The sequence below is a fragment of the Vicugna pacos genome, chromosome 16 (genome assembly GCF_048564905.1).
Source record: "Vicugna pacos chromosome 16, VicPac4, whole genome shotgun sequence".
NCBI lineage: Eukaryota > Metazoa > Chordata > Mammalia > Artiodactyla > Camelidae > Vicugna > Vicugna pacos.
The window spans coordinates 9,248,016-9,519,377 of record NC_133002.1 but is presented as its reverse complement, the minus strand read 5'-3'; the positions used below and the strand labels follow the sequence as shown (position 1 = coordinate 9,519,377).

Here is a 271,362-nt window from a genome sequence, read left to right as displayed (position 1 = left end):
CAGGAGAGGTTTCTCATGCAGCAACACAAACCACTGGAAACTGGCATGCTACAGCCCTGTTCTTGACCCTCTGGCTGCTCCACCCCTGAGCACCCTCCAGGAGCTGCTTCTCCTGCTGGCTCCCCTTCCTCCCCTCCTCCCGTTTCTTCTCATCCCCTTCCCCAGCATAACTCCAAATCCCCCCACACCCCAATACCTAGAGTATTTAACAGTCCCTATCTCCTACCAGGAGACTTCATTCCCTGCCCCACCTGCTAAGTGCTGGAAAGGCAGCTCATTCTAGCTTTTATTTTTACTCTTTTAATGAGCTATAATTCTAACTAAAGTGCCTAGGTCTTAAATGTACAGTTCCATACGTTTGACAATTGCCTGACAAGATGCAGACATCTCCGTCATTCCTGAAAGTTCCCTGGGGCCCCTTTGCAGTCAGGCCCTTTCTGCCCCCATTGAAACCACTATTCTGGTTTCTATCGCAGTAGTTCAGTCTGTTCTTGAACTTCATGTAGAGACTCATACAGGGTATACTCTTTTATTTGTTCAGGATTTTTCTGGTGGGGGTGGGTTTATTTATTTACTTATTTATTTTTTAGCAGAGGTACTGGGTAACAGAGCACCTCGTGCGCGCTATGCATGAACCCTACCACTGAGCGATACCCTCCCCCATGCGCTTTTACAGTTGGCTTCTTTCACTTAACGTTGTCAGGATTCACCTATATTGTTGTGTGTATCAGGAACTCATTTTTTAAAAATTTCTGCGTAGCATTTCGTTATATGACAATACCAGACCACTTATCCATTCTTCTGTTGAATTCCATTCTGTTTTTACACAGTTTTACAATTTTTTGAGCTGACATCAGTAAGTCCAACATGCCCAGATGGCAATCCTAAGAATCTTAGTGTGAGCTGTGGCGGGGGGTAGTGGGGTGCCGGCAGGAATTTCAGCTGGGGGCCAAAATTAAAATAGAAGGGAAAAAAAGATGAAATTAAGTTTAGTAATACCTTTTACTTATCCCATTATATCCAAAATATGACCATTTCCACATGTCATCGATATAAATACTTGTTAATGAGAGCTTTTATGTTCTTCTTTCTATACTAAGTCTATACTAAGGACAGCATATCTCAGCTCCGATCAGCCAACTAGCAAGTGCTCAGTGGAGTAGCCTCGTGGGGCCAGTGGCTGCTGTCTTGGGCAGTGCAGACCTCAGGTAGAGGGATTTGTGTCCAGGGCCACAAAGCCCTTACTGGCAGAGAGCAAGGGGCTGGATTCATAGTCAGACCTCCCCATCTTCCTGCTGAGTTGTCTGCAAATCTTCTGCCTCTTCCCACAGAGATTTTCTGAAGACTCTTCCAACTCCTACTTTCTGAAACTTTAAGCAATGCCCCCCCCCAGCCAACAAATGCATCCTTACCCACACCTTTTGGGACTATTTCAGATCATTTATTTTTCACAAGAAGAATTCAAGTTGTCAATACACAGGGTCTAACCATTAGTGGGTTTTGAAATAAACTCAGGACTTTTTCTTGTGAAATGGGCTAGAATAGGTGTGAAAATGGTGGTTGGAGTGTATCACATGTAAAGACATTTTGTGAAACATGTTTTATTTATGAGAATATATGTGTAGCTGTCAACCTGCAAACTGTGTATCTTACCCTGAGGATCTTGGTTTAAAAAAAACAAACAAACCAATTTCTGAATAAACCCACAGTCTCCGAGATTCCCGGTGATGGACAGTGACTATGATTTCTGTCAGACTCCCCGGAAGTGCTTTTTGGGGAAGTGAGAGTCAGGGCTGGAGGGTGGTTGCTTTTAGCAGCTCTCCAACCCTGACATCACTCAGAATTGAAACAGGCTTGTTGACCAGAGTGCCTTAGGGCACTGCAGGAATGAGCAGAAACAAGAGAGAAGCTGCCACTCCAGCCCACAACGCCTACCTGACCTCTGCTTCCCAGCCAGTGGCTTGACGGCCTCCCCGAAGGCGGCGGGGAGAACAGGAAGCCCACCCAAGGTCGCGTGTCCAGGTGAGGTGGCTTTAGAATTAGAACACCCAGTGCATGAATTTCAGACCCTGGGTCCAAACTGCCTACTGCTCTGCATCAGCAGAGGGGAAGTCTGCCAATGGCAGAGGAAAGCGGCCAGGGCATCAGGCATTCATTCATATGTTTGCATATACTGGATGGATCCCCTATTGTGTTCCAGGTGATGTTCCAGGCCCTGGAAACAGGGGTAAAGAGGGCGATAAAGCCCTTGCTCTTCTAGAGCTTATAGGTCAGCGTGAGAGACAGACAAGGAGCAAATGAACCAGCAGAACAAATGTCACAGGAAGAGTACGCAGGCTCAGTTGGAGGGAAAATGCATTCCATATATTGATCATAACATATTTCAGAGAGAGAGAGTAGCTTTTGGGTGTGAGCTCTTGGCTTCCTGCCCCGACGCCCCAGGCTGCTTCCACTGAACAGCACATCCTCTCTCCCTCCTTATTCTCTTGTAAAATCTCCTTCTTGTCTCTGGGCCCGTGAAGGCGAAGGTAGCTCCTGCTCTCTCTTCTATCCCAGTGCTTCATTCTGGTCCTCTTTCCTGGCTCCGTCACAGTTGATAAACACACTGAAATCTCTGATACTGTATTTTAAACAATATTTTCTCAACCTCATTTTCCTCCCTTCTTGAAATTCATGCTTCCCTTGCCTTCTGGACTTTCGTCAAGCTAACCAGAGCTCCTTTGAAGCTATGATGGAGGACAGGGTGAGATACAGAGTCCGTCCTAAGGGCAGGATGATTGAGGAGAAAAAGGGAGAGAACGTATAGGACGGTGAGCTCCTGAGCAGGGAGCATCCGTGAGGCCAGGAGGAGACAACAAGCAGGGGGAGCATGATGCCTAGATTACAGGGTCTTCCTGATCCTGCAGGAGCTTCATTCCTACCTTGTATGTAGCTATGACTATCCTCTAAGGAATCTGGAAGATTCTAGCATGCCCCTGCTCCTGTTAATGTCCTAAGGAAGAAATCCTGAAACTCCAACAAAGTCATTCACACCCAGTTTCTCTTCCTCAGTGTCCAGCACACCAGGCAAATGAGATTAAATGGAGGGGAAGTGGGGAGAGGAGGGAGCGTGGGACTTTGTTCTGAAGATAAGTGATTTGATGGTGAAATTCCAGGCAGTGTGTGACAAGCAAACAGGAGAGGCATCTGGGTTCAAAGAGTCATTTTTAGCACCTTCACTCTACCTGCTGCTGCTGCTCCTGCCTAGGACTGTTGTGGGGCACAAGCCGCCAGCTTCCTCAGCTGCCGCAGCGGTGGATCTGCAGGCTGGCCAGAGGCGGTGTTCCTCCCCGAGGCCTAGGGATCATCCAGAGTGCTTGTTAGCCATGCTGATTCCTGAGGCCCACATCAGTCGTACAAATCAGGATTAGGAGTGGAGTAGGGACCTAGGACCCTGGTATCTGCATTTTGATACATTTCCCAAAACCCTAGCCTGGTGGTCACAGTTTAGGGCCTTAGAGTTAGAGAGACCTGTGTTTGGCTTCTGATTTTCCCACTTCCTCGCCCTGCAAACTTGGGCAAGTTGATTGAGCTCTTCTAGGCCTCTATTTTCTTATCTATAAAATGGGATTATAATTATGACCTGCCTCATAGAGCGGCTGTGAGGACTGAATGAGATGGGGCCTGTGACTCGTGGTAAAGCAGCACAGGATGTGTGTTGCTTTTCTGAGGTGCGTTTTCTTACTGAGGTTCTTGTTATTTTGGAACAAGTCACAGCTAAAGGCTGAGGTCTTGCCAGTATTGGAAGATCTTGACCAAGGGTTCTGCTTTCAGTTCTGTTATGAAAAGAAACATCTACCAGCTTGGTTTCAGCCTGGCAGAATAAAAAGACCACAAACTTTGGTGTCAGACTGGGCTCCCCTGCAATCTTAGAGTAGTCGATTGCTCGCTGTGCTGCCCTTAGCAAATTGCTTAATCTCTCTGGGTCCTACCTCTTTGTTGGTGCAGTGCGGGTGCTAATAACATCCCCAACACCAGCTTATAATAAGGATTAAGTGATTACATGTATATCACTCTTTCTCAGCATTGGCCCATTGAAATCACTTGGTGCAATTTATTAAAACAAACAAACGAACCGCAATGGCCAGGACCCAGGCAGGGTAGGGAACTTGCAATATTCCTCAAGCTCTTGCCCCAGGGCCTGACACATCCCAGGTACTTGATAACTAACAACGAAAGGCTTCTCCCATGGTTCTCTTACTCTTCCTCCTTCCATTCATGGTGTCCACCCAATGCTCTCCCAGTTGACATCAAACTGGGGTCAGGCCCTGCAGCTCCCTGACCTCCTCCTGGCAGCCAGGACCCCTCACCTGTATCTGCGGACTCAGCCCCACACCCTCCCATGCCCTGGGACCTGCTGACCTACAGTTCAGAGCTGGACCAGCTCTGGGCCCACACTGGATCCTACCCTATTCTGGTCTATACTGGACCGTGGGCTGGTCTGCTCTGGCTCATGGGGCCTTATCTCTGAGTCCAAGTCCTGCCTTGAGACCTTCCTGTATCCTCAGACTTGTGAAAAACAACGATTTCCCCTCCCGTGTGGCAGTCACCTCCCAGAAATAGAGACCTGTGTCTGTCCCCAGCCTTGTGGCAGGTCCCCGCTGCTGCTTCACCAGGTGGACAGCATTGGTCAAGACAGTGGAATCATCACTGACTTTTTCCCCCATTCCTTCCTGAGACATCAATAGAAGGCAAACAAATGAAAATTTTAAAATGTATAAACCCATGGAACCACTCTAACTAGCGCCTCATCTTCCGGAGGTATGAGCATGTGGCAAATTGTGTGGTGGCCCCACTCCCCCCACAAGATGTCCACATCCTAACCTCTGGAACCCATGAATATGTCACATTACATGGGAACTAAGGTCGCAGGTGGAACTGAGATTGGGAATCAGCTGCCCTGGAGACGGGGAGCTGACCCTGGATTATCCAGGTAGGCCAGATGTCAGCACCAGGGTCCTTGTAAGTGGGAGAGGAGGTCGGACGTGACTAGGGAAGAGTGGTCAGAGACACGCAGCACTGCTGGCCTTGAAGGTGGAGGAAGGGGCCACGAGCCACGGAACATGAGTGACCTCCAGAAACTGAGGAGTCAGGAGACGGCTTCTCCAGAGGAGCCTCCAGAAGGGACCCAGCCCTGCCCACACTTCGATTTTAGCCTGCTGGCATCATATTGGCCCTCTGACCTCCAGAACTGTGAGATAACACTTCTGTGTGTTTTTAAGCCACTGCCTCTTTGGGAATTTGTGATTTTGTGAGAGCGGCTGCTGCAGACAAATACAGTTTGTTTCTAAGAAATGCTGCTGCCTGGCCTCCCCCAATGACATTTCAGTCCAATTCTCAAATTTTAAGTTACTTTTGATTACTAAGCAGACTCATTTCAGTTGTAAAAATTTTGTCATGCTTATTTTAACACTGCTGTCTTTGATTCAAAGCTCCCCGCTTTGCCCAGGGGAGGGAGTAGAGAGAGGGGTGAGGGCAGCCTCAGCTCCCTCCACACCCCTTCCCTGCACTGACTTCCCTGATGTGGGATTGAGGAGGAAAGACAGGGAGACAGTTTCCCACAGGAGGTCTCCCATCAGTGGGCCATTCCTGCCCATCAAGCTTGTGGTATTGGGTAGAGATTCAACCCCTGGCCTTTGAGAGGTCCCTCATGGTCCCTGGAGAGGATCAGCTGCATCTTTAGGCTGCCTGCAGCATCCTGTCACGCAAGCACCTCTTTGCCCCATGCTTCAGTAGCTCTTGGGAGGCCTGCACCCCACAATCTTGTCTACTGCAGGCCTGCTAACAGGTGGGGCTCGGCTTCCTACCTTTCCAGGGCCTGAACCTGATCATGCAGCCGTGACATGCTCCCCACTGGCTGTACTCCCAGCCACCTCTCCCCAGGGTGCCTCTCCCCTCTTTGGGGGCACCCTGGCCATTAAACTAGCCTGGTAGACCAGAGAACATCCAACTGGGAATGGAATATGGGTCCTGGTCCTACCCTCTTCAGCTGCATTCTCTCCAAAAGACAAGCTCTTCTTTGTTCTGTTGAAAATGCAGCACTCAGCAGTCCATGGGGAAGAGTGCTATTTCTCTGGTCTAAGAATGTGGGGAACTTGGTACCTGCATTCCTGACAGTGGGCCCTGATCATTCATTCTGGGGAATCCCTGGACCCCTCATACAACCATGTCAACACCACAGCAACACTCCTTTTAAAGTAAGATATCCTGAACCCTGTTTGGTCTTTCCTTGATGACTTGGGGGCATCACAACTAACATCCACAGAGGAAGGCCATGTGACACAGAAAGCATTCTGCCCTCCCTCCTACCCGGGTGACCTGGGGTGGGTCATTTGACCTCAGAATCAGCCCCCTGTCTGAAGGAGGGTGTGGTGGTGAGGATGAAATGAGGTGAGTGGTGAGAAAGCACTTGCAGAGACTGCTCGGCACACTGAACACACGCAAAACATCTGATGGCAAATCAAAGCATCTGATGTGTGAGAACAAAACTGCAAAATACTTACCACCTTACTGAGTTCTGAAAAGTGACCCAGAGTTTCGTTTTCTGACATCATCCTACTTCCCCTTTCTCCCTGAGAATTTGATGAGAATAACATGTCTTTGAACTTGAAATCTGGACAATGGGAAATCTACACTATATGGTTGGTTGGCTCTTCTTCAATTTTATCAAAGTAAATGCAAAAGAAAAAATCAAGTAGTTCACAGGGTTTGTGGTGGAAAGTTATAGCTGCCTGTCTTCCCACTTCTGTCCTTCCACCCTGTCACACTCTTCAAATGCAACAGCTTTTAATTTTGTGTCCTGTTATTTATTTTTATAGCTCTAAAGAGTATGTTTATGTTTCTTTTTGGAGAAATTCTTCAAAAATAAAAGAAAAAGACAAAGAGATTTAAAAAAATAGGGGGGTGGGAAATTAGACTAAGAACCAGAAGACATTTAAATAAGAGAAAAGAAAAACAAAGTGTATATAAGAGAAAAGAGAATGAGAAAATGACGGGGAGAAAACTCTATCTCTCTATCCATCCATCCTTCCATCATTCCATGTATCTATGCATCTATATTTGTATGTATCCAGCCAGCCAGCCAGCCATTTACCTATCTATGCATCCAACTATCTGGTTCACCAGAGATAAATAAGGTGAAATTCCGATTTAGTTTGTTGAACAAAGAGGCTGCCCTTATATAAGTGGCATCGTCTTAAGTCCAGTGCCCTGTGACCTCATGGGGCCCTGCAAAACCAGATTTCACAGGCCTCGACTGAGAGCCAAGTTTCCATTCTCCATGGTTACCCTTTTTCTATTTGTTCTTCTGCCTCTCTTGCTTTCTTTTGTGCACCCTGAAAATGTGATCTACAACAAAACTTCTGCCAAATGCATGCCTTGGGGGTGAGACACCCCCAGTAGCTGACACTTCACTCTCTCAAGAGTAAATCCTCAGACAACTACCAACATCAATAAATGACAAAAACAGAGCATTAAGCAAAAAAGTAAGCAGCAGGGTTACGTGCATGGAAGAATACTAGTGACATATGATTGGTTTTGCCACATCTAACTTTACGAATATCCAAAGAACATTCTACTGAACAAGCCAAACCTTCACAGAAGAAATGAAGCTTGGAACTGAAACTCCAAATCATAATATAACAGCTTAATAAATGAAGACACTATGCCAGTAATACAAACACATGTTTAAGTCATAAGCCAAGTCAGAAGGTCTTTGTAGTAATAATGGCTTCAGCAGCATCCTTCGTTGGCCCCTGTATCTCAGCCTCCTGCCTCGGTCCCTGCTGATGTCGTTAATATTGATAGAAGCATGAATCAGAAATGGTATCCTATGATCACGAGTGAGTGAGTTTCCACGGGCTAAGTGGTGAAACTCATATAATTCTCATATAACCAGGATATGTCAAGTTATCTCCCAGACTTCAAGGATCATTTTTACTTTAATATCCAAGTGAACTAGCAAAGTGCCCATTCCACAGATAAGGGGAGCCCAGCCGCCGCGCCCCCCACCCCCCGCCAAGATCTCCCTGAATATTTCTCTGGGGGCTCCTCCTCTGTTCATACAAGCTTTGGTCGTGCAATTTTAGTGGAATTTGATGGGAACAGATTAGAACACAGCATTACACAGGCAACAGTTGAAGACTGAATATTAGACATAATTTTCCCACAAATGCATTGGTCATTTTCCACTACGGGGACTATCTAATGATGCTCCAACTTTATGTGCTCTCTTTTTTTTTTTTCCCTCTCTCTTTCTTCCCTCAGCTTTATTGAGATACAATTGACATTACTGAGATACATTGTGTAAGTTAAAGGTGTACTATGTGTTGATTTGATACACTTGCATGTTGTAGAATGATTACCCCCAAAGTGGTACCTAACATCTCCATCACAAAACTACCACTTCTTTCTTATGGGGAGAACATTTAAGATCTACCCTCTTCTTGACCTCTCCCTCTGCTGTTACCCTCTCCCCAGACTCTCCTCCTCTCTGGTCAGCCAGCCTTCTACACCCAAATTCCTGTCCCTTCTCTTGTGCAGACTAGCTCAGTTTACTTTTGCATCTTCACCTTCTCCCCTCTGACCACACCTCACTCAAAGAGATCCATCAAGGTATTTTCCTAACCCCTACCTCAAAAAAAAAAAAGAGAACCTCTCAAAATTCTATCTCCCCTGTTATGAATTCAGTCTATGTTGCCCCTTTGATATAAAAACAACTGCAATCAGTTATTGCTTTAAATGGCACTTCCTCCTCCTGTTGCATGTTTGACAGTATAAGAAAGAGGCGTGATTATGTCTACTGGGTCTAGAGGAACTAATAAGTACGTCTTACCTCTAATCTTTGTAAATCCCCTGTGAAGTATAGACATTATCATGCCCATGTTGCAGATGAGAACACTGAGGCTTACAGAAGGTTAAGTCACTTTCCTGAGGTCTCCCAGCTGCTAATCAGCAGAGTTTGACTGTGAACCAGTGCCTGTCTGATCCCTAAGCCAATGTAGCCGCACATCATGGTAGATACGGCCCCCACCGCCCCAGCAAGCCTTTCACTCATACGCCTTCCTCTCTCCCCATTCTTTTCAGGATCCCATGGAGATGGATTGGTGGAGGAACAATTTCTGGATCATCCTGGCTGTGGCCATTGTCGTTGTCTCCATGGGCCTGGGCATCATCATGTTCTGTGTCTGTAGGAGTCTGTTTAGAAAAGGTAATTACCACCTTGCCAGGGCAGGTGGAGGGAAGGGAGGGGCAGGGTGGTTATCAGTGTATTAGGGCTCCTTTAGGGCAAAGAGATTAGTTCTGGGCCTGTCCAGGTTGGACTCTGGATTTAACATCATGCATTTTGGGTTTGAGTCCTAGCCCTGCCACTAATTTGTGCATTTGGGCCTCAATCTTCCCCTCTGCATAGCGAAGGGAGGGAGGTTACCTAACCTCCAGGAACTCTCCAGCCCCAAGAGTCTGGGGGGAAGCAGCTTGTGTTTCAGGGTGCACTGTGCTGTAGTGCTGCCGGTCACAGCACCTCACCTCCGGGACAGGAGTCCACAGAATGTCAAAAACTGTCTTCACACCAAATGTGTAAAGTTGTATACATGTTGCACATATGAAATATGTACAGCTTCTTTTACATCAATCATTCTCCAACAAAGTTATTTTTTTTAATGTCTTGAGGCATGAAAAACGGACTCCTTCTATGATCACCACGTTTGACCACCCCGATTGCCTGCTCTAAGATCATACTCTGAATTTTCTGGTATATCTGTCTTGGCCAGACAGTCTTAGCATCCTCAGACATAAATAAGCATAAATTTCTGTAGGATTAACATAATTTTAGATTATCTACTAGTGGGTTTCAAATTTACTACTAATTTCCAAAAACATGAAATCCTCAACTCAACGGTGTATTTTCTTGAGATCCTATCCCTTTACATAATGACCAGAACCTGGAGCACACCTGGAGAGGGTGAATACACTGAGAGGTACAGCCACCTTCCCCTGGGGCAACCTGGGCAGGCATCTCTCCAAGATCAAGGCATTGTCCTCTCGTTGCATCTGGACACAGCTTCAGAATTCTACTGAACCAGTGCTGAAAGGTCAGGGCTGCTCAAGAAGTGAAAACTTTTTGTCATTCTTCTCAAACCCTTTTCAGAAATAAGAAAATTGAGGTTCAGGCAAATCCTTGGTTGAGGTCTTATTGGAATTGGTGGTGGCAGAGTTGGAACCAGAACTTGGGTCTTCTAGGCTCCCCGTTCAATGTTCTTTCCCCTCCATGCTTTGACAGCAATTGGTTTTTGGTTTTTGGTTTGTTTTTTTTAATACAGAAAGTGAGTTCTGGCCCTTAGAGTCCTCTAACCATTTGCCATTTTAAAATATTTCATTTCTAGATATGGACAGAAGTACGAGCCTGAACAAAAACTTTACCTGTTCTCTTCTATCTTGACCCACTTCTATTAACAAGCAGGTTATAATGAGTAATAACTTACACATCCAGCACATCGCAGTTTACAAACTGCTTTTCCCAGCCTGTATCTCATTTCCTCCCAACCACACTTTTGGCTAGTCATTCGACCAATATTTCTGAGTGCCAACTACATGCTAGGCAGGCTGAGTACCAGGCAATGAGGAAACACTCACAGCCAGCCCTGGATTAGCGTCCAGGCTCTGCGGTCAGACTGCCTGGGGGAAGTTCCGCCTCTCCCACTCAACAGTTCTGTGTCCCTGAGTCTGCTTCCTCTGAACAGCTCTTCCCAAAGTCCCGAACTCGCCGGTTCTCTCATCTCTTCTAAACTCTCAAATCAAAACTTTTGCTAATTCTTCCTAAACGAATACGCTTATTTGCTTCCCTAGGCAAGAAATGGGAAATTGTCAAGCCCTTGAAACAGAAGCAGAGAGATGAAGAGATGTATGAGTAAGTCGGGGGAGGGGGAGGGAATCCTTCCGCTTATTAACTCTGAGAACCAACTGCTCACTTCCATTCTTGCACCTACGCTACTGTTGCTAGTATGACCTAAACTCCAGTGCGATGTCATCTCTGCCAACTCTTCCCACTCTAAAGGGAAAGGCTGTAGGGCTTTGGGGACATAGGGCACCATATGGCTCTCTCTGCTCTCCAAGTCCTCCCTCGTCTCATCTAGTTGGACAGAGGTCACAGGTCCGGCCCTAGGTTCTGGGCCCACCACTCAGGGTTAGATTTACCCTTCTTTTCTTTAGATGGGTTGCAAGTATAGCCCTCTAAAAGGTACTGTGCAGAACAAAAATATGACAAACTCTTTGCTTTTGTATTTTGTGATATCTCGAGGTTTTATGATTGTTATCTGTCTCAGGAATCCCCAAGACCACATTCAGACTTGATTATTTGCTAGGAGGATTCACAGGACCCAGAAAAGGTTATAGGTTATTTCAGCAAAAGGATACCCATTAAACTCAGCAAAGGGGAAAGACGCATGTGGCGGAGTCCAGGAGAGAGCAGGTGCAAGCTTCCAGCTGTCCTCTCCCAAGGGAATCACACGAACAGCACCTACTTCTCCCAACACTGATGTGTGACAGCACATGAGAAGCATTGCCAACCAGAGAAGTTCACTCAAGCCTTGGTTTCCAGGGTTTTACTGGGCGGGGGAGTCACATAGACCAGAGCGCCTACGTGACCTACTTTAACCTACATGGTGACCTACATGGAGAGCGCTGGGGGTGTAGGTAAGGAGTTTTGCTGGGAGTCTATCTGTTTGTTAAAACTTCTTACTGAACTATAATACGAATACAGAAAAATGCACATGGTAAGAGGACAACTCAGTGAACTTCCACAAACTGAACAGACCCGGTGGCTGGCACCCAGATCAAGAAACAAAATCACCAGCACCTCAACCCCAGACATGCCCTTTCAGCCATTACACCCCAAGGATAACCACTATCTGAAATAGAACAGACTAGTTTTCCCTTGATTTTATGCTTTATATACCTGGAATTATACAGTATGTACCATCTGGTGTTTAGCTTCTTCTGTTCAGTGTGTTTTGTGAGATTCATCATGTGTAGTTGTAGATTGTTCATTCTTGTTGCCATAGAGTCTTCCGCTGTGGCAGTGAACCACGATGAATGTATCCATTCTATTGCTGATGGGCATTTGGGTCGTGTCCAATTTGGGGCTGTTACAAACTGTGCTGCTAGGAACATTCTAGTAACATGTCTTTCCATGATTGGCAGGATATATACCCAGTACTGCCATCACATGGTGTATATACATATATTTAGCAGTAGAAGTATATCTGTTTTGTAGGTCAAAATAAACCTGGTGCTTACCTCCCCCTCCTAAGCCAGCTCAGGAGATACTGGAAGATGAGCTCCATGCTCCCAGTTACAGTGCTTCAGCTCCCTTCCCTCTAATCCAGCTATTCCCTGTGCTCAAGGAAATGGTTTCTTCAGGGTATCAGTTACAAATGGGGTGCAAGTCCTGAAAGGGAAGGAAATGCTTCCAATTTTTAGGAACCAAGGTTTAAACGTTCAATTCTGTCCACTTTCCCCGGCGTTTTCCTTTAAATCAGCAGGCATGATCAAAACCAAACACTGACTCCTCTTCTTCCTCTCTCTCCAGGAATGTTACCGATCAATTCTCAGTTCAATTACCCCCTCTGCCACCCCGGGGTAAGCTTTCTCCAAAAGATGCTCGTGAGTATTTTGCTGATAAGAGTCTCATTCAGGATAAGATAACAATTTTATCTAGGTGTCTTAGTCAGCTCAGGCTGCCCATAAAACAGTAACACAGAAAATATGGCTTAAACAACAGTAACTTTCTCACAGTTCTGGAGGCTAGAAGTCCAAGATGAAGGTGCCAGCCAATTTGGTTTCTGATGAGGACTCCTTATGGCTTGAAGATAGCAGCCTTCTCACTATGTTCTCACACGGAGGGGAGAGCGCTCTCTGGTGTCTCTTCTTAAAAGGGCACCAATCCTATTGGATCAGGGCCACAGTCTTATGACCTTCCTTAACCTCCATTACTTCCTTAGAGGCCCCACCTCCAAATACAGCCACACTGGTGGTTAGGGCTTCACCATATGATTTTTGTGGGGACACATTCGGTCCATAACACTGGAATTTGCAGATGGCAGCAACCTGGTTTAAACAGATGATTAAGTGTAAAGGGGACAGAATAAGTACCAATGCTCCCAATATTCAATGTGGAAATTCATATTCAAATTCCAGCTTGGAGCAGAAGTAAAAAGGAACGTGGGGGTGGGGGGTCACTAGGTCTCTCCCACTTCCTATCAGAAGAATTCTGCCTGGTTCCCTTGGCTGGAATGTTCTTCCTTAAGCTCTACACAGAGCTGACTTTACCTCACCCTTCAGGTTTCAACTCAAATGTCACTACCTCAGAGAGGCCATTCCTGATCATCCTATCTAAAGAAATCCTGCTAATTTTCTTTATGAAGCTCATGGCAATTACCCTAAGTGGTCATTATCACCTAGAATGTAATATAAACTTGAATACAAATTCTAGAAAACAGATGCCTTTCTTGTCCTGTTTACCACTGTTTACCCACCACTAAGAACAGTGCCTGGAGCTTCACAGATAATAAACAAAAATGTTTTGATTCAGCGAGTGAAAAACAATATTAGCTAACACTTCTTGAACAGGTACTGTGTGTCAGGCCCCATGGTGGGCACCTTCTAGGCGTTATCTCATCTAATCCTCTCAACAACTCTATGAGGCTGGTACATAATTATGCTCCTCTGGTAGATGAGGACCCTGAGGCACAGAGAAATAAGTGACTTACCCATAGTCACACAGCTAGTGACTGATGGAAGAACATGAACTTGGATCTGTCTAACTGCAGAACTTTGCAGGAAATGAAATAGTGATCATTTTTCAGGATCTCTTAGGAACAGGTGAGAGTGTGGTGAGGCAGTTCCAGTCTCCATCAAAGGTGGAGCTGAGCTGTTTCATTGTCGTTTTCCTAATATGTTCGCCCATTTGCTAGGCACCCATCCTCCACTAATCCCACTTTTTGAAAACACCACTGCCTCTACCTTAGCAAAGAGATGACAGACATGAGCAATTATGGATAGTTCTGGAAAGCAGTATACGTCATTGTGAGGGATTATCCCAAAAGGAACTATGGCTTGTATCACTTCCTTATGAGAATTAGGATCTGTAGATACAACACCACTCATTTGGCTACTAGCTCTGATCAGTTTCTTGTCTACGCTTCTGTTTCATGGTTCTCACTGCAGTGCAGTCTCAGACAGAAGGACATGGGAGTCAAGACATCTGACCCATATTTGCCACTGACTCACTTGGGTGGGCCTGAGACTGTATCATGGCCAGGTCTCAGTTTCCTCTGTAAAATGGGGATCTGGTCCACCAAGAAGTGGGAGGATCATCAAAACCCATGAAAATGATGCAGAACCACTTGGTCAAAAATATACAAACATACAATAGCTTTGCATCTAATACTTTTTGTGTGTATTCTAGCCCCACAGGAAACCCCAAGTCAGCCACCAGCTGCCTACTCATCGGTAAAAAAAGTTAGAAATAAGAAGACAGTTGCTGTCCCAAGTTATATTGAGCCTGAAGCTGACTACGATGACATTGATATCCCTGCAAATACGGAAAACCATCATCGTGAAAAAAACGTTACTTCTTTTTGGCAAGCGGAAGAGGGTTCACACAGCTTATTTTAAAACAGTCAAGAATGGTTGAACTTCAGTAGGTACCCAGGTCCCGAAAGCCAGTGGTCCTGTTATGAAGCTCTGTAAGATAAGCACTTCCTGAATCTTAGAAGAAGGGGCAGCAATCCTGACTCAGCCCTGAGAATGGAGAGGAGTCAGGCCTTGAACTTCTGCTGAGGGAGGCTCCAGGCGGAGGACCACTGGCTTCCAAGGCTCCTACCTGTGAGAAACTACTCAGTTCCTGGCACTTGTCCCCCTTTTCCCTCCCCTGTTTGTGTGGCTCTAAATGATCTCAAATCTTGGCGTTGGACTGTGCAGAGCCTCCCAGTCTCCCATCCCCAGCACAGCCCCCACCAAGCACATGTCTTATTCCCACGCACCCCATCCACCTCACATGTTGAGAGGCTGTGGGTGGCGGTTACAGCTGAGCACTCTTTTGCGCAAGTCACACGTCACGCCTTGTGCGTTGGTCAAGGGCAGGGGAGGACTTTTCGTTCTTGCAAATCCTCCCCACCTACACAACCCCCGAACCCCCAGAGCCTCTCTGTGACCTTGGCAAGACTGACCACAGCGATCCAAGTTCTCACCCAGGGCTCCTCCTGGGCTTCCCGCTGCACCAAACAATCAACACAGGACAGAAGTCACCTTCTGGACCAAAGGACAGAAGTTACACATGGAGCTGTCATTTTGCAATACATGTATTGGCGGAGCTACAGGAAAAAGGTTTCCCTGGGAAGAATCATGGGAACAGGAAAGAAAGGGGAGATTAAATGGCAGATTCAAGATGAGAGTTCTGGGGACTTAATACCCTCCACCATAATTTTCATTATTGCTTCCTCCCTTGTGTAGAGTTCCAGGCAAACAGTGTCATGCCCCTCCCTGCCTGACTCCTGTCCCTGAGCTGCTGGGAGGCAGCAGCTCCAGTGCGATGTGCTGCAGCTAATGAGATGCCCGGCGAGTGGGCTGCTGTTCTGTCAAACAAGTACCCTAGTGGGGTCCCGAGGCCCGAGTCAGCTTTGTAGGCCCCTGAACCTCATCAGTTCCTTCAAGTTCATCTGCTGGAGCCTGAGGACTTGACACTTTCCCAAGCAGACTCACAGGATGCTGAATTCTAAGCAGACCCTGGGAAATGCAGCGAACAGGCATGCAGGGAGAGCGCCATGAGCTGTGCAAAAGGCCCAGGAGCGTTCCTTGGACTGAGCTGCTGGACCCGTGGGGACATGAGCACCCTCCCAGGTTCTCTCTTCCTAGACTCCATGGAGACTTCCAGTTTCTCATAGTACCTCCTTATTTTAGGCCAGTGATTCTTTACCTGTGGCCTTATGGACCTCTGGTACTCCACTATCCAAAGAGAGGACTTTTCCTAAATTACAGAGAGAGAGAGAGAAAGAAAAAGGCTAAAGGATGAAATGTTTTACGTGCATGCTTTCCTCTTACAAATTCTCTGTAAACCATCCACATCTATAGCAAAAGATGAAAGCACATACAATCAATGTTAACTCCTCCTTGGTTTCTGGGACACCATCTTCTGGTCCTCCTCCTGCCTTTCTAGCCTGTATCGGTCTCATTTGTGAGCTTGCATCTCTTGGAAACATCTCTTCAATGGTAGTCTTTCTCAGGGTCCTCATCTCGCTCCTAACACTCATGAGTGACCTCATCAATGCCCACGGGCTCAGTACCCCTCTTTTCTGATGACTCCCAATTGCAGGCTCCAGCTGAACTCTCTCTCCCCAGTTCCAGACCATGTTGCCCCTGGACATCGCCATATGCCTCTCCCACAGGCCCCTCAAGTTCAACATACACAGAGGGAATTAATTACCCAACTCCACTTCCAAACTTCTTGTGCTCTGCTGTCTTCTTAGTTGGTGAACTCAGAAATCAGCATGGGTCTGGAGTCCTTTCCAGTGTTCCCCACCTCCTGTTGATTGTGCCTCTCAAGTAGCTCTCTGATCAGCCCACATTTCTCATTGGCTGTTCAGTTCCTAGGTCCTTGCCAGCACTTGGCAAGAGAACACCAGCAGCCTCCCAGTTGGCCTCCTACCTCTGGTGTCTCAGCCTGCAATCCCCCTCCTACATCGCAGCCAGTGACCTTGTAAAGTGAACATCTGACCGCTTCATCCCCTTGCTTAAATCTCTTTACCCATTAGCATCAGAAAAAGCCCAAACTCCTTAATCTGGGTTACCAGATTTGTCAGGATCTGGTCAGCAGTTATCTCTTACCAATCTCCTTCCCCACTGCCTTGTAACTGTACTCCCCCAGAGTTTTGCTCCAGCCATTTCAAATGACTTTGCCCATGGCCTCTCTTGCCCCTATGACTATGCACAGTCCTGCCCCCACGGTCTGGAACATTCTTCCCCACCTTTTGATCCTTCCCATCTCTGCTTAAATCCTTGCCTCACCACTCCAAATTCGGGTCCGGTGCCCTCATAGAGGCTCCCCTCTCATAGCATTAGCATGCTGTAATTACCTGCTCACCTGTCTTTCTTCCCCACTAGACTGAAAGCAACACGAGGGCGGAGACTGTCTTTCCCCCACTGCTTTCTCTGTTCCTAGCACAGTGCCCTGGACCATTGTAGATGCTCAGTAAATATGCTGAATAAACGATCAATTGAATGAGTGAATGAATGACTCCTGGACTTGGCCCTGGAGAAACACTTCTCCTTCTGCATTGTAACTGCCTGGTTACTTTTCCATCCTCCTTCCTGATCTGGGGGCTCCTTTTCAGTGGAAGCTCTCTGGCTAACTGCTATATTCCTAGTGTCCAGCTCAAACCCTGGCACATAGTAGGCACCTGATAAATATTTACTGAATGTTGGACATTTATGGAAAAATCTACCAGTCTGACAAATCATTTTCCTCTGGGTGTGTGTAACTTGGTTGAAATTTTATACTGGGTACCTGTAATAAAACCGCATTTTCTGCCAACAAAATTTTTTCCAGTTTGGATGATAGAATTAAATATATTAAGATTTCACAGGACCTTTTTGTGTATTCTAGCTCCTCAGGAAACCCCAAGTCACCCACTAGCTTCATGCTCATGGATAAATTTAGAAATAAAACACTTCCCCACCTGAGCTATTTGGAGCATGAAGATGAAATGTTAAAAACCTTACAAATATGGAAAACCATCATTTTGAAGCAACTCCTGCTCCACCACCTTAACTGATTTGAGAACTGTTGGTCAGCAGTTATCTCTTTACGACCATGCCACGAATCAGGGGGTGATGCACCCAAAGCCAGGACGGCCACAGGCCCTGAACTTTAGGCCTGAGATCAAAATGGAGCCTCCTTGCTCTCACCCTGCGGGCCGGCAGACCTGGGTCTGCAGGGCCAGCTCCACCTCACCCGCTCACCCACTTCCTGGGAAGAAGAAATGGAGGGGTACTGGGTCAGCAATGGGGGTTGGAGCCATGTCTCCCTTTTGAGATAAAATAACTCCACCTGTATTCACAGCAAATGCCAGATTCAATTCAGTCACATTAGTTCCTCCCCTCTCCTGCTCATGGGGAGAGAAAGGGACGCGCCTCTGTGGAAACTGAGGATGACTCCCTCCTGACTCAGGATGACCTTTTCCCGACTGTGCTCTGTGGCCAAGGAGCAGGGGTCAGAGCAGTGTCCTGGGGGTCAGCCCAGCTCTGCCTCCCTCATGGGTGTTCTTCACCCCCCACTCCAGTATGTACTCCACTCTTTCCAGCAAAAGCCCCAGATTTTCCTGTTGGATCTGCTTCTTTCTCTTGTCAGTTGGTCCAAATTCTGTACAGCCTCATCCTCAACTCAGGCTGGAGCATGTGACCCAGCCTGGCCAATCGGAGATTTCCATTCCCTTGGCCCCAGTGACTGATTGGTTGATGCTCTGAGAATCAAGGCAGGAGTCCTCTCCCACTGGCTCTGAAGTTGAGGGGATATAAATTCTCAAGGTAGAACCTGTCACAGAGGATGTGGAGCTGAGCTATGAAGACAGTCCAGATCCTACTGGCATTGTTTGAGCTTCTGGAAACAGCCATGCTTGAAACAGGCATAATCTCTGGGTTTTTTAGTTCTTTGAGCCAATATTCTTTAAAAGCCTTCAACTCTGCCCCTTAAGGCTTATCCCCACCATCACTGCCTATTTTCAGTCTTGTCATCTTTCATCTGTCTTAATGCAAACGCCTCCTGACTGTTCTCTCCTTCTCCAATACATCTCCCATGTACTGTCAGAGTGAACTTTCTAAGATGCAAACCTGATTAGATCACGGCCCTGCTTAAAATCCTTCAGTGGCACCCCTGTGCCTACAAAGATAAAATCCACACTCCTCAGCACAGAAGGCAAGGCCCTGATAACCTGGTCTCCACAGGCCTTGTTTCAACATCTCCTGTCCTCCCCTCATGCATCCTGGCCACAGGAAACCACTTGCAGCACCCACCCACCACCAAGCATCAAAATGGTGCTAAGGTTTTGTACATTCTCTTCCTTCTGCTGGGAACACCTTCCTTCCTCCTCCACCTGATAAACCACGACTCACCCCTCAGCACCCAGCTGGAGTGGCGCTTTCTCTGCAAGGGCTTTCCTCGCCGGGTCAGCAGCAGCCCCACCTCAGCACTCCTCTGAATACTTATCATGGTGCATAATTAGCCCCATCTCGGGGTTACACAGCTCTTTCCCATTAGACACTGGGTTCCTTGAGGGCTAGGATTATGTTGTAGGGTGACTCTACGTTCAAGTTTACCCAGGAGAGTTTCGGCTTTTGTTTAATATCTTGGTATAATTATTAATAGTACCCCCTTTCACTCTCAAAAGTGTCCTGGTTTGGATGATAAAGTATATTTTCACCCTACTTATTCATGATCAGGTCAGTGCCTACCCTCAACAGAGTGAGTGTTAAAAAGATACCTTTCTAGTGATTGTATGAATACATGACCCTCTCTAGATCTTATTTTCTTCTATCAAAAAAAAAATAGCTGAATTAGATGACTTCTTAGCTATTTACTGCTTGAAGTGATTCAAATAAAGTCAGTAATCCAAAAGGCTAGAAACAGCAGATTTAGCTTATCTTCCCCACGAAAGGACCTGCCATATAGAATTACACCTTCATGTCTAATATAGGCAAATTCACAGAGAGATTAATTTGCAAAGTAAATTAATGGTTGTCTGGGTCTGAGAGGAGGGCGAATTGGGACATGACTGCTAAACAGGTTTAGGGTTTCTTTTTGGGGTGATGGAAATGGTCTAGAATTATATGTGGTTATGGTTGCATGACATTGTGAATATATTGGAAGCCATTGAATTGTCCACTTTAAAATGATTGAATTTCATGTTATGTCGATTTGACCTTAATGAAAAAATATTTTGTTAGATTTTATCAGGTTTTTTTTCTGACATTTACTGTGATGAGTCAATGAAAAAATTCCCTTGATTATAAATGTGTTAAATGTTAATACATTTAAGTCATACTTATACTCCTGAAATAAACCTAATTTGGTGTTTAACAAAAAAAGAATTACACCTTCAAACATACTCACACCTGGATCAACAACTTTAGAGACCATTACCTGCTGAGAGACAGCAGATCTTCCCCCCAGCTGAAGACACAGTTCTCCCAGTTAGCCCTGCTAATAGCTGGATAATCTCCTAGCAACAGACAAAAACCAATTCCCATTTGTTCTTATGATGTGCGTTGCATCAACAGTATTGTTACTGCTCAGACATGACTCCTGACTCGTGGTGTGCTTCAGTTTCTAACCTAGTTCACCTTCTCTGCATACCTGGGCCTGGCTGAGCAGCAGAATAAAATCCCACCCAGGTTAACATTTGGTTGCTGAAAGCCCTCAACCATAAGTAGGCAGGTAGCAGCTGATTGTGGTCCCTTTGCATTTTACTAGAGCAGAGTGTGCAAAACACTATGTGAAAAACCATTGTAAGAAACAGCTAATTAATACTCTTGCCTCTTGGTCCTTCAACCTTAGACGTCAGTTTTTGTATTTACCCACATCTCATTGCTAAAATATAATGCAGGTAAAGTATTAGATCAGCTACACTTGCATAATTTAAATTCTCTACAGTTATAAGAAAAATCTGAGTTTCTTGAAATAAACTCTCACTTATAAAGAGACGTATAAACTAACAGCTTTTCAATTATTTAAAAAAAATTAGATGCCTCAGCATTTTTTTTACAAATTGGGTGTCAGAGGAACATGGTTTAGGTTTTAACCAAAATTGCAGAAGGTAATCTTAAGAAAAATGAAATTCCCCTGATGGTTAAAAAAAAAAGTTTATTTGCATAACTTGTACACTTCTACCTCCCACGAGGCACCAAACAAAAATAAATTTTCCGATACATTTAATGTTGACACTCTACAACTCTATTTTGGGTGGCCAAGAAAAAAACTTCTTCCTTTGAGTACACTGAAAATAAAATTACCTTGAATTTCTCACTATTGTTTAGAAAAGATATTCAATACTTCATAGATCAAATTTCTGTTGTATCACTAGCTTAGTTTAATAAAATTCTATAATTCTTTAGTTTCAAACTTGCCTGAAAACAAAACTCACAACTACATACAGATTTTTTTTTTTTAAAGGTCAGCTTTAGCCACTTTGGGGAGCAATTTGGCAACGTCTAGTAAAATTGAAAATGTAGGCACCCTATGTGACCCAGCAACCCTACTTCAGAATACACATACTAGAACAGTAGCTTTCAAACTTTCTGGTACCAGTCTCCAACATATTCTTAAAAGTGACCAAGGACACCAAAGAGAATTTTGTTTATGTAGAAGATAATCTGTTGATATTTACCTTTGGAAAGTAAAAGTAAGAAAGATTTAGGATGTTTATTAATTCGTTCATATTAATGTAAATAATTTTAATTAAAATAATTACATTTCCCAAGCCAAAAAAAAAAAAGTGAGAAGAGTAACATGGTGTTACATTTTTGTGACTCTCTTTAATGTCTGGCTTAATAGAAAATATCTGGATTCTCATATCTGCTTCTGCAGTCACTTTGTTGCAAATCAACATTTGGAGCCTCTGGAAAACCCCATTATACATTCAGGAGAGAGTAAGCATGAATAGGGGAAAATAACATCTTAGTGTTATTTATAAACATAGTTTCAATCTCATGGCCCAGACCACATTTTGAGAACCACTGTCCAAGAGAAACTCAAGAACCCATACAAAAATGTTCTTTCTGGTATCAGTCTGTTATAAATGGAACTTACATATCCGTCCATCTATAAGGGGTTATGAGACCCATGGGGGCTGCACTTTTGCTACTTTGCTCATCTCCTTATTTCCAGTGACCCACAGAGTGGGTGCTCAGTAACTATTTGTGTAAGGAGGGAAGGAAGTGAGAGACGGATTGAGGGAGAATGTATGAATATTGTTCTGCAATTTGCTTTAAAATTTAACTGTATTTTGTGGACATCTTTTCACAGATGTAGACTTTTAGTTCACAGGGTAGAAATGGCCAAAACACCATGTGATTCTTGTATAACTAGTAAGCTTCTTTCTTTCTTTCTATTGTCTAAAAATAAAATTGTATTTAAGGAGTTTTGATCTGTTAATCACCACGGGCTACAAACTACTGCCACCTAGCGGTGTATTAAGAAGTCCACATATTATGGGCAAAATGGCCTTTGCTATTAAAAAGAACACTGAATATTTTGCCTATATTTTGTTTGGAGGCATTCCTTAATTCAAACAGAAGATTGAACTATTTACTTAAAGGCCTTTCTATAAATTAGACAACTAATGTAGAACTCTTTGTTACTCCTGTAGTTTACATGCACATTGGAGGATTTTCTTAAGATATTTTAGGTAAATCTGTTAAAATTTCTCAGGCCAAAGAGCAAAACCAATGGTTAAAACAAGTTAATAGATTATTTTCTTCTTTAAAGATATTTTCATTTCTCTCCTCTTTTCTTGTTTTCACTTGGTCTCTGATTTACATGGTAAGAGATTTTTTTTAAATGCATGCAGAAAAAAATAGCAACGCATAATAACTGCTCAATAAATGTTTACTGCCTAGTAGACATCTGCTCCTTTGCCTGCCCTAAGAGCTGTCTCATTTTTCTGGTAAAAACAAAAAGAAATCAAAAAAACTGCCTTTTCTTTCCATCACGTAATGGCTCTAGCAGTAACATGGTTCCCTTTCCCTATCCCAGTCTGTAATTCAAGCGGGCGGGTCAAAGTACCTCATCCACTGGGTACAGTGATTGGTCCAGGATTGGACATGTGATATGAGCAGACCCAATCAGAGTCCTTTTTCTGCGACTGCTATAGATACCCTTCTGTAATCCTGGGCACTGAAACATATCTCCATGTGGGGGGGGAAAAAAAGAAAATCAATGGCATTAACAGAGAGAGAAGCAAAATCAAAAGATGGAGAGACAGGAAAGAGTCCTGACAACGATTTTTAAAAATCCTTGAATTCTGGCCTTTCTGGAAGCCAGTCTACCCCCTGGACTTTGCTGTTATGTAAGTCAAGTTATATTGAAGCAGAGGAGGGTTTCTATTACTTCCTTGTCTTTCATCTGCCTAACTCTTCAGGGAGAGCCTGATTCCAGAAAGCCTTCATAGACCTTCCTGTGTCTAATCTTCTTTTATAAACTCTTAGGGCACCATGTACTCTCCAGAATAGCACCCATCACTGTTATCATTTTATATTTATTCATGGAATTATTTAAATAGCTCCTCCTCATGACAAATTCCATGAAAGGGCCTTGGATTTTGCTCAACATTCATGGCATCACCAGTGTCTGGCAGAGAGTGGGCACACCATATGTATTTGTAGAGCAAATGAATTACATAATGAATCCACACTCCTGACAAGGGCACAATGTTAAACTCCCATGAGATCAGAAAGGTTTTTTTTCCTTAAAAAAAAAAAAAAAGACCAAAAACCCAAAATAGACCACTCTCAACACTTTATATTTCTCAACAAAAATGTAGTTTTTATGTCCTTCCCTCGAACCTCCATTTTCAGTCTTCTGACTTAAGCAGATCTTGGTTCTTAAAACAAAGCAAAACAAAACAACAACCAAAAAAAACAAAAAATAAAAAAGTCCCTTTATTTTGTTGTGTTTAAAGCAATCTAAGAAATACAAGAAAATATTGCAATTTTTCTGAAAAAATAAGAATAAATGGAGAGAGGACTAGCCCTACCAGACTTTAAAACATATTTAAAAGTTCACAATAATTCTAAGTTTATTATCAAAGAAAAGATAAATAGATAAGCAGACAGAAAGTAACCAAAATACATAACCAAACACAAGGCAAACTTAGACAACAATTAAAGTCAGTGAGGAAAAGTAGGATAATCCATTATATGGGACTCAGAGAGGTTAAATAACTTGCCCAAAATCACACAGCCCATAACTGGTGGGTCATCGATTCTGTCTGACTTTTCTTGAGTGCCTAACTTTCTGTTGCCCTTTTAAACACTTCGCTATCCTTGTTCATCTCTGGATTGCCGAGCTTTTGACAGGACATTGCAAACAGAAGGTATCAATGAATGAGACCACAAAGGCATGCAGGGCAAAAAAGAAAAAGATTAAAAATTAGAACAAAAATGTGGTTATTTGATGGGGCCTCCCATCCGGACGGACACGCCGGAGGCCGGCGATAGGCGCGTCTAGGACCCCCGGAGGACTCTGCGTCTCGGTGGTGGCCTCGCTCACGTTGCGCGGCATCAGCAGGTGCACCAACCTGCGCAGCGCGGGACCCTCAAGAGTCGGCTCGCGCGAGACCGAGCGGACAACGCTGAGTCGGCCGAGTCTGCGCAAGGGAGACCCCGGACCGGTGGGAGGCGGCCTGGGGGCGCGCCCGCTCATTGGCGGGCACAGCCGGGCCCGGCGGCGGGGCGGGGCACGGCCTCCTGCGGGAGCAGGCCGGAAGTGGCCGGCCGCCGCGGGTGCGGGGTCCAAGGTGGTGTCGCCGCGCCGGAGCGAGAAGCCCGGCAGTGCGCTGGCGGCGGTGGAGGGGGCCGCGGCCGAGCGGGAGGCTGGGGGTGGCCTGGAGGTGAGACCCCGCTGCGTTCGCAGAGCTGGGGGCCCGAGGGGCCCCCGGGAAGCGGGGTGGAGAGCAGATGTTGGAAGGTGGGCGCCAGACCCCTCATTTCTCCCAGTGGGGAGAAGCACGGGCTTCGGGGACGTAGGGGCGTGGTGCGCGCGGCCCGGCCTTCTATGCCCTTGGCCCTCTTCTGGGTCTCGGCGTGCCCTGCTCCTGCCGCGCCCCACTTCTCCAGTCTCTTCCAGCTCCCTCCTGTGGCTGTCGCAAACTGCATCTCCCCCAGGCCCAGAATCAATCCTCAGGCTTGAAGTGACCCATTTTCTTGCCCAACGCTGCGCGTTTGTAGCTGTAACTTAAAGTACAAGATCTGGTTTCTACGCTCCAGGAGTAACTGAGAGCCCAATTTAAGAGACTATCTGAACCACCGGAATGAACTGTGTGGTTTAGACAAGTTCTAATACCTGACCTAAAATATTCGTACTGTTGGAGTTCAGAGGAGGGAGCGATTTAGGTTGGTCTCTTCTTTGTAAAAGGTCTACAAATTCTTTTAAGTGTAGCTTCAAAAGTCATTTTCTTTGGGAAGCCTTCCAAGATTGCCACCTCTCTACCTCTCTCTTTAAACTTTTCATCTTTTTATCTTATTTAGCGTCTCATTCAAGCACTTATAACCTTGTTTCGTGTGTGTGTGTGTGTGTGTGTGTCTTCGTCTTCCAGGCCCCTAGGCAAGGACTCCATCTCTGTAGCATCACCTAATGCATGAACATGAATATGAATTAAAAGGATTGAAATGGGGATGGGGGAAATAGCTCATTGATAGAGCGCATGCTTAGCATGCATGAGGTCCTGGGTTCAATCCCCAGTACCTCCATTAGATAGATTTATCTATCTTTATCTATCATTCTATCTGTCTATCTAACTCCCACCCCTCGAGAAAAAAAATAAATAAAAATGAAAGGATTGAAATGGTTAGAAGGTACTAAAGTGAGCCGGCAACAGTGGGAAGTATTTGTGTAGATCAGAGTTTGAAAAAATACAACTCCTGGGCCAGATTAGACTGTAGACACATCTCCTTGACTTGTGCTATTTGTTTTTACTTGAATTACTGGTCAGCATTTTAAAATCAGGAAATTTATTTCACATCCACTCACTCAAAAATCAGGATTTTCAGCATCTCTTGGAAAATCAGAAGATGTGGCCAGACAGGGCCCGCGTGCCTGCGTGGTGCAATTAGCAGGAACTGAGCAGCTGCTCCCTTTAGACTCAGTATAAAATGTTCAGATCCCCAGTGCCTACTAATTGTCTTCCTGACACCAAAGCCAAGTGTCCGTTGTCCTTTGTCACGTAGTTGCTTCACTCATCCTGATTAACTACCTGGCCTCTTGCTGCAGGTGACCTTGATGCAGATGAAGGACAGTAGGAAGGACATCACAAGTACAGGAGTCATGGGCAAAGGGGCGAAATGGAAGAAGCCTGGTACACGGGAACGTTAGGGGGGATATGAGAGCACAGGTTTGCTCTTAGGTGAATCACAGAGTAGGGCAGTTATGCGTTGATCTGTGTCCCCCAGAAAAGGAGATGTGGAGGTCTTAGTCCCCAGTACTTCAGAATGTGAACTTATTTGGGAATAGGGTCATCGGAGGTGCAACTCGGTGGGATGGGGTCATACTGGAGTAGAATGGGCCCCTAATTCAGTGTGACTGGTGTCCTAAGAAGATGGCCCAGTGAAGAGACAGAGACAGGGAGAATGCCATGTGAAGATGGAGGCAGAGACTACAGTAAGGCATCTACCAGGCAAGGAACACGAGGATTGCCAGCTGTCACCAGAAGCTAGGAGCGAGGCTTGAACAGGTGTCCCCAGGAGCCTGCAGAAGGAAGCCACCCAGCCAGCACCTTCATTGCAGACGTCTAACCTCCAGAACTGTGAGAGAATAAACTTCTGTTGTTTTAAGTCACCCAGCTTGTGGTTCTTTGTCATGGCAGCCCTGGGTATAGTACAGCTCTGTACGTCATAAAGAAGCTATTTCCTTTAAAAGGTGATGGAAAGGTAATGGTAGATTTTTTTATCATTGGTGTCAGTGAAGGCAGCACGTTAGAAAACTATTTCATTTGACAGTGTTAGCAGGGTTGACTGGAGCCGGAAAACATGTTTAGAGGTTTTACGAGAATCCAAGCATGGGGTGAGAAGGTTCAGGGTGAAAGTGGAGTTGGAAGTTTTCAGGGCTAGGTGGTAGGTATGGATACAGGGGATAGAGAGGGAGGAGTCCAAGATGACTAGAGCAGCGCTTCTCAAACTGGAGCAAAGCTGAGACTCACCTGGAGAGCCGGGGAAGCCGACTGCAGGCCACCCTCCCCCCCAACTCTGTCTCACTAAGGCTGGGTGGTGCTTGAGAATTTGCATTTTACCAAACTCCTGAGTAAGGCTAATGTTACTGGTGTGTGATCGCATGTTAGTAAACTGCTGCTTTTCTGGCTTAGAAACCCCTAGAATACAAGCCCCATGAAGGCAAGGACTATGTCTTCTTCACCAGAGTATCCCAGGGCCTAGAACAGTGCCTGGACACTGCAGGCTTACGTTAAAAATTTGTTCAATGAAGTTGGTCATTTGGGCAGAAATAGATAGTAAGAAGGGGAAATACGTTTAGAAGCAAAATGATGAGTTCATTTTTATGCATTTGATTCATCTTAACTGTCAGGAGGACATTGGGCTGGAGACGCATTGTGAATGTAGACTACACTGTAGGTGAGGAATAGGAGTCCTGGGTTTATGATTCATTCTGGACCAAGGTGATCACTGAAGCAGCGGCGATATGGTCATTGAGCTACTGAGTGTAAAGGGAGAGGACTAGGGGCTGAGCCGTAGTAACACCAACGTTTAGTGGAAGGAAAAGCTGAAAAGGTAAAGACAGTAGAAAAGTAGAGTGGGTGTGGAATATCATGCATTAATGGAAGCCAAGGGAGAAAAGAATTTCAGAGATTATTCAGTCAAGGGAAAGAGGCAAGAAAGTTGGCCTATTATTCATTCGTTCAGCAGTTTTCAGTTGAGCACGCACTGTGGTCCAGTGCTGTTCCAACTGTTCCAACCCTGCACAGCACAAAAACCCCCCAGCCCCACGGAGCTTACACTCTCGAGAGGCTTACACTGGACTTTCTATACATGGGGATGGGGGGAGGTTGATGTGTACAATAACACTGGAATAAGTGGTATTATCTCTATTTTACATGTGGGGAAATGATGGTTGAGGGAGATTATGAAGCTAAGATTCTAACTTGGTCCCACTTGCTTCCAAAGTTGTGTTGTGTTCAGGACTCTAAGCTGCCTCCAAGCTGTAATAACCAGTGTCACGTTTCTGCTTTAGATACTGCTGATGTACTGATTATTCCAAAATCTGGGTGTCCATTCTGGATTTTCCTCCTGGGTTCCTGACCCGTTGACCCATCAGCTTCCCGGACAGTCCCTCCTGGATGCCCCACAGGTATGTCAGTTACAGCATGTCTGAGGTGGATTCACCTCCTCCCCTCACCTCCACACTTTCACTCTGGCTGCCCAAGTCAGGCAGCTGTCCGAGGTAGGAACTTGAGTGCCATCCTCCATGCCTGCCCTTTTCCCTCACCCCTTCCAGTTAGGACAGCACGGATCCCCTGACTCAGTCCACTCCTCTCTGTCCCCAGTGCCACGAGCTCATGTCGGCCCTCACGGTCTCCATACTGCTGTAGTCTCCTAAGCGATATCCCAGCTTTCAGTCTGGCACCCTCCAGTCTGCTCTCCATACAGCTATCAGAGTGGTCTTTCAAAAAGGTAAATCTAATTATGACATTTAACCCCTTCAGGGGTTCCCCACTGCCTTCAGGAGAAAGTCCAAGCTTCCTAGCCTGGTGTACAAGGCCCTCCGTGACTTGACTGCTGCGTCCCCGGCTTCATCGTTTACTGGCTGGTACCCTGGACTTCAGTCATGTGGTGCATCCCTGAGCACATCATAGCATCTCTCATCTCCTGACCTTTGTACATGCCACACACTGTCTTTTCAGTGACTCTTCCTCTCTACTTTATTGCTTTCCTTCCATTCTCTAGTATTTATTTTCTCCTTAACTGAGCGCCTATGATGGGCCAGGCACCGCGCTAGGTGGTCTGAATACAGTAAAGAGGACAGGGTAGCGTGAGGTGATTTTTACCACATGGTCTCACACATTTTTAAAGTGAGAGGCCAGATTACCCACTGAGACCAAGGGTAATGCAGGAAGTAATAGAGATTTAAAAAGAAAAGAGAAGGGGGAGAGTGCGGAGAGGGGTAAATTAGGAACTAGGGATTAACAAATACACATTACTATATATAAAATAGATACCAAGGCCCTACTGTTTAGCACAGGCAACTATATTCAATATCTTGGAATAACCTGTAATGAAAAAGAATCTGAAAAAGCATGTGTGTGTGTGTATTATAACTGAACCATTTTGCTGTATACCAGAAACTGACACAACACTGTAAATCAACTGTACTTCAATTAAAAAGAGAGAGAGAAGGTACAGCGTATCTGCTACCAGGTCTCTGTTTGGTAGCTATAGAGCAGGAACTTCTGTTTCAGGAATTCAAGATGCTGCAGGATGTGGCTGTGAATGAACCACAAGAGGATGCTAAGCACCAGGTCTATACTCAGTGGAATTTCTGCAAGGAAGAGATGTTGGAGGAGACAGAGCTGGTCTCACCAGGTAAGGACTCTGCCCTCTAACTTAGACTCCATACACCCCGAGTTCTCTGAGTTTTGGTTGAAAAACAAAAAGCAAGAAAAGGTTTTAAAGAGCTCAGTGGAATTAGAGGATTAAGGATTCCCAGTGGCTCTGACTCTTGGAGGTAAGACGCTTCTGCTCTTTGTTGAAGGACATCTAGGCTAACCTCTGGAGTTGGAAGCGGACACCTCCTTGACTTTCCCTGAGCTTGTTCTCTGTCTTTCAGGCCTGTTAGAAACCAATAGATGACCAAAACTCAACTCGTCTTCAGATCTTTAAACCTACTTTTCCCACCTTTGAAACCTACTCTTCCTTCTCTGCCTCCCCCCTCAAACAGCATCGTATCCCACCCATGGCCTAAGTCAGAAAACTGAAAGTCATTTCTGACTCCTTTCTTTCCCCACATGCAGTTTCCCTGTTCCGTTGATTCTGAAATGCTCTCTTGCATGTTACTTGCTCCTCTGCCCCATTTGCTCATTTATTCCTGAAATTTAGTTACTTCACCAGGATACGTCTTGGTGTGGACTGTTCTCTATCAACTTTCTGTGAACTACACTGTATCCTTGCGAAAGACTCAAGTCTGTGTTTCAGCCAGATTTCCTTCTGTTATGTTTGAATGGTTTTTCCCTTCTGTTTGTTCTTTTCTCTTCTTTAGGAACACTGTTTATATATTCTCTCTTGATCTCCATGCTGTGTTGCCTCTTATTCTTTGCACAGAGATTACTGACTAGAGTTTAGATCCCCAGGGCCAAGGTGAAATGGCTCTCAGGGAGCTCAGAAATGTGTTCTTATAACTGGGCAAGGTCAGGGATTTGACGATGTGGGCACTCAAAGCAGTAAGCTCATCTGTCTTCCAGTCGTGGGAGGAAATAAAATTGCCACACAGAAGAGGCAGTTTTGCCAGAATTTCCTCTCTCCACCAGAGAGGAAAATGCCAGGTCTGAGAGGGAGAACTGACTTCTATTAAAATGGCAGCCAGACATTTTTATTCTGAGGCATAGTTTCAGATATGTTTAACTGTCATAGTATATCGGGAGGAATGGCTGGTGGGCCAGTTATTAACTTATTACATCTCAACTCCAGATCTACCCTTCTTTGCTTTGCTTATGTTACTGGATCTGGACCACTTCTCCTTTGCTAGCTGGTACAGGCTTAGATTTCGTCAGTGGAGGATGCTGGAGGGCAGTGCAAGGCCACAGGAAAAGGAAGGAACCTCTCCTTCTGGTGCTGGTGTGCTGTTTTATTATTTTATTCTATTTATTGGTGTGGATGCCAGCAGATCTACTTGTGGGAGGCCTGGTGGCACATACCCCAGTGGGCTGCTTCCTGTGAATCCATTCTGGCTGGCCACAGGACCCAGCAAGGTCCCACCCCATCAAACAGGCCACTTCCTGTGGACTAGCTCTAGACTGCCCGCCTCCTCCAGTGAATTTTCCACCACCCTGCAGGCCATTCCCACACAACAGTTTCATCCTGCACTCTGGCAAGTTTCCTCCCCACCAAGAGGGTGTGTGTTCCTGTGGCCGCAGTCTCTCTGAAAAAGTCTGAATCTCAGCCCAGGTGGAAAGAGTCCTCTTCTAAGTTCTTTGTTCCTCCCTCTTGGGCTTCCCAGTGTAGGGAAGAGGTGAGATTTGTATTTTAGGAATTATACAGTGGTCTGCTTATCATTTCAGATTCTGAGACCAAGAATAATATGAAAGATTGGAAGTCAAAGATGGAAATTTCTGAAGAAAAAGATTCAGCAGGGGCTGTATCAGAAAGACTCCAAAGACAGCTCTCCCAGGAATGTGGGTTAGTCAAAACCGGTAATCCTGAGGACAGAGTAGTGAGGTGTTGGGTAAGTCCCTTAGAGGATGCAGTGGGACATCTCCCTTCTGAAGGGAGAGGTTTCAGGGAAGTGAATCTGATCCCCAAGAAAGCCATGGCAGGAGAGAGAGGCCATGGATGTAAGGAAAGAGAAAAAATACTTTCTGCAGGAGAAAGATCCCACAGATATGAAGTCTGTGGCCAGAGCTTCAAACAGAAGTCAGAAGTAACTGAACATCAGAAAATAGACAATATGAAGAAAGCCTATGAATGTAAGGAATGTGGAAAAACTTTCAGTCGGAGCTCAAACCTGATTATACATCAGAGAATTCATACAGGAAAGAAACCATATGTATGCAGTGAATGTGGAAAAGACTTTAATCAAAGTTCAAATCTTATTATACACCAGAGAATTCACACAGGAAAGAAACCTTATATATGTCATGAATGTGGAAAAGACTTCAACCAGAGCTCTAACCTGGTTCGACATAAGAGAATTCATAACGGCGAGAATCCCTATGAATGTAAAGAATGTGGGAAGGCCTTCAAGGGAAGCTCAAACCTTGTCCTGCACCAGCGAATTCATAGCGGGGGGAAGCCATATGTATGTAATGAATGTGGGAAGACCTTCAATCAAAGCTCAGATCTTATTATCCATCACAGAATTCACACTGGAGAGAAACCCTATGAGTGTTATGAATGTGGACAGACCTTCAGTCAAAGTTCACACCTTGTCACACACCAGAGAATTCATACTGGAGAGAAACCCTTCAAGTGTAGTGACTGTGAGAAGGCCTTCAGGCAGCGTTCACACCTCACTGAGCACCAGAGACTCCACAGCGGGGAGAAACCCTATGCGTGTCGCGAATGTGGGAAATCCTTCAGAGGGCACACGGCCCTTCTTAAACATCAGAGACTACATACTGGAAAGGAACTTGAATGTGAAAGAGCCTGCACATCTGACACGGACCTTATCCAACAACAGAGAATTCATAGGGAAGAAAAACCTTATGAATGTACTGAGTGTGGGAAAACTTTCCGGGGAAGTTCTGATCTAATTCGGCATTGGGTAACTCACACTGGGGAGAAACCCTACGAATGCAGTGAATGTGGGAAAGCTTTTAGCCAGAGGTCGCACCTTGTCACCCACCAGAAAATTCACACTGGAGAGAAACCCTATCAGTGCGATGAATGTAGGAAAGCCTTCTGGCAGCGTGCGCTCCTTATCCGGCATCACAGAACTCACAGTGGTGAGAAGCCCTACGCGTGTAGGGAATATGGAAAATCCTTCATCTGGCACACGGCTTTTCTCAAACATCAGAGACTTCATGCTGGAGAGAAACTTGAGGAATGTGAGAAAACATTCAGCAAGAATGAGTTGCTTAGAGAAGAGCAGAGAATTCGGCAAGAAGAGAAAGCTTATCAGCGCAGCCAGTGTGGTAGAACTTTTCAAGGCAGCTCAGACCTCACCCGACATCAGGTAACCCATACAGAAGAGAAACCCTACGGATGTAAAGAATGTGGGAAAACTTTCAGTCAGAGCTCAGACCTTATGAGACATCACAGAATTCATAGTGGAGAAAAGCCTTATGTATGCAGTAAATGTGGGAAATCTTTCAGGGACAGCTCAGATCTTATTAAGCACCACTGTGTTCACACTGGAGAGAAGCCCTACAAATGTCCTGAATGTGGGAAGGCCTTCAGTCAGAACTCACACCTTGTTAGTCACCAGAGAATTCACACTGGAGAGAAACCCTTTGAACGTAGCAACTGTGGGAAAGCCTTCAGTGGATGCACAGCTTTTCTTAAACATCAGAAACTTCATACTGAAAAAGAGCCCGGGGAACATCAGACAGTCTTCAAACAGGACTTACTCTAAGAGGCAACAGAAACCTAATAAATGTAGGAAAGCCTGATGGAGACCACATCTTATTGCACTATGAAGGGTTTTTATTGCTGAAAACCATTTGAAGGTCGAAGACATTAGAAGAGCCTACTGGATGGAAAACACGTAAGTGTCATCAGGTGGAAAAGCTCTTGGACATAGTAGCCTTTTTTCTGCCTCATGGTGTATGGTCCCCAAGATAGAGTTACTTGGGAATGCTTTAGGGGCTGTCCATCACTGTTAAAATCATTAGACATCACTTTGCCAACAACCCCCAAACCAAATTCTTCATGGAAGGAGCCATTTCAGTCTTGACTAGGTACCTAGTCCAGTGACAAGTATAAATCTGCTTTAAGTACTTTAGGGTGATTAAATCTTTCTCTGGGATGAATTCTTCCCCTTAAATATGTATTTTATATATATATATATATAATATATATATTCCCCTTTTATCTTCCTTATAAAAATATGCTTATGCATATGTGATAATACTAATTAGAGTGACCCACTAATGGAGAAGAAACCAAAAATAACAGAAATAACAAGAGGAGAGCTGAAGGCCAGGACACAAGAGCCAAGTGAGGTGTTCCCCAGAGAAAGAGTGGTGACCATTAGCAGTATCAGGAAATGAGAGAGCAAGGGATAGCATGGTGGGTGTGAGGAACAGGACTAGACTGAGTGCCAGGCAGAGCATTTAGGAGACGTGAGTTGGTAGGTATTAGAACAAAGTAGTGACTATGAAGGGTCAGGTGACTAGAGTGGTTTTATCTTGAACCAGGGCTTTGTAATTATTTGAGAATTGGAGAGTCTAAGTGGAACTCTGAAAGAGAGCAGTCATCATTTACTCTGATAACTGACACTGGTCATTCGGCCCTGCCTATCTGTACAATCAAACTCAATTGTCCAATATTTCTCATACCCTGAACAGACTGTATACGAATTTACAGGCATCATCAGATGAGAAAGTTACTGAATGGGACAATGTTCAGGCAAGGAGAATTTCAACCTGGTATCTTTCCTTGGTGGGAGTAGCTTTTGAGATGCACAGAGGGGATCAGTGGTTCTCAAGTGGGGTGATTTTGCTCCCCAGAGGACGTTTGGCAATGTCCGGAGACATTTTGGTTGTCCCAACTGGGAGGAAAATACTGGCATCTGTAGGACTAGGGATGTGGCTAAATATCTGACAAGACACAGCTCCCTCACGACAAAGAATTTTCTGGCCCCCAGTATCAGTAGTGCCATGGTTGAGAAACCCTGCCCATGGATATTCAGAACACCAGTCACCTGGGGCCATTTAAAGCAGGCATTTCAGTGTGGTGTGGGCAGTGGCAGTGCATCCCCAGGGGAACCAGACGCTGCTAGAAACCTTTAGTTTGATGAGCTGTTTCAGAAGAGGCAGTGTGGTCTAGTGGAGGGAGCACAGACATGGGTTTGAATCCCAGTATGACGTACTGACTTTGGAACCTGGAACAAATTGTATCTCCTCTGATCCTTAATTTACAACTTATTTTCCTCATTAATAAAAGTTTGAACAGCACTGGAGGCTATGACTTCCCCAGAGGGGCATCCTGAACAGTAGTGGGATGCCTTGAAGTGGGAAGCCCACCCACCGCATCCCTGAAAAGACTTCAATCAGAGCTCTAACCTGGTTTGACACTTCACACTCCCAGCTACCTACACATTTAACTTTTTGAAAGCAGGGAACTATGTTTTTGTATCCTCTCACCTCCAATCCAGACAGACCCAGATTTACATATATATTTTTGTTCAATCAATGCTTGAATTAGTCCAAGTTCATGATTTTCTAGTTTTGTTGTTGAAACCTATAATCATCACAGGAGCAGAGTATATGTAACTTTCTTTCCCGCTTTTCTTTCTGTTCTAGATAAACCCATAAACTAGACACTGCAGAAAAAACTCAGGTTAAACTATATTTTGCTTGGGCACAGTATCCATTTATTTCAAATTAAACTTGGTGGCTGGTTTCTATTTAAATATTTTAACGATTCCCATTTGAAATGCTGTTTGCCAGAAGGTGGTGCTTCATGTTACATCTAAATGTAGTTCCTCTGTAGCACTTTCTTGGGATTTTCCACCCCAGTCAGGGTTGTTTCATACACATTTAGCTGATGTACACAATTTTGGTAATTCACATTTTACCAGAAAATCCTTCATTTCATCAAGGTTTTCCAATATACTACCCTAAAGCTGGATGTAACGGTCTCTTAATTCTTTTCATCTCTTTGATTCTGTGGTTGTTTTCTTTCTCTCCTCTTCTCTCCTCTCCTCTCCCCTCCTCTCCTTTCCTTCCTTCTTTCTTCCTTTCTTCTTTTCTTTCCTTTCTTTCTTGTTATGTTTTATTTCTCATTCCCATTGTTAATTTTTCTTTTTCTCAACCAGGCTCTAAACAAGTTTCTCTAGTGTATTGATCTCTCAAAGGAATCAGCATTTGAATTTATCCCTTCCACTATTTTTAATTTTTCCATGTCATTAATTACAGTTTTTATTTTATCTTATCAGATTCATTCTTCCTTGCTTCGCTGGGTTATTTTTACTATGCTTTTAAAGTTCCTTAAGGTGAATTTTTAATTCTTTTCTGTTTTCATTAACAAGGAAGGTGACTAAAGCTCTACATGTTCAAGTATGGCTGTTGCTATGTTCTATAGATTTTACCATGAAGGGTTCTTTTTATTGCCTTCTGGACAGTTTGTAATTTGCCTTTTGATTTCCTTTTTTGATCCAATCCGGTTCTTTTGTTTCTTATTTTTCCTGGTTTGCTCAAGTTCTAGTGCGTTCTATTTTTTCCCTTGTTAATATGGACGCTCTACTGTACTTTTCCATTCTTATAATGGTTACCTTTCCTTCCCTAGAACTCATAATCAGCTGTATGTTCCTCTATTATTTTTGGAAAACAGCAGTAATTTCAAGGACATCAACAAGCCCTATTTCCCCTACCCTACAAACTGAAGCCTTAGATTTTTTTTCCCTCCTCCCTAGGAATTTTTTATTTACTGATGGCCATGGGCAGGTCAGCGGTTGAGAATATTTTCTCTTGGAGGGTAACTTCTTCCTCGGCTGTGACCCCTCCAATCAGGTCTGGGAATACATAACTGGGGAAGAGAACGTAGAATAGAAAATGCTGTGAAGAGGCCACGCCCAGGCTAGAATTTCCCTCCAGTTCCAGTCCACGTGGACTGTCCCGAACGTACAAGGGAACCGAGAAACGAGGCCCGCCAACCGTGCGGTCAAATAATCGGCTCACGCCGGCTCCACCTGTTCGAGGGCCGCCATTCCCAGAGGCCTCGGGGCGCGGCGGGCCCGCGGAGTCGCCGTGCACCGCGGCGCGCTTCTCGCCCGCCGGCCCGGTCCCGGCAGGGCGCCGGGCTCGTGCCCTCCGGGCCCCGGCGTGGGCTACACCGGCTGCGCCGTCTGGCGGGCAGCCAGTGCGCGGAGGCCGCCCGGACCGCGGGGAGGCAGCGGGGAGGCGCTCGCAGTGGCGCAGGCGCACAGCTGCCCTGGCCGGCGGGCTGGGAGCACGCGCTGCGCGAAAGTGGCCAGGTGGAAGCCCCGGGTCCTGCGAGCTGAGCCTTAGCGGCGGCCCCCCGGATGTCACTCCCTGGCCCGCGCTGCTGTGGCCGGTCCCGGAAGGCAGCGGCGGTTTCTGCAGTGAGCACAGCCCGCAGGCAGCCCGGCGAGGAGCCGAGACCAGAGCTGGGCGCGTTTGCGCGGAGAGGGGTCTGGATTCCCACGGTTCCCGCTGGCACGGGTTCCGTTACGTGTTGTGGAGGGCGGGGACTGGCCCGGTGCCCCTCTTCTCTTCTCCCGAGACCCCAGGAGGAGAAGTGAGGGTGCGGAATTGTAACCGCCTGGAGGACAGCCCTCTCCCCCGGCAGTCGGTGGGCACCTGCCCAGGGCCGGGCGCAGGAGTTCAGCTGGGGGCTGGCGCCGCTGGGGCATCACCCTGAGAGACAGGCTTCTTCGCTCCTCTTTCGCGCCTCCTTTTTCCTCGGTCAGCGGCCCCTGTTTGTGTGCCTTAAATGGCCTCTGGGTGCATCCCATCTCCTTCCCTTTAGATTTTCCTGACGCCGGATGGCTCATCCGAGATCAAGTCTTGACCATAGCAGCCCCGTAACAGGACCCTGCTACAGATTCTGGGCGTTTGAATAAGATTCCCTTAGAGGAAATTTAAATTTTTCTTTTGTTGTGGCCACTACAGAAATTTGAGAGAGTGAAGGGAAGAGGCTGCCCTTTCAATACCTCCAAGTCAATAACTGAAAACAGGCAAGTCACCTTGTAAAAGTTGCTCAGCTCTGAGCTCTGGAAACTTGAGTTTTGTTTCAAATTTGTTTCTTCCCATGGCTTCCCGAGACACTTTTTTTCCTACTGATTTTTCCTGCTATAGCATTTATCTAGTTGTATTATCTAATGTAGAAAACCCTTTACATATCTGTCCGCCGGCTTGCAAGTTTCTCGAAGGCAGTGACTCTTACTGGAATAGGAACCTGGGAATGGATGGAGAAGAAAGATTTAAAGGGTAGCGTACAGGGTTTCGCTCTTGGTATAAGCTGAGTGTGCATTTAAAGAAAAAAAAAAAAGGATAATTTCTACTTACGTTACAGGTTGCCCCAGAAAGACTCCTGCTGATACGGGCCTTCAATAGAGCCAATCCCGGCTAGGATGCTGTATACGAACAGCAGCTAAAACTCTGGCCCTTCAGGGTACACAAGATCAACAGAAGATAATGACAATGGAGCCAAAGGAAGAGGAGCAGGCTTGGGAGTGTGCTACCAGGCTAGGGGGAACCACTCTCCCAACCAAGAGATCTTCCACCAGCACTTCCAGAATACTTCAGAATCTAAAACACCAGTCAGGGAATAAGTTAATTAGAGAAGGAAAAAATATTTCATAAACAATTCTTATGTGCCTAATCATATGAAAACAGTCAGAAGAGAAAGAGAAGTCTGAATTGCTGTAGTGGATGCCCAGGTGTGGCCCCTCCCCCCGCCACCGCCACATTCCCGTTCACAGCATACAGGAGTGCCACCTGCTGTCCCTCCCCAGGAATTGCCCTAGGCTAAAGGGAGATGCCTCTCCCAAGTTTCTGTCCCATCCAGGAGCAGCCCACATCTCCTTGGAGTTGGGGGTTGGAGGAAAGGTGATGGGTTCAAAGACCTGGCCACATTCCTTGATGGGAGACATCCCTGAAAGGTCCTCCCATACTTCTCCCAGGTTGATAAAGTCTTCCATTGCAGCTGCATCACCATTTCACTTCACCCTCTGCCCATCTCATGGCTCCCTATCCTTCACAGGTGTTTCCAAGAACCTTCCCCAGCAGACTTCCTGCACACATTGCATCTCCGTGTTTCCCAGGGATCTCAACCTATGATAATTAGGCAGCATCAAATAAGCAGAGTAAAGAGATGTGAATTGGGGGGAACGTGAAAATTGTCTGGACTTTTAAGTCATTAATTCATAAAGAAGCCACAGATCCCTGCTTGTCCTGCTCTCTTGTCTATCATCCATCAATGCATCTCTTTATTTATATATCCATTCATCAAATTCTAAGTGCCTTACTGGGAAGAAGTTTACAGCCGAGGGGGAGGTAGAGAAACAAGTAAACGGAGTTGGGGTGTGGGTCCAACAGGAAGCTGCTGTGGGAGTGCACGAGAGAGAGGATGCAGCCCAGGCTCAGTGCTGTGGGTATGATGTGGAGGGTTGGCAAAGAAGAGGGGGAGAGAGGACAGCTGTAAGCTGGGGCTCAGGGAGGAGAGCTGCAAAGCAGGGAGCAGTGGAAGGGGCTGTGGTGGAGGGCTGGGCTCAGGGAGTCAGCCCAGGAGCCTGTTTTTCTTCCTCCAGGCACCTAAGATTAATGCAGCATTTCTCAATTTCACTAACAACCTTAAGAAGTAGGCTTTATAATACAATGTTACAGATGAAGAAAGAAACTAAAAGAGATTTAGTAATTTTCCCAAGGTCACATAACTTTCAAGCAGCAAAGCTAAGATGTAAACCTAAGTGTGATTTCAAACCCTGTGCACCCAGAGCTCAGGTTGTTTACTCAACAAAACTGCAAGGAAGAGAACATGGGGCTTTTTGCGTTTCCAACTTAAATTGGGGGCAGGGAGAGCCACATTCACTGTTCTGGTCAGCACTGCTGCCTAGACAGGTGGGTGCTTGACCTGAAACCAGACTTTCTCTGCTGCCCAGAGACCAATGCAAAATTAAATTATTTCTGGTTTGCAAAGTAATCCTGTCCTCCTAATTGCATGACGGAACAATGAAAAATGATGGTCTTTATTTCAAAAAGGAAAACAGCCTTGAAAGAGATCTGTCACCCACAAAATCAGCATAATCAAAATCAGATCATATTAATGAATCTGAATTCACAGATAGGACTTCTGCTTCTGGAAGCAACAGGGACTGGATTTACCATTTCCTCTTAAACAACTAAAAATCTAGACAAAATACATGAAACATAACTTGGACAACAGGAGGTACAGGATGGGGTGCCCTGAGAGAAGGGAAACAAGTGAGGTGAGTCCGCGGGTTGGCCCAGCTCCCTGCCTGGGGAGAGTTTGTAGGCTGCGGTAAAGGGAGGGGCAACCAAAGCAGAGCCAGCAGACTCCCTGAGTTGAAGGCACAGAACTGAAAATTCAGAGAGGTAAGGCTGAGCAGAGTCCCAGAGGGGAGAGAGTTGAACAGAAATCTGCAGGACGTCCCCCTCAATGCTTCAGCTGAGTACTGATCAGCACAGTTGTGTGAGGCAGCTACCTAAAACTAGGGAAAGAGCCTCCGGGAAGAAGCAGATAGAATTCCTGGGGCTCACACAGGTCTGGGAATTGTCCACATTCTAAAGAGCCAGGGTGGAGAAGCCTGGTAATACACAGGGCATCAGGCAGAGCACTCCAAAGGGTATTGCTTCCATGAAGGGCCAAATTAGCACTAGAACACTGCTCTGTCCCACCTGCGAACGCATACAATCAAAGCCTCGAAAAAAACCATAGTTTCCAAGGAACTTAACTGCGTCCCAGACCAAAGCCCAAAAAATATTTAAAGGAACTTTTTAAAAAGCACCCAACAACATAAAGTTTACAGGTACCCAATCAAAAATTAAAGGCGTGCAAAGAAATAGTAAAATATGACCCATAATGAGGAGAAAAATCAATAGAAACAGATCCAGGAATGGCACAGGTGATAATTATTAGGCAGACACTAAAAGCAGCTATTATACTCCATATATTCAAAAAAGTAAAGGAAAAAACATGAGCAGATAGAGACACAGAAGATATTAAAAAGACCCAAAGTGAATTCTACGGATGAAAAATAGTGTCTGAGATAACAAAATATACTGGATAGAAACCACCCCAAATGAAACAAAGAAATTAAAAAATACTTTAAAAAAAATAGATGAACAGAGCATCAATCAGTGAGCTGCCAGTAAACTGCATTTTAATAATTAGTTATTAGATAATTATCTTAATAGACCTGGTTGGATGTTCGAAAGAACCTGGGCCGCCGCGAGGACTCCATAAACATCTGCGACCGCGGAATGAATCCCACCGTGGGGTGAGAACCGTCCTCGCAGACAGCAAAGCACGGCCGGCCGACGCCCCAGGACAGGCCTTCGGGGTCGCCTGCGGGCCGCGGCGGGCCCAGAGGGCAGACAGCCCACCCCAGGACCTCTCAGGCCTCAGCCCCGACCGTCACTGGTCACCTGAAAAGAGGCACCTCCGGCCTCGACCAATCAACGCGCGACGCGCAGCCCCGCCCTCCGGCCCGCCCCGCCCGCCAGGTACAGCACCGACCAGGGTCGCCCCGCTCCCGAGAGCGGGCCCAGCGGACAGGGCTCGGCGCCCGGCTCCGTGCGGCTCCTACCTCTTGGTCCCGGAGGCAGTGGCGGCTGAGCGCACTGGATGGCTTCTCGGAGGTTTGGCAAAGTTGGCTCCACCGATGAAAACACTTGCCTGCAAAGCGTGGTACAAGTAAGTAGAACGTCCGCCTTCTGGCCCGCGGCGCTGCAGGAGAGATGGGAGTCGCAGCCCAGTCCCCGTGCGAAGCCCCGGGGATGGAGACAAGGACGTGGCAGGGACGGCCAGTGGGTGGAAACGGGTAAGCTCGGGTCCTGGGGTTCGTGGAGAGGACTGCACTTGCCCCGTCTTCTGGCTCTCCCAGCTCTCACCCTGCCTGTGCCTTCCCTTCCGTGCATCCACCCCAGCTCTCAGGGAGGACGTGGACTCCCTGCTCAGGAAGTACCGAAGCCTTCTCTCCTACTCCCTACTCCACAGTGCTGACCACTACTAGATCGTTCAAGTTTTCAACCAGCTTCTCAGTGCTTAGCCTCCGCTCCTCGCACAGGTCACATCGCATGGTAGGTGTTCAGCAAGTGGTTGATGAACGGGCAGGGACTGGCGTTATTGAGGTTCCCTTCCTCAGGTTATCACCAGAATCAACCCTGCCCCGCGCCCCGCTGGATTTTTCTAGGCCTCCAGCTCCGGTTCATTTTCGGGGGTTCACCCAGGTGGGCCATCTTGCTATAGCTTCATCCCCAAAGCTAAGGGATGTGATGAGGGAGAGGTCACTGTGGCTTACTCAGTAATCTGTATTACGGGTAAAAGTTTGATTTCAGGAATGTGTAAAGGACTACAGGGGTCCAATGATGGGTTTCAGATGGTCCATGAATTCCCTGAATTTGCACAAAGTTTTCTAGGAAGAGCTTTTCTGAGTCTCAAAGATAATCCCAGACCCAAAAACCTTAAGAACCTGCCTTAGACCAGGAGTCACTTAGAACATGTTAACCATCATCATCATCGTCATCATCATCTTAGACAATGACAATAAACACCAGCCCAGAAATCTCAGTAACAAGATGATTTTTTTAAATGGACCATCGAGATGATCCATAATAGCTTACATTAAGTTGTTAACATGAAAAACTGTATCTATCTAAACAAAGTAGGTGACACTTGCCCTGTTATGAAAGATAAAGGATCTCACCAAGCAAAGTAGATCAAGGGCTGAGTGAACAGCTTATGCAAAACTGGAAGCTAACACAGCACACGTTGAGGGATTAAGGTAAGGCAGGAAACTGGCATAAAAAATCATACTGAGACCAAAATGAAACAATGTCCTTTGGAATAACAGACCTTAGAAATACATCAAATCAGTAAAATTGTGAAGAAAGGCTTTATTTACCTAAAGAGTTAGTATACCAGTAAAACTGTTGAATTAGAGAAGGATGAAAATGTATGTGGATGTAGCTGCAAAAATTCTGAAGGGTTATTTCTGGGCATTTTGGTGGGTCTTTGAGATTGTGAATTCTGGTATTTTTAATGGGTCTAAAATGAAGAAAATTCACGTCTTTTCTTTCCTTGGTAGAACTCTAATTGCACTGAATTATGACTGCCAGTCATAATTATGGTCAGATTTTGGCTCCCAAGTAAACTGGAGAGGGAAAACAAGCAAGAGAGAAATCTTCCTGAGACAGCTGGGTGAGAGGTGGATAAGGGCGCAGAATGAACTTACAGGATATGTGTAAACTGTATATAACAAGGTGGAAATTATTTCATTCACCAAAATTTCTCTTGGGAAAGCATGAAGATATGTTGGAAGATTTTTCTTAGAATGAGGTATGAGACCTCCCTCCCGGGAGAATATGCTCAGGCACAACAAAAGTTGGTCATTAAACTGCCTTCTAAAGTTCCCATGAATTGATTACCTGATGGGCCTTTTCTTTTGCTGAGAGTGTGTTTAAGAAGGTAATGGAGCTGGGGGTTGGGGTGGGCAACTGGGTATCTGGCAAGAAAAATGAGCTGAGGTGACTGGCCCTGAGGGGAGGACCAAGAGAAAAATCTTTGGTGGCAGTTTAGCCAAGAAGGGACTACTGAGAAAAAAATGTCTCATAGGATATAACCCTCCCCCAGCTCCTACACAAGAGCTTCTTCAGTAATGATATGTCTGTGTGTGGGAATCCTTTGTGGGGAGCTTACAGAGGTGCCGAGTTCTATACCAAGGGCTGAAGGTGCAAGTAAAATATTCAGACACAGGAATCAGAAGGTAAGAGGACAGGTGAGAAAGGTATGTTCGGGTATAATCAATTTGAGCTTGAGCACTGAATAAAGCAATGAGAGCACCCTGCACTTGGAATCACCCTATGGAAAGGGGTATAAAGAACTTCTCTTGCTAAAGTCTGACTACTAGAGGCAGAGGTACCTGGAAGGAGTGGAAACTGTGTGATTAACTGTATTTGTACAGCCGTTTTCTCAAGCCAAGGGCATGAATCTGGGGGGACACATATTGGGGTACAGAATAAACCTACTTGGTGGGTTTTGGCTGTGACCAATCATGTTTCCAAAAACATGACTTAAATCCATTATATTCAAATCCATGTAGTAATTAATAATGAACAGAAAATGTGCAAAGGACTTTGAATAAGGCAGTAATGCATCCATCTGCAGCACAGCCCAGGGCTGGAGTCTTGGCTCTGGCACTTACCAGCTGTGTGATCATGGGTAAGTTACTTGACATCTCCCATGCCCCTCATCTTTTAAACTGGGGTAGGAATACCCACATCATCGATGGTTGTGCAACACCGTAAATTAACAAAAAAGCATTCAACTGAACACTTAAAACAGGTGAATTTTATAGTATGTAAACTATACTTCAATAAAGCTAATTTTTTTAAAAAAGGGATAAAAAGAGTACCCACATCATAGGGGGACCATGAAAATAAACATGTAAACTGGCACGTGCCTGGCGAAGTAAAAATTCAATAAATACTAGTGATTAGTATTAGTGTAATAAACAGATTAAAAATAGCACACTGAAGATATATAGTTAGATTTTTTTTACAAATAAGAATCTAGGTATTATTGGGCTGGTTGAAACTTGAGATCATTTAGTTCAACTCCCCTAATTTTACAGATGAGAAAATTAGGGACCAGCAGGTGAAGTGCCTTATTCAAGATTTGGTTCTAAGACCACACCCCAAGCCTGCTGGATCCCCACTAGTGCAATTCCTACTACCCACTGCCTCAGAAACACTGACATGTGAAGAACTGAGGATGTGTTTCCTTGAAGAAGAAAAAACACATAGGAGAACACAGGGAACTCATATAGAGACACTGAAGAAAGAGAATTCCAAAGCCAAGCGCACACTGCAAAGAGGCTGTCACATCCTGACCTATCAGCCAGGGTTCCCAGCAGTGGGGCCCAGGTCACAAGAGCTTAAGTGCTTTGGCGAGGCAGGGCCCTGGTCAGTCAGGTGGACTGGCTCATTCCTGTGGCCAGATCCCTGGTGACAATGAAGCCGCACAGTCCTCTCTGCTACTTTCTGACACAGGCTCTGTCAGCAGCAGCAGGAGCTGGGGCCAAAAGTGAATGCAGCAGAGTCCTTGGGAGCAGTCAGCCTGAGCAGCCCTGAAGTGGGGAGTGCTGCTTCTGTCCATGCTCAGTAGCCTGGCCTCACTTGTTTCTCCCCTGGCCTTGCTAATCAGCCCCTCTGGATTCTGAGGATCTTCTCCTACGATCCTGTCCATTCCCTGTCAATTTCCTCCATCATGGCACCCTCTTCAGATGACTGAGGAAGCCTAGCGGGAGATGTGAGATGACCCAAGCTTCTTGCTTCTTCATCAATGCTGCCACCTTCTAAAAGAACTTGACAGCATGTTTGGAAGATTTCGAAGCTAATAAAAGCTTACTGAATTATCCCAATGCTAAACAGTGGACATGAGAGAGGTGTGTCTTCAGGCCATGACTTTAACATTTCGGGGGATAATATTCAAGGAGTCAACTCATTCTAAGAGGTGGTGGAATCACATTCCTCCATTTTTCCTGAATGGTAACAATTTGGGCTAGATGGCTGGTATGGACCCCTCACATTTTGTGATCCACTAGGGGAGGAGGGAGGAAGGGAGGGGAAAAGGGACAGAGGAGAATTAAGGCCTGAAACAGCTTTTATGATTTAACTCAGTACATTGAAACTTCTCAATGAATAGTTCATAGCAGTGCCTCATCCTTTTTGACCAACTGTTTAAATGAAAATCAGCAGAAGAACAGCAGAGGTTCTGTCCATTCACTTGATCTGAGAACTTGGGGTGCAGATTAAGAACAGGAAGTCTGACTTCAGCTTTCCCGCAGAAAGCTCTCATGGCTTGCAGATCATTCCATACAGTGAACACTTTGATGTCGGAGGAGGTGAGAGCTCCGACTGAAGGTCTTCTGACACTCTTGGCACTCGTAAGGCTTCTCTCCAGTGTGAATCCTTTGATGGATGATAAGTTGGGAATGCTGGCTGAAGGTCTTCTCACACTCACTACATTCATAAGGTTTCTCTCCAACATGAATTTTCTGGTGGAGAAGCAGCTCAGAGTTATCCCAAAAGGTTCTGGCACATTCATTACACTGATGAGGTTTCTCTCCAGTGTGAATTCTCTGGTGGACAATAAGGTGAGAGGTCCGCCTAAAAGCCTTTCCACACTCGAAGCACTCATAGGGTTTCTCTCCAGTGTGAATTCTCTCGTGTCTAAGAAGTTCTGAGTTTCCCCTAAAGGCCTTCCCACATTCCTTACAAACGTAGGGCTTCTCACCAGTATGAATTCTAATATGTCTAATAATCTCTGAGTTTTGGCCAAAAGTTTTCCCACATTCATTACATTCGTACGGCTTGTCTCCTGTATGAATTCTTTGATGCCGGATGAGCTCAGAACTCTGACCAAAGCCTTTCCCACATTCATTACACAGATAGGGCTTTTCTCCAGTATGAATTTTCTGGTGTCTAATAAGGCCTGAGCTATGCTTGAAGGCTTTGCCACACTCGTTGCATTCATGATACCTTTCCTCAGTATGAATTCTCTGATGCTGAATCAGCTGTGAGCTCACCCTAAAGGTCTTCCCACATTCATTACATTCATATGGTTTCTCCCCAGTGTGGATTCTCTGATGAAGAATAAGGGCTGAATTCTGACTGAAGGCTTTACCACATTCTTCACATTTATAAGGTCTCTCTCCAGTGTGAATTCTATGGTGGTGGATGAGATGTGAACTCTGAATGAAGGCCTTTCCACATTCATTACAGGCAAAGGGCTTCTCTCCAGCGTGAATTCTTAGGTGCCTTCGAAGGCTTGAGTTAGTTCCGAATGTTTTTCCACACTCTTTGCACTCAAAGGGTTTCTCTCCGCTGTGAACTCTCATATGCTGAATAAGATGTGAATTCTGATTAAAGGCTTTCCCACATTCTTTACAAGTATGAGGCTTCTCTCCCACAGAACCTCTATGTGTTTTGTTAAGTCCTAAACTCTCTGCGAAGTCCTGGCCAGAAGCAGCGAACATGCCCAGCGCCTCTGCTGCAGCCTCCCCACGATGCGCCGGCAGGTTCAGGCTGGGCCTGCAGACTCTCCTGCTCTCACTACTCTCCTGGTCTTTCTCATGTGTGGGTGATTTCTTAAAGATTATCAGCCCTGATGCAAAGTCTCTCTCCTCAGGAGACGTCGGCTCCAATATCTCTTCTGCGGACTCTCTGGAACACCCCTCCAACGTGTCTTCTTCACCTGCTGCTCCAAACTCATGACCCTGGTAAACCACCTTTGGAAGTTTGTCTAATATGGCCCCATGGGGCTCAGAGTCTTCAGAAATTTCTTCCTTGGGAATTACCTCCTTGTTCTCAGTCCCCATCTCACAATCTGAAATGAGAGAGGGTAAGTACGTGAAGTGGCTACAGCGTAGCTAAGTGAAGCCAATGCTAGGGAGTATGGATGGGGCTAGATATGGTTCTGACAGCACTCAAGCACACTCTCAGGATGAGGTGAGGTTACAGGACACTGATGAAGAGAAGGAGGAGATTTAGGATTACGGTGGACGTGCTAAACAAACAGCAGACACTGACCCACAAGAGTAAGAGAAATTATCAGAGGAAGGGATTTAAGGAGAGAAATAGGAAATGGATGGTAAGGAGATGCTGATAAAAAGTTCCATAATATTTTTTTAATGGAGGTACTGGGGATTGAACCCAGGACTTTCATGCTAAGCACGTGCTCTACCACTTGAGCTATACCCTCCCCCTAAAAGTTCCATAATATTAACACTGAGTTGGGCAAAGCCTGAAATTGGTAAGAAAAACATTTAAAGGAAATGGTAGCCATTTTAATAAATGGTATATGGAAAAGGTTGGGAGAAGGGGCAAAAAGGACTAATATAATTTGGGGGTTTATAGAGGAAGTGACCAGAAGTGAGTAGCAGGAAGAACCATCTTTGGCCCAGTCCTGTGCTCAGCAGCTCTACAGAATGGGGGATTGTGTATGTTGTAGGGGTTACCCATTCAAAAGGTTAATGTGACTTAGCTACAACAGGCACAGAAGTAACTACTCTTACTTCCCTTTTATTTGGGTGAAGTAAGGTTCTAGTTTAATTGTATCAATACCTAATTTTCCCTACTAATTTGAAATGCCTTTTACCATAGTCTAAAATTCCAAATATAGCTGGGCCGATTCCAGACTCTATTCAGTTCTGATCTGTCTATTCCCTCTGTAATATCAAACTGTTCAACCTATAATAGTTTCAGATTTTTCATTATGTTAAAGTTCTCTCTCATTAGCTTGTTTTTCAAACATTTTTCCTGTCTATTCTCATATTTTTCCAAATAAACTTTAATAAAATTTTGTAAAATTTCCAAACTTAACCTGATGTTTTTACATCCATCAAGTTTCTGTATGTCTTCTCTTTTAGTAAGTTTTTCTTATATTTTCTAACTGGTTATCATTTATATATGTATATACAGCAATGCTGTTGATTTTTACATACTAATATTATAATTGGTCTCTTTATATAATTTTCTTAGCACTTTTATAAATCATAAAACCTATTCTTTTTAAAAACTTATAAAAGGCTGTGGCAAAGATTTTTAGTTGTCTACCCAAATTTCCATTCTTCCCCGCCTTATCAGAAACAGAATAATGAATTTATTTTTATAGCAATGAGCCTACCTAAAGAAATATCCTCAGCCTTCTTTACAACTACATTTGGCCAAGTAACCAACTTCTAGCCAATGAGACAGTCATATGCAAATGAAAGCACAAGGGACTTCTGGGAAATCTCCTTAAGGGTGAGGGGGTACATTTCTTTGCCCTCTTCTTCCATGCTGTGCCCAGGGCATGAGGGGACAGATGGGGTGCCATCTTGGACCATGAGTACACCGACATAGCCTACGACACGACCATAGCCAGAAGGAACCTGGGTCCCTGATGACTCTGTGGAGCTGCTGTACCAGCACTGAAATGCCTGCCTCTGGAATTCTTCTATCTAAGAAAGAAATAAGTTTTTTCCTTGCTTAAGCCATTATGGTTTTTTAATTTATAAAGCCAAACTTGCTCCTAATTGGTACAATGGCCCTAGGTATTTAGCTGTCCCCTCACAGAAGTAAGGTCCAAATGCTGGGGAAGTGAGCCTCACTTCTGTTCAGGGAGTAAGCAACCGAGAGCTAACACTGAAGAGGCCCTGTGTCTAGGGCAGTGCACCTGTGGCGCCACAGCAAACCTGAGGACACAATCCTCCTATTGGTAAGTGTTCATTGCAGAAGGTAATGCTCAAAGTGGAGCGGGAGGCTATGGGACTTCATCCTCATAATGCAGAGTCATGGGATGGTTTTTAAGCCAAAGAATGACACAGTTTATGGTCAGATTAGCATTTCAGGTGGATGCACGCTAGTCACCACATAGTGGTTGTAGCAGAAAGCAGCAGACTGGGACATAAGGAGACCAGTTAAAAGGCTGAAGCAGTCATCAAGGCAAGGGGTGATGAGATCTAACTAGGGTAACAGCAGTAGTGGGAATGAAGCGGAAACAGACTAGAGAAATGTCTAAGAGGACAAATTCTGTACGACTTGGTGTGTGATTGGATATAGATGTAAAGGAAGGCATAATGAGATGGACAGTGGTACCACCGAGGTCAGAGATACTGAGGAGCAGCTAGTTTAGGAGGAAGATGATAGATGAGCTCTGCTTTAGACAAGATGAGTTTCAAGATATCCATACAGAAGTATCAAGGAATAAGTCCAAATGTGTTGGTCTAAAGCTCAGAGCAGTCAGGACTGGAGATGGAGACAGTAATGAGTAATGTGAGAACTGTCAGCTACTGCAAACAGAAACCTAGAAAGCCAGAGGCCACACTGAAGCGTTAACTTCCATGTTCCCTCCAGATCTTTCAACCTTTCTCTACCTTCGCTCTGCCCCAGGAGGGGAACCTACACAGCACACATCAACAGGCCCTCTGGCTTCCAGTAGTGTTCAACCACTGGGGAGCCCCAGTAGGAGGTAGGGAGGAGAGTAAGGTCAGGGTATTTACCCTCCTGGTTCCTTCCTATGAGGTGGCCTTGGGCTCATGGTGTCCCTCAGTTGAAGTTCATTACACCTCTCAAGGAGTCTATCCTACCCAACTGTCTCTATGGGATCTGGGCCCTCTCCTACCTCTTGTCTCTTCTGGCCTGGGGTGGTGACTACTCCACTATTGCCAGCCCCAGGTTCCTCAATCCCCGCCCACACCTACATCATTTATAATTAACATCTTTGCAAATAAACCCTACTCAAATTATCCTACTTTGAGTGAAGTACCCGTTTCCTGTTAGGACCCTAATGATAAATGGGTAGGTGAAGCCTGCCAAGAAGAGAAAGAATGGTTAGTGAAGTAGGCAGAGAACCAGACACAGCGTCACAGAAGTCACCAGGGCAATGCAGAGGGAATTACAAAGCATCACGTGCAGTTGAGAGATCCAGTAGGGTAAGAACTGGAGAACATCCACCGGGACAGTTAGTCACAGGTGACATGTGAGAACAGAGTCTGTGGAATGACAGAAGCAGAAGCCAGGTGGCGGTGGACTGATTAATACATGTGCTGCTCCTTTCAGAAAATCTGGATGAAAGGAGAGAACCAAGATGGGCAGTAGCGCAAAAGGTCAAAGAAAGGTCAAAGAGGGATCTTCTCTGATGGAAGAAATCTCAACATGTTTACATTAGAAAGGATGGTGTCAGTGAGAGACAGGTTAAGAGGGAAGAAAAGATGAGATTACTGAAGAAATGAAGACCCTGAGAGGCAGGAGAGACTGGGGTCAAGTTGTGAGGAAAGGGGAAGGTGGTGATTTTGAGGTGCCTTTTGTACTGCCCTTTTGCTCTGCCCAGCCTCCAGTCACCCCCAGGATGGTAGTTACTACCACCCGCCTAGCCTGAGGCCTCTCTAGTCACTCACCAGTGCAACCCTCGTAAGTCCCCTCCCCTGACACCTGGAGGGATCCTGATCTCCTGCTGGAATCTTGAAGCCTTGGAAGCTCTTTGTGCTACACCTGAAAATCACCGGGGAATCTTCTTCAACTTTCCCCCACTCAGAGCCTTCTCTAATTTTCCCATGGAGGAAGTGCAGGTACCCAAAACCTGGATTTCTCCTTTTTGTTCAATTTTTGAAAATTGTAGATGTGTACCTATATAACTGTAAGGATCCACTGTAGAGAATTTAGCTATCTTCTTCATCCAGGGTACCGTTTGGGTTAGGAAGCACTGTTTTAAACAAATTTCTCTCTAATGCTCATCCAAGAACAAGTTCCACAAGGTGGTATTTCAGTCCTAATCTACTTCTGACCCCCTCTCTAGCCTTTCCTCTCCACCTTTATCTCTCCTTTAGTTACTTCTTTTCCATCATCCATCTCCTGACAAAGTCAGCATTCATAGAACCTATATCTGGAAAATCACTTGTCCACAGTAAAACAAGATGCAAGATATAAAAGTTATCTATGTATCTATCCCCAACTTTAAGACCTGGTTCAAAATTCAAATCCACAAAGTCTTCCCCAACTAAAACTGGCCTCCTGTGAGTATTCTCTTTCTGTTGTTGTTGTGGGGAGGTAATTAGTATTTTGGTTTTTTTTTAACAGGGGTACTGGGGATTGAACCCAGGACCTCATGCATGCCAAGCACGTGCTCTACCACTGAGCTGTACCCCTACCCCCACTGATTATTCTTTCACTTTGCATTCTGCCAGTGACATAATACTAATGTCATTTGTTAAATATTGTTTTATAGATACTTTCTCATATACAAATGAAAGCCACCCTCTGTATTTTCCCAGAGGCACAGCCACACATTAGATTTTGTCCTCATATGGAAACACCCCACTACTCACAGCCCAAATTCAAATTTCCAAACATAATTTCATATATGTATGTTTCTCACTTCTCCACTTTTCTAACCTGAAATTACTTGCTTCTGGAGAGAGAAAAGACGGAGGTGCCACCTGGGGAGGAGGCTGACCTCAGTCTGGGGGATGACAAGCATCTACTGGGTCTCCATGGTTCAGAATAAGATCTTCACACAAAAAATCGATGGGGGAGGGGTAAATCAGGAGTTTGGGATTAACAGATAAACACTACTATACATAAAATAGATAAATAACAGGAACCTACTATATAGCACAGGGAACTATATTTAATATCTGGGGAATAACCTATAGTGGAAAAGAGTCTGAAAAAGAATAGATAGATCCATGTAACTGAATCATTTTCCTGTATACCTGAAACTAACACAACATTGTAAATCAACTATACTTCAGTTTAAAAAATCAAATTAAAAAAAGAAAAAAACAGTTTAGGGAAAAAAACCAGAATAGGGTCTTCAACTCCGCACACCTTGTTTTTTGTTTTTTGGTTTTTTTTTAATGCAGCCCAGGAGAGCAGGCTCAGAAAGCCTCATTCACAAAATACTGATGCATAAATCAAACACCCACCTATTAATTAACCATGAGAAATAAAACTTTTTAAAGTACCACACTGCCTACATAAGAAGCCACATAAAACCCTAAAAATTGTTTCATAGGTTTGCACAGCAGGAATTTTTTTTTTAATGATTGCTTGTTAAATAAAGATTCTTGGCCCAAAACTAGGTTAGATGCAGAAAAACTAGAAAACTTCTAAAACTACTCATCTCCATGTCCGCCCTCAGACCTCTCCAGGGGTACGCCAAGGGAAGTGTATTTTTAACAAGTGCCCCAGGTAATCCTGATGCCCCACCAGCTTTAGACTATCTGAATGGCTGGAGCTATCCCACTCTCAATATGGTGCATCCACCTCTACCCAAGTTCTGGTCCACCAAGCAGATCCACACATGTGTGAGGCAGCAGGATTGCAGATACGCTGCCAGTTCTTGCTCTGACTTCTTTTTTCCTATCCCTCATCTTGACCGCCCCACCCCTACCCTCAAACTTCTGTGAGTAGATACTGAATATATAGCAATATTTGGAGCTATTCAAATTTATGATGAAAAAATGACGAAACATTTGGATATCAACTTACAAACATGCAAGAAGATACACAAAGCTTTTCAAATTATTTTATGGGGTATATGAGCAAAAGAGTTTACAGCAGCCTTGCTCTCTGTGCCAGAGATCTGACCTCACCCAAGAGCTCCAGGGGTGAACCCCAGTCACATTAATACCATCCCCCTTGCAAGTGACTGCTCAGAACAGGAGGGACTGGTTCATGAGTGGACAAATGCCTACATCTGGGTCAATGATATCTTGAGGACGTTTGCTGGGAGCTTCTGGGAATAGCTTCCTGCCATCCTGAGAGAACCACAGGAAGAGACTCGTATGTACTGCTGCCCAGAACTGCTGCTGGATGAAGGCAGGAGCGCTAAGAAAATTGAAGGGAAATGGAGCCAGGGACACTAGATTAAGTCAGACCTGAAACTGCTTTACTTCTTGATTTCCAATTACGAGAGCTTATACACTTGTATTTTTTAAGCCAGCTTGAGTTGTACTCTGTTACTTACAGGCAAAAGCATCTTAACTTATATAAATACTTTTCCTTAATTCTTGAAAAGCCAGATGGTACCAAAGAGTATCCAATACAAGGATCTCCTCCTCCCCAAAGTCTTCACTAAGACCTGCAGGAAGGAAGTTCTCTCTTGGTCCTCTGGGCCAGCATTTCATGGACCTCTTTCTTTGTACTATAGCTTTCATGCTGCTTCCTGTGTATTGCTCTCCAACACCTACAGAATAAAATTTCTTAACAGGACTCATCCACCCTCCCTGTCTCCCTTCCTATCTCCTGTCCCATGCTCTCCAATGATTGCCGCAAGCTGCAGTCATGCTCAGGGTCCTGCAGTTCAAACACTTCTTATTCTTTAAAGCTTCTTTGCCTTTGAGAACAGGTTATTCTCACTTCCTGGAATACTACTGCCCACCTTGTGCACTTAACAATCATCTGTAAGACTCAGCTCACAGGCAGGCCCCTCCGTTTTCTTCCCTGCCCCTGCCCCTGCGGCTCCTTCGTCTTGTAGCAGTTTCCTCATTGTACTGTTAGTCTATCTTCATCTCTGCTTTCTTCTTTAGACCACGTGCAAGGATGACATTCTATTTATCTTAGTATTCTCGGTGCCTAGCACATTTCGGGTGCCTGGTAAATATTTGTTAAATGAATTTGTGTACGAGTCTTATCGACATAAGGAATCTGTGATACCCTTGAGGACAAACTGGATATTTCATTCATTTTTGTATCTGAAGAACCTAGAACGCTGTCTGGCACACAGCCAATGTCAATAACCCTGTAAAAATAAGTTCCTTCTCCCAATCTGGATGACATTTCATTTAAAGCACTGTTACCTTCCTTTCCTCTGTCCTTCCCCTGGTTCCCCAAATCAGGAAGGCTCTATTAACTTTGCGCTCAAACCGGACTCCTTTCTATAACATACCCTCCTAAAGCCAATAGCCCATCTGCCAGCCCTGGGCACAATCTGCCAGGAGGCCTGAAGTTTTTGACACTGCCCGCCATTTCGTCCCCGCAGGTTACTTGGGGATGGCATGTCTGAGAAAACCACAGCTCCCATCGGCCCCCAAGTCAGGACCGAGGAAGGGGTGTCCCTGCTGCTCCCGCGGCTGACAGGCACGGAACCAGAGCGGGGACCGGCCCTGGCCGTGTCCAGTCCCCACGCCCTCCGTGTGCAGGTGGGGAAATGGAGGCCTGGGGCGGGGGGACCATAAAATCCAAGGTCACACAGCGCACCGGGCTCAGGCACGGGCCTGAACAGGGGGTTTCCGCGGGGCTCACGGCAGGGGGAGGTGGGGAGGGGTCGGGAGCCCAGTGCCCTCCGCCCCACGCCGGGACGGAATGAGGTCTCACCGCAGGCAGCCACGGCCCCACGCAGGCTCCGCTCGGGCTCCCCGCGCTGCTCCGCCCGCTCGCGCAGAACCCGCAGCTGTTGTCTTGGTTTCACGGGCGACGGGCACCGGCCACTTCCGGTACCCGGGCGGCACTCCAGCCAATCAGCGCGCGCCGCACTCCGGGAGGAACAGGTGGTCGGCAAGCCTGCGCCCCCTCACGTTTTCCAGCCTTGCTTTGCCCAGGGTACTGCCCGCTCCCGAGCCCCACCTCGCCGCTGCCTGCCACACCAGCTCCCTGGAGTGGCCCTGTGCGCCGGGCGATGCCCGCTTCAGCTCCACGGTCACTGACGAGCTAGGTCCTCCGAGTGTCCTAGAACGGCTCCAAGGATGCACTTCCTCCCTGGGACCGGCCGCTCTGCCCGCTGCTGTAGCTCCACAAGTATTCATCTGGGCTTGAGAAACTGGGAGTTGGCTTCACTTTCTCGCCGGACAGTGATCGCGCGATCCCCTTAACCCCCTCCCTCCACCACCACCTACATCATTTATCCCGTCACTGCCTTCCCTGGGCTCCGTGAGTCTGGTGAACACAGGCCCCTAGATCCTAGGAACAGGCCAGTCGTCTGCTAGGGGTGAAGGGAGACCTCCTCTTGAGGTCAGGAAAGGCTTCCCGGAGGGAGTGATGTTTGGGCTGACATCCGAAGGTTAAGCGGGAATTGCCCAGGGAGGGAGAGAGCGGCTCAGGCAATGGAAACTGCACTCTACCCTAGCCTCCTTATTTCTTGAACTTGACCCTTCTCATCTCAGAACCTTTGTACTTATCCTTGCTTCCTCTGCCTTTCGTGTGCACCCAAGCTTCTTGTTATTCAGGTCTCGGTTCAAGGTCACAACGTTGGAGAGGCCTGCCATCCTATCTAATGTTGCCTCAAACTATGCCACCCCTCTCAAGTATCAGTTACAGGGAAGGGCTGTGAATGGCCTTGTTTAGATCTGGTGCTCACCCCTGGACCAATCATTGTATTCAGGGGAAAGGGATAGTAGGATTAGCCAAATCTGGGTCACCTGTCTTCCCCAGTTGTGGGGGCAGGCTTCTGTGTTTGCCGCACCATAATCCTGTGGAATAGGGAAGGGAGTGACTATTACCAGAAAGTACATATATATGTATATCTCCAGTACACAGTCTACTTGTGGGAAAAAGCTTTTGCTTGAGTTTTTGGGATTAGGCTGTAGACTATAGGGTTCATCACTTTGGCCATTCTCACACCAATTTCCTTAACTCCTTTGCCCTACTGTCTGCAATTGCCTGGGAAGTTTGTTAACCCTGGATCAGTTGCAATGTCCATTTCCCTTGCCCAGGCTGCTGACAGCTAGTGGGGAAAATCATACCTTTTGGAGAAGAGCCCCCAAATAAATGTATGGTCTCCACTTCCCAGAGGTCTTTCACTGCTGCCCAGAAATCATCTTCTGTTTCCCTAATCAGCTTGTCTACCCTTTCCATGATTGCTCTTGCAAACTTCTTGACTCTGCTCAAATCTTTGTCCAAGCTATTATCCACCTCCACGATCACAATCATTGCTAACTGCATTCATCCCAAGGAAAGATGTCCATACTACACAAGTACCCTACCTCAGACCAAGAACAGAAGGCATTGGTTCTGCTGACTTTTATCCAGCACATCTACATTAATGGTCATCTCTCTCAAGAACCTAGATCAGTGATTCTCAATCTTGGCTGCACATTGGAATCATCTGAGGATCTTTAAAAATATTGATGTCTGGTGCCACCCACATAGAGTCTGTTGAAAATGATCTGAGATATGATCTGGGCTTTTTTTTTTTTTTCCTTTCCAAGCAATTCTAACATGCAGCCCACATGGTTGATAACCAATAGCCTAGGTCCGTGATTGGAAAAGTGTGCTGTCTGTTGTAAATTATATTTCAAAAATTTTAACTTAAAAATTAAAAAATAATTGTAAATCAACTATACATCAATAAAAATATTTTTTATTTTAAATTAATTTTAAATAAAAGAAAAGCGTGGTGTCTGAATCAGCATCACCAACATCATCTAGGATGATGGTTAGAAATGCAAATTTTCAGACATCACCCACAGATCTCCTGAGTCAGAAACTCTGAGGGTAGGGCTCAGCAATCTGTGTTTTAAAAGATTCAGGAGTTCTGATGCACACTATAGTTTGGGTATCACTGGCCCAGACATGAACAGTGCTTCATTTGATCAGCCCTTATAGGTGGCTTAGACAAGAAAAGGACCAGTTGTATGCTGAATACCCGGCTCCCCCGCCCTCCATCTGCTTCATCACACTAGCCAATTTAGGGGTCATCTGGAGCCATGGGGATCTACCAAGAAAAGGAGACCAAGACAAATGGTCCACAGATACCATTCTCACTCCCAGTGTGTATGGGGATGTGTATGATGGGCAGGGGCTGATGTTTCATGTCTCCTAACAGGTTCAGGAATTCATGGAATCGACTTTTTTAGGTGAGTCTGAGCAGTTTCGCTCCTCTTGAAAAAAATGGCAGGTAGGAATTCACCGTCTTGAATTCACACAGAGACAGGTGAATAGTAAACAAAAGACATATTGCTCTCGTTCACCCCAGTCCCTTCCCATCTATCTGCGGAAGACGTGGGAAGGAGGGCCACCCGCACTGGCGCCAATCCTTTCTTATACTTCAAAACCATGCCATCTCTCAGATTTGCTTACAACTCTGATTTGGACCTAGTGCTGATCATAATTATATTTTCAATCATCTATGGACCACATTCCAAGCTATTACCCAACTAATAGTAAGGGCACTCCATGTCCCCTCAGACTTAAGTAGCAATGTAAGTGTAAATCATTGTTTGGATTCTGGAAGAAATGACCAAAACACCCACCTTGCAAGCTTTCACTTCTTTCAAAACCCCTACGCCCTCAGGTGAATAACCCTGGGCCAGGGCATAACCTATGTTAAGGCTCAATTAAGTCTTCAGTGTCTCCCTCACACCCCCAGCTATGAGATGCAAGGAACCAAAACAAAATGGCGACCTCTGCCTGTGGCATTAACAATTACACCACGGAGCCCAGAGAACCAAGTCTGAGCCTGACCCAGCAAGATCATGTCATCACTATGCCAGGAGAGCAGAGCCTTCTTGAGCAAGTTCTAAACCTAAGAGGTGCCTTCAGGGTCCTGTAAGGTCCGCATCTCTCTTGGGTGAAACCACAGCCCCTTTCACATGGGATAAAATGCAGCAACACCTGGAAACCTCAATCTCCCAGCAACTGCTCCATGGTTTGGTGCCAGGTGGAGAGGCAGAGAAGAGAAGGTTGCCCTGGCAGAGGGGTGAGTGCTGGCCTTTGAGGAAGGAGAGCACGAGGCGATGGGAGGGGGTGCACTGGAAACACACAACAGCGGAATGTACAAGGCTGCAAGTGATCAGAGGACAAAGCAGAAAAGAGCTGTACCCCAGGGTATGAGGCTCCTCCCCAGGGCTCTGGAGTCTTGTCAAGGTCAGCAAAATAAGAACCTACCTGCTCCCAGGGCTAAGACACCACTAGGCCCCAAGAGTGCCCCTGCCCACGGAGCCCCAGATCTGCCTTAGAGCCTTGTCCCCATCACTACACTCCAGGCAACTGCTACTAATTAGCCTGAATTCCCACAGGAGTAGAAATTATTTGCTATCCAGGCCAAGGCAGTCCTACGTGAATATTTCTGAGGCTCTTTTTTGAGATAATAACACTGGAGGACAATCAAGTCCAAGTGTCTCCCACCATCACAGGGACATAAAAGTTCCCAGTGTGAACAGAGAACCTGGAATGTGGGCAGGACGGCTCCTATTTTCATGGTGTCATTTTCCCAGCTCAAGATATGACCCATAAAAATCACGGATGAACTATTCAGTCCTCCAACAAGATCCCTTCTCTTGGACACAACCTTTCTCTCAGGCTCATGCAATCCATTTACCACCTCCCACATTCTGTTCACTCACTCTTCACAGTGGGTTTTCTCTTACACACCCTGCCCACACTACTGCCCTTGTCACTGCCACTGAAATCAGAGCTGTCAGGGGGAGGGTATAGTTCAGTGATAGAGCACATGCTTACCATGCACAAGGTCCTGGGTTCAATCCCCAGTACCTCCATTAAATTGTTTTTTAAATAAATAAACTTAATTACCCCCACAAAAAAAATACAAAAAACAAACAAAACAACAACAACAACAACAACAACAACAACAAATTCATGGCTATGATGACATGTCAGGGTCCCTTTCAAGCAGAAGGGTCCCTTTGTCTCTGAGGCTTCATTCTGCTGCCAACACCCACACACTCCCTTTCTAGACTCATCTTGGGCCTGTTGCCTTCCTGCCTCATTCAAACTCTCTCTACCCCTGCGGTAGGGAGTCACTCAAATGATCCTTAATCTTACTACATTAATGCCATGTAAGAAAGCATGATGTACGGACCTTACCCAAGTGGGCAAACTATACGCTTTGAGGTGTGGTTTAAAGGAACAATAACAAATCCAGACTTTACAAATATCTAACATAGCTTACAAAGCCCTCTGATATATACCAGCCACGATCAGAGTCTCTTGAAGGCTAGGCTGTCTACGGCAACTGGAGAAAAGCCCTTCACAGCTGGGGGCCACCCAAAGGATCCAGGGACTTGTCCAAGTTTATTCAAGTCAGAAGTGGGGAGACCAGATTAGCACTCACATCTTCAGACTCCTGCCCACTCCAACCTGGCTGCTTTCAAAGTCCCACTGAATACATATCCACCTTCACCACTTAATGGAGCCCTGGGTTTTCTTTGTTTTATTTAGGGGGGGGCGGTAATTATGTTTTTTTTCTTTTTACTAGGTGGGGGGAGATAAATTAGTTTAGTTGTTTACTTTTTTAAATGGGGATTGAACCCAGGACCTTGTGCATGCTAAGCACGCACTCTACCACTGAGCCTTACCCTCCCCCGCCAAAATGGGGCCCTGTTTTGTCCAGGCCTGTTTTGCCTCTATTTTGACCATGAGTCAGCTCCAGAGAAAGAATTTCAAATCTAACATCCAGAAAATCCACGTTTGCCTTACATGTGCATCAAGTATCTTCCATCTACCAGATGAAAACAGTGCACAACCAGGGTGTTTGGGTTACCTATCTGGCTACCCTACTTCAAGACCTGATTCAAAAAATCACATCCACAAAGCCTTCCCTGATGCCTCTCTTATCCCAGTCACTCCTCCACTGTCCTTCCTGACCCTTCGTGTTTGGGCTAATTTGACCTTCGGTAGCTTGTATAGCTTGTATTCTCTTGTAAGAATATTTGACATCTCTCCACCTAGTGATAAGAACCCAACCTGCCCTTGGGGACAGTGCCCAGAGCGCAGCACCAACCAGAGATGGTCTGTGCATGTCCTGAAGTGCTTATCTGGAAACGTCTTCGATGATTAAACTGAATTTTAACAATCGCCTTAAGGAAGAGTACATTAACCCAGAAGTCTAGCAGGAATTTGGGGCAAAGGGTAAAGGCTGGCTTTAAAAAACAAAACAAAACAGAGCAATGTCCAATTTCCTTCATGAGCTTTCAAATGGCAATTCTTGAAATTTTGGTTTGATTGGAAGGGATGGGCTTTATTTCGCTTTTTTGTGTATTAGGTGAATTTTATATCCCATGCTTTCAAATTACTCAACATTACATACATACAATGCATCCAGTAACACCACAGAAATATAAGGCAGTTCCGTCAGTGAGCGGAAGGCAGATCCCAGGTCTCTGGCCCACCTCTGGAGGCTGTACTTTAGAAAGTCCACAATGGGGGCAGAGCCATCAGCATTTTATTTCCCAGGTGATTCTGATGTCTTTGGGCATTGCTAAATCTAAAAGTCACCTCAACCCTGAGAAACAAGTCTATCAATTTAAATTCAGTATTAAAATAACACAGCTAGCCTGGATGCTGAAATTCACACTGAAGAGAATGAATGATGAATATATTTCAGTGAACAGGTGCCAAGACACATGACTATATGGACATCCTTAAACCTACACAAAGGAGGTGCACCTAAAGTTTATTTTTAAATTAGTCATTTAAACAAGGAATACATTTATTAACTCTTGGAACATTGTTATAAATATTGGATAGGTTTTCATAACAACCCACAACAATGTATTTATCCAATGACACACTGATGCATTTAAAGGTGCTTTCAGGGGTTGAGAACCACCAGGAAAGCGTGGGCTTGGAGACAGCCCTGCACTCCACTTCCCAGCTCTGCATACCTGGGAGCTTTGCCCCCTCAGTCTCCTCACCTCTTCAATGGGATAATATTAGCACGTTGTGTTCTTGGGGGAATTGAGTGAGACAACGCACAGAAATCAAAAACACTCACTTACACTACAGCAGCTTCTGGTGCAAATCAGGAGAGGAGAGGTTTTCTGGGGTAGAGGGCCAGAGCTGGAAGAAAGGGATAGAAGGAAAGAGAGTTTGTGTGAGAAAGATTATCTGAAGTGGTATTAACTAGGGGATCTTGATTTCTCAAGAGACTAAAAATAGACTTACCATATGATCCTGCAATTCCACTCCTAGGCATGTATCCAAAGGGAACCTTAATTCAAAAGGACACATGCATCCCAATGTTCATAGGAGCATTATTTACAATAGCCAAGATATGGAAGCAACCTAAATGTCTATTGACAGATGACTAGATAACGAAACTGCAGTATATTTATGCAGTGGAATACTACTCAGCCATAAAAAAGAATACAATAATGCATTTCCAGCAATACCGATGGATCTGGAGATTGTCATTCTAAGTGAAGTAAGCCAGAAAGAGAAAGAAAAATACCATATGATATCACTCATATGTGGAATCTAAAAGAAAAAAGACAAACAAACTTATTTACAAAACAGAAACAGACTCACAGACATAGAAAACAAACTTATGGTTACCGGGGAAGGGGGTGGGAAGGGTGGGGGAAGGGGGTAGGAAGGGATAAATTGGGAGTTTGAGATTTGCAGATACTAACTACTATGCATAAAATAGATAAACAACAAGTGTATACACAGAACTATATTCAATATCATGTAGTAACTTATGGTGAAAAAGAATATGAAAACGAATATATATATGTTCGTGATGCATTTTTCTTTCTTTCTTTCTTTCTTTCCTTCTTTTTGTGTGGAGGCACTGGGGATTGAACCCAGGACCTTGTGCATGCTAAGCACACACTCTACCACTGAGCTATACCCACCCCCTATATGTATGTTCATGTATGACTGAAACATGATGCTGTACACCAGAAATTGACACAACATTGTAAACTGACTATACTTAAATTATTTATATATGTATATAAACAAAAACAAAAGCAAAGTAGGGAATCTTGAAAGGGACAGGGGCTTCGTTTGGAAGTTGAGAGGTCGTCTCCCTGCTCAGGGATGGAGACTGTGTTCTTGATGGGCACCAGGTGGCACCACAAGCCTACAGACTAGCATCCCACTGTGTCTGAGAGTGGATGAAAAGGAAGAATTTGAATTTCAGCGCACTTACCAACCTGACATAGTTGCCAGTCTCAATAGATGCGGTGTTTTAAGTAAGGTGTTTACACTTCAATGAACCCATAACATTCAACATATAGACCAATCCCCCTCATCTAGATTCTTCCTAATTATATTTCTATATCAAGGGACACGTTGAAACACAAGCACCATACGTGTATTACTTGTTAGAAAAATAATATCAGAACCAGCATCCCAAACCAGACAAGCCATTTCTGTGGGCAAATATGACTGTGAAATGTGGGCCCTGGTGGAGAAAGAAAAGAGGAAAATGTGGGGAACATTTATGACAACTGTGGGGGAGATGGGTGGTTGCCTGTCCCAGTATCACCCACCTCGCCTAGAATCCCAGAGGCACGTGGCCGCTTGCAGTACAGAGTACAATTTCCAGTCTTCCTTGAGCTGGTGTGGACATGTGGCTAAGCCCTGGGCTGCGGGGCATGAATGGAAAGGGCAGCTTGTAGGAAATTTCCTTGAGAGACAGATGGCAAGTTCCTCCCTCCATTCCATGCCTGCAACGTGGTTTTGATGCCAGCAGCTCCTCCTGGTACCCGAAGGCTAGTGCTGCGCCCTAGGATTGATCCCAGGAGACTATGAGGGCTTCGTAGGAACCCTGGATTGTCTACCTCTGGCCTTTACTTAAATCATGGATAAGCCACTGTTATTTTGGGTCTTACTCATAACCATCCAACTGATATTCTATGTAAAAACCCCACTTTCATTTTTAAAGAGTACTTTCATATTAAAAATCATGTCAAAAAGACATGCACCTTGATGTTCACAGCAGCACTATTTACAATAGCCAAGAAATAGAAACAAGCTAAATGTCCACCAACAGATTCGACAAAGAAGTTGTGATATATATATAATATATATCTCACACATATATATACATATATGTACACACAGCCATAAAAAAGCACAAAATAATGCCATTTGCAGCAATATGGATGGACCAGGAGATTGTCATACTAAGTGAGGTAAGCCAGAAAGAGAAAAAAAATACCATATGATATCACTTACATGTGGAATCTAAAAAAAAAAAAAAGATACAAATGAACTCATTTACAAAACAGAAACACAGACATAAAGAACAAACTTATGGTTACCAGAGAGTAAAGTGAGTGGGAAGGCATAAATTGGGATTTCGAGATTTGCAGGTACTAATATATATGAAATAGATTAACAAGTTTATACTGAATAGCACAGAGAACTATATTCAATGTCTTACAGTAACCTATAATGAAAAAGAATATGAAAACAAACATATGTATGTATATGGATGACTGAATGTTGTACACCAGAAACTGACACAACATTGTAAACTGACTCTACTTCAATAACAATAGATTTTAAAAAATCCTTTCTGAGACACCATTGACAGGTGCTTTTCCAGCAAGTGTTTCACGTTTATGTTTACTGAGACTTCCTGGGACGGTAGTAAGGACTATTAGATAATATACTCTACTTACGTATTTAGGACTCATCTTTTCCCCTGGGAAAAGAGATGCTTTGCTAGTAAAGACCAGAAGCTCATTAAGTGGGAAAGTCACAGGTGGGTTCCTCCCAAACAGTCAACAACAAACAAAGCCCCTTTCCCTTGCTCTAGTCCAGAGACATCCTTTGACATTTGGTGGAATTCTTCCTGGGCCGCTAGATTTAGCAACATACAGACAATTATATCTCTTTGTGTTCTCTTTTTGTTTTGCTTTTGTTTTTTGAACTTTGATCTTTGGGTGCTTACACTGGTTTAAAAATAAAGTTCTGTGGTTGAAAATTATTATTTTTTAAATCGAAGTCCTTAGAGCTGCCTTGGATCCAAAATAATCTGAAGTCTGCCTGTTCTGCTTTTCTGGGTTCTTCTGCAAGAGCATCTATGTCGAAAAAAAAGAGTATCTATGTTGAGGTTCCCTAGGGAAGCTCACCAGAGTCTTGGAATACAGGATTTTTGTTGGGGGTCAGTCGTGTAAGCAGGGAGGGTCGGTGTGACTGACCTTAGCTGTTCAGTCTCGAGCCCAGACGCAGTGTGGCCCAAAGGCCTCTAGGCATACAAAAACAGGTGTTTACCATACATCCCATTGTTAGCGTTAACTACCTGGTACGGCCCCAGGGCCTCACATATACAATGATACTCTTCCCAGACAAGATATTCCGAGGGCTCAAAAGGTTATCCCCCAGGAGCTGGCCAAGGGCCAGTCTTGAAAATCTTGGGAATGTGCAGAGTCTGGGCAGCCCAGGCCTGCCGAGTTATCCCATTACCTTTATAATAAAGCCATAAAATAATAAATGAATAATAATAATACAACAATAAAAAATAAACTCAGTACCTTGTAATAAAACACCATTACCTCAGCTAATTTCTGAGGACCTCCTTGGAAAGAGTCCAACCAAAGCAGATTTCAAAACAGCAGTGTGTAGAGCATGGTGGCACTCAGCAAACGAGTCCATGAAATCAATACCATTCTTTGGACTGGTTTTGGTTAGGCATCTATAAAACAAAAGGGAAGATGGGGGGTAGGGTGCAGAAAAGGAAAGAGAAAACAGAGAGGGTCATTACTGGTGCCTCTGAAGATGTGAGGTCTGTGTCTTGGAGCTGCCCGGTTTTTCCAGCTAAGGCTCTGTGACTAAACCCATCCCTACTCCTTTCCCTTAGCTGGCTAGTTTCTTCCCAAGTGTTTCCTTCTTTTTTATTTTTTTAATTAAAAAATTTTTTTAATTGAAGAATAGTTGATTTACAATGCTAGTTTCTAGTGTACAGCACAGTAATTCAGTTATATATATTATTTTTATCATAGGTTATTACAAGATACTGAATACCGTTCCCTGTGACATACAGTAAGACCTTGTTGTTTTCTTTCATTTTTCCTTCCATCCCTTTCTCTCTGCTCCAGCTGTTTCAAGACCCCCGAGATCCAGATGTCCATTCAGTTCCCTCCAAACAAGCCATCCAGACTCCAGGGCTTCCCTCCAGGGCCAGGCCTAGGGTCAAGGGAGGCACAAGGCCACAACATTAAAGGTGGCATCACTCTCAGGGTCATGCAAGAGAGCGAGTGCCCCTGGAAATTCTGCACCCTGGGCACTCCCTCCATCCCGGTCCCACGAGGCTCTGCACAGGAAACTGCACCCCACAGTTCTGCATGTGTCGAGGAGGACTGGGCAGGTATGAGAATAGACACAAAGGCCGAGTTCTGGGAAGCAATGAAGCTTCATAAGAGCACGAATGCATCTTCACATCCCTCTCTTTAATACGCACATCCTAATGGGTAATTCCATCAACATTAAGCTGAAAACCAGAAAATAATGGAAATGGCCCACATCCACTTCTCTCATTTCTACCGGGGGCCCCTCCACCCTTCAACCCTTTCAAAGGCATGAGGGCTCTTTTCCCACAGCACCCTGGCACCTTTCCTCCCACTGATATCAACCACTTCTTCTTGGTGAGAGAAAACTTGCCAGGACCCTCCACTCCGGGACTGCCTTGCACTTCCCTGATTATGGGCAGGAAATGACCACAGGGGACATCAGCAACTCTGGCCTATCCACGAGGACATCTGAGCTACTTACAGGCACAAAAAGTCATGATGCTTCCACGCATTTCTGAGACGCGCGGCCAGTGCTTTTCCAACTGGTGCGGCACTTCTGATGAGACAGAGGAAAGAACTGCAGACAAACTTTCTTCCAGGTTTACCAATTGATCAATTATTCACTGAAGAAATGTCTCAACCAAGGGAGCGCACACCAGGACCAGCTGGCAGCTTCGCATCACAAAATAAATACTCAGAGATCCTCAGTTGCTCAAGTTTTTATCTCTTTTTCACAAAGCAGATTCTTTCACACAAGTCTAGCTGAAGGTTCCCTCGTGTTCATTACATTCATAGGATTCTTCCCTGAAATGGATTCTTTGATGTCGCTGTAAAGCTTGACCTAGGGCAGAGAGCGTTTCCACTTCTACTAGAGCCAGTTTCTCTCCCATCTGAATTCTCTGCATTTCAACTATAACTGAAGACCTTCCAACACTCATGACATTTTTCACAGTGTGTCTCTCCAGAATGAATTCTCTGATGTTGAATAAAACTTAAGCTCTGATTAAAGGCTTTACCACGTTCAATAAATTACAGGGTTTCTTTTATAAGTAGATACCGTAATGTAGAGTAAGATGTGGGCTCTGAGGAAAGGCTTTCCTGCAGTCATTACATTTAAAAGGTTTCTCTTCTAACATGAAGTCTCTGGACTGATAAGGCTGAATTATGTCTAAGTGTTGCCCTACACTCCTTACATCCTTAAGATTTTTTCCAGTGTGAATTCACTGACATGCAGTGAGACCTAAGCTGTCACTGAGGGCTCTTCCACACTCAATGGACTCACAGGGGTTTCTCCCAGATGAATTTTCTGATGGGAAACAATGTATGAACTCTTCCAGAAAGTTTTCCAACAGTCCTTAGGTTCCTACGGCATTTCTCCACTGTGAATTCTCTGATGTTGACACAGCCACCTAAAAAATTTCCCCACATTCCTTACATTCATAAGGTTTTTTCCACTGTGAATTAAACAATACCTAACGAATTCCAGTTTCCCCTTGAAAGCCCTCTGGTAGTCATTATGTTTATATGACTTTTCTCCAGTATGAATTATCCTACGTGGAGCATGGTGTACATCTTTGGGCCACACATGTCACGGTTTCACCTAGCTCGTTGGTAAAGATTAAAAAGAAAAAAAAATGGTAAAACTTTGTTGGTGAGGGTTTGGGGACATGAGCACTTGTTCATTACTGAAGGAATGCAAATTGGTACAAGTTCCAGGGAGAGCAAATTTTTCCAAATGAAAAATGCCTGCACCATTGACTGAGCCATTCCACTTCTAAGGATTTGTTCTACAGATAGCTTTCTTGTGTGTAAAATCACAATTGTCCAAGGTCATCTAGTGCAACATCGATCATAGTAGCAAATGATTTCAGTCTAAATGAATCTACAGGGAAATGGTTAGATAAGTCCTCACATGTGTGTAAAATGGAACACTTTGTAGCCATGGCTCAAGAATGAATGAGGAAGCTCTTTATAAACCAATATGGAACTATTTGAAAAGTAAAATCAAGGTTCAGGATAGTCTTTACTGAACATTACCAACTGTGTAACAAAAAAACAAACAAACAAAAACAGAGGGAGGAAAACCCACAAATTTAATTGTATGTGCACAGTCTGTCTCTGGAAGGACTGAAATCCTTATTCTAGGGAGGAAAACCAGGTATGGGTGCCTTTTTCTTTCTTTTCTTTTTTTTTCTGTACCACACAAATGTACTGGGTATTTTAAAAATTAAATTTAATAAAATCCTGAAATCGAGAAAAGAAAAGAGATAGGTGAAGAGATGTGAATTTAGGCAGGCGAGAAGTTTATGATAGAGCAAGGAAGTTCAGAGAGCGCATCATTTAAAAACTGTAATCTGCTCCAGTTTCTGGTTCCACATGTGTAGAGCTTGGAAGTTTCCATTTCATCCTAAAAATATGTAAAAAGCTAAACAAGCTGAAAAATCAAAAACTCTTCTGAGATCCATAAGAGAAGGGCAAACGACTGCCCTCTCCAACGTTGGAGAGACAGGCAAACACAGAGAATCACCACATAGTGGAGGAGAAGCCTCCACTGGAACCAGTGCTGCGCTAGGGAAGCTGAAAAGGACATTGACAAATTGCTGCAGGCAATTCTGAGACTGTGGGCAAGTCTAAGAGTTAAAACTTCAGGGGGACCCAGCTACTACAGGGGCGGGAGAAGCACACTTTGGTGAACGTCACCTTCAAGAACTCGATCAGGTTCTCAGAGTAAATACTGGAGAAAATTTCTCCTTGTGCTTTTAGCTGGGGAAGGAGAAAAGGAACCATTCTGAAATACATTAGAGCTCTCTGCCCTCAGGAGAAACTAGCTAACCAGAACCTAACCTGCTGGGGTTTTATCAAGCCTAACAGACCTGGAGAGAGGGAAATAGCCAAACTGCAGCCTATTCTAACCAACCTGTCACACGCACCCAAGCGGGACAGAAAAAAAGGTGGGGAGAAAAAAACAAAACAAAGCAAAAATGAGAAACACTGTGAAGTTCACAGTGCAGAGGCAAAGGCTTACTAAAAGACCGAGACCTAATCATCGGACTGGAAAACACCCGCTTCCCCACACATCACTACCACATTGCTAAAGGCCTACAAACAGCAGGTTCTTTTACCCAGGACACCATGTCCAGCTATCAAGAAAAGATTACTGAAAGGCAAAAAACAGTTTCAAGAGACAAAGCAAGCATCAGGACCAAACATGGCAGGGAAGTCGGAATTGTTAGGTAATTTAAAACAACTATGATTATACATCAACTACATTTCAATTAAATTTTTTTAAAAAATAAAATAACTATGATTAATATACTAAGGACTCTAATATTGGGTAAAATAGTCAGTGTGCAAGAACAGGTGGGCAATGTAAGCACAGATGAAAATTCTAAGAAATAACCAAAAAGAAATGCTAGAAATCAAAAGTGCTGTAATGGAAATGAAGATTGCTTTTGATGGGCTTGTTAGCAGACTAAACAGGGCTGAAGAAGAATCTCTGAACTTGAGGATATCTCCATAGAACCCCCCAAAATTAAAAGTCAAAGAGAACAGAGACTAAACAACAACAACAACAAAATATCCAAGAACTGTGGGACTACAAAAAGCGTAACACATGTAATGGAAGTTTCCCCAAATTAATGTCAGATATCAAATTGCAGATCCAGCTGAGAGAACACCATGGTGGATAAATGCCTCCGGCCTCAAATAAAAAAAAAAAAGCCCGTTACATCTAGGCATATCATTTTCAAACCGCAGAAAATCAAACATAAAGAAAGAAATCCTGAAAGAAAAATATCCTGAAAGAAGCCAGAGAGAAAACATACCTTACTTACAGAGGAGCAAAGATAAGAATCACATACAACTTCTCAGAAATCAACCAAGTAATGAAATATTTACAGTGTTGAAGAAAAAACTCCCAGAGATCTAGAATTCTGCACCCTGCAAAATTATCCTTCAAAAGTGAAGGAGAGATAGAGAAACAACAAGTTTCTACTGTATAGCACAGGGAACTATATTCAATATCTTGTAGTAACGTATAGTGAAAAAGAATATGAAAAGGAATATATGTATGTTCATGTATGACTGAAGCATTATGCTGTGCTCCAGAAATTGACACAACATTGTAAACTGACTTAACTTCAATTAAAAAAAAATTTTGTAAGTGAAGGAGAAATACTTTCTCAGACAAGAACTGAGGGAATTTGTTGCCAGAAGACCTGCCTTGCAAGAAATGTTCAAAAAAGTTATTTAGAGAGAGGGAAAATAATACAGCTCAGAAACTCAGATCTATATACATAGAAAAGGACAGCACTCGAGAAGAATAAGTGAAGGTAAAATAAAAACTTGTATTATTTTTCTTATTTTAGATTGACCTAACAGATAATAGTTTGTTCCAAAAAATAATAGCAACAATGCATTTGATTATGTTTGCATATATATTTTTATAACATATGTGTGTGTGAAATGAATGAAGCAATGATACAGGAACGGGAGGGAGGAATGAGGATTATTTTCCTATTATAAGGTACTTACACTACTTGTGAAGTGGTATAGTGTTATTGGAAGTGAATCTAAATTAGTTGTAAACTTTATAGTGTAGACTCTAGGGTAACCACTGTAAAAAGTAAAAATGGAGTATAACTGATATGATAAGAAAGAGAAAACAAAATCATAGAAAATGCTCAATTAAACCACAAAAGTCAGAAAAAGAACAGAAGACAAAAATAGGAACAAACAACAATGGTAGTGCAAGAATGACATGCAAATTCATGACACGCTCCAAAATTTTTACACTAGAAACTGACACAACATTGTAGACTAACTTCAATTAAAAAATACATAAAACACACACATACAAATAACAAGGGCAGTAAACAGAAAATAGTAACAAACACGGTTGGCATTAATCCAGGTGTATCAGTAATCACTTTGAATTTCAATGGTCTAAAGGCACCAGTTAAAAGACAGAGACTGTCAGAGAGGATCAAAAAAACAAGATCCCAACTACATGTTGCCTACAAGAATCCCACTTAAAATATAAAGACACATATAGATTAAAAGTAAAGGGGTGGAGAAAGATATACCATGCTAACACTAATCAAAATAAAGCAGGAGTAACTATATTATAAATTTCACATAGAGCAGACTTCAAAGCAAGCAAAATTATCAGGTGTAAAGAGAGGCATTACATAATGACAAAGGGGTCAATTCTCCAAGAAGACATAACAGTCCTTAATGTGTATGTACCTAATAACAGAGCATCAAAATTCATAAGGCAAAATACTAATAGAAATGCAAGGAGAAATAGATGAACACACTATTATAATTGGAGACTTCTATTCCCCTCTATCAGAAATGGACAGAGTCAGCAGGCAGAAAATAAGGAAGGACACAGGTGAACTCAACAACACCATCGATCAATTTCACACGACATCCACTAGACTACTTTATCCAGCAACAGCACAAGACACATTTTTCTCAAGTTCACATGGTATATTCACTGAGAGAGACCACATTCTGGTCCATAAAACACATCCTAAGAAATTTAAAGAAATGGAAATCACACAATGTCTGCTTTCAGACCTCAGTGGAATTAAACTAGAAATCAATTACACAAAGATAATTGGAAAAATCCCAAAATACATGGAGATTAAATGACACATTTCTAAATAACACATGAGTTTAAGGGAAAAAAATCTCAAGAGAATTTTTTTTAGTATTTTTAACTAAATGAATACTAAAATACAACTTACCAAAATTTGTGGGACACAGTGAAAGCAGTGCTTAAAGGGAAATGTCTAGCATTGAATGCATATATTAGAAAAGAAGATCTAAAATCAATTATCTAAGCTTCCACCTTAGGAAACTAGAAAAAGGAGAGCAAATTAAATTCAAAGTAAGAGAAGAAAAGAATTAATAAAAAATTGAGCAAGGTGGGTGGGTATAGTTCAGTGGCAGAGGGCATACTTAGGTCCTGGGTTCAATCCACAGTACCTCCATTAAAAAAATAGAAAATAGAGCAGAAATCAATAAAATTGAAAACAAGAAATTGACATAGAAAAATCAATAAAACAAAAACTGGTTCTTTAAAAGGATCAATAAAATTGATACACCTCTAGCCAGATCAAGAAAAAAAAAGAGGACACAAATTGCTAATATCAGAAATGAAAGAGGGGACATCACTATAGACCCTATGGACATTAAAAGGAATATAAAACTATATACACCCCTATTCCCACAAGTCTGATAACTTCAATGAAATAGACCCATTTCTTGAAAGGCACAAACTGCCAAAACTCACGTAAGAAGAAACAATCTGAATAGGCTTGTTTCTATTAAAGATATTGAATCAATAATTAATAACCTTCCAAAACAGAAAAAGTAGTTTGAGTTCACTGATAAATTCTTTAAAACTTACTACAAAGCTACAGCAATAAAGACATTGTGGGGTGGGGGAGGGTATAGTTCACGTGGCAGAGCGCAAGATTAGTATGTAGGAGGTTCTGGGTTCAATCCCTAGTATTTCCTCTAAAAATAAATAAATGAATAAACCTAATTACCTCCCCCTCAAAAATAAATAAATAAATAAATAAATAAAAAGACATTGTGGCATTGGTGAAAAACAAATAGATCAATGGAACAGAGTAGAGTGCCCAGATAGAACCACAGAAATACAGTCAAATGATCTTTGACAAAGGAGCAAAGGCAATACAATCAAGAAAATAAAGTTTTTTCAACAAACGATGCTGGAATAATTAGATAGCCACATGTAAAAAAATGAATCTAGAACCCACAGACCTTACACTCGTCACAAAAATTAACTCAAAATGAATCACAAACCTAAAAGTAAAATGCAAAACTATAAAAACTCCTAGAAGATAACACAGGAGAAAATCTAGATGACCTTGGCTTTGGGAATGATTCTACAGAAATGACACTGAAGGCATGAACCATGAAAGAAAGTACTGATTAGCTAGACTTCATTAAAATTAAAATGTTCTGCGCTGTGAAAGGTGCTGTCAAGAAAAATGTAAAGACATGCAGCAGACTGTGAGAAAGTATTTGCAAAAGACGTATGTGATAAAGGGCTGCTAAAATATACAAAGAACTCTTAAAACTCAACAATAAGAAAACAAACCACCCAATTAAAAATGGGCCAAAGAGCTCAGCAGACATCTCACCAAATAAGCATGTGAAAAGATGATCCACATCGTAGGTCATCAGGGAAATGCAAATTACAGCAATAAGGACATACCACTAACACACCTATTAGAATAGCCAAAATCCAGAACACTGAGAGGAGGAGGAACACTGAGAAAACCAAATGCCACCAAGAATGTAGAGCAAAAGGAACCTTCATTCACTGTTGGTAGGAATGCAAAATGGTGCAGCCACTTTAGAAGACAGTTTGGCAGTCTTACAGAACTAAACATACCTTTACTGTATGAGCCAGCATAAATCCTTGGTATTTACCCAAAGGAGTTGAAAACTTATGTCCACACAAAAAACTGCGTGTGGATGCTTATAGCAACTTCATCAGCAAATGCCGAAACTTGAAAGCAGCCAAGGTGTCCTCAGCAGGCGAATGGATATACTATGGCACATCCAGACAATGGAATATTTATTTATTCAGTGCTAGAAACAAACGAGCTATCAAGCCATTAAAAGACAAGAGAACTTAAATGCAGATGACTGAGTGAAAGAAACCAATCTGAAAAGACTACATATTGTATGATTCCAGCTCTATGACGTGCTGAAAAAGGCAAAACTATGGAGGGAATACAAATATGAGTGGTTGCCAGGGGCTGGGAGGAAGGGCGGAATGGGCGGGATGAGTAGGCAGAGCACAGAGAACTTTTTGGGCAGTGAAAGTTCCCTTGTGTGGCTGAACCACACTGACTCCATCCTGTCAGCTCCATCTTGGCCCCGCAGTCCTACTCCCTCCCCTTTCTGTGTTACTGAACTTTGGCCTGTTCACAGAGAATGCACCCAAGCCAGATAAGTTCCCTATCAGCTTTACCCTTACCTGTATCTGATAGGAAAAAAATGGAAGAATGTGTTTTGCTGATACAGATGGTTAATGGTCATGACATCCCCTGGGGGAGGAAAAAACCCGAGTTCCAGTCTGCGCAGCCCTGCCTCTCACTTGGTAGTCAGATTCTATTGTTAGCTTTGGCCCCTTTACACCCTCCTGTACCCTCTAGATTGTCCATCTGCCTGAGCCTTCCTGCCTGTATGTAAGTCACTCACGATAAACTTCATAATTGCACTTGTACGGAGTTGCCCACCTCATTTTTCTGGCTCAAAGTTCCTTCTCAGTTTGGAGGATATTATTCAATATCTTCACCTCCCAACAACTCTGTAGGATACAATGGTGGATATATATCGTCACACATTTGTCCAAACCCTCGGAATGTACACCAAGAGTGAACCCAAAAGTAAACTATGGACTTTGGATGATGGTGATGATAGGTCAACGTAGGTTCATTGATCGTAACAAATGTGTCACACTGGTAGGGGATGTTGATAATGTGGGAGGAGGTGCATGTGTGGGGGAGGGGTGGGAGGCAAGAGGGGAGTATATGGGATATATCTGTATCCTCTCAATTTTGCTGTTAACCTATAATCGCTCTAAAAATTTAAGTCTGTTTTAAAAAAACTGTGATCTTCCCCACAACTCCCTCTATTCTCTCCTTTGCTTTATTTTTCTCCATAGAATTTGTCACCATCTGACATACTATTTATTTCACTTATTTGCTTTCTTTATTGCCTCTTCCTTCTGTTAGAATATTCATTGACGGATAGGATTTTTTTTTTCACTTACCGCTGTATATTTAGAGCCTAGAACAGTGCCTGACACAGAACAAGCGCTCTGTAAATAACTGCTGACTACAAGTTCAGTTAGGATATACTTAATTGATTATGTTTTCTCTTCTGTCTTAAGTAGAAGATCTCACCTCCACCTTGCAATGCAGACCCACAAATCTAGGCAAGGTGCTCCCCAGTCATCTGTGGGGGTCCCCAAAGGAGGTTTACAGGCACCAATGAGCAAGGGTGGTCATCTGTGGACTGACATCAAGCATTTCAGACACTCCTGCTCAGGATTCCTTCTACTGGGTACCAACTTTTCCTGGCTCCTAGAAACAAGCAATGTCAGCTTTTAGTTCTCTGTTAAATGCTCCAACCTTCTGAAAGCTGTAGATAGACTGGTATTATAGGATCATAAAATACTAATGCCACGAGAGATCTTTAAAATCAGCTAGTCCAAACCTCTCTTTTAGCAGCTGCATAAATAGCTGGAGTTTTCCTCACAGCTCAGTTTGGTGTCCAAGCCAAGATCAGAACCCAGAGCCAGGACTAGACTCCCGGCCTCCTGAGGGTCCCACGCATTCAACAGTTTGCTTAAATATAGCCACAGTTCTGTTGTACCTTTTCACTTGGCTCATAGGTAGTTAATTTATCTTTAATTTTTAAATTTTGGTTTTGAATGCTGGCTCAGGCATTCTCCTGTACTAATGGGAGGGTCAACTGGCATCATAATTTGGGAAAGAAACAAAAGCCTTAAATGTGTGCATACCCTTTCACCCATTAATTGTATGTCTGGGAATTTATCCGGAAAAAAAAAATTGAAAATGTTTGCAATGGGTCCTTGCAAACCTACCCAGTGTTTCTCTTCCTCTGCTGGTAACTGGATGTCTCTTTCATCTACCAATTTATGCCAGCAGGGTATGAGAGTGTCCCTGAATTCTAACCAACCAAAATACTTACGAAATATGTTTTCCTTTTCATAATTGACAAACGGTATCCCCTTGATGTTTTCAGTTGACTTTCTTTGATGTATAGTCAGAGCTTTTTCCACGTGCTTATGGCCACTTGTATTTCCCATTTACTTATTGAATAACCCTTCTCCTCTCTCCCTTCCCACTACTTTTTTCCCTTTCCCACTATTTTGTAATATGACTGGCATCGTCACACCACTAGGGGATGTCTCTGAGCTATGTCTCTTATTAACTTCTCTGTGCTGGCAGGAGTGACATTCTGAGCTGACCTGGATGACGTGAATTTCCACAAACAGGAGTGGGGCGAGGACAGCTCGTCCAGTCTGTAGGAATGGGGTGCACAGGCTGTTGACCAAGGGCCTCGCTGTATGATAACATGGCGCCTCCCAACCTTCTTAGTCTTAATTTTACTACCCAGGAAATCTAACCTGTGGAGTCCAACACATATTTTAAAACATTTTTCCAATACAAATATTTGTTGTCTTTTAATTTTGTCCATAAAGACATTGGGGAGGGAGAAACACTACCAACCACCAATTTTAGAACATTTTTGTCATCCCCAAAAGAAACTTCGTACGCACCCATTAGCAATCACTCTCCATCAGATCTCTCATCCCAGCCCTAGGCAGCCACTCATCTAGTTTGTGTCTAGAAATGTATCTGTTTTGAATATTTCATATAAATGGGACCGCAGAATACGTTAGAATTGCTTCTGGATGTCTCTCATAAACTCAGTCACACAACGATTTAGTCCAACGTCTAAAGCTCAAAAAAAGTCTAACCTCTGAACCTCCTCAGGCTGTTTGTCCGTCTTCTTCGTGTTTGGATTCAGCATTCCAACACTGATGGATGCTTTTGGGGGCGCCATGTCTCCATGGTTACTGTCCTGAACTCCCATGTTCTTTTAACGGAAACAGAAACCCATCTTGGATGCACAGTTAAGCTTTCCAAGCCTCTCTTCCCCCTTCCCCTTCCCTTCCCCCTTGCAAAGCTGCACAGAAAGAAGCAGGAACAGGGCCCCCGCCTTGAAGTTCCTCTGATTGTCCAGTCCTCCATGGAAAATCTTATTGTTCGTCAGGACACAAGCAAAATGAATGTCCTTAAAAGGAGAAAAGCAACTGCACCAAGGAGGATGATGCTCGCCCAGACAGCCTCCTCCTGACCCTACTCGGGCCGGTACGGAGCAGAGGACCAGCAGACAAGCTCGGGCCCGCGCCTGGGAAGACCTCAAGGAAGGGTGTCTGTAATCCGTCCCCTACTTGAAAGAAAGCAGGGCTTGGGAAGGCTGCCTCTCCCACAGGCCTCCCTCTGGTGCCAGATGCAGCTACTGTGAAAAGAAGCACAGCTCCCACCCGGGACTTAAAACAGGAAAAGCTTCTGAAACAGAAGTTATTTGGGAGCGGGGAGCGGGAGGGCGGTGAAACTGGCCAGGGCCAGCAGCACTCAGCTCCGCCACGCTCAACAGCAAGCAGAGAATCAGAACCAGAATGACAACGCGTTTCTTCTCCCTTGTCGGCTGGCAGCCCCCTTTCACTCCACTAGTTACCTTATCTCACCTCTTCTCACTGTAGCATTTCCACCCCTTTCATCCGCTACTCCACCTCACCCTGTGCAATTAAAACCCTATACACCAAACACCTCTGGTGCGGATCAAGTGTTTAGGAAAGGAAGCCCTGGGCTAGTCATTACCCTTTGTTTTCCAGGAAGATAAGAAATAGGTGAGGAAAGATTTATACGCTAGGGGTCATAAGTTAAATCTTTACATAGTCTGTCCCCTGTCCTGCTAAAACTGGGCTTTGGTTTTAGTTTTAAAAAAGGATCAAAGAGCTTTTTTCATTTATATGAGGATTTATTATTCACGTTAGGTTTATCATTCATATCACAAGGCCTGTTTTCATAACTCTAAGAATTGTTTGTCTGTAACCTGGAGCCTGTGAATGTTACAGCAATCTACATTTGTCTGAGGGTTTGGTAGAAAAAACTGTCTTTGTTCACGTAAGTTGTAAACTGTTAGTCCTCACAGGATGCTGACCTCACTCAGGGACCTGGTCATTATTAACTCTCTCTGACATTACTGATCTTTCTCTAATTAACTGCACCAATAGAAAAACCTCTGAGGGTTCTCAGGAACCTATTTAAAGCCATTCCTTCTTGTACAAAATAAATATACAAAGTCATAAATTAATCTCTAAGGTTAACTGGAAAATACAATGCAGAATCTTACTTTTCCAAACTCACCTGTATATCCAAAGCGAGTAATTCACACAAATATCTAGGATAATGTAAAGCTCTCTGGAAGGATCTCACAACTCACCAGGGGCTGAGGTCACGGCAGATTTGGGGGTGAAGGAACAGGTCACCAATTCAGGGAGGGAAAAATTCACATCACCTGTTGGTGTTTTGATACTGATGACAGCATTTCCCGCTCTGACACTTTTTGCAGGAGGAGTGGGCTAGTGGTGAGCGCCTACAGTCTGCCAGGCTAAAGGCTCGCTGACTCCTCAACACAGCTTCTTGAAGTAGGTACTGTTATTCCCACTCCCTGTTGGGGAAACTAATGCAAAGAAGGCTTCAGTCACTTGACCAGAGTCACAAAGCTAGTGAGTGGCTCAGAATCCACGCCACTGGCCATGACGCTTCACTGAATAAAAGGGAATCTTTCTTTCAATCAACAGATACTTGAGCATCTACCATAAACTAGGTCCTAAGGAAGCTCCGCAAACAAATATGATCTTTGCTGTCAAGGAGGGGAAAATGAATGGGGGTAATTTAGTAGGAGAAACAAGAGAAGCTCATAAGTAAATAGGAACAAAATGAAGTTTCCAAAGAGAGGTACAGACATTTTTCCATGGGGGCTCGGAGGAGAGATGGGACACTCTCACCTCACATCCAGTTTGGAAGATGAAGGCTTCACTCAGTTCAGGGATTTGAACTGGATCTTACAGAAGAGCAGCATTCTGACCAGGAGATAGCTGGGGAGGGACAGAAAAGGTTCCACGCTGAGGAAAACATATGGTATGTTGGAGAGTCCTGTTTGGCCAATGGGTTCTCACATGGACGAAAATGGATCAGATGGAACCTAGCATGAAGGAGGACCAGGTCTCCGGACACCCTGTCTTGGGTTCCTTCCACGACTCTTCGTCGCCTTGTCAATCTGAACATTCACCTGCTGATGACAGCTTGACAGAACCTCCCTGGGACTCAAGGACTTTAGTTTGGAAGGAAGCAATTCCTTCCCGGGCTATTTCCTTCAGCTGGGGGTGGACTTCTAGCTCTGGGCTGCTACCAAGAAGCCGAGAGTGACTTAAAGCTACTCTTTTACCACTCGTAGGGTATTTGTCCCACCCACTTTGATATAATCCTTTTATAAGCCTCACAATGGTTTCCTTCTCCTGCTAGAGGAAAAATTTGGGTCTGATTCAAAACTGAGTAACTTTCAATCGCTAACCTCAAAGAGGCCAAAGTCCACGGGAGATGACAAACACAAAATTCATAATTGCATTATCACATGGTACCTGTAGTGACAGAGGTGTGCCCAGAGTAAGCTGGAAAAGAAAAGGGTTCCCAACCCAGCCTGAAGGAATTGAGGTGTCCTGAAACTACAGCAGCTAAGTGGAGACTTGTGGGTGACAGGAGGCCGCCAGTCGAGTGGGGCTGTAAGATGTGGAGGACCTCCTAGGAAAGACACAGAGGTGGGAAACAGTGTGATGTCTGTAAGGAACCGTAAGCAATTTGGTGGGAGGCAGAGAGAGCCAGAAAGAAGGCAGGAGAGGAAGATTAATACGGCTCTGTGTCCTCCAAAATACATAGCAAACTGCATCCTATGCAGTAGACCCTCCATAAAATTAAAAAATAAATAAATCCAATGATGGATGGAGTAACTTCTCTAAAGTTCCTTGCAGTCCCCAAAAGTCAGGGCTGTGGCTCAAGGCCTCTCTGAGATTTGAGTTCCAAGTAGTGTGAGTTTCTAATGGAAAAATATCAAACCTCAACTCTGGGCTCATTTTCCAGAAAGTCTGCTCCATAGAAGTATCTACTTGGGTGAGGGGGAATGATGGTTAACCTACCCTAAAGGGTAAGTTATACTGTTTGCTGAGTTGACTCTGCTTGTGGGTGAGTTGCCAAAACCAGGCTGTGGACTGAGGACAATCACAGGGAGGGGTAAGATCTGTGGTGCTTTACCAGGTTGAAGCAGAGGAATAAGATAAGTGAGATAAAGATCAGGCTGATTCAGGCTTATCTCCTTCTCAGAACTCTGAGGCCAGGGTCCTGGGATAGAGGGAAGGGGGAAGGAGGGGCTGGTGCCTGTGCAGAAGACAAACAGCAGGAAGGTGGCAGCACTCACCTGCGATTACCTTCCTAGAAGACACAGACCTGGGATAAATTACTGAAATCAGCATGAAAGGTTTATCCCCCACACAACGGTCCACGAATTAAGGGCCTTCAACAGTGCCTACCCCAAGGCCAGTGCTTGCAAGGCTATGAGGATTTTGTGTCCACCCTCCTCACCCACCCACAACATTAGAATCTTAAATGCTGCTGTGAGGTCTTCAAAATAGGAAACCTGGCCACTGTCTAGGATTCCAGGTACTTTGTCGCTAATCCGTAAGGAAATGAGGGAAAGTGAAAAATCAGAGGATGGAAAATCCTTACCCCTTGCCCCTCCCAGCCACCTGGACTGGATATTACAAGGGCACAGGAGGAACCATCATCTGTCTTGGCTGCAGAACGAGACAGTGTTAGCCACACTCTGCTCCCCAGCGCACTGACTCCCATCTGAGAAGTGCTATTCCCCAAGATGCCCCATTCCCTGGGGCACACAGTGGGTGCTACAGGGTTAGACACAGGGATTCTCCACACGAGATGGGCATGTTAGTCCCCTGGTCTCCTTGGTTGTTCCCCTGCCCCCACCCCTCCCCAGGGCCACCATGCCTATGCCTTGTCCCCCAGCTTCTGCTCTTTTGTGAAAATTCATGGTGAATCCCGAAGTTGAGGCACTTCCCACTGAGACCCAGATGACTCTCCTTCCCATTTATGTCCCCTCTCTCACCCCAGATGCGAACAAGTGAAACCGAGGGTAGTCATCAGTTAGATCCATGAAACTCTAAGTTGCCTAATAACTAATACACTGTGACCTGCCTTCCCTGATCGGGCTCGCTTTAATTGTTTTTACAAAAACTTGCACATCCTCTAAGTCTCACGCAGCCTAAACAATAAGAAGTTTGCCTGAGTTGTCTTTCAGAAACTTACAGTCAACTGTGTCCAGTCCGAGCTTGAGCCAGTTAAGACGGGTTGAGACCCCCATCCTCCATCTGGCATGCACCAGTGAACTTTTGACGTCAGGGGCCCCCAAATCCACCCTCAGAACGTGCTAATGGCTCCATTTTCCGAACGAAGAAGCCTGTAGCTTAGCTGCGCCTGTGCAGGACGCTGATTCCATCCCCTTTTTATATCCCCGTCGCCTTCCCCACGCCCTCCACGCCTCAGACGACCTTTCTTCTTTATCCCATAAATACCCCGAGCCCCTGGCCTTCAGGCAGGCCTATCTGAGATCTGTCCTCCCTCTCCTTGCTTGGCTGTTGGTGAATAAATCTTTCTCTGCTGCAAACCTCGGTGTCTCAGCGTTTGGCTCGCTGTGCATCTGGCAAACCAACCTGGTTTGGTGACACAGCTTGATCTGGGGACACCGCTGTGCCCAGTGATAGTCTTCCTTAAGTGATATTTCCACCTCCTACTTCAAGAATCTGTTCATCACTGGGTGCCACACAAGAAGCGCTTTTATGATACTCTGGGCCACGAGCACCCCAGGTGCACTCACTTCTCACGGTACCTGTTCAGCCCGCTCCCTGACCCTATTCGAGTGACTCTTGCCTCTCCTGTTGGAGCCTTTCTAACACCTGCCTGTTTTCAGTGACAGAGCTCCGTTTCTAAAGACACAGTGGTTTCTTTAGTCTCAAACGCCTTCCCAGAGAAGTACCTGCACTTACTTATTTTCCTTCCACTCCTCGACCAGGCCCCTATCCCGTAGGTGACTTTATCTGTTTACTTTGTCTACATACATTGTCATGACTCTTCTCATTTTTTCTGGCCATTTAAAAATGTAAAAACCAGTGGGGCGGGTATAGCTCAGTGGTAGAGCACGTGCTTAGCATGCATGGGTCCTGGATTTAATCCCAGTACCTCCATTAAAAAACAATGATAAATAACTTTCTCCTCCCAAAGCAAATAAAAATGTAAAAACCATCCTTAGTGCTCAGGCCATACAAAAACAGGTGGTGAGCCAGAGCAAACCGTGAGATGGGCAGTAGGCAAGTGAAGAAGCACAAAACATCCTTTCAAATGGAGAGGAGGGCTAGGAGGAAAATAAGACAGTGTGAAATATGCCAGAGTGTGGGTGTCTCTGGGTAACACGGATGAGGAAGTCAGGGAAGGTTCTCTGACGACAGGACGTTTCAGCTGAGACGTGACATGAGACTCATGCAAAGATGGGGAAGGAAAGAGCTTAGATGTTCGGAGATAAAGTCAGAAAGGTGGGTGAGGACAAGATCCTGTGGGCCTGGTGAGCCATGGTAAGGAGACTGGCTCTCAATATAGGTGCCCTGGGAACCACAGATCTGAAAGAGGACAGAGGCTGTGAGGCTGGGCCCGGGAAGTTTTATGTCTACGAAGCTCCTCATGTGATTCTGATGCACTACCAAATTGAGAACTCTCCCTTATAGCATCCTAGTCACTTCCCCTCAGAAGTCTGACTCTGGATCATCTGTCTAGAATCTTCTGGAAAGGGTACTTCCAAAGGCCTTCTTTCCCCCACCACGTAGTCTGCAGTAAGGGCTTCTAGCTGGGCCGTGGTCTCACAATGCCCCATCCTACCCACTCCATGACTGAAGAATGGATCAAGACGTTCTGAATCACACAGGAAGTCAACTAGGAGATTCCTGCCTCACAAGAGGGACAGGCGTAAACTTTTACAGGAGCTAATTCAAGTTGGGATTCCCTGGAATTTAACAAGGATAAACATCTATCTGACTTTTTACCATATTTATTAAGTGTATTTAGTTACTCTCCAGTATACATCCTGCCATCTCCTAGAATTTATGATATAGCCAAAAGCTACTCATTAGGTTTACAGACTATTCCCCCAGTAAGAATTATCCAAGATATAATCATTACCTAAGAACTTGAGCTTTGATTAAATTTGCAGGCTTTCTTCCTCCAGTTGGAATTCTCTTAAACTCAATAATGTGAGAATTTCATTTAAAGCCTGAACCATATTTGGCTATTATGATACAACAGAAAGAGAGCCAGCCTGGAAATCTGAGATCAGGGGCCTGGTCCCAGTCTCACCCTACTGGATTCAAGCAAGTCACTTAGCGTTTCTGCACAGGTTGTAATGCCTTCATCACATCCAGAGCTCCTCTCTTCTGTGGGTCTTCTTTTCTGAAATCTTAGGAAGGTGATTCTCTGGCTTTTGCTATGGGATTTTCCCTTAAGACACTAACATGCACTCATTTGAACAGATTTCTAAAAACCCTGTTTCCTGATCATTTTCCTCTGCAGTCCACACAACCCAACAGTGCTAAGCACATAGTATAGGTGGGTGCTCAAGAAATACTTGTTGAGGGAGGGTATAACTCAGTGGTAGAGCGCATGCCTGGCACGCATGAGGTCCTGGGTTCAATCCCCAATACCTCCATTTAAAAATAAATAAACATAATTACCTCCCCTTCAACAACAAAAAGATAAAGTTTAAAAAAAGACTAAAGATGAGTTTATTAAAAAAAAAAAGAGGTACTTGTTGAACAAAGTTTAGGATACATTTTCAGGAGACAGCAAGGGATACTCGGGGGGTGAAGAAACGTGCATTATTTACATTTTCTTCCTTCGACTTTGCCGTATTTGCTAAATTTTAAACAAAGCGAACAGCAATCCAAAACCTCCTCTAATATCGTTCCCCCTAAGGCTGGTCCACTTCCCCTGCACCGTTCCTATGGCAGAAGGTGCTCGTAGACTGTCCCTTCGCTTCCCTTTCTTTGGAAATCCATGACCATCCACCATGGGGAAGAAATACTGATTCTGAAGGGAGTCACGTCATCCCTTCTGGAATACGAAGATGAAAGCTGGTCTCGGAGGAAGAAATGCCCGCGGGGACCCTGGCCATACACTCCACCCGCGTGCAGCCCTCCTCTGGCCCCCGAGTCCCCCAAGCTCAACTCGCGGCAGCTCCAGACACTCGGGAAAGGAAAGTCCCAGCTTAGCCCAGGACACGCCCAGCCTTCTGCGCGTGCGCGCCCCGCCCCTGGGAGCCGCAGAGCCGCGCTCTCTCCGGGCTCCGTGAACGTGCAAGTGAAAGCGGCCCGCGAGGGAACGGGCGCCTCTTCTCCCCCTGGCGGACAACAGTGGAACAACCGGGCTTGGGGAGCGGTTTTGGCGGATAGGGGGTCGTGGAGGGTTGAGCAGAAGAGCTTTGACATCTTTTGGGACCTGACCTCGTTTTGCGGCAGCTTCTTTCCCCAGGTTTCACTTCCAGTTCAGAACAAGGGGGAAAGGAAGGCACCAACCTTGAGCTCCTGATATGTGCTGGGCCCTTTGCGTGTGTTATCTCGTTAAATCTTCCCAACAGCTTTACTGAGTTATTAGTCCTATTTACAGAGAAGGAAACTGAAGGACTGACTTACCCAGAGTAGCACAGCTAACTAGTCATGAGTCTGGTACCCAGGTCTGTGTGCTCCAAAGGTCGACCGCATCCTTAACCTGTTGGGCCTGGAGAAAGGAGAGCTGCTTCTCCTCTCTCTCTGAGAAGGCTCAGCAAGAACACCCAGAACCATTTCCAAGGTCATTTTAAAAGAAGCTTAGCTCATTAGGCATGAGAACTTTCCAGGCTGGTCCATGTGCCTGGGGCATCAGGTAGGAACCCAGCTATAGGTTAAGATACAGGAGCTCAGGGCAAGACCGTCCAGGTATCTGAACAGAGTCCTTCTCCAGGATCGGGGGTTGAGGGAGCACGAGAAAGGACCCAGAGGAGTCAAGATGGATATCCTCATTGATGAGGCTATCAGGGACACTGAAGGTTAATATCGGCTCCTGCAACTGGGGAATTGTTTAGGGATGAGAGAAGCAGTTTCTATGACACCCATCTGGTGACCAGATCTTTAGAAGAGACATACTATCCAGATGATGCCACAGCCTCCCCTCGCCTTTCAAGAGAGACAGAAGTGGATGGGAGAAGTGAGAATGTGTATAATGAGGCAGAGGCTGCTGGCCTGAATTTCCAATGAAAAGGATCAATGGTGAAATTGCAGAAATGTCCAAATTAAGGGAGCTAGAAAGCTGGCAGGTTGTCTGGGTGGCTTCTGCCCATGATCCTAGGGAGATTCACAAAGAGCAGCTCTCATTTCTTCACAGGGCAACTTTGGAAGAGACCAGAAACTCGAGGCAGACTCATGAGGGGAAGACAACATGGTTTCTAGAAGGAAAGGTGATACCTGACATCCTAGAAGCATGAGACAGTCTGGGCTTCAGTCAAGTTAACCTACAGTGGAATCCTGCCTCTTAGGAACTGTATGATGCTGGACAACTCCTTAATCTATTCAAACCTCAGTCTTCCCATCTGAAAAATGGAGGCACAAAGAGACTCACTTTACAGGGCTGTTTTAAGGATGATTGGCACAAGGAATGCTAGCAGATAGGAGATTAGTGGGCACTTCTCTGAATAAAATCTAAAATCCATCACGCTTTAAAAGATTGATTTGGAAGACAGAAGTGGATAAAAAATGGTAAGTAACACCTATTTCTATAAGGTAGTCTTGAGGGAAAAATAATCCAACTGTATTTCAAACTAGCAAGCTACCTTCCCCATCCCACCTCCCGCAGGCTGCCTGTACACTCAGCTTGCTCTGACCTGCAGAGAGTTTTGTATTCTATCATTATTTTCTTGCTCACATTTAGTCTCCTTGACCAGATTATAAACTGCTCAAATAAACGCAGTCAACAGACCATCTATTACATTCCAGATCTTGGGTCACTGTCAACAGATCCCTGAAGACCTAGTAGTCAAAGTTGCCAAAATAAAGGTGGCCAACATCAGGGTGCGGAAACCAAGAGTAAACATAATCGTACCCTTGCCCAGGGCCGTGGTTTGTCTGCAATTGGGATAATGTCTATGGTTTGGGCTGCTGGCACCTCAAGACTGACATCAGGAAGCTGTGGGCAAGCAGCTCAAATTTTCATATGGGTGGAAGTGTTTTCCCGAGAACGGGGTGAAAACATGGGGGTTCTGGGGTTTGGCCTGAGCAGGCTGGGCAGAGCAGGGACGCAATCTCACCTGCCAAACATGTTCGTGCTCCTTCAAGTCAGAACGCTCCAACAAGCAAGCAGCATCCTTCTTGAAAACAGCCTTAAGACAAAATACTACTTAGGATACTGAATGCGCCTTGCCAAAATGCAAGGAACACAAATGGGATGAAAACAGGTGGGTGCAGTAAGCTTGCCCCTGTTCTTCGTTAAACACACGCAAGACAGAACAGAGCCCAGGGAAACCGGGCTGCATGGGGGACAGGTAAGTGAGTCCATGAAGCAGAATCCCTCCTTGTCCCCCAAACCCCTCCATTTTCCGTTAGGAATGGCCAGCTTGTCAATGCCCTCCTCCTCCCCCCATCCCTCCCACTCTTCTGTCCAGGGGAATGACAGCAGGGCTGGGGCAGAGATGCAGATGCTGGGTAAGCAAAACGAAAGGGAAGAATGGGTCACGTACTCGCAAGAGAGGAGACATGATGCTGAACGTTCCAGAAACCATGATGGAAACATTCTAACTTAAACTGGGTGGTGACTGTGTGGGTGCACACCTATGTAAAAATTCACTAAGCCGCACACTAAAGATCTGTGCACTTTACTTATATAATCTACCGCCATCAAAAACCAAACCCAAACAAGCACCAGCCACAAGTTCCCTGTTTGCTATTCTTTATTGAAGGGTCCCACATCCTCACGGGACCTCGACCAAACCAGAAACCAGACAGGTCCCCCAAATATAGCAGGAGGCCTGGAAGGGGAAGGGAATGACTTACGATCCCGACACACCTCCCTGGAGACAGAAACCCACCACAGACGGACAGACAGACAGGGGCTAGGACGGGGGGAGACCACGCCTCCCTCTAGGTGCTCCCCTCTCTGCCCCCACTTGAAAAGAAAGTCGAACACTGACTACGCAGCACCCCAGCTCCCCACCCACCCATAGCAGCGTTTGTGGGACGCCCTGCGAGGGGCAGCCCCAAGGCAGCTTCCCGTCACTCCTTCACTTTGGTTCGCTCCTGGCAGCTCCGTGCCCTCTTCCTTCCTCCAGCCTCCGGCCCAGACACCCTACATCTTCTATCACCTACACGGACCTTCTCTCTCGTCTCTAGGGCCTCCCCGCCCCACGGCTTCTGGGGAAGCAGCATCTCCCAGGAAGGGGCCCCGCCAGGCCCTCTCTGCCCAGGATGCAGGGCTCACACAGCCGCCCCACTCTCCTTGAGGTCAGGGGCTGAGCGCTGCCGTCTCATCCGAGGGGGCGTAGTGTATGGGGGGTAGCGGGGCCCTGGGGGTCGTTGGGCTGGGTAGGGCTGGGGCTGCTGGGGATAATAGTTGTGCTTTTTGGGCTGGAAGTGCTGGGGTTCCGGCTGCGTGGAGCCCCCTCCCCGGGCTCGACCCCCTCCGTCCAGGGAGTTCCTGCGGGGACGGTGGGACCTGCGGGGACTTGGGGGCCTGCGGACAGGGATGGCCGGAGGCGGGGTGAGCTCCTCGGGGGCCTGGGGTGGCGCTGGGGACTCCCCAGCCCCTGCCCCTGGCCAGGACTCACGGTGCTGGGGGTTGCTCTTGAAGGGGAAACGCAGCTTGCAGTCGTGGGGGGGCACGAAGCGGGCCGGGGGCCTGCGCAGCCCACCACCCCGGCCTCCGGAGCCCTGCAGTCCCTGCAGCCGTAGCTGCTCCTGCTTGAGCCAGCGAAGGCGGCCCCGGCGGAAGGCAGGGTCCTCCTCCATCAGCCGCGACACCCGCTCCCAGCTTGACAGAGGCGGCGAGGAGGGCCGGGCAGGGGGTGTGCGGTCGCTGGGGGCTTCCTCCTCTGCCTCGGACCCCTGGGGCGGGGCCCACGTGGCTTCACCAGCTTCTTCATTCTCATCCTCATGATCCTGGCAGGGAGAGGGGGTGAGAGAAAGGGCCGTGAGGGGAGGGGGGTCTTGAAGATTTGCGGATGCGGGAGGACAAGCTGGGAGGCCCTGGAGCAGCTGAATGTCCAGGGGTCCCAAGAGGATGAGGGAGCCAGAGGGACAGGGGCTCAGGAGCCCAGGTCTGGAGCCAGGTGCTCTGACTCAGTCCCAGTCCACCACGTCCCAGCCGTGGGTCGGGATCAGTGTAAGATGACGTCAGTGATGACAGGCCCTACTGCACAGGGCTGCTGTGAGGTTACATGAGAAACGACCCTGCCTCACAGGTGGGCACTCAGCAAATACTGCCGAACACACGATGTGCCTGGGGATACCGCAGTCAACAACAAAGGGAAGAAGAACAACTGCCATCATTTTCAGGAGCTGAGACAAATGAGTAAGAAGAATATATAGTGTGGTACACACATTGTACCTCCATAAAAAGTTAAATATAGACACATAAATTTCAATTGCTTAGTATATATTTATCTTATATGTAGGTATAGAGTACCATGTTATATATTTTATATAATTATAAGAAAAAGTACATGTTTGCATGGAAAACACTAGAGGAAAGAAGAGAGTCAGGAGACCAGGGTTGGGGGGGGTACCTGCAGTGAGAGGACAGAAAGGGAGTCCCTGAGAAGCTGTCATTTTAGTGAACACCTGAAGGAAGGGCAGGCCAAGCTGTATTGTTATCAAGGGGAAGGGCATCCTAGGCAGAGGGAACAGCAGGTGCAAAGGCCTTGAAGCAAGAGTGTGTCCAGTAAGTTCAAGGAACAGCAAGGAAGCCAGAGAGGCTGGAGAGGGGAGGGCGAGGAGGGAGGGGTAGGAGCTGCGCCTGGAGCAGTAAGCCTTCAAGAACCACAACTGCTGCCTGTCACCCCCCCAGGAGGCAAGCTGGGACACAGCAGAAATGCTGAGTAACCGCAGCAGCTGGCACAGCGCCTGGCACACAGCAAACACTCAAATACGTACTTGTTGAGTGAATGCATGCAAAACAGGGAGAGGTGATAATATGACTGCTCCAGGGCCGCTGGGAAGCTTTACATGGTGACCCAGGAAAACGCGCTCAGCACAGTGACTAACAGAGTCAAGGGTCCCCTTGGAGCCGGGTCTGAACACTCATGGAGGAGTAACTTAAAAGCTATACCTTCTATATTAGTGGTTCTCAGACTTCACTGTACTTCAGAAACACCTGGGCACTTATTATAAATGCAGATTCATCCCCAAAGATGCTGATCCAGGAGGTCTGGGGCAGAACCCAGGAATCTGCATTATCAATGAGTGCCCTGGTGATTGTAAGGCAGGTGATTCACCAAGTATGCTGAGCAAAGCTGCGTTCAACTTGGATAAGACTTTTTAAAGGAAGAGGGGGAAGGAAGCTGGAATCTGTGGTGGGAGGTTCAGGCTCCCCGGGGAGAAGCCGGGTGGTAGGCCCTGCCTACCTGGGTCAGTGGGATGACCCTCTCCATGCGGAGCATGCGATCCCTCAGGGCCTGCAGCTCGCGGTCCTTGGTGCTGTTCTGCAGCTTCACCTCCTGCAGGATCCCAGTCAGCTTGTCGATGTGAGCACGGAGGTCCTCCACCTCCGCGCCGCGGGCTCCCTCCTCACTGCCGCCACCTCCGCCTCCACCGCCTTCCTCCTCGCCCACCGTGTCCCAGACATCCCGGGCCACGGCCCTCCAGGCATCTCCGGGCCCCTCGGCCTTGCCATAGGTGCGGCACAGCTCCCGCATCTTGAGGGCGGCCAGGGCCTCGATCTCGGCCCGCCCATGGCGGAAGTCGGCCAGGGCCACCTCGTAGCAGATCTCTTTCACCGCCTGCATCTTCAGGTCGGCCATGGTGGCCCAGCGGGGGTCTTTGCCCTGCAGCCGCCGCCGCTGGGGGATCTGGTACACCCTGCGGGGGGCCCTGCGCTTGCCACTGCTGGGCAGGCCGCAGCGCTTGACGATGGTCTGGACCGTGGTGGGGGGCAGCTGCTCGCGCAAGGACGAGATGAGCCGCCAGCTCTCCTCGCAGGAGCGCTTGTCCGAGTCGTCCCCGCTGTCAGAGTCCGCATACTGGGGCGGGAGAGAGAGAAGACGGAGGGGGAGAGGGCTAAGGACTCCCCAGAGCCATGTGTTCCAGCGACATGGAAACACTGTGGGCAGAACTGCGCAGTGGTGGGTTAGACCTCTGCTCCTCTACACAGCGGAGGTAATGACAGCACCTCCCTCCCAGATACGAGGATTAACATCCCCAGAGTGTGTGGAACAGTGACCAGGGCAGAGAAAGTGACCATAGTGTTAGCTGTAGCCACACCAAGACAGGTTTCGTGCATATGTGTTGTTGTTCACTATGAGGTTAGATATTTAAAAGTCCATTTTTAAAAAATTTTATTTACCGTATTTTTTTTAATTTGGGGGGAAGGAGGTAATTAGGTTTATTTATTTTTAGAGGAGGTACTGGGGATCGAACCCAGAACCTTGTGCATGCTAAGCACACACTCTACCCCTTGAGCTGTACCCTCACTCTTAAACTTCCATTTAAAGAAGAATCCCAAGTAAATAATAACATGGGTGGTACTTGGATTTGGTAAAAATCAAAGGTGGCACAGGATGGGCTAGCATCCAGGAAGCCCCAGGCACCTGGAAGGAACCCTAGTTCCCTGCACACATGGGTTCCTCCCCAAGTTACATTCATTCCTGTCTCCTCCTAGACGCCATCCCAACTGCCCTGGGCCCACTGCCCACTCTGATTTCCCAATTTGCAGTCAGACTGAAGTGCCATGCCCACCAGCCCACCTCCCACCTCTGCCTGCCCCATGCAGCGCCCCTACCCGCCCAGCACCTCACCAGCCGCTGCTGCTCCAGCAAAAGATCAGCCTCTTCCTTTTCTTTTCGGTACTGGTTCTCCAAATCCTGCAACCTGAGATTGTGGGGGTGGGAGGGAAGAGCTCTGTGGGTTCTGGAGCCACCTCAGTGGGGTGTCTGCCAACAGGAGGGCGCCGGGGGCTGGGGGCCTGGGAGGGACAGCCGGGAGGGCCTCGGGGCACCAGCAACCTCCCCACGCACCTCTTCTCCATCTCCAGCTTGATGTCGATGCCTTGCTGCTCCAGCAGCTCCTTCTGGGCAAAGTTCCAGTCGACGGGCTCAGAGGGTGGTCCTGGGGGCGGGGGAACCCCTCGTTCCCGCTCCAGCCGGGCCTGCTCCGGGTGATTGAAGCGGAAAACGTGGTTCTTGCCCATTACAATCCTATTCCCTGGAGAAGGGAGGATGGAAAAGTGGACTCACTCCCCCAAAGCAGCAAACCCCTCCTCACGCCCAAATCCCAGGGGCCTTTCACCATCTCTCCCACCGCCCCAAGCTGGATGGAAGTCAGAGCCAGGATCCCCTAGCTGACCCCGGGAACCAGCCTGTCCCGGACAGCCGAGGGGAATCAGAGAGCTTGGCATCCTCTTCCTATATCCCTGAGGCAGCAAGAGAAACCAAACCTGACTCCTTAACGTCCCCATGCTGTTTCCTATTTGTTTCTGGGTCCTGCCCAGGATTCACCCAGGAAGACCCTCCTTGCAGCCAGGGCCCAGAACCCTCACTGCACCCGCCTCTACCTGACTTCAGCACCACGGGCTCAGTCACGAGTTTCCCGTTGACGTAGGTCTCAGCTCCGTCACAGGGCTCCAGGGTGACCACCACTGAGGCAGGGAGAGAGGAAAGGGAGTGGTCAGACCCCGGGGGAAGAGGGCTATGGTCACAGATTCCCACCCTGCAATAGCCCAGAAGCACACATGCATCCCCAATCCCACCCCAGTACCTGTCGGGGGTGCCTTGGCCCCTCTGGTGGCAGGCAGCACAGGAAAGGAAGAGCAGAAGGAGGGTTAGAGCCCCAGCTATGGTCCCGAGGGACCTCTGCGGGGCTCCCTTCCCACCCACCACCATCCTCCCAACATTGGCTTAGCAAGCCCACAATCCTCAGAGGGCTTTGGTGTCTTGGGTCTAACTGGTCTGCAAGCCCTGCATTTCTGCCTTCCAGATGACCACTCCTTCCTTTCCATAGGACCAGCCCAGGTCTGGATTCCTTCAGCAGGCTCCCAGCCCACTTCTGTCTGATGCCTCTTGCAAACTGCCACCTGATTAATCGTCTCAAGCCACAGTCAACAGATCACTATCTTCCCAGGATGAGGTAAAGTCAACCCAATCCAAACATCTATTGAGATGCTCCTGGTACAAGCCTGCTGCTTGCTGGGACACAAAGATGCCTGAGGCAGCTCTCTCCCCTCGAGGACCAGTGCCCCGTTATCACGGTGGCACCCCCGTATGCCAAAGACCCAGGCTCTGTGACTCCTTAACTGAGGGACACTAAGCAAGTCACCTGACTTCTGTGAGCTATAAAATGGGATAACAAAGTCCTTCTTTACAGAGTGGCTGAAAGGCTCGAATAAACTGATGTGCCAAAGTGAGTTCTTATTTACATTAAAAGTAATAGAGAAAACAGAATGAATAGTAACAGAAGGCGAGCCTACTGACGCTGTGGGAATACAAAGAAAGCAAAGAGGAACTCAGCTTAGGGGCTGAGGACTGGAAATGATTATGGGAAAGTGGTAACTTCTGAGCCAATGCTTGAAGGGAGACTCGGATTTCAAGGGGCAGAAACGATGGAGAAGGAGGAGGCAGACAGAGCTAAAGCATCCCTGTGTGTCCGAGAACAGCAATGGAAGAAGGCGGCAGAGGGAAGGATGGGGTGGCTGTAATGGGTACCAGTCTATGTCTGCCCTTATTTCCCAGTATGCCTCAAATTCATTCATCCATTCCACAAATATATTGCACGCCTATGATATGCCAGGCACTATTTTATATTTTAGATCCTGGAAATACAGGGGAGAGAAAACTCAAAATCCCTGCTCTTACAGAGCTCACTTCCAGCTGGGAAGAAAGATGATAAACAAGTAATTCAGTGAATAATCTAAAATTGAGGTTGGAGGGGGACAGCTGTTATGGAGGGAAAGTGGGCCAGGCAAGATTTCGCTCCAGCCTGGCCAGGGCAGCCTTCTCGGCGGGCACGAACCCATAGCAATCTGGCCTGGGGCCACCCAGGACTCAGAGCATGGGCCCTGGAGCCTGCCCTACTGTGTCCCAATCCAGTTCTGCCACCTTCTAGCTGTGTGGTGTGGTCTTGGGCAAATTCCCTAACCCCTGGGGACCTCAGCTCCTTTATCTGAGACCTGTGTGAGAAAATACAAAGTAGACAGTCGGTAATAACTGTTTCTCTCGATCCGCACCTCTGTCCCTGCCGCTTGCTCTTCTCTGCCTGTCTCTGGTCAGGTCTTAAACCTGCTGTAAGAACAAAGGCCCAAACGCACAAACCCTTTATATATATCCCCCATCCTACATCGGCTGCTTTCAGTGTGATGTCACCAACGTGGGCCCATCATCTCCCCCAAAACACTCGGAGCTCCCGAGGGTGGGCTGGCTCCGCGGGCCTGTGTGGTTTCGTTATCACCCGAGCACATGGCTTGGGGGAACCGCAGAACAGGAACTTGGCAATAACTCACTGGGCTGAACTGATTCCACAGCTCGCAGCCCGCAATGCCGGAAGTGCTTGCTGCCGCTGGGGACATGAACCAGACCAGAACGACTGTGTTAATCTGCTGACCCTGAACGGAACTGAAGCCCATCGGGTGGGCGGGCAGGTCTTCAACCTGAGTGGCAGGTCATGTGAGGTGGTCTTCTTATTTTAAAACATGCACTGACCACACGGCCCCGCATCCTGTCCCCCATCCCCCGGGGGATGTCAGACCTGAGAGCTCAGGTGTGACACAGCCAGCCTCCCTGCCCAACTCCCTTCCCAGAGCTCAACTTCACTTGGGCCCAAATCATTCCATTTTTTAAAAATGACTGAACCAGCAGGGAGTCTATAACTCAGTGGTAGAGCGCACACTTAGCAGGCACGAGGTCCTGGGTTCAATCCTCAGGGCCTCTACTAATAAATAAATAAATATTACTGCCCCCCCAGAACAAACAAACAAACAAACAAAATGGTGACCTCAAAACACACCCTGGGCCTCACGAGCACTGTTTCATTACCTGTCAGAAAGGCTACGACCTTCATCCTGATGGCTCGTGATGCCTAAAAGCTTTTTCTAAATTATTTTATTTTGGCGGGGAGGTAATAAAGCTTTTATTTATCCACTTTTTTTTTTTAATGGAGGTACTGAGGATTGAACCCAGGACCTCATGCTTGCTGGGCACACACTCTACCACTGAGCTATACCCTCCCCACCAAAAGCTCTTGCAGCTGTGGTCATAAAGGACTAAAACCTCTAAGAGTTTTGGAACCAAAGGGCTACATGGGTTCATTAACTGCCTGAAACCTCTGTAGTCATAGGTGGCCAGAAAAGTGAGTTTTGGGAGATAAATTTAAAGCGAGTTTTGGGAGATAAATTCAGATATCCCACTGAAAAAAGGACAAATTTTCATAGAAAATGATCAAGGTGCTATTTGAGGCTAAAAAAAATCAAGGAAGAGGGTAGGATATCCCCTTCCTCAAAACCTCCTCCTCCAGAGCCATAGGCTTCTGTTTCTGCCTTGGGGACCCTCGCTGCCACCCCCCACCCATTCTAACAGTCTGCACTCTGAGGGTGGGTGCAGACAGCCGGGCCCCACTACTGACCGGGAGCTCGAAGCCCCTCTCAGGGCGAGGACACACCCCCACCTCACACAGCCATGCTCCCAGTGCCCGACCCAGACCTCCACACTCATCGTGGGGGCACGCGGGACCTGCCTCTCTCTGTGTCTGCCCACTCCACGCGCACTCCCTCAGCCATTACCTTCTCCGTCTGGCTGAGGGATGCTCCGGAACAGACAGTGTTGCTCCCGAATGAACTGCCCGGTCAGCTTGATGTCAACGTCCACCTGGCCGACTCTGGGGAAGCAACAGCCAACATTTTCTGAGCATGTGCCAGTCACACGTGCACCAAGCCCCTTCTGAACACCAGTTCATCCGACTCAGTGAGCCAAGCATAGATATTCCTATTTCACAGATGAGGAAGCTGAGGCTCAGAGAGGTTAGTAACTTGCCCAAGGTCATGCAGCCCGGCAATGGTAAAGCCGGAATTTGAGCCCAGATCTAGGTGACTCCAAAGCCTGCGTCCTCATTGCTACACAGCAAAGGGGAAAGGGAATCTGGAGGGGGGTGGGTGACCTCAGCCTCAGGCCCCATCCCTCCCCTGATGGTCACCAAAGACAGCTGTACAGCCTGTGGTGGGAGAGGAAGGACCTCAGAAGTGCTGAGTCCCAGGGGTTTGTTAACATTAGCCCAGAGAAGCCACCTGCCCTGTGGGCACTGCCCTTCTCCCCACAAGGGGAGGGTCCCCTTAAAGGGATGCCAAGGCAATGGTGCTGGGCGCTAAGAACCGGTGATCCAAGTTCCCACCTACTCTCTGTGCCAGTAGATCAGAACCTATCCCCACAAGCACTGGGCTGGTTTGGTCCCAGGCCCAGTAAGTTCTCAGGAAGCCCAGAGCAAGCAGGCCCGCAAAGATGCTGTCCTGAGATCTGGGGTGTCCCCAGTGAGGTCACTAGGGAAAGGAGTCACCAGTGCGGCCATCCCTCTGCAACCACACCCCAGAGGGAGAGGCTGCCCCACAGGCTGTGGGCAAACGCTACCTGGTGATGCCATCTTTGATGTGATAGAGCAGACACTCGGACATCAGGGGGTCTTCATTCAGGTTCACCAGGTGCGGAGTCTGAGGAGGAGAGGGTGGCAGTCAGGAGAGGGACCACGAGAGCCACCGGGGTGCCACCAAGAGGGAGGGAAGGAGCTTGGGCAGACACCCCTCAAGGTTCTGGCACCAGCTGCAACATCCCCTCCCCTCGCTCAGAAGGAGAGCTCTCCCACCTCCTGCTCCCACTTACCCCAGTCACTTTCGGGGCAGCCTGACCCACCCTCTCCTCACACACACGATGCCCCAACTATCTGTGCCCTCCCCAGGCCCCGTTTCTGCAGAGGCACCTGGACCCACCGGTCTCCCTGACCAGAATCTACCTGCCCTCACTCTGCTTTCCCTGCACTCCCTCTGTCCCCAGGGCTCGTCATTTCTTCCTTCAAAATATATCTAGCCACCTCTGGAGAGGACAAGAGGAACTGGCTTAGGGGACTGGTATTTCCCACCTTTTATTCCAGCCTGAATTTCTCAGAAGCATGGATTACTTTTATAACTACAGCACCTTTTCCTGACTTCTGTTTCTCTTATGACACCCTGGCCCTCCCCAGGCACGTAACTCGGGGCAACACACAGGCTTGTCCCCTCTGCATCCACCTCTCACCACTGGCCGCCAAGCCCGGGAAATCTTCCCTCCCCACCAACCGCTGCCTCGGCCCACCCTGCCATCTCCTCGGGTCCATCTCGGCAGGTCTCCCGGCTTCCTGCTCACACCACGCCCACTGTGCAGAGAAGCTCAGGCCTCTCCAGCTGGCACCCCGTGCCCTCTGACACAGCAGGGCCCCAGCCCACTTATTCAAGCCCCTTTCCGGGGGCCCTCTCTCCCCTTCTGTGTCCCTGCCCAGTGGACTCTGAGCACTCACTCCAGAAGGAGGGCTCCTGCATCCCCGCCTGGATCAGCCTCCCTCCCAGCCCCACCCCCACCCGTCAAAATCATTCACTTCTTTCCTGTACCTCATCCCTCACCGTTTGTCTCAAATGCCACTTCTTCCAAGAAGCCTTCTACCCTGACACAAGAGCCCCATTCTCCATTGCCTCCATTCCGCCTCGTCTCCTCTCTCCTTTCTATATGCAAGACCCCACAGAGGTGACAGAGATGAGGCAAACCCAGATGCTGCTGTCCTGTCAGTCAGGGTATCGGGGTCAATTTGGTGAGATAAGATTGTGTGTGGAAACACCATTGTAGATGGGAAACACGGGTCTCAGAGTGGAGTTTCTGAACTTTTCACACCCTCATGTAGTTCGTTCATTTATTTGTTTGTTCATTCATCCATCCTACTGTATTCCTGGGTGGGGCTCGCACACAAAGATGAATAAAGTGAAGCCCAGTGGGTGCTCAGGGGGGTCAAAGGGGCTTCATGGAAGAGGCAGTATAGGAGCCAGTCTCTGATGATGCAGAGGATGTGGATGGGCAGAAGGAAGTGTTCCAGGTGAAAGGGGGAGCCTGAACAAAGGCACGGAGGCAGGAAAGCACACGGTGTGGGGGAAGACAGCCAGAGTCAGGGCCCCTGATTTCTGTGGGAGCACCAGGCTGTATCCACTGAAGAGGGGTGTGTATCCATGTGTCTGCCCCTCCGCCAGGGCCCCTGGCAGTCACCCCAGCGAACACTTCCTCGTCTCCTGAGGGACGCCCACGCCCCTCCCGACACCACAGCATCAGGCCTGCTTGGGAACAGCAGACACTGATGGGCTCTGGAGGCAGAAAGCGATCTATCCCTCGGGAGAGGGGACATGATTTAGGGCAGTGCTTCTCAATCTTTGTTCAGCCCTGGAACCCTTTGTTCCTGCGAAACCTTACCCAGAAGCCTAACATGTCAAACAGATAAGCAGGGAGCCACTTGGGCGCAGTCGGGGCTGAGGGGTGGTACTCAGAGTCTGGTCCTGCTCCCTCCTCCCCTACCTTGGCCCCTGTGAAGGAGGCTCCAAGCTGAGTTTAAAAAATCACTGCTTTAAGAAAGCCTTAGGCCTGGTGGAGGGGTCCCAGAAAGAGGGGGCTTTCCCTAGGGCTCTAGGCTCTCTCCAGGGCAAACTAGCTTTTCCCCCAAGAGCCCAATTCCCCAGCTAACCTTTCCCAGGTTGCAGCCAACCCCACCAAACCCATTTTCTCTGTGACTGTGACAGCTCTCCCTCTGAAAGCTACATGCCTTTTAAACATATGAGAATGCATCCAACCTCACCACCTGGAGAAAACGCAGAAGAGCAAACTCCCCTAAGACACGTTTTTATACCAATCAGACAGGCAAAGATCAGAAAGTTGCCGAGGGGGAGGGAACACAGGTTCTCTGTCTGTGGCTCTTGGGAAGCATAAAATGTCAAGGTTACAACCTTCGGAAGCACTTCAGCAAAACAGATCAAAATTTTACCTGGCTACCATTGGACCCCAAATCTCCACTTCTAGAAAGTTGTTCTACAGATAACAAACATATTTGAGATTATGTTTTGCAACATTGTTTATAGTATCAAAGAACGCGGATCAACTAAAGTCCATCAGTAAGACACTGGTTAAATTAATTATCCTGCAACTACACAGCAGCCTGTTCTGACACTGAAAAGCAGAAGACAGGACTCCAGTACATTGTTATATGAAAAGTAACTCACGTGGTACAGAACCAATGCTGTTCCAAGAGAGGCAACATGTGGACGTGGGTGTGCACGCGTGGGTCATTACGTGTAATGCACCCTGTCTCTACGTGCACAGACCACCGCTAGAACACATCGGGAACTGACCACAGGACTCGCCTCTAGAAGGGGAACCCGAGGGTGGGAAGGAAGGAGGTTTCCTCTTCAGCTCACGCACCTCACAGTACCACGCGACTGTTCTCTGGGGAACGTTACCTTTACAAGAGCAATTAGGCATCAAACAGAAGCCCCCTCCCGTTGGTCCCGGGCTCTAGCAGGCAGCATCTTGGGCAGTGTGAACCCTCCCAGGAAAGAAACACCTGCCCCGTCTGTATCTCCACCCCTTTCTACCCTTCCCCAGCCCCTCAGCTATGGCAGAAGCTCCTCAGGTCCCCAGAACCCCAAGGTGGCTGCAAGCTGCACTGAGAGCCACCTGCAGCCCTTCCTCCCAGATGGGGGCCTTGGACGGACCCCAAAGCCCTGGGTGCCCAGGCCCAGGCCTCTCCCCTCAGCCTGGCCTGCCGCCCTCAATCACCCACTTATGGCTCTCTCTCTCGTCCTAGCTGCGCCGCAGGCCAGGCCAGGCAGACGCCCTCCTCTGTTTGGATCCCTGTTCAACGATCCCGGCTTGCTCAATCTCCCAGGCACCCTGTCCATGTGAAATCCAGAGGGGAAGCCTTCTGATAGCTCCCCACCTCTTCCAGGCAGCGCAGTGTGTCTCACTTAGGACATGATCCTAGTACGCTTTGTACCACAGTCCTGACAGGAGAGGCTGGCTCCATTCCAGGGGTGGGACTGGAAGTTCCTGCTTTGCTCAAACTGGCCTCCGCATCATCCCTACATCAGAGTGCAACAGTCCAGCTGTGCTGGCTGTTGACGGCCACTCTTGGTTGGCTCCTGGGCCATGATGGTTGTCAAAGGTTTTGAACACCATTCCTGTCTCCAACAGAGCCTGATCACTCCTGTCCTGCTTCCTTCCTTCCTTCCTCTCTGCAGAGACTTACCGGGCACTTACTACATGGTGGACACGTGACAGGTGCTGGTGCGTCCCACTCGGCCGACAACGCCCCATGGTTGCTCAGCCAGATGTTCTGCTTCTCTACCCCCAATCCATCTTTCAGACTCCACTTTCCAAACCCTATTCTGCAGGAAATCAGTCTCCAGATATCTCCAGGCTGCACTGATGCTTCCATCTTTAAACCTCTTACTGTTTTAACAATCAGCATTTTACAGTTTAAGGCTTATTCCTCCCTCCATTCCCTTTGTAGCCTTGTCTTCCAAGGCATCCTTTCAAAAATGTATTTTTTTAGGGTTTGTTTGTCTGTTTGTTTGTTTTTGAGTAGGTAACACGCACAGGGTACAAGATTCAAATGATACAAAAGAGCATACAGTGGACAAAACACTGTCTCAGCCAACCTCCGATCTCCCACATCTTTTCCCTTTCCCCTGGGGTAACCAGCTTCTCACAAATCCACAGATAAATTCTAAGCACGAACTTACATACACATGTGTGCGTGGGTTTGTGTTTGTAAATACCTAGATTCTAAGCAGCTCCTGAAATCCTCCTAAAGGCAAGGACCCTGGCATCCTTCTGTGGTCCCCAGAGTCCCTGGCCACAGGCATTTAAGCACTCGCCTCTCCGGCTGTCGGAATGAGGGAGAAAATAGGGATGGCGGGACAACACAGAGAGGAAGGGGCAGGAGCGGGGCAGAGACGGTGGAGGGACAACTTGGAGACCTCAGAGATCACAGAGTATATTACCCTGTGACCCCAAACTCTTCTCTCGGCATCCAGAGTCTCCTAGGCCCCCTCGCCCGATCCCTCAACTCACCTTCTTAGGAGAGAAGACGCCCACGGTTCCCCCATCTTCCCTGACGGCCACCCCCATCTCAGCCAGCAGTGCTTCTCTGGAGGCAAAGGAGAGGCAAATATTGGTCTTACCATCACTACCCAGGAACCCCTTTCCTGCAGGGCCCAACCTTCCCTCCCCAGCCAGCCCCTTCCAGGGCTCCAGCTGTCAGTCCCGCCCCTCACACCTCTCCATTCTCAAGGCCTCCGTCTTACGTAGCTTCTCCTCCCAGGTCTCATTCAGCTCAGCTATAATCTTCTCTGTCTCCTGGGGGCATAAGACAGGCAGGGATCAGGACAGGCTGGGACAGGCACCTACCAGGGGAGCCACGCTACTCCGAGGATTCCTTCTTCCTCTTCAACCCTGGCTCTGGAGAACCAGACTCCCAGCGGCCCCTAGACCCCCGCCCCTTGCCAGCGCCAGTTCCCACCTGCAGCCTCTCCATGGCCTCCTCAGGCCCGATCTGGGGCTCGGCATTGGGGGAGAATGATGGCTCCAGCTCCCCGTTGTGTGCTGGGGGAGATGAGGGCGAAGCTGGGGCTGGGGGGGGTGATGTAGCTGGCAGAGCACCACCAGGACTCCCTTCATCTACCTTCAGGCCTAGGAAGGAGGAAGAGGTCAAAGAAGGCTAAGGAAAGACAAACTGATCGGAGACAGAGAAGACTTCCCAGGGGACCAGCCTGTAAGGACTGCAGAAGACATCTGGTCCACCACCACCAGGCAGAGAGCCCTCCCACTGCAGCCATGGCAAATGCGCAGAGTCTCTACTTGTTCCCCGCCAGGGATAGAGAGCTCATCACTGAACAAGGCAGCCAGGTCTTTCCACTACCAGATGACTCACACCATCAGAAAGGGCTTAGCTGTGTTGAGCTGAAATCTGTCCCATGTCACGTGTACCTGCTGCTAGTTCTGCCCTCTGGGATGACAAAGACTACACTGCCTTTCCTTTTGTGAGACTACCCTTCAAACGTGGGAAGGCGAACGTTACGTCTATGTTTTCTGCCCCAGAACTAACACCCTTTTTCTCCCCTGCTGTGTCCCTTAGCATCCCGACTCTTCAACAGGATGGACCCTAAGACTGAATGCACAGTCTGCACCAGATGCAGCCAACACGGATCGCAGACCCTCTAACACAGATGCCACTCCAAGTTAGAGGCTGAGCATGACGTTTTAGAAATCATTCTGCTGTTGATTCTTGTTCAGCTTATGATCAACTTACTTCCCAGCGTTTCAAGAGAACTTCTGTCAAGGCAGGTGCCCAGCAGCCTATTCTTAACAATGTAGTGTCTGAACCATAAGCGCCTGCTCCTGTCATTTCAGGAGCTCTAGGAGCTGTCTGAATCCTGCCCACCTCTCCCCCAGAGATTCAGCCCTTCCAGTTCTGACAGCTGAAAGCACGATCCGTCCCCTCTGTACTTCTGTAGCTCTGTCACAGGGCACCTGTGGGGCTTCGTGGGCAGCGGTCCCTCCCTGAGCCGCCCCTCCCGGAGCCCCACCTCCCAGGGCAGAGGCAGAGAGCCCCTGCGCCATCAGCAGCTCCCGGAGCCGGGCCACCTCCTCCTGCAGCTCTCGGATCAGCCGGGCGTTGGGGTCCTCATTAATGATGGCGTTGCAGCGGATCTGCTTGGTGCGGTCGGCGTACCTGGGTGAGGAGGGAGGGTCGGAATCGGCGCGGCCCAGACTCGGGTGACCCTGGTCTGCCGCCTGATTCCCTCTCCTTCCCAGGTTTTGTCATAGTTGGGCAGAGTGGAGGGTCCACCCTGTCTCAGGGGCAGGGTCCTGAGCGACCAGCCTCTGAGCTCCCGGCACTTTTCGTGTCATGCCCCAGCCCAGCCAGAGCCCCACCTGAGGGTGCTTAGAGTCTCCTCATAATTGATGTCTGCGGGGCTCAGGGCTGCAATCATCGCTGTACGTGAGTTGCCACCTACAAACAGAGAGGAGGGGAACGTTTGAGCCGGGTGGGGTCCTAAGAAAAGTCAGACTGGGTCACAGGGTCAGGGGGCCTCAGTGCTCAGGCAAGGATACAATAGGGTCACTGTCTGAGGTAGGGTGAAGCTAAGAGTTGTGGAGCTAATCATGAAATCAGGTGCTCAGAGGAAGTGGGGGTGAGGCCAGGGAGACATCAAGCACCTGCGGGACAGTCAGAGGTCAATGGGAGGAGGATCAAGTCAGAGGTGGGTGTGGGGTCAGAGAAGGGTCATGGGCAGCCAGGTCAGTGAGGCCCTCGGCTTGGCAGGGAGGGTGCGGGCTTGATCTCGGCATCAGGACACCATCAAAGGATGCCCCCGGGTCAGGGGGAGAGTCAGCGGACAACTGGAGGATTTGAGGTTCTAGGGGCAGCAACAGGACTGGTCAGATGTATCAAAGGGGATTAGCAGGATTGGTGGCAGGGTCGGCACAGAGAGAGAGGAGGGGGAGACCCTCACCCAGATTCTCCTTGAGCAGCCAGGTGAGCACAGAGTCCCTGTAAGGGATAAAATCCGACTTCCGCTTCTTTGATTGCTGGGGGACAGAAGGGGGAAGGGGGTCAGGGTGGGCCACCCCTTGGCCTTGCTTGGCTTTCCCAGAGCCCCTCCTCTTCCTACGCCCAGGTCTTACCATATCCGCGAGGGCTGAGATCACCTTCCCTAGGGTAGTCAGGGACTTATTGATGTTGGCGCCTTCCTGGCAAGGGATGAGGAATGTGGGGAATGAGGCCTTCTTTTCTCACCCCCATCCCCTTCCCCTCCGTTCTCACAGCCAGAGTCCCAGGTTATGATTAGAGACTGCCGCACACAGCCCCCAGCACTGCCCCATCTGTCCCTCTCAAACCCCCTCACCTTCAGGCGCATGCCCCGGGCCCCCGAGGAGTCGGCCCGCTCGCTGCCAGCCAAGTCCACCAAACTGATCTTACTGACCTGGGTCAGAGGAAAGAGGCAGGAGGTGACTGGGTCAGTGGGGGTGGGGCAGGCAAGTCAGGGGAACACCCAGCAAGGGGACCGGGCAGTTAGCTTGGGATGGAGAAAGCCAGGAGCTGGGGAGGGAAGGGGACAGGAGAAAAGGGAACACGATAGAGAAGGTCTGGTTACTTGTCTGTTTGTTCATTTATTCATTCACAGATATTTACAAGCCCACTGTGTGCTTGGACAAGGGACACACTGGGCTCCAGTCCTGCCCCAAGAAGTTTAACATGCAAACAAACATGCAAACAGGAGACTGTTCCCCACTGGTCTGATAGGGGAAATAAGAGGCTGTGAAAGTCCTCAGGAGAAGGCACTCAACCCAGCGTGGCCAGGGAGGGAGGACACAGGGCCCAATCATGACATCATGTCCCTGTTACCAGGCTGGAATGGGGGGAGGGGGTCCCACCTTCTCTGAGTCCAGCCCAGTGAGCTGGTCATGGCAGCGCTGAGTGAAGACGATGGTGAAGACCGCATGGGAACGGCTGCTGGTCTCATTCATGTTGGTGGCGGCCACAGTCCTGGAGGGGAGGGAGGGGTCAGTGGGTCCTGCCCGCCACCTTCCCAATCCCGGCTCCCCTGCCCTCCAGCCCGACAGCCCGCCTCACCGCGCCTTATTTCCACAGTCCATGAGGTCTGCAATGTCTGCGTAGGAGGTCACAGCCAATTTAGACAGGTCCTGCACGTAGGGGCCCAGGATGGGGTGCTCCCGGACCCGTAGAGAGCCCCGACTCTTGGGGTTCAAGAGGTCTCGTACCCGCTCACAGTAGATCTCCATGTAGCTCACCTGAGCAAGAGAAGCAAATGAGAACTAACAAAGCCAGCAACGACGGAACTCACCCTCGCTGCCACTAGGTGTGATACGGCAACTGCTGCTGAGCTAACTGGGCCTTTCCTGCAGGGCACTAAGCGTTTCACACGTGCGAGCTCACTGATCCTCCCAACAGCTCCAGGATGGGACCCCCCATCCTTATCTTTCCAGACAAACGAACTCAGGAGCTGAGAGAGAAACCATTGCCCAAAGCTACAGTTACTAACTGGCAGAGCCTGGTGTGGATCCCAGGCTGTCTGACTCCAGACTTGTCTCTGCTCTCCCCCTGCCTGCCCAGGGGACACTGTGCCCCTTCCCAGCCCCCAAGCAAGACCTGTGCTTACCTCCACAGAATAGGATAGCTGAGCACTCTGGTTCTTACTAACACGAGAGAAGAGGTCCTCACAGAGCTGGAGGGGGACACAGAGAAGCACAGAGAAGCTGCTGTGCATGGCACACCTGTGGTGCCCAGCACTAGGCCAGGCCAGGTCTCTAGTGACCCTGTTTATCCCTTACTGCAGCCCTGAGAGAGGGATCGCTCCCAGTTTACAGATGGGTAAGCAACCTCAGAGAGGTTCACACTTGCTCAGGGTCACAGGCTAGCATTCGGTGAGGCAGGAAGCAAACCCAGCACCTGTGCGAGAGGCCACTCTGCTGCAGAGTCAGGGAGAATACGGTCAACTCTCAGTTACCCACAACCGGCTTTCTCTACCCTCAACACCTTGACTATGGTACACAAGCCTACAGGGAAACTATACCCACAGGTCATCAAGAGACAAGTAAACAGCAGTAAGTGGCAGAAGCAAGGTTCAAACCCAGTGCTCTCTGCCACCAAAGCTGTGGCCTTGTGGGCCCTGACGTCCAGGTTGCAGCCGACCCCTACCCCCATCACATTCCCTATTACTAACAACCTCAGGGAGCCAGGTCTACACTCCATAACCTTTAGACCCCAGCCTTCCTCCCCTAAGGGCAGCTGAAGATGCTCCAGCCCTGGCTGCCCCGCCAGGCCCCGCATGTACCTGGGGCACGATGCCCTGCTGCCCTGGCTCCTGCCGCCCCATCATGGTGTAGGATTTCCCGGCTCCCGTCTGCCCGTAAGCAAAGATGCACACGTTGTAGCCTTCAAAGGCGTGCAGCAGCATCTCTTCTCCAATATCCCGATACACCTGCTGCTGAGATGCAAACTGGGGGTCCTCAGCCTAGGTGAAGGCAGGGCAGAGAAAGAGAGCAGGAGCCCTAGATGACTAGGTCCTGGGTATCCCCCCACCCCCATCATAGTCCTAATCATGCTCCTGCCAGTCCTAATTAACCCAAGGGATTCTGCCTCCCCATCCTGGTCCCAGTCACAACCTCAGAGTCCTACACCCTCCCCACTCTGGGGTCTTGGCCCTCCCAACCAATCCCCTGAAGGTCTTCTTTCCCAGCAATGTCCCCTCCCCAGGACCTAAATCCCCTGTTCTCCATTGCTTAGCTCTTTCCCCAGCCCAACAGCCTCACCGAAGTGTGTGACCAGTAGGAGTAATCGAAAGTGAAGCTTTTGGGGGCATCCTTGCTCTGTTTGGGGTTGATGATGGCTGAGAGGGCAAAGGAAAGCAGGCCAAAGTCAGGTACTCACAACCTCTGCCCAGTCCCCATAAGCCGCCAGAATCCAGGCATCCCACTCCCCACCTCCATCCTAGTGCATCTCTCCCCTTTAATGTTCCCCACCCCCTCCAGTCACCAAAGCTAATTTTGGCTTCCCAGGGCCCGCCCCTCACCGGGCTGCCTCCCTGGATTGGGCAATGGAGGGCTCCAGGCCAACATTCCCCCTCCCAAGGACTGGGAGCATGGAAAGGCCAGCCCGTCCCAGCCCCCGCCCTCCCAACTAACACCTGCTCTGTGCCCAGCACAGCCCTCCTCCTGGTTCGGCCCCGCAGGACTGGCCTGTGTGGTGGGCCCGGCTGCCCTGCCTGTGCCCAGCCGGGCCCCTGGGACTCACTCACAGGTGGTGCTGCCCTGCATGCTGACCACACACTTGGCATCCTGGCTGGTCTCTCGGGCGTTGAAGGGCCGAACCCTCACTGCCACTTTCACTGAGGCACCAGCCATGGCTTCCAGATACTACCCCCTCCTCAGCTGGAGGACAGAGACAGAAGAGGTGGTCAGAGCCGCTGCGGGGACCCAGACATTGCCTCCCAGCCTCTCCCTGGAACCGGTCTCTCCATCCCCCTCCCCCAGCTATCCAGCCCCTAAAGGACCCAGTTTCTGTTCCCTTGGCCTGCCTCCCCAATGTCACTCTCCTCAGGGACTCTCAAAGGTGTTCCTGCCTCTCTCCCCAGCCATATCCCAGCTCACAGAGAGCTGGGCTGTCACCCCGGAGTTACCTGGTGTCCTGGCCCCAGATCAGGGGGGCTGTATCAGTTCTGGCTGCCACCGGCCCTCGTAGGAGGAGCCCCATCCTACACTTGGGGCCTGGCCACGCCAGCTGGGGCTGTGGGGGAAACCCTGGTTGTGGGGGAAGAGTGGTTAGGAGGCACCTGCAGCTCCAGAGGTGTGTCTGGGGTTCCAGGGTTGGAGGGCAACAGGTAAGGGGTGATGCTAGGAAAGGTAAGGACAGCTGGACCTCTGGAGTGGCCAAACGCAATGTGAATCCAAGGGCAGGGACGGTGATATTTTTATTCCTCGTCACTCACAAGTGTACTGAACATTCAGATAGAGAAGAGAGAGAGGCTGGACAGAGGGCAATTCAGAAAGAGGGACACATGGGCAGACACTGAGGGTGGTGGGAAGGGGGAGAAAAGAGTGAGAGAGACAAGAGAGAAGGCAAGATTAAGGTCATACTATGAAGAAAATAATGGGAAAAGTGAAGGAGAGACCCAGAGGACAGCAAACAGAAATGTTCAACAGGCAGGGGAAAAGCACAAATTGGGAGCCCCGAAGAGAAATGAGAGGACAGAAAATCGCAGACAAAAGACCTGCCCTAAAATTCCCCCACAGGGTCAGCCAGGGAGAAAGAGAAACCAGCTCCCACCTAGAGACCACAACCTCCACAGAGGGAGGGATTGCGGATGGGCAAAGTCTAGGGGATGGAGGTACAGCCCAGAACTGGGATCCACAGGGCCTGCCTGTAAGCCCCAAACCCCTTGCCCAGCCCCCAACACTTCCTCCTCAGGAGTCAGGACAATGGGCAGGAGAGGGTGGGGTCATCCTGTAACCATCATACCAACCCCAGGGCTCTATTGGAGAATTCAGAATATCTGTGTTCAAGTGGAGGGAGGGTAGGTAGCATTAGGGTCCCCCAGAAAGGGGAGAGAAGGGAAAAGGAAGCAGGCAGGTCCCAGCTCCAGCCTGGGGCTAGGGCTATGGCGTCCACTGCCCTGGGGAAGGTGCCAGGCTGGAGCCCAGGAATGTGGGTGATCGGGTGCCCACACCCTGAAAGGAGAGGCTGAGCAACCCACGCCTACGGAGAGCAGGGTGGAGGGTTGTGAAGAGAGATCAGGGATGTTGGGCCCTCTTCTGTGGCCCCAAAGGATCTCAGACCTCTGTGATGCTGGGCCTCCCCTCACCAGCCTTTCTGGCCAGGGCATGGGAGGGGTGAGAGGGCTAGTCTGTCCCAGGACAGGAAGGGAGTAGATGAAACCACAAACGCTGTTCCAGAAAGAACAGCCCTGACTCCCGGACCCTGACTAGGGGAGGGAAGGGACCCTGATGGGGACACGCGATGATGACGCCGTCGCGACTAATGGGACAGAGAATGGGGTGACACTGCTGGGGGATGGCGAGGGAAAGAACTAGGGGAGAGGTACAGGGGTCAACCGGTGCAGCGTAAAGGAGCAGTGGGGTTCAGGGAGGAGCTCGCGGCTGGGGTCAGGCCGAATGACCCAAAAGGGGGCCTCAGGCCACCTGTACCATGTCCGCCTGCCAGTTTTCACACAGGCCCTGTTCCGGCCTTTCTGGGCGGCCATGCGGACCCTATCCTCCTGTCCAGCCAACCGATAGCCGCCTGGGGCCTGGCACCTCTCTGTGCCTCCGCGGGACAAATAGCACATGATCCTGGCTCTTGCGGCCAGCCGGCCCCCGCCGGACGGTGCGAACCGGGACCCCGGCTCCCCGCCCCCTAGCCCGGCACATTCCTCCGCGGGCGTCCCCTCCCTCACCCCCCTCTCCGCCAGCTCTCACCTCGTCGCGGCGGAGCTCCCGGAGCGGCTGGCAGAGTGCTAAGGGACAAACTTTCCGAGTAGTTTGAGACGGGAGTGGGGACGATCCAGAGCCGGTTCGGGGCTGCCCCCGCCCCTCGCCGGGTCCCCGGGCGGCGGGCGGCGGATTCGCGCCCCGGGGGCAGCAGCAGTAGCGGCGCCAGCGGCCGGCGCCCGCCCGGGCAGCGCGAGCTGGGGCGGGCGGGAGGGGCGGGGGACCCGCGGGCGCGCGCACGCGGAGGGCGGGCGCGCGCAGTCCCGAGAAGGAGCGACCCAGACTGCTGTTAAAGGGGCAATGTCTCCGGGACTGTGGGGCCCACCGGGCAGGGACCGGGAAACTGAGTTGCGGACGCTGAAGGGCGAGCAGGACGCCGGGATTCCGGAGAGGGGAGAGAGGTCCTGCATCCGAGGAGCCGGGAAAGGTGGGAGGGGACCGCAGTAGATGACCCTGGCCCGGGACCCGCGCCCGTCGCCGCCGTCGGAGGCGCGCAAGGGGGCGGAGCCGCCCGCCAGGCCCCGCCCAGGAGGTGGCTTGGCATAGGCCCCGCCCCGAGGCGCGCAGCCCTGGCCGGCTCCGCCCTCGGCTTCGGTCGCCTCCTCGCTCCTCCTCCGCGCCCGGCGTATCGTTCTAGAACTCGCGGAGCAGCTGCTTCAGGTTCCGCGGCCAAGTGCAGTAAGCGGCGGCAGGGCTACCCAGGCGCTCCGTTCTATGCTGACTCTCCTGTTCGACAGGGCAGGCGGGCCTGGGCCCCCCCTCAGACCCAAGCCTCCCTCTCAGGCCTGAGTGCCGACTCAGGCCCAGGCCACCCCTGCTGGCCCAGCCTGGCCCCCGTAGGCTGCCGACTGTCCCTCAGGCACGGGCCCACCAGCTGGTAGCCACGACGACTCCTCAGGCGCCCAATTGTGCCCTCAGGCTTGGCCGTTCCCCCCGCCCCAGTCCACCTGCCAAGGGTCTCCTGAGCCCCGTCAGACCCAGCTCGCACCCTCAGGCCTGGCCTTCCCTCCAGGCTGCCCGCCCTCCCGCGACCCCTCAAGCTGGAACCGATCCTTCAGCCCCACCCCTCTGGTCCTCATCCGCCCTGTCAGGCTCAGGTTGACTTCCCAGCTTTGGCTGCCCCCGCCCCGCCCCCGCCATCAACTTTCCAATCCTTTGTCTAGCTTCCTTAGGCCCATCCTCCTGTTATATCTGAGTCAACTAAGTAGACCCAGTTACCTGAGTACCCCATGCCCCTCAGCTCCCACCTGCCCCCTAGTTCAGCTTCTCCCACTATGACCCAAGACATCCTATTTAGACCCCTCCTCCATTCTATTTTTCACCTCTCCTAACTGCTTTCTCAGCACATCCTTAGTTGCCCTTGGAGAAATACTTGTTCACCTCTAACAGTTTCCAGTTTTCTAAAATTTATGCTGTCTACCGGCACGCTCCTAAGGCACCTAGCATCCTTATCTGCTTTTTCTGCGCACTCCAGCTGGCTCTCACGTCATTTTTGGCTGTCCCGAATTCTGGCACTGTGCAACTGACCTCTCTGCTCACCTTCTTCACCTATAAACATTCCCAACCGCCCTCTCCTTCCTTGGCACCAATTGATCATTCTGTCCACACTTAGGTTTCATTGACCTCTCATGCCTGGTTTATTTGCCCATCCTCAATTCTCTGACCCTAACCACCAATTCTCTACCAACTACCCCCAAAAGCCTCTGCCCCATGTAGTCTCCACCTGTCATCTTTTTTCATTTCATCATCATCCCATATTGCCAGTTGTCACTCAGCTACTAACTGTAAATTTCACCTACTCTGTATGTTTGACTTCAGAAAATTTATTTTCTCTTTTATCTTTTACCACATCCACATTTCCTCTGCTCACCGTCTTCAACCAGTATATTTGGCTAATAGAAATGTCCAGCGTTTGAAACACCTTTTCAGTTCTCTTTCTTTTTGGACCCATACATCTTTTCAATCTCTAGATCTGCTACAGGTCTCATCCCTACAACCATTATTTGGATTAAATGATTCATTTTCCATTATCCTTCCAGCACCAATGAGGAGACTCAGTCCAGCCACCCAGTCCAGTCCAGTCATGCAAGTACAGGAAGATGGAGAGAACCTTATCCCCTTTGCCAAGTAAGTCCTCCCTACCTAGTGGTGGGGAACTGGATGGAGGGAAGAATGCATGCCTGTGTTCTTCCCTAAGAAGAATAGGAAATAACGAACAAGAAGCTCAGTGCCTGGTTTCCGAGGATTGGTGATTTATTAATTTATTCAACAAATAGTTTTTCAACACTGCAATCTTCTAGGCACTGTATTAGGAATTGGGGATTCAGCAATTACAAAGATAGGGGTCCTGCTCATAGAGCTTCCATTCTAGAAGGAGACAAAATAAGCATACAAATAAGTGTAATTTTGACTAGTGATAAGTACATGAAAAAATAAAACAGAAGCATAGTATAATGGAAAGTAGAATGTCTTGGAGACACAAATTTAGGTAGAGTGATTCTGGAAGATTATTCTGGGGAAGTGAGTTTGAACTGAGATCTGAAAAATGAGAAGAAATCAGTCTGATGAGAACCAGAGGTGGGGAGAAGAAGGAATAGTAGGTTTTTAAAAAGCCCCAAGAAAAAGAGAAGCTTGTTACTTTCTAGGACCAGGAAGCAGGTCAGTGTAACTGAAACTTAGTGCTTAAGGGAAAAGTGGAGCATAACGTCAGACAGGCAGAGACCAGATCATATAGGACCTTGCAGGCCATTGAAAAGAGTTTGAATTTTATTCTAAGGAAAGTAGAAATCAGTGGAAGTTTTTAAGCAAGGTAAAGACATGAATAGACTTTTTTTTTAAAAGCTTTTTCTTGTTATTGAAAATTTCAAACAACTGCAGAAGTAGAGAAAATAGTAATCATGAACGCAGTGTACCCTTTTCAGTTAACTATAATAATTATCATTATATGGATGATCTTTTTATCAATACACTCATCTAGCCTCCTGGTATGATTATTGTGAAGTAAATCTCAGACCACATATCGTTTGCATGATCAGTTCTAAAAGATTACCCACACTCCTCTGTGCAGAATAGATTGTTGGGGGATTCGAATGGAAGCAGAGGAGGAGGCTATTGCAATAGTCCAGGAAGGAGAATATGAGCTGGAATGTGGTGATGGGAGTGGAAGTGGTGAGGACTGGTCAAATTTGGGTTTTTTTTTTTTGTAGGGGTGTGGTAATTAGGTTCTTATTTATTGGCACCAATATATAAATGGTACTAGGGATTGAACGCAGGACCCATGCACTCGACTCTACCACTGAGCTCTACCCTCCCTCCTAAATTTGGGTATATTTTAGATGTAGAACTCACAGGACTTGCTGATAGGTTGGGTATGGGAGGTGAGGGAAAGTGAGGCATACCAGGCTTTTGGCTCAAGCAACTGGACACTTGGAGTGCCTTTCAGCAAGATGGAGGAGGCTAGGGAGGAGATGTTGAGTGGGCAGTTGAACCTGCAAGTCTGGAGTCCAGGGGAGGAGCCAGAGCTGGAAATACAGATTTGGGAGTTGTCAGTACATTGGTAGAATTTAAATCATGGGCCTGGATGAGATCTCTTAAGGAGGGATGGAGATGAAGAAGCTAAAGAGCCCAGGACACTCTTTCTAAAGATCAGGGGAGGAGTCATGATTCATTCTGGGGGTTTTGAAAGTGATGAGCACTGTTCTCCAACAGCTTTGCACACTCCTCCCTACCTAAAGAATAGTAGTCTTTCTGAGATGGGGAGATAAAGCAAGGGTGAACAGAGGCTCTACTCTCCTGGATCTAAAAGGAACCTGTCTGTTGCATCACCTGAGGAGCTGAGGCCTTCCTCTTTAACAGCCCTGCTTGCTAAACATGATGTTCTCTGGTTGTGGGATGTAGAAACTTGAGCTTCAGTGAGATCTGAGGCTAAAAAAATTGCTAATCTCCAGCTCAAATCACCTTTCAAATCAAAGGCTTCAGCACCTTCCTCAGCTAAAATGGATAAGGGAGGACATGGCCTGAGGGAGCCTGAGCAGCTGTATGGTCCCATGATAAGACAAGACTCCTAAATTCCTGGAGTGAGTAGGTGCTGTCAGGGAAGAGCCAGACCCCAACCTATCTTGTCCTCACCTCAGGTGTTCCAGGGTGGTCAGCCGATCTCTACCCCCTAGCTTACCTTTCCAGAGCCTGAGACTGACGCCCCAGCGTTATGGAGACACCTTCTGGGAGAACCTTAGTCAAAGGCCCAGGTGGGTAGAAATGGAGAAAATGGGGACTAGCTGGAGGTGGGAAGGGGATGCTGTGTAATTTTAAATGACCATAAAGACTTATGGTAGCAATAAGCCCTAGTCTGGGGGTAACTACCCCACTGACTGATGGGCACTGTAGCTCCTGATGCTAGATTGGTGTTTGGGAGAGGTCATTAGAGAAACAATGTGGATCGGGGGTATTCTCTCTGCATCTAGTCCTTTTTTTGTGCTTCACAGCCCCACCTGGATGGAGGAACAGTACATCCCACCCCCGGTGGTATGACAGATTTTCTGCCCTTTGACACTCGGTTAAAATTGCACCCACTGCCTTCTCTTCAGCTCTCCTTATTACCACTTCCCTCTGGTGTCCCCCAGCCAGTGCACTGACCAGGCCCTCCTTTCTATGGATCAATCATAATTTTCCAGATCACAGCTGTGTTTTTGTGATCTGGGCTTCACAAGTCCCCGATTCCCTATTTCAGCCCCTGCTCCCCTGAGAGACCCAGTTCTGCCTTCTGCCTCCTTTCCCCCATTCTCTGGCACAGAGAGCTACTGGTTGTTCCCAGCCTGGTCTATACCCCACTGAGAGGCTCCCACCCCCTGAGATGCTCTGCAGAAGAAAGAGACGCAAGCCATATTTGGGGGGAATGCAGCACGGACCTGGGGGCATCCCAGCCCGGGTAAGGGCTGTCACTTATCACCTGGAGGATCTAAGGAGGCGACAGAGAATTATCAATGAGTAAGGAGAGACACCTGGGCTCTGGGAGCCAAACAGGGTATGGGGACAAGATGGTTTGGACTAAGGAAGGGAGGAATTGAGGTTCTTCCTCCTCCTGAAGGAATTGGGGGTTGTTTGAGAATGAACCATGGACTTGGTGAGATTGAAGCAAAATTTCCATAATATAGAAATGAGGAGGGAACTGAGGGATGGGGATGAACCGTATGGGCTGGAAGGAGTGGAAACTGGATCATTGAAGAGAGAAAAGCACTCCATAGAACTGGAGGACATTGGGAGCTAGAGGTCACCTCTGAGCCCCTGGACTGAAAATACAGCTTGAGGGGAGCAGAAAATTGGGGGTGGAGAGATAGATGGAAGTCAGGTGACAACACTGTTGGGTCCAGCAGGAAGTATTTCAGGGCAGAAAGGAGAAGAATGGGGAGACCGGATGCCTGGCCTTTAGGCACCTCTTTCCTAAGCCTAAAGTCTCCACAGACTGAAGAAGACCCAGCGGGGCAGCTCTGGGACTGCATCTGAGCCCCTGGTGCTTGACAGTGATGGCTGTGGATTCCCTGGCACTACCAAGCACCCTGACCTGGAAGAGGAGAGGGCATCCTATCCCCGGGAAGAGGACCACTTCCTCACTACTGGCAGGGCCCGGGTATGTCTGGTGAGGAACTCGGTCGGGTGGTGGAGGGTGATGTGGGTGCCTGGTCTTGCATGGAGAGACAGCGGAAGCCAAGAGCCACTCTGGATGGCTGGGTTTGAGAAGAGCAAAAATAAAGTAGGCGGGAGCCAGGAACTTGGAAGTACATGGGCTTGTGGACTAGGAAATGTGGAGAGAGATCTGTTTTTCAGTTTTTCTCATTCTTACAGCTGCTTTGGTCTCCTTGGAGTCCCCTGGGCCAGGAGGGGTCTTGCCTCTCCAGGCAGCTGGGCTCTCTGGCCTCCTTCAGCACTGTCACAGCCAGTAGGAACCCCCTTTACAATCCCTGGGGGATGGAGTTGCAGTCTGAGGAGTAAGGAGAAACCTCCATGCCCAAGATGCTAGCGTGCCTCAGCGGCCAGGGACTAGTTCTCTGCGCTGGAATCTCCTAACATTAAGGCATTTCCCTTGGTCCCTCCCAACTTCCTCTCCCATCGTCTGAATGAGGCAAGAACTCTCGGCCTCCCACCTCGACCCACCCCTCTCACGGGAGCTCCCCCAGGCCGGTTGTCCCCCAGGGCCGCTCCCTGGCACGTGTTCTCTGTTCTGTTATTAAAAAGCAAGTAAGTGGAGCCCAGAGTTGTCTTTCTCTGCGAGAAGCAGTGGGGAGGGAGGGTTTCTTTTTCCTTCGAGAGGACCCAGCTAAAATGAAGTCGAGCTGGGTCCCCCAGATTCAAGGGGTCGTGCCCAAGAAAAGTCCTGCCGGGTCCAGCGTTCCCCGCCCCGCGCCGAAGGCCGCCCGCGCCCCACTCTCCCGCCCGGGGTCATGTCAGCCGGCCGCGCTTCCGCCTCCGGGACCCCGGCATCCTGCCTCTCGGCACTGCTGCCCTTTCTGGGACTTCCCGGCAGTCCGTCCTTCAGGGCCCAGAGAGCCGAGTCCCTCCGGCCGGCGCCCCACCCAGAGCCCCACGTGGTGACCCCAGGTTCCCTTCCCGACCCTCGTCCCCTTAATTGGGAGGCCCCGCCCCGTGCGCAGTGACGTCGGACGCTGCTGTCACCGGCGCTGGGGGGGGGTCGGTGTGGGGTAGAATGGCCGCTGCCGCCGTCACCCGCGGGACCCCGGGAGGTAAGAGCCAGGGCCTCTCGCCCGCCTCTCCGCCCCCGCACCAGGGGGCGCAGCTCCACGGGTCCCGACGTGGCGCGCCGCGCGGGGGACCACCGGCACTCCCGCGGGTTCGCCCTCACTCCCCGCTTCCGTCCTCCTCCCCCGCGCCAGGGGGCGCCGCTCCGCGTAGGGCCCCAAGACCGACCTGCCGTGCCGGGCTGTCCCGGGGACCCCCGCACCCCGGCACTTTCACTGCCCCTAGAACGCCGCGCGCCTGCGGACTCTGCTCCGCAGCTTCTCCCGGACATCCTTCCGTGTGGGTGGGAAGCGGGACCCTCCCACCTCGGAGCGTCTCCAGGGACCACCGCCCCAACGTGGGGGGCCGCCCCCAGGCCCACTCCGCACCCTGGCGGGCGGCCTAGCCTGGACTGAGCACCTGCGCCCTGGGGCGGAGTCCTTACCCCAGCCTAGGCTCCGCTGTACACAGCCGAGCTCGGACGGGCCTCTTCCCCCTCTCCATCTCCTGACACCTGGCGGAGCCCGCGCTGAGAGCATCCTCCAGCTTCCATCTGTTCCCCCAGGAGGGTGGGGCTCAGGCTGGAGCCAAAGTGGTAGATGGGGTAGGGTAGGCCTGGAGGCCAAAGGAAACAGAGGCTTTGGGGAGAGAGGTGCGGCAGGGTAGTGGGTGGGAGACCGCGGTCATCCTCAGGGTGGAGGATGGGTTGTCCTGAGGGTGGGCAGCTGTGTCCTGAGTGTCTAGCCCAGATTCTACCAGACCCTGCCTGACCAACCTGGAGGGGAGGGTGTAGGTTAAAGATTAGTTATCAGATCTGTCCTTCCCTTTGGAAAAATCAAATAGAGAAGGAACTCAGGGTGTGTCTTCTAAGGCCTAGCTTTCCACCCGGACTTAGATCTCCTGCCCTCCCCCCAACACCCAGGCTCTCATTTGTCAAACCATCCAACAAGAACCGGATGCTCTGAGTCCCAGCCTCAGAGCCTGACCCCACTGCAGCCCTAGCCTCGCAAGAGCTCAGGCTGTAGGGTCCCTGGACCGCCCGTCCCCGCCCGCCGTCTCCCCTCCCCCACCCCAGCGCTCTCTTCCTGATTACTCTGTTCTGTCGTGTCTCCCCACTAGTGTTGGTTCCTGGCACCCTGTCTGGGTTCTCCCTCTCCTCCATTCCCCGGCTGTACTCTGACATCATAGTCCAGCCCCTTCTTGCTACCTCATCTTTCCCAGACATCACGACCCAGTTCTGTACCTTGTCTCCCACCTCATCCTCCTCATCCTGGATCAGTGTGGGTCTTCTTCCATGACCTTGTTCTCTCCCTTCCCAGCACAGACTCCCCCTCCCCCCGGCCCCTCAGGCCGGGGGTGACCTTGCCCCCTGGAGCCCTCACCATGAATACCAAGGACACCACCGAGGTTGCTGGTGAGTTTACAGTCCAGGTTCCCAGTTGGGGCACAGCCTTCTTTTCTCCCCGCACCATGGTGACCTCTAATTCTTGGATGCCTGCTCTCCCTGTTGTCGTTTCATTTTCCCCCAATGCTCGGCCCTCTTCCCCTGGGCTATCACAGGGATGTCTGGAGCAGCACATTGAGCTCTCCCTTCTCATTCCCTCTAGAGAACAGCCACCACCTGAAGATCTTTCTCCCCAAGAAGCTGCTGGAGTGTCTTCCTCGCTGTCCACTGCTGCCCCCAGAGCGGCTACGGTGGAATACAAATGAGGTTTTCCAGGGAGCCTGGGGGATTAGGGCCTAGCAGGGCCTGGTGGGCTGGAGGAGCGTGAATGGGGGCCTCCCTGTGTCTGTCGATACTCCCAAGTGCAGGGTACTGTTCCAGGCTCTTTGAAAGACATAAAGACCAGCATCTTGTAGGAGCTCACTTCTCCTTGGCCTATCCACCTGGGTAAAAACAATAGCTTCCCCCTAGCAAGTATTTATTATAAGCTAGGGGCTGTGCCTAGCACTTGACCTGCATTATCTCACCCAGTCCTCCAACACTGTAGAGCAGGTGTTATTATCCCCGAGTACAGAGGAGAACACTGACTTACATCGTGGAGTTTAACTCCAGCATCCCTGCTCTTAACCACCACTGATGCTGGCTCCTTCTGGAGGGCACAGCCCTGGTGTGACATGCCTTCTGTCCTCCCCACACACAGTGCTTTGTGTGTACTTGTGGTGGATCATTATTGATTTGATTATTTGATGAGAAGAGCACATGTGTGTCTGATTGTTGTAAATGCAGGAAGGGCCAGGGTGCTCAGCAGGGCTTCCTGGAGACCTGGGGAGGGATTTGATCTACAAGATGGCTAGGATCTCCAGACTCAGAGAGAAGTGCACATGGCACGTCAGGCTTGTAGGACACTAACGTTCAGGAGGTGACGGCTCAGGGCATGTTCACAGAGAGTCAGTGGACTAGTCTGGGAGGAATGGTATGTGCAATATGGGGAAATAATGAGAATGATGATTTGATCCCTGGCCTGGGAGAACCGTGGGTTCAGAGTGAGGCATCTGAAATTCCTGGCAAGATCAAACCATTGACGTTTTTTGAGTGAGGAAGTGGCATAAACATGAGATTTTGAGAGAGTAAAATAACACGCAGCATGAAGGATGGTGTTAAAGAACTTGGACCTGACTGCAAGATTAAGGCCCCAGTAGTGGGGGAGGGAAGGAGAGAAGATTAGACTTTTGTCTGGGATGGAACCTAAGATTCTTAGGAGGGCAGTGGGTCTTGCCGGTCCAGATACCTGGCAGCATCCCTGACAGGCTGCCAGCACTGAGCAGAGAGAGACTGAGGAGGCGGCTAAGAGGCCAGGCTGAGACTCTGGGAAGGGGGTACCCACCTGAGTGCCTCCTCCTACAGGAGATTGCATCCTACTTGATCACCTTTGAGAAGCACGATGAGTGGCTATCCTGTGCCCCCAAGACAAGGTGAGAAAGTTTGTGAAGCTGGGAAATGGCAGGGATCCTGGGTTCTGTGCACAGAACTCGAGATCAGCCCTTCCCTCCTCAGGCCTCAGAATGGCTCCATTATCCTCTATAACCGCAAGAAGGTGAAATACCGGAAGGATGGTTACCTCTGGAAGAAGCGGAAGGATGGGAAGACCACCCGAGAGGACCACATGAAGCTGAAGGTCCAGGGCATGGAGGTAAGCGAGGCCTCCAGCTCACCTGCCCTGGGCCCCCTCCTCTGCCCTGAGCTGGGCTCCAGCCCTGCCAGGGCTTGGTGACAACATCTACCTGCCACCCTCCCCATCACTCTTCCCTTTCCACTCTGTTTGGATCCGCTAGCTGATGCTTAGCCCATCCTCCGCTTCCCATTTCCCTCCATGACCCAGATCTCCAGGACTTAGGCCATGCCTCCCCCTGGAGGACAGCGATGCCTGGCCCCTCACTTCTCTTGCATTTCCTGCAGGGGTCCAAGTACTGAACCTCTAAGCACAGGTTTCTCTTCCCTCAAATCATTGCTCCTCATCTCGAATGTGTTCTTGCCCTGCCCTCTGATTTCTAGGTAGTCCCATAGCTCAAATCTGGCCCTCACCATGAGGCCCTGGCCCCACTGCTCCCTTCTTTCCATCCCCGGGTGACTCGGGGTGCTGGGATTTGAAGGTGTGGGGAATAGGTGGGGGTGGGTTAGGGTTAAAGAGGAACCGGTGGCAAGATTGGGATTCCTGCAAAGGGACTGAACAGAGGAAGAGTTGGGGAGCAGACTAGCCCTCCCCCCACCCCAGCCTGTCTCCTGGCAGTGTCTCTATGGCTGCTACGTTCACTCTTCCATCGTCCCCACATTCCATCGGCGCTGCTACTGGCTGCTCCAGGTAAGGATGGAGGAGCTCAGGGAGCCAGACTGCCTGGTTCTTTGAGGGAGAGGGGGGCCTGAAAAAAAGTAGAAGGATGACCCACTTCTGAGTGGGAAAAGGAGCCTGGGAAGAAGAGAGAGGGGTTTGGGGATGGAGAGAGCCAGAACTTGGGGGTGAGTTTGGGAGTGCCCAGGAGGAAAGTGAGGACCAGGAAGCCGAGCCCTCAGATGTCAGGACCCCATAGCGCTCTGTGTGTACCTTTGTGCTCTCAGAACCCTGACATCGTCCTTGTGCACTACCTGAACGTCCCAGCCCTGGAGGATTGTGGAAAGGGCTGCAGCCCCATCTTTTGTTCCATCAGCAGCGACCGCCGAGAGTGGCTGAAGTGGTCCCGGGAGGAGCTTTTGGGACAACTGAAGCCCATGTGTAAGGCAGCAGGGCTAGGACAGTGCCCCAAGGGGAGCGTGGGCACAGGGGCCTCGCAAGGGGCCAGGGTTCTACACCCAGGAATCTGTGGGGTGACCATTTCCCCCCAAGCCAGGAGGGTTCTTTCCTAGGGGTGAGGGTGGGTACCAGAGTTCCAGGTACCATCTAAGGTGTTGGGATATGAAGGACTGAAGGGCAGCTGTGAGCTGCAGGTCAGAGCTGTCTAGAGGCTGCTGGCCTCTATTCACCTGGCCAGAAGGCATGAAGCATCTCAGATGCTTGAGGAGCCATCAAAGTTCCCTGAGGACTATTTTGTAGGGGTCCCCCAGCACTTCTCCGCAACTCTCCTCTAGTTCATGGCATCAAGTGGAGCTGTGGGAACGGGACAGAGGAGTTCTCTGTAGAGCAGCTGGTGCAGCAGATCCTGGACACCCACCCAACCAAGCCCGCACCCCGAACCCACGCCTGTCTCTGCAGTGGGGGCCTTGGTTAGTGACCCCAACCTTGGAGCTCTCCTCCCATCTAGCTACACTGCCCTTACTCTTGCCAGGGGGATATCTGCCTTGCTGGGATTTGCATGCTAATTTGCATGTCTTTTGCGTGTCCCAGAAAGATGGGCCAGATGAGCAGAGGCCTTCCCATCTGGGTGCACAGTGGCCCAGATCCTTTTACTTGAGTCCTGGCAGCTTGGGCTCTTTATCTGCCTCCTTCCTTTAGCAACTCCCAGGCACGCCAGCATTACTGCTTCTACACAGGCTTAGCTTTATTCTTAGTTGGTGCCCCCTGGATCTGTTCCTTTGTCCGTCTGCTGTGCCTTTGCCTATTTCTCTCAGCTACTTCCTCAAGCCCGCAGTCCTCCTCTGCAGTGTTCTCCCAGTCCTATTTAATTGAGGGGCAGGGGCGGTGTGGGGGCTGGGGTGGGAGTAGGGGGAGACTGCCTCCCAGTGGCCACAGTCAGTATGACATCTCTGGTAGTTACTGAAATCCCAGGAAATGCGTGAAGGCTTCCTCAAAGAGAAAGCTGGAGAACGAGTGTCGTATCCCTTCTATCTCCACCACCCCTTCCACTCCAGGTTCCGGGAGCCTTACCCACAAATGCAGCAGCACGAAACACCGCATCATCTCTCCCAAAGTGGAGCCCCGAGCTTTAACCCTGACCTCCGTCTCCCACCCCCACCCCCCTGAGCCCCCTCCACTGATAGCCCCACTTCCCCCAGAGCTCCCCAAGGCACATACCTCCCCGTCTTCCTCTTCTTCCTCTTCCTCCTCTTCCTCCGGCTTTGCGGAACCCCTGGAGATCAGACCTAGCCCTCCCACCTCCCGAGGGGGTTCGTCAAGAGGAGGCACCGCTATCCTCCTCCTGACAGGACTGGAGCAGCGAACCGGGGGCTTGACCCCTACCAGGCACCTGGCTCCCCAGGCCGATCCTAGGCCTTCCATGAGCTTGGCTGTCGTTGTAGGTTCTGAGCCCTCTGCCCCACCAGCTCCTCCCAGCCCTGCCTTTGACCCTGATCGTTTTCTCAACAGCCCCCAGAGGGGCCAGACGTATGGAGGGGGGCAGGGGGTAAGCCCAGACTTCCCCGAGGCAGAGGCCGCCCATACACCCTGTCCTGCCCTAGAGCCCGCTGCTGCCCTGGAGCCCCAGGCAGCTGCTCGGGGTCCCCCTCCACAGTCCAGAGCAGGCGGGAGAAGAGGAAATTGCTTCTTCATTCAAGATGATGACAGTGGGGAGGAGCTCAAGGCCCAGGGGGCTGCCCCACCTGTACCTTCACCCCCTCCTTCACCCCCACCCTCACCTGCCCCCTTGGGGCCGTCTGGCAGAGTAGGAAGAGGGGAGGCCTTGTTTGGAGGAGCTGGTGGGGCCGGTGAACTGGAGCCCTTTGGCCTTTCATCATTCCCTGACCTCATGGGAGAACTCATCAGTGACGAAGCTCCAAGCATCCCTGCCCCCACCCCCCAGCTCTCTCCTGCTCTTAGCACCATCACAGACTTCTCCCCAGAGTGGTCCTACCCGGAGGTGAGTCTCAGGCTTCTCTCCTCCATCCTCCATCCCTCCTGCCCTGTGGTCTGTGACCTAGTTTCCCTCAGTTTCCATGGCTCCTTAGTTGTCTCCCCAGCCTCTATTTTTACATAGAGTGTAGCTTCTTCCCCATTTTCATAGTCCCCTTGACTAACCCTTTCCCCCTTCCTCCTCCTTCCGCATGTGAGTTGTGGCTTTGTGAGTCCCCAGGTGCCCCAGGGGACTTCATTTCCTTGGTGACTGTTTCACAGGGTGGGGGTAGGGGGTAATGGGGCAACTCAGCCTGGAGAAAACACAGCTGGGATGTGATTGCAGACTTTGGGAGGCTGAAAGGCTGTGTTCAGCACTGGAGTTCTGCTTTATGCTGCCCCAGAGAGGGAAAGGAAGAACTACAGCGGGCGTTCAGGGGGCCCTGAGAAAAGGACTTCCTCCCAATGACAGCTCTCAGCAAATGAGTTGGTAGCCTTGGGGAAGGCAGTGCGTTCCCCGTTTCTGGCAGATTCAGGTAGAGGGCAGGTGTGTTGGGGAGGAGGGACAGACTAGTCGACCTCATTCACTGGGTCCTGTCTAGTCCCTGTACCCCAGGCTCTGGGGTGTACAGCGGACAGTAGATACTCTCTCAGGGGCTGAATGAATGGATGGGTGAGGGAGTGAATGGATCCCCAGCAGAGCTCCCGTCACACAGCTCTCTGACTTCTGTCTGCAGGGTGGGGTCAAGGTGCTCATCACAGGTCCTTGGACAGAGGCCACCGAGCATTACTCCTGTGTCTTTGATCACATCGCAGTGCCAGCCTCACTTGTCCAGCCTGGTGTCTTACGCTGCTACTGTCCCGGTATGGGGACTGGGAACAGGAGGGGAAGGGACTCACATATGGACAGTTAGGTCTTCCAGGAAGCACTGGGGACAAACATGTCAGGTTGTTCCTGAGAGCACAAAGATTTCATCCAGTCCTGGAGCTGAGCCCCGTGGTCCCTCAGCAGGCAGATGAATCTGGGCTTAGGTGAGGGAAGGTCTAGGTTCTGGTCTAAGAAATCTATTCCTTAGCTGGCTAGTGACATTGGATAAGTCTGCTCCTTTCTTAGGTCCTTGGCCTCCCCTCCTGTAAGGTCAGGCATTTGACTCAAGGGGTCTTTACTGTCCGTCCAGACCCTCTAGCTCCAATCCAGGAGCTCTTTGGAGAATGAGAAGGGAGAGAGATTGGTCTTCTCCAACTAGTCTTGGGACTGAAGGATATTGGCTTCTAGACCTGTGCTGTCCAGTATGGTAGCCATTAGCCACATGTGCCTATTTGAAATTAATTAAAAGTAAATTTAAAATTCAGTTCCTCTATCATGCTGACCACATTTTGGATGCTCAGTGGCCACACGTGCCTAGTGCTGTCCTATTGGACAGTGCAGATGCAGACACTCCCACTGAGGAATGTTCTGTCAGACAGCCCTGGTCTAGGTGTCATTGCCAAGGCTCGTCTCTGCCCTTTTGCCACCAACTCTGCCCCTTGCCCTGCACTCAGCAGTGTTGCTTTGGGACCCCAAGGACCACCAGAGTGACAGGTTGACAGTTTTGCTGCCTATAAGTGTGTTCTTCCCTACTCTCAGCAGCCCTGTTGAGTGGTACCTGGCAGGAAAGGGGATGAGACCAGAGAAGCTGAGGACTGGGAGGCTTAGCCTCTAGCCTTGGGGCCAGGCCTGGGGTTTTCATTCTCAGGGCTATAGGCATTGAGACCCTGGGACACAGCTCTTCCTAGACCCTGTTAGTGAGCAGCTAATTCCCTTCTCCCATCTTAGTAACAAGGTTATGACCTCTGGACCTTGATCGTGGGGGATCAAGAGATTTCACCACCATCAAATTGTTTATAAGTATAGGTATCTCTTTAGTCTTAGCTCCCAGGCCTTGGTGTTGAATAACAAACAGCCTTAACTACAGGGTCTAGAATCCAAGGGGTCTTTGGCCCATAGTAGGTATTAAGTTCTCAAATGAAGGGCAGTTAGGGCCAAAGCCACTGAAGCTGGGGCCTCTTGGGCTGCAGCAGGGGAGGAGGGGAGTAGGTGCAAAATGATCACCTGTGGCCCTGACACAGGGGCCAGAGAAGGAGCCTGGGAAAGAGAGCCCTCTCGCTGACCGTCGCCCTCCCCAGCCCATGAGGTCGGGCTGGTGTCTTTGCAGGTGGCGGGGCGGGAGGGGCCCCTTTCTGCTTCTGTGCTCTTTGAATATCGAGCCCGCCGATTCCTGTCACTGCCTAGTACTCAGCTAGACTGGCTGTCACTGGACGGTGAGTACCTAGCCCTCTGACCCCACAACCTGTGAGCATGACGTGCTCTGCGACCCCTCAGGACTCAGGTGGCCACCCCCACTTGACCACTCTTCCCGGCTCTTGCTTCGCTGGTCACTTCTGAATATGGCAGTAAACTTCCCTCACCTCCTCTTCCTGGCAAATCTTGGAGTCGTCCTTGTCCCTGCTTGCACCGTCCTTGGCCTCCCAAAGGATGAGGTCTAGGCACGTGAGGCCAAGGGCGGGGCAGCCACAGGGTGTAGAGCAATGTACACAGATACATGCGAGTACACGTGTGTACTTAAATGCATATTTAAACCTATTGTTTTTCTCTCTAATTATAAAGATAGGCGTTTATTACAGGAAATCTGGAAATGACACAGAAAAGAACAAAGTCAAAAATGAAAGATTACCTATAATGTTATTCGATGATACCGTCTTTAATGTACTTTCTTATACACAGAGACACACATATGTACACATATTCGTGTATGTGTATTTGTTTAAATCCAGAGCTATTTAATAACCTTTTAATGGTTATTCCTTCTGCAGCTCTGAGGATTGTTTCTTTCTCATTCACTTGGCTCCGTGTCCGTTGCCTCCTCTTGGAGTCTCTCAGTCCTGCTGTCACCTGTTAAGTCTGTCCCCCTCCAACCCCACTTCTCTGACTCAAGGGCTCTAGCCCTGCTGTGCCTCCCTCTTGGGGCTGCACCCCTCAAGGAGCCCAAGCGCATTTGTTGGGCGGCCCGTCTCTGACTCTGACTCAAGCCCACCTGCCCTGAGCGGCCAGCCCCATTCTGTCTGCCTTGCTGCATAATGGCTCCACACCTCATTTTCCTGTCTGTCTTATCTGTGCTTTACTAGCTCTCCTGCGGGTCTCCTGCCTTTTCATTTCTCGTTGGTCCCTTTCTTAACTTGCCCTCTTCCACTCTGCCTTCCTTATTGTTGGTTTGGTCTCCCCCCAGCTCTCCTCTGTCCTTTCTCTCCCCTCCTTCCTTCCCCTGCTTATCTTTTCTGCTCTCTCCTGTTACACCTGAGTCTCTGCTCATCCCTCTCCACCCTCCTCCCCACCAAGCCCTCTCCCTTCACCCACTTCTGTCTTGGCATCTCAGAACATCCCGTCTCCACTTGCTTCTCTGTGCCTGGTTCCCTGTACTCTGACCCCCTGCCACCTCCCCTCCTTGTCCTTGTATGATCTCAGGAGGGGACAGATATAGCTTGGGTAGTGTGTGTGTGTGTGTGTGCGCGCGCATGTGTGCAGTTGTGCATGGGGTGGGGGAGGAGGAGGAGGAATGGACATGACTATCCATCTCTGTCACCTTCCCTCCCCTCCATCCCCTTTGTGGACAGCTGCTGGGGGCCGGGAGGAGGGGGCGGTGCTTTCCAAATCACAGTCCCTGAGCTCTTTTGGGCAGTGGTTAACGAGGAGGGACCCTGGAGTCCTTCAGCTCCAACATGGGGGACAAAGGTAGTGTCTGGGGTGAGAAGGGATGGAACAGTCCATTTGGGAAGAGGCTGGGAGCACGTGTGTGCCTGTTACTGGGAGCGGGGCAGCTGGGGCTGGATGCCGTTTGGGGAGTCTTACTGTCTCTGTCTTGAAGGACACAGTCTTAGTTCTGGATTCGGGTCCAAGGTCGACGAGTCGTCTGAAGAGCCCTAGTTTGAGGACTGATCCTGGGGGGCAGTATTCAGAAGGCGGGTGGGTAAAGGGCTGTTGTTTGGAGAAGAGGAAAGGATGTGATTGTGCGTCTTCACCGCCCAGATCCTGGGACAGGGTCCAGTTTTGGTGTCCAGGGAATCCCCTGGATGCTGCCCCCTGAGCCTCCCATGCCTGCTCCCCCTCAGACAACCAGTTCCGGATGTCCATCCTGGAGCGACTGGAGCAGATGGAGAAGCGGATGGCAGAGATTGCAGCAGCTGGGCAGGCACCCTGTCAGGGTCCCAACACGCCTCCAATCCAGGTACTTCCATGGGGAGGAAGTGCTGCGGTGGAGGGGGTGGGGTGTTCCTATGGAAAACGGCTCTAGAGTGGGACTTTCCTCGCTCTCCTGTCCCCAGCCAGTCCCTCTCCCGTCTCCCTGGCGTCACCAGGCTCCCACCCCCGCCCCATGGCAAGAGTGGCTATTCTGGGCACCCTCTTGGCATGACAGGCTTCACACTATTCCTGGTCTGCAGAAGGGTGGAGGTGAAGGAGAGGGCGGGGGAGGGGGTCTGGAGAATTGGGGCTCAGTGCTTGGCGGGTCCCAGTCTCTGAAGGAAGAAGGCTGGGAGAGGACCCTGGGTTCTGGGGGTGGGGAAGCCATCTGTGGATGTGGCGCTGACCGAAGCCAAAGTGAAGGCACAACATGAGCAAGCAGGTGTGAAATCCGGCTGCTGGAGGAAGTTGGCTGTGGGCGTGGGGGGCGCCCTGGAACTTGACCTGGGAGAACTGACGGGCTATCAGAGGTCTGGGTGGTGGTGACCTGGAGTGGAAGTGTGGTGTAGGGGCAGGTACGGGGTGGCCAAGGCCATCCCAGGCTGGGGCACCCAAGGTTCAGGTCTCTGCCTAAGGGTGTGTGCACTACAGGATGAAGGCCAGGGGCCGGGGTTCGAGGCCCGGGTGGTAGTCTTGGTAGAGAGCATGATTCCACGTTCCACCTGGAGAGGTCCTGAACGTCTGGCCCACGGAAGCCCCTTCCGGGGCATGAGCCTTCTGCACCTGGCTGCTGCCCAGGGCTACGCCCGCCTCATTGAGACCCTGAGCCAGTGGCGGTGAGCAGGGACGGGGGGGGGGGGGGGGGCGGCGGTGGGGGGACTGAGGAGGAACTGAAGCCCTGCCAAGGGAGCTAGGGTTACTGAGGGAAGGAGGGGCTGGAAGAGGGTTTGCATTTGGGGGAATTTTAATGTCCCCCAACAGGTCACTGCCTTCTTGACTTTCTTACATTCACGAATCTCTTTGACTGCTCATCCCACTGACCTTAGTGCTTCCCACTTCCTTCAATTCTGAAGTTCCTCCTGGGCCCTCTTTGTCCCTGACTGGGCTCTGTTGTCCCTTTCCCAAACCCTTCAGGAATGTGGAGACCGGAAGCTTGGACTTAGAGCAAGAGGTTGACCCACTCAACGTGGACCATTTCTCTTGCACCCCTCTGGTGAGGATGCTGGACTCCTGAGTGCACAGGGAGGGCAATGGAAACGGGAATGGTGCTTGAAAAGGAAGATCCTTTGAGGGATGCAGGGAAGGAGTGGGGAGGGCTGGGAACTGGCCACGGGGAAGAAGGGTCCCCGCCTCACCTCCGCCTCCATCCATCTCTCCCTGCACCTGTCCTCAGATGTGGGCTTGTGCCCTGGGGCACTTGGAGGCTGCTGTGCTCCTTTTCCGCTGGAACCGACAGGCGCTGAGCATTCCCGACTCTCTGGGCCGTCTGCCCCTGTCCGTGGCTCATTCCCGGGGCCACGTGCGCCTTGCCCGCTGCCTTGAAGAACTGCAGAGACAGGAAGCTTCAGCTGAGCCCCTGCCTGCCCTGTCACCACCCTCCTCCAATCCAGACACTGGTGAGGATTTAAGGAGGGATGTGGACCAGGGGTGAGTGGGAGACAGAGTGTGAGAGAAGGCGGGGACAGGGAGATTGAGAGCAAGGAGAGGGGCAGCTAGGCGACTGGGGAGATGGCAGATGGTGCCTAAGGCCCTCACCCCCTTCCCTCACCTCACAGGTCTGAGCAGTGTCTCCTCGCCTTCGGAGCTGTCGGATGGCACTTTCTCCGTCACGTCAGCCTATTCTAGTGCCCCGGATGGGAGTCCTCCCCCGGCTCCCCTGCCAGCCTCTGAGATTACTATGGAGATGGTCCCAGGCCAGCTCTCCTCTGGTGCCCCAGAGGCCCCCCTACTCCTCATGGACTATGAAGCCACCAACCCCAAAGGGCCCCCACCCTCACCACCTCCTCTCCCACCAGCCTCCGACAGTGGGGCTGCTCCAGAGGAAGTTGACAGTCCCCCGGCTGTGGATGTGATCCCGGTACTGCTTATGTTGATGGAATTTTTAAGGCTAGAAACAGAGTAGGGTGCAGGGATGGGGTGACACTGACTATTCCACAGAACAGAATCACTGTCTGGCTGCAGTTTGGGAAGAAGGGGCCATTGACCTTCATTTGGGGACAGGCCAGGTGACCCTATGCTTAGCTGCTGTCAGAGCTTGTGACCCAGAAGTCATGAGGCAGTGGAAGTTAAAAATTCTGGGGCATTATCTTCAGCTAGGGCTTGGCTGTGGGAGTTACCTGTTGACCCATGAAGGGACAAGGTTCTTGGGGAATAAGAGCAATGGCAGCATGTTGGGAGGAGCGTGATGCAGAGAGGTTGACGAGATGGAAGTATTTGGCAGTGATCTTGGGCAAGGAAGAGGCTTGCACATGGTAAAAGCTAAGAAAGTCTTGTGGAGGGGGAGGGTGTAGCTCAGTGGTAGAGCACACGCTGAGCACACACGAGGCCCTGGGTTCGATCCCCAGTACCTCCATTAAATAAATAAACAAATAAGAAAGTCTTGTGGAATCAATGAACAAATGAGAGTGAATCTTCCAGGGTAGCAGCAGACTTCTCTGCTAGGACCTGGGGCCAGATCTGCTTTAGAGAGGCTAATGGATTAATTGGGTAGGACTAGAGTACAAAAAATTTAGAGAACTCCACAAAGTAGGCTGCTTTATGTATGGCCAGCAGGAAGTGCTGCGGGCCTCATGGCTGGAGCCAAGGCAAGGCTGGAGCCATTCAATACGGTGTCATGTGATTGGCAAGCACTGAGTTGGTTCTTGGAGAGCTGGAGAGGGAAGGGGGTGGCAGGCATGGCCAAGCCTGTGGGAGCTGGCATGGGGCAGGCCAGGTGGGATAGCCAGTCAGCCTGCAAGGGTAAGTCCTTCACTGGCTTAGCTCCCCAATCCCATTTGGAGTATGTCCTTCCTATCCTGTCTTGCACAAGGTCTCAACACAGGGCTGTACCCCCAAGTGGGACCCCAGGGAGTATAAATGAATCTGGAACACTGACAAGAAAGACAAGGTTAGTCAGGACAGCCATCCCTGAGGCCTCATTGTCTGGTGGTAAGACAAGGAAGAGGATAGGACGTGGGTGGAGGCTATAGCTTTGGCAGAGCAGAAACAGCTGGCAGTTAGAGCCCCTCAAGGCTCACCCAGCTTCTTCTCATTCACCCAGGTGGACATGATCTCACTGGCCAAGCAGATCATTGAAGCCACACCAGAGCGGATTAAACGAGAGGACTTCGTGGGGCTACCTGAGACTGGAGACCCAATGAGGGAGCGGACGGGGGCTGTGGGGCTCAGCGAGACCATGTCCTGGCTGGCCAGCTACCTGGAGAATGTGGACCATTTCCCCAGCTCAGCCCCTCCCAGGTGAACCAGCTCAAAGCCTCCAGATCCTTCTTCAAAGGGGAGGGAGGGAGGGAGGGAAGGAAGAAAGGAGGAAGCTTCCCTATGGCCAAAGACCCATCAGGGCTCAGGCCCCAGGGCCTTTGAGGAGGGGACTGGAACTGGCTGATGAGCTCTGAAGTCACTCTCCAGGCTCTGCCTTCACAGCTGTCCCCAAGCTGAAGAAGAGGGACTTCAGATGTCCCGTGACATGCCTTCTCTCTATCCTGTACAGCGAACTGCCCTTAGAGCGGGGTCGCCTGGCTATCCCTCCAGCACCTTCCTGGGCCGAGTTTCTCTCTGCGTCTGCCAGTGGCAAGATGGAGAGTGATTTTGCCCTGCTGACGCTATCGGATCATGAGCAGCGGGAACTGTATGAGGCAGCCCGGGTCATCCAGACAGCCTTCCGAAAGTACAAGGTCAGGGGGCTCGGGGCTTCAGGGGATGAATTACACAATCTTGAGTGGGGGAGTGTGGGTTCCCAGGACTTTGGGAGGGACAACAGTCATCCAGACAGGCCTGGGATGGGGTGAAGGGTCAGGGGACCCCAGGCGAGTGGGAAGGACAAGTTAGATGTCTGTGAGGTGGGCGGTTAGGTGTTAAGACTTCCTTCTCTTCTCATAGGGCCGGCGGCTGAAGGAGCAGCAGGAGGTAGCAGCAGCTGTGATCCAGCGCTGTTACCGGAAGTACAAGCAGGTGAGACCATCCTCTCTTGAAAGCATACCCACCAACCCACATGCACACACACCCATTCCAGCCTAGAGCATCCAGGATGCTGCCGGAGCCCTAACTCCCCTTCTCTCTCCACAAGCTGACCTGGATTGCACTTAAGGTATTAGGCATGAGACCTGGGTGTGAGGTTGTCTGGGATGATTCAGCCTTTCCATGAGCGTGTGGATTAGAGAAACAGACTTGCATCAACTGAACTTGGGGGTGACCCTCAGGGGTTTGGGTCTCTGTCCCTCCATTTCAGCCCCAGCCCTTCCTCCCCACCCCTGCAGTTTGCACTCTATAAGAAGATGACCCAGGCGGCCATCCTGATCCAGAGCAAGTTCCGAAGCTACTACGAACAGAAGCGATTTCAGCAGAGCCGCAGAGCAGCGGTACTCATCCAGCAGCACTACCGCTCCTACCGCCGCCGGCCTGGGCCTCCCCACCGGCCCACAGGCAGCCTGCCTGCGCGAAACAAGTATGGCCTCAACCCTGCAGCGCCCAGACCTCTATGCCTGCCCACTGCCCATGGACGCCCGTTCATCATCCTGCCACCCTGCCCTTCCCTGCCAGAGTCCCTAAGGGGTGGAGGGCAAGGGATGCCTTAGTGTTGTGTGAAGTCTCATCTTTTCCTTCTTCCACCAGAGGCTTTCTCACCAAAAAGCAAGACCAGGCAGCCCGGAAGATAATGAGATTCCTGCGGCGCTGCCGACACAGGTGCTGCCCTTTCTCTCGCTGGATTTGGCCCTGTCACCTCCCGCATCCCACCGGCCCCATCCCACCTCCCCATTCTGCAGGTCTCCTCTGACTCCTTCCTTGTCTCTCCACAGGATGAGGGAACTGAAGCAGAACCAGGAGCTGGAAGGGCTTCCCCAACCGGGCCTGGCCACCTGACGTCTCCACCGCCTTTCTCATCACCCTGGGGGCCGCTTCTCGCAGTCTTAACAGGGAGAGGGCTCTCTGGGGGAGGGGGAGCCCCCTGTCGGCAGCTTTCCCGTCACTTCTTTTGGAGCCCGTCCTCGGTCTCCACCTCCTCCCCCTCCGAAGTGCTGAACTCCTTCCCCTACCCCTGCTCCCTGTCCTCTCCTCTTCCCTCCGGGTCGTGCCCTCCCTCCTTCTGGTCCTCGGCTCCAGACGCCCCACGCCCCACATACCTGCATCTTCAGCTGTGACCTCCGGAGCCCTGCCTGCCCCTTCACAGCTCCCTCCCCTGCCTGCACCCACCTCAGCCCCTTCCTGACTTGCCTTATTTATTTGTTGGACGCGTCTCTGAATGTATCCGCCTGGGTCCCACCTCTGCCTTCGCTGCGCGCGCGCCCCTCGTGTTTCAGGGCTGACAGTGCCCCCACCCCGACTCCGCATGTTTGCGTCTGTTTCCTCCCTTTCTGGCCCTGTCTTCCCCCGTCACCCCGACCGACCTAGGCCACCAATCTCGGGGCAAAGAGGGGGGGTGTATATAGGAACGCGTTGCGGAGTCCCGCCCCGTCCCCAAGGGGAGGGGGCTTGTACATAATGTAACATACAGAGTATAGTGAAGAATCTATTTAAGGCGCCGCGGGGAGGGCTGCACGGCCGGGCTTGTGGTACCTGGCGAGGCGGGGGCCTCCTGCCGGCTCCACGAGCACTTTCTACTTGTGCATGGGCTTGGTTTCTACGAATTGCCATTAAACATCGCTGCACCAGCCAGCCTCCGGCCTCTGTCTGCGGGGGACGGGGCGGGACTACTGCCGGCGGGAGGCTGCGGGCTCGCGGGGATCCGGACAGCGCCGCGCCGGGGCGGGGTTGGCGCGTAGTTTCCCGCCTCCGACGTGTTTCCGGCCTTAAAGGCATTTCGCCCTTCCCTTTAAGACGCACCGCCCCCTCTCAGTCACTCCCAAGATGGCGGACCTACTGGGCTCCATCCTGAGCTCCATGGAGAAGCCACCCAGCCTTGGTGACCAGGAGACTCGGCGCAAGGCCCGAGGTGAGGACCCCAAATTCACAACCGCCTTTCTTCGCCCGGTTCTCAGGACCGCACTCCTCCCTCTTTGGACGACGCTGCCTCTTCAACCTTGAAAGACCCCTCGCGGGCCCCTTCTGAGACCCTCCGAGTCCCTAAAAGGGCTGCGGACCCGCCCGCTGCTCTTTGCGGATGGTGATTGGCTACCTGAAGCCCTGCGCCGGCCCCTGCCTCTCCCTACTTTGGCCTTCTGCAGTCCTTCTTTTCAATTCGCCGACGAGCCCGCCTGTCAGCCGGTGGCGTGCTCTGATTGGTAGGCTGCCTCCAAACCCTCGGCGTTCTCGGCCCGCCTTCGGTTCGCAGGAGGGCGTCTTGGAGCGCTCGGCCCCTCCCGCTTCCCTGCGCTCGAGTCCCTGCAACCCCATCCCCATTCCGATTGGGCCCTGGGCACGCCCATCCGCGATCCTATCACTCCTATTGGCCACTTCAACTTAAAGGTCTACCTATTAAGTCTTGTTCGACCTTCTGGTCCACCCCACCCTCAGCACCTCTAATTGGTTGCTGCATCCTTTCGGCGCCCTATGTCCGTCCTACTTCATTTAACCCGGTCCCCTCGCCGCCCTCCAACCTTCCTCTCTTCTGTACCCTTAAAATTCCCGAGCTCCCCGGGCGGGTCATGAATGTTGGTTGGAGAGATGAGAATGCCCCTGCCCCGTCCGATTGGCCAGTCTCCCCGCCTGTGTTCTCAGAGTAACTTCCCTGCAGGCGGCTCAAGTTGGGGTCCGTGCATAGGGTGCGGCCGGCCCGACGGTACCAGGCCTCTCCTGGGTTGCTGGCGCTGCGGCATGTAAATGAGTTTGGCAGAATGACTACCTTGGGGAGGACACCGACTCCCAACGCTATGGACTTTGACCGTGGTCCCGGGCGCCGGCTCCCCATCCTCCCAAGGAAGGCCAGTGCAGCCTGTGTGCCTTCAAAGTGCTCGAGTGCTGCATAATACCGAAATATAATACATATTTACTGAATGATTGCTGGGGGCCAGGGGTACCCTCAGGGAGCCCACAATCTGGAGCATTGATAAAATGCGTGTTAATGATCACACAGGGATTTAATAACAAACTTTATAAATGCTCTGAAAGAAAAGTAATTGTTATGAGAGGGGATACCTGCGAGTCCTAACCCAGTCTGCAGTGAGTTGAGATCTGAAGAACAGGTAATTCAATGAGAGGGGAGCAAAGTGCTACAGGCAGAGTTGTGTATTTGAAAGCTCTGAGGGAATTGGAATTATTTAATGCTCACTATGACTGTCCAGGTGGGGTTCACCAGTGGCCACTGACAGACTTGGAAGCTGAAGTTCAGATTTTAGTCATTTGCCTGCAGTTAACACGGTTGCTAAGTGGCAGGGTTTCAAACCCAGGTGTGACTTTTAAGCCTATGTTCTTAACCATAATCCTGTGCCACCTCCTCAGATACAGAGAGAAGACTCACAGACCAGTTAGAGAACAGTCAGTGGTCAAGATGGGATGCATTGATGGTCAGAGCCCTTGAGGTCTGAGAGAGGAGAGCTCCTGAGCTGTCAGGCCCTGGAGCCACGGAAAATAGCTGGATAGGAGGTGAACAGGGTCACTGCCTTCTCAGAGCTCATCGTGAGGCAGGGAAGACAAAAGTTACTTTAGGTTAGTTCTCAGCACGTGCTGTAGTGGGTGTCTGAACCAAATGTGCTTGGGCCCCAAAGGAAGAAGTGTGTAACTCTGACTCATGGTGGATCTCAGAGTTTGCAAGAGGAGGAAAAGCATTTAGGGCAGCAGGAACAACATGTGCAAAGACCTGGCGTGAGGAGGAAAATAGGAAGAAGTTCAGTGCCGCTGAAGGGATTCAGATCCTGTGGAAGAAGTGGGTCTTAAGAATATATCGAACTTGAAATGGCAGAAAAGAGGAGAGGGGACAGTGAGACCCAAGGGTAGGGACTTCCCCTTACACCTACACTCCCAAAGGAGAGGAATGTCAGATTAGCTATTTAAGCTTCATCCTGGCTGTAGAAGTAAGAAGTGGAGGGTGTTACAAAATAATAGGAAGTTAAATAATTTCCCCTTTCTGATGTATGTGATGAGATAATAAACTCTTTGAGGCCAGGGCTTGGTCTGTCCTCATTACCTCCCCAGGTTCCTTTGTAGTTCTTTGTATGTTGTAGGCCTTAAATAAATGTTTGCTAGCTGGCTTCCCCAGTGGGGTTGGGAGATGGGGTTGAGCATGATTCTGATCTCACTAAACTGTAAGCCCTTAAAGGGCAAAGCTGTGTCTTAATCCTCTTATACTCCAGGGCCTAGCATGGGGCCAGGTATAGAGTAAATATTAATCAGTGCTTGCCGAATGAACAGTCATGCTACCTTCCTAGCCTGACACCTCCCAGTGGACACAAGACCCCTTTGAACCCTTACAGACTCTCCCCACCCATGCTTCTACCTCATGCTGCTGTTTCTCACCCCCAGAGCAGGCTGCCCGCCTGAAGAAACTACAAGAGCAAGAGAAACAACAGAAAGTGGAGTTTCGTAAAAGGGTGAGAACAACTGGAGAGATCAAATGCAGCCTCAGGAAGGACTTCCAATCAGTTAGAATTGGACGGTTGAGGACTCAGTTTTTTTGGAAAATGTCATGAGAGAGGTGCAGCCTGGCAGCCAGTGGCACAGAGGCTGGGAAACGTGTGGGAGGGGAAGGCCCATGGGCCCCGCTGGGAAGGCAGATGTTGGGGTGGAGCCATCACCTCATATCTTCTTCCCTTTTCCCTCGACCAAGATGGAGAAAGAGGTGTCTGATTTCATCCAAGACAGTGGGCAGATCAAGAAAAAGTTTCAGCCGATGAACAAGATAGAGAGGAGCATACTGTGAGTGTTTCCAGGCCGGGGGAGGCAGAAAATAGGTGGCCAGAGTGGCCTGAGAGGGCTGGCGGGGTAGGGGGAATCCTCTTGACAAAGGCGCTAGGCCCCCTGGTGGCCCCAAGTACTTTTTTCCTCCGCCCTCCCTTCTAGACACGATGTAGTGGAAGTAGCTGGCCTGACATCCTTCTCCTTCGGGGAAGACGATGAATGTCGTTATGTCATGATCTTCAAAAAGGTGAAAGGCTTGAGTTCCCCACTCTCTCCTCTCCTGTACCCCGCTAGGGGAGAACAATGAGGTAAAACATGTATGTGGAACCTTGACCCCCACCCTCCCCTTCTTCTAGGAGTTTGCACCTTCAGATGAAGAGCTGGATTCCTACCGTCGTGGTGAGGAGTGGGACCCTCAGAAGGCAGAGGAGAAACGGAAGCTGAAAGTGAGTTATGTGTGGCAGTCCTTGGGGCCTTGCGGCCCATCACATGGGAGGGCCTGGGGTCAGGCCCTGAGCATCGGCGCCCCACCTCCACCTAGGAGCTGGCCCAGCGGCAGGAAGAGGAGGCGGCCCAGCAGGGACCTGTGGTGGTGAGCCCTGCTAGCGACTACAAGGACAAGTACAGCCACCTTATTGGCAAGGGGGCGGCCAAGGATGCAGCCCACATGCTACAGGCCAACAAGACCTACGGCTGTGGTGAGGCCCCGGTGGGGGCTGGGGAGGGCAGGGGACAGGAGCACAGCATGGGGGGAGGGGAGGCCAGGCCAGAGCACAGGACTCCTAGGCCCTCCCACCCTCCCCTCTGCCCCCAGTGCCCGTGGCCAACAAGAGGGACACACGCTCCATTGAAGAGGCCATGAATGAGATTCGAGCCAAGAAGCGTCTGCGGCAGAGCGGGGAAGAGTTGCCACCTACCTCCTAGGGACCCCAGCTCCCTGGGGCAGGGCAGGGGGCAGGGAGGGACGAGGCTGCTGCTATTAGAATCCATCCTGGAACCCCACCTCTGAACCACCTCCTAACAGCTATCGCTCAGGCTGGGGGAAGCAGGTGTTTGATTTGTCACTGTTGGAGCTTGGATATGTATGTGTGTGTGTGTGTGTTTTGTGTGTGTGTGTGTGTGTCTGTGTGAATACACAGGTGGGTATTTAATCTGTATTATTCTCCATTCTCCTTGGAATTTTCTTCCCCGTGGGGCTCGGGTTACTTTACATTCAATAAACACTGTTTGACCCAATGTCTTGGTTTGTCTGAACAGAGAAAGGCGGGTCCCGGAGAGGAAGAGAAACAATTATACATTGAACAGTATAAAATTGCTTTTGTGGCCAAAGATGGCCAAACATTGGCACTTTAATAGAGCACAGTCGCTATAGCCAAATGGCCTAGCTCTGGATCCTGACTCTGCCACTTACTGTTACCTTGGGTAAGGTATTTTATCTGTTTGTGTCTCAGTTTCCTTAGTAAAACAGGGATAATAATGGTATCTATCTGATAGGACGTCTCAGTCTGAGATGTCAGTCTCAGGACAGGTCAGTCTCTGTCAGATATTAAGAACAGTTCCACATCCACAGAACTCCACAGAAATGGTGGCTGATCTGGTCATCACTCATCCTCAACAACCAGGAGCACTCAGACTTCGACACTGCAGTGCCCTCTGCAGACCGTGTACTTCTGCTTATGGGCAGATCTGATCCAGCTTCCCCCAGCTTCCCCCTCGTGGTGATGTCAGGCCCTCAGTCCCCTACCCTGCTCTGCTGGAGCTGGTTCAGTGTCTGTGATTTCCTCTTCAGTTTCATTTCATATGGCAACTGCTTCCCCCAGCCTCCTTCCAAAATGTGAGCATCATTGTTCTAGATGCAGCCTGATTTCCTCTCTGCCTAGTCCCTCACTCCCCTCTTGTCCCAGCGGGTTCTCCCCTCGGTCCTCCCCTGCTGCCCCCACCTCTCCACCTCCTGTCTCATCCAGCCCAGAGACCCGATCTCCTCCCTCCTACAAATGAGCAGGCCACTGCCTCAGCTGGCACCAGTGTTTATTTCAGAGGGAAGGGCTTGAAGGCCTAGGTCTCTCCTGGAGGGTGCTGGGGCCTCCAGCTTCTCACTTGGCCTTTGGGTGACGGAACTTGCGTCCAGCAAAGACAGCTTTGTTCCCGAGAGCCTCCTCAATCCTGGAAGGCAGACAAGGTCAGAGCTGTGTTATTCCAATCTGACAGGCCTCAACTCCTGCTGCCCAGACCCCCTGTGCCCACTGTACCTCATGAGCTGGTTGTATTTGGCCAGACGCTCTGAGCGGCAGGGGGCGCCAGTCTTGATCTGAGGAGGGAATAGGAATTCCAAGGGTTACATGAGGCTGGAGAGGAGGGGTTGGGCCTGGCCCTGAGGGAACAGCCTGTAGTGGCATTCATCTCTGGGACGGGAGACCAGGGACCCCAAGAAAACTCAGTCAGACATTTGGCAGAGGCGAGTCATGAGTACCTGTCCCGTGCAGAGTCCCACCACGAGGTCGGCGATGAACGTGTCCTCGGTCTCCCCGGAGCGGTGGCTCACCATCACCCCCCAACCATTAGACTGAGCCAGTTTGCAGCTGAGTGGAGAGGACACTCAATAAGGCCCAGGGGGACCTCCTCAGTGGGAAAGCCAGGAGCTGGGGGTATGGGGGGTGCTTTTCGCTTCTGTTTTGGGGAGTGGCAACTTTGTGGGGAGGGTAATGACTAAGTTCTTTGGGAAGGAGGGAAGAAGGGGTGGTTCTTGATCTTGAATTTGGGCTCTGAGATGCTGGTGGGAAGAAGCAGCATCTGGGAGAAGGGATGGTGGTGGGGGTGAGGCATGGCATGGGGTCAGGTCAAAAGTTAGTCAAGGCGTTGAGGTCAGGAGAGTGGGGTGGGTCAGGATCCAGGGGAAAGTCAGACTTGAGTTAGTGGGGAAGACTGTAGCTGGAGTGGGTCAAGCTGGGGTACAGGGAGGCACTCACGCCTGGATGGATTCGGTCACCGAGCCTATCTGGTTGACCTTCAGCAGCAGGCAGTTACAGGCCTTCTTCTCAACAGCCTGGGCAATCCTCTTGGGGTTAGTAACTGTGAGGTCATCCCCCACAATCTGGATGTTGACCCCCGAGAGGAACGAGGTCCAGGTAGCCCAGTCATCCTGGTCAAAAGGGTCCTCAATGGAGACCACTGGTGGGGGAAGGGGGCAGAGTCGGGTTAAAGGTCAGAAGAGTTTGGGTGGGGACTGCAATGGAGGTAAGGATTGGAAGGACTGAGTTGGTGGCAGTGGAGGTGCTGATGTCAGCATGTTGGGCAGTTCCTGGAGACTCAGGCAGAAGCAATAGAATAGACACCCAGGGGTCTCACCAGGATAGTTCTTGATGAAGTCCTTATACAGCTCCCCCAGCTTCTCCCCACTGATGTGCCGGGCGGGGTCATCAGGTGATTTGAAGTCGAGATCATACTTCCCGTTGCGATAGAACTCAGATGCTGCCACGTCCATGCCGATCACCACCTTGTCAGGGTAACCAGCCTTTTCGATGGCCGTCTTCAGCAGCTCCAGGGCTGGGAGAAGGCAAGAGAGCACCTGAGGCCCCAGTGCACCCCGTCGTTGCAGCCCCTCCTCTGTGGGGACTGAGGGGTTCTGCCCCTCAGGCTGACCCTGCTCACACTGACCTTCATTGTTCTCCAGGATGTTGGGTGCAAAGCCGCCCTCATCGCCCACATTGGTGGCGTCCTTCCCGTACTTGGCCTTGATGACCCCCTTGAGGTTGTGGTAGACCTCGGCACCAATGCGCATGGCTTCCCTGAAGGAGCTAGCTCCCACGGGCAGGATCATGAACTCCTGCATGGCCAGCTTGTTTCCAGCATGGGAGCCTCCATTGATCACATTGAAGGCCTGAGAAGAGAGAGGGTGCTCAGACTAGGGCCAGGTATGAGGGATTAAGAAGGGGTTGGGGGTGGTGGGTCGAGGTGGAATCCTGGCTTCCCTATTTACTGAGTGCTCTAAGATGAGTAATTTTACTCCTCAGAGCCTCTTTCCTTATTGCCATAAAATGGGGATACCACCTGCTTACCTGCAGGATCTTATGCGAAAAATTTGAGAAACTGAAAGTTAAGCTCTTAGCATGTGCCTGGTATAGCTGCTAACACTGATATGACACTTACCACAGGCCAGACACTGCGCTGAGTGCTTTGCATGTATTTTGTTGGGTCGTTTCTTCCTCAAAACCACTCTAGAACTGGGTACTATTTATTACCCTCCACTTTACAGATGAGGAAACCGAGGCATAGAGTGGTTCAATAAACTTGCCTAAGATCACACAACTAGTAAAGGGGCAAAACCATGATTCACCCGGCAGCTTGTCTCCAGGGCTCATGCTCGTATACAATCTGCCTAGTAAGTAACAATAAATGGTAACATTATTACTGCGATTAAACTAAAAGGATTTCCATAAAGTGGGAATTTGGGTTAATAAGGATTAAAGAAGATACAAAAAAATGCCAAGATCCTTGCCACAAAGAAGCTCTCGATCTGATGTGGGGCAGGGACACAGGGCAGAATGAGAAGTTGGAGTTACTGAGCCTGGGATTGGAATGTGAAGGGACTGGGTTACATGGAGGGAAAGAAGCAGAGAGAGGTTAAAGGGAAGATTTGGATTGTGGGAAAGGGGGAGGGCTGGACCGCAGCAGGAGAAGTTCCATTTCAGGAAACCGTTTCTTTGCAGCTGGGTCTGGAAGGTGGACTTTTTCCAGGGGCTGCTTATGTCCTTTTCACTGGGTGGAGTCACTGTGGGATCTGGCAGGGCAGCTGCACTCACAGGGACGGGGAGGATCAGGTCTGGGTTCCCGGCGAGATCTGCGATGTGTCGGTAGAGCGGAACCCCCTTCTCGGCTGCTCCAGCCTTGCACACAGCCAAGGACACGCCCAGGATGGCATTGGCCCCAAACTTGGCTGGAGGAAGCAATTACAAAGCAAGTGTAAGAGCTCCTCCCGCAGGGTTTGGGGTCACCTCCTAGACTGTCCTCTCTGATTACCCCAGGAAGAATCCAGAACTCCAAACTACTGGGCACTGAGTTTGTTAACAGATCTCTTCCCAGCAGCCTGAGGTGTTCTGGGAGCCCCCACCCCAGGGGAATGTGTCAGCTTCACGTCTGTGTCCATGGCCTGGCCCAGGCCTGGCAGAGGGCAGGCATCAGGAAATGCCTGTGGAATGAATACAAATCCCGCCAGTTACGGTGTGCCCCAAAATGTGGGACACAGAAATAATCCTAACCAGACCTCAGCCCGCGGTCTCTCCCCAACCCCTCCTCCGCCCATCCCTTCCCCTGTGTCTGGCCCTTCACTCACACTTATTCTCTGTCCCATCCAGCTCAATCATAAATTTGTCAACTTTTTCTTGATCCACCACGCTTAGTTTCTGGAAGGGCAGGTTTAAGGAGGGGAGAGCAGAGGTTAGATTTCTCAGGCGTCAGGGTATGTGCTGGAGGAAAGAGAAATTCAGGTATTTGGGACAGACAGTATGGCTGGCCAAGCATGAGGTGCTTGGGGTGAAGCACCAGGGGTATGGGTGGGGGGTGAGGGGGAGGTGTTCTGTACTTGCCTTTTCCAGCAGCGCGGGGCCTAGAGTCTTGTTGATGTGTTCCACAGCCTTCAGTACCCCTAGAGAGGCCAAAGGAGGGGGTTCAGATCTCCTATTCAATCAGGTCTCTTCCTGTGGCCCCCAGCTCCTCAAGTCCCCTACCCGACACAGACATCATGAACCACGTCCTAAACCACCACCACACGGTCTTTTCTCACCTTTCCCCAGGTAGCGAGATTTGTCTCCATCTCTTAGTTCCAGAGCTTCATAGATCCCCGTGGAAGCTCCGCTGGGCACAGCTGCTCGGAATCGGCCTGGGGCGGGAGGTATTGGAAGTTCACAGACAGTCCCATCCACCCACAAAGGGCCGAGGTCTCCCCTCTGAGCCCAGGGACAGGAGGCAGTGCAGAAGGAGACTTGTGCTTCTCCCTGCTGGGGAGCCAGGTTGGAAGAGGAAGGACTGGGAAGAAGTCAGGGGAAGGGGATCCCAGAGAAAGGCGTGGATATGGCATGAAGTTGGAGGGCAAAGGCAGGTGGAGTTGGGGGTCTTCCCAGGCAAACCAATTCAATGGGCCTGTGTTACCCTTGGCTGTGTGCAGGTCCACCTCCACTGTGGGGTTGCCCCTGGAATCCAGGATTTCTCGGGCAAAGATTTTCTGCATAGCCATGGCTGCAGGGCAAGAGGTGTGAGTGAGGGTGGACAGTTGATCCCTTAAGGAACCCCAAATCCCTTGCCCTTTAAGAGTCTTCTCTACCCCAAGAAGGCAGGTGCTGGAGCTAAAAATATCCTACAAAAAGGTCACAGACCGAAGTGGCAGGCGCAGCCCCCTCCCCCACTCATAACAGCTCCTATTCCACCCTCCCATCTTAAGAATCCGGGGGCCTCTCTTTTACAACTCCTCTTCGAGTCCACCACTCGCCGAACCCCACCTCCCGCAAAGCTGCACTCACGCTTTCTACCCGCACCCTCTGGTCAAGCACTCCAATCTCCATGGCTTCCCAGCCTGCAAATCCTCTCCTGTTATTCTAGTTCTCATTTTCCTGCTCCTCAGCCTTCGCCAAATCCTCAGGAACCCTAAGTATCCCCACCTGGCTCCAACTTTAACTTCGCTTCTCAGTTGTCTCTGCCTGCCTCTCTTTAGTCTCACTGCCTTATTCCTGGGTACCCGCATCCTGCTCCAACCCCTCCCGTCTTCTCAAGCACCCCCAGTCCCACAAGAAAAAAAAGAGCTAACATTTCCCCTACCTTCTCCAAGCCAGCACACCTTCACCCTTTACCACCCTCATCCCCTGGGGCTGGAAGATTCACCAGACCTGGGATGTCTTCGCTGGGCTCCGATTCTAGGTTGCAGCTGGGACAGTGTCAGCTCATCCCCTCTCAGGCTGGGCATTTATCCCTGAGCCACCCTGTACCCCAGCCAGCCCCGCCTCTCCCTCTCCATCCGCCCCCTCCAGCCAGGCTGGCAGCCAAGTGCCCACTACAGCCTAAAGCAGAAGCCTTTGGCCTTGGGCACCTGCCCCCTTCCCAAAAGTCAATGACTAGCCCCTGCTTTCTTTCTACTCACCAACAAAAGTCCTTATTTTTAATTCTACCCTTGGGGAGAAGCAGGAAAAGGGCTTCAGAATGGGGGGTCTCTCCCCTCCCCGGGACTATATTCCTCTTTTGCAAAGGTTAAAGAGGAACTGGTGCCCTTTAGGAAAGGCCAGGGGTAACCTGAGCCCCGTAGGGCTGGGGAGGGGGCCTGGAAGAGGGGCTGCAGGATTGACATTCACACATGCTCATCTCACTGGGCGGGCGGTTGCAGGGTGTCCTGTGTCCTCACTGGGGGAAGGGGCAGGGGGTGCTTGGCCAGTTCTGAGCTCTAAAATTGAAGTCCCCACTCAGAAGGCGAGAGGGTCTCACCTCTCAGGGTCCTCATAGCAGCCTCTCTCGGCTCCACCCCATCCTCCCTCTGGGCCAGCAAGGGGGATGGTGGAGGCAGGCAGACAAATTTAGACAGGCGCTTGGAGTTGGCGCGGCGCCCTACTGATAGCGCTGGGACAGCACTTATCGCCCAGCGTGAACTGTCAGGAGCCCTTTCCCCACCGAACGCCAGCGCTTCAGGGCTCGGTCCCGGTCCATCAATGAACGATGTTGAATCAGGAGTGAGAAAGATGAATGGACGGGAGGAGGGGGTGGTCCTAAACGAGAGTCTGACGCTGGTCCGCAAGCAGCACTGCAGGGAAGTGGGTCTCTGCCCTCGGTGACTCTCGCCTCGGCGGGTCTGAGGGGAGTGTGGTCCGCCCGACTTCGGCTGCAGCCGAGGTAGGGAGAGGAGGGCACACAGGGGCTCGGGCCAGCGGGCGAGGGTCACCGACGCCTCGGCTGGTCGCCCCCGACTCGGAGGACCCTCCCGCCGGCGCCTGAGCGGCCGGCGCCCGGTGACTCACCCCCGGGCCCTCTCCCGAACTTCCCTCCTCGCCCCGCCTGCCCCGCGGTGTCTGTCTCCCAGCCCCCATCCCAGGATCCCTAACCCCCGTCTTCCATCTCGCCCTTCCCCTTCTTATCTCTGGCCGCTCCCTCTTGGGAGATTTCCACCCTGGGGTAGGGGGTGCGGCCGGCCAGAGGTCAGGAGATGGCGGGCGGGGAGCGCCGCCACGTGCCCGCTTGCGGCCCCGCCCGAGCCGATCAGTGACTCAGCCACGGCTGTCGAGGAACGTCGGCTCGGGGGGCATTGGGTGCCCAAGGGGCTTGGAGTGGCAGTGAGGGGACCGCGCCCCGCCGGGCAGGCTGGGAGAGGAGCGAAGCCCCTTCCCGCCCGGGAAGCGCCCCTCCCCCGAGGGACCGGAAGCGGCCAAGCCCCTCAGCGGCCCGGGCGGCCAGCGGGGACTAGTTCACCTAAACCAGCCGCGGGTCCTACCTAAACCAGCCGCGGGTCCTACCTAAACCAGCCGCCGGTCCTGCCTAAGCCGCTTCCCAGTGGGCAGCGAGCAAACTCATCGCACACAAGTTCTTAGCATAAGTTTTACTGACAAATAAGAAAAAAAAAAAAAAACAATGGGCCAAAGTAGAAGGGACTTTCCCCTTGTTGAAAAAGTTGCAATCTTGAAGCCTCGGTATTCTTCCGCCTTGAAAAATAGTCCTGCCCGTCTAGCCCCGCGGGCGCCAGGGCTCAGTGACCTCTGAAGAGAGGGGCCGAGGGGCACGGCCGGTAACCCAAACTGCTGACCGGGGGACGGGCGGGGCTAGGACGTGGAGGTGAGGCCTGAGGCTGTAGCTGATCCAGCGCGAGGGATAATCCCCCTGGAGACGGGGTGGGCTTCGGCGAGTGCAACTTGTGCCGCCTGGGCAGATGCTAGTTGTAGAAGCGTCCCCGGTGGATGCCTTCAACTATGAAAACGGCCGGGGTATTTTGTCAAATTTCCCTTTACTCCCTTATTTCTTGAATAAATAAAATCAAGAGTGCACAGCGGCAACGCGCACGCCTCGCCCCCGCCCCTTCCGCCCGGCGGGAGACACGTCCCCGGCCAGCCTGCCTTCGCATGGGGTCCAAATCTCTCCGGTCCCGCGCGCCCGGGCGCGCGCCTGGGAAGCCGGCCGCCGGCCCAACCGCCCCACGCGCTTTCCCTCCCAGCCCCGGCGCAGGCGCGGGCGCACGCGCCGCCGCCGCCGCCGCCCGCCGTTCCTTCCCCCCGGCAGAGGTGGGGGAAGGGGGAGTCGTTCCGTTTAACCCTGAGTTCCCCAAACCCTCTTTAATTTGCTAAATTTGCAGCTTGCTAATTATTTCTCCTTTCACTTTCCTTCCTCCTTCTGACTCACTCTCTTTCCCTCCACCAAAGTCTGATTTTCTATGCGGAGTGGAGCGAGCCTTAACTCTAACCCACCCCCGCCCCTCCATCCTTTCACATCGCTTTCCATCGAACTCTGCAAATTTTGCAATAGGGGGAGGGATTTTTTAAATTGCATTTGCAAAGTTCGGTATCTGGGCAGGCGAGGAGAGGGAGGGAGGGAATGGAGAACAGGCCCCGCCCCCACCGTCCTTTGCAAATAAAAATCTAGGGGGGTGGGGAGGAGCAGGAAGTGGCGGTGCGAGAGCTGCTGCACAGCTAGCAGAGCCGCGGTCCGGACGGCAGCGCGTGCCCCAAGCTCTCCACCTTCCCCCGCCCGCCAGCCCGAGGCAGCCCGAGCCCAGCCCGCGGCCCAAGCAGCAGCCCCGAGAGCAGCCCCAGCAGCAGCGCCATGGCCGGGTGGAACGCCTACATCGACAACCTCATGGCGGACGGGACCTGTCAGGACGCGGCCATCGTGGGCTATAAGGACTCGCCCTCCGTCTGGGCCGCCGTCCCCGGGAAAACCTTCGTTAACATCACGGTACTGAGAGGCCTGCGCGGTCTGGGGGACTGGTTGGGCTTGGACCCTGAGGGAGGGACTTGGGTGGGGGCGGGCGCGGTCTGGGGAAGGCAGGGAAAGGCCGTGACCCGGTCCTTGCCATGGAAGTGGCGCGAATGGCGGCTGCACGTGAGCGGGTCTCTCTGTTGCACCCTGAGTCCTACGGCCCGGGCGGCGGCGCCCAGCTGCCGGCCGCCCCGCTTTCCGCGACGGGGCGTTACATCCGGGGCACAGGGCGGGGAGGGGCGCGCCGCCCGGTGCGGCGGCCGACTTCCGCCTCCTCCAGGGCGGGGCGGGCACGCGCTGCAGTTCCAACCCGGGATTGTGATTGAGAAGGGACTTGGGGAGCCCTGGACCCCCAGATCCACTTCCGGCCGCCAGCTCGCGCCCCCTCCACCATTGTTCCTTCTTACGGTGGAGGGAGCCCCGGTCGCGTGGCCTGGGTCCCATGCCCGTCTTCTGTGGGCTTTCTGCCCCTCCCAACTCCGTTATAGAGGGCTAGGCCGCCACACGCCCCCCCCCCCAAGTTCGCACGTTGGATTCAACATTCCTGTGAGACCAATCCCGGAAGTCCCCTCGCCCTCCCTTCCCGCCATCCGCCGGGGCCTGGAGCACGGGAACTTTGTGGGAAGTTGTAGGACAGTATAAGTGAAGGAATAAGGGATGATTGCTGCTGTACCCATCACCACCTCCCCTGTCCACACTGCCCGGAAGTGGGGAGGGGGAGCGGAAGTTCGAAAGGGGGGAAGGGGATTTCCGGGCGGGAGGGGACCGGATGTGGGGATTTGGGGTGTAAGGGGGAGGGGGAGATAGGTTCCCTGGGGTGTCTAGACCCGAGAGCTGGCTTGCCTGGTCTAGCCCCAGGTCCCCTCCAAAAGTTTTTCAACTTTCTCGGCAAGCCCCCGGGGATCTGCTGCCTCAACTTAGAGCATAGATACCTGGATCTAAACTCTAGGTTACTTGGAGACCCAGGCGTCCGGGCCCCTAACAACTCCTGCAGAACCTTTGACCAAATAAGGGCAAAGTTGCTTCTCCTGCTTCGCCCGCCCCCTCCCTTCCCCTCTTCGCTTCTGCTTTTCCTGAAGGAGAGTTCTGAGCATCCAAAGGCTCCCCACTTTATTCCACTCCACTCTCCTTACTGGTTTTTGGCCCCCTTTATATCCTGGGTTTGCTTTCCCTATTAAATACATCAAAGTCTCTAGACGAATATGTCGTCGCTTCCTATTACCATTCTCTAGGTTTGAGGATCGTGATCTTTTTGTGGGCTTTCAACAGTCCATATGGTTTCTCAAATTTCACGGATGTATAAAAAGCACATAACGTATACCTCCTCCCAGGAGATTTAGCTCCCCGGAGAGGTAGGGGGTCAGGTGGGTCCTTTGAGAAGAAGATGGGAACTTTGGTGTACTAACTTCATGGCTGCTTGGTTCCCCTTCCAGCCTGCTGAGGTTGGTGTCCTGGTTGGCAAAGACCGGTCAAGTTTTTTCGTGAATGGGCTAACGCTTGGGGGCCAGAAATGTTCTGTGATCCGGGACTCACTGCTGCAGGACGGGGAATTTACCATGGATCTTCGTACCAAGAGCACGGGCGGAGCTCCCACCTTCAACATCACTGTCACCATGACTGCCAAGAGTGAGTTTCTGAATCCTACCCTTTCGCTAGCTTCAAAATCCCTAATGTGCCTCCTTCTATTAATCTTTTGGGGTCCTTTTCTGTGTGGATCCCCCAATATGAAGGGATCAGACCAGCTTTTTACTCCCAGCCTGCTGGATGCTGGGACATTGGATAGTCCCACGAGTTTGGTCTCAGTTCCTCATTGTATAAAGAAGTTGAATTGTAATATCTCTTAAGTTCCTTTTTTGCCTTGAGACTTTTTAGATGAGAAACTTTTCTTGGAGGAGGTAGACTGTTGGTTGTAAGTTAGCATTTAGCTCTTGTCTCTTGAGGTCTTTTGTTAAAACTTCGAGGTGGCAGGCTGATCTACAGCCATTTCTAGCCTGAACACGAGTCAATAGTCCAGGAGCCTTTGACCCCTAAATTTTACTTGTATTCCTTTCCAGCCTTTAAGCTTGATTTTCCCCTTTTGAAAAGCCCTATTGTTTCAGGGTGACTGACAGCCTGCCTGTGTGTGGGGGGTTGGGAGAGATGAGGTTGGGTTACAGCCCCCAGGGCTGGACAGCTGCTGAACAGCTGGCAGGGGGTGGGATTGTGACACCTGGGTCCTAGCCTCCTTTCTCTTTCCTCCAGCGCTAGTCCTGCTGATGGGCAAAGAAGGTGTCCACGGTGGTATGATCAACAAGAAATGTTATGAAATGGCCTCTCACCTGCGGCGTTCCCAGTACTGACCTCGTCTGTCCCTTCCCCCCACCACTCCCCACTGCTTTTGCACCCCTCTCCTTCCCACACACACACATACACCATTTTTATTTTTTGGGCCATTACCCTACACCCTTTATTGCTGCCAAAACCACATGGGCAGGGGGCCAGGGCTGGATGGACAACTCCCCCTACCCATACATACCCTTCCTGTGTGTGGTTGGAAAACTTTTTTGTTTTTTGGGTTTTTTTTTCTGAATAAAAAAAGATTCTACTAACAAGGTACTGTGTGGTTTTAGCCTGGGTGTCAGGATGGAGGCCAGTCACCGACCTGCCTTCATCCTGGTTTGGGGGTAGAAAAGGGTGAGGCACTACAAAGTCTAGGAATTTGAGCTTCTTGCTTTCATGCCCAGGATTAAACATCTGCTTCAGGCCTACCTGGCCAGATGGCCCAGCCCTTCCACAATGACATATCCAGCCCTAGGTCCTCAGTGTGCTAGCTGAATTGGTGGATAATGGAACAGAGCCATCCAGACCAGAGAATGGGTCCAGGCCTGCGGGCAAGGCAGGGCCAGTTGAGTCATCATGTGGGTGGGGCTCCCCCTCTGAGTCACAACAAATGCCCGCTGGGGCTACCCCTGTGACTGCAGGTTGGCCTCTCAGCACTCCCCTGCCCCTTTATAGCAGAATGGGGCAGTTTCCCCCAAAGGATACGAAGTTCATCTGTGTGAGAATGATCTCACCCTTAGTCCACAAAAACAATTTTATTAACCCAGTAAGTGAAGACCCCCATCCCTCTGCACCAACCCCCTCAAAACGATGGAGTTCCTATCTCCACACAGAAGCCTGGAGAGAGGAAGTGGGGCTGTGCAAATAGGTCACAAGAGGAGGGGGGAAGCGGGAAAAAGTGTTAGACCAGGATGACAGCTGAAGAGGAGGTAGAGGGTGAGGGGTCTGCTGAAGGCCCAGGAAAAGCCAGGGGGGCCGGGGCTAGGGAGCCGAAGGAGGTGGGAAGTGTAGGGCTGGAGGCCAGCAGTGGGGTCCGTTCCGAGGCGGGGTGATCCCTTGGCTCCCCTTCCTCATCACCCTCTTGACCCTGGGTTTCTTCCTCCTGCTCCTCATCCCCAGGACCCCGGTGAACAGGTTGCTTACAGATGGGGCAGGTCTTCCGGGTCTGAGTGAGCCAGGGGTCCACACAGCGGCTGTGATAAGCTGCCAAGAGGGATGAGGTGAAGCACCTGGTGCCTGCTGGTGGGGTAGGGGCATGGGCACAGGAAGTGAGACCTCACCATGAGCACAGGGGAGGACCCTCAGCTTGTCCCCATCCTCATATTCATCCAGGCAGATGGCACAGACATCATACTGGTCTCCTGGTGGAGGAAGAAAGGAGTCCTTTTACTGAGCTGCCCTGGACAGGGCCCACAAGAGCTCACTCTGGGAGGCCTGTGGTGGAGCTATGCCCTGCCGAAGTTACTTTCTCTGGTTCTACAGAGCCAGGGGAAGAGCTCAGACGGGAGCAGGGTAAGGCCAGGGTAGAACATGAGGAATCTGGGGTTTGAAGACACAAGTAAAGAGAAGCAGAGGTAAGAAGGGAAGTGGGTTTTTGGGGGGTGTGAGGGTAGAGAGAGGGAGTGGGAGGAGCGGAAGTGGGAGGCAGGGCTTCTGCGACAGCCTTATATGGGCACTGGAGGCTCCAGAGCCTAAAGGCCCAGCCCCTCCTCACCTGTGTCTTCCTCCTCAGCCAGAATCGTCCCCACTCCTTTCGTCTTTCTTTCTCCACCTTCTCTCTTATAAGCAAGGTCCTCCATCTTTTCCCCCAACTACTCCATTTAATCATCTTTGCTTTCCATCTCCCACTCTAATCCTGTCTTCTCATTGTGTGGGTAAAAAGAGGAGAAAGGTGGCATCTGGGCTGACACCTTCTCCCCGCCATCATTGGCCCGTATTTTCTGGGCTCCAACTCCTTCAGAACTAGGTAAACTGTGGGAAGGGCCCTCCCTACCCCATCCCCCTCACCCTTCTGATAGTCATGTGTAGGAATCTGTTTCAGTTGCTCTTTGGTCAGTCGATTCCGCTGGAGCCGTTTCCGGTGCTGGACACAACGAACTATCTGGTGAAAGGGGGAGTGGCTGGGTCAGTCTGAGAGAACAAAGCTGGACAATCCAGTACCAACCATCCCAATCTTGCAACCCCAGATTCAGTCTGGCTTCACAGGCCGCAGCTCTTCCCATCTTGGTCCCTGAGCTACTCACCATCACTACGCCCATGGCCAAAACCAGCAGTCCCACAATCCCTGTGAAAGGGATGAGGTAATAGCCCAAGGGGAAGCTATTGTCTGGGACCAGGAGCACCCGAGCCCTGGGAAAAGGAAGACCAGTTTCAGAGGGGCGGGAATGGCAAAAGGGACAAACGAAGAGGGACAAAGTAACTGGCTCTGGACAGGGCCCATGGACGGGGAGGGGGTGGGAAGAAAATCAAGAAGCAGAGTATGAAGGGCCTGAGGTCAAACGGCTGGGGCACTGTTGGCATGGACATGCCAAAGGAGGAGTGGCGATGAGGGACACATCCTACCCTTTGTCGTAGACAAAGAGGGCACGCAGGTACTCGGAGCTCCTCTCCCCAATAAACACAGACGGGATCCAGATCTGCTGCTGTATTTCCTCTGCAGGGATCAGGGCATTACACTGCGGACCTGACCTTTCACGAGAATCCTTCCATAACCCTGGCATTTGGCTCTCTTGCCCTACCCCCCCCCCCAAGGATTAACTTCTTTTCCCTAATGCTTCAGCCCTCCCACCACCTCAGTCCAAGGTCAACTGAGAACCCAGTCGTCCAGGTCCCCTAGCCTTACCACTGTTCCACACCATGTTCAGAAGTTCATTGGAGTTCACGTTGTGTACTACAGCGGCACCATACCCAGCCTTCTGCGCATTGAGGACCTAGGGAGATAAGGCAGATAAGGAGCCATCATAGGCCTTGCCACCCTTCATTCCTGGTGCTTTTTTTTTACCCTCAATCTCCCGGCTCCCACTCCACATTCAGCAACCTTGAGGTCAAAGTTGCAGTCGAATCTTCGAAGCAGTGCAATAAAGACTGACCCGTTGACCGGGGCTGGGGGTGGTGGGGCAATGGGGCTGCAGGCATTGTCTGGGTGAGCCTCCACAAGGAAGCCCTGGGGAAGAGAAGCAAACAACAGTTGGATTTTATCTCCCTAGGTTCTGCTCCCCACAGGCCCACCAAGCACACTGGTCCCCATATGCTCCATGTCCAGAAGACACTTCCTTCTCCTTCCTGGAATCTGAGCACGCCACCCAAGTCAGAAGTCTACCTCTTCTCTTAGCCTCTTGAAGTTGCAATTATATCAAACGTCATCCCTTTACCAGACCTCGAGCATCCCTCTCCCTTTCCCAGATGAGCTAACCTATACCCCATACTCGAAGCTACTTCAAATTCTCCTGCCTTCCAGTTTCCCACTGATTGTAATTCAATTCTCCATTCATCCTTGTCACACTTTCTCAAGTTGTCTCACATTCCCTTCTCTGGTCTGTACTCTAACAGAACATATACCCTCTGTTTAAAAAAAACAAACAAACCCCAAATCGGGTGAAGGTACAGTATAGCTCAGTGGTAAAGTGCATGCTTAGCATGCAGGAGGTCTTGGGTTCACTCCCCAGTACCTCCATTAAAAAAAAAAAGCCCCACGTCACCAAACTTAATACTTAATTATAATTTCAGCCTCCTCCAGGAATGGAATCGTAAACCAGTCTATCTGGAATTACCTGGTCAACACTAGCAAGGTAATCTGCCTGGTAGACCCCTACTGTCCCCTAAAGAAAGGTGATCTTGCCACAATCAGCTCTTTGCTGGTACAACTTCTTTGTCCAGCCCCTTTCTGCCTGTAAGTCTTTCATTTTGTATAGTTCTTCAGAGATCCTTTCTATCTGCTAGGTGGGATGCTGCCCGATTAATGAATTGTTGAATAAAAGCCAGTAAGATATTTAAGATTCACTCAGTTGAATTCTTCCAATTACCCATATCTTTAAATTGAAGTACAATGTTGTGCCAGTTTCTGGTGCACAGCAGAATGCTTCAGTCATACATGAATACACATATATTCGTTTTCCTATTTTTCATCGTAAGCTACTACAAGATATCAAACAATTCCCTGTACTATACATATAAACTTGATTATCCCATTACCCATCTTACAAACAACTATACTGACATCTATGGCCCAAGTGAGTTCTTGCTATGAGCAGTCTTTGTGATGAAGTACTGCAAAACTGCTTATCTAATTTAATCCTCACAATAACCCTGCCGTACATAAATTTCACTGTTATTCTATTTTACAGTAAAACCAACTAAGGCTCAGAGGAATAATTAATTTGTCTAAGTTCATAAAACCAGTAACTGGCTCTAGGGATCCTACTGATAAACACCACTTTCTATGAGTAAACTTTGTCTTCTCCCGCAAGATTCTGGATTCCACCACACTAGATGTGCTCTTCCATTTAGTACCTAATTTGACTCTTCCTACCTCCTGCTTCACCCAAGAAAAGCTCCTCAACCCCTACCCAGGAGGGAGAATTTAGGGAAATAAGAAAAAGGAGGGGAAAATCACCTGAAGTCCCTCCTGGCTCAAGGCAGCCCCAAAGAGAGCTGGAAGGTCTGCAAAATCCATGCTGGCATTGTGGTCCGAGATCTGCGGACAAGAGTCCATGTTTCCTCGTCAGCCTGCAACCTCTCCCTTCAGCGCCCTTCCCCCATCTGCCCCTCAGACTCACCGCTCGAATGAGCCCCCGGCTAGGGGCCGCTCCCCACAGCACAGCGGCCACAACCACAGGAAGCGGGAAGGCCGCAGGGTGCATGGCAGCGAGACCAGAGAGGCGCAGGAGGCCGCTTCCTGACAGCAGGAGCAGAAGCCGAATTCCGTGCCCTCTCTGGTCCTCCTCCAGGATCCCAGGGGTCCAAACACCCCCAGGTCCCACCTCCCAGCTACATGGGGGCGCGGGGAAGGACCCCGGACTCGGGGAGTGAGATATCCAACCCGTTTAGTGGAGCTGGGAGGGAGACACTAACTATATCCTTCTCTGGTATACGAATAAAACGGAGAAAGAGAACGGAGGCAAGCACAGGTGACAGAAAAACTTCTGGAAGGGTGGGGGAGCTCAAGGAGGTGGGACTTCCGGCCAGGTGGGCCGTCTTCCCATCCCCTGGAAAAGGGTTTCCGGCAAAGAAAGTCAGGCCGCTTCCAACATAGGACGCTCAAGATGAAGGACTTCCGGTCCTAAAAGGCCAGTTAAAAGAAGGTTTAGAGGTGCAGGAAGTGCCTGTGGAGATGGAAGGAGCACGGAAGCTACAGAACACTACTAAGTCGTTCCCCCTCTAGTGCCCGAGATCCCACAGCTACGGAATTTACAAACCTCTTTTCCTCCCTCTGGCCGCCGCCGCGGTACCTTCAAGTCTCGCGAGAGTCCTCACCACCCTTCCCTCCCACCTGCTGAAATCTCCCTGTATCTATCGCGAAAGACCGCCTAACTCTGGCTAGCCTCGCTCACTCGATCTCGCGAGATCTTCAAAAACCCTCTTCTCTTTTTTCCCGCGACTCCAGTTCGATAAAAATTGCGCCTATGTTCTGGCTTCCTAAATCAGCCCCACCCCTTCCTGCACCCATTCTTGAAGATCCTCCTTCAGCTCCGCCTTACTCCCGGCCGCCTTTGCGCTCGCGCCTGCGCCTGCGCCAACTTCCAGCTGGTGCCGGACCAGAGAGCCGGAGGGGCGTGCGCGCGCGCCCTCGCCCCTGTTGCGCGCGTGGTGTCACCTTGGGCGCGAGCGGGGCCGCGCGCGCACGGAACCGGGAGCCGAGGGCCATTGAGCGGCGATGGCGGCGACGGCGAGTCCCGCGGCTGGAGGGATGGACGGGAAGCCCCGTACCTCCCCTAAGTCGGTCAAGTTCCTGTTTGGGGGCCTGGCAGGGTAAGCTCAGGCCCCAGGGATGGGACAGGAGGAGGAAGGGACGGGTGCAAGGAACTGGGCCTGGTTCATCTTTGGGTTTGTTGCAGTGAACCGAGCCGCCACGGGGTCAGCGCGGTCCCCATCGTATTGCGAGATCCTTCATGCGCTGCCAGGATCTTTCCACCCATCGCAGGGCCCCTGCTGGGCTGCATGCCACCTGAGTTTTCCAACCCGTTGCTTGGCTCTGCGGGGCTGTATGGGGTTCCAGGTCATTGCGTGCCTCTTACTGGACTATGTGGAGTCCCAGATCATGAATGCCCACCTATCCTCCCTGGGTTGGACTGCATGCCGTTCCGAGTCACTGTTTGACACCCTTGGAGCTGCATGGGGCACTTTCATTGGATGGTGTCTACTGGACCACTGAACTTTTCGGACCCATTGTTCTTGGTACCCGCAGAGACTTTTTCACACATTCCCACCGGCCTCCTGAACACTTAGTGGCATGGCTAGCCCTGCCCTTTGTGACCTCTTGTTGCCATGCTCCATATCTGAGACACCTGGCCCTTGATTCCAACCCTGTCTTCCTTCAGGATGGGAGCTACAGTTTTTGTGCAGCCCCTGGACCTGGTGAAGAATCGGATGCAGCTGAGCGGGGAAGGAGCCAAGACACGAGAGTACAAAACCAGCTTCCATGCCCTCACCAGTATCCTGAGAGCAGAAGGGCTGAGGGGCATTTACACCGGGTACTGGGGCCAGAGGATGGGGGTAGGGTGTGGGTTGGCAGCTCCAGACCTTGGCTTGATGCACCGACCCCTTCACTTTCCAGGCTGTCAGCTGGCCTGCTGCGCCAGGCCACCTACACCACTACTCGCCTTGGTATCTATACCGTGCTGTTTGAGCGCCTGACTGGGGCTGATGGTACACCCCCTGGTTTTCTGCTGAAGGCCGTGATAGGCATGACTGCAGGTGCAACTGGCGCCTTTGTGGGAACACCAGCTGAGGTGGCTCTTATCCGCATGACCGCTGATGGCCGGTGAGTTCCAGGTCTGAGCCTGCCCCCAACCCCATTCCCTGGAATCTAGAATGAAAGAATTAATTTTTTATCTTAGATCTAGAGCACAGCTTTCACCTTTTCACAGCGTTCTGGCCTCCCTTTCTTTGCTCTTGCGGGGGAAGGGCAGTCTATCCTGAACTTGGCCTCTCCCTGCCTTCCCACCAGGCTTCCAGCTGACCAGCGCCGTGGCTACAAAAACGTGTTTAATGCCCTGATCCGAATTGTCCGGGAAGAAGGCGTCCCCACCCTATGGAGGGTGAGTGAAGGGGCTGGAGACGGGGTATATCCGGGGGAGGCGTCAGGGCCAGGGTGTTTCTGACTCCTCCCCTACTCCGCCACCCCAGGGCTGTATCCCTACCATGGCTCGGGCCGTCGTCGTCAATGCTGCCCAGCTCGCCTCCTACTCCCAGTCCAAGCAGTTTTTACTGGACTCAGGTGAGACCCAGAGCTGGGCCCTCAGCTCCCGGCCTGGCCTGCACCAGCTCCGAGCTGACTGCCACCCTCTGCTCCGCTTTCCCCACCCCAGGCTACTTCTCTGACAACATCCTGTGCCACTTCTGTGCCAGCATGATCAGCGGCCTGGTCACCACTGCCGCCTCCATGCCCGTGGACATTGCCAAGACCCGGTGAGTGTACCGACCTGGGCCTGGAGAGGGACAGGAGGACCCCTTATGTCTCTCACACCCCTGCCTCCTCTCCTTCAGGATCCAGAACATGCGAATGATTGACGGGAAGCCGGAATACAAGAATGGGCTGGTGAGGAAGCTGGGCTGGGGGCTCGGGCTGCAGGATTTGGCGCTCCAGGAGGGCGGTGTGGGGAGCTGGGTATGAGGGGCAGGGCCTCAGAGGCTGGGTCCTAGCCCTAGCGCCCTGCCTGCCTGCCTGTCTAGGACGTGCTGGTGAAGGTTGTTCGCTACGAGGGCTTCTTCAGCCTGTGGAAGGGCTTTACACCGTACTATGCCCGCCTGGGCCCCCACACCGTCCTCACCTTCATCTTCTTGGAGCAGATGAACAAGGCCTACAAGCGTCTCTTCCTCAGTGGCTGAGGCGGGTGAGGGGCCTGGAGCCGCCGTGCTGGGGCTCCATCTCGCCTGCTGCTCCTACAGTTAGTGCGCCCCCCCGGGGGCCTGGACTCTGCTGCCCTGGGCCCCTCTATTTATTTTCCCTCCACAGTGTGGTTCCCTCCTCTGCGGTCAAGGACTTTGGTCTGTCCTACCCCTGCTCCAGCTTGCCCTCCTTGTCCTCAACCTCGTGATCTCTCTGTCCCTGGCTGTGCCTTGAAGGGGGAGCTGGGAAACTCCCTGTGGATTTCTGGCCTCCTCTTGGATATGAGTTTCAGGGCATGTAGGACAGCAGAAGACCCCCCCCCCCGTTCTCAGTGGAGAAACCAAGGCAGAGCTGAGGGAACAGAAGAGAGCAGAAGCTGTTCAGGGGGTCAAGGGTCTGCCATGGGAGGACATGGCTCTTCCTCCCTTCACCTCGCTGAGGACATAATCAATAAATTGGATTGATGACACCACCCCCAAATCTGGAGAGTTGTGGGAGCAGGAGAGGGAGGAGGCTGGAGAAAGAAGCAGATGCCCCTGGAGAACAGGAACTGGAGTTTTTAAGAAACATTACTAAAGAAAAAGTACCCGTGGGTTTTATGCAAATATTATGTAAATCAGTATTGCAGCAGCTTACATGAGTAAGGAAAACCCAAGCTCCAGGCCCTGTCTGTGGCTTCCCAGCCACTGGCCCAAAAATGTGACAGACACCCAGTCATCTCCTGTAATCCCTAGGAAAAGCCTCTGGGGTCTGCTGACTGCTTCTGCAGCCTCAGGAGGGAGGGAACAGAGTCTGAGAGGGGAAAGCTGACCTGCAGAGGGTAGAGTGGACGTAGAGTCAGGTGCCAAAGCCCAGAGGCTTGAGGAAAGGGAAGATGTTGGCCGGAGACTTGATCTGGGCTCCAGGCTGGGAAAAGTGACTGCCTTCTCCATTTCTTTAGATCTGTGACTCCCAGTCCCTGCCCTCAAGCCTAGAAATCTCTTGGAGCATAAAAGGACATAGGAAGGTCAATCGGAAGGAGGGCTTGGTGGCGTGAGGCCCGAAGGCTTCTCCCGAGCTAGGCCAGGGAACAGGCAGGCAGCAGGTGGGAGCTGTCCCCTTGGCAGAACCCCATCAGAAGGAGAGGTTGAGCTCAGCAGCCTGGTGGCGCTGCTGGGCCTTCCCACTGCCTCTTCTACCTGCTCCCTTCACATGCGGGCCTGGGCCATGGTGGCCACTCAGAGCTTGAAGCCTGGACCTTGTCCTTAAGGAGTTCCAAGTTCAGAGGGGACTGTGACAGAGGGAAACTGGGAGTGCAGCAGTTGGCCGTTGCGGGGTGACTTGGAGCACCGGGCCCAACCAGGGAGAGGAGGAACGCTGCACAGTACCAGACTAGTCTGGGAAGCAGGGGCAGCGCGCCTGGCAGAGGCTTAGAGGACAAACTCTGGGGAACAGGTGATTTCTGCAAAGTGTCTGCCTAGAGAGGGGAAGCTGGACTGCCAGGTGGGCTGGCGCACACGAGTTGTCGATTGTCGAGCTCCAGTTGTCTTCTGTCCGGGGAAGAGTACAAAGCAGAAGAGAGATGTGGTCAGGTTTTCAAGTTAGGAAGATTCTTCCTGCACCGTCTGGAGGAGGGAGTCTCCGTGGAGCCAGGGAGGCTCAGCCCTTACTCCCATTCTCTAGACCCTACGCCTTGGTTCAGGCAGGAGACAAAGCAGGAGAGAGATCCACCCACCGCCACGGTCAGGTGCAAAATCTGCACCCGGGGAGACAAGTGGCCTCCACTTGTCTGTCCCCTGGCTTGACAGCAGGAAACCTGAAAGTAATTCCATAAAACCCACCAAGATGGCTCACACAGCCAGGCCCTCTCCTCCACTGTCCTGCTGCCCCGGGCCAAGCAGGAGGGCTGCATTTCTGACGCCGTCGGTGCCTGCAGGCACCCCCTGCATTCCTGGGTTCGCAGCCTGCCCGCAGGTAGCCCCAACTATGTCACTGAGCTCCTGGGAAGCTTACGGTTCTTGAGCTGGAACTGGTGTTTGGGGTGGCCTGGTAAGGGGTGACCCCTGGAAGAGAGGAGGCACCCCAGGTGGGAGAAGTGGTGGCCAAGACTAGAGCTTTGAGGGTGAACAGTGCAACTAGGATGGGGCGGCTGAGGCCTCGGGAGTGCTAGTGACCAGTGCCCTCGCCACTGTTTCCCTCTTCAAAAGAATCAAAATTCTATCTTAAAATTATTTTTTATTATACAAGTAACATCTGATGGTGGAAAACTGGAAAATGCCAAACAGAGGAAAAGAAAAAACCACCCATGTGTATATCACCCAGAGACAATCAGGGCTCACATCTTGACAAAGCTCTTTCCAAGTTTTCTTCAACACACAGATACATGTGGGAAGCGTGCTCTGTTCTGTTTATTAATGGCTTTTTCCTAAAGTGTCCCCCAAGCGCTGGTAGTCACCTAGTGGTCTGGGAACCCTGCCTTGCAGCGTAGGGAGCTCCCTTTGTTCTCTGACCCACCCAACTCCATCTCACTGCCCCTCCTGATTTGCTGGGTCTGAGATTGTGGTGTGAAAATAAGGCTCCTGATAAAGGAAGAATAATTAAGGCCTCCCCTGATGCTGTGTTCTGTACCCACCCGCCCTGGCTGGATCCCAGTAGGAAAGCCCGTCAGAGCCTCTCCAGGTCCTCCAACTGCCCGCCCTCAGAGGCTGTGGCCAGAGTACCTAACGCCCACCGTACCCAGCAGGTCCTGACCGCGACCCAAACTCAGGGCCGAGGGCCGCCGTCCCGCCAGCAGGGGCCCCACCCGACCATTAGGTCGTACCCACAAGAAAAGGCTAGAGCGGAAAGTGGGAAGTGAGCCTCGGAAGAAAAGCAGCCAGGCATGGGGCACCATCACTTGCCTTCCCCTCTGCAGCTCCAGGTGCGTGGTGTGCGTGGCTGTGGCCAGGGCCTGCGGTGCCCCGCGCCAGACCCAGGTCAGCAGCATGATGAGGACCCCAGAGGCAAACAGGAGCCAGAGGAGACCCAAGATGTAAAAGCCCAAGGGGAAGAGGCAGCAAAAGTCAGAAATGAGAAAAGGGTCATTTGGGGAGCCATCCAGAGTCCCTTGAACCACCCTGAGGATCTTCAGGGAGTTGGCATACTCAGAGATGAGTGTTTTGGTGGGTTCTAAGGTGGCAGAGACTGAAATGAATTCCACAGAGGTTGAGAATTTGGTTGGTTCTGAGGTGGTTTGAGTTGTGAGTTCTGGGGTAGTTGGGGTGGTGGGGGGCTTTGGGGGGGTGGGGGTGGTGGAGGGCTCAGTAGTGGGTTTCAGGGTTGTAGAGAAGATGGGTCCTGTGATAGCTGGGAATGTGGTCTTTATCTTACTTGGAAGCCAGGAGGGTGTTTGGCCTCTCAGAGAGGTGGTAAGTACTGAGTGAAATGGGTCCCAGTGGGTTGGCTGGGCTTCGCTGGTGGTGAAGGACTGGACCGCAGCCCTTGTGGAAGGCACACTGTCGCTCTCATAGTCCTCATCGTAGTCCAGCTGGTCCCCACTGGCGGTGCAGCCCTTCCCCATGTACGCGGAGACAGACATGTTGTGCGGATGGTCACATTGCACACTCTCCACGTTGGGGGTCATGGCCTGGGCGTCCACACCCTCCTTCCATAAGTAGACGCTCTGACTGTTCCTCCTCAGCCAGTGGCTAAAATGGAGGATCCCGCAATCGCAGAACCAGGGGTTGTCATGGAAAAAAGTAAAAGACAGCATGGGGGCCCCGAGAAAGCCCTTGGGGATGGTGCGCAGCAAGTTCCCCTGGAGGTAGAGGGTGTGCAGCTCGTCCAGCCCATGGAGGAACCCGGGGGGCAGCTCACTCAGCCTGTTGTCCGCCAGGTTGAGCTTCTGCAGCTGGCTGGTGGTCGCCAGGAGCTCAGGGGGCAGAGTTGTCAGATTGTTGCCACGCAGGGAGAGCTCGTGGAGGTGGGTCAGGCCCTCCAGGGCCCCGGGAAACAAGGAGGTCAGCTCGTTGAAGGATACGTCGAGGGTAGCAAGTGCCGGCAGCGCCTGTCCCAGCGAGGGCAGGCTTCTCAGCTTATTGTGGGAGATGGTCAGGGTCTCCAGCTTTGGCAGCTTCCCGTCAACTTCCAGGCTGGTCACCTGGCTCCTACTCAGGTGCAGCTGAGTGAGGGAAGTCAGTGACACCAGGGAGGCAGTGGAGAAGGTGCCCAGAGGGTTCTCTCCCAGGTGCAGGATGGCAGTTTCTGCCGGCAGATCCGGAGGCGGCGCCTTCAGGCCTAGGTTATCACAGTTCAATTCCATCCGCTTGGCCACTATGGAGACCTCACAGATGGAACTGGGGTGTGAAGGGCTTGGCAGCAGAAGCAGCAGAAAGAGGAGAGGCATGGGGACCTGTGGGCAAAGGGAGGGCTTGAGCCGGCGCTCCTCTGGCCCCTGACAGCATTCCTCCAGGCCTGAGCCCCCACTGCAGCCTCCAGGATCCCGCCCAGAACCTCAGTTCCCGCACCTCCCACCCTCTCCACTCCCCCTACCACCTTGCCCCTCAAACCCTAAACTGCTAGCTCCAGGTCCTTGGCCCCCTCCTCCCGCCGCCCCGGCCCCAGCTTACAGGCTGCCAGAAAGACCTCCCAAGACACAGAGCTTCTTCCAGAGTGTGACCTGGTCCTTCTCTCTCCCAGCTCCAGGGAGCGCCTGGTCGGGGGCAGGAAGGGGGTGGGGATGGGGAGGAAATGCCAGCCTGATAGGGACTCCTGGGGCCCAGGGAATGGTCTCCCTCCCGGACACAGGCCCTTATCACCTCCTTCCACGACTTTCCCCCAAGCCCTCCTTTTGGCTCCTCTCTCTCCCACTTTCCTTCTACCCCAGGGAGTCTGGGACTCCTCCCATCACTCTCCCAGTTTTTCAAAACCTCTCCAGCTGCCACTCTCATTTCCTCTCCACAGCTACATTCTTCGAGTTGCCTGCTTTTAACCCTCACCTCCCTCTGCTTCCTCACCCTACTCTAGGCTGTTTCTCCCCCACCCCCACTCCGTGGACTCAGTTCTTTGCCATGGTTGCCAGTGACCCCTGACCCTCTCCTCCCACTGGCCGCTCTTCCGCATGATCTGACTTCCACAGCCTGCACAGCCATGCCCGCTCCTACCTTGAGACTCATGACAGTCATTTTTTTCCTTGGTTTTCCTCTTGCCTCTCTGGCTGGCCCTCCTCAGTCTCCTTTGTGGATTCCTCTTCCTCTGCCTTTCGTGAAGAATGAACCTGCCCCCAGAGCTCTGTCTCTAACCCTCTTCTTTTCTTAGGATCAATGAGTACCTGAGATTATCCTCATCCGGTCCCTTGCCTTCTGCCACTGCCTACCCCCCAGTGACTCTCAAATTTTTGTCTCCAGCTCAGACCCCTCTCCTGAGACCCAAGTACAGATGTCCCACTGCTTTTGGATTTTTTGGCTGTCCCACAGGCACTCACACCATATGTCCAAAACTGAGCTCATCATCTCTCCAAAAATTTCTCCTCTTGTGTCGTCCAGCCTAGTGAATGGTACCATCATCCACTCACTTATCCAGCCCTTCACTCGGTACAAACCAGATCCCTGACAGCCATCCTTAACTCCTCCCCTCCTCCACTCCCACCTCCAGCCTGTCACCAAGTCTCGCTGACTTTACCTCCTAATTTTTCTCAAAGCCACTTCCCTCCATCCACGTGGCCACCGTTCCTCAGCCAGCACGCCCGCTCCCCTCCACTGCTTCCCTGCAGCAGCCTCCCGGCTGCTCTCCCCACTTTCTCACTTCCCTCCCTCTCCCACCCGAGAGGGGTCTTTCAGAAATGCAAATTTGCTCATGTCCTTCCCCTGCCTGAAACTCACCAGTAGCTCTCACCTCAGAACTCGCAGGAGGAAGTCCAGGACCCCTAACATGGCTTACAGGGTCCTTTGTGATCTGACCCTGGCCCACCTGTCCAGCCCCATCTCTTAACCCTCCAACTTTCACTCCAGATTATTCTTTCTTGTGCCGGGACTCTTCTTCTCACCCCTTATCCCCTTCTGCCTAACTCTTATCTGGAAAGTTCTTCTTTCCAGAAAGTTCTTCCTCCGGAAAGCTTTTTAGGACTTCCCAAGACCAGGTTAGGTGCCTCTTCCAGAAAATCAGCCACCGTGTCTGTTGGTCCACAGCCCCTTCCAATGATGAAAACGTCCTGTCAACTGTCCCCCAAAAGAGGCACCATGCAGCCATGTGAGCCTGCCTCTGTCTGCTCACTGGCGAATGGACAAAGGGTGGGCACTTAAGCCAGAAGCAGTTAATCCATAGACTGGCCATATATAATTTGCAGACTGCAAAAAGTATTTGAAAACACAGAGAAAATGAGGCCCTCAGCAGCAAGAAGTGAGGCAAAGAGTTGCACAGAGAGAGGCCATGAGGAGGAGTAAGACCCCTAAAGCTGATGGGTGTTTTGTTTGTTTGTTTTTTCCTCTTTGGCATCAGTTAGGGATTTTAACTGTAAGCAACAGAAAATGTTCTCCCTAATTTAGACTGAAGAGGAATTTATTAAATATACACTGGCTACTTCACAGTGAGGTTTAGAGAACCAGACATGGGAGACTGTGTAGCTAGGAGCAGTGCCCAGAACCAGGCTGCAGAACCAGTCTGGTGAGCAAAACTCTGCTCTTGGTGCAAGACCAGGTCACTGAAGCTTGCACTGCTCTCACTGCTGAGCCAGGAACTCAGTGGCACCACAACCTCCCGGCTGCAGAGAGAGAATCCTGCATTGCCCCCACCCCTTTGTGATACAAGCTCCTGATTTAAAGTCTGGATGTGAATGTGACTGGCTTTGTGCCTGTGACCCAGCTGCAAGGGAGTCTAGGAAATCAAGTATCTGGCATTTGCAGCTTCTGTAGTAGGAGGAAGGTTCCGCTTCTCCAAAGATTTCCAAGTGAAGGATTTTGCAGACACAGTAAAGAGATTCATATGCTTTGGCACCTACTGAAACAGTCCTAAAAACATGAAGGTTTTACTTTCTTCACAAGTCAGTGTCCTGAATTGTTTCTAATTTGTTTCGAATCTTTGAATGCTTGGAATTAACCCTACCTGGCCACTATGCATTATTCTTTTAATACAATTCTAGGTTAGTTTGTTCACATTTTATTTAGAACTTTTACATCTAAGTTAGAAAATAGGAGTGGCCCATAGACTTCTTTTGAAGATCTTTGTCTTTTTCTGTTTGTTTGTTTTGTTTTATTGTCAGAATTATGCTGGCCTTGTAAAATAAGTTGGAAATTTTTATGTTCTCTGGAAAAGGTAGATATTGTAGGGTTTTTCCGTGCAGTTTTGGTGGAATTTGCCTATAAAACCATCTGGACATGATGCCGCTTGGGGGATAGCTCCTCAAATACCTTTCCAATAATTATTTGTTCAAGTTTCTACATCTTCAGTCAATTTTGGTAACTGCTGTTTTTCTAATAAAATATCTATTTCATGTGGCTCTTGAAATTTATTAGTGCAAGTTTGAATATTTTATACTTTTATCATTTGTTAAAATCTCTATATCTGTGGTTATGGCCCCTAATGTTGTTTATATATATTTTCTCTCTTCTCTCCCTGTCCCCCTTTCTTTCTTCACCAGACTTGCCAAAGGTTGGTCTATTTTATTGGACTAGTCAAAGAACCAGATTTATTATTTTTAATAGTCAATTGCTTTTTTTTTTACCTATTTGATGAGGAGCGTCTATTTTTATCTTTAATACTTTCTCATACTTTGAGCGTATTTTCATGTTCTCTCACCACCTTCTTGAGTTGAAATCTTTTCATTTATTTTCAGTCTTCTTGCTTTTCGGGTAAATTCATTTAATTTATACTTTTCATTTAAGGACTGCTTTGTGCCATCTATGTTTTATCTTGTAATACTTAAGATGAATATTTGTCATTTTTTAAATCCATCATCTATTCCTGTAAATAAAAGGACCCTCATTTCCTTTTGGGAGATTACAGCTCCCCAGATGAGTGCAAACTTTTTGGGAGTAGGTACCCTGACCTCTTGCTTTGGGACCCCAATTGTCTTTGGAAGTTTATTCCACTACATCCTTCCTATCAGCACTTGAGTTCAGCTCATGGATGTGACCTAATCTTGGACAACCATACTCCCTCTCCCAGGATTTCAAATGGTATATGAGGTGACGAAAGAAGAGAAAATAGAATTGGACTTCATTCGTTTCAACAAAGTGCTCAGGAAAAGCTGTAGAACAGCTCCTGATACTGAGCAGAGCCACCTGATTCCTTAGCAGTCCTGCATTTCCAGCGTTCACTTGTATCCACTGAGCTTCTGCATCTTTCCAAGAAGTCTGTGTTGGATTGAGTAACACAGAGTTGATTTCTGTTGCATGCACCTGAAGAAATCCAATTCAGTGTTATAGCTGTGGTTCATTCTTAAAGTGTTTGCAGAAGACATTTGCTGGAGGTCTGTTCAAGACCCATTCAACTTTTCCTCCTTGTTTTCCTTTTGAGAAAATACCCCATCCTTAGAATTTCTGGTGGGAATGATTCTATCCCAGCTGCATGAGTGGCCAATCACTAGACTTCCCCCCCTTTGACACAGTTTAGGGTCCAAACAAGTACCCTAGTACAAAGGTGGTCAGGGTATCCATGGTCAGAGTGATTGGTCCAAGGACAGAAACAGGAGTTGGTCCTTTTATAATGAAGCCCAAGACTTCTGTTGGATTTTAAGGTGTACATACTTTCTCTGCATGTGGACAAGGACATATGTAATTCCAGCTGAGCTGTTGGCATCCATCTTGTGATCACAAGGGGATCTGGACATAGGATGAAGCTAATGTCAGAGGTGGTATAATGGGTAAAAAATGGAAAAAAATCAGGTTCTTGGCATCATTGAGATGCATCAAACCAGTTCTGAAGTTCAGTGAGTTCAAAACTAATATGTTTAAAAAAATAATTGGTATTGGAATGTTACTTGCAATATAACCAGCTTAAAGGTTATATTTCCTATTTTTCTTTCTTTAAAGTGAAATTATTTATGAAGATTTTTTTTAACCTCAGGTGGGTTTTTAAAAAATTAAACATGATTTTGAGATAGTTGTAGATTCATATACAGTTGTAAGAAATAAGACAGAGATCCCATGTGCCCTTCACCCAGTTTTCCCCAGTGGCAATGTCTTGCAAAACTGTAGTACATACAGTATCACAACCATGATACTGACATTGTTCTGCCAGGATCCAGAACATTTCCATCCCCTTGAGAGCCCCCCATGTTGCCCTTTAATAACCTCGCCCTCCTCCTTCCTATCCTCACCCCTCCTTACCCCTGACAGCCACTACTAACCTGTTGAGCATTTCTATAATCTTGTCATTTCAAGAATGTTCTATAAATGGGATCAAACAGTATGCAACCTTTTGGAACTGGCTTTTTTTCCTCAGTGTAATTCTCTGGAGATTCATACAGGTTGTCATGTGCATCCAGAGTTCACTTCTTTTAATTGATGAGTAGGAATCCCAAATATGTATGTTTCACAGTTTATCAGTTTACCAACAGAGGGACATATGGGCTGATTTCAACTGTTGCCTTATTACAAATAGATCCCTATAAACATTAGTGTTTATAATCTTTACAATTTTTGTGTGAATACAAGTCTTCATTTTCCTGGAGGAAAAAAAATTGCCCAGAATGCAATTTCTGGGTCATAGGGTAGTTGCACATTTATTTTGGGGGGTTATCTTTGGGTTATTCTTTGAGTCTCTCCTGTTTGGGGTTTGCTCAGCTGCTTCTTCCATGTGTAAGTTTATGTCTCTTGCCAAATATGGGTAGTTTTTAGCCATTATTTCTTAGAGGCCTGTTTTAGTCTCACCCTCTTTCTGATGACACAATGGTAGATCTTTTGTTTTTGTCCCACTGATCCCACAGGAGACCATTTTTTTTTAAGACTTTTTTTCTCTCTGTTGTTCAGAATGGGTGATTTCGATTGTTGAATCTTCCAGTTCACCGATTCTTTTCTCTGTCGCCTCCATTCTGTTGTTGAGCTCATTCCGGGAGCTTTCATTTCAGTTACTACATTTTTCAGCTCTAAACTTCCCATTTGGTCCTTCTTAGATCTTCTGTTTCTTTGCTGACGCTATTTCTTCGCTTGTTTCGAGCACGCCCATAATTTCTTGTTAAAGCGTTTTCACAGTCATGGCTGCTTCAAGATATTTTTCAGATAATCTTAACATCTGTGTCCTTTGGGTGTTGGCAGCTGCGGATGATCTTTTTTTCATTCATTTAGAGATCGTCCCCGTTCTTGATACGATGACTGATTTTAATGAAACATGGACATTTAAAAATTATTTTATGAGACTCTATATCTTATTTAAACCTTCTGTTTTAGCTGGCGTTTTCTGCCACTGCTCTGGCAGGGAAAGGGGGACGCATTCCCTCATTACTCTCAGGTGGAGGTACAGGTCCAAGTTCCCCATTCAGCCTCTGTTGCCGTGTACTGGGTGAGGGTGGGAGTTCCAGTTCCCCACCCTGGTCTCCACTGCCCCTGCAGTGAGGCTGGCCTCACTCCTGCTGAAATAGTGAAAACTCTGACTCTGCAGGAGGCCTCCTCTGACACCACCACGGGGGAGGGTAGGAGGGGTGTTCATTACTGCCAACCTGGATGAAAATCTAGGCTCCCACGTGGTCTCCACTGACCCTGAGTGTGGGAGGCCTCATTACCAGCTGGCCAGGGTGAAGGTCCCCGCTCCCTCCTTGGCCTTTGTGGAAACCAGCCTGGCAAGGATGTCCGGGTGCCTCATTACACGCCTGGGGAGGGTGGAAATCTGTGCTCACCACTTGGCCTTTGCTGGTGTGGGTGTGGGTGGGGCCGCAGTTTTTCTGTAATATTTGGCTGGAATCAAGTGGTTATTTTCTAAGTTTTCTGTCTTATTAGGCTGCTCCTTGGTTGGTCCTTGGGCTCAAGAGAGCAGATTTTTGTTGGGGCAGTGCCTGGGGTGTTTCCAGCTTACTGACTTCTTTACCTCCAAGACTGGGACGTTCAGAGCAAAAAGAAAACCCTGGGAACTCAGCATCGACGTGCTGTTTATTGGGTCCCAAGATCCCCAGCCTTTCTGCCTTCTCTCCGTCTTCATCTTCTTTTACTTGCTTTATGTAAAATATCCAGGGCTTTAGCTGTACTTAGCAGGTAGAATAGGAAAACTTACATCTACTTCATCTTCCCAATAACAGAAATCTCTCAGGTGCGTTTGGTTAGCTTTTTATTGCAAACTTCTAAATTTGTTGCACTTGACAATAAACATCCCACGTATGGTGTGATGGTTAATTTTATGTATCAACTTGGCGTGGACTCACCATTTGTCAACCTTTTGTCTAATTTACTTTCTCTCTCTCTCAAGCGTTTTTCCCTGAACCATTGGAATGTAAGTTGGAGACATCATGTTTACCGCTACTATTTCCATGCGTTTCCTAAAACAAGGACATTTTCTTGCATAACGGCAGTGTAGTTATTAGTTTCAGGAATTTAACACCGATACAATACTGTTACCCAACCCACAGTTCATATTCCCACTTGGCCAATTGTCTGAAAAAAATGTCCTTTATAGCTTTTTTCCCCAGTCCAGGATCTAATCCAGGACCATATCTCTGTAGTTTCCTGTAGTTCATTAACCTGTCTTTGTTTTCCATGACTTTGACATTTTTGAAAACTGTAGTCCAGTAATTACATAGACTATCCCTGCATTATGTAGAATTTTTCTCAGTTTATCTGATGCTTCTCATGCTTGGATTCTCGTTGTTTTTCTGCCAGCAATACTACATGAATAATGTTTCTTTCTCAGTGCATCATATCAGGAGACATGTTCTATCAATTTGACACATTACTGGTAATGCTAAAATTTTGAGAGCTTGGTTAACGGGAATGCACCCAGTTTCTCCATGACCAAGATTCTATTTTTCCTTTTGTGACTAAGAGGCGCGTTTGTGGAGGAGATGCTTTGATAGCATGTAAATATCCCATTCCCAATCAAACCAGAGCCACAAGTACCAGCATCCATTGATGATCCTTGTACGAATCAATTATTGACATGAAGGTTGAGAAACTATTTCTTTAGGTGATTTAAGCTTATTCCTTTTTCCTTGTAACCAAAAGAACCCGACTAAAACAAAAGTTAGAAACAGAAGTGGGGTTTCATGAAACTGATCCTATGTGTCAGGAGGGGGAATGGGATGTTTCTATCCAGTGTTTGCATGGCAAAGCCACTAATTGGGTGACTCCTGGGGTCCCTCGGACTCTAAGCATGGGGGCTCCATCAGTGGGGCTGCGATGATTTGGTTCCTCTAGCTCTGCATCATTTCCAGGTGGGAAATTGTTCTTTGATCTCTCCAGACTAGGTTAGTTACTGTATTACAAGTTCCTTACAACCTTCCCAAAGCTATTATGATACTTTATTTTAATGTCTATCTACCCTTCTTGAAGGCAAGCTTTGAGACAGCAGGCACTCAGAAACATAGCCCAACCTCTAAGGGGTAGAAACTGGTGCACGGATTGAGGAAGGAATGACCACATCAGATAAGACACTTCCTTGGCTTGTCTCTCTCTGTCTCATGCCTCACTTTTATATGCTTTCCCTAGTATCTTTTTTTTTATTATAGTCTTCACAATGATCCTGCCAAAATACCTGTACGTTTGCTGAGAAGATGTCATTTTTGGAGAATGTTCTTGCCCTGCTCTGTTGCTCAACAGTGCCAGCCCAGCTACATTTCTGCAGTATTCACACTCACTGTCGCCTATTTTGTTCCCTATTGTAGCTCCAGTGCCTGGCATAGTGTTTAATAAATATTGAATAAGTGAATGAATGGAAGCGGAGTAGGCAGGTAGAAATGGGTAGGGTCTTTGATGCTCTTTGTTGAGCAGAAGTTCTTTAATTTTAATGTATCCAAATCCATCAATGTTTCCTTTCATGGTTTATGGTTTGGGTATCTTGTTTAAGAAAATTCCACCCCAAGGTCACAAAAATACTCTCCTACGTTTTCTCCTGTTAGCTTTTACAGTTTTAACATGTTTTAAATTCTTTAATCCATCTGGAGTTTACTTCTGTATGTGGTGTGAGGGAGGCATACAGCTGTATGTCTTTTTTCTCCATAGCATGAGCTGGCTACGTACCGTATCTGCTGATCTAACCTGGCCTCATTGATGTCCTCTTGCCTTTATCGTGTCACAAGCTGCAGATGCACATGGGCTGTTTCTATGCTCTCTATTCAGTTTCCTGCTTTTATTTGTCAGTTACTAAATTGTATCAGTTGTGTTTTGTGCACACCCATGTGTTTGTTTTTTGTTTGCTGTAGCTTTTGTGCTGTGTTTTAACATCTGGCAGGGTGATTCCCGCCTCTTTTCTCTTCTTTTTCAAAATTGATGTGGCTGTTCATGTATCTCTCCCCTGTCATATAAATTCTGGAATAAGTTTGTCAAATTCCCCAAAACTTAACTTACATATTGTTTTAGAGAGAACTGACATCTTTATAATATTGAGTTAACCCACCCAAACAAATAGTTCATCTCTCCACTTACACTGAACTTTTATGTCCTTTAACAGTTTCAAGTTTTTTTCCATGAAGCTTTTATATAAATGTAAAGAACATTCTTAGTTAACTTAAGTTCTGAATACCTCATAGATCTTATTAGTATTTTGAATAATATTTTGTCTTCTAGAGTTCCTAGTTGATTAAAGTTGTAAAGGAGAGCTTTTAGTATTAATTTTTTCTTGTATCCAGCAAAGTCCCTGACTCTCCTATTGGTTCTAATAGTTTGCTTGTTATTTCTGATAGATTTTTCTACATTGGTAATCATATTGCTGGTAACAACAGGTTTATATTTTCCTTTCCTGTGTTCATATTGCTTATTTCATTTTCTTATCTTAGTACGTTGGTCATGACACCCAGTATTGGAGTAGTGGCAATCCCGTCTTATACGCATGTTTACAGGGAGGGCATCATTAAATATGTTAATGGAAGGGTTTTAATTTATGTTTTTCAAGTGAAATAAGTTGTTTCTATTCCTAGTTTTCTGAAGTTTTAAAAGCTAAAATTAGGCATTGCACTCCAAGTTTCTTCTATTTCTGATTATACAATCATGTGATCTTTCTCCTTTAGTCCATTAATGCAATTAATAACAGTGGTAGGTTTTCTGATGCTAAACCATTTGAACTGGTGGAAATGGCCTCAGCTGCATGTAACAGAATAACAGCAATAGTATCTTAAAACCTAAAAGCAGTCCTTTTTTTTTTCATTTTTCAGTTTTATCAGGTAGAATTGTTACAGTCTGACTGCACATATACAATATATTGCATGTAAATACATGTACACAATATACTGCACATTTAAAAATTTTTACATATATGTATTGTTCATTGTTTCTAAGAACATTTAGAGCTTTAGCTTTTTAAACTTACGTAGTTATCAAAGGAACAAAGCCAACCACAAAATAAGAATTAATTCAAAAAGATACATACACCCCGCTATTAACAACTACATTATTTCTACTTGCCAAGATATGGAAGCATCCTAAATTCACATCAATAGATGAATGGATAAAGAAGATGCAGCATATATAAGTAAGGGCAGTCCTTTCTTAACAAGCAGTCTGGAGATGGGCCACATCAGGTGGTCCAGACGCTTGGTGGTGTCATCCAATAGAAGGAGCCTGTCTTTCTAGTCTGCCATCCTTGGCCCACTGGCTTTTTGTCCTCATGCTGGTCACCTCATGGTTGCAACTTAGCTGCCAAATTCAAAGGAAAAAAATCTGTTGACGAAAGGAAGGGAGCAGGAACAGAAACACAAAACTGCTTTACCTTAAGTGACTCTCCTTTCACCAGCAAAGGATAAACTTTCCCAGGCGCTTCCTCCCCCACCAGACTTGTCCTAGTGTCATTAGTCAGAAATGGATCAGGGTGCTTCTAGCTGCAAGGGAGGTTCACATTCTGAGTGTCTGGCAGAGGAGCAGGGCATGACTGTGACTAATTGTGACTCACCCTTTAGGGCTGGGGGCACGCTGCTCCCGACAAGATGGGGTTCCATCAGGAAGGAGGACTGTGGGGTAGCCCATCAACCTTGCATTTCTAGGACAAACTTGACTTAATCCAATTGGACAATTTCTTTTTCAATAAACTTTTGGGTTTGGTTGACTAATATTTTTTTTTACGATTGTCACAGTTTTGTTCCTAAGTGAATGAGGCCTGTATTTTGATTTTCTTGTCTGTCCTTAGCTGGAGTAAAAACTTCATAATACTAGTTGGCTTGTTTTATTTTTCTGTGTTCTGGAACAAATTATATAAAATAAAGACCTACTCCCTGAAATTTTGGTGGAACTCATCCATGAAGGTACCTGGTCGTGGGTTTGCTGAGAGGAGAGAACCTTTATCACCATTTCGCTATCAGCTATTCTTTATCACTTCTTCTTTCTGCTTCAGTTTACTGATATTTCCCCCTTTTTTTGGTAAATACAGTCAGCTCTCCATATCCACGGGTTCTGCATCCTCGTCTATGGAATTCCAACTGTATTTTAAATGGCCTTTAAGAGTTATAATACTGAGGTATATGCTCTGTAAGTAGTCCCCTATTGTGCATTTAAACAATGTCTCATTTTAATTTTTTAAATGAATAATTTTTTGAATTGAGTAATAATTTATATACAGAGAAATACACAGATCTTAGATGTACAGTTTCGTGAGTTTTGACAAATGTGTCCATGGGTGTAATCACCACCCCATCAAGACAGACAACATTGTCATCAACTCCTCTGTGCCCCTTCCCGTCAGTTCTCCCAACCAAGCAACCACTGTTCTGGTTCCTGTGCAAATCTTTTGCAGGCATAAGCTTCTTTTCTCTTGGATAAATTCCTGGGGTTAGGGGGAAATGCCTGCTTTTAACTTTATAAGAAACTCCCAGTTTTCCAAAGTGGTTGTCTGTTTTACACACCTGCTTTGAGAAAGTTGAGTTCCACTTTTTTTTTTAATTGAAGTATAGTTGATTTATGATGTGTTAGTTTCAAGTGCACAGCAAAGTGATTTGGATATATATATCAATATAGTTTTTTCTTTTTTTAGATTATTCTCCATTATATGTTACTACCAGATATTGAATGTAATTCCCTGTGCTATACAGTAAATCCTTGGTGAGTTCCACTTCCTTTTTTTCTTAATTGAAGTATAGTCAGTTTACAATGTGCCAATTTCTGGTGCACAACATGTTTCAGTCATATGTATACATGCGTATATTCCTTTTCATATTCTTTTTCATTACAGGTTACTGCAAGATATTGAATCTAGTTCCCTGTGGTATACAGTAGAAACTTGTTGTCACTTACTTTTACTATTAATAGTGTAAATACTAACAGTATTAAAAGTCAGTAAGAGTTTAGGAGTATGAACCTAGCACATATCATTTTTAAAAATCATTCTAGTCTATATTTTATTTAATTACTTTATTTTTTGTTTTTATTGAAGTATATTTGATTTACAGTATTGTGTTAGTTTCTAGTGTACAGCATATTCAGTTATACGTATATATGTATTTTTTTTCAGATTCTTTTCCATTATAGGTTATTACAAGATATTGAATGTAATTCCCTGTGCTATACAGTAGGTCCTTGTTGTTTATCTATTTTGTGTGTAGTAGTGTGTATCTGTTAATCCCAAACTCCTAATTTATCCCTCCCCAGCCTTTCCCCTTTGGTAACCATGTTTATTTTCTAACACACGTATCATTTTATAATTGCTTCCTGTATCCCACCTCATCAGACTCTTCAGGAGCTGGGAGTTCCTAGCAGTTTTTCTCTGACTCGGAATCCCTTTTCTCCCAAACTTTCAAAATCAACAGAAACCCGCGGCGCATCTCCGCATCTCCAGTCGCCCCGCGGTCTCCACCGGGTCCCGCTCCCTGAAGCCAGGCCCACGAGGTCGTAGAAACTTCCCGCCAAGGTCCTCTCCCTTCTTGGCCGATACTGAGACTTCCTTCTCGATTCATTTGCTTGTCATCTGTCCTGAAGCGAAAAGTCAATTCGACATCTCCTTTGACAAGACGACTGGTAAGGACTTCCCTGTCCCGGTAAGTCCCAAGGACTTTTGTTTACTTCTTTACCCAAGTCGGTGCAGAGAGCGCTGCCTGGGGAGGGCCTCGGGGCGCCCTGGGTGCGCTCAGCACACCGGATCTCCAAGGGGTCCCCCGAGGGGTCCGCTGAGCTGCTCCCCCGTCCCTCTTTCCCTCCGTCCCTCTCTTCACTGTCCCCCACCCCATTTCTGCCCTCTCTTTTGGAAGTTAGTTATTATGACTCTTTACCATCTTCATCTCTTTCTAGGGAGCCAGTCCCTTCACACAGGGCACCCATTTCCCTCTGACACCAGGACCCACCACCTTCTCTTCCCAGGGGTTCCTCACAGTTTCACAGAAGAGCTTACATGTGAGGAGGGGAAAACCAGCAGCCCAGGTGAGTTCACCACCTTGTCAACTTTTTAGGGCTTTTACGAACACTTTATTAATAAAGGAGATAAGCCGCTGGCTGCAGGTATTTTCTCCACATTTGTCATTTGCTTGCCTTTGATTTTGTTTTTGACCTTATAGACGTTTATCTGCGTTTTTTTCTCTCTTTTTATGGCCTCTGATTTTGGGCTCCAGGGAAGGGAAGAAAGGCCTCTTCCCTCTGAAGTGAGATGATGAGTACACCCATCCTTGTTTTACTCTAGGATTTTCTTGGCTTCATTTCACATTCAAGTATCTGATCCACCTGGTAGAGAGATGAGTGTCTGATGTCTGTTCTGATGACTGGTTTTCCAGTTGTCCCACAGGCATTTATTAAGGAACCTAATTTTCAACAGTAATGTAAAATTTTATCTTTATTGTATTACATATTCTCATATATTTGAACAAACTTTTTTTTTTTTGGCAGGCGGGAGGTAATTAGGCCTATGTATTTATTTTAGAGGAAGTACTGGGGATTGAACCCAGGACCTCAGGCATGCTAAGCATGTGCTCTACCACTTGAGCTGTGCCCTCCCAGCTATATATTACATATATATTCCCAGCTACATACTTATATTCATACACACACATGCTGGACTTTGGGCTAGAAGAACTGAACTTACAATAAGCTGTTAATTATTGAGGAGAGGGACTGGGTGGAAAGAAGAAAGCATTCAGTTTTCACTATGTCTTTCTGTACTGTTCAGCTTTTCTCGTGATGGCATGTATTGCTTTTAAAAAAATTTACTGAAGTATTGTCGACTGACAATGTGTTAGTTTCAAGTGTGCAGCAAAGTGATTCAATTATATATATATCTATTATTTTTCAGATTCTTTTCCATTATAGGTTTTTTTAAATTGAAGTATAGTCAGTTACAATGGGTCAGTTTCTGGTGTACAGCATACTGTCCCAGTCATGCTTTCCATTATAGGTTATTACAAGATATTGAATATAGTTCCCCATGCTCTACCACAGGACCTTGCTGTTTATCTATTTAGTTAGTTATCTATTAGAGTTCCCTGTGCTGTATAGTAGGTCCTTGTGCTTTTTTATTGTCAGAAGGGTTTTCCTGGGTGTTGTGTCATGGGACATTTCTGTTTTCTTTCTATTTGTTTATTTTTCTTAAATCCTAATATCTTAAAACCAAGATAAGGGGGATTTACTGGAAGATGCTGAGGTACCTCAATCAAAGGAGGCGTCAGGCAACCAGCCTGCAGGAGGAGACAAGCGCTGCTGGGTCTCAGGAATTTCTGGAATCAGGGCTGGGATCCGGGAGGTCCTTTCTTGTCTCTGCTTGTCTTGGTGCATCAGCTGCCTTCTCTCCCACCCCGTATAAAATGAGAGGAATGAACATGGGTGCCTTGTGCATCGTGCATCGTAATTTCATCTCTTGCGGCTCCTACAGAAGAGAGAGACCGACTTCCTGAGTTCCTATTTAACAGAATTCTCAGGAGGGACTTTCTTTGGCCTGGCTTGGGTCAGGTTCCCTCCTCTCTGGCCCCCTGCCCCATGGGCTCTGGCCGGCTTAGGGGTGTCTCTAAGTTGCTGGCAGATCCTCTGGGGTCGCAGAGTTGGAGAAGAACAGTCTCAGTAGAAGGGAGGGTGCTGGGAAGATAACACATTCATTTATCATGACTCACCCATCCAGTCAACTTCTGTCAGGCACCTGTTACGCCCTAGGCTCTGTGCTGTGTGCACACAGTCACCCAGCAAGGTCCCAGCCATCAGACAGCTGAGGTCCCAGTGAGGGAGGCAGGCTGGAAATCAGAGTCCTGGATCCGCCAGACCCACTGTCCCTGTTCGCAAGAGGAGTCCCTTCTGTTGTCTGTCGAGGGGCCTCGGCGGGCTGGCTTGGGGCCTCCGCTCTGTGAGGTGCTGATGGCTGAGACCCGGAGCCGGCGGGCCTGGCCGGCGGGGCGGCTGCAGCTGTTCCGAGTTGCCAGCCAAGAGCCAGTAGGTGAAGGGAGCGGCTTCCTGTTGAGCTGAGGTTTCTGGCTCTGGCTTGGAAGTCAAGGCGTCCCCAGAAACAAGCTGTCAGGCAGCCCGCGAGGTTTGGTGGAATTTTCATTGTAAAAAGGCAAAAGCCAGGGGGAGGGTATAGCTCAGTTGGTAGAGTGCTTGCTTTGCATGCATGAGGTCCTGGGTTCAATCCCCAGTACTTCCATTAAAATAATAAGTAAGTAAATAAGAACCCAATTACCCCCCTGAAAAAGACAAAAGCCAGGCCTGGATCAGGTGCCTGACTCCGCCACTTCCTTGGCAGGAAGTCTCAGTCCCTCAGGCAATGGTCCTGCCCAGGAAACTTGGAAAAAGACAGAGGGAGTTTCAGCTCTGGTCCCATTACTGGTGGGAAGGGACTGCGGAGGGGGGTGTGGGGGGGGGCGAGACGCCTCAGGGGAAGGTTTTCTGACGTGCTGACTCTGCAAGAGTTGCCCGTGGGCTGAGCAAGACCGCTGCCCACGAGTTACAGCCCCTCTGGAGACTGCCACAAAGTGCTCTCCTGTAAATGTGACAGATGCCTGGGGCCAGCAACCCACGCAGCGATGCATGGGCTTGGGCCTCAAGGGATGAGGATTTCTACTCACTGTCCCTCACCCCAAACTGCTCTCCTCCATGCTGGCTGTTGGTCCAAGTGTGGATTTGCCCCAGCGTGTCTTACGTGATGCGGGGGACATGTGTGTGTGATGTATTGTTTATACGTGATATAGGAACGGTGGTTAAATTGAGGATTTAGCCAATAGTTTGGGGACTGGACAGAGATCACACCTGGAGGAGTTGTTCGTAAACCTGAGGACCCTGGACTCTGAGGCTGAGAACTTCTCCAAAGGGCCCCTGCCACCATTACTTTTGAAAGCAAGATATCAGGTTTCTGTCCTGCTGGGAAGGATAATAGTGCATCTTCCATTGTAGCAGTGAGAACAAGACCAAAACAGGGTATTTGGGGAACTAAATGTGTCGGGAGCTGGCCGGGTTGGTGAGGGGGTGGAAGGCGCTGGTCGCGTGGCCACACCCACCACAATTGGTAAACAGCGCACCAACTGCCACCCTTCCGCGCCCGCACCTGCTGCCTCCTGGCGTTAAGGCAGCAAAGGCCCAACTGGCTGCGTCTGCAGAGGGAAGCCAAGAGGTCGCTTTGGGGCCAAGACCATGGGGCAAATGGTGAGGAAGCCCTGAGAAAGCAGAGACCACACAGGAGAAAGAGGAGAGAGACAAAGTAGAGAGGAAAGGAAGGCATGAAAGGAGCCCAGAGTGGACAGAGCAGAGGCGGGAGTGGCCGGTCCCCTGGGCTGCCTTGGCTTCTGTCACCAGTCCAGCTTGTGCTAGTCCACGTGTAAACCTTCAGGAAACCTGGCTTGTGGATCTGACTTTGTGATGCACAGAAGCTAAGCGACACCTCCCTACAGCTCCCATGGCTTCTGCTTTTCACCTGGTGACAGTTCTGGTGTCACTGTCTGTTAATAGTTCTCTCCCTCTTTCTTGAGGCCACAGCTTATTCATCTCTTCAAGCAGAGCATCTGGCCCTGTGCGGGGAACCTTGGGGGTGCCTATTAATGTTCGAATAAAGACCTGCATCTTGGCCCAGCCCTCACCCAGAGGCTGTCGAACAAGCAGAAGCACCGACTTTAGATTCAATACACGTTATCAGCCACGTGCAGGAGGTAAGCTGGGCCAAGGAGGTTCTTTCTGGGCCTCTGAAGTGGAAAACCAGCAGTGAAAAGGCAGTTAGCTGCGGGAGCAGAGGCTTCAAGGGCGTGTGGGAGGTGGACAAGTTGCGTGGGTACTCTGGTGCTTGTCATGGAGGGCCAGTTATGAAGGACCTCACGGGTAGAAGGAGACCCACAATGGTGGACATCCTGGGGTTTTGTGACATGTAAAACACAGGTGTCCGTGATCAATAAAGCTGATTATAAATCTCATGCAGTTGCCAGTCTACTTGTGTAACTGTAATAGGGAGGAACCTTCATATTCCATTACAAGTTAATCACCAAAGGGATGTTGCCTATAAGCTTAAATTAGACGTAATGGCCCATCTCTGGGAACCTTGTCTTCCAGGTAATGAGCATTAAGCTAAAATATCTATGTTGAGCTCACAGGAAACACCCAGACCACGCCCACCTGTGAATGGCAAGGGGGTGAAATTAACCCATCCCTCCGGAGTCTGGCTGGAACCAGGGCTTGACCCCCTCCCCTTTTAGTTTAAACGACGCTGGAATTCCAACTTGGTGAAGATGGCTCTTTGGGGGTCCTAGTCCACCATCTTTTTGGTCTGCTGGTTTTCAGAGTAAAGTCATTATTCCTCGCCACAACAATTTGTCTCTAGACTTGTTGGCCTGTTGTGCGGCGAGCAGTAGGAACTTGGTCTTGGTAACAAATTTTGGCCAGCCAAGAGTCTTGCTGCTGTGGCCAGCCAGCCCCGGCTGGGGAATTTTCTGGGAAGGTCCTAGTGGCTGCAGGACCAACTGTCCTGAGGATCTTTCCTTCAAATTTCCCAAAGTGGCACCGGCTGCCCCAGCGCTTGGCAGTTGGAGCCAGGAATCAACTTCTGGGAGCCAGTGGGCTCCATGCAGTAGGGTAAGTGGCTTCAGGGTGTACAGTTTGAAACATTATTTCCTCTCTGTTTAGGGCTTTTTTGCTCCAGAATGAACCAATTTGTTTTGTATTTGAGTAGGGTACCCTGTTGGAAAGAGGAAATAGTTGCTGGATTTTTACTCAGTTTGTGAAATGTTGTTTTTTTTTTTTCCAATGGATGCTAGCATTTGTGTGCATCGTTTGTTTGGTTTGCCTTGTATTTGTCTTTAAAAAATGGAGACAGTTTCAACTATTTCTAAAGAAAGTCCTCTGAGGTGCATTTTGGATGTCTGATTACAGCTAGGAAACCATGACAAAGAGGAAGAGTGTGTGACCACAGTACCTGTTCGGATCTCCACCAGGGGTTTAGGCAGGGTCATCTCGGGACCCTGTGTACCATGTACTTCCACCTTTGTGTTAATTACTTTGTTTGTGTCCCCTGTGTTGTTGGTATATGTAAAACCCCGAGGCCAAATTGAGAGTTTATTTAGGGTTTTCTGTTTGTTCTTTGGGTTTCTTGTTTCATTTAGTTTTGGTACTGTTTCTCCATTTACAGCCAAATCAGTTGATCTTTAAAACTTTTGCTGGTGTCAAATGGAGGAAAGGAACAGGAAAAGGGGGGGAAAACACCTGTCCTCGTCCGGAAGTGGGACGTTCCCAGGGAGAAGAGAAGGGTTCCCCTTGGTTCCTAAAACCTCCAAAAGCCCCCAGATCACCAAAACCCCCTAAATCCTCTGTGTGGTATTACATTAGGGTGGGAAAAAGTCAAGTTTTCACCTTAGGTTAAATAAACCCAAGGGAAAATCTGTTCATACAGGAAGAAAGAAAAGAAAAGGAATGAGGGTGAGGTGCCTATCTCTGGCTGAGCTGTTATGCCAATATATCCACCCTTCCACCCCCTCCCAACACTGGGGCTCAGGAAGTGGCCAGACTGGCATCCGTTCCTTACAAGAATCAATTAGAAAACCCTGCGCTGGTTCCTGGAGTGCAGGGACCTGGTCTCATATTGCCATCTAGGACCCAGCTGGAGCCAGGAGTCACTCCTGGGGCAGGGTAGATTCCCTTGTGCACTTAGGGAGCCTGCGTGCAAATGGTAAGCAGGCTGCGTATCTATGGATGCATAGTCCTTTCTTCACCCCAGACTTGTTTAGTTAGAAAGATCGCAGCCCTCCTTACAGGGAGGCTCCTCTGGGTGGAAGGAGGATGGTCATCGACTAGGCCGGGGAAGAAGCTGACCAGCTCCGCCTCAGACCTAGGTGGTCCACCTGAAGCCTGCTTGGCATCACCCCCAGCTGAACCAAATCGGGACTCCAATGAGGGAGGGACACCCTTACTGGAGCACTTCACTGTAAGCGCATCTTGGCAGAGCCTTGAAAAGGGGAACCAAAGCAAAAGAGCTTGAACAAAATTCAAGAAATTCAGTAAAAACCAAATGAAGATTTATAAGGCCAACAGAGCATACTGATGTAGATCCCTGAGGCCCCTGAAAATACAAAGCGCCCCAGTAGAAGAAAATGACAAAAGTTAAGATTGTATGTTTGGAATGAACCCCTCTCAGTTGGTAGATGTTGCTTTGAAAGAGTTCAGCAGCAGGGGACAAGGACAGGAGATGCAAAAAAAGACACCATATTTCTGGCGGTGGCATTGGATTCCTGGAAGGTGAGTCACCCAAAGAGAGGCAAGCACCTTTGGGGAAGGAAGGATGCTCTTACTGTTAGAAAGAAGGGCACTGGGAAAAAAGATTGCCTTAGGCTAAATAGGAAGGAGGGGAATAAAAGATGGGAGTCGCTCGGCTGGAAGAAGGAAAGGAACACTGATGAATGAAGAGGCCCAGGGGCTCCCTTGGCCTTAAGGTGCCCAGTTCCAATTTCCCCACAGGAGCCGCGGGTAAAATTAACAGTGGGGAACGAGCTGATTAACTTTCTGATGCAGGTGCAACATACTGTGGTGAACACCAGTGTGGCACAGAACACACAATCCATCCTGGTCATGAGAGTCCCTGGAGGAGTACAAAATCCTTCATTCTTAAACCCTCCAGGATGCCAACTAGGGGACCTCACTCTGAAACAGTTTCTTCTATATGCCAGAGTGTCCAGTCCCTCTCCTTTGTAGGAAAGGACAAAGCGAGGGCCATAGAGTAGGGTTTCAGACCTCCCCAGATGGGGTCTCAACACATAGGAACCTGCCCTGCCGAGAGCTAGCCAATAGACTTGACTCAAATGCCTTGAGCTGTAGAACATTTCCCATAGCTGCTGGTGTTTGTGGACACTTTTTCAGGATGGGGGGAAAACCATATCCCACCCAGACAGAAACAGCTTCCAAAGTGGGTAAAGCCCTCCTTGAGGAGATTGTCCTCTGATTTGTATTAAAGCATTGCAAATTATTTGGAAAATACATTCATCTTGGAGACTACAATCAACAGGAAAAACATGAGAAAATGAATGATGCATTAAAAAGGAGCATTGCTAAGTATGTCAGGAGACTAATTTAACTTGGGATAAGATCTTGCCAGTTGCCCTGCTATGGATCAGAGTGGTTCCCAGAAGCAGGCTTAAATTAAACTCCTTTGAAATACTGCGTGGTAGGCCATTCCAGTGTCTGCCCAGGCAGGAGAATCTATAAATGCTCTGAGGGACCTAGCGGCTGCCAATTATGTTAAAACTTTGGGCACTGTTGGTCTCTGTTCATGAGTGTGCCTCCAGCAGATCCACCTATCCAAGTGGAGTAGCTTTACATCCTTTCTGACCCTGAGACCGAGTCCTCCTTAAAACCTGGAGAGAACAAGGGCCTGAACTTCAGCTGCCTGCCTGGTGGACAGGACTGCACGTGACACGCACTCGCCTGTTAAGCAAGCTACGGTAAAGCTGTGGATTCATCCCACTTCGGTTAAAAGAAGCACCACTGTCCTTTAAAAAATGACCCAACTTCTGAGAGGCCTGGGGACCTTTAGAACCCTTTAGGTTGTGAACCCTTAGAATACTTAAGGTTGCTCTTCATAATCTCAATACTTATTTTTTTTAATTCCATTGTAGATGGAGACAGGTTAACCTATTTAATTTTTAAAAGCATTTTATTTTATTATTTTTTAATGGAGGTACTGGGGACTGAACCCAGGACCTCGTGCATGCTAAGCCTGTTCTCTACCCCTGAGCTATAACCACCACCATAATCTATTTAATTTTGTCCAGATAAATAGCACAGGAATTTAGTGTAATCACGGCACAAAGTTAAAATTCATAGATAATGTGTTGGGAGGTGGAACCAAAACCCCAAGTTCAATTACAAATTAAGACGACAAAGTGCTGAGGGGTTCCATCAAGTTCAAATAGTTGTAGGTTAAAAAAGCAAAGAGGATTGTACTGCTGACTAAAGTTTAAGGAGTATTCCCTGTCCAAGGCTGATCCATTCATTCCATAATCGCCTTTACTTTGTCCTCATTACGCAGGAAGTAGCCAGGGTGGTCTTTGCCCCCTTTCCCACAGGACTGTGGAATGGGTCATTGACAGTGGGGAATTGTAAAAGGGAAGAACCTTCATGTTCTATTACAAGTTAATCACTAAAGGGATGTTGTCTATAAGCTTGAATTATACATAATGGTCCATTTCTGGGAACCCTGCCTCCCAGGTGATGAGCGTTAAGCTAAAACACCTTTGAGCTCACAGGCAACATCCTGACCAAGCCCGCCTGTGAATGGCTGGCTGCAGGCGGGATGAAACTAACACATCCCCTCCAGAGCCTGGCCGGAACCAGTTTCTTTTAGTATAAAAGAAGCCTGAATTTTAACTTGGGGAAGGTGGTTCTTTTGGGGCACTAGTCCACCATATTCTTGGTCTGCTGGCTTTCTGAATAAAGTTGCTACTACCTCGCCCCAATGACTCATCACTGGATTTGTTGGCCTGTCATGCGGTGAGCAGTACAATCTTGGTCTCTGACCTTGGACATGACCTAGTTGTCTTTCATACATACTGCTCTGTTGGATTAGTGTGAGGAAGCCACGTGTAAGACATGAAAAGTGCTTTGTCCACTACTTTCTACCCCCATGAGGAAACATATGGGTAGCTTCTTAAATAAAACAGATTCCTGGCTTCCCATCTCTGTCATCTTCCTAAATTGAGATTCTTTGGGAATGGAGCCTAGAAATCTGAATTTTAAATAAGCATGTCCTGTGATTGATTAGGTTGGTCCAAGGAGACTTAGAAAAGACTGAAAGAATGGATTAAGGTGCGTGTGTGTTTGGGGTAGGGGAGACAGTACTTTGATCTGTGGCCACAAGGTGGCAGCAGAGGGAGGTAAGGAGAAACTAGCGTCTCAGGCACCCAGAGGGGCTGGGGTTGGGCCGACACTGGGATGGGTTCTGGGAGGAGGCAGGCCCTGTATTGCTTCAAGGTCTCCTTTGCCAGGTGGAGTCTGTTACTGCAGACGAATCCCCCATAACCGCCTGTCTCATTACCAGATCTTTAGGGACACTCTGCTTTTGCCAAACTCTGCCGGCAGAAACTGCATTAGTGTGACCTTGGCCAGGCTGTGGGTGGTGGTAATGTGTGTTCCATGTGGGTGAGTATGGGAGGCAAGGGATGTCACCTGCACAAGGCAGCTTACTTAAAGGACACCTGTGCATTGTTGAAAGCAGGGCCTTCCACCTCCCCGCCCACCCTTTGCTGCCAGGCTTGTGGTTCCAGGTGTTCTTAAAGGACCAATCCGCCTGCGCTGGGCCTGCTCCACTCATGAGAGGATTGGGTCTGTGGCTGGGGAGCTGACCGAAGACCAGGCAAAGGCTACTGGGACGGAGTGGGGGCAGGGAATACAAGATGGGGCAGCTGCCGCTGGGAGCAGCCAAGATGTCCCTGGCTGCAGTAGGGGTGGTAAAAGGATTAGGTGACAGTCCCCTAACCCAGCCCGGAACTAACACCCTCCTCCCCCTCACTCACACACCCTGGCCTGCCCCCCTCCAAGCCTGCCAAAGCTCAGAATAACCCCAGGGCTAGATGGCAGGATGGCGGGGGCTCTGCTTGGTGCCTTGCTCCTCTTGCAGCTCCTTGGTATGGTCAGGGTCGGGGGAAGTGGTCGGGCACACACACAGGATACTGATGTAAAGGGACAGCACAAAGACAGGGACCGAGACACGATTTTTGGTTTCCAGGCACACTATCACTGGTTCAGGAGACAGACATGAAAAAATACACAGCCTCAGAGACAGGCACACAGAGAAACAGCCTTGCAGACCCAGGGGCGGAGAGGAGGCTCCTTAGCCAGTCCATCTCCAGTGAGCCCACTGCTTGGCCCCTTCCCCAGGCAGAGGTGAGGGGAAGAATGAGGAACTGCGTCTTTACCACCACCTCTTGGACAACTATGACCCAGGACGCCGGCCAGTGCAGAAGCCTGAGGACACTGTCACCATCACCCTCAAAGTCACCCTGACCAACCTCATCTCACTGGTAAGATTCCCCACCTCCACCCCAGTGCCGTCTCTGAGCCCAAATCCCAACCGCTGAGCTCAGTCCTAAAGCTCGCACCAATCACCCTAATCTTCCATTTGCAGAATGAGAAAGAGGAGACCCTCACTACCAGCGTCTGGATTGGAATCGTGAGTCCCGTCTGGGGTACAGTGAGGTCTTACCCAGGGGCTCCCTTTCTCCCAAACCTCTGGCAGGCCCCAGGGCACACGTCCTTGCGTCCCCTCCCTCTTAGGACTGGCATGATTACCGACTCAACTACAGCAAGGACGACTTTGGGGGTGTAGAAATTCTGCGGGTCCCTTCAGAGCTCGTCTGGCTGCCTGAGATCGTGCTGGAAAACAAGTGAGGACCCGGCCACAATGGAGGGAAGCCGAAGCCTTGGGGATGGGCTGGACTTGGCTGGGGCAGGAGTGTTGCTTGGACGGGGAGGGGGCCGAGGACCTGCGCAAACGCTCGGTTTCCCGGAGCCCACAGTATCGACGGCCAGTTCGGCGTGGCCTATGCCGCCAACGTGCTGATTTCCGACGGTGGCTACGTGAGCTGGTTGCCCCCGGCCATCTACCGCAGCACCTGCGCGGTGGAGGTCACCTACTTCCCCTTCGACTGGCAGAACTGCTCGCTCATTTTCCGGTAGGAAATGTTACTCCAAGGCCCAGATGATTCAGGGATTATGGGGACAGGGGGCGGGGCGCCTAATCTAGGGCAGGGCTTTGTGCTGGAGGCGGAGCCAGACATTTGGATGGAGTGGGGCGGCTCGAGCCGGTTAGAAGTAGGGGTGAAAACCGAGGCGTGGAGGCGGGGCCTGGGTAAAGGGGTGGGGCGTAAGCCCCGCCCCCATGCCAGATCCCGGCATCCAGAGCCGGGCCTGAGAATGGGGCCCAGGTCTGAGCCTCAGATTGCGGGTCCGAGCATCTCAGGTGGGGGCCTCGACCCTGGCTCCGCAGCTCTCAGACGTACAATGCTGAAGAGGTGGAGTTTGTCTTTGCCAAGGACAACGGTGGTGAGGCCATCAGCAAGATCGATATCGACACTGAGGCCTATACCGGTGAGGCCTCCTGCTCCAAAACACCCGCTTCTAGACCGGTCCAGAGAGGGAACTCGCTGAGTAGGGTTGCCCTAGGCCATCGATGCTGAAATCGACTTTGGCAACCGCGCTTCAACCTGCCCCTTTTATGAAATCACTTTTGATTGTCAGACTGGTCCCGCTTTCTCGCTTGTGGCGGTTCCATCCCCTCCCGGGAATGCCCCTTTTGCTTCAGTTGTCTCAAGCCGGCGGCCCATGGCTCAGGCAGTCCAGACCACCTGCCCCACCCACCCTGGTCCAGACGGTTTGCATCCTCTCCTCACTCGGAGTTACGGGCTCCCGCGGTCAAGTGTGGGGCGGGAGAGCAGAGCAGGGCGCCCCACCCCCCGACAGCGGGCTGACCGCGCCTCCTGTCCTGCAGAGAATGGCGAGTGGGCCATCGACTTCTGCCCCGGCGTGATCCGCCACCACAACGCTGGCTCCGCTGACGGCCCCGGGAACACTGACGTCCTCTACTCGCTCATCATTCGCCGGAAGCCGCTATTCTACGTCATTAACATCATCGTGCCCTGCGTGCTCATCTCGGGCCTAGTACTGCTCGCCTACTTCCTGCCGGCCCAGGGTAAGGAGTGGCCCCGACCCCAAACCTAGTCTCGCTCCTGGAGGGTGGGGCCTGCTCTCACCAGGCACTCCCTCCAGCCGGTGGCCAGAAATGCACTGTCTCCATCAACGTCCTGCTTGCCCAGACCGTCTTCTTGTTCCTAATTGCCCAGAAAATCCCAGAGACGTCTCTGAGCGTGCCGCTACTGGGCAGGTGAGGGCAGAGTGTGTTGCGTGGTTGGTGTAAAGGGCGGAGCCAGACGAGCATGGGGTGGGGTCGGGGGCGCGGCTGGGGAGGGCGGGGCCAAAACCACTCTGGGAAAAGTCTTGGCTGTCTCCTCCCCACCTGGGCTTTATTTGGATGTGGGGTGGAGCTAGGACCGTGTTGGGTTCTCTGGTCCTCTGTCCTCCGCACTGCTGCTGGACGCCACCTTGAGGTCTCCTGAGTATCTCTGTTGGGGCGGGCTGGCTCAGTGCCTACCCAGCTCCGTCACGTCTGGCATCCAACTCTCCCCTAACCCCAAACTCACCGGTTCCCCGGGGGTTTCGAGGCCCAGCTGGCACCGCCACTGTTGCAGGAATGAGGTGGACCCCTGCAGACCTCGTCCACACAGGCATAGCCACACCCCCTGGAGCAGAAGCTGGGCGGTAGCGCCCGCAGCAGCACTAGCTTGCTGAGCCCCCTCCTGTACGATATGGGCTACCCGGGCCAAGGCTCCACCCGGATCCCCAGAGCCTGGATCTGGGCCCTGGCTGCCGTCGCCACCGTCTAGTCGTCGCACCTCCTGCTGCACCCACAGGGCTGAGATCTGCAGTGGGGGTACAGGAGTTGGTGGGAATGCAGGGGTCCCAGCTCCCGCTGCTCGATCCCCCTTCCTCGCCCCTCCTCAGCCCCCCAGTGCTCCACCTCTAACAAGGTGGCCCCGAAGTTCACAAGGCTGGCCGTGGCTTCTCTTAGCAGCAGCCCCAGGGTGGGTTTTGGGGCGAGTGGCTTCTCTGGCTCCCCTGGCTCAAGGGACTTAAGCTCTCTGAAGCTCTGCTCCAGATATTCATGGGCTGCGGCCACAGCAAGTTCCAAGGAAGAAAGAAGTGGGGGCTGGAGGGCCACCTAGAAAGGCAAAGGGGCAGTGGAGTCATGGGGCAGAGGTCATAGAGGAAAACGCTGGAGATCTCAGAGGGTATCGAGGTGCCAAACTTGGGGGGGGGGCTTGTCATAGCCTCACCTCCGTGGAGCTGTGGAAGTGGTAGACCCACAGCAGGGTTTCCAGGGAGCTGGGAGTCTCCTTCATGGTTGCCACTGGCCGTAAGAGGGACAGAAGGGGCGGGGGATGCGTCTGGCCCCACAGAGGAGAAGCAGCTGAAGGGTATAACTCCACCCCTTGATGAGAAGCGCGTTTGTGAGGTCAGAAGATGAGCAGCCCCCTCTGTGGGTCAGGGTAAGCGGGGAGACTGTGACGGCAGCCAAGTCAGAAGATACTGTGCCCTCACTCACTCCGGGCTTGTCAGGTACCTCATTTTCGTCATGGTGGTTGCCACACTCATTGTCATGAACTGCGTCATCGTACTTAACGTGTCTTTGCGGACACCCACCACTCACGTCATGTCCCCGCGGCTGCGCCACGTAAGTGCCAAAGTGCCGGGTGGGTGGCTCCGCATGCGAGGTGGGGCTTCGCTTTAACCCCGCCCCATCCCGCCCCGCCCCCGCCCCGCCCCCAGGTCTTACTGGAGCTGCTGCCGCGTCTCCTGGGCTGGGGCCTGCCCCCTGAGGTTCCCCCGGCAGCCTCGCCCCCAAGGCGGGCATCGTCCCTGGGCCTACTGCTCCGCGCGGAGGAGCTGATACTGAAAAAGCCGCGGAGCGAGCTTGTGTTTGAGGGGCAGAGGCACCGGCACGGGACCTGGACCGGTGAGAAGAGTGGCCCGGGGTAGGGGGTGGGCAACCGGGGTGCCTGCAGCGGGGGCGGCTCCTAGTCACCCGCCCTCGGTGTCGCCCCTACCAGCTGTCCTCTGCCAGAGCCTGGGCGCCGCCGCCCCCGAGATCCGCTGCTGTGTGGATGCTGTGAACTTTGTGGCCGAGAGCACCAGAGACCAGGAGACCACTGGCGAGGTGGGGCGCTGCGGGGGCCTCCGCTATTCTTGCTATCCCTGGCTCTCGTGCAGCAGGCTCCTGCAGCCTTTAGGGACTCAGCTTGTGCCTGCTCCTTCCCCAGGAGGTGTCCGACTGGGTGCGGATGGGGAAGGCCCTTGACAACGTCTGCTTCTGGGCCGCTCTGGTGCTCTTCCTTCTCGGCTCCAGCCTCATCTTCCTCGGGGCCTACTTCAACCGAGTGCCCGAACTGCCCTACCCGCCGTGTATGCAGAACTGAGCCCGCAGCCACATTCCCACAGTCTCCAGGAGGAAAGAGATCTTGAGGAATAAGTTGCTGCCACTGCTTTTGTGAGCCTTTCCCCCTGCTGATAAGTCTGTCTTCTGTAAACTTCCCAAGGGGAGTCGTGTGTACATGTGTGTAGATTCCTGGCCACTGTGCAGGAATCAAGAGTGGGCAGATGGCTCAGGCAGGCTCTTGGAGCCAATCCTCCAGAAAGCAAGGTCCACCCTCAGTTGAGTCTTGCTGACCTTCCAGTTCTTCTCGGGCCCCAGCCCCATGTGATCCTCTAGCCCTGTGAGCTTCTAAGAGATATGTATCCCCAGATAAGAGGAGACCCCTTTGCAGGAGTTGTACAGAGGGAGGCTGGAGCCAGGAAGCCAGGTCCCTGTGTGGCCTTGCCAGGCTCAAGTGGGCAGGCACCAAATGGCCTCAGGTTTAAGGCTGACGATGTCCCAGCTCTCCCTCAGTCATTTCCTCTAAGTTTCCTTGGCCCAGCACTGCCCACCAAGACTCACTGATTGCAGATTCCATCCCACCCTGCCCTGTTCATCCCAGCTCTGCTGGCTTGCCCTGGCTAGTACCCAGGATTGTGAGAGAAAATAGAACAAAGGGGGGCCTGAAGTGGTGGGAGCTGGTTGAATTGTCTTTATTAACAAACGGGATATCCAAGGCCACTACATTGAAGAGGAGTGGGGGCAAGGAGAGGACGGGGCTACTTGCTGCTCACACTATATACAGATGCAAGCAAGGGGGTGTGGAGGGGAAGAGCTCCCTGCTCCCTCCCTCCACCAGGGCAGAGGCTAGAAGAGATAGGGGTTGGAAAGGGAAATGTTTTGGCTGGCGGGGGTCCCCCCTCCATTCCCTGGGGTTTGGGGGGAGGGGAATCATTAAAGTGCTTTCAGAAAATGAGGAAATGGTCCCTGCCCCTGGAGTGGCTGGTGACCTCCCTAAATCCTAGGGCCCAGTGACCCCCCCCAGGGTCTGGTACATTCAAGGGGGGAGCCGGCTCCCCTGACGTGCAAATAAAGGGACCCAGGGCCCTGCCGAGTCAGCAGCAGTGGGGTACGGGGGTCCAAGCCCCAAGCACTCTCCTCTTAAGTGGAGAAAGGGGGGTAGGGCTAGGCCCACTCAATTCCTGGTTAGGGGGAGCTGTGCCTCTCCCCAGAAGCTGGGACAGGCACAGTTTTGGGGAGAGAACATGTTGGGGAAGAGGACGGTCACGTGATCACAAAAGCATCAGGGGTTAGAGGTCACGTTCCCAGCAGGCTCCAGTGAATCAAACCAGTAAAAGCAAAAGCCCAGGGAGGGAAGAGAAGGGCGGCCCAGGAGGTCTGGCTGTTGGGGGAGAGCTGGTCTGCGTGGGATAGTCCAGCCCAGGGCCCCGTCACCAGTTCATGATGCAGTTACGGTTCAGGGTCATGAAGTAAACTTGGCTGCTGCCCCCAGAGCGGACTGAGGCAAAAAACACCTGGGTGGGGGAGGAGACACAGTCACCAAGGGATAGGGGGTGGGGGTGTCTCAATTAACTGGGAGAAGGAAAGAGGAAGAAAGAGAGAAACTGCAGAAGTTAGTCCCTCAGAATGCCCCCAGCCCCAGGGAAAGGCAGGGACACCTAGAGAAGAGGGGAGACTGGCAGACCTCTGGGATGAAGGAATCTGGAGAGTTCTCAGAAACTGAAGGCGAGGGAAGGGCAGGCTGTGACTGCACAGTGCGCTCCCCAAGCGGGGGGGCCCTTTCAAGAAGACCCATAACCACCCCTCCCCCAACTCTGCCCAGGGGCCCAGGGCGAGGGCTGCCCAGTGCAGGGGAAGGGGCTCCCACCTTGTCATTCCGCTCGCACAGGAACTTGAGTCTCTGGGCTCGCTTGTGCATGAAGACCCCGTCCAGGTGGCCCGTCTCCACAGAGCGGATCTCAATGGCTTTCTCACCCCAGCCCATGATCTGGTTGGAGCAGATGTAGGCTGGGGAGAAGGGAGCAGAGGGGCCATGAGAGGCTGCAGCTCCACCTGGGTACACGGCTTGGGGGGTGGGCACCACACTCACCCACAGAGGTGGGCATCTCTCCCCACTGCAGCACCACGTCCTTAATGATCCGCCCGTACGTGTTGACGTAGACGCCCTCATCCTCATAGCACAGCAGCATCTCCATGCCGTCGGTGTTGGGGAGGAAGATGATGGCATGGGGCGTGATCTGGCTCTGGATCTGGGGAGGAGAAGGCAGGCTAAAGGCACCGAGCCTGGGCCGAGACTGGTGGCCCCACTCTGAGGTGTGGCCCCGCCAGGCTTACGTGCACGGGGATATAGATGTCATAGCTGTTCCCCGAGTCGACGTCCACTGCGTGGAAGCCGGCACTGGAGCCATAGATGACCTTGAGCCGCTGTCCCTCCTCTACTGTAAGGTCGACCAGCAGAGGGCGGTGCGGGAGGTCAGCAAAGGACTGTGGAGGAGACAAGGGCTCAGGGGATATGGGTGGAGGAGCCAGGCCTTGGGACAGTGTTGGGGGCTGAGGCTGGGGTTACCTTGAAAGCCATGAATTTGTGGTAAGGTTTGGGGGCCCAAGCATACACCTCCACGGAGTTCTTCAGGGCGATGACCAGGAACTTGATACGTTCGTATTTCACTGGGGGCAGGAAAGAAGACAGATTCGGGGACTTCCCTTCTTGGGCTGTGGCCTTTCCCACAGGTCTCTCTATACCCCTAACCCCAGGCCTGGCTTCAAGGCTCTCTCAGCCCTTAAGCCCAGGACCCCGTTTCTCTCTTCTCATACAAATGTGTCGTGACCTCCTCACCAACACGGTAGTGCCCGCAGCCCTCCATGTCCCCCACAGTGGTCCATCCCTGCTTCTTCTCCACTTCCGGGTCATTGTGCAGAATCTTGTTCCGGAGCCAGGACAGGTAATACACCCGCAGTTTGTTCCTTTTCCCTGAGGGGCGGACACACACACACTCCCTCATCAGAGGTCCAGCTTCTGCCTCCCCGCCATCCTTTGTGTGCGTACCACGAAGGGTGAGAAAGTGTAGCCCCACCTTCCGGCTCCTGGACCAAGGCTGCCCTCCTCCCAGGCTGAAGATGGAGACAGAGCCGAGGAGCTGAGCCCCCTCCTCCCGGCCCGTCCCGCCCTCGCCCTCCACACACACCTGAGATGGTGATGAGCAGATTGAGTCCCTCTAGCACATCCATCTGCTGGAAGCGTCGCCGCCCGATGAGCCCGTACACTTTGCCCTGCCCGCTCCGGTCCAGCAGCATCAGCCCGTTCTCTGTGCCCACCAGCAGGTTGACCCCTGCAATAGGAGCCCTTGGGCAGATCAGAGGCAGAGCCAGGCCCTCACCTGACCAGGAGCATGGGGGTACACCAGACCCCTCTTTCCCCTCCCGGCCCTGGCTTACCCCAGAGGGCTGCACAGAGGATCTCAGAGTTGAACCGCTTCTTGTACTTGCGGATCTCGGGGGTTTCGCTGTGGGCCCGGGTGTTGGTGGGGTTCACGTTGACCACAGAGCCTTTCCTCACGTCGTACTGAAGCTGATCAAGCCGGCTGCCCTCTCCGCCCACCAGGGCTGCCAGGAGGAGGAGCAGGGAGGGGAGTGGACTGTGGCCCTCTGACCCTGTCTCTCTTTACCCCACACCCCACATTTGGTCTTGGCTTGTCAGAATACTCAGAATGGAAGGGAAAGACTGGAGAATGGAGGAGGAGCCTGGAGGAACTGGAACAGAGTCAGGAGGCCTGGCAAAGTCCCTGTTCTGTCATGCAGATCCCTGGGCCACCACTGAACATTTTTCCTCTTGGGTCAAGGGGGGCCCCAGAAGTCCTTGCTGCTGAGGTGCCAGGGTGGGTGCTCAGGCCACAGGGGAGGCTGTGATCGCTTTGTGAAGCTGTGCTGAGGCCCCCCGTGCCCGTCCCCAGGCCTCCTGTCCTCACCTGTGATGGGAATGGTGTCCCCACTGCCTCCGGGCTGGTAGATCCCCAGGTCCACAAACATCGTGAACGAGCTCTTGCCAGGGGCCTTTACCAATCCCCGAGACTGGTACTGCAAGGTGGGGGCAGCAGTCAGGCAAACATACCAGACCCCCACCCACAACCTCCTCCTGCTATTGTCCCCTGGCCAACCAGCACCCCTGGGTCTCCTGCCCACGCCAGTGATCTCTTCTTTCCCCATGGAGTTGCCTTCACCCACTTACGTCACTGCCTCCATCCTTCAAGGGCGGGCTTTGACCTTTGCTGCTCTCGGTGGGCGAGTGGCTGGGCTGGACCACATCTGGCAGGTTTGTGTAACCGTTGCTGTCAGAATGCATCAGGCTTCGCTCCTCTTCAGGGGTCTAGAGGAACAGAGGGAGGGGCCAGTGCTGGGGCCGAGGGGGGTGCACGGCAGGCACGGGGAAGAGGGCGGGCCCACTCACGCGCTGGACCACCATGGTGCCCCCCCCGTAGGGGGTCTGGGTCCCGGCTATCTCCTCCACATCGTGGACCACCATGGTGCTGACGCTGTCGGTGTCTCCATCACTGCTACGAGAGAGAGGAAGATCAGGAGGTCCTCCAGGCCCTGCCTGTCACCCAGGTGCCACCCAGGTGCCCCAGGGAGCAGATGAGTGCAGGAGGACGGGCACCTGCAGCGTCCATTCAGAACACGCTGCCCTGGGCTCTCCCCTGTAGCCTCAGCACTGGCTGGCTGGGCCAGCATCTGGGGAAGGCTGGGCAAGAGGCACCCGGAGAGGCCCGCCCCCAGCCCTGTACCCCTTTCTCCAGAGAAGGGGAGGAAGAACTAGCCAGCAATGACAGCTGGGTCCCTCATGCTGGGAAAAGGGAACCAATTGCCCTCAGACGCCGCCCCCACCCTGCCCCCAGGACACCCCCATACCGGGCCCCAGGGGTGTCTCTGCTCCCCTCCGATGGGTCACCGTTGCTCTCCTCCTCCTCGTCCTCGCTGCTCTCCACCTCCTCGCTGGACGATGAGTAGTCCATGGCCTTCTTGGGAGGCCGGGGGGCCTCGTCCAGGGCCCGCTCTTTCAGCAACACAAAATCCTACAGAGGAGAAGCTGCGTGAGGGGTGGGAGGAGGCCGTGGTGCACAGGGAGCCAGAGAAGGGGCAGGGTAACAGGAGGGGCTCCCGCGAGCAGACCCCTTCTCACTAACCTCACCAATGGCTCGCTTATAGCTCTGGGAGGGGCCGCGGGGGAAGGGCAGCCGGGAAGAGGCAGGAGAGAGGTCGAGAGGTTAGTAACTGAGAAGTGCCACCCCGTTAGCCGCAGACCCTCCTGTCACGCAGATTAACGAAGGCCCCGCCCCTGGCAACCAGCCCCCTGGGGCTCAAGAAGTCCCACATCCAGCCCCCAAGTCCCAAACCAGGAGGTGGCAGCGGGGCACAGCGCCCCCCGATGACTTACTGCGGGCCGGCCTGGCCGCGAGCGGTGGTCATCAGGCTTGGCTTTGTTCCCAGGGGAGAGCACGGGGGAGCTGTCCAGCTTGGAGGAGGCTAGACATGGCAGGGTGGGCGAAGGGAGGTCACTGACACCTGCACAGGGTGGCCTCAAGCCCTCACCCCACCTCGGGCCTGAGTCGCTGAGCTCGGCGGCAGGTTCCATGCTCAGCCTGGTCCCCACCCTGCCCCGACTCAGTCCAAACCTGCCAAAGGCAGGGACAACCCTGATGGAGACATGAGTGAGGCCTGCCTCGCGTACCTCCCACACGGTTCCGCTCCAGCGAGCCGGCCTGCGGGAGGTGCCCGTGAGAGGCAGGGAGGACGCTGTCTGAGCGCTCCCAGCCAGGGTCGCTCCTCCTGAGGTCGGGGTTACTGTGGGAGGGGCAGAGGCAGGGTCAGGGAGGTGGGCTGTCCCCTCCCCGGGATGCTGAGCTGTACCGCAGAGGGGGCCATCACCAGGGGAAGCAGGTGGCAGAAGTGAGGACAGAGTGAGTCGTTGGGGGACAACTCCATTACCTACAGGCGTTGGGCGGGCCAGGGGGCTGAGCAGGGGGCCCTGGAGGCTTGGGGGTGCCCCGCTCTGCCCGCCTTTGCAGGTAGATTTGCCAGGCGGAGTTGCTGCGAGGTCTGTGGAGGGAGCACAGGGGTGCCGGGGGCGGGGCAGGGAGGGGGCTGAGGTGACTGGGTTGGGGCTTGCCCACCCCTAAGCGGGTAACCTGGCCAACTCCCCTCTGCCCCCACCCTACCCTGCTCCCTAGGCTGCCGCACGCCCCCACCCAGGTGTTACCTGGCACGGACAGCCTGGGCTGGCCGGGACCCTCCGGCCCCACTGGTGTTAAGGGCAGTGGCAATAGATGAGGTCCTCTGAGGCACCTGAGGAGAGAAGAAAGGACCCAGTGCCCCGTGCTGGGCGCCCCACGGTCACTTCGTCCTCACCAGGACCCTGGAAGGTGCCCGCCACGCCTTTATGGAGAAGCAGACTGAGGTCAGGGACGCTAACCAACCTGTCAAAGGTCACGAAGCTGGCAAACAGCAGAGCTGGGATCTAACCCATTAGCCTATCCCCTGGTGATCCCGAGACACCGTGGGCAGTCCCACACTCGGCACTGGGGTCACTAAGTTACACTCACATGCAGCCCTGCCCACCAGACATTAGGGATGGGGCTGGCGCAGGCCCTCGCCCTTCCCTCCTCTTCCAACCCTGAACCCATGTCCACCTCGCCTGCTGCCCACTCACCCTCCTTCCCCTCCCTAAGACTTCTCTGCCCTTTTCTGACTCTGCAGGGCTGTCCTTACCTTGGGAGGGGCCTCATTATCAGGCCGGACCCAGGCTGGGGGGTTCGGGCTGGGGCCAGGCCCTTCGGAAGTGGGGTCTGAGTTCTGGCGGATGACGGCTCCTCGGGCACTAGGCGTGGCAGTGGGCGTGGGGACGTCGGGGTCGTGGGAGGCTGGGAAGGCAGCCAGGTTTCGTGTGGGCTGGTCCTGCAGGGACTGGGATCGGGGTACAGGCGCTGCATATGGCTTCAGTGGGACCCGGTGTGCCACCAGGCTCTGCGGGGAGAGACCAGGGCGGGTGGGCTGCCTGCTCTGTGGCACGCTCCAACCTGGGAGCTGGGGCCTGGGCTGGGAGGAAGGGGCAAGTAAAGCCTCTGGCTTCCAACTGTTCATCAAAAGGGGCTCCTAGAGCCCAGGAACAGGTAAGACGTAGAAACAGGCGAGTGCAGCTGGGAGCAGGTGCCGAGCCTGCCCACGTGTCCGGAGGTCTGTGATCCCTGGCCAAGGGTGTGCATGTGTGTGGGGGCGGGGTGTGCACACGCACGTCGTGATGTACCTGTGCTGCGTGAGGCCCCCTGTGTCTGTATGTTAAGGCAGGAACGGGGAGAGACTCACCTTGTGTGGTCCCTCCTGGGGCTCCACCGGCCTCTGCATAGGAGGAGTTTGGGAAAGGGGGCCTGGGGGCCCAGGGGAGGCCTGGGGGACGGGGGGCTCAGGCCCTGTGCTGCCTGGCTTGGTCTTGGCCAAGGGAGAGTTCTGCTGCTTGTTCATCCTTGTTCTCTCTTCTACCTGTGATGCGAGAGGAACCAAGCAGCACAACTTGTGTCTGCTTCTTAAACTGAGGTCCCGACCTCTCCAGCCCTCCGGTCTGCGCTGTGTGCCCCTTTCCCCTTCCCAGGGCCCGCCCCTGCGGCATGATCCTGCTTGATGCTGTCAGGCCCCGGGCAGCGGGACTAGGAGGAAGGAGTCTCAGGCAGCAAAGACGGCAGTGGGTACCTCGCGGGCCCAGGCTGGTTTGTCGGCAGGGTTAATGCCCCGACCATAATGATACAGGGGCTTCCTGTCCCCGGGGAGGATCTGCTGCTGCTGCTTCTGGAGCTGCTGCTGCTGCTGCTGCTGCTGCAGGGACTTGAGGTAGGCGTGCTCCTGCTGCAGCTGCCTCTGCAGGCGCTCCGACTGCCGCTGCTCCTCCAGCTGCTTCCGCTTGTATTCCTGGGCCCAAGGGTAGGGAGAGAGAGCTCAGCAGGGTGTGCCCCGGAAGTCAGAGCAGGCATGCCCTTTCTTTTCTCCAGCTGCCTAGAGAGGAAGTGTCCTCCCTTGATGCTTGGGTGCATCCCTTCCCCTGAAGTGCTCCCATCCCATTCCAGCTGAGACGCTCTGAATACGCGTCTTCCCAGAGGAAGCTGGGGACCCCGTTACCAGCAGCAGGGCCTGTTCCTGGAGCAGCTGTTGCTGAAGGATCTCGAGCTGTCGCTGCTCTTCCTCTAGCCTGTGACGGATATATTCCTGGGGGGTGGGGGTGGGGGGCAAAGGGCAGGGAGAGAAGGAGGGGCAGAGGAGGGGCGGCAGCAGCGGCGAAGGAGTTTGGAGGACGGATCAGATTGGCGGGGTGAGGATGAGGAGGAGAGCGGGAAGAGTAATAGAGCAGGATGAGCCCGCAGAGGGTGGGAGTGAGGACAAAGGCAGGCGGAGGCCCCATGAGGGAAGGTGCCCGGGAAAGGAGTAGGGGATGGGGTCAGGGGGTGCAGAGAGATGGGGAATGAAGGCACAGAGACAGGAGGAGGGCAGGGAGCCAGGGTGGGGGGTTGAAGGGTGGGAGAAAACAGAGAGAAAGAGTGAAGCTGGAAAAGATAGGGGGAATCTGGGGGGGGAACGAGGGGGAAAGGGGGCTGGGGAGCAGGGGAGGCAGGCAGCAGGAGCAGGAGGGGGGCCAGGGGAGGGGAGGGAGGGGTGTGTCTGGTGGGCGCTGGGGGCGCTGTACCTGCTCCCGCTCTGCCTGCCTCCTCTCCTCCTCCCGCCGCAGGGCCTGCATGTCCTCCAGACGCCGCTGCTGCTCCTTCTCCTGCAGCTTCCGCTGCTCCCGCTCCCGCCGCTGTTGCTGGGGGTGACGAGATGCGTGGCCTTAAGGACCGCGCCAGATGGTCGGACAGCACAGCCCTGGAATAGGGGGGGGCGACCCCAGCCCATTGCTGGAAGGGGGATCCCTACTGGATGGTGCGGACTGGTCTGCGTCTCACTGGCGATGGTGGTGAGAGAATAGCTTCAACCTGTTTCTACACAAGAGCTCACAGGAGCTTGGCTCGGAAGAAACCGCGGTCTAAGACGGCTGTGGGCTTGGGAAGAGTGCAAATGAGAGGCTGACTGCTGCCCTTGGAGTGGGCCAAAGTGGATAACACCTTCTCCTACCCTCTCCTCCACCACACGAACAAAACCAAAAATTAACAAACCCAACACACACTCCTGGCCCCTCTAATGAACCTCGGCCTGTAGTAACAGCCTTTAGCCACAAGAGGGCATCAGGTGCCCATGCACAGAAAAGCAACCTAGAAAGGGACCCCGCCCGCGCCCTGGCGAACAAACATCAGTAAATCAGGTCGCGTTCACTCAGTAACTTTCACAATCTTTCTTCTAAAACAAAAAGTAAAGAAAAGAGAAAGAGCACAAGCCTGCTCCAGGAGACACCTTGGCAGATAGAATTTTTGGTTACTGCTACCTGAAAGCACCATTTATCAAGAGGAATCTGCACTAGGTGCTCTTGTAACAGGCTTTCTTACAAATTACTTTTTGTTCAGCAAAGACAGGGGGGCCCGCTTTGGGAGCAGTACACGGGCAGTGTGGAAGCTTCCATCTATCTCCTGTTGCTTACTTTTTTTCTGTTAAGCTCAGCGCTCTATGAATTTTGGTTTCAGGTAATTGTTTCAACAAAAACCCCATCATGTAAGGCAATTTTTTAACCAACCTCTACACTTCTGTCCCCTGTGCAAAATAAGTACATTAAAATATATATGCATTCAGATACAGAGTATTTTTCAATCTGGCGATTAAAAAAACTGCAGCTATTTAAAAATAAGATTCTCTATTAGTTAATATAAAATTCTCCCACCCACCTCCAGTTAGTGCAACTGGCAAGACTGTGCAAAGCAAATCCAAGTTCAAATAACTGAAAATAAAAGGAAGAATCTTCTTCATGTTCAGATGGGATAGTCGCTGGAAAGTCGGATGCCCAGGGCACTGAAAGGTTTGTACACGGAGCCCCCAGCTCCCCAGCACCGAAGGGAAACAGAGCAGACAACCCTGGAGTTGGGGGTCATATGCAGAAACAAGGGCGGGACAGGCTTGTCTGTGGGGAACCAGTATGGCTTTGCAGAAATGTCCCTGCTCTGAAGGGATGATGGCACAACAGCCACACAGGGCTGGCAGGGGACAGATTGCCTGGGGACCGACCCCTGACAGAGGACAGAGCCCGTCCATACAAGATGGCTCCCTGTTCTCCCTCGTGTCCGAAGGGAACCAGAGGTGGGACCAGAGACCCCACCAGGCCCTTCCAGGACACCCCCCACGCCCCTCACCTCCTCCACGCGCCGCCGTTCCTCCTTCTGCTCCTCGATGCGACGCTGCCGCTGGTGCAGGAGGTGCTGGATGTGTGCCTCAGGGTCTCGCTGCTGCTGCTGCTGCAGCTGCTGCTGCTTTAAAGCCTCCGAGTTGCTCTTGTTCTCCTGCTGGAGCCGGAGGAATTCCCGGCGGAGGGTGGACTCCCCGGGCACATTCATGATGGAGCTGGGTCAGGAAGGCACATGGAGCACTGAGGTCAGAGGCCACCCTCACCCCTGGGAGCCGAGGTGGCGCATCACCCGGACCAGACAGCCTGCCTCTGGCCACCCCTGGGTGACTGGAGACCTGCCCTCCTTCTGCCCTGCCTTGGGCCCTGCCCCTTTTAACGTCCCAGCCTGCAGCCCTGAATCCTCCTTGCCCCTCCTTGCTCATTCATCTGTTGTTTCTTCTCAGCACGCAGGGATTCCATTTTATGGGGTCTCTACCTCTCTGTGCCCACTATCCCCAGACTGAGAGCCCCCAAGCTAAGGACCACTGTTGTCCCCTCAGACGGTAAGTGACGGTCCCTAACCTCTGCCTGCCATGCCCACCTCGGCTCTCCTTCTTCTCCGTGGCTGTCGTCTTCCTCTTCGCTGCCGCTGTATTCATACTCTGTCTCCTCTGCAGGAGGGAGATCGCTGCTGTTTCTTCTCCCATTGCCCCAGACCCCACCCTGGGCTAGGGAAACCTTAGACGGGGATAACCAGTAAGGTCCGTCTGGATGGCCACGCACCTGGGTCCCCGCCCGCCTCCTTGGAGCAATAGGGCGACGGTGGGTCTCAGGTTTGGGCCTGGACAGAGACGGGGATTAGCCCCCACGGTGGGTGGGAGGTGCCCGTGCACTTACACATGCACATGCTCAGTGTGAGGCTCTTATAAAGGTGTAAGAGGGTGACCCTCACTGGCAAGGCTGACTTGGATCAGGAGGTGACAGAGGAAAAACCCCTCTGGGGTTGGAAGTTTGGGAAAGGAGATCTCCTTGGCTGGGGAGAGCTGGGCCTGGAAGGAGGGCCGGAAGGGGAGCCAGGGGGAGCCAGGGCTGGTGAAGAGGAGCAGGGCTGACGTGTGTCCCAAGACCCGCCACCTCCCTCCCCGCCCACAGACCTTTCTCGCCGCGCTTCTTCCGGGACCGGTCGATGTGGTCCTTGAGCTGGATGCGGACCTGCCGCTCAGTGGGCTGGTCACGGATGAAGGGGAACTTCAGGAGCTGCTCAGTTGGTGGGCGGCTCAGGTAAGTCTTGATGAGACAGGTGTCAATGAAGTCGATGAACTTCTTAGACCTGGAAACGATGGTGGCTCACACCCGGAGGGCCGCCTCGGGAGTGGGGTGGTCCCAGGAGGGAGAGGGGGGATCATTCATCCAAAAGCCACCCTGCCTTCCCTCCTGTCTCCACGTATCCCAGCACTAGGTTCCTGGCTACAGTGCCACCCCCTCTGGACCCCTCTTTTCAGGTGCAGACCCAAGTGTGGGTGCAGGGGGTACAGCGGGGTGCCTTGTCCAGGGGCCTCCTTCCGAGATGCCAGACTCCCAGAGACCTACCATTTCTTGGACTTGAGCCTGGGTGGCGGGTTCCGGGGGATGAGGAAGAGGGCTCGCATGGGGTGCATGTCACACAGAGCTGGCGCAAAGAAGAGATGTGGTCAGTCCCTCTTGTCATGCTGAGAGCCTAAAGGAGCCCTTCTCACCAGCCGTCCCATAACCCACCTCCTCCCAACAGCTGCTTTCTGGGCCCTCCCCTCTCTCCCAGACTCCGCACTTACGGGGCGCTCCCTCTGCCATCTCGATGGCTGTGATTCCTAGAGACCAGATGTCACTCTGCAGAGACGAGAGGAGAGGGACAGGTGAATGTTCCTGACCACTCTCTTCACCCTCCACACCCAGCCTCTTATCCAGAGACCGGTTCCCAAGGCTCCTCTGCTCCTACCCGCACTACCCTCACCCTCCCCAACCTTCGACCTTCGCATACACCCTCTCCTTGCTGCAGAATGTTCCCTGTCCTCACTGCTAACATGCCTGTAGGCCTGCATTTTGTTCCCCGACCTGCTCAGACCGGTATCTTGTCTACCCATCGCCCCACCTCACTTCCTGCCCTTGGCTGCCTCCATGTGCCCAACTCCGTACCCTGTAATCATAGGTGGCGTCGGGGTTCTCATCACAGGCGATGACCTCGGGGGCCATCCAGTAGGGGGTCCCGATGAAAGTGTTCCGCCTGCCCACGGTGCGGTCCAGCTGAGCGCTCACCCCAAAATCCACTGGGAAGACACAGAGGGAGGGGCCGTAGCAGAGCGCCACATCTGCTCCCGGGTCTCAGACTCAGCCCGTGTGAGCATGCCCTGCGGGGACGCCCCCTGCCACCTCTGCCGTGCCATGGACGTCCCAAAGACCCTGACCTAAGCTCCTGCATCACGTCTGGGGAAAAACTACGGTGAAAGGACCAAGGGACAGCCTCCCAGGCAGAAAGGGCCAAACTATCCTATCTCCCCAGAGGGGCCTGCACAGCACCTGAGACACAACAGGCGGCAGGGAAAAAACTTCCTCAAGTGATTCTCAACAGAAGGCATCTCTGAGGAGGAGCGAACCTCCCAGCCCACAGGTAGTTGGACCGGAGCCACCACAGGGAGTGAATACAGGGGCCTCTCGATCTGTGCTGGACGTCAGAAGGGGTCGGCGTACCTAGCTTGACCTCAGCGTTCTCAGTCAGCAGCACGTTCTGCCCCTTGATGTCTCGGTGGATCACCTTGTGGGCGTGGAGATGGGCCAGACCCTGGGGCGGGAGGTGGGGGGAGTGGCCTTGGTGTTGAGCGGAGGGGAGGGGCAGGCATCAGTCCTGCCCCACGCCCTACCCAGGAGCACAAGTCCAGGCTGAGCTTTTGTGGGGACTTTCCTCTGAGGGTTCTCCAAGGTAGGGACTCCGCCTCCACCCCCACCCGCATCTGGCCATCTGCTCCTTCAAAAGGGCACAGTTCCATCTCCCTCCGCATGCGGGAGGGTCCCTGTTCAGGGAGCCGCTGCAGCGGGACGGGCCCAGGAGGTGGCGGGAGGGGCCTGGCGCTCACCCGGAGAATCTCTCTGCAGATGTAGGCGATACAGTCCTCCTTCAGGGCGTTCCCTTTCGTGTTCTTCACCAGGTCTGTCACGGAACCAGCACCGCAGAACTCCATCACCAGCTACGGTCCCAGGGAGGCACGGGAAGGAAAAGCATCTGTCAGCCAAGGCCCCTGCCGGTCAGCCCCCTGCAGGAGGGCCGGCGCCCCTGGTGCCAGGATTGGTACAAGCTGGAGAGCAGGGGCCACAGACCTTGCTAAGTGTAGGAGGGAAGCTGGGGGAGGTTTACTGTTGGGAAAGACAGGGAAGGTGCGGGTAAGGGAGGGGGTCTGGGTCCAGAGTAGGCGCCCAGCAAATCCCTGAAACTGTAGACAAACGACGTGGGCTTGTGCATTTCCCTGGGCTTTCATCAGGTGCTCCCTGGGACCCGTGAAGCCCCGATGGTTAAGAACCCCTGCTCTGGAGCAGGAGCCCGGCCACCTATGGCCTGTGAGCTAAGCATGCTTTTTATATTTTTAAATGGTTGGAAGAAAATCAAAGGAGGAATCATATGGAATTCAAATCTCGGTGTCCTAAACAGAGACCTTTGGGAATCCAGCGACATTCCCATTCATCTCCGCATTGTCTGTGGCTGAGCTGAGTCGATGCTGGAAACTTTATGACCTACAGAGCTGCAGATACTATCTGGCCAACCCCTGACAGAGAGGCAAGAAAGGGGCCAAGAATCAGCAATTCCCAGGTCCACTGGAGGCAACAGGGGCTACCAGAGAGCTGCGGGAGGGAGCCTGTGATCAGGCAGGGCTGAGCAGGGAAGTGAGAAGAGATGGGCTGGCATCTCTAGGGACCCAGAGGCAGAGGCCAAATGAGACTGGGGGGTCAGTATGCCTGTCCAGATGTTTTCACTGTATGTTTTCTAAAAGCCACATCCAACGCGGAAAAAGGCTGGCTGGGATGTGTACATTTGCATGTGCAATAGAGGTTAATTTGCATACACCTCGCATCTGGGCCTCCCCCTCCCACAGCAGAGCCCAATGGAAGGAGCAGACGACAGTGTCCCTCGGGGTCCAGAAGGGGGCGCCCAGTCACTAGCACCTAACCTTTAGTCCTCAGTGATTGCCCACTTCACTGTTGGCAGGTAAACCTACCTGATGTGTTACTCAGTTGTGTGTGTGTGTGTGTCCCCAAAAGACGTGCAGACAGGGACCATGACTCATGATTATCTGTGCAGGGTACACAGAAGGTGCTCAATAAGCACTTGTCTGGCAACTGCTGGGAGGGGGGATGTGGCCTGAGCTCCCCCTACCCTGCCCCACCCTCCCAGCCATCACTGTGTTCCCTGCTGCTCGCCCCTCTGGGGCTGGGCTGAGCACCAGAAAGGGCGAGGCTGGGGACGGCCGGCCCCAGTGCCCAGGCTAGGGAGGGCGATGACTCTTAGGAATGTTCTGAGCCAGAAGGGAATCTGGGAGAGGCCCGAAAGAGCTACAGCGAGCTGCGGCTGAGTAACCATCCAGCAAGGCTTGCGCACTGCCCCGAGGGGGCGAGTCTTGCCGCCACCCATAGATAGTCTGACCTGCTGCTCTCCCAGGAGCTGTGCACAAAGGCAGGAGAATGGATGGACCAACCCGGGAGCGGCAGGCGGACAGGCCAGAGGGGGCTTCTCACCCAGAGCTGGTCGTCGTTCCCAGGGGGGCTCTTCTTGATGAAGGCCCCGTAGTAGGTGGCGATGTTGCGGTGGTGAGAGTATTTTTTCAACATGTTGATCTCCTGTTTGATCTCTTCCTCCTCATCCTAGGTGAATGGGAGGAGGTGAGTCCTCAGAGGCTCCCCTGCCTTGCCCTCTTCTCAACACTTTGACCCTCCCTCTGCCCCGCGCCGCTCCCTACCTCCGTGACATCCATGACCTTGATGGCAGCCAGCTGCCCAGTCTTGACATGCCGACCCTGCAGGACAGAGAGCCAGGCACGGAGGGACTGGGGTCTGCGCTCAGGAAGGGCGTGGTTCTGGGAAAGGCCCCACCTTTTGGCTGTTTTCTGTCTTAGAAAGTGCCCCTCATGGAGGCGAGACACCTCAGTTTGGGTTGGTCATAGGGGTCATAGACAGAGGACTACAGAAAAACCACTGAGCCTGGATTCCACGTGCCAAGCTGGATGAGGATGAAGGGTCTCCTCTTAAACACTTAGGGATGAGCTAGAGATACTTAAGCTCTGCTCCAGCATCTCTGGCTTAGACGTCCTACAGTTTGAAAGAGCAGGGAGTGACAGATACCTCTCCATCCTCAGACAGAGCTGGAGGGAGCTAGGGGATGAGGCGGGGGAGGGAGAGCTTTGCCTCTCCGGCATCTTCTGTGCAAGACAAACAGCCTGGTGCTTTCCTGATTCACCGCTCCGGACAGGAGGCCTCTCCCAGAATCACCCCTGCCCCAAGGCTTTTTATTATTGTTGGCAGGAAAGAAAAAAGCGCTGAGATTTGAGGGAACTCAGAAACACAGCAGGGCAGACTGACGTGTGGATGCCTCATCGCTAGCGCTAATGGGAAGAAGCTCCTGGCGTGTGTCCCTGCCATTCCCCTTCCTCCCCCTTCACACTCCTGGAACTCCTAACAGGAGCTGTCTCGGGCTCGGACAGGAAAGTCCAAGGCTTCCTGGGGAAGAGCAGGGAGGGGGCACTGCCAGCCTGTGGATTATTTTTATCCTCACCAGTCTTTCAAGACCCTAAGCCCAGAGAAGCAGCAGAACACAGAGCTACCATTTCCATGGCAACGGTTAGGCAAGAGATGGGGGGGATGGAGGGGCATCTGCTTCCCAAAGCTTACAGGGAAGAAGGGTAAGAGACAGGCAGGTGGTGCCAGTGATCCAGGAGACCTGCGCCCCTGCGATGCAGATGAGACTTGTGAAAAGGCCGAGCATCATGTCTGGAGACAAGAAGCCAGGTGTGTGCTCGGGGGCTGCCAGCTCCAGGGCAGCAGCCAGCCTGAACACCTCTCTGCTGCAACCACTTCCCCCACCCAGTGTGACCTGTGGTCAGACCACGTGAGAGGCCTGGGCCGTCTAGGCTAAAAGCCACAATCAGTGGTCAAGGAAATGCCACCTCTGTTGGGGAGAGAGGCAGCCTCAAAGCAGAAGGCCTGAGTGCAGGCCAGTGTCTCGGGTCTCACTGGTCTCAGGAGAAGCCAACCCTGCACCTCCGGCCTGAGCTCTGACACACACGTCCTCATACTCTTCCTGCCGCCCTCACATGTCCTGGTCCCACACCCAACCCAGCTGCAGACTGCTCCTGCCACACCCAGGACCAGTTCTAAATGCAGAGGCCGAGGCCAGCAAAAACACCCCGCTTCGTGCTGCTTCCTTTCCTCGCGACGTTTATTCTCTCTCCTCTCCCCACAAGGCTTCTCCCAACAGTCCCCCTGCCCCCGTCATCTCCCAGAGCCCCCCTCAAACCTCCGGACCTGGGCCTACTCACGAGAGGCCTCTGGAAGAGGATGTTGCCGCTGCACACCAGAGCCTCACCTTGTACACCTGTCCATAGGTTCCATTGCCGACCACTTCCACCAGCTCAAAGATTCCAGCAGGGTCCTGGGGAGGGCAGAGAAGGGAGAGAGAAAAAATAAGTTGTTAGGACTTCAGAACAGGATCCTGGAGCTAGAAGTCTTCACTTAGATGAGAGTGAATACTGGTATACTAGATGGGGCTTCAGGGACCCTGACGGCCAGCTGCCCTTTTCCTGGACTGGTTTAGCATTCGTGTTCTCTGGGAAAAGTCAGAAGGAGGAGAGAGAAAACAGAAGTCAGAGCCCAGCTGGCCATTCAGACATGCTTCTGTTTTCAAATTCAGTGACAAAGCCTGAAAGTCTGTGGCCTCATCTGCACCACGGGGACACCTGAGTACCCACCTCTGGTGTTGGTGTCAACTTCAAATGAGGCAATGCCCATAAAATGCTTAAGACGGTGCCTGGCACAAGCATGTGTGTAATAAAAGTTAATTATCATCATTTATTGTTTTATTCCTTAAAAGCAGGGATGAGGAAAGGTAGGAGGGGCCGGAACTCAAGAGCCACATTCCTTGTGTCCTATCTCTCCCCAGTCTCCCCAGTCCTCCTGAGACCCAGAGCTTCCAGTATTGGGGGGGGGCAGGAAGGACCTGGGGGATGGAGAACGGAGAGGGACAGTGATAAGGGAGAACTTGCAGTTCCCGCTTGATTTCCCGGGTCAAGCGGTACCAGGAGAGGAGGGGAGAGGGCCGAAAGGCTGGGACAAAGCCTCCAAAGAGGCGCATGGCCTGCTGGGCCCAGCAGCACAGCTGCCTGGGGGCCACCCACACCCTCCTGGCAGGACTTCTTTTTGAGTGAGTGAGTGAGGGAGAGAGGGAGAGAGGGCGAGGTTGGGAGGTGCAGGCCGGCGCTCCTTCATCTCCCACCTCCTGCAGGACAGGCCCAGTCACAGCACAGGCCCTTCTCCCACCTGCACAACTGAGTGAGGATGTCACTTAGCAAACAAACTCTCCAGGCAACGCCTGGGCCTCTGTGCTGTCAACCCTAGAAGTATGTAATCTAAAACTCCCTTCTGATTCTGAAAACCAATATAGGATTTCTGAAAAAACACCCCCCTCCACCTCAAAACCAAATAAACCAAAGGAATGCTTCATCCACTGCGGGAAGCACATGGAGCAGAGCTGGGCGTGCTGGAGACCCAGGAAATCCCAGCTTTCTCAGACAGTCTTTGTCTGTTTTCTCCGGCAGGGGAACGGGAGGACTGGAGACGTGGACTGGAGACGTATCCTGCGCTCCCCGTGCGGCCCCCATCAGAGCACGTGCCACCAGGCGCTGGAACCGTACATTGAGTCGTCTGCACACTCCCCAGAGGAAGGGGCTGAATCTTCCTTGCTCACAGCCTGTCTAGCACCAACCCCAGGGCCTGGCAGGCAGCAGCCTGAAAAAAAACATCCCAGAACTGCCCCGGAGGGAAGAGTGACAGAAGTTGCAGAGGGTACCCCCCACCCCCGACCTGCTCTGAAGGGGCCTGGGCTGACCAGACAAAGAATTCCCTGGTATAGAAGTTGAACTATTTAGATCCAGCTGAAAAACCTCTTGAACAGGTGTACAAAACCATCAGGCCCCACAGGAAAGGGAGGAAATGTCACTGCAGCATGAGGGGCCGAGGAGAGGTTCATGTGAACCTGAGAGCTGCAGGGAACCTGGAGGAAGTTATCCTGTCCACCTGCAAGCTCACAAGTAGAGGCTTGGAGTGAACAGAGTTCCCTAAAAACCTCCCCCAAGAAGGCCTCATCCATTCTGGGGCTGCTTTTCTTTTTTAAAATTGTTTTTCCAACTTTTTTATTTTTTTAAATTTTTATTACTTTTTCATCTTTTCTGAGGGGGAGGTAATTAGGTTATTCTTTCTTTTTTTTTTTTTAATGGATGGACTAGGGTTGAACCCAAGACCTCGGGCACGCTGGGCATGCATTCTACCACTGAGCTATACCCTCGCCCTCCATTCTGGAGCCTCTTATTAACTGCTGGGAAGTCCTTTATTGCATCTGAGTTCCTTCTGAGGTGAGTGGAGGCAGGAGAAAGAACCTGGTCTTGATTTTCTGGATGCTCCTAATCTGAGAGGGAAATGTGAACAGCCTGTTAATACGCTGCCATCACCTCACATCAGCACAGACAGGTTGAATTTGGTAACCTCAGCGCCCAGGCTGGCTCATTCCAGCACGTTTGGGAGGCACTGAGGGAAGAAAGGATAATCTCTGAGGTCAGACACTCAGGTTCAGATACCGATTTAATGGTTTCAAGCCCATTTCCTGACCCACAGCCAGGACGACCACACCTCTGAGGGGGTTATTCTGAGGACTCAGCTGAGACCACGCGCAGAACACAGCAGCCGTGGTGCCAAACTCCCTCCACAGAACGCGCTCCACAGAGGCCGGCCCGCCCCACTTCTGCACAGCGGCACGGTCTTCACAGCAAATCCCACCTCTGCATCGTCCTCTTCCATCCTTCCCCTGCCCAGCCCGCCCCCCCCCCCCGTTTCCTCATACACATCACACTCATCCAGTCCTTTCTCCCTTCACAGTGCCCATTTGGCTCCTCCTCCCCATCCCTGAAGCTGCCACCCCAGACCTGCCCCTTCCCTCCTCCCTCCTGCAGCCCCCGCCTCGCCACCCATCCTGCCGCTGCTGCAGCCCAAAAACGGCCCTTTCCTGATTCAGCTCTTCTGCCCACAAGTGGCATGGCTCCTCACTGCTTACAGAAGGGAATCCAAACACCTCGGCTGGATACTTCAAGTTGCCCCACCATTAACCAAGTGATAAATATTTTCTGAGTTCGTGTCGACATCCACCCTGCACTGGGCTGGGCCCTAATCGGGGGACATCTGTCAGGCGACTTTATCTTCTTTCACTTACTCATTAAATATGTATTGCGCACTGACTGTGTGACAGACAAGTCCTCAGTTAGGCACAACGGGGAACTCAGTGACAGATGAGAAACATGGACGGTCCCTCAAGGACCTTATGATTTTACAGACAGGCCAAGTTCCCCGACACCAACATGAGGCAGTTTATGATCACAGCCGTGAGAGCGATGGAAAGCACTCGAGCCCTGGAGCAGTGGAGACAGCGCTGGAGAGTGACTTTCTAGAGAGGATGTAGCTTTGTGTCCATGAGCAAGTATTTAACTTTTTGGGGCCTCATCTTCTTCACACTAACTAAGAGAAAGCTGGACTAGGTAAAAAGTCCGCTCTACAGTTTCAGAGGGCAGACTGCAATTCAGGGTGGGAATCTCAGGCAGGCTCCCCGGAGGAGGTGGGCTTTGGAGGGTGGGTTAAGTTTCCAGTTAGTGACAAGAACTGAAGAGTAGGGGAGGGTATGGCTCAAGTGGTAGAGAGCATGCTTAGTATGCGTGAGGTCCTGGGTTCAATCCCCAGTACCTCCTCTAAAAATAAATAAATAAATCTAATGACCTCCTACCCCCTCATGAGTGTGAGATGGTGTCCAGGGTGAGGGAGCCGCTGAGCACCTCAGTGGGAAGTACAGTTGCGAGAGCAGAGGGGGGACAGTGGGGACAGGAGTGGTCAGGGTGATGAGGAAGTGAAGGCTAAGGGTGCAGCACCCGCTCTGGAGAAGCCTGACTTTGGGAGGAAGGGGAAACAGGTGATGGCTAGCAGCAGCAGGGTCAGACAAAAGGGTTTTCAAAATAGGGACGATCTCTCCTGCTTACAGAAGAGACGACAAAAAGAGGGGGAGGCTGATGAGGCCTGATGAGCTGAATGTTTAAATGACACATATGTGTGTATGTGTATGTATCTGTGCATGTATGTGTGTGTATGTATGTATGAGTAGGTAAGCTGGAGCTGCCACTGGACTACAGTAATGACCAAGTACAACAGTGCTTACTTCTCCGATACACTTACCCCAGGAGTCAGAACACCCAGAAACACGCACCAAAGTTCACGTACAATTTTTTCATTGATCTGGCTACAAACGTGAGCCCTTCAAATATGTGCCTGTCTGTGTGCTCAGTCACCCCCTTCGATGCTGATCTAGAACCATCCCCAGAAGGAGGTGCTCTGCTCCTGGGAAGCCCCGTCAATCCTGGCCTGCCCTTGCACCGGGGCACAGCTCTGGGGCGATGCTCTGCAGGCCTTCTCCGGCTCCTTCTCTGGTGCTCAAACTGCTCTCAGCAGCTTGGTTCTTGTCCAGCCAGCTGCTGGGAGATGGGAAGGGATGGGGACAATTAATGAGAGGAGGGAGAGAGGAGAACAGGAAGAGACCCATGCTGAAGTAAAGAGGAAGGAAGGTAGGGGAGCTCCATGAAGACCCAATTGTCTATGATGTCAGAGGGAAGACCATCTACTACGTAGGAGTGAATGAGGTGGGAAAGCTTGGGAAGAGATGCTACACAGTTCTCAGACTTCAGGACATGTAAGCATCCTAGCATCCCGCTCCAGATTTAGCACTGTAGGTCTGGGGTGAGGAGCAGGAATCTGTATATTTAACAGATCCTCTGGATGAGTCCAATGCAGAGGGTCAATGGCACAGAGAAATGGTGCTTTAGGGGGTTTCTAACAGGTTAATGGAGGCGCAGGACTACCCGGGGAGCCGGAGCGGTCTGAGTGGAGTCACAGTGGCGCAGTGACTCCCTGCTGCTCTCTCCTACGCCGGCTCTCCATCCTCACTGACTCAACTCATGCCCACTTCCCCCTATGTTCTTGTGGCCAACTCTGCCTAAAATGACTTCTCTCGTCAGCCAAGCCATATTCCAAGTTCCCCCCCCCACCCCGACCCCAGGGAAGTCTTCCCTAGCCACTCTAGTCCACCACATGCTATCCAACCCAAGGATTTCAACCTCAATTTCACATATTAATCTCATCTATTAAACTGATTGAGTACACCACGGTTGCAGAATACAAGATCGATATACAAAAACCAACTCTATTTCTACATATTACAATGAGTAATCCAAATATGAAATTAAGAAAACAATTCCATTTATAATATTGTCAAAAAGAATATATTTAACCAAAGATGTGTTAGACATGTACACTGAAAGCTGTAAAACATTGCTGAAAGAAATTAAAGGTCTAAATGGGAAGATATCCCCTATTTCTGGATCAGAAGACTTCATATTGTTAAGACCTATACATTCAGTACACTTCTATCAAAATTCTAGCTTTTTTTTTTTTGAGAAATTGACAAGCTTGTCCTAAAAGATCATACAGAAATGCAAAGGATCCAAAAGAGACACACAATCTTGAAAAGGAAGAACAAAGAGGACTCACACTTCTCAACTAAAAAACTTACTGCAAAGCTACAGTAATCAAGACAGCATGATACTGCCATAATGACAGACATACAGATCAATGCTCTGGAACTGAGAATCCAAAAATAAACTCTTACATTCGGGGTCAATTGATTTCCAACAGGAGCGCCAAGGCCATTCAATAGTCTTTTCAACAAATGGTGCCAGGACAACCAAATATCCACATTTAAAAGACTGGAGTTGGACCCCTACACCTCATACCATACACAAAAAATTAGTTCAAAATGGTTCACAGACCCGAAAAGTTTAAGAGCTAACATGGTAACAATCTCAAAAGAAAATGTAAGGAGTAGATCTTCATGCCCTTGGATCAAGGAATGGTTTTAGATGACACCAAAAGCACAAGCGACAAAGAAAAAAAAATAAATTGGACTTCATCAAAATTTAAAACTTACGTGCTTAAAGGACACCATCAAGAAAGTGAAAGGACAACTTACAGAACAGGAGAAAACATTTGCAAATTATGTATCTGATCAGGGACTTGTATCTAGATAAAGACTTATATCTGATAAAGGACTTGTATCCAGAATAGTAAAAAGAACTCCTTAAGGATAAAATAACTCAACAATAAAAAGACAAATAACCCAATTAAAAATTGGACAAAGGATCTGAATAGACATTTTTCCCAAAGAAGATATATGGTGGCCAATAAGCACATGAAAAGATGTTCAACATGAGTCACTAGGGAAATGGGAACCAAAACCACAGGACACCACTTCACACTAAGACAGCCATAATCAAAAGGATGGACAATAATGAGCATGTGGAGAATCTGGAACCCTCATACACTGCTGGTGGGAATGTAAAATGGTGCAGTCACTTTGGAAAACAATTTAGCAGTTCCTCAGGGTGTAAAACAGAGTTATCACATGATCCAGGAATTCTGCTCCTAGGTAGATACCCAAGATAACTGAAAACACACGTACACACAAAAATCTGCAGATGAAATGTTCACAGCAGCATTACTGATAAGAGCCCCAAAATAGAAACAACCTAATGTCCATCTACCAATGAATAGATGTGTTATAACCATTTATGGATAGTCCAATAATATGATACTCCAATAATGGAATTTTATTTGGCAATAAAAAGATACGAAGTAATGATACATGCTACAACTTGGATGAACATTGAAAACATTACACTAAATGAAAGAAGACAGTAAAAAAAAAAACCCACATATTGTAAGGCTCCATTTATGTGTAACATCTGTAACAGGCAAATCCGTAGAGACAGAAAATAGAGTAGTGGTTTCCAGGGGCTGGGAGGAGAGAGGAATGGTAGTGACTGCTGTTGGGTGTTCGGTTTTGCTTGGGGCTGATGAAAATGTTCTGAAATTGGACAGTAGTGATAGCAAGTCTGTGAATACACTTAAAACCACTCTAAAATACTTTAAAAGGCTGAACTTTGTGCTATGTGAGTTATATATCAATAGAGCTATTATTAAAAATAGTAATCCTAAGAGCATCTCCCAGAAGGCTCAATACATTATTGTTGATTAGGGACAGCTTCCACTCTAAGAAAGCTACCCTACTAACACGGAAGGAGCCCTCGAAGTGCTTCCGGTCTAATAACACCTATGAAAAAAGTCCTGAGAAAATAATAAAATACAACCATCTACATGATACAGAGTTAGGCAACCTGGTTTCTATTCTGGTTCTGCTGCTTTAACAGGCTGTGTGTTTGAGGGCAAGTCACTTAACCTCTCTGGGTTCCCTTTCGACAAGAAAACTTGCACTTCTAACTCTCTGATTCTAAATGTGCAAGTGCACGCTTCCACGAAGCTGCCAACCTGATGACTAGGTATTACTTCCTCCCCGCGTGCCAGGAGTTGTGTCAGACTCTGGAATACAGTAGTGAGTAAAACGGGGCAGTCCCTGCTGAAAGCCACCTGCCCTAGAAAGAAACGTGTTTACATTTTGATGGGAGAGGCAGACCCTAAACAACGCTACAGTTCTTTCTTTGTAACCGTGGTACCTCTTATGTGCTATGGAGAACCACAGGGTGCTAAGAGACAAACTTGACCAAGTGTGGGGAATCGGAAAGATTCTACCAAGGGTGATGTACTTAAGCTGGGGTCTAGAAGCCTTCCCAGGACTTTTCTGAGCAAAGAATGCTCTGCCCATCTCTGTGGCCCTTATTTTGACTGCCTTATGAGATCTCCCACATTTTCTGTCTCAGGGATCTCTCACATTTGCCCACCATCCTCATATCCCCTTAATAATTAACTAGCTAGCAGTTTTTGAGTATTTTCTCTGGTCCTGGTACTGCTAAGCACTTGAGAAGTATAATCTCATAACAAATTCTAAGGTAGGTGCTGTTGGCATATTTATTCCACAGGGAAGGAAGTTTAGAGCAATTAAATAACATGACCGGGGTTACGCACAGCCAAGAAGTGGAGCCAAATTCTGGCCTCAAAATTTGACTCCCAGGCCTCCTTTGCCCTGCTCGGAGGTCCTGTTACTTGAAGAACTATATTTTCAACCATTTGGTCCCTTTCTTGCCCTAGTCGTAGCTCTTAAGTCCAGGAGATGGGTTCTTGACCCAGGGGTAGCCAATCCAAGGTAGAAGAGAAAAGGTGAGCAAGGGCGTTTCTTGCTCAGCCATTCCAACTAAAACCCAAGAGGAAGATTTCAGATAGGTACCTGGATGGTCAGGGCTGCAGGGCCATTCTCATCTCAGGTAAAGGAAAGAGAGACTGGTCATGAGCGGAGAGGCCAGCTGAGAACGAAGCAGAGCAGAGAAGGAAGTGGGGGACAGACCCCACTGACCGACTCCCACCGTGCCCGGGAGGTACCACGACCCAGAAGCCCTTAGAGCTCCAGTTTCAGGGAGCGGGCGACGCTGCAGCTCGTGTGCTCAGGCTACAGTGAGATTCTGGACCTCAAAAGCTGATAAAAATGAACAGTGATAGCCAGCACTGTTCTAGGATCTTTACACACGAATTAATTCAGTCCCCGCAAAACTCCAGGATGTTAATACTATTATTATCGCCATTTTGCAGACGAGGGAACTGAGGCTCAGGAAGGTAAGTAACTTGCCCAAGGTCAAACAGCTAATTAAGTGGCGGGGCCAGGATTTGAATGCACAAAGCTTGGCTCCAGAGTCAGGACAGACTGAGATAAGGTTAAAAATAAAGGCTGTGACTATTTCCCAAGAGAAAATAGGAAAGAGTTTATGGGTCAATTGTTTTGAGGACTGGCTGGGATGGGGTGGTGGCAGGGGCAACAGTTGAAGCTCAAGGCCGAGGGCGCCCTGAGCCACACCTGCAGGACATGGGAGGGAGAGGAGAGGAAAGAACCCCAGGACTCCCCTGCAATCGGCGTGCGGGTACCCAGAAACATACAGGTGAGGTCTGGAGTCATGGTGGAACCCAGGAGGAAGGGGTAGGGACAGAGTGGCCACAAGGAGGCCAGCCCCTCAGGTTTGGGGTCCCATTTCTTGGAGGTGGCCCAGAGGTGGCAGATAAGCCCCCACCACAGCCTCAGTGCTGTTCCACCGACAACACCTCCCGTCAGCACAGGCCACTCCCTGGGCTGCTTCAAACTGTCCCCATCGCAATGGGGAGGGTCCTTTCCGCTGTGCCCGCTCTGCACAGAGATGAAATTCCCTGAGGGGTACGGGTGTTTTGAAGTACTTTAACAAATGCAAACTGTTATTATCAATATTTGCGGCATCCTTTTTAACTGCCTGCCAAAGAGTGCTTTCTTACACCCTGGCTCTACCTTCCAGGAGCTTATAAACCAGATGCCGACACAGAGAAGAGAATTAACATGTCGAGAAGAGTTACACGTGCTGAAACATCAGGGGTGAGACTGCTTTTGAGGCAACTGCAGAAGCCAGCAGGATAGGAAAATTTATCCCCCACTTTTGCTGACCCATGAGTCTTAGAGTATTTCAGAGCTGGAAGGGCCATCCATTAAGAATTCCAGGAGATTCCAGTTTCCGCTGGAACGGTAGAAAGAACTAGAACTGCAAAGCTTGGGAAGGGCTGAGTCCTTGGGAAAGAGACAAGGGAAGGTCTGGTCTCTCCCGCGCTTCAGGCCTGGCAGTGATCATTCACGCGGATGTGCCCTGGCAGGTCCTGCTGCTGTAACCAGTGAGGTGTCCTAACCCAGGCGAGCTGCCATCCTACCCTCAACGGGGGAACAGTGCCAGGAGGCGGGGCTGCCCCAGGGTTGGGGGAGGAGGAGGACAAGCGATGGGGGAGGGGGCCTGAGCCCACCTCCTCCTGTTGCCAAGCACACACAGGACCAGGGGATCAAGAGAAACCTGAGATACAGACGGGGGATGGTGGGGAGAAGTGTGGGGCCGCTCGGGAAAGAGAATGGGAACTTGTGGTCCACAGAGGGAACCACAGAGAGCTGCCTAATGAAGCCCAGAGCCAACAGCTCTGGTCTGGAAGAACAGGGCTGCCAGGGCCTGTGGGGCCTCTCTCTATCTGGTGCGGAGACTAGGCTGGGCTGAGAGGCCCTCCTGCCCTCCCTCCCAGAAGAAAACAATAGGCCTGTTTTCCTGAGCTCTTCCTGTGACCCAGAAGGCCCACACAGAGAGGAAGAGGGAGGCAGAGGCAGGGCTGGTACCAAGACACAGCCTGGGGGAGGGGGCCTTCAACCTCCCAGAAGCTCATCAGTGGCCTCAAAGCCACCCCCAAAACACCAACAGCCCAAGCGCTAAAACACCGACTGCGGGGCAACCCCATCCCCTGTCCCACTACCATCCAGATCAGTAACCCCAAGCCCCTTCCTCGGACCCAGCATCGGGGAGGGGCTGAGGGGCTGACAAGTCTCCCCAGCAGGGAGGCCCCCAGGGACGCAGGCACACTCAGAACTGGCAGAGACACGGAGTGGGGGATATTCTGGTGGAGGGTGGAGACCCAGACGTCCCTCAATTAGCTGTGAGCACCTAGAGGATGTGTGTGCATGTACGCACCTGGGAAACACTACAGGAGGGTGTGTGTTTGTGAGAAAGGAGGGTGTGTGAGAGGACAAGGCTGTGAGTGCATGTGTGGGCTGCGGGCAGGGCAGCGGCAGGAAAAGTTCTGTCAGGTCACCTCTCTCTTTGTACCCAGGGAGAGAAAGCAGACAGCCCCAAGGACCCAACGGGTCCAGACATCTGTCTTCATCAACAGGACTGGCCCTCTGAGGCCGGGGTCAGTCTCTGTTTCCCCACAGCACCAGGGGGAGTGTGTCATGTTACCCCCATTCCTACCCCAAGGGCTCAGAGTGGAAAGCAGGAGATGGACTTGTGAGAAAAGAAGTCAGCAGAGATGGTCAGGGCACCTCCTCCCGAGCCACCAAACTGGACAGATGAGAGGGGGAAAGGAAGGTGAAAACCCTTCTCAATTCCCCATTGTCCGCAACGTCCAGCAATAAACTGGACTCTACGGAAGCTTTCCCAAAGCTCTGCTTCCCAGCTCCCATTCCTCTCTCCCACTGCCGCTCCACTCTGCTCTGGGGTAAGCCTGCCTCTCACACTGTGGAACTGAGCTGCACCCTTTCTGGCTCCACACTGTGAAGTACTAGTCCTCTGTTTATGGGCTGCTTTGAAGTGTTTTTATGGGAAAAGAGTGCAGGAGGGGAGGAACTCAAGTACGCCCCCGGAGCAGAGGGGCGGGAAAGAAACCAGGAAAGATATTTACGTGCTGGCAGAAGGGTAGCTTTTAAGTCACTCCTCTTGGTTCTCTAAGATCCAAGAAAAACACACACATGAACATGAACACATACACACATGCAGACACATGCGGAGGCAGAGGCAAGTCCAGACATGACACACACGTGAACACAAACCCCATTCTGATCAGGAACCAGTCAGAGCAGATGGGGGCCCTGCCTGAGCCAGGCGGGGAGCAGTTCCCCCCACACCTCAGTGCCCAGGTTCCCCACAGCATAGGGACCCTGGGCTGGGGGCTTCATCCAGACCAGAGGTCTCCAAGGATGGAGAGGCCCACAGGAGGTGGGTAGCTGACACTTGGAGGTAGCAAGATGAGAGAGGTCTTTGGAATAGCGCAGAGGAGAGAAAGTCAGGCAGCGGGGGAGGTAGAGAAGAAGAGGGGACCAGAATTCAACAGCCTTGTGCTGCTTCTAAAATGGCCGCAGGCAAGGCAGGGGACAGATGGTCTCTTTCTGATGCCGAGCCGGAGAAGTGGGGAAAGGGAAAAGGAAAAAATAAATACCATCACACTCAGAAATTTAAAAATAAACCAAGAAATCTAAAAGATAAACAGCTTGCTTCTGAGATTCCGCCTGTCTCCAGAGTCTCTGAAGGGAAAACAGAACTGCAGGCCCCGGGGGACAACCCTCAGCCTTGGGTCTGAAGACTGCGGGAGCTCATGCTAGCCATCCCCCTGCCCAGAGCCGGAAGATCGTGCCAGGTCTTCCAGGCAGCTGAGGGGTTATCTTCCCTTTACCTCTCCAGTATTCACTTCCCAAGTCTCAACTTTTTAAGGCCTTTGCTTTTAAAACATTACAAGCCACCAGAGTCTGATCTTGGCCCCGACACAAGAATCAGTCTCTGTCTGTGGCCAGCAGAATCAATTTCATCATCTCACGGCCACTGCCATGGCCGCCATCACCCAACCACCCGGCTCATCACGGTCTACAAGGTGCTTCCACAGCCATTAGCTCGTGTGTGCCTCCGACCTGCAGGCAGGCCAGGCAGGAATTACTACCCCATTTCACAGGTGAGAAAAACCAAGGTTCCAAGAAGTCAAGCTTCTCAAAGTGGGGCTGGAACTCAAGCCTGGTTAGTCTTCCGATGGCAAATCCAAGGAGGCCTCCCATGGTACACACCACCCCCAGAGCTTTGTCCACTGGATTCCATGTGCTGTCTGTGGGCCAGAGAGGTTCTTCCTTAGGCTCAAATTGGACTGCCTTGAAGCTGATGATCCCAGGTACGGTTCATCTGGAGCCCTGTCCATCCCCATCCTGGGATCATTTGTTTCTTGCTGGTGTGGGGACGAGGCAGGAGGCAGTAACCCTCACTCCACTGGATTTCTCTCAGTTCTTCGTGTGGGTCTTTGCATACGCTGTCCATTCTTCCAAGAGCATCTCTCCCCTCCCCTCTACTTGGATGCCCCATGCCCATTCTTCCAGACTTCAGCATAGTCATCACCTCCTCCAGGAGGCTTCCCTGACTATCTTCCTGCTCCCACAGCACTCTGAACTGCCCATTTCCTGGCACCAATTACATTTTTGGAGATTGATTCTTTAATTGTCTGTATCCTCTGCAAGAGGTCTTAGAGGTCAAGGCCACATTCAATATCTTTCTGTTGAATGAATAAATACAGAAATAAAAGAAAGTTGGTATTATTTAGGAAAAAACCAACCCCTTTCCAACAGTTTCTAACACTAGTTTTGGGTTTATCTCAAATCTCCCAAAACAATCCATAAATATTTACTTAAAAGCAAAGCACTAGGACAGCTACCAAAAGTGAATCCTCTTTTGTCAGCTTTCCATAATTTATATGCTTGGTAAATATGTATTTCTAGAAAGTGGACTTTCTTAAAGCAGGGAACACCTATATAGTTGGCTAAAACCAACTGGGAACTTTAACAAGAACTCAAAAACCATAGGAAACAAGAAGAGAAAAAGAGAAGGTTCCTGAAGGAGGAAAGAGTTAAGCATTTTGGAAAAGAGAAAGGAATGGAAAGAGGCTGGGTCAGGCAGAAGACGGTCCCATCTCAGAGGACAACTCAGGTTCAAAAGTATACGCGGATAACTCAGGGGCGGATTTTCTTAGCTGAAGCACCAGGCAGCCGGGAGTCTGGTGAGATGGAATGACATGGAACAGTTAGTGTCTGTACTTCACTGAGGAAGTAAAGTGATCTGGGCGCTGGTTCTGATTCTTCACGTGATGGAGGCAAACTGGCAAATCACTTCACCTCTCAGAGCCCCTTTTCCTTATCTACCCAACCCCATCGCCCAAGAACTCCTGGATGTAAAGACATTTTGATATCCACAAAGAGCTACGAATTTGCACAGTCATTGTGAAGGGACTTGCCTCCCACAGAGCAAGGAAAAAACCACCCAAAGGTGATTTACCCAGACTGCTGGTGTCACTGGGATTTAGAGTGAAGAGTGGCAGCTCAGGACAAAAGAAACAAGATACAAAAGTAGAATTGTGAGGAGCGCAGTTGAAAGAGAAGAGAGAAGAGTGATCTGTGGCCCTGGAGGTGGGGCTGCAGGGCAGGGAGGAAGGGTGGTCCCCAGCAGACGCTGGAGAGAGAAAGGGCAGAGTATGGGAGCAGGAGGAGGCAGGTGGGCGGGGGGGGGGGGGGAGACGTCAGGCCCATCGAGGCTGGCAGACAGAGGAGGACAACGATAATCAGGGGCTGGCTAATAATAAGGCTTCTCACTGCTGGTTTCCCATTGTAGCACAAACAAACCATTATACCTCATGGCCAACCGCCTCCTGTGGGAGTCAGGTGCCCACAAATCCACGGCAAGAGGCTGGGGAGGCTTCATGACCAAGAGAGCCTGTGACCTGTCCTACCCCTGTGTGGCTTCTCATTCTGGAAAGGAGACCAACCAGATGCCATGAGAGAGAATTTTGGAAGGAATGCTATGACAGGCGAGGGGACGGTGGAAAGATACCCTGGGAGGAAGGGTAGAGGGTGCAGAGCTGAGTCAGTTGGAAGAAGAGCAGGTGGAGGGTGGGGCCCGCAGGGAGGGGGAGGAAAGACTGAATCACAGGCTTAGAAAGGGTTATTCTCCAAAGGGTGGAGACCAGATATTCTCTGGCCCCACCAAGGACCAACTCAGAATAAATGACAATTAAAGCCCAGGGGGTATAGGTGAGACAGAAGGAGGAAGGCGGAGCAAACATGCTCACCCAACTTTTAACCAGGCCCACCCAGCTCTCTTCTTTTTTCTAAGAAACCTTCCCTGGGTGCATTCATGCCAACTCCAGGGCCCGGTGATCATACATTCATTCAACAAATATCGAGTGTCTGGTAGAGACTAGAATGTAGCAATGAACAAAACAGAAATAGTCCCTTCCTTCATGGAGCTTACAGGAAGCCAACATTAAAGACACAATTACACAACAGGAACCGACTGGGATAGGCTGTGGAATAGAAGAAGTACTGAGCACTATCAGAAAAATTAATGGGAGGCTCACAGGAGTTGGGGGCGTGGGGAGGAAAGGCCTGCTGGGGAAGTAACATTTCTGTTGAGACCAAAAGGACAAGTAAGAGTTAACCAAGCAAAGGTCAGGGGTAGGGAGGGCACAAGGCTCTGAGGCAGAAAGAGCCTTGAGTCTCCAGTGATTGTTCAGCCGCTAGCTGCCCAGCCCAAATCTGTGCCTCTCCATAAGGCACTCTACACATTTCTGTGCAGAAGTCCTGTCTCTCACATCTGAATAGAATCATGTATCCCCATCAGAATGTCCCCGAGGGCGAGGTGCAGGTATTCCCCCCTCTGGCTGAGTGCTTCCTCTGGGTGGGCCCGAGCTTTTACACAGAAGGACTGGCCTGCTGGAATTCCTGACTCAGGGGACAGGACAAACAGGAGTTTCAAGTTCAGATAGTAGATTTTGAAGTTGCTCTTTTTCCCAATGAAGCTGGAAGACTTTCAGGCGATGGTAGAAGGCTCTAGGGCAGGGAAGGGGAAGCCAGGCTCAGAGAATTCCAGGACCACACCTGGGGGCTCAATGAGTCACCCACCCACAGCCATTAAAACTGAACTCAATACACTGGGTGATTTTCTCTTCCCCAAACAAAACACGAAAGAGGAGAGGAATGTTAACAGAACCCCAGGAGACACCCTTTCTGGGCACTTTCATAAGAGAAACCATGCAGCTACCACCTGTCTAATGAGCAGCTACCAAGCCAAGCACTTTACTTACACTTTTATTTAACCCTCGGAACAGCCCTGTTAGGTGGGTCTTGTTATCCTCATTTAAGAAATGAGGGAAAGGAGGCACTGGGGTAGTAATGACCTTGCTAAAGGTCACAGAGTAAGTGACAGAACTGGGATTTGAATTCAAATCTGCCCCCAGCGCCTCTGCTTTTGGAGGAGAGTGATGATGGGGGAGGCCCCACTAAACTAGGTCCCCGTCTTCAAAGAGCAAGTAGAAGTTCCCTGCCTTCCCAGGTCAGCCCTCATCTGGGCTGCCCGCTCCTCCCCTCGCACTAACAGGCTCAGGAGGGCCTCTGGAGTGCACACCTACTGAAGTTCTACTACAGCCAGTCCTGCACTCCTTCTCCTGAACCTCCCCTTTATTTTGTGTTCAGATGCCTAGGCATATTCATTCAACAAACCCACATGCCCACACCCCATGCCCACACCCCTACTTTGTTCCACCCTGAGCGCTGTTTCCTAGACCAGCTCACAGACACCATGCTCAGTACCCAGCCTGGCCAACCCCCTCCTCCCAGACTGTTTCTCTCAACTCCTCCTTTGCCTGGCTTCATCCACCTAAGTGCACCCTTCCTTATAACACTACATTGCAAAGCACATATCTGATCCATTCATGGATTTAAGTCACTGTTGAGATCCAACAGAGCACCCCACTTAGCAGGCACTCAGAGTTTTAGGAGGGGAGGAGGGGGGCTCTTGAGTCTTAAGGGACCTTAAGGATTATCTGGTCCAGTAGTTTTCAAAGGAAGTCTGCATCAGATCACCTGGGAAAACACGTATACCAGGGCCCCACCCTGGATGGACTGAATCACCTCCAGGGGCAGGGCCTGGGCATATGTAGGTTAAAAAAATAAAGCTACCCAGGCAATTGTGATTGAGCCTCTGATTAAGAGCCACTGTTCTCATCCTGTCGATCTTCAAGTAAGGAAACCAGGTCCCAGAGAGATGGCACCCATCCTGTAAACTAGAGATGGAACTGAAACAGGAACCAGGTCTCCCAGCTCCTAATGCCACGCTCACTCCATGTATCATGTTGCTTCAACTCCAACACCACTGTGTCTGCAGGCCTCCGACTGGGAGCTCTCTGGAGATGTCAGCATTGCCTTATCGGAGCAGCTTATGAGGCCAGGGCAGGGGATCTGGGCAGTAGCGGGAGCATTAATCATTGACTTGTGAAACACACCTCATCTACACAGAACGTACCTTGGACCCCAGGCTGACCAAACACACGTGAGCCCTTTGTTTCTGGTGGGGACTGGGCACCGCAGCAGAGTGCTTGAGCGCAGGCATGTCGGAAGTCAGCTCTGACCAGCTCTGGGACCCTGACTCACTGCTGGCACCCTTAAAAATGTAAGATGGCCCTGGATGCTCTGCTTTAAACACAGGCACTTAAGCCACTTTTCACTTTTATTAGTGATAGTGGTGGTGATGATAACCATATCCAGGCAGGCGTAATTCCGGACTGCAGGACAGCACCTAAGGAAGGCTGTGTTTCCCCGAGTGAGTGAGGGGAACGTTCCTTCATTTATGCTTCAAACACCAGGGGTAGGTGAGCCAGGCTCAGTCCAAGAAAAAAGATCAACCCCAATTCATACCTGGCTCAATTTAAGAAATAGGCTTTAGGTTATAGTGAGAGGGGCTGTGGTGAGAAAGGTCACTGGGCAGACCCTGGAAGATGACGGTAAAATACATGTAGCATCCTCTAAGGTTGCACGCAGAAGACAGAGAAAAATCATTTTTTTCTCCTCCTGGGTGACTTTAGTGCCAAGCCTGCCTCTCCTTCCTTTTTCCTTCTTTCCCCATGAAGGTCAGTGAAGAAACTGTAAATGGTGTGGACAAAGGAAAGTGAGGAGGCCGGGCAGGCCACTGAATCGGTCACCGCTATTCTAAGAAATCCAACTCAATTCTAGGTCATGCTTTGGGTCTGTCCAGGGGTGTGGACACCACAGAAGGAAATAGCCTGACCTGGCTCCAAACTGAGCAGGCTTGGAGGCCCAGGAGGGTGACAATGAAGGGCCTCAAAGGCCGCCCACGGCTTCCCCACAACACCTTTAGTAGCTAATCACTCCTTCCTTCTACACTGATACATGAACACATGTGTGTGGAATACAGCTTCCAGCCAGAGATGCACCACTGGCCACCCCAAGGTGGAACACAGGAAGGACAAGGACACTCTGCTGGGTCCAAGGTCCTCATCTCAGTGTGGTTTTCTCCTCCTTCCAGGGAGGCTCCCAGGGAACGCGCGTACCCCTCACACACAAATGCAGAAACGCTGTTATGTTTCATTATCTTAAACCCTACATGACCTCCTTTCCAACTTCCTCTGGCACCTACCCACCAGACCCCCAGGATGAGGAGGAAGAGCTGAGAACAAGCAAGATGATGAACGTAAGCACAACAGGACCACGAAGCAAGTCGCGGCTGGGAGAGGGCGCATGGAGCTGAATTCGGAAGAGAAACCCTCCACTTCTCTTTCTTTTGTGATTCCATGCAGACATTTCACTTCAAACCCCGGTTGCCTTGCACAGGAGCCAGGAGGGAGGGGGTGGTTCAGGGCTGGCTGATGACACAAGGACTTCTGAAACAGGTCACCTCACCTGACTCGACAAACACTAGGCATCTGCAATGTCAGCCCTCTGCTCAACTCTGCACACACAAGAGGGAGGAGCCCTGGCACGGCGGTGGCCAGGGGGTGGGGGAGGGGAATGGGGAGTTCGTGTCTAATGGGGACAGAGTTTCAGTTGGGGAAGGGGAGAAAGTTCCGGAGAGGGACGGTGGTGATGGTCGCACAACAATGTGAATGTACTTAATGCCACCGAACTGTACACTTTAAAATGGCTAAAGTGGTGTATTTTATGTTATACATATTTAACTATAATAAAAACAAATTTTTAAAAGGGGGTGCGGGGGGGGAGTGAGATCACTTTCCTTTCCTCCCTTTGAAGAACAGGCTTTCTTTGGAATCATTCACTCTCTCCTCCAGACTAAATCTGAATTCTTTTGCATGCTCCCCCTCCAACATCAGAGTGCTCTGCCCGGCAGCCTGACATCCAGAAATCTCTACCAGTTCTGGGCACAGGCCCCATGGAGTTCTGTATTCCCAGCGTGTGCCCACCAACGCCCACCCACCAGCAGTTCCCAAAGGCTCAGGCTAAAGTCACTTACTCCCTTGTCTCAAACAAATGCCCCAGGAATATGATGAAAACCTGTCCTCTATCAAGACAGATCTACATCATGTCCTCTTGGAGGCAGGGACCATTTCTCATACGGGCTCCTTCCAGTCTGGGAAGGAGACCATGTTCCAAAAGTCTCCTAATCCTTTACCACAGAAACTCTCTGGACAGTGTTATATTATTCAGAATGAGCTCGGGAAGCCTCTTGACCACACGCCCCACATTTACAATTAAAGCAAGTAGAAAGCAATACTGCCCCAGGCACATGGTCCAGACCGCCAGCGGCACTGCGTCCTCCCCTCAGTGCGCATGCACCCAGGGAGCCCCCCCCCGGGAGCCCCCCACCCCCCGCACACGGGGGCACCCAGGCTCCAGCACTGGGTCAGAACCTGCGTCTGCGTCTGGGATCTGCCACTTTTTGGCCGTCCAACCCACAGACAAGTTATTTAACTTCCAAGTTCTGTAAGCCCTTGGTTTCTTCATCTTAAAAATGAGGAAAACATCCCACTTCAAAGGGTTATTGTGAGGGATAATGAGATTATATAAGGAGAGAACATACTGCATGAGAAGTATTCATTATTATTCCTGTTCCACCCTAAAAACCCCTTCTGAAATGAATCCACATTAAAATATAAATGACTTATATCAGAGCAATCCTTGTTCCGAACTGAAGAAAAAGGGAAAAAAAGAGGGCTTCTTAGAGGCCTGAAGGGATAAAGCGCCCAGCTAACTTCTGAACCACATGCTCCCCGTCCACCCCCTCCCTCCAGCTCCCCCCTCCCCACGCCAACCTTGTTTTGTTTGTCATGTAGGTCGTAGGGAGTTTCCACGGTGATGGAAGACCTTGTGAAGGTTAGAGGGACGTTCTCCAGGTCTCCAAACCTTAGCTAGACAAGACCAGAGCCCATCCAGTCATCCCTCCTAAGCTGGATTCGGAGAGTGAGATGTGATGACTGCACAGACGTGTCTACTCCCGGCCGCTCACCCACCCCACAGCTCTGGTCTTCTCCAAAGGATACCAGGCAAGGGATCTCTTCTGGTCACCCCCCTGCAATTTGAGCAGTGACATCACTCAGCACACCTCTGTCTTCCAGGGGCAACCCCAGGATGAGAAGGCCCAAGAGAAGACACAGATGTGCCAGCCTCCTCTCTCAAGCACTGTATGCACACGCCAAACTCCACCTCCTGCTGCTCAGGCTTTGGGGAACCCCTGTCCAATTGGGGTTTTTTAATTGATGTGTGGTCAATTTACAATCTTGTGTCCATTGCAAGAGTGATGCAATTATAGACATATATATTTTCAGATTATTTTCCATCATAGTTTATCGCAGGTATGGAGTCTTGTTTTTTGGAAGACTCTTTCCTGAGCCACTCAGAACTGGAGATCAAGTATGACAGGCTTCAGCCACTTTCTTACAAATGTGCCTTGAAAGAAAGAGTGGGTGGCTGGTGAAGAGAGAACACAAAAATCCTCCTCCTTACAGCCTGGCTTGGCACCTGCCCATTTTACCTGCAGAGGTGTGCTGGCAGACAAATAAAAGCTGCCAGGAGACAGATGCACCGTGCACACGAGTAATTTAGAGCCTGCATTCCTCTCTCCACCCAGAAAGAAGGGAAAGAGATTTAGAAGCAACATCCAACTTCATGGGAGAAGCACGTCAAGTCCTTCACCTGACCTTTCTCACGTCCATAACAAGTTCACAAGAGGCACTGCTGGCAATTTGGGTGGGAAAACAATCCTTCAATGTGCTGCCCCGTCATCGCAGGGTGGTAAACATCCCTGATCCTTACACGTTAATGCTGTTAGTGCTTCCCAGACAAAGTGACAATGAAACCATCCTCCCCAACATTTCCAAACACCCACTAGGAGGGCAGTGCCACCCCACAGGAGAACCACTGAGTAAATACCTGTACTTTTTGGTGTCACATGGTGCCCAGCATACACGGAGCACTCTAGGGGGAGAGTCACAAGAATACTTAGGCTCATGTCTCTTACCAAGCGAGTAATTACTGAACCTCTAGCATGTGCTCAGCATCTCTGCAGGCACGGGAGGATCAACAGGAAATTTGGACCATGGGCCCTACATGTAAGGAAGTGGTAGGAAAAACAAGACCATGAAATATTATTCAATATGGGCCAAATAGATGCAAACACTAAATTACAGGATCTGAGAAGGTGGAGGTCACCAGTGAGGGCTGGCACGGTCGGCAGAGGAGGGACGGTTGGGGGGACAAGCAGAAGTTGAGGTGGCTGGAAGGAGGTGGAATTTTCTTCACTCGGCCCTCCTGACCCTCATCCTGTCCCCGTAAGCACCGCTGTTCACAGAAAACTCAGCAAAGCGTGTGGTTCCAGGAGCACTTCAGCCATCCAAGCTCTTCAGATCCTGTTCTCAAGTGGTTTCTGGTGGAAGAGGGTGCAAGGAATTTCCCATTCTCCCTCAGAAGACCCGCTGCCATCAGGCCTGCTTTAAGGAGGCCCCTCTCATCCTAAAGGTAGAGCAGAGGTGCATTCACCGCTGTGTGCACGGACTTAGTCACGGACTCTGAGCGGCGGGGTTCCCGGATATGACAACAGAAACTCCCCGCTTCACGTGTCACCCTTGGCTGGGTCAGACTCTCCTGCTGTGGGGACAGGCACTTCCTTCCTCTGTCAAAGGTCTCCTTGCCTGCTCCCTGACCAACCAGCAGTGCTTCTCTCGGGGAGAGAGATCTCTCAGGGAGAGACTCCTCATCCTCCATTCATCTCTCTCCCCAGCCACCAAGGCTCCTCCCGCAGGGGTTGCCACCAAATACTTCTCACAGCCCATCCTGCCAGCCTGGATGCCGCCACGCTCCTGACACTTGCTGCTCCTGGAGTCTGGCTCCTCCAAGAAGCCCAAGACTGTGGCTTCCCCAACCCTGTTTCATTTCAAATATGCAAGATCAGTAACACTCCCCCTACACACTTCTACTTGTACACAATGTAAACTGAGAGTTGCACCTATTTCTATAGTTTCTATCTAATGGGAGGAAGAAGCCCACATCCCACAGACCACAAGAGCTGAGCCCAAGGCTGGGCCTACCTGTGCTTATTTCTGTGAGACTTACCTCTCTTCCAACCTTCCAACCCTAGCCACCACTCAGGCCAGCTAACATTTAGTCTCACATACACGCCCCACACCCGCCACATGGGTGTGAGATGACAACGTCAATTAGCTTGACTGTAGTTACCATTTCCTCGTATCTATGTATATCAAAACATGTTGAAGAACATGAAAACGAATATATTATGTATGTCGATGCATGACTGGGACGTTGTGCTGTATACCACAAACTGACGCATTGTAACTGACTGTACTTCAATTAAAAATTAAAAAAAAAAACATGTTATACACCTTAAATGTATACAATTTTTATTAAAAATATAAGACGTCTAGCGGTATACCCTTCTCCCTCACGCCCCACTTCAGACAGCAAGCACACCCACCCCTCCTCTGTGGAGTGACGCAGGAGTCCACACGGACCCCAGCGCTCAGAGACCCGACCCAAATGCCCTTTCCATATCCCTTTGAAACAGACAAACTTTTTTTTCCTCCTACAGGAAGGTTCAGAAGAAATCCTTTTGGAAATTGAGCCTGGAGTTTCCACCCCATCCTCAGGCCCCTGGCCTTTGGTTGTTGACCAAATGCTCCACCCTAAGAAAGCCCGTTCCAGGGTCACCACCAAATTCTACCTGCTGGTTCACGTCTATCTGCTCTTTCTGTGACAATGCCAGCTCGGTTTTCTGACATGTGATTTGTTTCTCTCTCAATCAACCAACCAAATATTTCTGTCTTGTAAAAAGTGAAGACAATCCTTGTTCTGTGCTCTCGTGGCATGCTGAAGTTTTCTGCTACCTCATGGCTTACAATTTTATGTATTTGTAACTACACATACATGATCACTTTATTAGTGTCTCCCCACTACCAGACTGTAGGAAAACCACGTCTGTCTTGTTGGCCATTGCATCCTCTGCGCTGAGTTCTAGCTCTTTACTGAAGCAGAACAGGGAATCCTACTCACAGTTAGCAAGTACCTGGGCTGTCTGGCCACTGGACACAATCTCCAGGGGCTCCTTGGATCACCACAATTCCATCCCTTCCTTCTCTCCTCCCTCTACCAATCCTGACCCTTATAAAGAACAAAAAGCCTCAGGTACCTTTTCAACCACCCTCTGGAGGAGATTCCCTTAGACAGAAGAATCCCAGACTCTAGTCAAGGACTGGCTGGTTAGGCAGAGAAGGGCAGGAAGAGAGAGAGGAGAAAATGAACTTGGGCTTAGACGGAATCCAGGTCTTCTACCAATTCATGTTTTTGTATCTCCCTATATTCTGTGGGCATTCAAGAAATGCTTTAGGAGTTGACATATTAACCTAATTTTTTGTTCTTGTTGTTATTGTTCAATTTCTTCAACCTAGGAAAACATAGACTGAGGGAGCTGGGGGTGTAAAGTGAGTGCTGGGGGAGGGGAAGACACTGGATATCAGCTTTCAAGATGACTGACCACGAGATGACAGAAAATTAGTATAACTGACAGCCATCAGATTTAACAAAAAACTTTCTGACCCTGAGGGTTCTAAGATAGTGAGGAAGGCCGTAACAGTTTTAAAAAAAGGGGAGCCTCGGCTTGCAAAAGCATTTCTTAGGTGGATGGTCCCAGAGTTCTGATTAAATAGTACTTAGAATATTATCAAGCACAACATTACACCCTTCCTGTGGTACCTAGAACCTGATTCTCAATACAGTAGATCAACGCTGCTTGGTGACTGATGGATGCTGGAAAGGGTATTATCAATAACTTTCTCTGGTACAACTCTGGCGATAGAAGGATTAGTTAGATGGACTCTCAGATGGCTTCTGGAGATGCCCTGCAGTGCCAGAATTGTTTTATGTTCCTGGGTTGAGAGGTTGCTGTATTCCTCATTTATAGACCAACACCAGAGCGCAAGCTTGTAAAGAGCACACTCCTGCTATCCTGTCCCCAGGACAACAAGCAAGGACACTCCACATACCCAAGCTATGGGAGTTACCCCGTTTTAGGCACATCACTCAAGGTCGAAAGGAATGGAGGCCAGCTTTGAAATCGGGGTCTACACACCATAGTGTTAACTGAGCTCCTGGGGCAAGTGTGAGGGGGTAGCCAGGGGGCTCTCTGGCTGACCCTCCAACTGTTCTCTTATCTGGGAAGACCTGACTTCTCCAGAGACCTTCCCCTCCGAGTAGTGAGTAGCGCAGTGAGTAGCGCGAAGGGCTCTGGCAATCTGCCCTTCCCACAGCATGATGGGGGTGTGATCTCTTCCCTCCTTTGGGGAACGGCTGAACATCTGGTTCCAGCAAAGTTCTCTGCAACCTTCCTTCCATCATGGTGTCAAAGCAGCTTTTCACTTTGCTCCAAATGCCATTAGCTCTCCAAACAGCCCTCCCCTTCCCTTTGCAGGTCTCCAGGGAAAAGTCCTCACACTGCCACCACCTCAGCTGCAGGGTCGGCCTTTCCCTTCCCTGCCTGAGTCTACACTTCTGTCGTCTGCATTTGGATGAGAGTGCATCAGAATGCAGTAGCAGCTCCACGTTGCTCAGCAGCCTAGAAATACATGCCCAGGGCTGCCACCTTTCCGAGCCGTGCTGGTTCCACAGCCTTGTGAAGAGAAAAGGAAGGGGAAGAGACTTCTCCAAAGAACAGACACAACAACACAGAGTCATTTGAGAAAGGCCACCTCTGTGAGCACTACTACCCAGCAACAAGTCCCTCTTGACGGCGCTGCACGATGGCATTGCAACACAGCAACGCTGAGCACAGCTCCACGGCCCGAAGGACACTGCAGACTCAAACTTCCAGCTGGTTGGACAGTAAAGGGAAGCTGCTCGACTTATGAAGCGGGTCAGCCAAAACGAGCAATGCAAGAGGAAAGAGGTCTGCCTGGGGTCTGCTCCCTCCTCGTCCTGTTCCACCTCCACTGATACTTCCCCTTTGCGAGAAGCCAAGAGTTCCAAGTCAGAACATTCTTCTGGAATATAACCAAGCTTGGGCAAAAAGGAGGTTTGAAACAAAGATCTTTCTCTTGGAAGATCCTAAATTGACTTCAAGGGCATCATTCAGGTGGAGGCTTCCAGAACTGTTTACCACCAGACAAGGTTTGATTCCAGGAACAACTCAGAAAAAATATATTCTTAATTGTGTATGTATAAAAGAGGGGCAAGAGTAGGGGAGGGTATAGCTTAATTGGTAGAGTGCCTGCTTAGCATGCACAAGGTCCTGGGTTCAATCCCCAGTACCTCCATTAAGTAAATAAATAAAGCTAATTACCTCCCCCCTCAAAAAAAAACAAAAGGCGCAAGAGGAAACCTAACAATGTCTTCTCCAAGCAAGCGCTGTGCCAAGAGCTTCTACTTGTTACATATGCATTTATTCAACAAACAGTTCAGCCCCCACTGTGTGCAAAACAATGTTACAGGCACTGGGGATGCAAAAATGAACAAAACAGTCAAAATCCTACCTTTCACTGAACTTATATTTTAGTCAGGGTTGATAAATATGTATGTCAGCTGATCATAATTACTACGAAATAAAGCAGACTAAGGGATGCTATATAAAATGTATACAAAATAAAGCCAGAGAGGGAGTGTTATTTTAGATACACTTGTGCTGGAAGCCTTCTCTGGTCATCATTTAATAACAATTCAATAAGGGCTATCATCTGGTCACCATGTGCCAAGAACTGGACTAAGTACTTAACATGCAGTATTTCATTTAGTCCTCAGCAACTCTGAGCTCAGTACTATCACCACAATAGCCGTAGAAAGGTAAGGCTCTCTGCAGAATCTGCAGCAAATTAGGGAAGAAGGGGGAGAAAGGCCAAGGTTATACAGTAAGTGAGAAAGCCGGGACTTGAACTTAGGAACACAACCCCATGCTGCTGGGCTAGGGGAGAAATGAGCCAAAAAGAGGTCACATGTGCCGGTGGTCACAAAGTAGCAGGTCCACCTGCCTCCCCGCACACCGCTAAGAGATAGTACGATTCAATCTTCTCTAATATTGGACTATTACTCTCATCACCAGCTGAAAGCCAAGCCTTGAAACAAAAGGAGAGAGACAACCTGGGCTCTTCCGGGCCGGCTAATAAATGCTGAATGTGTTCCTCCCTCATCCTCTTCCCAGGCCCCCAACACAAGATGATACAGCACAGGGTAACATGCTTTCCTGCTAATTCTCCAGGTTGCCATTTCTCACGGGAAAACAGACAGGATCAGAACAAGAGATGAGTGAGCTGCTCCGCAGTGCCACAGGGGCTCTCCAAGGTGGAGTGGAGGGGACAGGTCCCGAGAAAAGGTCAGCGGCATGGAGAAAGCAGGCCCTCTGCAGCCCTATTTCAAAGAAAGCCCTCCCTCAAGCCTGGGAGTACAGGGGTGGCAGTGGGGGAGGGGAATGCTTTCTTAAAAAGAATGAGGCAGGAGAGACAAGCACTGGGAGCAGGTCACTGGGCTCTCCTGAGGAAGGGAAAGAGAATAAGGCAGGAGGCAATTGAGGAAAGAGGCTAACACTGCTTCAAGCAGAGGAGTCTAGAAGGGAAATACCATATCCAAGGTCAGAGGGTATTTGCAGAATTGCTGGAAATCCCAGGTTGAGGATCCAGGCCAAATTATGAGAAGAGGCTAAAGGAAAAGAGAAGCCCAAGCAGAGTCCCACAAGGTTGAAACCAAAGGTCATAGTCTGGACCCACCCATTTTTTATTATATTTAAGTCACCACAGCCAAGGGAGCCTGTAGCCGAGGTTAATCAACAACCAAGGTGGGAAGGGAAGGTGTGGTTCATCCTAAAGATGAGCACATTCGGGGGAGCCTGGATTTCCATCTTACACCTCAACTGGCTCAACCTGAGAATCGAAGTTTAACCTGCTCTTCAGAATCTCCCTCTAAAGCCTTCAGACCCTCTCTCCCCAGCAACACACATACACACACACACACACACACACACACAGAGAAATTCAATCCTCAGCCTTCCTCCTCAGCAACTTATCACCTCATCTCCAGCAAGTCAGGTCTCCTAGCCCAGCACTGCACCAGACAGAATATGACCTGAATGGCAGGAAAAACTGTGTCACCTAGAGAAACCCAATTAACGACGTGACTCCGCTCTCTTCAATATGCCTCTCCCCTCCAGTCATATCCGGGGCACCTGTGTGGCTGACCGCCTTTCCCGGCTACTGGCCGTGTTCCCTGGCTAACTCAAAAGCCAGGAGACAATTTCAACAGGGGCCTCCTGAGCAGCTAACCCGGAGATGGGAGGTCCTGCTCTCCCCAACACCCTGGCCGGTTGAGAAAGCCCAAAGGACAAGGTCAAAAACACCCCCTGGATGACAGGCTGGAGTGTTCACCTTGAAATCACTCAGTTGCCCCTTAAACCAGGGCCCCCTGCTGAAGAAAAACCCATAAATGCAGCTGAAAGCTCTCAAATGAGGGCCTGCAAGAGCCCCAGGAGGGACAACAAACAGGTATTTCGAAGAAATTCCCGCTGCAGCTGTTTCCTCTTATTCCTTTTCTAATGAGCCCCTCCCTGGAGAGATCGCCACTGCCTCCCCCTCCCTCCAGCAAAGCCACAAATACCCAGGCTTTTCCCAACCTGATGGACCACATGCTGCATGTGTTCGTGTGTGTGCAGACATATAAACATCCTCTTCCCAGCCCGGGCCGTAGTTTCCGAAGACAAGAAATGTGTCCCCTCCTCCCCCAGTGCACTTGTCTTTCCTCCCAGCCCCACACTGCTGCAGAGTTGGTAATCTAAGATGCGGGGACCCTGAGACCGGAAATGCCTGGTTCTGGACTGCTGCACTTGAAACCCGAGCGAAGGCACGAGGAGAGCCGAGCGGGGGGATGAGGGCGACGGTAAGAGGTGTGCGGCGGAGACGGGAGGCTGAAGTGCCGACCGGGGAAGAGATGCAATTCGGGGCTGGGCGAGGAGAAGAAAGAGTGATGAGGGGGAGGCTGTCAAGCAGTGGCAAAGTCAGAATTCGGGAAGCCGAGGAAGAGGAGGGGGAGGAAGAAAATATAAGTAAGAGCCAAGGGGACGAGGCCCCACAGGCGGTAGGGAACCAGGGAGGGGCACCACAGTAAAGATTCAGCAGGTGAGGGGGGGACCTACGTCCACGGGAACCAGAGGGTGACCCTCAAACACCTGGGAGGAAGGGGGTCCGGAACCTGAGTAAAGGTAGAGGTGGAGGGAAGTGTGGGGGCGGGGCACCCCAGGGCGGGGACCGAACAGGCTCCCAGAATCTGCAGCGCGTGGAAAGCGGAGGGGATCGGAGGGAGGGCGGGGGTCGCCGAGGGGACCAGGAGCCCGGAGAGCGCCGCGTGAGGCTTGCGGCCACCCTCTCCCCTGCGGCGGGGACCGGAACCAGGGCGAGGCTGGGGGGCGGCGCGCTCACCCGCAGGGCGGACAGGTCGATGTCGTCCAGGCTGCGGGCGGGGGCTGGGTCGCCCATGGCCTCCGCCGGGAACGGGGCCCCGGGGCCGCTCACGCTCCGGCTCGGTTATTCCGCTGCCGCCGTCGCCGCTTCTCCCCCATCGGGGGATCCTGGGGGCGGACTCCACCGCGCCTCCCCCGGAGAACGGGGAGGGGGAGGGCCGGCAGGAGGACCGACCCACCGACTGACAGGAGCTATCGCCCAGGAGCCTGCAACCCGAGCCTCCCGACTCCGCTGCGCAGGCGCAGAGTGGCCGTGCACCGGGAGGCTGGAAGAGGGAACGTGACGCGAGCGCGCTGGGTTCCCCCTCCCCCTCGGCGCCGACACCTGCGCGCAGGCGCAGGAGAGAGAGCGACAGGCGCAAGCGAGGACTGAGCGACCGCGCAAGCCTGGCATGAAAGAAGTGGGCGGCGGCCGAGGCGGCCGCGGAGCTCGCCCACCAGCTAGCGCGCGTGCGCACATGCGTTTCCTTCCCTTCCCCTTTTTTTTATTTGTCTTTTCTCTTTCCCATTTCCTTCTTGGCCCTCCTTTGACGCCTCTCCTTCTCTTTCCCTCTTTCGTGTGCCCAGCAGCCATTCAAGCCACCCACCTCTCTTGTTTGCGGGGGAGGGGAGGAGGGACCCAACCCCCTCTATTACTAGGGGCGTTGTTATGGTAACTCCCCACGCGAGGGCTGAGTGGCCTCTAGATAGGATGGGCTGTCCACCCACCTAATTGCTATGGCAACAGTGGAGCCACTGAGGGAGGGGCCTCTTCGTGAGAACCACCTGGGAGCTGGGGAGTGGAGTGGGGCTGGCTGGCTCGTGAATGCCCTTTACCCTCTTCCCTGGCCGGAGTCAGGAGTGTTGAGTAGGGGACCTCAGATCTCAGGGTAGGGAATCCTACTGCAGATCTTTGTCTCTGCACCTCTTGTTCCGCACAAAGGAGCTGTTTCAACAATTATTCATTGAGCACTGGAGCTGTGCGTGGGGGAAGGGGTGGGAAAGAGGTGGAGGAGGGAAGGAGGAGGAATCTATGTCCAACCCCTGCGCATCTTGCTTCGGTCACCTTAGGTCTAGTCATATTGGCATAGCACTCTCAGCCATTAGCCTCATTGGAGTCTGGGTAATGCTATATAAAGAACAAGGAGTCATGTTCTGCCACTGACATGCTGTGTGACCTTGAGCAAGTTGCTTTGCTTCTCTGGGCCTTTCGAAAGGTTCATTGTGAAGTCGAAGGAGAAAGCTGTTTGAGCTCCAAGATCACTTCCAGCGACAATAGTATCTCTGAAAGACCCCACCACCAGCCTTAATGTAAACATCACTCAGGAGAGTTTGAATGAAAAGTCCTTGGAGAAGGGCAAACACCCTCCTTTCTGGATCCTTCTCCTTCGCACATTTGGATGCACATCCAGTCTTGCTCCCCTTCCCCCTCCCCACCCATTTAGCTTGCTGTTGTCCTATTCCGAGCCACAATCCTTACTTACCTCCTATACTCTTATCCCGTTACATCAATTCTCGACACTCAGAGTGATTTTTCTAAAACTCAAACCTTATGTCACTCTCCTGTTTAAGATCTTTCACTGGCTCCCCTTCATGTCTTTTGAGTAGAGTCTAAAGTGTGGCAACCAAGATCTTTCAAGTTTCTGCCTGCTTCTCGTGACCTGTTTTCTCAACACTCCACCATTCAACCTCACTTGTTCTAGCCATATGGAAATCCTCTACTCACAGTTCCCAGAACTCAGCGGACCCTCCTCCAGCCTTTGCACTTGCTGTTCCTTTTCCCTGGAATTCTCTGACCATGCCCACTCTCACTGCTGTTTGTTTTGTCTTTCATAGCTTAATTGCCTCCTCCATGAAGCCTTCCTTGACCCACTGAGACTAAGTTTGGCTTTTCTGTTGTAGATACCTGGCTTAAACCCATGGTAACATTTAACAATTTGAATTGTAAATGTCTGATTCTCCTTAAAAGCAGGAATTATGTCAGTCTTACTCAGCACAGGGTCTGGCACTGACTCGAGGTTCAGTAACAGGTAATTGAATGAAGGCCTCTGTGTCTGGGTAGGCATTGTGAAATACAGTAATTCAAGGACAAGACCATGGCAGGGAGGGGAGTGGTAGAGTGGTAGCCAGTGGTAGAGCACATGCTTAGCATGCATGCATGCTTGCACGAGGTCCTGGCTTCAATCCCCAGTACCTCCTCTACAAATAAATAAACCTAATTACCTCCCCCCACTGGAAAACTAAGTAAATAAATAAACCTATTTTTTTTAAAAAAAAAAAGGACCGTGGGATAGTAGAGGAAAACATAGAATTTGAAGTTTGTGCTTTAAGTCATTAAGCTCTCCGAGGCTCAATCCTATCATCTGTAAAACAGAGATAGTAACAGGGAGGTTAGGATAAAATAAAGCACTTGGTGCACAGTAGGTCCTCAGTAAATGCCCGACTCATGGGCAATGTTTAATAAAGAGATACTGAATCAGTGAATGAGCAAGTTAATATCACAGGGATAGGGTAAGGGGCCCCCCCCAAACTTTAAGATACAATGTGATCTGGGGAGTGGGGAGGGTGGGGAGACAATGTGAAGGAAAAGCTGGGCTGGTCTAACAAGATAACTCACAGGTCTGGGAATGTGAAGGAGAGGCTGGGCTGGGCTAACAAGATAACTCACAAATCTAAGTATTGGAATACTGATTGATCTGAGTTCTACTAGACTAACTTGTAAATCTAGGTTAATTAGTGTTGGTATGCTGTTCATATTTTTTTGCTAGCCAGCTGGATTTTCAAAGATACATATCTGGCTTTGGAATGTTGGTTTGCTGCCTCCTCACTTCCACTTTTGTGATAATAATGCTGCTAAAGCTGTTCCATGCCTATTGGCCAAATACTCCAGGCTTGTACTTTACCCTATAAAACCTCATGTGCACATCTTGGAGGTGCTCAGAGCTTCGGAGCAGAAGCCCCTCTGAGCCCGCCAGTGTAATACATCTGAGTACTCCAACCCTCCGAGTGGTGCTTGTTTCTTGACTGGCCTGTCGTTTCCGTAACAATGGGCAATGTTTAATAAAGAGATACTGAATCAGTGAATGAGCAAGTTAACATCACAGGGATAGGGTAAAAGGCCCCCCACAAACCTCAAGACACAATGTGATCTGGGGATTGGGGAGGGTGGGGAGACAAGATCGGCCTGTGCTGACAATTCCTGAAGTTGGAGTATTGACGTGTGGGTATATGAGGATTCACCATTCTAGCCTCTACTTTTAGATATATGAAATTGTCATAATAACTTAAAAAGAGACAACGTGGTGGAGGAAGCCCTGAATCAGGCGTCAAGAAAAGTTAAAATGTTAGAAATAAGACAAATCTTGGGTCCCTGGGAGATAGGTATTTTGCAGACTCAGTCACCCTTAGGGCGTCCCATCCTCCCTGGGAGGCTAGATTCATTCTCTTCATCCTGAGTCTAGGGCCAACCTTTCTGATTGCAAGTCCACTGCTTTTTTCCCTGCACTATGGGGGCCTCCATTCAAGAATCTCCAGGACTAGGGGAGGCAGGGTAGAGCTTGTGGTGGAGCGCATGCTTAACAGCCACGAGGTCCTGTGTTCAATCCCCAATACCTCCATTAAAAAAAAATAAGGCTAATTACCCCACACCCATCCCACCCCCTGGCAAAATTTCCAGGACAAACTAAGGGGGAGCAGAGAGACAGGCAGTGTGAAGCAGAAGCCCACCTACCCCTGGCCCAGCCCTGAAACAGCTGCTGCCTCCACCTCACTCCACAGTTAATGAGATAATGTCCCCTAGGGAAAGAGGCACTTAGCGCTGACAATGAGGCTAATTAGCAGAATGCCAATTAGTACCTGGGGACTGCTATATATGGGAGGGGGATTTCTTGGGTTGAAGTGGCTTCTTCAGGGGAACGGAGTGCTGGACTCAAAGGTGAGGGTGGGAGCGAAGCCACAGCATCCCCTCTTTCCATGTCATTGTCCACAAGGACACTCCTCTTCCAGGAAGGCCTCCTTAACTCCTCACTTTATTCCCTTCTGTCTCTTCCTGCTCCTGTGGTCAATTCTGAGACCAAGGAATGAAGGGCAAGAGCCAAGATCATGCTAAACTTTTTTTGAATTGCAAAATATTTCAGATACACAGAGATATGGGGGGAAAATACATATGTAAAGTTCATATACCAACCACTCAGCTTAAGAAATAAGTCACAAATTTACTCAGAATTCTCTCTGTATACCTGTTGTCTTATCCCTTTCTCTCCACCCGCCCTGGGAGGTAACCCTATTCCATCGAGTGCTATACCGTCTCATAAACAGTACCATCTATTTTCGCTCTCGTCTGGACCAGCATCATAGAAGTTTGTGCGATGACAGAAATGGTCTATACCTGCCCTCTCTGATATGCCAGACACTAGCCCCAAGTGGCTTCTGAGCACTTAAAACGTGGCCGGTGTGAGTGAGGAACTAAATCTTTACCTATTCCTAATGGTCATTAACTTAAATATCAATAGTCAAATGTGGCTGTTGGCTACTGTGTTGGACAGTGTCCCATGGCGGTGGGGACTTTGTTGTACTCACTTCTGTGAGGGTGGAGTGGTGTCTGACAGTGAGCAAGGGCTCAAAAACATTAAAGTCAACAGCTGAATCTTTACAGTAAGACCATTATGGAAGTAGTATTCCATTTCTCAGTTGGGACCACTGAGGCCCAGAGAAGTGGTGTAACTTGAAAAGGTTACCAAAGTAATGAGTGACAAATCCAGGATTTGGGCCCAGTTCTTCCTGACCTCAAGCCCACTTCCTTACCCACTCCCCGTGGGGCTTCCCTGAGCCTCTCCCTGTGCTGTCACTTGAAGAACAAGAGGCAGCCCCTCCTGGCCCTTCTCTGGGCCCCTCCCTCACCTGCAGCTGTGCAGTCAGCGCCACTGTCCCCCAGGTGTCCTAGCGCGGTCTCGCCCTTCCTTCTACACAGACAGCACTGTGCGAACACCTTCTCCCAGCACCGGGTCACAGAGCTTTGGAAACTACAGACAAATTGAGCAGAGATGAAGCAGCGGAAGGAAGAAAGGAGTGGGCTGGAGAGAAGGTGAAGGGGCTCAGTGCTGCTATGTGCAGGCCTTGGGGGTGGCGGAGACAAGCATTCAGTTCAGCCAAGGAAGAGGCAAGGACCTTTTCTAGGCTTTTATTTATGAAATGCTTATGAACTGATACAAAGTTAGTGTCTGTCAGCAGCTGGTGGAGGGGGTTAGTGTGCGTCCCTCCCACCCCTCCCCACCTCAGGGGCTGAAGCCAGGAGCGCCTCCATCCTTCTCTCCATTTTGGCAACAATGAGCTGGGAGAGGCTGTGAGGCAGGGAGGGGCTTCAAGGCATGAGAACGAAGGTGGGGACAGGAAGGCCCAGGGCTGAGTCTGGTCTCCCTGAAGTAGGAGGCTGGCCCCAGGCGTCCTGGCAGGAGTTTTGATTCTCCTTTGTAGCAGTGGTTTGAAATGGGCAGTGGGGAGGATGAACTTCTCTAGGACCCTCTTCTGCCTCCCCAGCCCGGGGTTGGGAGTGTCTTGTTTGGTAGCTTCTCAAGAAAGGGTCCTCTGTGACTTCTCTAGTCCCCTTCAGGGATTCTTGCCTCTGGCAGGTCTCAAAGACACTGCCCTCAGTCCTCAGGGTTAGGGGGCAGGCAGCCAGACTCGGTGGAGCCCAGCGCTGGTGACCTCTTCCGGGCCGAAGCTGGAGCTATGTCCACACTTCTAGGGGCATCACACCCTCCTTGCTACCCAGGGGGGGCAGCAAAGACTCATCCTCCAGGAACTTGAGGGGGAAGTGGACTAGATGGCCCTGGACCTGGGTGAGTTCAGACTGGGCCAAGGGAGGGCTGACCGTGGCTAGGGGCTCCACGGCCACATACTCCCGGAGTGCCCGCAGGGAGCGTATGGCGTTGGACGGCAGGCAGCGGAAGATCTGTGGGCAGAGGGCATGGAGGCCAATGAGGATTGGGAGAATCTGCCGAGAGTCCAAGTCCAACTGGATGGGACGCCCCCACTCCCCATACCACAGCCCCCTACACTGACCCTGAGCCACTGTATCCCATGATGGGCCCTCAGATCCTCATCCCCCTTCTGAGAATGGCTGCGTGGGGCGGCTCCTCTCCATCCCACCCCGGACAGGATAATCCATGAACTGCCCCCTGGCCAGCCCCCTCCGCTCCCACCTGCTCATAGATATTGGCATTGCTCTCAGCTGTGTCTTGCCACAACTGGAAGAAATCATCACAGATCGGGTCTTGGAGATCTAGGTTCGGCCGGGCATCTGCCCCAAGAATCACGCTGTGGGAGAAAGGGGTCCCGGCAGGGCCAGGTTAAGATCCTTTGAGAACCTGAATACCAGAAAAGTTATGTTGTGCCTACCCAGGTAATTCAAAATAGATGCAGTGTTAAGTAGTAAAGTCAGTGTAAACGAGCCCAACAGAGCCTTCATTTGCCTCTACTTTGGTGACTGTTAATGCTTTAAAAATATATACCTGTAACTACTATATATAAATAAACAGCAAGGTCCTACTGTATAGCATAGGGAACTATATTTAATACCTTCTAACAGTCTATAATGAAAAAGAATATGAAAAGGACTTCATATATGTATAACTGAATCCCTATGCTGTACACCAGAAATTAACACAACATTGTAAACCAACTACAATTTAAAAAAAAAGAAAACAATAAAAAATATACATATTCCAAATTATTTTTGAACTATTGGTTTCTCATTTTTTTGGTACCCCTACTTTGCCAGTACCCTAAACTGGATTAGGCTACCTCTTGGGAAATTCAGTATTACCTCTAAGTGATTCACACCTGCTCAAAAGGCAGATCCTCCCCTCTTTCCACCTCTCCCTTCCACCCTGTAGCACCCAACCCCGGCTCTACCTGAAGCAGTGCTTCCTCAAACTCAAGGCAAACCTGCCCGCTTGATACTCCACACCGCCCATGAGGGATGGCTCCGTCTCCGTGTCCTCGATCAGCACGGCCAGCTCACTGTCCCGCTTCCCCAGCAGGCTTCGATCATTAATGTTGGCAGAGCCTGGGGTGGATGAGGGACACACTGTGTTCTCCTCAGCCCAGAGGGACTCCCCACCCCATCCCCTCTACCCGAGCACCAGCCTGTGGGCAACATGCCTTCTTTGGCCTCCATCCCCAATTGGGCCTCATCTGCAGCCTCCATCACCTCCCCCATCCCGTGGCCCCTGGCTGGGCCCTGCTTCACCTCTCCACCACCCTTCTCTTTCTTCAGGGGGCCCAGCTTCCCACCGGGATCAGCACTGACCAATGATGACTGTCCGGTCATCTGCAATGAGCATCTTGCTGTGGATATAGATGAGCTCTGAGACCGGGTGCCCGCCCAGCTCTCCATGTGTGCGAAGCCCACAGATGGACATATAGTTCCGCCACGCTGTCCCCACTGTAAGAGATCAGGCGAAGAAGGGGTGGGGTGAGAGATGCCCTGCAAGTGCAGAGGAAGTCATGTCCCATCTACCTCCTCACTTCAGAAGCCCTATGGAGTCTGGTCTATATACCTCTCCAGGCAGTGAAAGATGACCTGTGGGCTCGGGTAGTTGTCCTCAGGAGTATGCAGGAATGACAGCCTCTTTCCCTCCACCCCTGGAGCTCCAGCTCCCTCAAGCCCCGCCCCCAGGGGTCTAGGGCTGGAACCCCCAGCCCCCAGCACTCACTGGCTGCTTTGAGGCGATGCAGGATCGAATATTCCCCACGACAGAGGGTCCTGAGGGAAAAGAATGGGTGAGGGAGGTGGAGAATGGGGGAGGGGATGGAGCATGTCAGGAGAGAGCTGGACCTCAAAAGTCCACCAGGAAGGGGTCAGGGCAGAGTCAGGATTGGGGCACAGTCTGGCCGGAGCCGGGGGTGTCACCTGTAAGTGAAGTGCAGAATGGCCTGGATGGCATTCCCACCACCTGTGGAGATGTCACCCTCAAATCCGGGGAGCAGGGGCAAAAGCACGTAGACTCGGAAGCACTGCCCCTGTCTGGGGAGGAGTGGAGTCAGAGGGCTGACCTGTCCCCCAAGCCCCACCCCTCTTGTTGGGCTTGAACTATGCCCACAACCCCCTGCTCTGGCTGGTCCATCTTACTTGTGGGCTTTCAGGATTCTGTCCACAATCTCATCGCCCACCTTGTTCAGAACTGTCCGCCCATCTGAGCAGCTAATGAAGAACTGATTCTGGGGCAGGGACCAAAGACAGACATCAGCAGTCTGGCCCCGGCCCCTGCCCTCAGCTCTCTGCAGCCATACCTACCCCCCCACCCCGACCCCGGCTCCAGCCCTGGCTCCAGACTTCCGCATTTCTCCAGGCCCAGCTACACCAGCCCACAACGCTCTGTTCCCACCCTCACCCAGTCAGACCTCAATGTAGAGGAAGTGCTGGCTCTCTCTGATGGTGTGCAGGTAGGCATTGAGGATGGAGTTCTCTGAAGTCCCCGCAGACCAGCGGTCCACTGACCGTAAGACCTGGGGGAACAGTGAATATGAAGTGGTTCCTGACATCAGAAGAGGAGGGGTCTGGGGGGCTCTCAGGGAGAATGGGCTGGGGCATTGGGCTGAAGGCAGGGCAGGCCGAAGTCAGAGCCTCACCTGCACGGTGGCGCACTGCCCTCCTGGGAGCACAAAGGGGAGCTGGTTTGCAGTGCTGTTGGACTTGGGCAGCAGGTAGGGGTACAAGGGTATCTTGTACTTGGCCTTGGTAGTCTGAGGCAGGGGATGGAAGAGTCAGTGGGAGGTGGCACGCTGCCCCTGGCTCCCTCCCAGCCTCTAGGAGGGAGCGAAGGGAGCAAGCACCTTGGTGAAGTTCCAGCGCTGGATGAAATGCCGGGCAAGGTCCCGGGCAGGCAGGCCGTGGATGACCACGCCGATGTCCCGCCATGGCATCCGGGGTGTGGTCTCCCTATCAATGAAATCTGGGGGTCCCGGAAGAGTCAGGGATGGTCTCTTGGGGACACTCGGGAAAGGAAGGAGGAGGAGCTGAGCAGAGGGGAGGCTGTATTCCCCTTGACCCAGCTCATCCTGTCCTCAGGCCCTTCCCTAACTTCTTCCCCTGTTCCCAGGTCTCCGGAACCCCTTACCCTCAAAAGGCCGATCCAGATGCACCCAGTCCTTAGTGATGAGATTGCTGTAGTCCTTGCCCAGCCAGAAGAGCTGGTTGTGAGAGAGGTCTGGGGTGTCCAAGGAGTCTGAGCACAGGGTGGGAGGCTGTAGGGGGAACACACCCAAGCCAGGGGCAAGGAGAAGTCATGGGGGGCATACAGAGCCGGGCCCAAGAGAAGAGAGGAGCACTGGAAGACTGGGAGACACAGAGACACAGAAAGTAAGAAGGAAGTAGACAGTCTGATTCCCTGGCTGCCCCTTCAGCTGCATGTGGAATCCCTAGAGGGATGGGGGTGGGGGTGGGAGGAGGAGTGGACACGGGGAGGGGACTGGGTCATTGTATCTTCAAAGCAGGTTCTTGAGGTCCCAGAGAGGCTGAGGAACTGCTGAGTGTGGGCAGCACTTGGAATGACTTGAGGGGACAGACTGGAGCCAGGAAGGGGTGTGGCTTTAGGTTACCTGAGTTTGGGGGCACTCAGGAAGGCCTTGGTAGATTACCTGGGGGGTAGCTGACTCAGAGGAGTTCCCAAGGTCAGTCAGTCGGTAGTGCAGGTCATCCCAGCGGCCATAGGCGAGGTCTAGCCCCCCAAGGAAGGCCACTACTTGGTCTACCACCAGGAGCTTCTCATGATGGGCCCACAGTGTCACCTGATCTGGGTGGCGCATCACCTGGAGCAGGTAGGGGGTAGTTCATGAGGGTGGGCTTAGGTGGGAGAATACAGACGGTATTGGGAGGGGGAATGGAAAGACAGAAGGAGGCGACAGTCAAGGCAAGGGAGGGCTGAGGGGATGGGGAGGCGTGGTGTGGAGGGCTGTAGGGGAGGGGTCTGTGGGGGCTAAGAGTCACCTTTATGTTGGGGTGCAGCAGCATCAGAGCCCTCTTGCTGTAGCCACTGTTGATGCCCAAGGCCAACTCCACTTCCTTAAACAGCAGGATGGACACCCGGACACCCTCCTCCTGGTGGTCAGTGGAGAATCAGATTGTAATGCCTCTCTCAGAATGACCCCTTTCCACCCTCCCAAACCCCTCTGCTCATACAAGTGTCCTTGTATGTTCCTCCACCCTGCCTGGAGCTCCACAGTGCTTTTCCACTTACACCCTGCTTTGATGCTCACACCAAACTTAGACTGGATATCATCTATCTGCTCATCCACTCATCCATCCACACATCCACCTACCTACCTAGCATTATCTCTCCATCCATCTTCCCAACAACTTACTCATCTCCTTATCTACCATCTGTCATTCATCCCTCTACCCACCCACTCTCCTACTGATTCACCTTCCCAACCTCACAACCTTCCATCTATCTCCCTTTCCAACATCTATCCAACCGCTCACCCACCATCATCCACGTATCTTTTCTCCCATCCATCATCATCTATGGATGTCCCCAACACAGCAGACACTGCCTTGTATTGAAACTAGTAATAAGGAATTAGTGCAATGAGAAAGCTAGCGGTGTATACCCCCAGGTAACACAGTAGAGGGAAGTCTATACCAGGTAAAGGGGGGGCAAGAAGGAAGTGTCAGTTTTCCTTATGGAAAAGGAAGAGGTAACGTTTGTCAGATATAGAGCCAGGATGGGCACATTACCTCCTCCTCCTCAAGTTTCAGGTTCTCTACCTCCCCCATGCTGCAGTCCTTCCTGACCAATCTCCACCCATGGGCACCCCCCACCACACCTCCCCTCCAGCCTGACCACTCTCCTCACCGCCTTCCTCTTGAGCATAATGTCTAGTCTCCAGTCATCTGAATGGGCCGGACGCTTCAGGTAAACCTCAGGACTCAACCTGGGATTCAGGGCAGGGGATGAGGGGAAACTAAGCCCCAGACAACGGTCACACCTCCCCTTCCACCCCTTCTTCTGACCCTTAAGCTATCTGTTGCCCTATCCTACCCCTTCCAGCTTGGGCTTTTCCCCACTTACCACCAATCTGTGATGAAAATCTCTTCCTGAGCTTGCAGGATGGCATCTGCCACAGCAGCAAAGTAACCTGCCCCATTCACAAACCTGGGGGGAGGCCAAGCCAAGGAGGTCAGAGGAGTCAGAAGCCAGAAAGCTCTGGAGAGTGAAGACCGGAGGATAGTCGTGGGTCAGAGATGACAGCAGGGGCAAAGATCAAGAGTGATCTGAGAGGTCAGACAGTATCAGATATATCAAAGTCAGATAAATTTGCCAGTATGAGCTAAATAAAATTAAAAATTAAAAAGACACAGTAAACTAAAGAAAATGACTAAGAGTTGGAGGATTAATACATCATAGATAAAGAGTTCCAACAAATCAATGACAAAAAGACATACAAGCCAACCAAAGAAAGAATAAGAACTGACAGTTCACAGGGGAAATGAAAATGGCCAATCATAGGAAAAGATGTTCAATTTTACCATAGAGCAAGGAAATTGATATTAAAGTGAAATAACACTTAAAATTCACTAGATTAATAAGAATTAAAATCACTGGTAACATTCAATATCAGCATATGGGGAAGTGAGTATTCTCATAGGTTGTGGGAATATACATTGGTTATAGCCTTTTTAGATGACAATTTGGCAGTTTCTATCAGAAACTGCACAAACCCCTTACTACCATTAAATGCACTTAGTAATTCTATATCTAGGAAGACATACTATCAATGCTGAGGCAAAGATTGTTTATAAGAGTCAAAGTAGGGAAATAGCTTACATGCCTAATCTCTAACACATGTATTAAGAAAAAAATTAAACAATGAAGAGAGTGCATGACCTCATTTACGTTAAATCAAAAAGTAACAAACATGCATAAGCACATGAAAATATGCAGGAAATGATCTAGGAGGATAAATACCAAATTATTGCCAAGATTACTTCTGGGGATAAAAATGGGAGGGGTGCAGGGAAGAAGTAAGGGCTGGGCGGGCGTTAAGACTTGTGCAATGAAGTTTAATTTTTCACTTAATATGTTTTCATATTGTCTGACTCTGAATAACAGTCCCATATGATGGTTAAAAGCAGGGTCTTGACCAAGACTGCCTGGATTTGAATCCTGGTTCCACTGGTTTACAAGGTATGACCTTGGGCAACTTACTTCTCTTTATCTCAGTTTCCTCACCTGTAAAATGAAGGTAACAACTGTACCTGCCTCTGGGGGTGGTTGTGAGCGTTAACAAACGTAAAACACTCAGAAGAGTTCCTGGCATGTACTAAGGGCTATTTAAGTATTAGGTAAGGAACTATTATTAGTTTTTATGTTAAAAAAGAAATCTCAACACCACCTCTAAGAAAAAAATTCTTTCCATGACTTCCCTCTGCCCCGATAAAGGTTAACCTCCTCAGCTTAGCATGAGCCCTGCTGACTTCCAGACTCTTCTTTGGCCACTGCTCCTCACGCTGCAACAATAGTCAGTCTCTGTGGTTCCCAAATACTCCGGACTATTTCTAGCTTCTCTGCATAGACTGCCCTTCTTCATTTTCTTTATCCTGTTAAGGTGAACCGCAGGGTTACTGCCTTCTGAAAGCCAGTCCTGACATACTACGCTGGAGCAAATGCCCTCCTCTGTGTGGTACCTTGTATCTACCTCCAGCATGGCAAATGCCCATTGTTTCATGTCACTCCCTACTGTGTCTTATCTCTGCCACTGGACCTGGCACATAGTAGGTGCTTAGAAAATGTTTACTAAATGGGCAAGAAAATCAGAGAGATTTGAGATCATTGAGAACAAGAGGGTCAGTGTGGTAAAAGGGAGTTAAAAAGGCCACAGGAGGTCAGAAGAGTTGGGGGTCTGAGATGACCAAATTTAGGGGTCAGAAAAATCAGGGGCAGGATCAAAGAGAGCAGCAAGGTTAAAGAGGTCAGGAGGTCAGGAGGTCAGGGAGATTTGTGAAGTCAAAGAGGTAGGTTATTGAGGTCAGAAGAGGTCAGAGAGATAAAGAGGAGCAGGGACTCAGAGAACACCAAGGGGGTCAGAAAGGCCCCTGACGATTTCAGAAAGGACTTCAGTGTCTCACCACCGGGCCAAGGTCCCAGGCCGGGGCGGGGCGTAGCTGTCATGCCGGTGCAGCTGTATGAAGTCCTTGCCAGGGCCCTGGGCCAGCTCGGTGATCTCCTGAGCCCACCACCGCGCCTGCCGGTAGCTGCTACACTTCAGAATCAGGGACCTGGACAGGAACAGTGGGATGGACCACAATCCTCACCCTCCAGACCTCTGGCCTGGCCCAGAAACCTCCCTCCTTTAGCCATCACCTCTTTCCCACCTCCTCCCTGAGCCCCTACTTGAGACGACTCCATGGGACAGGGCAGAGATCTGCCTTGTTCACAGCTGTGCTGGCATTATGCCAGGAACACAGGTTTGTTGAATAAATAAATGCGCAAACAGAGTGCCTTTTCTTTTACACCAAGTGTCCCTCCCCTAAGCTTACACTCAACCCCCTCTCTCTGGACCCAGCCTCGAAGAGCAGTCCCAAGCATCTGGCTAGAAAAGTTCTCTGGTTCCAAATCACAGCCAGCTCCGGGGGGTGGGAGAACCTTCCTTTCCTCCATGGTGTCTTCCACTCAGCTCCCCTTAGGGCCCTGGGCTGGCTCTCCTTCACTCACCAGGTGTCAGTGCGCACAGGGAGGCCTTACCTGTGGGAGGTGTCGATCCGGACCCCGTACTGTGCCTCTGTGCTCCTTTTCCCCACCTGCACCTCGAAGCCAGGGTCAAAGAGCTGAACAAATGAGATGGCGCCGGTCTCCAGGCACATGTACATCAGGAAGGAGTCCTTCACCACCAGCCACCTGGAGCGGAAGGGCTCCGACCATTCCTCCAGGCCCTGGGGCTCTCCTTCCCCACCCCAACCCGTGACCCAGCTGCTCTGTTCAGGCCTCACCTCTTGGACCAGCGATAACAAACTTGGTCTCGGCCACAGCAGGTGAGGCCAGGAACGCGGTGGCCACCTGAGCGCTTCCGGATCACCCCCTCCCTGTGGGGAAACCCAGGAAGAGATGCTGGATGAGGGACCCCAGCCCACCCTGCATTGTTTTCCCTATGCATTCGCAGGCAGGGAGAGAACCACATGTTGGCAGATGGCTGAGTGAGGGGGACCAGACACTCACAGCCCTTTGCATCCAAGGTCTGGGATAAAGGATAGCTGACTGACTTCCAGGAACTCCGTCTGCAGAGGAAGAAAAAGGCTCAGAGGAGAGACTAGTTTTCAGCCTCTCAAATCCTACAGACCCTGGTCCTCTGCCCCTTGGCAGTCTGATTATCCTGCTCATCTCAAAAGCCCCAGGCATCTAGCCCCCAGATCTTACCATGGCGTGGTAGTTGCGGTAGAAAGACATGGTCAGGAGACGGTTGAGGTAATTTTCCAGATATTTCTGAAGTAGGGGTGAAGTAGACAGAAGAGAGACAGATGGGACCAAAACCATTTGCACCCCAAACACCTTCCCAGGGGACCTGGTGTCTGATCCCACCTGTTTGCTGGATGCATGTCTGGCGGAGCCCTCAGGACCTGCTCGGGGTAGAGAGGGCATCTCCCTGTTGGCTGCCTCTTGGGCTGGAGCGTAGGCAACGGCAAAACTGTGGAAGGGATGCGGGGGGGGGGGGGGTCAGTAAGAGCAGGGAGGCTGGGTGCCTGGGTTCCTGAAGCCCTGGAAATGGGGTCTTGGAGAAGGGGAGAGGGCCTAGAGGCTGGCAGAAGGAATGCCCTCTACCCTGAGAATGGAGACAGAAAAAGGTGGGAGGCTGCCAAGGGCATTTTGGGCATCCAGCCAGGCTGAGATATTGGCCCAGAACCATGGACAGGGAGAATGGAGCAGGGAAGGTTTCCTGGTAACCGGGGTCAGAGGAGGGGGCCCAGTGGCCAAGAGTTGGAGGAGGAAAGTGGCTGGGGGAGGAAAAGTTGTGGCCTGGGGATGAGGCAGACAGAAAGCAGTGATGGAGTCTAGGGGAGTGACAGCCCATGAGGCCACATGGTGAGGGGCACCTGCCCTTCCCAGGAGACAGACTGGCCCCCCTCACCGAGCCAGAGGGAGCAGACTCATCAAGACTTTGTGTCTCAGGAGGTCCCGATGCAGCTCCTGGAAATGACGGAACTTCTTCTTGGTTGTCCAGGTAAAGTCGCCGTGAGTCAAGCGGACAGAATACAGAGTGCACGTTCCCACCTGGGGGAGTGAGGAACACAATGGATGTTCCCTGGTTGGGTGGCCCCACTTACTCTGGCCAGCCATCCCCTCACCCTCCTCCCTGATGCCAGCCCAGCCACCTTGGATCCACTGGTGTATCTTTCAGTGCCCACCACCTGGGCTATGACGGGGACCCCAGGGGCAAACACCAAGGGGTGCATTTTCAGGGGCTGAAGGTTGTAGATGGCCAGAAAGGGGTGCATCCGGTCAGCTGGAAGGAAAGACAGTGTTAAGAGTGTGGACCAAAGGAGGTATCAGCCCCTCCTCCTCCTCTCCCTGAGCTCCACCCTCCGCTGTACCTGGGTCCTCTCCCTCCTTTAGAGTGTCCACCTCATCGGGCTCCATATGTAACTGGCTGGAGTCCAGGTCACCCCCGGTGGGGAAAAGGCTCTCAGGGGTTGCCGCCATCCTAGGAATAAGGGGTGGCCTCAGTAAGGCGATGTGCTCTTTAGAACCCTGCCCCTTAGATCCCACCCCTACGGTCCTCCATCTCCCACAGGTACCGGGGGCCACCTACTTGGCTCCCGCTGACTCTCAATCTCTCGCTGATTATGGCCCACCGGTCTGCAACGCCCTGCCAGCCCGCCTCTAATCTCCATCCCCTATCTCGGTCCTTCATCCAGAATCCCTGAGCCCCGTAACCAAGGTAGAGAGGAACACCCAGCCAGGCCCAGATGGCCCCGAAGTGGGGCAGAGTAGAAGCCAGGGGAGGGGCCCCGGGGAGTTGCAAGGGACCCGGAGCCGCCGGGACTCCAGCCAGACCAGACCAGCTGGGAGAAGGGGTCCAGGCGGGAATGAGGAAGTTATGCGTTCCCTGCCCGGGAGGGAAATCCCGAAATCTGAGCAGCCGGCTGAGTCAGGAGGCCCCGCAGCCCGGGCCCATTCCCGTCCCCTCCCGACTTCCTGGGCCCGGGACCTCTGTGGAGCCCCCTCCCCGGTCCCCTCACCCGGGCAGCCCGAGCAGGCGGCGGCGCGGGTTCGCGAGCAGAGGGAGCGGAGCAGGGCGGGAGCGGGAGCCCACACCCCAGCGGGCCAGGGCGGGGCGGGCGCTGAGGGCCTGCCCTCGGGGGCGGGACGGCCCCCGGCCTCACCTCCGCGGGATTCTCGTGCGTACTGTCCCGCCCCCGCCGCCCTCTGCCCGCCCCGCCGTTCTGCGCGCCGCCGGGGCGCGGGGGCCGCCCGCCCTCTGCCCCGCGGAGCCGCGCCTCCCGCTCCGAGCATCTGCGCGGCGCTGTCCGCCGGGCTGTCTGTCAGTCCCGCGCCGTCGGTCTGCGCGTGCCCGCCCGCCGCCCGACAGGCGCTCGGCGCTCGCATCCTCCTCCCCTCGGGTGTGGGTACCCCGGATCCTCTCCTGCCACCTGCCCTGCCTGGGTCCCTGGTGGAACGCGCCTCGGCGGCGGGGACCTGCGGGTGCTCGCTTCCCGGGCTGGCTGTGACCACACTGGGCCCGGCCTAGCCAGCGTTTGCAGATGGAAGGAATGATAAAAGGCCCTAGGGCTAGTGGCCACAAATTCATGAACTTGCATTCTTTTATTCATTCGCTATATATTGTGCACTTGCTCCAGTGCCAGACACTCAGCGTGCAGTAGTGAACGCTCACGGGACCTGCTCTTCTAAAGCTTACGATCTCGGGGGAAACAGGAAAATTTTCAGATTCTAAAAGACAAAGTACTTACTTTTTTTTAAAAGCAGATTTCTTTATCTCTTCTAGATGGAAAAGTGAGTTGATGGACATTTGGTTTGTTTCTAGTTTTTCTCTCTTGTGAATAGAGCTCCTATAAACATTCCTGGGTAAGTCTTTGGGTAGAAATATGTTTGCATTTTTCTTGGGTAAATAGCTAGGATTGTAACTGGGTCATAGGATTGTATTTTAACTTTTTAAGAAACTGTCAGAATGATTTGGTCTCTAATTGTACATATTTAAAATATAGAGACAGGGTAAAGAAATGGACAAGTAAAGGATATTTGTAAATGGTCATTAAAAAGCACTTTTCTAATAAATGAAATATTTTAAAATGTTGGAGGAAAAAAGGAATTGCCAAACCATTTCCCAAAATGTTTCACATTTCCAAAATCTATGCATAGTAATTCCAGTTGTTCTGCAGCATGACCAGTATTTGATATTGTCGACTTTTTTAGTATTAGCCATTCTAATAAGTATAAAATAGTGTATCATTGTAGTCTTATTTGCATTTCTCTGGTGATTGATGATGTTGACCATGCTTCATGTGCTTATTGACAATTTTATATCTTCTTTTAAGTGTTTAATTCTTTCACTGATTTTTTTTGAAAACCATGTTATTTGTCTTATTGAATTGCAAGAGTTCTTTATATATTTTGGACACAAATACTTTATCAGATATAAGTATTGCAAATATTTTCTCTCAGAATGTGGCTTTTTTTTTAAATTAATGGTGCCTTTTGAAGAGCAGAAGTTTTTGATTTTGAACTTGTGGTATATAGACTATTACTCAGCAATAAAAATGAAGAAAGTGTAAAATGGTGCAGCCATCTTGGAAAACAGTTCCTCAAAATGTTAAGCGTAGAGTTACCTACCATATGGTCCAGCAATTCCACTCCTAGGTATATACCCTAAAGAATTGGAAACGTATGTCCACACAAAAAATTGCACATGAATGTCCACAGTAGTATTCATATAGCCCAAAAGTAGAAACAAACCAAATGTCCATCCATTAATGAATGGACAAACACAGTGTGATATAACCCAACCATGGAATATTATTCAGCCATAAAAAGCAATGATGTACTGATGCAGGCTACAACACAGGTGAACCTTGAAATATTATGCTAAGTGAAAGAAGCCAGACATAAAGGACCACATATTATATAATCCCATTTATATGAAATGTCCAGAATAAATAAACCCATAGGGACTGTTGCTTGACCAGTAGCTGGGGAGAAGGCTAGGGGAGTGACAGGGTTTCTTTTGAGGGTGATGAAAGGGTTATAAAATTAGTTGTGATGGTTACACACCTCTGTGATTACAGTAAAAACCACTGGAATTACGGACTTTAAAAGGGAGAATTTTATGGCATATGAATTATTTCTCAATAAAGTTATTATAAAAGCACAAACTGTTAACACATACCCTGTGGGTGAATTTCAAAACCATTTCAGCAAAATGAAGCCAGACACAGAAGGGTAGTACTATATGATTCCATTAACATAAAGTTCTGGAAACACAAAACCAATCTATAGTGATGGAAATCAGAGCAGTAGTTGCCTGTGGCAGGGAGTGGGGGAAAAAGGGACAGTGAAGGGCACACAGGGAACTTGGTGATGGAGATGTCCTATATCTTGATTGGAATGGTGATTACATGGGTGTATGCGCTTGTCAAAACTCACAGAACTGTCCACTAAGATGTGTGCATTAAACTGAGTGTAAATTTTTACTTTGACAATGTTAATTTAAAAACCAGATTTCTGTCCAAGTCAGGCAGCATTGTCAGCAGTGCTCCCCAACCTTCTCAACTCACATCATGACCCCTTTAGGGAATGATAGTATAGCATCTGCACAGCTCTACTAGGGGGCATTTAGAGCCCTTGGTTAGCATACTCTGGACCTAAGGCTTCCAGCCTGGCCTCTGGCTGCCCTACACCTGGATGAGAGCATCAGTGTCTGCCAGGAACATACTTGGGAAGCTCAGGGTGGTGATGAGTGAACTCTGGGTTCAGACTGATGTAGATAAGGGAAAGTTTCTGTTCTGATTACTGCCTGTGTAACCTTGAGCCAGTCACTTAGTCTCTCAGTGACTGATTCCTCATCTGTGAAATCTTACTTCAAAAGATCATGGACATGATTAAATGAGATAACATGTAAAAGTCCCTAGAATCTACCTGGCACAGCGTAATTAACCAATTACAACTATTTTCATACAAGAAGACAAGAGCTACTGGACCATTTAATAAGAACATAACACTATCCTGAGTAGTAAATTTTCTTGTTCTAAAAAATTAGGCTATTTAAAGAAATTTTACATCTTGGGCATTCTAAATACAAGTGAATCTCATTCTAAAATACAAATAAATCCCTAGCAGGGTCCAGCCTAGCACCAAGTTGTCTGGCATTGCTGCAATGAATTTTCCCTGCATCTGTCTGTCCCAGCACCTCTGTGTCTGTCTGTACCATGCTACCCCTCCCAGTCTCCTCCTGCTTCTCCATGGGGATCAGAGACAACCCCCAAAATTAAGGGGGCACAAAAGGGTAGGTGTTTGAGTGGGTTATCCCCCACCCCTTCCCTCCTCCTCTTCTCCCCCTTCCATCTCCTGGCGCCTGTAATCACCAGGCGGTCTGAGGCTAAGTGGTAGTTTTGCCCACAGTGGAGGGGCTTGGAAACCACACCCCTCCTGGGGCCCTCCTGGCCATTCTCAGCATCCTGGTCTCCTCCATTGCTGAGATGGGTCTGAAGGGGGCATGGTGCTTCCCATGGTGTGGGTGCCGGAGACAGCGGAGGACTGAAAGAGGAGCAGGTATGGGGGAGACAGAGGAAAAGGGGGGCTGCCAGGCAGACAGACCACTTGCACTGGGGAGAAAGGTAAATGCTCAAGCCAGTGACGGGGAAAGGAAAATCTGTCTCCCTGACTGGGAGGTGGACCTATTGCTTCGCCACAGGACTGGCTAAACACTTTGCAGGACCCAGGGCAAAAAGAAGTAGGACCTCCTAATTAAAAAATTATTAAGAATTTCAAGATGATGACAGAGCATTACACCAAGCATGGCCCCCTGTATAAGTGCCCAGCTAGTGGGCCAGGAAGCCAGCCCTACTGTCAACATCCCCTCTTCCTCTGATGCTAACAACAGTCACCCACTAGACCAACAGGAGTCTTCCCTGGTCTCTTTCTTCCTCCAATCTCCCTTTTAGGCCTGGATGCAGCTGCCCCTCCAGATCCAGATCCCAGCCCAGCTGTAGCCCCCAACGTGGCTGAGGGAGGGATTCCGTCCCTAGGGTCTGGCGCCTACTTCAGCAGGAAAGCCCGACTCTCCTTCCGCCACCAGCTGCATGACATAGCATCGGCCAACGACTCCACCATTTGAAGGGGAAAACCAGGGGCTGAACTTCTGGGAGGCCTTGGCAATCTTCCTTCCCCTGCCCGCTCAGTGATCCCAGTGTCTGGCTCCTCCAAGTCCCTCATGACCTTCCTATTAAATACACTGAGAGTTGCCAAGTGTTGTATGTGCGTGTGCCTTGGAGAATGGGGAGTAGACAGGGACCACAAGAGCAGGGCTGTGTTATGAGGCTGAGATGGGAGGTGTATGAGGTGGGAGTGGGGATGCAGGAGTGGTGACTAAGAGATAGCTGATCTCAGGCAGAGCCCAGGTAAGCCTAGCAGAAGCAGGTTTGCTGAAATCAAGCCTGAGCTGAGTGTGGCGAGAGCAGTTTGGAGAGGGTGGTGTGTAGGCAGGACAGCAGATGGGGCTAGAGAGCATGATCATTCAACAAATATCAAGTGTCCACTCCCTGCCAGGCACTGAGAATTTATCAGTGAATTAAGCACAAAGAATTCTCTCTTCTCCCTGAATTTACTAGTAGGGGAAGTAGACAATAAATAATCCCGGTAATATGAGCTAGTGATAAGTACTGATATGAAGAAAATTAAACAGGTCATGTGAGAGCAGGATGGATTAAAATTTAAATGGTCAGGAAAGGCCTTTCCGTTGAGAGATGAAGAGTTCTCAGGATTTACTGCTAGACTGAATGTGGAGAACAAGGGAAAGAGAGGAATCAAAGATGCCTTGAGATAAGGAGGACCAGGAGAACAGGTTTTGCAGAAAATCAAAAGTTTTCCATTGGTTATTTTAAGTTTGAGGTATACATGTTTGGAGTCTGAGATCCTTCTTCACTTAATCCAGGACCTCACTGGCTCCTTAGGAAGTCTCCCTTGGACCCTCCAAAATCTTCCAGGGCAGGATTATATTCTAGAACCAGGTTTTCAACTGTGGCTCCTACAGTTCCCTTATCCACCGACTGAGTAAAGTAGATTAGGGCCAGGTTGTGGGTCACTGTCAATGAGCACCACTGAGGTCCTTTAGGTCCCTGGCTGGAGTGGGGACAGCCTTGGAGGGGCCAGAGTCCACTCTCAGCCTCCCATCCAAGGGGCTGAAGGCTGACTTCCCATCACACTCCGGTGGGAATGGTGGCTTCTGGAGCTGACCCACAGCACTCCCACTGGCTGCCCTCTCCCACCCCACATCCGTCCCACACTCCATTTGCAACAAGGTCCACCTTTCTCCCCAAGCCAAAGCAGTCACACTGCTGCTCCTGCAAGATGAAATGACAGGTGGGTGTGGACCATGAGCCTGAGCTGGAGATGTGGAGTCCATCTGGCCTTAGGGCCAGAAGCCTCCCATGATGACCGGCAGGAGGCAGGCGAGGGGAAGTGACTCCAGTTTCTGCCAGAATTCTGAGTTCGTGGGCTTGAACAGGGAAGGGGGCGGGTCACTCATTGGGAGCCCCCACATCAACCACACTGAGTTCACAAGGACCTGGATATGGTAGAGGAAAGCGTGGAAGAAGGTGGCCTGGAGAAAGAGGATTAAAAACCACCCTTGTAGTAAAGGCTCCTCTCTAGCTTCTTCAGAGCTCAGAGTAATGGTTTCTATAAACAGGAGGGGGCCAGACAAGTTTAGGCTTGAGATCAAGAAGAGGACCCCAAAGCAAACAGATTCTCATTGACAAACTGTTTATTGAGTTTTGCATCAGTCCGGGGTATCTCTTATTGCATCCTGGGACCCCAGGGCTCAGGAAGGTGGTAAGGTGGCAATGGTGAATTTGGGAATCTGGTCTCCCAAAAGTACCTGCCGCTCTACCCCTGATTCCTCAATGGCTGCCAGGCGGATCACCCCTCCACTGGAGCCGTCCCGCTCCATGGCCAAAGCAAGAGCTGTGGAGAAAAGAAGAAAGTTGGGGGATGGGGTCAGATGCTGGGCTCAAGAGGCCAGGGTACAGGGATTGATGCTCACAGACCCAGAAGCCCAAATTCTCACCATTGGCAGTGAATTGCAGACACTCTTCCTTGGTCATGCCTTCCCGGTAGGTAGCGTCAACATAGCCATAAATATAGGAGCTCCCAGAGCCCCCAATGGCAAAGGACTGTCTTACCATCATACCCCCCATGGGTACTGAGTACACCTGCCAGACCAATGGGGGAGAAGAGCGTCACCATCTGTACCCTCTATGCAACACACATACATTACCCTGTCCACTGTGGGACTGGTCTGTGAAGAGTTAACGGTAAGAATAACTGATGTTGAGACTGAAAAGATGACTGGCATGGGGAGAGAATTAAAGGCAAGGCTTCAGTGCTGTGATGGGGTGGGGTGGTGTCTGACCTGCCCCCCTTCTTGGGGGTCCCAGCCTGCAATGATGATTCCTGCCATCAGGTCTTCCCGGTATCGGTAACACATCTCCTTAAAGAGGCTGGCTGCCGTGTGTACCAGTGGAGGCTCATTCAGCTCAATGCTAGAGGGTGAAGGGAGGCATAGGGAAGGCAGTGTCAGGACCTGGGAGACAGACCATTCAGCTCCTCACGTCCCAACTCCCTTCAGGTACTTGCTTCTCCCCCGCCCACAAATACCTGTGGAAACCAAGCTGATAAGTGACTGCGTCAGCTACTGCCTGGGTATCAGCTGCTGAGCCAGAGCGGCAGCAGAAAATACGGTCATGAATAGGGGTGAGCTTGTCAGTCACTCGATTGGCGATGTAGGACCTGCAGGGTGGCAGAAGAGTGAGGAAAGGTCCCCACCTGTCTCCCACCTCCACCCTTGACTATCCACTCCCTCAGGGCTCAGGAATAGCAATTCCAGTTTTATTATTATTATTATTATTAGTTCTCATCTAAAAGGAAGCAGGCTGGAGAACAGACTTTTACAAGAATTTCACCAAAGGGTAGAGGAACTAGAAAGTAGTAGACGATGGGACAAATCCTTATCTCCAGAGAAAGGAGGAAATTCCCTTCTCATAGCGGTCTATGGAGGGCAAGGCTGGCCTGGCAGGCAGGGAAGTAACAGAAAGACAGGAAGATCTTTCACATCTGTCCTGAGCTCACCCAGTAGTTGTTCTGGAGTCGGCTCCTAGAACCACGCCCCCATCAAACTGCACAGCCATGATAGTGGTCTGGGAAAAAGGAGAAAGGGGTGAGTCTGGGCCGCTCCACATTCTCTAGCATACACAAGCCTCAATGATCCCTCTATCCAGTCCCTAGAGTACGAGAAAGCCGTGTGTCACCGACCCGTTATCAAATCTCTGGGGGCCTCATCACCTCGCAGAATACCAGAATTCTAATCCTCAAATTCCCAAAGGCCCACTCTGGCCTTAAACTTTAGTCCGGCAAGATTCTATAATTCCACACTTCAGCCTATTTTCTACCTCCCACCACACCACTCCAGCATCCTTAGTATCCCTCTCCCCCAGCCTCAGCACCTCATCAGACAGACCACCTCTTTACCCCAAACCCCAGTCCTCCTAACCCACTCTGGCCTTATCCTTCCATTGCATCAAGCCCTGTGCACATCTCCTGAACCCCGAGTCCTTCCTTACCCCTGTGGAGACTTCCTGGTTTTCCCAGTCGGGGGCAATTGCCTCAGACCCCCACGCTGGTGCTGGTCCCACTCCCCGAGCAGCTACTAAGCTGGCTGCCATCTTCCTCCTCCGGTATAGCCACAAAGCAACTGTCGTAAAGCGCTCTGTCACTCTTCAGTCGTGCTCCGAGGCCTTCTGGGGCCAGGCTATACCACAGTTTACGGCAGAAGGGAAATGATGTGCAGGGAAGGTTCTTTTGCGGCAGTGACGCTTGATGGCAGTGTGTCAGGCAAACACCAAACCAAACCAAACCAAACCAAAACAAGTAAGTTTGGAAAGACTGCTTTCTTATCGGTCCTCGGAGGAATTGCTGGGTCATATAGTAACTTTTTATTTAATATTTTGAGGAACTGACAACTTTCTACAGCAGCTGCCCTATTTTGCATTCCCACCAGTCTTGAATGAGGAATCCAGCTTCTCCACTTTCTCACTAATTGCTATTGTGCATTTTATATTTTAGTCACCTTAATGCGTGTGAAGTGGTATTTTGTGTTTGGGGGGGGCATTTTCCTAATGATTAATAATGTTGAACAAGTTTTCATGTGCTAAGTGATCGTTTGAATATCTTTTTTGGGGAAATATTTATTCAAGTTCTTTGCCCATTTTTAAATTGGCTTATCTTTTTATTGTTGAGTTGTAGGAGTCCCTCTTATATTCTGCATACTAGCCTTTTATTAGACATACATAATTGATCTGAGCGCCTGCTTGACATGAGGCAAGAAGCAAAGGTTTTGGCCTTGGATAGCTGACATAAAGGGGGTCATTTATTCACGGAGACAGGAAACATAGGAAAGGTGCAATTCTGGGAGCAGGTGATTGGACACGTATTGGACATGTTGCATTTGCGGTGTCTGTGGAGGTGTCCAGGAAAGAGTTAGCTTTATGGGGCCTGGAGTTCGTGGGAAAGTTCTGGGCTAGAGACTTGGCCTGTAGTTGGCATAGGAATGGCTGAGATAGGCCAGGGGCGTGTGAATCTCTCGGCTGCCAGGAACAGGGATGACACATTTTTCCATATCCATTTTTTTCCTATTTCCCTTAAGTGCCTGCCGTCATCACGCAAAACGCCCTAACTCGACGGCTACCAAAGAATACTTTTTATTCCTCACAGCGCCTCCCTTTTCCCCAAGACTCCGGGAAGAGGGAGGGGCTAAAAACCCCCACCTCCGCTGAGGCGGGCCTTCAAGGACGGTGACGTCACAAAGGAGGCGGGGTATTAGGCCCCGCCCCAGCGCCTGGAGGCTTTGTCACGGGTTCGACCGGGAGCTGCTCCCACCCCGCCCCAGGGCGCTTTTTCCAATGGCCTGCAGGCATCAGGCCAGCTCGAGCAGGCCTCGTTCGGCCAACAAGGTCTGAGTACGGTTGTAGACGTCCTCCAGGGTGCCCGCAGCCCGGGCCAGCGCGGCCCGCGCCTCCGCTTCTCTGGCTCCCGGACATGCCAGCTCGAGCAAGCGGCTGCGACCCGGGAAGGCGAGGAATGCGAGGTGGGCGGCCTGACGGACGAGCCAGGGGTGGTGCGGGGCCAGGGCCGTGCCGTAGGCGTCGCTGCACTGCGCGCCGGCGTCTGGGCCTCCGAGCGTCCCGGTTGCCACACCATGGAGGCAGAGCTGCGACCAGCGTAGCGCACGGTGCAGCAAGAGCATCGTTAATGAGCCCGGGTACCTGGCCGAGTCTCGAGAGGCGATCCCTGGCCTCTCCCACGCCACCATGGTCGCCAGCGACGTGTAGTGCGCGGCCTCTGGGCCATGCACCAGAGCCTCGAGGGCAGTCACTTTGGCGAAGGCCTCGTTGGTGGCGAAGGCGTAGATGGAGCCGAGTGGAATTAGGAATCTGTGTGTGTGATGGTGGGAAGGGTGAGAAGGTTTGAGAAAGAGCGATGGAGCCACAAAGAGGCGGGGACTAGACTGGGGGAGGGAGACCACTCACCTGACTAGCTCCCTCCAACCTGCCAGATACTGCGACAACTCCACATCCCCTTCGGGGTTCATACTGGCGTGGAACGGCCTCACCATGCGGCCCAGCATCCCCTGGGGGCCCAGACACTGAGACTCTTCCCCTTCCAGGCCCTCCAGGGGTCCCGACTGTTTCCGGACCTGGGGGTTAGATATGAGGGCAAGGGGGAGCCGAATCCCTAGCCCGCTGGGCCTCTTTGGCCAAGCAGCCCAGTCGGAGTGAAGAAATTGTTCCTAGGGTCTAGCTGGTGTCCCTCCTGCTGTACTCTCAGCAGGAGACGGGAGAGTGGAGAGGAGGAGGAAGATCGGCCCTTCACCAGATCCTCAGCCTAGCCTACTTGCCCCTGCTCCCACCTGGAGCTCCCAGTCCCAGTCCTGCCTGGAGCATACCTGTAAAGGCGGCGGTCCCTCGGCAATGCAGGTCTGCGTCCCCGATCCACAGCCTGAGAGGGCGCCTGGGGAGAGACGAGACGAAGAATTGAGGGCTCTAGGAGGAGTCTTCGGTCTCCAGAGCCCGGATTCCTGGGTTCCTCCCAGAGCGGGTGAGGGAAGGGACCACTCACGAAGGCTCCGAGTCCAGAGATAAAGAAGCAGAAGCGCGAAGATAGCGAGAGGAATTGCATGGCGCGAGCAGAGCCTCGGGACCTGCAGAGACAGTGCGACCCCCATGACTGCTGAGGGGACCACCGCCCCCTCAGCGGCCCCTAGCCAGTGCTTGTCCCTCTGCCTTTAGGAGGGGAGAGAAGCCCTGAGGGTGCAAAGGGTTAATAATTAACCTAGGAAGTCCCCTTCCCCTGTGCCCTTTGCCCCAGAGGGCAGCATCTGAGGGGTGAGGGACTGGATGAAGAGGATTTGGGAGATTCTGTAGCAATGACACGTCTTTACATTTCCCTTCCCTGTATGGCGGGGTCGTAGTAAGAGGCAGCCTGAGGACTGGGGAGAGACGCTGAGGTCAGAACCAGCTCGCCCTCTGAGCAGTGCTGGGGGCCTCAAGTTAACTCTGGGCTTGAGTTCCCTCCACTGTACACTGAGGATACTAATAGGTATTTTTGCAGTCATCATACAATGATATTGCATGTACAACACAGTCAGTGGAAATGCTTACCACAATTGCTCCATAAATCTTAACCTATGAAGTTCAAGCACGGGACACCTGGATCCAGGGAACACTCATTTCTAAATTCCCTATCCTATCCCAGAATGAGAGCTCTGATGAAGACAAGGGACTTTTCTTTTTACAGGACTCTTCTATTTACAGCACTTACAATATTGACTGAGCCAAAACACATTATTGCTAAATAAATATATATTGAATAAACAAAGGAATATGTATAGGGGCAGGCAAATCAGGGGTGGAATGGCCCATAACAAATTTGAGCCCGTTTTTTTTTTTGTTTTGTTTTTTCTCCCCAAATTGGGAATCCACCTGGTGGCCATGGGGGGAAAAACATTCAGGAAAAGGATACAGGAAGCAATGAAAGAAACAGCATCTCCTGTTCTCAGTCCCCTGTCCATAAACTTTTTAGAATCATTCCAGTCTCTGTGTATATTTTCTTTTGAGAGGGAAAGGTGTCCCAGATTTTCAATGAGTCGCGGCCCCAGTCGCTCACCACATGCTTCCCAGCTCCCACAGTTCATGGATTCTTGTCCTGTCTCTCACACTGATGCTCCCTCACATCTTGGAGGTCCCTAGGGTTGCTCCTAACCCATTGTGCCCGGTGGGATTTGGGAGCCATCACTTCCATCCCTAGCCTTAGGTTCCCTGCTTCCCAATGTTTGGATGTTTCCCAGCTTGCTGACTGTGACCTTGGGCAAATCGCTTGCCACTGCAGCCCCAGTTCCCTCATCTGCAGAATAGGAAGGGTAATTCCCACCGCCGAAAATTGTTGAGAGTTAAACAAAACATGCCTGCAAGACACCATGATTCGTGCCCTATAGCTGGCAAGTGTTCTCTTAAGTTCTGGTTACTTCCACTCGTCGGTTTTCATAGCCCCTCCTCCTCTGGCGCTGGGAGCCTGCATCTCCCTGAGGTGAGAACAAGTCTGTAGGCTTCCGGAGCGGATTAGTTTTGGGTGTCACTTAATCCGGGTTGCCCTTCCGTAATCACAGTCCCTTGCACACACCTGCGCAAGAGGCCGGGGCTCTCAGAGGCTGCGGGATGGAGCTGGGCGCGGGAGCCAAGCTGCTACTGCTGCTGCTGTGGGCGACATATGGCAGACATGCTAGGGCAGATGGTCTGGGCGGCTACACGTCGGCCATCAGGGTGACCAACGGGGGCCCCTGGGGCGACTGGGCCTGGCCCGAGATGTGTCCTGAGGGATTCTTCGCCAGAGGCTTCTCGCTCAAGGTAGGGACTCGGGCCTAGGTCTCAGAGGAGACCTCAGAGCCGAGGATGTGGTCTTCTGACCCGTCCTCACTCCTCTTCTTGCCGACGCCCAGGTGGAGCCCCAACAAGGCGCTCTTGGCGACGACACCGCTCTGAACGGGATCCGGCTGCACTGCGTGGGGAATGCGGCGCTTGACACTCACGTGGCGGAATCGCAGTCTGGAAGGTGGGGGGCCGGGGCCGAGGATCCTCTAGGGTGGGGGTACGCCCCTTACCCTCCGCCACACACCCCCTCCTGGCAGGCAGGTTCCCCCAGAGCTGTGGGGTAGTTCAGACCTGGGAAGCGGGCGGAAGTCCTCCCCTCCGCACCCCGGGGGAGGTCAGGTGCCTGGAGCACCTGGTGGGAAGCCCCGAGGTCTGGGTCCAGCTGGAGGTGGGCAGGGGGCGCCCGCGGAGCCCGCTCGTCTTTGCGCCCCTCACAGGTGGGGCGCGTGGAGGGAGCCCCTGTGGTGTCCCGGCGGCGGCTTCCTCGTGGCTTTCTCGCTACGCGTGGAGGTCCCCGTGACCCCCGGGGACAACACTGCTGCGAACAACGTGCGCTTCCGCTGCTCCGACGGCACGGAACTGGAGGGGCCCGGCCTGAACTGGGGAAAATTTGGAGGCTGGAGTGAGCCCTGCCCTAAAGGCTTGTGCGGATTGCAGACCAAGATCGAGTCGCCCAAAGGCCTCCTTGATGACACCGCTCTAAACGACGCGCGCTTTTTCTGCTGCCGCAGTTGATACCATTGCCCCCCTCTCCCTCCCAAGCCTAGTCTCACCTCTGGTATTAAAGCTTCTCTGTCTTGGCTTTGGTCTGGCTTGTGCTATGGGTGGGAAACTGCGTCTCTCCGTCTTCCTAACCTAGCACTGGGCAAGGCCCACATTCGGGTTTGGTCTCAGGAGTCCATAGCAGCCTACTGAAAGTTACCAACCCATAGTTCAGAAAATACACACTTAAGCACAATTTTGTGTACAAGTTCAGGAAGTCTCTGCAGACATGTCGTCTCCAGGCTCTTTCCTTTCTGAACCACCAGTGACCTTACATTAAGAAACTTCTACCCAATTAGGGAGTGACAATGCTATAAACTCGTAAGTCTTCATTTTCTAGAGCATAAGAGGCTAACGTGTCTTTCCCATCGTTTTCCTTTTGCCCCCTACACAACTCAGTGGCTTTTCTATATACCGAGTCACATTTAGGGCCTTTGTCCTTGCTGTTCTCTCTTTCTGACCGGGCTGTCCAGATAGCTAGCCCATCCACCAGAGTTCAGCTCCAATTTCACATTCTCGGACTTTATCTTATTTTAAAAAAGTCCATTAATCATTTAAAAAGTGCTTATCACCAACTGAAATAATCTATTGCTTCTTTTAAAAATTACCCACGTTCCACACCTGGAATGTTAAATTCTTTAAAGAGCACAGAACTTGCCTGTCTTGTTTACACTGTATTTCCAGCGCACCAATAGCTCAATAACTATTTATTAAGAAAATAACAGGCGGGGTGTAAGGGCCCCGAACAGGAGAGCTCCAAGCCCCGACGTATCTGGAGGCCTTCCAGCATTCCTTGTATAGGGCACAGTCTGAGACGGGGAGGAGAGCTCTAAATAGTTTATTCCAGGGACGGGGGAGGGCCAGGCGGGCGTCCAGGAGCAACGGACCAGGTCGGTGGAGCCTCAGTGGGGGGCGCCCTGCGGAAAACAGAAAGTGAGGATGCAGCTAGGGAGCAAACAGGTTTCCTAGACAGCTCCATCCCACGCCGTCCCACCTCTTTCTTCCGGCAATCGCCACAGAAGACACCAATGGTCGCGTTCACCAGCTGCAGCCCACACAGCAAGATCTCCAGGCACGAGGCGGCCACCAGCAGCGAGAAGAGAGTCACGTTCCAGTAGACGATACCAGGCGGCTGCACGCACAAGCTCCACTGCGTGCGGTTGTACAGATAAGAGCCCCTGCGGGCGGGGCAGGGTCACGTGAGAGTTGGTCACGCGGAGTGGCCCCCGCCCCGGCTCCCCGCCCCGCGCACGCGCTGAGGCAGATAAGGAAAGGGCTGTTTCGGCCCACGTGGAGGAAGCTATCTCGAAGCCGAGTCCTGCCTAGGTTTCCAGGTCCACGTGGGAAAGGCAAGTAGGCAGAGATAGAGAATGGGAGGGACGGGGCGCGAAAACAGGCCAAGCCTTACAAGGTCTCTTTGAAGTGGTAATCCCAGGTGTCATTCATTAAGCATTTGGGTCCAATTCGGAGCGCAGTTCCGGATACCGAGAGGCAGTAGATGCCACCAAGCAACCCGAACGCGGAGCAAAAGATCGAGCGCAGCATCTGGATGCAGAATACGAGGAGGAGTGAGTAGCCCCCTCTCCACTCGTGTCTAGACCGCACCTGGCTCCGTCCCTCTTATAACCGCGCTCGTCTCCAGTCACAATAAAAATACATTTCTCGCCAAACCCCGGGGCTTGGAGTTGTGCTAACTCTACGAACCAGTGGCCGCGGAGGTTCATGGGGATTGTAGTCCCCTCTGGTCAGGCCCGCTGAAGCCTAAGATTTGCAGGTGCGAGGGAGGAGTGAGGTAGAGCCTAGGATTCTGCAGAGGAACTCGGGAAGCTAGGAATTCTGTAGACGGGACGTGGCTTTAGGTATAGATAGTCTGAACCTGGATCTTACCCTGCAGCGATTTCCACAGCAGCCTGCACCACAACAGCCTTTGCCCCCTGCGCGGACGGCAGCAATTCCCGGACACAGTATCTATGAGAGAAGAGACAATGTGATAGCGAACCCGCCACGGCCCCAGCTTGTATCCGTTCTTACCGCTTCCAGGAAGCCGCCTGTGATGGCCTCAGCCCTTTGGACTGCAGGAAGGCTGTATCTCTGGGGCACTGTCGAGCTCTGGCTTAATTTATCTTTATTTCTGTGCCTATTTTTATCTGTCCAGATTGTAGCCTCTAGGAGGGTAGGGCCCAATATCATTATATCCCCTATAAACCTTCAGTAGGTGCCAAGGGAACGGGAGTCAGGAGGCCTGAGTTTAATGCCAACCTTGTGCTCACTGTATACTCCATGAATTGATTCACCTCTGGGGGTCTCAGTTTTGCCCTCTGTAAAATGGATCTGCAAGACCTACCTCCCAGGGCTGTTCTCAAGATCTTAACGGAATAACAGGTTGACGATGTCAAGATCGGCTAAGGGTGAATGCTCAGTAACTATAAAGTCGCTCAACAGCAGGTAGGAATAGTGGTGTTGGAGTGTCTGGTGAGTTGGGGTTATGGGGGAGGGTGGAGGAGCATGATAGTGAAGGCTGCTGGGAAGTGTAGGAATCCCCAAGGTACAGCCCTGATCCTCTTTGTCTTTCTTTCTCCTATAGCCCCGCCCCTCTTAGGACATCAGCTGTTCCCTGTAACAAAAGTTCCCTCATAAATCGATGCCTCCAAATTCAAACCTGCCTGAAGGGCATTCCTTTCCTTCAGTGGGTCTTGAATCTGTCAGTCCTTTCTTCTTCCCCACTGTCAATCCCTAATCACCTCCCATGAGAATGATGTGCTCAACCTCCATACTAGGTTTCTGTAGCTCTTGCCCTGTGCTCCCCCGCCACTCCATCCTACATTACTACCATCAGATTAAACTTAGTTTTCAACTGATCTTTTCCCAGATCCAATCCCTTAGGGTCTCCTCAAAGAGAAACCCATCAAGACTGAATTTGAGGAAGGAATTCAAGGCTCCTGACTTTGGCTCCAGCCTTATCTTTTTTACCCCAGGCCAAGTTCTCTGGAATTCCACAGCTATTTGGATCTGTGCTTCCTTGGGTGCCTTGTCTGAGTCTGAGCTGAGTGAGTTTTAGTTCCATAATAGAGTCCACAGCAACATTACAGAAACACCTGCAGAACTGAATGAATTTTCCACCAGATGCTCCCTGCTCTCACGTGTCTGACGGCAGATCTAGGGTCAGTGCTGGCCTCCGTGCTGAGCCTCTCTGGCACTTACTCGGAAGTTCCTGGATCCAGAAATCCCTGGAATTTGGATTTACCTTTTGGATTCACCAATTTTGAATGACCTCCCCACTTGAGATGTTTACTTTTCTAGTCAAAGGGTTTGTCTCCTCTTGTTTGCATTTCTGTCTCGCTTTCTGTGATCTCCTCTGATCAAAAAGAGAAGGATCATTGAAAACGCAAGAGGAAATGTGAAGGAAAAGCCGGGCTGGGCTAATAAGCTAACTCACAAATCTAAGTGCAACAGGTGTCGGATTACTGATCTACGTTCTGCTGGGCTAACTCGTAAATCGAAGTTAATTGGTGTCGGTTTGCTGCTTCCCTGTTCATGGTTTTTTTTGTTGTTGTTGTTGTTTTTTGTTTTTTTGTTTTTGCTAGCCAGCTGGATTCTCAAAGAGGCATATCTGGCCTTGAAAAATTGGTTTGCTCCTTCCCTGCCTCTACTTTTGTGATAATGATGCTGCTAAAGCTGTTCCACGCCTATTGGCCGAATACCCCAAGCTTGTAATTAACCCTATAAAACCTCATGCACACATCTTGGAGGTGCTGAGAGCTTCAGAGCAGGAGCCCCTCTGAGCCCGCCGGCGTAATACATCTGAGTACTCCAGCTCTCTGAGTGGTGCTTGTTTCTTGCTGGCCTGTCATTTCCGTAACAGAAACACTGAGTTTATAGCTCAAATCTGTTCACTTTTCTCCATCTCCATGGCTGCTGGCCTTAGTCGAAAGCCACTATCATCTCCCCTGGGCAACTGCAGTGACCTCAGTCTGGGTCCACTGCTGACCTCCTGCTGTCCCTTCTCCACCCAGTAGCCAGAGAGGTCTTCTTAAATCCAACAGAAAATGGACTAAGTAGATCTCAGACTTGGCTGATGGGAATGCAATTAATATAAGCACTTCAGACAACTCTTTGGCGCTGTCTGTGAGCGCTGAACATTTGCATACCTTAAGAATCAACAGTTTTCCTCCTAGGTATATATTCAACAAAAATACAATCGTACATTCACATAGAGACATTTACAGGAATGTTTCTAGAGCATTATTTGTAATAAACCCACATTGGGAACTCTCCAAGTGTCCCTCAACAGTAGAATGTTAAAGTAAATTGTGATCTATTCACACAATGGAACGCATAAGAAATCATAAACCACGACTACATGTAATAATGTGGATGAATCGCACAAACATAATATTGAGCTCAAGAAACCAGACACAGAAGTGTCCATGCTGCACGCTTCCGTTTATATAAAGTGCTGAACAGGCGAAACTAATCAACGATGTAGACGTCAGGATAGTGAAGTCGTTGTTGGTGGGGCGTTCATGCCTGGTGGGAGGCATGTCTGGGATTCTGGTAATGACCCCTGTCTTGATCTGAGTGCCAAGTACATGGGTGTGTTCCCTTTGTAAAAATTCACTGAGCAGTATATGAAGGAGCTAGGCATTTGTCTGTATGACTTAAATAAAAAGTTCCCCCCAAAGTTTAAGAAGTTTAAAAAAAAAAAAAAAGGTAAAAATTCCATCAGTAGTTTTCTGGGTACTTATAAGAAAATTCCAGTTCCTCACTGTGCCTTTCAGGGGTGCTGTGACCTCTGCCCACCTGAGATCTCATCTCATTAGACCTCAGCTGCCCTGGCCGCCTGTCTGGTTCTCGCTGCGAGAGCCTGTTTCTGCCTCAGGCTTTTGCACCGGTCCCCCTGTCTGCTACACCGAGTCCTGCTCTTTGTCATTTGGATCTCAGTTCAGACATCATGTCATCTAGGTCTTTCTTGAAAATGCTATAAAAAGTGGCCCCCCACCTTGCCCTCAAAGTTCTTTATGACCACATCCTGCTTTGTTTTCTAGATGGGCCCTTGCTCGTGTCTTTGCACAGTGTTAACAGAGCGCAGGTTAAGGCACTAGCCTAGGCGCGTAGCAGCCAACACAACAAGCAGGGCTTACGGTCTCGCTTCCTACTGTGTGTTTCCCTAGTGGGCTCACTGGCCTCAGGGAGAGCGGGGACCTCGCCCGTGTCCCTGTGGGGTAGCACAGACCATGTGACTACATTTGACAAAGCATTCTCAAGGGTGGCAGCAAGAGGGTTGCTGGGAGTGAGCAAGTGGAGAGGGCATCCTTGGGAATCTCCCCAGAGGCAGGCTGATAAGATTGTGGCGCTTTATATCGAGGCTGGAGAAGGGGTGTGATGTTGACGGAGGGTGAGTGTGTCAGCCTGGGAGGAGTGTGATGTCTCAGAGACAGTTGAGGTCAGAGCTATGGAGTGGAGTCCAATGGCCATAAATCCGTGCGGGAGGGGGAGTGGGAGAAAAGACCCAGACAGACAGACGGACGGACGGGTGAGAGGGGACTGTTGAGTGACGGAGAAGAGGTCTTCCCCTTTAGCTAAGGAAGGTGTGGCCAGCAAAAAAGACACAGGCGAGGCATCCCCCGGAGAAGTTCATCAGCCAGCCATCCTGAGGAGTGGGGAACTGTACTGGGTAGATTTTTTGTCTTCATGCCATGAAGATGTTAAATTCTCTGGACCTTCCAGAAAGTTCCCCTAAATGGGGAGGGGGTGGCTAATGGGGGTTAGGAAGTCCAGGAAATCTGTGTCTCCCCGTCCCCCACTCCTGCTGACAGATTCTAGTCTCCAGGAAGCCGCCAGGACCCACCCTTCTCCAGCATCTGGACCCAGGTTCTGAGTTTATCCATGGCGCCCAGTGCAGAGTGGGCATCGAGAACGTGTGCTGAGAGCGAATGGACATGGGGGCGGGGGAGGTGACACCAAAGCTGATCTGTGACATCGCTGCCTGACTCCAGACACTGTCATGCACCTGCCCTCCACCGCCAAGCCCATCATTATCTTGCCCCGACAACCTGCCACACAGTCAGCTGCTCCTTCTGCCTCAACGCTGGTAGCCAGTGTTCCCAGCATCTGCCAGGCAGTGGGGATGGGGGACGGTGCTTGGGGTGGGGTGGGTGCAGGTAGGCCATAGTCCCTACCCTGGAGGTAATTGTTTAGAGCAGCGAGGCTCCTTCCCCTCAGACATTCAGCTCAGGACCCCAGGGCCCCTCCAGAACCTCCCTTACAGAGCGCTCAGTGTTTGGGGGCAGACTGGACAGGCTCCAGGTCCCCAGCAAGCCACTGCCATCTGGCAGCTATCCTTTTCCTTCTCTCCCTCTCCCTCCTGTTCAGAACCCTGGAGAAGGGCACCCAGGCCCCTGGCCTGTGCTCTCAGGCCAGCCCTCTCACCATCAGGCCCCCGCCGATGAAGCCGGCCATGAGCCAGACTTGCAAGCTGATGTGATCCTTGGTCCAGGTGGTCTTCCCGTTGGGCACCAGCAGGAGAGCGTTGGCCGTGATGCAGATCAGGGAGAGGGAGACGAGGGAGAGCCCCACAAAGCGGGCACACTTCCCCGTGCACATGGCGAAGTGTCTGGGCAGGACCGGCCTTGAGTGAAAGTGAGCCCGAGCTCCCCAGGACCCAGAGGAAAACAAGCCTCGAGCAAAGGTCGGGGAGGAGGTGCGGCGCAGCTGGCAGGAGCTGATGATAAGGGACAGAGGCACCAAACAACCCGGGGCTGCTGCAAAGACACAGGCAAAGGGGAGGAGGTGGGGGAGCGTGACACGCAGAGGAAGTTGTCTGGCGTTAGTGTGCTCTTCCTCTTTTTCTGCACACACACCTCTCCACAGGCCCTCTGTGTGCTCCTTACCTGCTCTGGGACTTGGCCAAGTCTCTAAGACTCCGTTGCCTCATCTGATGCCCCTTGGCTCTTGGTTGGTGGTGAGGATTAAATGGGACATTGAGAGAAGCATTTTGTAAACAAGGATGCCCTAAACAGATGTACTGCGGCCTCATCATCTCTGTTAGTCCCATAGGGAAGGTTCCTCCTGGAAAATGACTAAGAAAATAGTGGTGGACGTTTGTCTTCCTTCCGTTTCTCCTTGTTCTTATTGAACCCTCCTCCTTTTGAGGCCACCCTCTGTAAGGCGGGCTCTCGACTGAGGTCTGATTGATTAGAGCATCCATCTCCCTGGCTTCCATATTTGATTCAGTGATGGCCACGTGATCCAAGCCAATCCCGTGAGAACCAATTTCTGGTTTTTGTTGTTGGCAATCTGAGGTTGAAGTCCTTTTTTTTGTCGTGGTGCTGCCGTTGCTGGTGGCATATTGTCGCCTGCCTGCTGGAGAGTGAAGTCCATGCAGAGGAAAGAACGATCAAATCTTGGGAGAGGGACCGAGTCTTGATGACGTCATTCGAACTTGTAGATCCAGCCGTGCCTGAAGCCTGATTGTTCCTTGGAAAGTTTTGATTATGGGACTCACTTTGTGTTTCCGTCAACTGCAATATAAAAAGTCTTTTCTGATACAGAGATGAGGTCATTAAGCCCTTGCTGTGGACAGGGCCTCATGCTGGAGAGTATAGGGATTCACAGTTGTATGCATGAGACTCATATATGAGGTTCGGGAGCAACATCCTACAAAATAGGATGTAGGATGTAGGATAGTGGTGCCCTTGGAGAGATGAGGGTGGCAGGAAGTTCTGCGGGGCTTCAGAGAGCACGTGATGAGGGTATCACGCAGGAAGTGATGTCCAGCTAGTGGCCTCTGAGGTAGCTTGTCCCAGCAGCCCTCTCAAACCGCTACAGAGACATGGAAAATGGTGAGTGCTTACAGCTCAAACTGAGTGCCAAAATCTGGGAGGGACTCCTCCTGTTGATAAGACAGAGGAGCCGGACAGAAAAATCTACGAGGAAGTTATTCCTTGAATCAGAGGATATCTGAAAAAAGGAAATGCTTGGCATCTCCCTGATCCTGGCTCATAGACCGTTCCTGTGGTAACCGATGTTTGGTTTTGCTCCTGTTGTATCGTTTAGTGCTTTATATTTTCTTCCATGTTGTTTCTGATGACTCTGTCCATTAAATTTTCTCTCTCTTTTTATGAAAGTTTTTACATCCTCCTGTGTTTTATTTATTTTACTTTTTTATTGGAGTACAGTCAGTTTATAATGTTGCATCAGTTTCTGGTGTACAGCATAATGCCTCAGTCATACATAGACGTGTATTCATTTTCAGACTGTTTTTCATTACAGATTACTACAAGACATTGAATACAGTTCCCTGTGCTATACAGAAGACACTTGTTGTGCATCCATTTTATATATAGTAGTTAGTATGTGCAAATCTTGAACTCCCAATTTATCCCTTCCTATCCCTCCTGTGTTTTAGATGGCATGGTTTAAATCCTGGTAGTGGTTGCTTGTAAGTGTTGCAAAAATATTCGTAATCTTGTCACCTTGCCTCTTTCTGAGAAACCTCAGACTGCCTGTCATCCCAGAAGCCGTCTTTGAGGGGTTCTGTACAGATGGTTTATGATGCTTAGCTTTATGGCTTATGGCTACCTGACCATCTGATCCTGTGATAAAGATTGAACTATTTGCTCCAATTCATAAATCCCTCCTGCTCTTTGCTATATCATTTTGTAGCCTCTCCCTCTAGAGGTATATTATACCTCCCACCCTATGGGCACAGTGGAAGGTGGGCAGAATTGGCAATATTCCTGTTCTGGGCCTCAGTCTCAAGAGGCATTGTGTGTTGCTACTTGACAGCTTGTGCCCCATCGTTGCCATGGAGAAACATGCCCAAGTTAGCCCGCTGGTAAAAGGAAGGTATAAGGTACAAGGAAAAGCCCCTGATCAGATCCCAGCCCACATCAACTGACTTTCAACAAATCCATATACGTTTGGGTGAAGTAAATGCTTGTATTTGTAAGTCACTAAGACTTTGTGGGATTTTTTTGTTCCACAGCAGTAGCTGACTGACACAGACCCCATTATCCGGGCCACAGCTGATTGATCCAAGAATGATTAGCTGACCAAAAGCAGACTTGAAACCGGAGACCTGTGAGGTAGCTTGAGGTGAGAACTCACCTAACAGAGGAACCCTCACTGAATGATGACTGATCAACATATTGGATCATCATTCTTAGGAAAGGTGACTACAGACCACCTGAGAGAGTCATTAGAACTGAGGGAAGTATGAAAGCAGGGCTTGAAAAAAAACCGTGAGGCAACTGAAACGGTAAATAAGCAGAAGCCATGAGAAGAGAAATGTGTAGAAGACAGTTATTCAAAAACAGCACAGGAGAAAGAAGCACATGGACTGGGGAGTAGAGGTGGAGAACCTGGGTCAAGGTAAGGCGATGAGGAGAGGTTCTGCAGAGTCACCAGAAGTGATGTTGAGTTACTTGAGCAGCTGTGATGGCCGCATAGCAAGCCTTCCCACTGTGGGCCTGGAGAGGGGAGTCAGCCGTTGTCCCGGTGGACCCGGAGTAGGGCCAAGAGCAAGGTGCATATTCTTCTCACATTCATCAGTCCTGAGTCTGAGAGGTGGTACTACTTTTCAAGCTAAGTAAAGATAGAAAAGAAAAGTTGTGTGTGGGGATGGCCCACAGGTATTCATTTATATTATATTTTCTACACTTCTGTGTACATGAAATAATGTTAGTAATGTTAACGCCACCATGGAGATTCTGAAAATTTTCCTCAAAACAAGGTAAGAGGCACATCATCCCGAGGACTGAAAGAAAGAGAACTCTTGAGAAATATTTACTGTAGGATTCAGGTGGAATTTTCAGGAAGGGTTTCACTATACTCTCCTGGAAGGAAGAGCAGAGGACATTAAGGAAGAAAAGGCTGAGATGAGAAGGCACCAGCATCTTTTTGAGGGAGAAGAAGGAGAATTGCACGGAAACTCAAAATGCACAGAGTGCTGAAGCTCACGTTGGCAGCACCGAAGAAGAGAACTCAAAGTGAGACCAAGTGGGTGAGGGATACAGAGGACAGACTTGAGCAAAATTCACAGGAAAAGGACCAAAAGACTAGGGGCAAAAAAAAAAAAGGACCAGCAATGAAAGCAGCAGAAGGGAAGGTGACAGGGAGAACAGAGAGGAAAGGGAAGGAATCCAGCTGCTCCCAAAGACAAGAACAGGGCTGGTGGAAGCATCCACACAGATAACAGATCTGTGCCGGGAGAAGGCTTCCCTGGGCGTCCATCCACTTGAGTTAGCAGCCTGGAGGGCATCCTGTATCCCAGGTGAAGTATTAAAAGTGAGCTGAACCTGGATCCATCCTGACAAAACGTGTGACTTAAAGGAAACATCTCAACAAAGTTAAAATGCTTCCTAAAAGGGAACAGAAGTCTGTCTGACCTGAGGCTTCTCTGTAGCACTAAACATCCAGAAGACAAAGGCGCAATGTCTTTAGTTATGACAGTGAAAAAAAGCCATGACTCAATTACTGTATACATATTCAAGTTGCGTTCTGTGTGTCAAAAGCAACAGGATTGCATTTCTGAGAATGTTTGGGTTTTGAAATACCACTATGTCTCTTCCTCCTTCCTCCTCCTACTCCTGCCCCCACCACCCTTCTTCTTCTTTTTCTCAGTAAGAGATGACATGAAATAAATACTCCAAAATAGGGAAATCTTGGCATAACTAATTTTTAAAAACCCAGTTCTGAAACTGAATGTTTTAAAAAATCCTTTTAAAGAGAAAACATATAATGTAAATTCTAAGAAATATATTAACAGTAGTAAAGATATCAATTTTTTTTGAGGAGCGAGGCAATTAGGTTTACTTATTTACTGTAAAATTTTTTTTCAAATGGAAGTATTGGGGATTGAACCCAGGACCTCATGCATGCTAAGCACGCACTCTACCACTGAGCTGTACCCTCCCACCAAGATGTCAATTATTTATTGCCTGCCATGACCAGAGTCCATTGTAAAGAGATATATCAGGTCACAGAAAACCAACTCTTCTGAAACAAAAAGGGCATTTACTGGTTCAGGCAGTCAAAAGTGGGGGAAAGTATTTGTGAGAGACATATCTGATAAAGGATTGTTATCCAAAACATACAAAGAACTCTGAAAACTCAACAGTTAAAAAAAAAAAAGAACCACCTGATGTAAAAATTATGTAAAAGACCCAAATAGACACCTCATCAAAGAGGATATATAAATGACAAATAAGTATATGAGAAGATGCTCAACATCATATGTCATTGCCCTACAATATGATACCACTACAAACCTATTAGAATGGCCAAAATTCAAAACACTGACAATATCAAATGCTGATGACGACATGGAGCAACAGGAATTCTCATTTATTGCTGGTGGGAGTGCAAAGTGGTACAGCTTCTTTCGAAGAAATTTGGCAGTTTCTTATAAAACTAAACATACTCTTACCATATCACCTAGGAATCTTGCTTCTAGGTATTTACACAAATGAGTTGAAAACTTATTTCCACATAGAAACCTGCATACAGATATTCATAGCAGCTTTATTCCTGATTGCCAAAACTTGGAAGCAACCAAGATGTCCTTCAATAGATGAATGGATAAATTAACTGTGGTACATCCAGGCTATAGAATATGTTCAGCCCTAAAAGAAATGAGCTCTTAAGTCATGAAAGACATAGAGGAAACTTAAATGCACCAATCTAAAAATGTTTTAAGTTATGTGATTTCAACTATAAGACATTCTAGAAAAGGCAAAACTCTAGAGGCAATAAAAAGGTCAGTGGCTACATGGAAGCAACCTAAATGTCCATCAATAGATGAATGGATAAAGATGAAACAGCCTACACTCTATACAGTAAGTATCTCTCCAAATAAACCTACCTTTACTCAAAAAAAAAAAAGATGTAATGTATATATATAATGGAATATTAGTCAGCCACAAAAAAGAATGAAATAATGCCATTTGCAGCAACATGGATGGACCTAGAGATTATTGTACTAAGTCAAATAACTCAGACAGAGAAAGATGAATATATGATATCACTTACATGTGGAATCTAAAAAAATGATACAAATGAACTTATTTACAAAACAGAAATAGATTCACAGACATAGAAAACAAACTTATGTTTACCAAAGTGGAAGGAGTTGGGGGAGGGATAATTTAGGAGTTTGGAATTAACAGATACAACAACTATATATAAAATAGATAAACAACAAAGACCTACTGTATAGCGCAGGAAACCTTATTCAATATCTTGTAATAACCTATATTGGAAAAGAATCTGAAAAAGAATATATATATATATGTGTATATATATATATATATATATACACATATATATATATACACATACACACACACATATGTATCTGAATCACTATGCTGTACATCCCGAAACTAACACAACATTGTAAATCAATCATTGGTTGCCAGGGGTTCAGCAATGGGGGAGGGTTGAATAGGCAGAGCACAGAGGATTTTTAGGACAGGGAAATCATTCTGTACGATACTGTGATGGTGGGTCCATGTCATTATACATTTGTCAAAACCCATAGAATGTACACCACCGAGAGTGAACCCTGTGTGGACTACGGACTTCGGGTGACGGTGATGTGTCAATGTAGGTTCATTGACTGTAACAAAAGTTCCACTCTGGTGGGGGATATCGTTAGTGGGGAAGACGAGCGTGTCGGGGGCAGTGGGTATACAGAACTCTCTGCGCTTTCTGCTCACTTTTGCCATGACCCTAAAACTGCTCTAAAAAATAGTCTTTTTTTTAGTGTCCAAGCTGAGAGAGTAGATCTTAAAAGCTCTCATCACAAGAAAAAAAATTGTAACTATGTGAAGCAATGGATGTTAACCCAGCTTACAGTGGCAATCATTTTACAATATATACATGTGTATATCAAATCATTATTTTGTATATTTAAAACCTATACGATGTTATCTGTCAGTT

General features: G+C 50.4%; 21 protein-coding genes, 1 long non-coding RNA gene and 1 other non-coding gene across 54 annotated transcripts in view; 11 read left to right on the top strand and 12 right to left on the bottom strand.

Moving 5' to 3' along the window:
- The window catches only part of SCIMP (SLP adaptor and CSK interacting membrane protein), a 20,165-nt gene extending 2,674 nt beyond the window's left edge, over positions 1–17,491 (top strand). Inside the window, exons 1-5 of one of the 3 annotated variants that reach the window (XM_072940591.1) lie at positions 1,892–2,022; positions 9,124–9,247; positions 10,885–10,945; positions 12,626–12,675; positions 14,504–17,491. In XM_072940591.1, coding sequence (XP_072796692.1) covers positions 9,130–9,247; positions 10,885–10,945; positions 12,626–12,675; positions 14,504–14,712 — 438 coding nt within the window. In that variant the 5' untranslated portion in view covers positions 1,892–2,022; positions 9,124–9,129 and the 3' untranslated portion in view covers positions 14,713–17,491. Of the gene's footprint in view, positions 1–1,891; positions 2,023–9,123; positions 9,248–10,884; positions 10,946–12,625; positions 12,700–14,503 lie in introns of those variants that run through there. The other 2 variants (XM_015250662.3, XM_072940590.1) reach the window with 2 other exon arrangements.
- Positions 17,492–24,551: 7,060 nt separating this feature from the next.
- On the top strand, positions 24,552–34,637 carry ZNF594 (zinc finger protein 594). Of its 2 annotated transcripts, XM_072940588.1 has the most exons (6): positions 24,552–24,695; positions 25,401–26,606; positions 28,043–28,159; positions 28,356–28,482; positions 29,268–29,391; positions 31,083–34,637. In XM_072940588.1, the coding sequence occupies exons 3-6, from the start codon at positions 28,149–28,151 to the stop codon at positions 33,092–33,094; spliced, it is 2,274 nt and encodes a 757-aa protein (XP_072796689.1). In that variant the 5' UTR covers positions 24,552–24,695; positions 25,401–26,606; positions 28,043–28,148; the 3' UTR covers positions 33,095–34,637. The 2 variants fall into 2 exon arrangements, with proteins under 2 accessions (XP_072796689.1, XP_072796690.1); XM_072940589.1 differs by lacking the exons at positions 24,552–24,695; positions 28,356–28,482 and having other exon boundaries at positions 25,223–26,606.
- A 2,230-nt stretch (positions 34,638–36,867) lies between these two features.
- Positions 36,868–54,487, bottom strand: ZFP3 (ZFP3 zinc finger protein). Of its 3 annotated transcripts, none has more exons than XR_012060262.1 (4): positions 54,249–54,487; positions 40,976–41,064; positions 37,713–37,955; positions 36,868–37,602 (listed from the first exon to the last, which is right to left on the bottom strand). XR_012060262.1 is itself a non-coding variant. In XM_006217582.4 (2 exons), the coding sequence occupies exon 2, from the start codon at positions 46,766–46,768 to the stop codon at positions 45,257–45,259; it is 1,512 nt and encodes a 503-aa protein (XP_006217644.1). In that variant the 5' UTR covers positions 46,769–46,776; positions 54,249–54,487; the 3' UTR covers positions 44,839–45,256. The 3 variants fall into 3 exon arrangements, 1 of the variants encoding a protein (XP_006217644.1); XR_012060263.1 differs by having other exon boundaries at positions 37,713–37,811; XM_006217582.4 differs by lacking the exons at positions 36,868–37,602; positions 37,713–37,955; positions 40,976–41,064 and adding an exon at positions 44,839–46,776.
- Positions 54,488–85,576: 31,089 nt separating this feature from the next.
- On the bottom strand, positions 85,577–107,102 carry KIF1C (kinesin family member 1C). Of its 2 annotated transcripts, none has more exons than XM_072940523.1 (23): positions 106,892–107,102; positions 105,097–105,217; positions 104,716–104,848; positions 104,231–104,307; positions 103,753–103,932; positions 103,078–103,143; positions 102,531–102,709; positions 102,332–102,443; positions 101,803–101,880; positions 101,582–101,647; positions 101,410–101,485; positions 100,829–100,907; positions 100,480–100,625; positions 99,414–99,583; positions 99,171–99,250; positions 98,966–99,041; positions 94,460–94,539; positions 93,622–93,716; positions 90,406–90,489; positions 89,870–90,056; positions 89,651–89,723; positions 88,262–88,876; positions 85,577–86,798 (listed from the first exon to the last, which is right to left on the bottom strand). In XM_072940523.1, exons 3-23 carry the CDS (start codon positions 104,819–104,821, stop codon positions 86,118–86,120), a joined length of 3,306 nt encoding a protein of 1,101 aa, XP_072796624.1. In that variant the 5' UTR covers positions 104,822–104,848; positions 105,097–105,217; positions 106,892–107,102; the 3' UTR covers positions 85,577–86,117. The 2 variants fall into 2 exon arrangements, with proteins under 2 accessions (XP_072796624.1, XP_072796625.1); XM_072940524.1 differs by having other exon boundaries at positions 104,712–104,848; positions 106,892–107,031.
- Positions 107,103–107,140: 38 nt separating this feature from the next.
- INCA1 (inhibitor of CDK, cyclin A1 interacting protein 1) lies at positions 107,141–113,146 on the top strand. 4 transcript variants are annotated; one of them, XM_072940526.1, is made up of 7 exons: positions 107,141–107,330; positions 108,943–109,030; positions 111,037–111,150; positions 111,388–111,427; positions 111,717–111,889; positions 112,364–112,529; positions 112,745–113,146. In XM_072940526.1, the coding sequence occupies exons 1-7, from the start codon at positions 107,204–107,206 to the stop codon at positions 112,889–112,891; spliced, it is 855 nt and encodes a 284-aa protein (XP_072796627.1). In that variant the 5' UTR covers positions 107,141–107,203; the 3' UTR covers positions 112,892–113,146. The 4 variants fall into 4 exon arrangements, with proteins under 4 accessions (XP_072796627.1, XP_072796626.1, XP_006217668.3 ...); XM_072940525.1 differs by having other exon boundaries at positions 107,142–107,330; positions 111,696–111,889; XM_006217606.4 differs by lacking the exon at positions 107,141–107,330 and adding an exon at positions 107,451–107,581 and having other exon boundaries at positions 111,696–111,889.
- Positions 113,147–113,506: 360 nt separating this feature from the next.
- On the top strand, positions 113,507–129,915 carry CAMTA2 (calmodulin binding transcription activator 2). 5 transcript variants are annotated; one of them, XM_072940521.1, is made up of 22 exons: positions 113,507–113,640; positions 114,955–115,049; positions 115,243–115,346; positions 116,484–116,551; positions 116,634–116,769; positions 117,352–117,438; positions 117,693–117,846; positions 118,200–118,334; positions 118,920–119,863; positions 120,573–120,699; positions 122,002–122,136; positions 123,982–124,097; positions 124,703–124,887; positions 125,186–125,264; positions 125,445–125,667; positions 125,827–126,128; positions 127,311–127,507; positions 127,758–127,941; positions 128,147–128,218; positions 128,524–128,711; positions 128,879–128,950; positions 129,064–129,915. In XM_072940521.1, exons 2-22 carry the CDS (start codon positions 115,019–115,021, stop codon positions 129,125–129,127), a joined length of 3,603 nt encoding a protein of 1,200 aa, XP_072796622.1. In that variant the 5' UTR covers positions 113,507–113,640; positions 114,955–115,018; the 3' UTR covers positions 129,128–129,915. The 5 variants fall into 5 exon arrangements, with proteins under 5 accessions (XP_072796622.1, XP_072796619.1, XP_072796621.1 ...); XM_072940518.1 differs by having other exon boundaries at positions 113,583–113,640; positions 114,960–115,049; XM_072940519.1 differs by having other exon boundaries at positions 113,584–113,640; positions 114,960–115,049; positions 117,367–117,438.
- On the top strand, positions 129,158–134,272 carry SPAG7 (sperm associated antigen 7). 2 transcript variants are annotated; one of them, XM_006217581.3, is made up of 7 exons: positions 129,158–130,196; positions 132,662–132,729; positions 132,966–133,054; positions 133,199–133,283; positions 133,393–133,482; positions 133,578–133,734; positions 133,851–134,272. In XM_006217581.3, exons 1-7 carry the CDS (start codon positions 130,112–130,114, stop codon positions 133,958–133,960), a joined length of 684 nt encoding a protein of 227 aa, XP_006217643.1. In that variant the 5' UTR covers positions 129,158–130,111; the 3' UTR covers positions 133,961–134,272. The 2 variants fall into 2 exon arrangements, with proteins under 2 accessions (XP_006217643.1, XP_015106106.1); XM_015250620.3 differs by having other exon boundaries at positions 129,945–130,196; positions 133,578–134,272.
- Positions 134,273–135,047: 775 nt separating this feature from the next.
- Positions 135,048–141,541, bottom strand: ENO3 (enolase 3). 5 transcript variants are annotated; one of them, XM_072940512.1, is made up of 13 exons: positions 140,501–141,464; positions 139,912–139,949; positions 139,181–139,267; positions 138,816–138,911; positions 138,619–138,677; positions 138,366–138,435; positions 137,836–137,969; positions 136,691–136,913; positions 136,382–136,579; positions 136,003–136,204; positions 135,507–135,615; positions 135,286–135,344; positions 135,048–135,199 (listed from the first exon to the last, which is right to left on the bottom strand). In XM_072940512.1, the coding sequence occupies exons 3-13, from the start codon at positions 139,263–139,265 to the stop codon at positions 135,130–135,132; spliced, it is 1,305 nt and encodes a 434-aa protein (XP_072796613.1). In that variant the 5' UTR covers positions 139,266–139,267; positions 139,912–139,949; positions 140,501–141,464; the 3' UTR covers positions 135,048–135,129. The 5 variants fall into 5 exon arrangements, with proteins under 5 accessions (XP_072796613.1, XP_072796614.1, XP_015106123.2 ...); XM_072940513.1 differs by lacking the exons at positions 139,912–139,949; positions 140,501–141,464 and adding an exon at positions 141,520–141,541; XM_015250637.3 differs by having other exon boundaries at positions 139,907–141,464.
- A 1,080-nt stretch (positions 141,542–142,621) lies between these two features.
- Positions 142,622–145,563, top strand: PFN1 (profilin 1). Its single transcript, XM_072940517.1, has 3 exons — positions 142,622–142,948; positions 144,406–144,598; positions 145,214–145,563. The coding sequence occupies exons 1-3, from the start codon at positions 142,817–142,819 to the stop codon at positions 145,309–145,311; spliced, it is 423 nt and encodes a 140-aa protein (XP_072796618.1). The 5' UTR covers positions 142,622–142,816; the 3' UTR covers positions 145,312–145,563.
- Positions 145,564–146,031: 468 nt separating this feature from the next.
- On the bottom strand, positions 146,032–150,992 carry RNF167 (ring finger protein 167). 6 transcript variants are annotated; one of them, XM_072940515.1, is made up of 10 exons: positions 150,841–150,992; positions 150,067–150,569; positions 149,904–149,984; positions 148,293–148,454; positions 148,134–148,221; positions 147,854–147,944; positions 147,535–147,640; positions 147,299–147,392; positions 146,572–146,652; positions 146,032–146,494 (listed from the first exon to the last, which is right to left on the bottom strand). In XM_072940515.1, the coding sequence occupies exons 2-10, from the start codon at positions 150,148–150,150 to the stop codon at positions 146,193–146,195; spliced, it is 1,089 nt and encodes a 362-aa protein (XP_072796616.1). In that variant the 5' UTR covers positions 150,151–150,569; positions 150,841–150,992; the 3' UTR covers positions 146,032–146,192. The 6 variants fall into 6 exon arrangements, with proteins under 6 accessions (XP_072796616.1, XP_072796617.1, XP_015106127.1 ...); XM_072940516.1 differs by having other exon boundaries at positions 148,329–148,454; positions 150,841–150,991; XM_015250641.3 differs by having other exon boundaries at positions 150,706–150,845.
- Positions 150,993–151,008: 16 nt separating this feature from the next.
- SLC25A11 (solute carrier family 25 member 11) lies at positions 151,009–153,810 on the top strand. The gene is made up of 8 exons (XM_006217604.4): positions 151,009–151,258; positions 151,828–151,980; positions 152,064–152,270; positions 152,457–152,547; positions 152,636–152,726; positions 152,818–152,917; positions 152,996–153,047; positions 153,182–153,810. The coding sequence occupies exons 1-8, from the start codon at positions 151,164–151,166 to the stop codon at positions 153,335–153,337; spliced, it is 945 nt and encodes a 314-aa protein (XP_006217666.4). The 5' UTR covers positions 151,009–151,163; the 3' UTR covers positions 153,338–153,810.
- A 1,736-nt stretch (positions 153,811–155,546) lies between these two features.
- On the bottom strand, positions 155,547–158,921 carry GP1BA (glycoprotein Ib platelet subunit alpha). 3 transcript variants are annotated; one of them, XM_006220427.4, is made up of 2 exons: positions 157,925–158,921; positions 155,547–157,707 (listed from the first exon to the last, which is right to left on the bottom strand). In XM_006220427.4, the coding sequence occupies exons 1-2, from the start codon at positions 158,243–158,245 to the stop codon at positions 156,016–156,018; spliced, it is 2,013 nt and encodes a 670-aa protein (XP_006220489.2). In that variant the 5' UTR covers positions 158,246–158,921; the 3' UTR covers positions 155,547–156,015. The 3 variants fall into 3 exon arrangements, with proteins under 3 accessions (XP_006220489.2, XP_072796611.1, XP_072796612.1); XM_072940510.1 differs by having other exon boundaries at positions 158,459–158,921; XM_072940511.1 differs by having other exon boundaries at positions 158,781–158,892.
- An 11,575-nt stretch (positions 158,922–170,496) lies between these two features.
- On the top strand, positions 170,497–184,930 carry CHRNE (cholinergic receptor nicotinic epsilon subunit). The gene is made up of 13 exons (XM_072940508.1): positions 170,497–170,770; positions 174,286–174,462; positions 180,665–180,807; positions 180,912–180,956; positions 181,061–181,170; positions 181,303–181,458; positions 181,773–181,873; positions 182,274–182,474; positions 182,552–182,666; positions 183,959–184,073; positions 184,169–184,355; positions 184,450–184,556; positions 184,660–184,930. The coding sequence occupies exons 1-13, from the start codon at positions 170,611–170,613 to the stop codon at positions 184,813–184,815; spliced, it is 1,773 nt and encodes a 590-aa protein (XP_072796609.1). The 5' UTR covers positions 170,497–170,610; the 3' UTR covers positions 184,816–184,930.
- LOC140686434 (uncharacterized) lies at positions 170,798–173,114 on the bottom strand. The gene is made up of 3 exons (XR_012060250.1): positions 172,444–173,114; positions 171,985–172,202; positions 170,798–171,144 (listed from the first exon to the last, which is right to left on the bottom strand). It is a non-coding gene; the product is annotated as an uncharacterized lncRNA (long non-coding RNA).
- On the top strand, positions 172,894–172,967 carry TRNAA-UGC (transfer RNA alanine (anticodon UGC)). The gene has a single exon. It is a non-coding gene; the product is annotated as a tRNA-Ala (tRNA).
- On the bottom strand, positions 182,780–184,008 carry C16H17orf107 (chromosome 16 C17orf107 homolog). Of its 2 annotated transcripts, XM_072940509.1 has the most exons (4): positions 183,676–184,008; positions 183,360–183,560; positions 182,983–183,261; positions 182,780–182,904 (listed from the first exon to the last, which is right to left on the bottom strand). In XM_072940509.1, exons 1-4 carry the CDS (start codon positions 183,739–183,741, stop codon positions 182,827–182,829), a joined length of 624 nt encoding a protein of 207 aa, XP_072796610.1. In that variant the 5' UTR covers positions 183,742–184,008; the 3' UTR covers positions 182,780–182,826. The 2 variants fall into 2 exon arrangements, with proteins under 2 accessions (XP_072796610.1, XP_006217659.1); XM_006217597.4 differs by having other exon boundaries at positions 182,780–183,261; positions 183,676–184,006.
- Positions 184,931–185,448: 518 nt separating the features above from the next.
- Positions 185,449–229,738, bottom strand: MINK1 (misshapen like kinase 1). 4 transcript variants are annotated; one of them, XM_072940504.1, is made up of 32 exons: positions 229,432–229,738; positions 201,653–201,718; positions 200,031–200,087; positions 199,810–199,935; positions 198,159–198,269; positions 197,776–197,866; positions 197,224–197,354; positions 196,863–196,917; positions 196,642–196,720; positions 196,206–196,381; positions 195,653–195,722; positions 195,080–195,287; positions 193,492–193,608; positions 192,507–192,722; positions 192,126–192,299; positions 191,532–191,786; positions 191,023–191,108; positions 190,752–190,862; positions 190,495–190,607; positions 190,201–190,289; positions 189,675–189,838; positions 189,217–189,322; positions 188,998–189,135; positions 188,738–188,846; positions 188,208–188,375; positions 187,958–188,101; positions 187,609–187,743; positions 187,339–187,439; positions 187,107–187,256; positions 186,862–187,021; positions 186,640–186,779; positions 185,449–186,286 (listed from the first exon to the last, which is right to left on the bottom strand). In XM_072940504.1, exons 1-32 carry the CDS (start codon positions 229,486–229,488, stop codon positions 186,203–186,205), a joined length of 3,987 nt encoding a protein of 1,328 aa, XP_072796605.1. In that variant the 5' UTR covers positions 229,489–229,738; the 3' UTR covers positions 185,449–186,202. The 4 variants fall into 4 exon arrangements, with proteins under 4 accessions (XP_072796605.1, XP_072796606.1, XP_072796607.1 ...); XM_072940505.1 differs by having other exon boundaries at positions 189,217–189,319; XM_072940506.1 differs by having other exon boundaries at positions 191,532–191,726.
- A 4,878-nt stretch (positions 229,739–234,616) lies between these two features.
- On the bottom strand, positions 234,617–245,849 carry PLD2 (phospholipase D2). Of its 3 annotated transcripts, none has more exons than XM_072940502.1 (25): positions 245,830–245,849; positions 245,038–245,147; positions 244,819–244,949; positions 244,575–244,717; positions 244,028–244,133; positions 243,866–243,931; positions 243,668–243,726; positions 243,442–243,534; positions 243,197–243,349; positions 242,581–242,730; positions 240,524–240,607; positions 240,308–240,386; positions 239,440–239,550; positions 239,091–239,261; positions 238,571–238,697; positions 238,287–238,405; positions 238,083–238,196; positions 237,855–237,959; positions 237,583–237,671; positions 237,364–237,477; positions 237,167–237,216; positions 236,761–236,895; positions 236,364–236,517; positions 235,652–235,766; positions 234,617–235,401 (listed from the first exon to the last, which is right to left on the bottom strand). In XM_072940502.1, exons 2-25 carry the CDS (start codon positions 245,144–245,146, stop codon positions 235,177–235,179), a joined length of 2,802 nt encoding a protein of 933 aa, XP_072796603.1. In that variant the 5' UTR covers position 245,147; positions 245,830–245,849; the 3' UTR covers positions 234,617–235,176. The 3 variants fall into 3 exon arrangements, with proteins under 3 accessions (XP_072796603.1, XP_006217630.1, XP_015106120.1); XM_006217568.2 differs by lacking the exon at positions 245,830–245,849 and adding an exon at positions 245,686–245,817; XM_015250634.3 differs by lacking the exon at positions 245,830–245,849 and adding an exon at positions 245,256–245,272.
- Positions 245,850–249,156: 3,307 nt separating this feature from the next.
- Positions 249,157–249,830, top strand: C16H17orf114 (chromosome 16 C17orf114 homolog). Its single transcript, XM_072940503.1, has 2 exons — positions 249,157–249,229; positions 249,622–249,830. The coding sequence occupies exons 1-2, from the start codon at positions 249,157–249,159 to the stop codon at positions 249,792–249,794; spliced, it is 246 nt and encodes an 81-aa protein (XP_072796604.1). The 3' UTR covers positions 249,795–249,830.
- A 1,593-nt stretch (positions 249,831–251,423) lies between these two features.
- PSMB6 (proteasome 20S subunit beta 6) lies at positions 251,424–253,508 on the bottom strand. Its single transcript, XM_006217567.3, has 6 exons — positions 253,297–253,508; positions 252,806–252,873; positions 252,335–252,466; positions 252,090–252,219; positions 251,745–251,889; positions 251,424–251,641 (listed from the first exon to the last, which is right to left on the bottom strand). The coding sequence occupies exons 1-6, from the start codon at positions 253,396–253,398 to the stop codon at positions 251,499–251,501; spliced, it is 720 nt and encodes a 239-aa protein (XP_006217629.2). The 5' UTR covers positions 253,399–253,508; the 3' UTR covers positions 251,424–251,498.
- A 96-nt stretch (positions 253,509–253,604) lies between these two features.
- On the bottom strand, positions 253,605–255,956 carry GLTPD2 (glycolipid transfer protein domain containing 2). Its single transcript, XM_072940501.1, has 3 exons — positions 255,678–255,956; positions 255,262–255,428; positions 253,605–255,165 (listed from the first exon to the last, which is right to left on the bottom strand). The coding sequence occupies exons 1-3, from the start codon at positions 255,954–255,956 to the stop codon at positions 254,649–254,651; spliced, it is 963 nt and encodes a 320-aa protein (XP_072796602.1). The 3' UTR covers positions 253,605–254,648.
- A 1,474-nt stretch (positions 255,957–257,430) lies between these two features.
- Positions 257,431–258,460, top strand: VMO1 (vitelline membrane outer layer 1 homolog). Its single transcript, XM_006217566.4, has 3 exons — positions 257,431–257,634; positions 257,727–257,839; positions 258,096–258,460. The coding sequence occupies exons 1-3, from the start codon at positions 257,446–257,448 to the stop codon at positions 258,391–258,393; spliced, it is 600 nt and encodes a 199-aa protein (XP_006217628.2). The 5' UTR covers positions 257,431–257,445; the 3' UTR covers positions 258,394–258,460.
- Positions 258,461–259,242: 782 nt separating this feature from the next.
- TM4SF5 (transmembrane 4 L six family member 5) lies at positions 259,243–265,201 on the bottom strand. Its single transcript, XM_006217601.4, has 5 exons — positions 264,850–265,201; positions 260,308–260,388; positions 259,829–259,965; positions 259,415–259,598; positions 259,243–259,337 (listed from the first exon to the last, which is right to left on the bottom strand). Exons 1-5 carry the CDS (start codon positions 265,021–265,023, stop codon positions 259,323–259,325), a joined length of 591 nt encoding a protein of 196 aa, XP_006217663.1. The 5' UTR covers positions 265,024–265,201; the 3' UTR covers positions 259,243–259,322.
- Between the last annotated feature and the right edge of the window lie 6,161 nt (positions 265,202–271,362).

Bases quoted from the DNA above. Each gene is read 5' to 3' on its own strand.
- ZNF594 (XM_072940588.1), top strand. The intron at 28,483-29,267 runs GTAAATCTAATT...CTTCTGTTTCAG, and splicing joins CAGAGTGGTCTTTCAAAAAG to GAATTCAAGATGCTGCAGGA. The intron at 29,392-31,082 runs GTAAGGACTCTG...TTATCATTTCAG, and splicing joins GACAGAGCTGGTCTCACCAG to ATTCTGAGACCAAGAATAAT.
- ZFP3 (XM_006217582.4), bottom strand. From the start codon at position 46,768: ATGGGGACTGAGAACAAGGAGGTAATTCCCAAGGAAGAAATTTCTGAA.
- KIF1C (XM_072940523.1), bottom strand. From the start codon at position 104,821: ATGGCTGGTGCCTCAGTGAAAGTGGCAGTGAGGGTTCGGCCCTTCAAC. The intron at 102,444-102,530 runs GTGAGGCGGGCT...CCTCCCCTCCAG, and splicing joins GACTGTGGAAATAAGGCGCG to GACTGTGGCCGCCACCAACA. The intron at 99,584-100,479 runs GTGGGGCTCCGG...CCTCCTTCCTAG, and splicing joins CTCTGCCTCTGCCCTGGGAG to GCCTGAAGGTAGATGAAGGG.
- INCA1 (XM_072940525.1), top strand. From the start codon at position 107,204: ATGTCTCCGGGACTGTGGGGCCCACCGGGCAGGGACCGGGAAACTGAG. The intron at 111,428-111,695 runs GTATGACAGATT...TCTCTGGCACAG, and splicing joins AGTACATCCCACCCCCGGTG to AGAGCTACTGGTTGTTCCCA. The intron at 111,890-112,363 runs GTAAGGAGAGAC...AAGTCTCCACAG, and splicing joins CGACAGAGAATTATCAATGA to ACTGAAGAAGACCCAGCGGG.
- CAMTA2 (XM_072940518.1), top strand. From the start codon at position 113,604: ATGGCCGCTGCCGCCGTCACCCGCGGGACCCCGGGAG. The intron at 120,700-122,001 runs GTATGGGGACTG...CGCCCTCCCCAG, and splicing joins CTTACGCTGCTACTGTCCCG to CCCATGAGGTCGGGCTGGTG. The intron at 125,265-125,444 runs GTGAGGATGCTG...ACCTGTCCTCAG, and splicing joins ATTTCTCTTGCACCCCTCTG to ATGTGGGCTTGTGCCCTGGG.
- SPAG7 (XM_015250620.3), top strand. From the start codon at position 130,112: ATGGCGGACCTACTGGGCTCCATCCTGAGCTCCATGGAGAAGCCACCC. The intron at 132,730-132,965 runs GTGAGAACAACT...CCCTCGACCAAG, and splicing joins AAGTGGAGTTTCGTAAAAGG to ATGGAGAAAGAGGTGTCTGA. The intron at 133,284-133,392 runs GTGAAAGGCTTG...CCCTTCTTCTAG, and splicing joins ATGTCATGATCTTCAAAAAG to GAGTTTGCACCTTCAGATGA.
- ENO3 (XM_015250637.3), bottom strand. From the start codon at position 139,988: ATGCCCAGCCTGAGAGGGGATGAGCTGACACTGTCCCAGCTGCAACCT. The intron at 135,616-136,002 runs GTGAGTGCCTCC...CTCTCCACTCAG, and splicing joins GTGACCGAATCCATCCAGGC to CTGCAAACTGGCTCAGTCTA. The intron at 135,200-135,285 runs GTACAGTGGGCA...TCTGCCTTCCAG, and splicing joins AAATACAACCAGCTCATGAG to GATTGAGGAGGCTCTCGGGA.
- PFN1 (XM_072940517.1), top strand. From the start codon at position 142,817: ATGGCCGGGTGGAACGCCTACATCGACAACCTCATGGCGGACGGGACC. The intron at 142,949-144,405 runs GTACTGAGAGGC...TTCCCCTTCCAG, and splicing joins AAACCTTCGTTAACATCACG to CCTGCTGAGGTTGGTGTCCT. The intron at 144,599-145,213 runs GTGAGTTTCTGA...TCTTTCCTCCAG, and splicing joins TGTCACCATGACTGCCAAGA to CGCTAGTCCTGCTGATGGGC.
- RNF167 (XM_072940515.1), bottom strand. From the start codon at position 150,150: ATGCACCCTGCGGCCTTCCCGCTTCCTGTGGTTGTGGCCGCTGTGCTG. The intron at 148,455-149,903 runs GTGATTTTCCCC...TCTCTTCCCCAG, and splicing joins TGAGCCAGGAGGGACTTCAG to GGCTTCCTTGTGGAGGCTCA. The intron at 146,495-146,571 runs GTGAGGTCTCAC...CCCTCTTGGCAG, and splicing joins GGTCCTCCCCTGTGCTCATG to CTTATCACAGCCGCTGTGTG.
- SLC25A11 (XM_006217604.4), top strand. From the start codon at position 151,164: ATGGCGGCGACGGCGAGTCCCGCGGCTGGAGGGATGGACGGGAAGCCC. The intron at 151,259-151,827 runs GTAAGCTCAGGC...GTCTTCCTTCAG, and splicing joins CTGTTTGGGGGCCTGGCAGG to GATGGGAGCTACAGTTTTTG. The intron at 152,918-152,995 runs GTGAGTGTACCG...CCTCTCCTTCAG, and splicing joins GTGGACATTGCCAAGACCCG to GATCCAGAACATGCGAATGA.
- GP1BA (XM_006220427.4), bottom strand. From the start codon at position 158,245: ATGAGAGTGGCAGCTGGAGAGGTTTTGAAAAACTGGGAGAGTGATGGG. The intron at 157,708-157,924 runs GTAAGCTGGGGC...CTTTGCCCACAG, and splicing joins GGAGGTCTTTCTGGCAGCCT to GTCCCCATGCCTCTCCTCTT.
- CHRNE (XM_072940508.1), top strand. From the start codon at position 170,611: ATGACTCTTTACCATCTTCATCTCTTTCTAGGGAGCCAGTCCCTTCAC. The intron at 184,074-184,168 runs GTAAGTGCCAAA...CCCCGCCCCCAG, and splicing joins TGTCCCCGCGGCTGCGCCAC to GTCTTACTGGAGCTGCTGCC. The intron at 184,557-184,659 runs GTGGGGCGCTGC...CTCCTTCCCCAG, and splicing joins ACCAGGAGACCACTGGCGAG to GAGGTGTCCGACTGGGTGCG.
- C16H17orf107 (XM_072940509.1), bottom strand. From the start codon at position 183,741: ATGAAGGAGACTCCCAGCTCCCTGGAAACCCTGCTGTGGGTCTACCAC. The intron at 183,561-183,675 runs GTGAGGCTATGA...TTGCCTTTCTAG, and splicing joins ACTTCCACAGCTCCACGGAG to GTGGCCCTCCAGCCCCCACT. The intron at 182,905-182,982 runs GTGAGTTTGGGG...CCGCCCCAACAG, and splicing joins TCGAAACCCCCGGGGAACCG to AGATACTCAGGAGACCTCAA.
- MINK1 (XM_072940504.1), bottom strand. From the start codon at position 229,488: ATGGGCGACCCAGCCCCCGCCCGCAGCCTGGACGACATCGACCTGTCC. The intron at 195,723-196,205 runs GTCTGTGGGCGG...TCCCTCCTGCAG, and splicing joins GAAGAAGCGCGGCGAGAAAG to AGGAGACAGAGTATGAATAC. The intron at 193,609-195,079 runs GTGAGGGGCGTG...CGTCACCCCCAG, and splicing joins AACGGCGGCGCGTGGAGGAG to CAACAGCGGCGGGAGCGGGA.
- PLD2 (XM_072940502.1), bottom strand. From the start codon at position 245,146: ATGGCGGCAACCCCTGAGAGCCTTTTCCCCACCGGGGGTGACCTGGAC. The intron at 243,727-243,865 runs GTAAGATCTGGG...CTTCCTCTGCAG, and splicing joins ACCGCAACTACCACGCCATG to ACGGAGTTCCTGGAAGTCAG. The intron at 237,960-238,082 runs GTGAGGCTCTGA...CTGTTCCCCCAG, and splicing joins GGCAGTGCGCCACCGTGCAG to GTCTTACGGTCAGTGGACCG.
- C16H17orf114 (XM_072940503.1), top strand. From the start codon at position 249,157: ATGGGTCTGAAGGGGGCATGGTGCTTCCCATGGTGTGGGTGCCGGAGA. The intron at 249,230-249,621 runs GTATGGGGGAGA...TCTCCCTTTTAG, and splicing joins GAGGACTGAAAGAGGAGCAG to GCCTGGATGCAGCTGCCCCT.
- PSMB6 (XM_006217567.3), bottom strand. From the start codon at position 253,398: ATGGCAGCCAGCTTAGTAGCTGCTCGGGGAGTGGGACCAGCACCAGCG. The intron at 252,874-253,296 runs GTAAGGAAGGAC...CCTTTTTCCCAG, and splicing joins ACCAGGAAGTCTCCACAGGG to ACCACTATCATGGCTGTGCA. The intron at 252,220-252,334 runs GTATTTGTGGGC...TTCACCCTCTAG, and splicing joins TATCAGCTTGGTTTCCACAG to CATTGAGCTGAATGAGCCTC.
- GLTPD2 (XM_072940501.1), bottom strand. From the start codon at position 255,956: ATGGGGGTCGCACTGTCTCTGCAGGTCCCGAGGCTCTGCTCGCGCCAT. The intron at 255,429-255,677 runs GTATGCTCCAGG...TCTAACCCCCAG, and splicing joins AGGGACCGCCGCCTTTACAG to GTCCGGAAACAGTCGGGACC. The intron at 255,166-255,261 runs GTGAGTGGTCTC...TCACACACACAG, and splicing joins GGTTGGAGGGAGCTAGTCAG to ATTCCTAATTCCACTCGGCT.
- VMO1 (XM_006217566.4), top strand. From the start codon at position 257,446: ATGGAGCTGGGCGCGGGAGCCAAGCTGCTACTGCTGCTGCTGTGGGCG. The intron at 257,635-257,726 runs GTAGGGACTCGG...GCCGACGCCCAG, and splicing joins CCAGAGGCTTCTCGCTCAAG to GTGGAGCCCCAACAAGGCGC. The intron at 257,840-258,095 runs GTGGGGGGCCGG...CGCCCCTCACAG, and splicing joins GCGGAATCGCAGTCTGGAAG to GTGGGGCGCGTGGAGGGAGC.
- TM4SF5 (XM_006217601.4), bottom strand. From the start codon at position 265,023: ATGTGCACGGGGAAGTGTGCCCGCTTTGTGGGGCTCTCCCTCGTCTCC. The intron at 259,966-260,307 runs GTAAGATCCAGG...TTCTGCATCCAG, and splicing joins GCTGTGGAAATCGCTGCAGG to ATGCTGCGCTCGATCTTTTG. The intron at 259,599-259,828 runs GTAAGGCTTGGC...CCCCGCCCGCAG, and splicing joins TACCACTTCAAAGAGACCTT to GGGCTCTTATCTGTACAACC.